The sequence below is a fragment of the Oxyura jamaicensis genome, chromosome 4 (genome assembly GCF_011077185.1).
Source record: "Oxyura jamaicensis isolate SHBP4307 breed ruddy duck chromosome 4, BPBGC_Ojam_1.0, whole genome shotgun sequence".
NCBI lineage: Eukaryota > Metazoa > Chordata > Aves > Anseriformes > Anatidae > Oxyura > Oxyura jamaicensis.
In genome coordinates this window covers 66,376,625-66,613,170 of record NC_048896.1, presented here as the reverse complement: position 1 = coordinate 66,613,170, position 236,546 = coordinate 66,376,625, and the positions used below count along the sequence as shown (strand labels likewise).

At 43.6% G+C, this 236,546-nt stretch overlaps 5 protein-coding genes and 3 long non-coding RNA genes across 13 annotated transcripts in view; 6 read left to right on the top strand and 2 right to left on the bottom strand.

Moving 5' to 3' along the window:
• Positions 1–5,963: 5,963 nt before the first annotated feature.
• On the top strand, positions 5,964–9,227 carry LOC118165772 (interleukin-8). The gene is made up of 4 exons (XM_035324026.1): positions 5,964–6,198; positions 6,966–7,101; positions 7,698–7,781; positions 8,360–9,227. Exons 1-4 carry the CDS (start codon positions 6,138–6,140, stop codon positions 8,388–8,390), a joined length of 312 nt encoding a protein of 103 aa, XP_035179917.1. The 5' UTR covers positions 5,964–6,137; the 3' UTR covers positions 8,391–9,227.
• A 7,493-nt stretch (positions 9,228–16,720) lies between these two features.
• On the bottom strand, positions 16,721–25,382 carry LOC118165774. Its single transcript, XR_004750233.1, has 4 exons — positions 25,372–25,382; positions 22,548–22,639; positions 17,124–17,209; positions 16,721–16,889 (listed from the first exon to the last, which is right to left on the bottom strand). It is a non-coding gene; the product is annotated as an uncharacterized LOC118165774 (long non-coding RNA).
• A 23,405-nt stretch (positions 25,383–48,787) lies between these two features.
• On the top strand, positions 48,788–53,107 carry LOC118165769 (interleukin-8-like). The gene is made up of 4 exons (XM_035324022.1): positions 48,788–49,330; positions 51,179–51,305; positions 51,458–51,541; positions 52,193–53,107. Exons 1-4 carry the CDS (start codon positions 49,162–49,164, stop codon positions 52,215–52,217), a joined length of 405 nt encoding a protein of 134 aa, XP_035179913.1. The 5' UTR covers positions 48,788–49,161; the 3' UTR covers positions 52,218–53,107.
• Positions 53,108–74,459: 21,352 nt separating this feature from the next.
• Positions 74,460–121,946, top strand: MTHFD2L (methylenetetrahydrofolate dehydrogenase (NADP+ dependent) 2 like). 4 transcript variants are annotated; one of them, XM_035324007.1, is made up of 10 exons: positions 74,460–74,670; positions 81,294–81,478; positions 82,668–82,790; positions 87,580–87,732; positions 88,495–88,602; positions 94,320–94,412; positions 100,974–101,099; positions 119,348–119,468; positions 120,031–120,183; positions 120,484–121,946. In XM_035324007.1, exons 1-10 carry the CDS (start codon positions 74,546–74,548, stop codon positions 120,536–120,538), a joined length of 1,242 nt encoding a protein of 413 aa, XP_035179898.1. In that variant the 5' UTR covers positions 74,460–74,545; the 3' UTR covers positions 120,539–121,946. The 4 variants fall into 4 exon arrangements, with proteins under 4 accessions (XP_035179898.1, XP_035179899.1, XP_035179901.1 ...); XM_035324008.1 differs by lacking the exon at positions 120,031–120,183 and having other exon boundaries at positions 74,464–74,670; XM_035324009.1 differs by lacking the exons at positions 119,348–119,468; positions 120,031–120,183; positions 120,484–121,946 and adding an exon at positions 110,485–112,021 and having other exon boundaries at positions 74,478–74,670.
• Positions 121,947–143,300: 21,354 nt separating this feature from the next.
• Positions 143,301–152,117, top strand: EREG (epiregulin). The gene is made up of 5 exons (XM_035324021.1): positions 143,301–143,474; positions 149,311–149,394; positions 149,852–149,975; positions 150,548–150,694; positions 151,713–152,117. The coding sequence occupies exons 1-5, from the start codon at positions 143,420–143,422 to the stop codon at positions 151,771–151,773; spliced, it is 471 nt and encodes a 156-aa protein (XP_035179912.1). The 5' UTR covers positions 143,301–143,419; the 3' UTR covers positions 151,774–152,117.
• A 16,987-nt stretch (positions 152,118–169,104) lies between these two features.
• Positions 169,105–176,563, top strand: AREG (amphiregulin). The gene is made up of 6 exons (XM_035326071.1): positions 169,105–169,226; positions 169,343–169,501; positions 171,964–172,147; positions 172,600–172,758; positions 174,434–174,536; positions 175,340–176,563. Exons 1-5 carry the CDS (start codon positions 169,184–169,186, stop codon positions 174,519–174,521), a joined length of 633 nt encoding a protein of 210 aa, XP_035181962.1. The 5' UTR covers positions 169,105–169,183; the 3' UTR covers positions 174,522–174,536; positions 175,340–176,563.
• Positions 176,564–208,549: 31,986 nt separating this feature from the next.
• Positions 208,550–220,904, bottom strand: LOC118166980. Of its 2 annotated transcripts, none has more exons than XR_004750846.1 (3): positions 220,647–220,904; positions 211,571–211,724; positions 208,550–209,999 (listed from the first exon to the last, which is right to left on the bottom strand). It is a non-coding gene; the product is annotated as an uncharacterized LOC118166980 (long non-coding RNA). The 2 variants fall into 2 exon arrangements; XR_004750847.1 differs by lacking the exon at positions 220,647–220,904 and adding an exon at positions 212,215–212,344.
• LOC118166981 overlaps positions 212,493–236,546 on the top strand; it is a 59,690-nt gene continuing 35,636 nt past the window's right edge. The window contains exons 1-2 of one of the 2 annotated variants that reach the window (XR_004750849.1): positions 212,493–212,612; positions 224,761–224,927. This is a non-coding gene — a long non-coding RNA (uncharacterized LOC118166981). Of the gene's footprint in view, positions 212,613–224,372; positions 224,928–236,546 lie in introns of those variants that run through there. The other variant, XR_004750848.1, reaches the window with a different exon arrangement.

Below are 236,546 nucleotides of genomic sequence, written 5' to 3'. Positions count from 1 at the left end.
CTTCTATACAGACATAATTCATAAGCTTCTATACAGACATAATTCATTATTTAAAAAAAAAAAAAACTTTAGAAAAAGTATAGGAAATCTATTTTTCTGTTGTTCTGCAACTACTAGTTGGAAAATATCCAGGAACTTTAACAACCAGAAGTTTGTACCAAGTCCTCCAGACAGTTCATTGCCAAATAGCCAAGACAAATTTGATCATACTGGGAGAGCTGGAGAGATCCACCTTGCCTGAACTGCACTGTTTGTTTCTTGGCAGAGCTATGCTGAAAGGTGATGATGAGCATGTCTGGAAGTCACTGCTCCCTGTTCAGTTAAAACCTATTTTTAAAAAAAGGCAGAATTAAATCTCATGGAATGAAATATATTCACCCTCTTCAGGCACTGTTAATTCTTTCCAACAATTGTCTCAAAATCAACATTTGAAAGTGCCTGAGGATCAGTGACGGGATTAAAGTAGCTTCCTGTAGCTCTGATATAGTCCCTGTGCATTAAGCCAGCCAATAGACCATATTAATGATGCACCTAAATGTCTGTTAGAAGATGCTTTAATTCTTGTGTTTTGACACTTGTAAAAATCAAAAATTAATTTCCTCTTTTGGGATATATAGATCTATGGTGGCATTTTAAAGTTAACTACCTCTTACGGGTATAACTGGGGACAGGCAGGCCCCTATTTCACTCAGTTTGGACACATATGGGAGTAGATTCTATTGGAGAAGTACTTGTGTAAACACAATTTGCACATATTTCACATATTTCAATTGGCTTTTGCAGTAAAAATTGCTCATTATTGACTTGTAAAAATGAGCATGAATTCTTACCCACTGCTTTCCTTGTAGCTGGTGAGGGTTTTTTTTTTTTTTTTTTTTTTTTTTAATGACTCCTTCAGTTCACTTTATAATTCCTCTAATTACAGGGACAGAGGCAATATAGACTCATCAGTCTAACAGAAGTTGAGGAAAAATGTCATGGAATTTTTTAAGGATGCGAAATGAATGAGTTTTTCAGGAGAATCATAGAATGTCACAACAGAATTCCTTCTCCTATGTTACTACCTTTTTTTCTGAGACTGTTGCTAATTCCACTTATTTCATTTGTTGTATCTCTAAAACTACATCTGCAATAGATAAAGAAATTCAAGCTTAACAAGAGACTTTCAGTGCTGTAAGGACAAGAATAAACAAGAGGAAATGAGTTAGCTTTACATGGCCCTACTGAAAGTAGAAGTATAAAGGATAAAATTGGTAAACATAAAACATGAATAAACATGCTAAGGACAAGTCTACAAAGTTTTGCTGAAGGAAATTCTTTCATGCACTTCTTTGAGTTATTGGAAGATGACAACGAGCTTACAGATATGGAAGTTCCCCTAGGTCTAACCCAACTGTCTTCCTAAAAGGGTTTCACAGCCCTCAACAAACATTAGAGGTAAGACATCAGGGCTAAGAAATTTTGGTTGGGGTAGTTAACAGATGGTTACACAGAAATGAAGAAGGAAGACTGATTAAAATGTGACTGACTAATGAAATTAAGTGTTCTTAGAAGTGACTTATCTGAATGATATTTGACTGGGTGTACCTGCAGCACTCCTGGCAAGGAATGGATAGGCATGGATTCTCTGCTACTGCCAGAAAACTAGCAACCAAACTATGTTCTGTGAGATGTCTCATCAGCACTTCTAAGCTGCTGTCAGCCTCAGGGTAGCCTAATGACTATGAACTAATGGCTTTTGGAAGGAAGAAGCTAAAATTAGTGATACTAAATTACCTGTTATTTCTGAAGTGATATTTATTGTGCTCTAGTTTGCACTTATAGATTGGAAGATGCTGACAGATGCAGTGAGATGGAGGACAAAGGGCTGTGCGGCTAGAGCGTGACGAAGCCCAGCACTCCGACCTGTCTGCAAGCTGTTTGGTGAGGCTCGGGCTAAAGTGAGCTGCTCCGACCGCACTGCCAGGAAGCATTCATGCTGACATCTGCAAAGCTACACTGGCGGTAGCTTAAGCAGCCAGTAAATTAACAGCAAGTGACCTTTGAAGAACCAGAGGTGAATGCACGATGTAAATTGTTTACTAACCACTTCTAATTTAATCAGAAATTCCCAGGACTACTTCCTCAAACATCTCATATGTTTCTTCCCATTGCTTCCATATCTAACTTCCACAGTCTGGACAGGAAGAAAATGCTTCCTGCCACAGTCATGAAAGGGAAATGCAACTAAAGGAATAAATGTAGCATTCATCTAGCAGTTAAAACTTTAGCTGCTTGTCCCTACGAATTCTCTAGTAGGACTCATAATCTATTATGTTAATATCCAGTAGATCAAATATATATTTTAATATGAAGATTAGTGAATATTGTGTTAATATTATGACACTAATATATCATTTACTACTATTACTAGATATTTAATAGTCAGTGACTTCATATTGAATTGGATCAAATGAAATATTGCATTTAGCCCACAGCAATCTTTCAAATGACAGCTACAATAAAGAATTGACTGTTTGCAAGCAGAGCTGTAACAGACACTTAAACATATACTTGTACTATTGTATTTCTAATTGTCTAAATTATAAGGCAAATCATTTAAAAAGCTGTCCTGCTATTTTATGATTTCAGAGGGATTTAGGAAAGTCCAATGCTTGTGGTGATCTCGGTACATAATCATCTATATTTAGGAACCTAAGTGGAAAAAAGCTAACAACAAAAAAATAAAAAATACAGCTGACCTAAACTCTTCTTCTTTCCTTGCCATCACTTCCTCACACAACAAGTCAAAAAACAGATGCTCAGCCAATGTTCAGCTCTGTATGAATCTGTTCCTGACATGTTGCCTCACTGTTAACTTCCACAAGAGTTTGCACAACATGCCCAGTTTTTCAGCAGCAGAAATGATTATTTCCCAACCCCCAGTATTCATCCCTTCTGTGCTCCACAGTTCAAGTGGAATGACAATCAAATGCTAAGCCATTGGCAGGAAAAAGGAGGTGACTTCAGAAGACTGTGGGATTTTTTCTTTTGGGGGAAAAAAGGGAGTAGGCTGGTAGAGAGAGCACACAGGAAACAGTAGTTGGTAGAGCTCACCTTGCATTGGCTGAGCTCTCATTCCAGGGAAACCTTTGGCTCCTGTGCATTTGCGGTCTGGCATTTGCAACTTTTCAAGGGAGAGTTTTGAATTTGTCTACAAAAGACAGTTTCCTAGTTTTATTGGAGACTGCATTCATAAAGTTACTGTGGTTAAAGCATTCACCTGGGACTGTGGCAACTCAAAACAGCAAGGTACTGGAGCCCACCCCTCTCCCACCCTTCACGATGGTCTTGGTCACCAGAATATGCCTGAATCCCTTCCACCATGTCCCTTGTGTTTGGGTGTCCCTTGCTACATACAAAGACTCTAAATGATCCCAGCCAAGATCCCAGAAAAATCCCTTTTGACTTGTGTTTTCATTACACAATGTAATGAGTCATGAAAAAGAAGAAATAGTGTCCTCCATCCTGTAGCACGGAGAACACATCCTATACCCTGCCTTAAAGCACAAGCAAGGGAAGAATTTGCTTCCCTTTTCAGCAGTCTTTCAGCAACTGGATTATTGCATAACTTTTGCTTTCTTTGTTACAGCAGCAAACTTTTAACATGGTTAAGCATGGAAGGTCTCTGCTCGCGGCAGTATCAGCTCCGTTAATGACGTTACCCTTCAAAAGGGAAGGCAATTCCATTTGCACAAGTCATCTGGATGGTGGCGGGAAAACACATGCTGCTGCCAAAATCAGATAATGGGCTTGGAGTTCCCACAGGCAGGGGCTGGGATCAGATACTGGGCAAAGTGTTGAAGGGATCTAGGGAGAACTTGAGTGAAGCGTGGCACTCCCAGGAACACAGGTTAGGAGTGCCTAGCCTTTGGGCTTGATCTCATGTCTCAACCTTTTTATGCCACTATTACATCTCCTTACATGGTCCTGGTGAAACTGTTTCATCTGGAGAAAAAGTGTAGGTAAAAGTGTTGCTTTAGCCCTCAGAAAACATAGTGGACTTCTATTCCATTACAAATATCCAGCTCTTTTAAACTGATACTTACTCTTAGCTCAGGGGCAGGGTTAATCATATAGGTGGAGCAGGCTCTTGGCTTCACTTTTGTCCTGGGGATTTTTTGCGGTTCTGTTACTGCCACACTCAGGAAATAGCTTAGTCTAGTGCTAAGGAGGGCAAAAAGTCAGTGATAATACTAGGGGGCTCAAAGGGGATTTTTCTTTTTTTTGGCCTCAAATATTAATGACACTTCAGTGCACGCCACAATTAGATAATAAAGCTGTAAATAGTTACAAAGAAAAGTGGGATCCCTAATCAGATTTTAATTACCCTGTGTGTGTATGCATGCATATGTAGAAAGACAGAAATACAGAAAGAGATCCCAAAAGAAAAGAATCAGCCAAACCTTGTTCAAAGTAAGCTGACTAGAAGTTTGACATCTACAATGTGATCCCAGTTAAACCACACTGTTAATTTAAATGAAACAAACAAAAAACAAGCTTCAATATCTGTTAAAATCTCCTTCTTTTCCATGCTGTAAGAGAACTACAGGTATTTTTCAGGAAAGCTCTGTAAGACAGACATACAGTTAAGGAGAAAAACCACTTGGCGCCAAAAGTGATATCTTTTGTCGACTAAGTATTCAGAAAGTGGTAGGAGAGTCAAACTTGGTTATATCTTTTCTTGGACCAGCTGATATAGTGATAGGAAACAGATGAATTTTCATCACAAAGTTTCTTTATCGAGGGAGTTAATGACTAATGGTAAGTAGTAAAATATAAGAAATTATAAACAAACTGTCCAATTATTATTATAAATAAATTACAATATTTTACATGCTAAAGATAAGTTGAGATTTTACAAACTCCTCAAAGCTATGGAGAAATATCTCTATAAATCCTCAGATCACAGAAACATGAAGTTTCGAGGTTGGAGATGACAAACAGCAAAAGTCTTTGTAGTCAAAAGAACAACTTTTCTACAGCATCAGAACAAAAAGTCTTCACCTAATTGCATACACTACAGGTAGGTTAAAAACATATCTTCCTTTATGTGATAGATCACCATTTGAGCCCAAGTTTTCACTGGAAGTGGCTATTATTTCTACCAGCCACAGTAAATAAATACTCAGCATTCATGCAACAAGGTTCTTTAACAAGCTTGTCTACAGCTCTACCATAATATTTATTATTTCCCTGTGTCAAGACCTAGGGTTACCGTAACTGAAAGAGAAACGAGTTATTAACAATACCAACATTTATAAAGCAAACAAAAGTAATTGTGTTCGGCAAGTCATGTCACTGTGTTTGCATACAAAGAAAGCTTCCTTATTCATTAACATGTGTTACAAGAAAATTGCGGAATGATTTTCAAGGTTGCATAGAATGAAATATCTACATCCCCAAGGAAGCTTTGAATACTGCACCCTCAATTCCTTTACTAAACAGAAAGTATTGGAGATGAATTTATTTTGTAAGATACCACTTCAACAGAAAAAAAAAAAAATAAATAAAGTCAGTAAAATCAAAATAGTGCAGAGGTAAAATCTTGACTGCAGTGGAAAAGCTTTTCACTGATTTCAGCACTATCTGATTTCCACACCAGTTGTGTAAAATCAGATAAGTAGAAGCTATCACCACCAAGAGAGAGAAGGAATTAAATATCTCAAACATCCCTACAAAAACAATTACCATGAAGAAAAAAATACAGTTATAAGAGTAATTGAAACCATCAGAAAGTTATATTATGAAATAATAAGCATATGCATTACAGAAAAAGCACAACATTTACAAAGGAAACTGGACTGCAGGGATATTATTTATGTATTTTAATAAACTAATGCATTATATTATCTGCGGCAGAATAATTCATCGTCATCTAGGAAGGAGTTTCACAACAGTCATGTGACTCATTTTTACTGCATCTGGGAAATTCCTCTAACGCAATCTACAAGCTAGCAGAGCACACAAGTCAGGCACAAAACCATATAAAAGCACAATGGATTGCTCAGTTCAGACATCAGCAATCCTCTGCCAGGAGAGGTCACAGCTCCACAGAACCTGAGCTCAACAGCCAAGCTAAAAACTCCTCTCTAATAATGAACGGCAAACTTGGGGCTGTCCTGGCTCTTCTCCTGATTTCCGTGGCTCTCTCTCAAGGTAAGCAAATCCCTGCCGAGACCCACCTGACTGCAGCATTGCCTTGGCATCTGCTGAGATGTGTGTCCTTGCAGAAAGGTAGCTTTATGCTTGTTTCAGCAAGTTGGTTTCTTCTGAAATATTTTCAGCTGCTTCTCCTCAGTCAGAAATTTACCGTGCTGCTTTTGTTACTGAAGAGTTACTGACATCTTGTGGGAAAATTTTTAAGGATGCTACTGAAATTTGCTTTGCTTCTGTATTTCAAGTGCATTTGGCTAGAGACAGGATCTTAAAAGTGTTTGAATGTTCCTCTGCCTTCCCACATGAAGGACAGTATTTTCCAGCTTATCAGCTCATGTTTGTTACTTCTTGACCATGCTGCCTCAGGCAAGCAGTATACAGCTGGCAATGGAGAGCAAATGATAAAAACATGCAGCAAAGACAAGCCTCAAGCTAGGGAAAAATGCAGGGCTCTATCTTCTGGACAGTTGCCAGTCTGTCAATCCAGATAGTGAATTGATGCAATCAACAGTGTTGTCAGTGCAAGTAACAACAAAATGTGTGGCTTTATTTTAAAACACCACGCTAATTTAATTTTAAATGTGCTCAGGTATCGGATCCTCTGAAAAAAACAAGCAACTGATTTTTACATCGTGAGGATTTAGTCAGCTTGGCCAAATGCAGGACTCTAATCTACAATGTTGTTAAGCTGGAGCAGCCATGCTCTATGTCAATACAGTGATGATAAGACTGCTTCTCAAAGTGCAATTTTCCTTCTCTGTTTGTAGGCAGGAGCCTGGTAAGGATGGGAAACGAGCTCCGGTGCCAATGCATAAGCACTCACTCGAAGTTCATCCACCCTAAGTCTATTCAAGATGTGAAGCTGACGCAGAGCGGCCCCCACTGCAAGAACGTTGAAATCATGTAAGTGCCTCTGCAAGAGCCTCTCTTCTGTACCTGCACTCCGCACTGTGCTGCGGCTGCAGACTTTCTGCATGGTCTCCCTGGCCCTGTATATTCCTGAGGTGACCTGTATTTATCTCTTACGGGACACACCAAGTATTTGTTCTAAGGAGGTAGAACATGAATTGCAAGGACTGGTCAGTGCTTAATGCACGAGGGGCTAATTTAGTTTGAATCCTGCGTTTACTTGGCAGGCAAAACTCCCAGTAAAACAGTCCTGTGACCATCTCAGAGAGACAAAATACGTTCCTGTAAGCAGATTTAGGGAGCCCCTGAAACTAACCTGGTTTGGGACAGCATGGAGGAGGGAATAATCTGTTGCAATCTGTATACTGCTGTAACTCCTCTTTGCACTGGAGGTTTCAGCGCTTGTTTGAGAACCTTTACTAATGCAAACAAACTTCAAACAAGTACCTATAAATATTGAGGAAGATTAATGGGAATGTGTGAGCCATCTGAGTGCAGGCACACAGACTCTGAAAATGTGGTATTACACTCTGTGCGTAAAACAAACTCACGTACTAGTTTCCTGACTTTTTTTTCTTTCCTTTTTGCAGAGCTACTCTGAAGGACAGCAGAGAGGTGTGCTTGGACCCCACTGCTCCCTGGGTACAGCGGATCGTAAAGGCAATTCTGGCCAAGTAAGTCCCGTTCACTCTCAGTTTGAGCAGTTAAGTTGTAAGCCTTCCCAAAAAGCCAACTCGTAGGGTTTCATAGCGATAGTTTCCATTTGCTCTTACTCAGATTTAAAGAACAAGGATACTTGTTGCTTCATTATAGAAATGAACTCTTCTGCAGGCTCTGCTGCAGGGTCCTTGCTCAAGCTGCTATGCCACTACTAAACTGTTAAGAACTGGCAAATCTGTCTGCAGGGAAATGAACATCCCCTGAAAAATGGGGCTGTAGTACAATCCGTCTGCCCCTTACTTGCAGTATCCTATGTCAATAATCCATATCTGGAAGTTAATGAATTCCTTGACATGAGTGAATGCAGAAACTCTTGGTGCAGAAGTTTCCTAGCTGGGCACCAGCTATGCAAACACTGGAACCCCAGTAATTGCTTTTGAAACATCGCCTTCATTGCCTCTGTGCCTTGTGACAGCAGACAGAGTTGGAAGCAGAGCACTCACTCCTTCTTAACTGTTCAAGCAATGCTAAGTAATGATAATCGTTCTCTGAACCACCTTTTAAACCACCCTTTTCCCTCACCTCTTAACAGGGCTCAGCTCAATTCTGATGCGCCGCTGTAAGAAAAATACAGACAGAAAAAATCTCAGAACTGCTCCTGCTTCTCTGCTGAGAGAAACACCCGAGGAAAGCACCATCCCGCTCTCAGGAGGCGTGCCACCTTCCTCCTCCCGCATCGGTCTCCTTATCTTTGCTGTAGATCACCGTGTCTACTTATTTATTTATTTATTTATTTAACTGCATCTATTTAAGAAAGTCTTTCAATAAGGTCAGCGCTGTCCGTGGGACACGCTGTCCACTGAAACCGAAGACACTGAACAGGAGAAGCGGCTTGCTCAAGGAAATGAAGATCCCTGGGAAGCCACTTCAGTCAAACACAACCAGTTAAGTGCAATGCACTTACAGCACAGCTTGCTTGTACGAAGCCCTACCATTTTGCTATTACAGCAGCAAACCAGTAAATCCTCCTGCTCCCCTGGAGTGCTCTAGTATGTTGTGTCAACAGCAGTTTCCTTAATCACAGTCAGCCCGGGGCTTCACTGTGAGCTCTGACTTTATGACTTCAAAAATCTAGCCTGCAGAATCTGTAAGAGAGTGGCTTTTGTGTTTATTTATTGTGATTTCTGTGGTATTTAGAAATATATTTATTCAGTAGTTTCTACACAAGATAGAAAGTGATGATAATTTATTTAATTTCTACTGTATTTTCCATTCCTAATAATAATTTTTAAAGAAATGTTCACAGACCTGTTACGCTGTGTAAGGACTTGGTTCTATGTCTGATTATCAAGTTATTCATCAAATGGAAAAAATTGTAGCTTATATAGATAGAATTTGCTTTTGAGAATGTCATTATTCCTGACAATATTTTAATAAATGTTTTCTACAAAAAAAAAAAATCTATTTGTTATCTCTTTGTTATTTTACATTTTCATTCACTTTATTTGGAAACTACTTGCTCCAGTTTTGCCATCCTGGTCTGATTTCTGGTGCTGAAATGCCAATTTGGAGTCCATGGTTCTTCAGGTCACTCTGTTACAGTAACCTGACATTACTGAATGCAATAGAGAACTCCTAGGTCTGGGAAGAGGGTAGGGTAAAATGCTCACCCACTTCTCTTCTGGCTTTGGGGACTGCTGGGCTGTGGGGCAAGGCTCCTATTTTAGGTTCCTTGCTATAAGAGAGCTTTACCCTCAGCTGCCTGAATGCTGCCCATGCCTGGATCAACCCCAGAGCTGTAAATCCTGATGGCATCAAAAGGCCACTATTTGTCTGTCAAAACTTTGGGGTCTGTACTTTGGGCACCCAGATATCAAGCATTTGGCCTGGTGTAACAACCGCTTGCTTCTCTGATTGCTGGAACGGAGAGCATTGAGCGCGCTACGCCTGCCTCTTTGAAAAGAGGGAAAGACTGAAAATGTCTTGCACTTAGGAGAGGAGAAGGCTGAGGAGAATTTGAGCAAGATTTAAGAAATCACATAGACAACCGATGACATGAACACAGGACTCTTTGATGTTACTTGATGAAACTTGCAGGTCAGGGTAAAATAGGTGAGAAGAGTACTTCTTTACACAGTATATAATTATATTGTATAGACCTTCTGTGAGGAGGCAGACAGATTCAGATACTAAAGGGAATACGGAGTGACACACTTCTCACCTCCCTAGAACCTGGCGTGGTACGGTGGGGATGGCAACTCCCTGTTGCTGCTGATGGACACAGGCTTCTGGGCTGGATGGACAGCAGCACTGACCCGAAGGGCATTTTGTATATTCTCTTTCGGAGTAACCAGATCAGGCTTAGCTGATCTGAAAACATGGCTTCTGTTTTGTTTTGTTTCATTTTGTTTTTTCTCTTCTTCAGGATCGCTTCCCAGAGTGAAAGGCACTTTGTGCAGAAGAACCAGCTATCCTCGTGCCACAGCAGCATGGGGTTAGCATCCCAATTTAAGCCCGTGCAAAGCAAATTCTTGACCAATTTGCCCACCTGTTTGCCCATTTCATAACCAAAGGCTGAACAAGGCAAAACAATGGACCTGCTTCTCTTAAGAGAGGAAAAGGGTTAGGATTTGAAGGGCTTTATACCAGACAGGAGGAAAAGAAGATTGCAAGAGAGCTATTGAATGTTTTGGAAACTCTAAATCTATCAGATCCAAGACCTTGTCCTGCTGGATTTGGAACAGGGACTTAAGCCCATGTAGGAAGGAGATCTAATATGCCAGTCTGCACGTACTTCTTCCTGTTGCAAATACTAGCATTGCTATAAAACAATGAAACCTTCATAAGATAAAACAGAATATCAAGAGACTGACAACACAGTAGCCCCAAGTAAACAGCATTTCCAGAGGATATGGCAAAAATAGGTTGGATTCCTGCTTTATCACTGGCACAAAAGCTGTCGAAACTCTGGTGAATCCATCAGATCCAGCACACATTCTTTCTGAAGGTACTTCATGTTTACCTGTGATCTACATATTTTTAAAACCTCAAAAGAATTTTGGCCAGGTAACTATGTGATTATAAAGCCAGAGAACAGTCCTTGGCTTGCTTCTTCTTGAGAAGATGCTGCTCAGTGAGATCGATTTCTGTTCTCTACCACAACCCACATGAGTTTGGCATCAGGTTGAGGTGTTCAGCCACTTAGCCTCTGAACAGTGTGCTTTACAGTTATCACGTCATGCGGAAACAGGAGAAAACAGCATCCTTTGAACACATGTAGACTATTTAATAAATGTGTATGCGCACGTGTCTGTGTGTTTGCAGATGGATCTGTGTAATACACCAGTGAGTTGAGGAAGACTCAGGACATTTGTGCCACCACTGAAAGGACCCTGAGATTTCATTGCAGTTAACTCTACATTCTTGTACATCTTCGCCTTTCCGCAATCGTGTAGAAGCTTCTGCTCCCCTTGGCCACTTCATTTTGCATCTGAATTGTATTCTGCAGCCCTGCCAGAAGGCCATTCCCTTTATAACAGCTGTCTGCATTCATCACTCTCCTTTTGTTTCTCTCCTGCTATCCTCACAATTAAATGCAACAGAGGTACTTACGTATACTTTCTGTCCTCAGCTGTTTTCATGGTCCCTTACTTCACCTTTCTTCCAAACCACTTTCTCTTCCTTCTTACAGCAACAATTTCAATTTGTTAACAATTTCCGGTCACTAGTGGAGTCCCCCAGGGCTCAGTACTGGGGCCAGTCCTCTTTAACATCTTCATCAATGATCTGGACGAGGGGATCGAGTGCACCCTCAGCAAGTTTGCAGACAACACCAAGTTAGGTGCATGTGTCGATCTGCTCGAGGGTAGGAAGGCTCTGCAGGAGGATCTGGATAAGCTGGACCGATGGGCCGAGGCCAACGGTATGAAGTTCAACAAGGCCAAGTGCCGGGTCCTGCACCTGGGGCACAACAACCCCAAGCAGAGCTACAGGCTGGGAGATGTGTGGTTAGAAAGCTGCCTGGCAGAGAAGGACCTGGGAGTAGTGGTTGACAGTCGGCTGAATATGAGCCAGCAGTGTGCTCAGGCGGCCAAGAAGGCCAGCAGCATCCTGGCTTGTATAAGAAACAGCGTGGCCAGCAGGTCCAGGGAAGTGATTGTCCCCCGTACTCGGCTCTGGTGAGGCCGCATCTCAAGTACTGTGTTCAGTTTTGGGCCCCTCACTACAAGAAGGACATGGAGGTGCTTGAGAGAGTCCAGAGAAGGGCTACAAAGCTGGTGAAGGGTCTGGAGAACAAGTCTTACGAGGAGCGGCTGAGGGAGCTGGGACTGTTTAGCCTGGAGAAGAGGAGGCTCAGGGGCGACCTTATTGCACTCTACAGGTACCTGAAGGGAGGCTGTAGTGAGGTGGGGCTGGTCTATTCTCCCACGTCCCTGGTGACAGGACGAGGGGGAATGGGCTAAAGTTGCACCAGGGGAGGTTTAGGTTGGATATTAGGAAGAACTTCTTTACTGAAAGGGTTGTTAGGCATTGGAATGGGCTGCCCAGTGAAGTGGTTGAGTAACCATCCCTGGAGGTCTTTAAAAGACGTTTAGATGTAGAGCTTAGGGATATGGTTTAGTGGAAGATTTGTTAGCATGAGGTAGGAGGTTGGACTCGGTGATCTTGGAGGTCTCTTCCAACGTAGACTATTCTGTGATTCTGTGATTCAAGTTGGGGGCAATACAATAACAACAACCAACCAACCCAGCAGCAACCTCACATCATTCCCCTTATCTTCAAACTCTCCCTCCCTGGCTGGTTGCTGGAAAACCTCCATTGTGAACTGTAATGTATTCCCTCAAGCTTCATATGTTTCATATGCTTTGCTTCATACGTGCTTTCTTAAAATATCGAAAGTATATTTCTCTCTAATGCATAAGTGTTGCAAACCACAGAGGAAGTCATTGAAAGAAATACTGGAAAGTCCCTGAACAAGCACTCTAAACTCTTCCTTAGAAGAACAGAGAATACAAACATCGGCTTGCTGGTCTCCCCTTTTCTGTCTGTGCTGTATATTGACTAATACAAACATCCTGGTCATGTATCAGGTGACAGATGCTTTGTCCATGTTTTGCTTTCTTTTGTTTTATGGATTCCTCCCCGTTCTGGAAATTATTGCATTTTTAAAGTTGTTATCAATTAACATGGGAAAATCCCAGGAAATTTACAGATAGTGCTGGCTTGGTACTGCAGATTTGTTCCAAGCTTTGCATTTATTTTTGTTTATATGAGGATATTATGACTGACTCCACAGGAAATGGACCCTCTTGGAATCAGACTTCCATGGATCTTTCTGTCAGGAAACAGACATTTTATTTCTGTGTGCAAAACTGAAACAAGAATTTTCCCACCTGTAAAATCAAGCCTGAGAAGTTTGTTGTTGAAAACCATTGCGAACATTTGTTTTTAATATTAAATACATTTATTTTTAATATTAAGTATTAGTGGCAGTCAGTGTACAGATGTCTTCTTTCACCATTTCTATGTATCTCTAGAGAGGAAGAGAGTATGAGGGGAAGAATCTAGAATGTAGTCTGAGAATCTAAGTGTAATTTGGGAATTACAATTTGAATTACAAAAGGAATAAGCTGCTTCCCTTTCATCTGACTGAATGCCTAGCTAAAGTTCAAGTCCAAACACTGTATTGTTGCAACTGCATATCTACAGTACTTATGATATGTTTTCTTCAAATCCATCACACTTCTTGCCTTCTCACCATCCTGTGACAATGATTTTTCCATGGCTTTATTATGTGTTGTATAAATACACACATCTAGTTGCCTTCAGCACGACACACAGGATTTTCTCATATTTTCTCTTTTTCTTTTTTTTTTTTTTTTCTTCATAATCCTTTTCTAAATGCTTCCTAGAACTCTAGACACCTTTCTGACTGCCATACATTGTACACAGTTACCTAGGAGCATCAAACCTGTGACACCCAGATCTATTTGCTCAGGGGCAATCACGAAATTACAACACCATCTGTACATATACTGTTAGTTGTAGGTATAACTAGACGTACTGATACTTACTGATGCTGTTACATCGCCCTTTCATTAACAAGCATTATTGTGAAATCTTTCTACAACTTTCTGCAGACAGATTTCACTATAGATATGTTTATTTGTTTGTTTTTTGAACAAATATCATCCATTTTAACCAATTATCAGCCTCTAGCAGGTCCAACTATCTTATTCATTAGGAACATGATCAATTTTTTTGGAAAGAAAGGTATACCAGGTTGACCAGAAAGAAAGGTATACCAGGTTGACTTGCCTCTATCTCTACTGACTCAGCCAAGACCCCAGGGGATATAACAAGAAGACTTTCCTCTCCAAACGGCACACTGGCATCTCCAGTATCAGTCTAGCAATTTCTCCTGTTCTCTACCAGAGGATGGAGAAACTGTGAAAAATCCAGTATGTTCTTCCTTTGCAGATCACTGTTTTTCATAGATACAAACCTTCAAAATTCGTGGAAGTAAAGTTTTATTAGACAGGTAGCTTGTTTTGAAAGCACATTTGGACCCAGTTAATTGCTCTTTCTCGAACGAGCTTTCAGCTTTTGGGGAAGGCAGTGGAAAAAGGAGACCAAAGTAGCTTTTCTGACTCATCTAACACAAAATGCCAAAACGCCAAAATCAGTTTTTAAGCACTGAAGCAACGCTTGCACTGAGCTCCTAAGACTGATGATTTCCAGCTTTTCCTTACAAGCATTTTCTCAAATAATGAAAACTCCATGGCACATATATGCATCAAATGAATAAGCCCATCTTCTTAGCTTGCTTTTTTAAAATTAAAGATGTATATTTCATTCTTCCACAGAAATCACAATGACTTCAAAACCACTGACAATTCTTCTTTCCCTCCTTTTTTTTAATTTTTGAGGTCACATTTTTTTCAAGATTACAAGCAAACAAGGGAATCAGAATTCAACCACCCATGCTAAAACTGAAATGTCAATATGATTGTAAAAGTCTGAAATACTCAATGCTTCTATTTACAATTAGGGAGTTCCTCTGGAAATATTTCTATCACCTTTCTTTACATTCTTACTGCACAAGGATGTCACCAAGGAGGGAGCCTTCTCTCATATCCAGGGGCATGGATACAAATTTCATCTTTCTCTGCTACATGGTTAGGCACCAGTAGTTAGGAAAATAAGTGTATTTTTGGTTCTTGGATTCATATCTGTTCTTTCTTGACAGTTTTGTTTTGCTATGAAAGTGGGATCAAGACATGGGTGTGAAGATGCTGAGAGGACTTAATCTTAATCCCAGGATTAAGCAAGAAAAATGCCACACTTTTGGCACCCCTCTGTCTTCTGAGGTACACTTTTGACTCTTAAAGCCTGCTCATATTCCTATGATGGGATGAATATTATTAGAAGGCTGCATTAGCTCTGCACGGGATGCAAGTCCAGTATTTTTGCAAGTAATAATACTGTTGTGAGCATTTGTACTGCATTTTGATGCAGCAGGGAAAGCATTTGTGCCCTTACACCTTTTCAGTGGAGGAGAAAGCAGTAGTGCTTGGCAGTATCTAGGATTACATACTGGGAAAAGCACATGTATGTGGATGCTAGGAGAACTGGGGTTGATTTTAGGATTCTTGCTGTAGTAGACATGAGGGGTGCCTGGCCTTTGGTCTCCTGCTCAAACTTCTGCCCCCTAAGATACTTTTTTATTTGTTTCATCTTACTGCAAGTGGCTTATTATCACAGGACTTTTGGCAACGTAAAGGAATCAGGTGGTACCAGGGAGAGTTTCCCTCCGGGAAATACTGAATAACAAAGAGAAAGAAAGATGTAGGCAGATGATAGGAAGTCAAACCTTACTTCAAAGAAGTAGGAACATTTTATTTTCTTTCTTTTTGCTTTAACTCTTTCCAGTGCATTCTTTCCTTCTTTACTGTATATGAACTGTAGGATATATATTTAGGGCACACATTTTCCTGTCTGCTAGATTATCATCACTCTTCAAATTATGTTAGCATATACTCAAAGTACAGCAGTCTTCAGCAGTGATTACTGTTATCTTTTGACAGGATTTTTTTGTCTCACTTTGCAGCGACCTTAAAATCCAGGTAAGAAGAAACACATGCATTTTCTGAAAATGAACTGTCCTCTTCCATGCACATAAAGAAAGCTCTGCTTATGGCTATGAAGTACTAGTAACACAGAAGCACTAACAGAAGACATTCTTGACCCTTATCTAATCATGAATGGCATTGCTGCTGCCCTGACTGTTTCCCTGGTATCACAAGCTGTGTCTGAAAGTGAGCAAATCCTTCAAACCCTTATGACTAAAGCCAGAGTAGCTTTCCAAAATACCCAGTGATCTACCTGTTAAAACCTGAGTGTGTGTTCATACACGTAGGCAGTGACAAAAACACTGACAAATGATTTTCAGTTTCAACAGCCTACGCTCAATAAGAAAGCTACCTACCCTCAGTACTTACTCTGAACAAAAACCTAGTGAACATTTAAAGAAACAGTCTACTCATGGTAGAAAATAATTGCTATGCAGTATTTTCTATTTGTCTGACCTCACTCTGATGCAGGTAAGGTCTTTCTCTACGTAGCATTCCTTTGTTTTTCTTAACTTTTCTGGGAGGCAGTTTGTTTTGTGTTTGTTTTCCCACCATAACAAGTATGCCATATAAAAGAGGATTGTACAAATGAAAGAAGCATCTGTAGACACGCTTCAAAGCAATAAAAATGATATTTGCAAAGGCATTAATGCAGACAATAAATTACAACTCACCACAGATTGTGGTTTTATCACTTATCAAGGACTTGAAAACAAAGCTTTACATTCTAAATATTTATCTGTTTAGGACAAGGATCAGAGGTGATTCTTCTATCAAGTTTTGTCAGTATGAGAACAATTTTGACAACTACATATCTTACCAGGTCCAGCTCGAGAGATGCTTTGTGTAGCGGCCACTATTCCTTTTATCTTTTCACAGGTCAGACTTGGCAAGAGTGGGCTGTGAGCTCTGGTGTCAGTGTACAAGCACTTACAAACCCATCCATTGCAGGGCCACTCACGTAGCAAGATGGATCCAAAGCAGACCTCACTGCCAAGTGAGAAAGCCATATAAGTGCTTTTGAAAAAATTCCCTCTACTTGTCATTTAAAATTTTTCTTTATTAAACTAATCTACATATTCATAATGCCCAACCATTGATATTTATTTTTGCTGCTCCTATGCTTCTCCTATTCAGCATGCAATTACAGGATTATGCTAAAGTACAGGACAGTTAGGAAAGTGTAATTTGTGAATTAATTTATCAGTCTCCTTTTCTTCTTACCTTTCTCTACAGTGTTGAAACAAATATTCAGACGCTACTTGAATACAAGACAGAAGAAAGCCTATTTTACTCCAGGAGGAAGCATTCTGTAGAAATGTACATTGTGTTAATTTCCTACTGCTAAAGCATCCTTTCAACAAAATCTTTAAAGGTTTTACAGGCTCTGATATATGTTACTCAGTAGAACGATCAAACTAGAAAAAAGGAGCTGTTGAGCCAGATGACAACTGCAAATCATTACGTACGTTTATCAGTTCCACACATTTGCAGGGCAGATGTACTTATATTATAGTTTGTCTGGTTGTTCTTCAATCAGCAAGCTGGGAAAGATTTCTCCTTTCTGAGGCAGCACTTCTTTCTTGAATCAAAAATATCCTGAGTTGCAGTCAGCCTGAGGCCAGAATACTGACCGCACATTAATGGCTTATGGGGAAACAAAACAAAACAAAACAGCCAAATTCATGAACACCAGTTTTGATGTTAGCATTTGGGGAAGCCATTTACTATGCTCTAGGTTAATATATTCAGAGGTTTTCTAGGTTTTATATATTCAGAGGCTCAAAATTTAGCTAGAATGCTATCTTTTTCCCTCCTGATTTAATACATTTTGATTCTTGTTGCCTCATTTCTATAACTACTCAAAGTTATTTCTTTATGTGTGAGAATTTGGCTGGCAGGTCCATTTATTTATTTTGTTTTGTTCTAAAGAACTTCCTACAAGCTTTATCTTTCTCATGTTTCTTTTCTGTCAAATTGAAAGGCACGGTTCAAATGCAACTATATATGACTGGGGAGACAGGCACATGGTGATTGCATGAGGCATATTTCCTTAGGAGAAGAGGTTAAAATAATGTATTAGAAGTGGTATAATAAAAACAATGCTAAGCTGATATATATGGCAATCTTAATTTGCTGAGACTTACAACTTACAGACACTGTCAGAATCTGAAATGATGTGTTCTCAATACCCAAACACATTTTTTAATGTATTGAATAATACCTATATATAGGAGTGTCGTGTTTTTACCTTGCTAGGCATCTGAACTCCACCACAACTGCTCTCTCACTTGCCTTCCTCAGAAGAGGAGGGGAAGAAGAAAGGGAAAGAAACAACTCAGGGATCAAGATAAGGATAATTTAATTAAAGGGATAATAATTATTAAGGAAAAATTATTATTAATTAAATAATTTAACTAAAGGAAAAAAAGGGAAAGGGGAAAAGGGAAAAACAACAACTACAACAACAACAAGCAAAGGCTGTGTGGAAGTGCAGAGGAAAGAAATTACTCTCTAATTCCCACAAACGAACGATGCTTGACCACGTCCTTGACGCAGGGCCTCAACACACGTAGCCAGTGTTCGGGAGGACAGACATTCTCATGAGAGTCCACCCCTCCCTTCTTCTTCCTTTTTACACCTTTTATTGCTGAGTGTGACACCATATGGCATGGAATATCCCTTTGGCTGGTTTAGGTCAGCTGCCCTGGTGATGTTCCTTTCTCACCTTTTGCCCACCCCCAGCCTGCTGGCTCTGGGGGGTTACAGGGAGTCCTGATGCTGTGCCAGCACTGCTCAGCAGTAGACACAACACTGGTGTGATACCACTGCTGTTCTAGCTACAAGTGCAGAGCGCAGCACTGTGTGGGCTGCTGCAGAGAAAGTCAACTCCATCCCAACCAGACCCAGTACAAGGAGTGATGGTGATTATGCATGTTACTGCTATGTAACAAGTGTTTAATGTGGCCAGTTCTTGAAAATACTATAAAACATGACAGATGCAGAGTGCTTTCAAGTCTACACTGGATAATATACTGGCACAGAAACAGAAGTCAAGACCTAGGGGCTGAGGTCATTGTAAGACATCTAAGGACATGATTTTCACCTCTTCTCATTGAGCCCGATTTTCACCCAAAGGATTAGCTTGTATAAGTATGCCTATGGGTGAAACATCTCAAGGGTTTTCCAGTTGCATGGTTCCTTTCTCCATACCGCAGTACTCTTCAGAATTAGTTCCCAAATCTATCTGCAAACAAGTCTGCTGTTGTGGTTGGCTAATTCAAGCTCATACAAAGACCATTGCTACCAACTGCTAAAGAGCGGCCAAGCATCACAGCTTTCTGTTGTTGATTACATAATGGAAAGACAAGAGTTTTTCCATATTCATAAGTAGAGTGAAGTAGGAACAAGATTTGAGCTACAGCATTTAACTACAGATTTTAACTACATTTTAACTACAGATTAACTACAGATTTTAATTGCTTGAGTTTGGGACTTGGTGATGCCCCTGTGATGATGCCCCTTGATGATGATCGATGTACAGGCTTTATGCAATCCTTATACCTTTATATTTATCTTTATTGTATTTTTACTCCTATATTAACAGATTGCAGACTCCTTAAAAAAAACCCTGTTGTTTCCTCGAGAGCAAAGATTTCAAACCCTACAGTAACTGGCTTTGAAAGGAACAGAAACAGAAATAGAAATTCTACTACAATGCAAATATCTTTACTGTGGGACAGCAAATAAAAGGTTTAGCAATATCAGGCACTCAAACCCCACCCCTGTTTCTGCTGAAACCATAGAAACTGAGCCTTTTATTTGCTCAGGGAAACTCCGAAAATTCTGAAAACAGCCTAGCCATAATCAGTAGAGCAATTCAAAGCGGTGCCATTTGGCATTTGGTACTTTGCACGAACACTTCTGGCTGAAGTTTTCATGCCAAACGTTTGCATGAAAGCACCTTTCCTCCCACTTTGAATGCTCAAAGCATTTGGAGACAGTGTGCAAGTCCTTTTCTATCTATGTGCCACAATTCCTGCTCTGCAAAGGCTCCCTGAGCTGAAGAGGCACAAGGCAAAAACTGTCTGCCTCTTTCTTTCAAGGTTGGTACAAAATTAAGATGCAGCTGATCCTAACTAGGTCTTTCCCTCCCTGTCCAGCAAGTTTTTTCCAGTCAGAAGGAAAGGCAAAACATCCCAAGAGGAGCACGGAAGGACATGGCATAACCACAACAACACAAGGGCAAATCCACCTATAAACCAGATCAACAGAGCTGCAAATGACAGCCCATCATGTGGCATAACACTTTAGAAGCAAAAAGTAATGCATCCTGATTTTTTCCTGCCTTTTTTCTTTGTCCCTCCTTTGTACATCAGCACTATTAGTGTGTCTGGAAGGGCTTTTTCAAGCTTTGCTCTGAGTTCACAGATCTCGTAAATGGAGAGTAATGAGAGGTTCCTAGGTGGTCATGAGACACAGGTTCATCTGAGTCATTTTCTTGTTCCCAGGGGCACTTTCTGTTCTCTGAGCAGTGCTGTTATTGCAGTGATTACAAATGCCAAAGGGTGATGCCATCTCCCTCTGCACCATCACGTCCTTGTGATGCTTATTTTGCACTCTCTCTCATCCTGCTCAGCATCACAGCTGCATTATCTGTAGAGAAACTCTGTCAGCTACAACCTCAGTGCCTCTACTCCATCACCCGTTGGTAGCCTACAGACAAAAGGTTGCATCTAAGGATACCCAAAGATGCTTGCATATTATGTTTGCTATAATAAAGACTTTTTGCTTTCCTGTTACCTGGGCCAAGATGAAACTGAACCAACTGCAAGTACTACAGGTTTGCAAATGATCTGTCCAGAGACTGCTCCACCCCGAAGCATAATGAAAATACCTTCCTGAGCATTTCCCAGGTATGTGCCTATCCCTTTGCTTTGGTGTAGCATTGTACTTCATCTGCCTGTTTCCCTAAAATACGCATTAGTCAAGTTTTCATCACCAACATAAAGGATGAGTAATAGCATGTTTAGTTTCTGTAAATGCTTAAACTGGAATTACATCCCATTATTATCACAAATTCAAGTGTGTTCATTCAAAGCATAAATATAATCTGAAAGCATAAACATAATCTTATTCTAAAATTCTGAAGATATTAAAATAATTTAAATTTAACAAAAGAACTGACCAAGTCAAGGCTATTTCCAAAACACTTTAAGTTCTATTGTTTTATTTTCCTCCTCAGAAACAATGATTGATTCACTAAGAAATGACTGTGTCGGTAAAATGGGATGAAACTTACAGTTACCCTTTCCCCTACAAAAAGGCTACCTGTCAGAATCACCGCGTTCTTCAGATTTACAGTCATTTGTTTTTGAATTGTTCTACAGATGGAAGTAATAAGCATATCAAAATTCCCCGTTTCTCACCAGAATTTCTCATTTTCTTTTCAAATCCTCATGCTCATGCATGATATGTCACCAGCAGGAAGCTCAATGGAGACACAAAGAACTAGGGCCCCCACTACTCAGCACAAGGTGGATGTGCATTCTGCATGAGCAAAAATAGTCTTTTGAGGCCCCCTCAGAACCATTCCCAGTTCAGACCAAGGCAGCTGCTTTTCTTAGATCAAGGACAGCTGTAAGATTGAAGAGCAGCTGCAATTTTTTTGATTCTATGCTGTTTTTCAACCCAATTGCCTACCTTTAGCAAAGAATTTAAATTATTGCATATTTACAATGTTTTTTCTTCTCTCAGCCTTCTTATTCAGTTGTTTTCTCATTATAAAAAGCTTTCTATTTCCATCTTAGTTATAAAAATACCAGCAATGTAGGCTCACATTGAAATATAATTCCTCTTCCACAAAGCTATTCATGAAGTAGCTTCAACAGAGGTGTAGATGTGGAAGACACTGGGAGATAGGTCTTCAAATGCCATGTCTCACTGAAGAGGAACCACTGAAGCCAAAATTTTAGTGACGTCCTGACAGCAAAAGGACAGCTGGAAAACATCCCATTTCCTTTTTCTCCTTTTTATTTTCAAATGGTTTCTTTAAATCTCCCCTTCACCTCTTGGGTTTCCCACCTTCTCATAGTAATTTGTTGAGGACAAATATCAAGAGGCTGCTCTTCTTCTTCTGAACTAGCTTGTGTGGTGTCATACACCCTTGGAGGAAACAGGGCAACTACAGTACCTTGTTTGGCAAAATTACCATGATATGCTAATTTGATAATAGTCATCCATGACTTTTCTGTAGAAGCAGACATTTTTACTTCTCCTACCTGAGGCTCCTCCCATCTGCAGCTTCTACACAGCTACAGAGATGGCATATTTTCCCACAGAATTAGGAATCCCTGACCGCCCAACATATTAATATAAACCAAAAGCAAAGCATCTCAGACTAACATGTCAGGCTGGAAACTGCATGTGCTGCCTCAGGAGTAGCCTGACATGTAGATCGAGTGCACGTACTTCAAGGATGGGAACCTTTTCCTAGCTTTTCAGCGAGATTGCTGAATAGACGAACTGTGTCTCTGGAATATTTATTTTCAAACAATGAATCTTGCTTAATGAGAAGACTTGTTTGGATTAGTTAATCCACAAACATCTGGCCTCCGTGCAAGAATTAGTCTCTAAGTATATACCTACCTTCCTGAAACTAGCGCATTCTGGGTCTGTTCCATCCTTAACACATCCTGAGACTGGGCCTGGGCTGCTCTTTATACCTGCTGTGCCAATGGCTCCGTGGTTAGCCCTGCAAATGCCACAGAAGCAATATGTGAGAAATGGCTATCATAGACTTAAATAATCTGCAGAGAGTTCTAGATGGGTACGAGGATTTCTTCAGCATGTGTCCATAAAGCACTGGTTGCCTCGCACTGAACAGACCTGTAATATCCACATTAAAACTGTTATGAATAGAGAATAAAGGGGAACATCCAGGTATGGATCCCCCACGAGGAATGGCAGAAAGATGATAAGAGTAGCATATACTCATGCCACCAAAATTCCAAGCACAACTCCCTGTGGCTTCTGAGATGCTGGATCAGAAGACAAAGGACAGGACATAGAGTGTCATGGGTTAAGGTGAAATCATACTGAAACTAATAGATACAATTGCTGTCCTTCATTAGTAATAATTTTATGAACAAGTACAATGTTTTCCAGATGAAAAAATTAGCAACAAAAGCACATTACACCATGCAATGACATATGAAAAGCATATGTAAGTAAAGGGTCATTGCTGATTGATGAAAGGCAGACTAATAGTCATTTCCAGCAACTCCATTTAAAATTATAGGTTTGAGATCAGTTCCCAGCTCTTGGAGCTGTCCAGATGACCCAGCTGCGCCCCGTCTCCCTGTCAGAACAACATCTGGGTTTCCGTCATCCCCTGCCACGTCCTGGTCTTCATGGGAAGGAGACCTCAACACACAGGGAGAAGAATCAGGCACCAGGTTGGAAAACTTTTCTTTCCCATATACTAGGGAAACAAAGTTGGAGATGGAAATGAAGCAGGATACAACCAAGAAGGTATATCCTGACAAGAAGAGCACTGGAAATACAGGTTAATTGTTGTCTGGAAAGAATAGTGCAAGCAAAGTTTTGGCATTCAGGCAAAAACAACATTGTGCTATCTTTGCAAGAGAAACAATTTAATCAAAGCAATATCTGACTTCATTTTGACTTTCTCCTGTTTCCCAAATTTACCCCCTGAACCCAGAATTTCGGTCTGCCACTTGGATCAGTGAAGGGTAGTTATTTTCAGCTCCCAGTAGATTATCTGCAGTTCCTACAGTGAACTATGGAGGGAAATTTTGAGGGGGAATCTAAAAACTAACTTATGCACATGGCCTTGGGATCCAGAAACCTAAGCACATGGACTCAGGGTCAGTGAAAGAGAATGACTGTGCACCTCAGAACAAGCCCCAGAACCTGACACATTATGAAAATCCTGCTTGTGAATCTGACCCTCAGAAACCCCTTGGATTTCAACTATCTACTGGATAATGAAATGTTATAGGAGTTTTATAAGCAACAACATGCATTTAGAATTCCAGAAGAAATGAATTTTGAAGACATTAAAAAAAAAAAACTTTTAAAAAAACTGTCTTTTGTTTTTCTGAGATCACATGGGGTAAATAGTTTAGAAGTTAAATATAGTTTGCAGCATTGTTGGAGATCAAATATTGCACAAAGAAATACAGTCTGTGTACTTATATATAAGAGGAATATTTGAGAACAGTAAAGATCTCATGAGTGCACTCAGCTGTGTTTTACATCTGGAAACAAGAAGATGAGCCAATTTTTTCTCAGTACTTTACAACATGGCAGTCTGTTTTTATCCCATCTAATATAATCTGCATCTAATTTTTATCTGCTGAGATGGGAACATCTAAAACATGTGTTCTTCCAGTTAGTAAGAAAATGCCATTAGCTGCAGTTGCCACTCTCATCCTGAAATGCTGTAAAGTAATAAAATTTATTTTAACTTATCCACAGGATACTCTCACAGTTGTCATGCTGCTGGGGATTTGGCAACTATGTTTGTTTGTGTGCATTTGTTTAAGTAGCATTCACAGTTTTCCAGACCTCAGCTCTTCATAAACGAGAGCACAGCTGAATACTTCCAAGCAAGCTAGAGTTCTCGGGAAGCTGACAGCATCTTAAAGATGCACATTTGGAGGAATATATCTATTTGCTGCAGGCTTGTCATGTACCACAGGATCTACCCAGTAGGCTCTCCGAAAAAATGGTGGGGATTGTGCATCTTGGAAGTTGATGGTTTGCTGACCATTCCTCCTACTAGAAAGAACTAAGCAGGGAGGCAGACCACTTCTTGCTCCGACTTCTGCAGAGGCAGGCAGCTTTTTATTATGTGTGTGTTCAGTGTAGGTGAATACAGAAAGACTAACTAAAAATGACACAAGATCCTTCACTAGCATTTACCTTTCACTGAATTATTACACAAGACTCTGCCTGGAATTAATAGTTCATGTCTCCGTGCTTGGTGCCTAACAGAAAAGTAACTGTACAACTGGGCAGGAGACAGCCCTGCAGGATACGTGACAGTGTCCCACTGGAGCTCAAACAACACAAAACCCTTCCACCCAGAAGTTTGCCACTCCAGCCAACAGCTTCTTTGATGCACTGCGTGCAAACTTTCAGAGACTGCCTGCACAAATGCAGGGTGTTATTAAACAAATGTTTGGCTGGAGATGTTTTGTGTTCTTCGTTTGGTCTAATTGTTGTTCCCCACTGGTGGGAAACTCATGCCTATTAGAGCAAACATGCTGACAAAAGCCAGTGTGGGGTGGTGACAGGAAGATACTGCTTGTCCTCCCGTAGAGACAAACCCATTGGAGTTCAACAGTCCCGTCCCCATGTTCAGTAGGGGAAATGGCAACACCTCCAGATCATACAGGGCTTAATCTGCAGTTATGTAGGTAAACAGGTGATTGCAAACTCACACCTCTTGTAATCCAAATACAGGGCATGAGAATACAGAAATGCCCTGAAAATAGGATAACAAAGAAAGGCTGGGAGACAGGCCTCAAAGATCTGGTTTGTAATGCAGAGTAGGCTCCAAACGTTAAGCCAGAAAAAAAAAAAAAAAAAAAAAAAAAAAAAAAATTGTTGTTTTTAGCCCATGTGGTCCTCCTGTGACTCAGCAAGAGACATACCACATGCCAGCGTTTTGTTAGAGCCACACACCATCACTTCACAGCCTGGCTGGCTGATCCTGGCTCAGCACGTGGGTTTGCATCAATAATTCCTGCCCGTGGCATGTAGATGGGGAAGGGCAGGGATGACAGGGGGCAAGCACGCACTACAGCTCCCAGACAGAAGAGCCCAGAACAGATGGAATTAGTGCAGTGGGAAGAACACCAGGACAGGGCTTTTGGCATCTGCTGGACAAAGGGAATTTGAAGTGGGGAAAATAAATCTGACCTTCAGCTCCTCGCGAAATGAATGTTTTGTTTGTTATAATAACTTTATGGGATTACATTTAAAAAAAAAAATCTAGTTCTATCAACAAATCTTTTCTTCAGACTGAAAAGGCACTTTGAACCCCAACATTTGATTTAGTGCAAATAACAAGAAAGGATGCTGCTGCTATAAGAGGCAGATTCAGTTTTTGAAGATACACTATCATCTAGGATCCCTTGTGGAAAAAGATATGATAAGCAAAGGAGATGGGCAAATGTGTATGCGTGGAGGGTGGCTGGAAAAAAATAGAATTAATTAAAATAAAAATCAAAAGAAAGGGAGACTAGGACATGGAGAAGGTTCAAAATAAGCCATGATGTTCCAAAACTGGGGCTGGAAGGCTTCCAAAGAAAACTAGAAGATATCTGTGGTTAGATATGAAAACATTTTTGGAACAGCAAACATTAGTGATTTGCTCTATGGGAGAAGGCTAGCTGCAGACTTGCCAGTTCAGAATGGTGCAGAAATTAAAGAGGAAAGAGGAAAAGTGATCCTCCCCTCAAAAATGTATGGGACAGTATTTTTGTTTGTTTGTGTGTTTCAAAATCACCAGATCTAAGGTACTGGTGAGAGACATCACAATGGAAGTCCCTCTCTAGGATGCAGAACTGGCCCATTTGGATAAGGCCAGCCACTTATAATAGCTTTTGGTCCTCTTTCTGATCTACAGAGGTCTCAAAATGAGAGGCTGCCTGCACCCAAAACACAAATTTTCTCTCTATAATATGTCCTTTGCTAAGCCTGGTGTCTTTGTCTACGTGAATGCTTGAGAAGAACTGAAGGGAGCTTCTAGAAGCAAAGTTAAGCAGCTCAGTTTGGACATGGCAGCAGACTTTGCTCCCAGAAAAGAGATCATGTTATTCAGTGCTTTGAAGAATCCAGTCTGAGCAGCCCAAAGCAATGTCAATGCTAGCAGGACACAAAGAAGCATCCAAACCTGGAGACTGATGTATCCTTTGGGGTAAAGTGATAATGGACAAATTTGGGGTATGCTATTGGATTCTGACAGGGAAAGATAAAAAGCACTGAAAGAAGGTAATGACACTATAAAAAATTGCTAAATTTACTGTAGGACTTGGGTCTTCAGTCTTTGCAGTGAAAGAAACTGCAGCCATCACCACAGAAAAATAAAGCTAATTGCTATGCCTTGTAAGTCCAGTTCTATCTCAGCTATTTGAGGAAAAGTGAATCCTCATCAGTCAGAACATTACAGTCATTAGAAAAACGAAGGACGTTCACCATAATGCAACAGCTGACCTCTGTGTTAAGGCTGGCATTGTGAAAAAGGCCATTACAAGATGTGTTGTAACTTGTATGGTTAAGCAACACAAGCCAGCGCCAAGAGCAAGAAAGAAAAAATTCCTGGCATCTCAGGATACAGAGATCCCAAAGCAAGGGGACAAAGCTGAGGGGCTTGAGGACCATTCCTACAATCTAGTTCAGACATCAGCTAAAGAACTACAGGAGTTTGTTCCCCAGTTGTGTACTGAAGACCAATATCTGTAGAGTTACCCCACCATCAGTACAAGGACATGAGCAATGAGATCAAGCATGCTACCAACGTAGGAAACAGGACATCCTACCTAGTCTGACACCCTGCAAGGTTTCTTAACATCATCTCCAGTGGCAGATGCTGTGACAGCTTCCATCCATCTTCCCACCATGCATACTGACAAATGGGTCTGAAAGCCAAAAGAAAAGACATTTTGCAGCAAGGTGAGGCTAGTGGCAATTCCTTGAGAGCTTTTGTTTTGCGCAAGGTACTTGCCCCATTGGAGGAAGCTCAGTGGAAGAGAGGAAAGCCCCTCTCTGCTGTTTTTTCTGACTCCACTGATGTGTAAGAGCATGCCAATGCTTCTGAAGCTGAACTAACACACAGACAAATAGCTTGCAATAAACTTACAGCTCAAAGCCTGAAACTGAACCCAAATAAATAATAATAAAAATAATAAAAAAGCTAATTTAACTCAGTGAGAGGGGGATTGCTGCTACAAGGAGAAATTTGAAGGTCTGTAGAATTGGCCAAGTCCCCATACAAGTCTGGAGGTGCAGTCTGATAGGTTTCTCTTCATGTTTCACAAGATTTATTTTGGGGTTGTTTTTATTGCAAAATCATTATAGTGGCTGAGAGAAAAAGGGAAGCATTTCAATGGCCAGCACCATGTTTACTCAGCATTTTTGCCAACAAAAGGAGCTCTTGAACTGAATTGCCCAGGTTTCCGAATTTCTTTTGCATCAGATGCAGATGCTAATGCCTACAGTTAGGAACAGTAGTGACTGAACAACCCAAAGCTCAAGTCTAAGGTTTTCTCCAAAGTAAAATTTCATCCAGCCTGTAGTTTTTATTAACATTTTTTGTTACTTTTTGCACAGAAAAAAATAAAATTAAAAACTGTGGTCAGGGTAAATCTTATCCCCTATCAAAAAATTAATAAAAGTGGGACAACCCCCAAACAATTTGCAAACTGCACTGTTATGATCCCAGTATTATTCCTAAATCCAAGTACAACCATGACAGTGGTGGTACCTTGCTCAGCTGGCACTGCTGCGCTAACTGCTTCACTAAGCAGCCTGGCACTGACTCCCTGAAACGTTTTGCTGCTGAGACAGTAGCAGGTGCTCAGGGAGAAGAATTACGCATCATACCTGGTCATGTAGATGGCTAAACAGTTGAATGAAATCTCAGTTCATGTCCCATCCCATGTCTGCATACCTGTGCTTTGATCCGCTGCTGGAAAAGCTCAACAGGTCCTGGAGAAAGTGAAGCACCTGCCTCTGCAGGATGAAACACAGGTGCAGGAGATGGCATAAGCCATCACTTTTAAGAGCTTACTGAAGATCAGTCAGTAAGGATATAAATCATGCCTCAGGACAGCTTGAGTTTTGGCTTCACCCAGCACCATAACATAATGACAGTAGTGCAAAATGGGTGCTAATGAAGTCTGGACACAACCTGCATACTCTTACTTCCTTATTCCAAATCAGAACAACTGTTCAACACATTTGCAAGCAGAACAGCAGAGCAAAGATTTCGTTTCCACCTCTTTGTGCTGCGTGGAATCTGGGAGAAGTATGGAGACATCATAATGCAACTGGAAGTGAAAGGACATCTACAAAATCGAGCACGATCCTCTGTGTGAATTTTCATTAAAAGGACCTTGTAGTGCACCTTCTCCATACAGATGTGAACCACAGCCTCTATCTCTCCAATAATTCTGGACCAACAGCCTGCTCAGTCTTTCCTTTAGTACCAACTCCTCTTTAAAGCAGCTCAGTTGCTCTTACTGAAAAGTAAGAGTTGTCCATGCAGATGTCAGATCTTATTGTGAAAGGCACTTACCCAACACAAATAAAGAAGAGTGAGTGACTTGTCAGGAAGTCTGACACCCCAAAAGCTTTGTGTTTGAATGATCAATAACCAATAAATGTGCAGCAATCCGGGCTCGTGCGTGGATGACTAAGTCAGACACTGACAGCAGCAGACCAGTAATGATGCCAACAATAACATTTGCTGACTCACTACATTTCTGTTGTCAAAATTCTATCAGCTCAACTTTCTACTAATTCCTTTTCCAGAAAGTTAAGACAGGTGGAGTCCCAGAGTACTCAGACTGCTATTGTGAGAAGTGGAGAGCATAACGCAGCCTTAACCACGTTTATCTGGGGTTTAGGGGTACAGCTCTCAAGTCTGCTGCTTCTTTCTCGCTCCCCTCTGGTACTTCACCTCTGACAGCAAAGATGTCATTCTACAAAAGAAAGGCAATTCAGATGAGCATTGTCCACCATGAACCCAGTTTTCATCGGAAGAGAGCCAAAGAAAACTGACATTGTAGCTGATTCATATCGAACACTAGTTTTCACTCACTCCTCGTTAAGATTAACATCACACACACACACACACAAAGTGTTTTTTGCATACCCAAATCTTTCACTGAAATCATCAGGGGACTAGATTGAGAAAGAAGCGTGGGAAAGAACTGTGAATCTGTCTGCGCACAGCTGGCCTGCTGGCAGGCCAATTTCTACAGACAAATGCCCTTGTTGAAAAAGCCTCATAATACTGTTTCTACTTGGAGGAAAGGATGTGAAGAACATGCAAGTGTCTTCTGATACTAAAGTTGCTACTAAAAGAAACAGAGTAAGTGTTTTGAACAGTAAGGACTCTGAGTGAGTTCTCAGTGACAGGTACTGAGTAGTTTGTCTCAAATGATGCGTACCGTGAGTACAGCTGGAGCCCTGCAAATGGAGAGCGTGCTGATGGATTCAAACAGACTGAAAAACTTCACTAGAATGCATGCATTTTGTCAAATGCAAGCATGTATTCAAATGCTAATGGGAAACTGCTTATATAAACTAAACTACTCTGATCTCACAGCAACACAGTATTTAGGGATAAGTGAAATGATTCTTTTCAGTGTCCTGATCAATTGGGTTTTGGGGGAATTTAGGCTATTTAGAAGAAAACTAAAGGTAAAAATGCTGAATTGCAAGCAGATCAGATGTTACTTTCTTCAGTAGCCTATTTTTCACAGACTCCCTGCAGCTTTCTTACTTTTCTGCCCTCTGTGTGTGCTCCTGATGATAAGCAAGACAATGGGGACGACAGCCATTGATAAGGTAACTGGGAAGTAACCTCAAGGGCAATCTTAGTTATCAAAAATGTTATTAATGCTTTCCCTCCAAACATGTCCTTTTCTAAACTCCTCCCTCTAACCAGCTGAAATGAATAACTTTCCCTCTTTCTGTTTTGTATAGTACTTGCATAATTCACCAAGAATCATGCAAACTTACCAAGATTATCTTTCCTTCCTTTGAACTAAGTAGTAGGCATCGTTTGTTGCTGGGAACAAGGTAATTGATTTTACCACTGCCACCAAGTAGGCTGAAGAATAAACATGTATGTAGCACTCAAAAGTGTTTTAAGAAAGTATTCCCTGAGATAACAGCTTCGACATCTTCTAGCCTGTAAATTAAATACAGCTTCTTTTTTTTTCCCTTCATAGTGACACAACCAATGAAAGTAACAAAGCATCAAAGTGTGCATGTCGTAAGAGAAGCCTTCAAAGATTTTGGGATGATTCCAACAACGGTCCCCTTTTCACGTGAGCACACATTCGGTTCCTCAACTGATGTCATCATTTCAGCCCAAAGACCACAACTATCCAAAGCACACCCGCAAGCATTACTCAGCTCCACTGAACCCAAAAACTTAATTGGATTAAAACCCAGGTTCGGGATAGGGGTAATTTTTTCCTCTTTTTTTTTTTTTTTTTTTTTTTTTCTTTTTTCTTTTCCTGGTGTTTCTTTTTTATTATTATTATTATTTTTTAGTTGGCTGAATGGTTCCGTTTTTAACTCATGTATTCATACCCACCACTACAAAATGTTAACACCTAGAAAGTATCAGCAGCGTGGCAGCGTAAGAGTGTCAGTGGCTGTTGCTGGTGCCACCTCCTTTCTGGAACAACCATCTGCTGTTGCAGGAGGTGCTGTACCACGCCTATAGAAGGCACTGCCAAAGTACAAGTCCTGCTCTCAGATGTTAGAGTCAGATAGCAAGCAGCAGCATCCAGACGTGTATTCAGTGTAGTTATACCTGAATTACTGTGCAAACCACAAATCTGCCCCAGTAATCAAAAAACCTGCTTGGTAATGACAGGCAAGCAGGGCCTAAGAGCCCACAGCAAGAGATCCTCTCCTCCTTCCGAGCAAAGAGTTGCTCCTGATGCTTTTACAGATCCAAGGGCAAAAACCCACAGGAAGTTTGCACAATTCGTAGCATTTTCAGCTGTTTGCAAGGCCAAAATGAACTCATAAAGCCTTTTAGGACTTATGATGACTTCCAGAGCTTACCAGATGAACAGCTCCGGGGGAAGGGTGTCACCAAATTGCAGCCTTCATCCAGGATGAAGCCTGCCACTGAAAAGCCAGGCTTTCTTCCCCCTCAGGGTGAGGTAGGCAAGTGTTCCCTTGAACAAACAGCTCCCAGCCTCAGAACGAAGCCCCTCTTGCCCTTATATGTCAGGTATAAATTCCCAGAACCAGACAGTTTACACACTTTTGAAACACTTGCATGTGTAAGGGTCACACAAAGCGAGGTGCAAGTGTGGCAGTAACTGCAATCCTGGTAGTTACCTTAAAGGGGTAAAATGCAACTTGAAACTGTACAACGGAGGAATGATTACCGGACGAACTGATGTTGAAGCCAAGCATTTGTATTTGCTAAGGTAATGCTTGAGTAACATAAGCACATTCCTTTGCAGCTATTAATACTGTGTGTTTGTTCATACTTTTATTGCCACCACGGAGCACAGGAAAAGGAGAACCTCTAACTCTGTTCGGAAACAAATGAAGACCCCAAAACTCCAAAGAGTTGAAAACAGTTGAAGACCAGGAATAGAGCGAACAAAATACTGACCATCTGTTTGCTATAGATCATTATTTTAAATGAAAGTGTTAACATCTCACTTGGCTGTGCACCTGCAGCCAAGGCATGATGGATCCATAATGAAAGAGGCAAGAGGCAGGGAAGAACCAGGCTTTCTGAATTCTGGCTGACATGATTCTCTTTTTCCTGTCTTTTCTTTCCTTGTAAAAGGAAATGTGCCAAGGACAGAGAGAGGATCAAGAGGAAAAGGCAGAATCCAAGAGCGCTCATCTGCAGCCCCGTGTTATCTGGACTGAAAAGAGCCTACCCATATTCACAAGGAAGGCAGCTAAAGGTGATGTAGAAATCTACAGGTACAAAGCCTAGCTCATGCAGATAGTTTTGGCTCCTGGAGAACTCCCAAAGATCCCCATTTCATAGGCACCAGGCCTGTTTGCATGTGTCCTGACTCACAGGATCAAGCCCTGTATTGCCCCCTGCACCTCGGCACACTCACAACCTCTGACTACTGCTCATTTCAGCACGCGACTCTCTCTGGAAGAGCTGGTTGTCGAATTTCACACATTGCTGCCCTGCATCCAAAACAGCCTCACGCTCCAGACCCCTGGAGACTTCTTCTGGAACTTCCCCAGCAGTAACCACTGTGGAATGGTTCAGATATTGTGGACAGTCATCCAAGCATAAATCCGAGCACTGCCACGCAAACTATCCTTACTCATGTGTCCTGTCCAAGAACAACACGTAGTCTGACTGTGACAATTTCTTACTCAACGGATCTGCTCTCTGCATTTATTCAGAGCAGGATCTTCTGACGAAAGCTTCAGTGACCTGCACTGGATTATCTGTGCATCATCCTAACTGTTTATTGCCTCAGTTGGCTACAGCTGGGTAAATCCGTCTTCCTGGTAACACAGCGCGCTGTTCAGCTCGCAAAGGCTGCGCATAGGAGGAAACCACTTACAGACACACCTGGGTGGGCTAGGGGACTGGCTTGCTGCAGATTACCATGGCTGAAATGCATCTGCTCCTACCAACATGCATATGCAATTAAAATCTGTGTTCATTAGTGTCATCTTAACAACTGTATTTTTATTGTTTTCTTTAGCAATCTCTCTACTTTTTGAGAAAAACATGTCCCCTGCCTCTCAATGGCTCCAAACTCCTCAACTGACATTCTAATGGCTTGGAAAAAAATAAAAATAAATAAACAAACAAACAAAAAACACATAAAACACTGTTCGCTGCAGTCTATTACTACTATTGCTACTTAAAAGAGTCAGGTCACAAAAATACAGCCTGGAAGAGCACCTCTGCTATGAGGCCTGAAGCCACAGTTCTGATGCATCAGTTATGCTGAATTTCATACATACATCAGTGGAGAATTCATCCTCATTAAAACTAATTCACTAAACTAAAAAATGAGATGGCATTCCATAACTCACAGGCAGTAACAGGCCCATATTTAAAGAGGTATTTCCTCCAACCCACACAATGCAACACCCACTGGACCCCACGCAACCCCTATGCCCTCTACAGACTATGGGTCCTCTTTGTGTCCATGACTGCTCCCTTTCTACCTGTGGCTGTGTAAGTGCCCCAACATTTCCCCAGCTGTGCTCATGCTCTGGGGATGCTGAAGCAGCTGGGCACGAGGCAGGCAGGCCAAGCCATGCGCTGGCTGCAGGCAGGGGTGGATGCACTGGCCAGCTGGCAAGGCAGGGAGCACAGCTGACACAGCACTTCTCCCTTAATGGCAGCGCTGGCTCAGCTCACCCTCCCACCCCGACACACACCGACTCACATCAGCTTGATTGATTGGAGCCCGCAGACCTACAGCTCTTAGTCAAATCTTCCTGCAGTTGGCCAAGTGAGACAGACTTTACTGGAGGGGTGAGGCTGGGGAAACAGGGAATGACAGAGCTGGACAGAGAGAGATCTTGAGTATGTAATTTCCTTCTAAGACTCAGCTAAAAGCCACCAGCCCAAAAGGATGACATTACCATTTGCACCCCTTTCCATTGGAAAGGGATGCAAATTAGTCATTAGATATTTCCTGCCTACGTGGGGCAATCACCATTTGGTTATGACGTGCAATCTTCCTGCACTGCTGGTCTCCTGAGGGACTGAGCAAGGAGCTGCACAAGCCGTCTGGGCTGCAAAGAGGACAGAGCTCAGGAGAGAGCCTCTGTGTACCCCTTGTCCCCTCGATCGGCTCACTAGGGCTCTTCCCTCTGCTGCATCCCACCTGCTTTCAGTCCTGAGCTTGGCTTTGTTTTCAGACAGGAAATCTCCTAATGGGATTGCTATACTGTGATCCCTGTGACTTTAATAATCACTTTAGTTTGCTTTCCATGTTGGCGTCCCCATCAGTATAGCATTACCTGCAGCTAATTCCTACTCTGTCCCATTACTGTCATTAAAATGCATACTTGGCTAGTCACTTAAAAAAAATAAATGTAACCTATGTACCTCAGCTGCAAGAAGCCACCTCTGTAGTGAGTCTTCTTATAGGGAAACAATACCCATTTTCCCCTGAAAATCAAGTCAAGCCAGTTCAAAATAGCCACTATAACATGCTTGATGTCAAGTCAGTCTAATAATGATTCATGAACAAATCTCTTCTTCATAAACCGGGAATGTTGTGCTGAAATCTGTTTTTATGGGATCTTGCTTTAGTGCTTCAAGTTGTAGATGTATATTCCCCAACAAATAAATTATTTATTTAATAAATAAAGATTAGAACATTGCAAGGAGAAGGAGATCAAAGAACACCCTTACAAATCTTTAATGCTTGCATAGCCATAACCGCGTCCTGAACCAAAGCCACAAAATGGTACCAAAATGCCAGCAGCTCTAGAGATAAACAAGGTATGTGAGCTGTTGGAGCAAAAACCACGACAGCAATTCTGGAACAATTCGCTTTGCTGAAGTCTATTCACAAACATTCATGGAAAAGAGAAAAGATCATCAGCTGCAAACAAAACAAAACAAAGCGCTGCAAAGTGATATTTCATATCAAAGCTAATTGCCAATGTTTTTATATCTCTAACTAAATCTATGAATAAAGAAATCTAAATAGCGCCTAATTCATTTTTAAAACTCCCAGAAAGCTGCTTTTTCGCTGCTTCAGGGCAGAAGTTAGCAAAATTGGTTGAGTGTACTGAACACCGAGAGGGACCTATCTGCAGAGAAGCGGGGCAGAAGCTTGCGGGAGGGGATTTTTGGTATGCAAACGCGAGTGCCACCTATCTGCAGGCAACGCCGCTTCGCACCTTTCAAACGGCAGGTGCAGAAAGGGGTGAGCAGGGAGAGAAGCCCCCCCTGAAGGCGAGAGGTCGCCAGCAAGGCGAGTTCCAGCCCCTGGAGGTCCCTGTGGACGGAGGGGACGGAGGGGACGGAGGGGACGGAGGGGATGGAGGGGACGGACGGGGAGCCCTGTCCCGCCCAGCCCCCGGGATTCCTGGCCCGAAAGCGGTGAACCCGGCCCCTCTCCACGTCGGGGAAAACCCCCGGCAGCTCCCAGACGGGGCATAAAAGCAGGGGCAGGCAGCGGGGCGGCTCAGGCAGCTCCGTGGCACCTCCGCTGGCATCCCGAGCCATGAACCCACACGTCCTGCTCCTGTTCCTGGCCGCCAGCGCCGCGCTCTGCCGGGGTGAGAGCAACGGAGACGTAGCTTAGGGGGGACAGGGGATGGGGGACGGGGGACGGGGGGCGGGGGGGACGGCCCCAGAGCCTCGCTGAGGCCGTGTCCCCCACCCCAGGTGCTCCGCTGGCCGGGGAGCTGCGGTGCCGCTGCGTGCAGGCTGTGACAGAGGTGATCCCCCCACGGCGCCTGGCCGGGCTGGAGCTCGTCCCCGCGGGGCCGCACTGCGCCGTGCCTGAGGTGATGTAAGTGCCAAGTCCCTGTCCCTGTCCCCATCCCGGGGTCCCTCGGCTCGCAGAGCCCTTCCTGAGTCCCCCCTCACCCTGCAGAGCCACCACGAAAGCAGGCAGGATGCTGTGCCTGAACCCCTCGGCGCCCTGGGTGCAGCTGCTGGTCAGCAGGCTCCTCCGCAGGTACAACGGGATGGGGTGGGATGGGGTGGGATGGGATGGCGTGGGGTGGAGTGGGGTGGGATGGGATGGCGTGGGGTGGAGTGGGGTGGGATGGGACCAGGACCAGGACCAGCCCTGCTGAGCTCCTGGCCCCTGGTTTGCAGCTCAGTGCAGAATTGATGGGGAAGGGGCTCCTGCAACGCTCTCGGCTTCAGCCCTCAGTGGACACCTCCTGAGATTCCGCGCCTGGGCTTGACAACTTTATTTAACACCATGGTATCTGGATGCACTTAAAGCCCAGTTTTAAGTGTCCTACTCATTTTCTGCCTTGAAATCCTTGCTGTGAGGCGTAGCACAAGAAGACTTCCAGCAACCGCCCTGCCGCCTTTCAACGCGCAAACTTTGCTGGGCTGCAGCATCAGCACGCCGCTGGTGGGGCTCGGGATGTCCACAGGCAGCGATGTCCACCTTAGACTTGTGATGGCAACCTTAGACAAGTGATGTCTTTTTTGTATGGCATAATGTCATTATTTATATCGAGTCATGTAAAACTGACTGTTGCACAGGTGGATGTTTACTTGCTATAGTCCAAATCCCCTTTGGGAACTGTACACACGTAGTTTTCCCCACTCTTCATAGCTCTGTCCAGCAGAAAGTGAAAACGAAGGGGGAATCTAAGCCTCTTTGTAATTACTGGTAATTAACTGTCTTCACAGTGAGACCATACGGGTTATATTCATCTGCTAACTGTAACCTTTCCAAATGTCAAAGAAACTCTGCTAGTTATTTATGTGTAATTATTGTGTAGGTGCATCATCGTACAACCAGACTGATTGTAATAAGTGCCTGTAACTTAACAGAAGATTTTTCTGATGTGTTGATTGCTACATATGTTGCCTAATTAAGAGTTTTTCCTTTGTTATGGTGTTTTGCTTTTAAAAAATAAATATTTAGTTAAATATGCCTGGTGTCTGTTCCCATGTGTTCATGCCATTAGATAACAACATGGATGTTATCTGGGTAACATCAGATTTTCAAGTCCATTTAGTTAACAGCTTACATAGACTGTGTCCATCAGTATACCGTCACCATTCCCCAGTTACAACCCTCATCATGCCTTTGCCTTAGTGGCATTCTGATGTGAGAGCACTGGGACTGAGCCTCTTTTGTTTGGTCCCATTTGTAGGGAAATGAAATTATGTGAGAGGCTGATGTGAAAAGCATCGAGGCTCCATCATCTGCTTAAATTTCACAGCAGTCACCTGGAAACAGAACTAGGCTTGAGACAAGAGGGGTTGGAGAAATAAAACAATGTGTTTCCACATACCAGCCTAATTTTTTGTACTGCCTTCTGGTTCCTTTTCAAATGAGGGGTGCAGGGCTGTGTGGAGGTCAGCCAGCATAGCTCGCGGGTCCAATGGCGACGCTCTTTGAGGTGTGAAGCTCTGTGTTTGTCTCAGGCTTCTCAAAACCAAGTGGCTCTTTGGCCCTGCAGGTAACACTTCTGTCATTTTGCCTACTGCAAAGGAGCAACAGTGTTTTTACTGTATATTTTAAAAACACACTCTGTCCTGTGTTTTTATGTAGGCTGTGGGTAAAGCAAGGGCGATACAACCTATTTCAGCCCCAATTAGCCAGCTGCTAATAAGTTCCTCAGGCAAACTCACTTCTGAAGTTAAATACTGGTCATGACAACTTTTGTGGTGGCCTCATTAAGTTAATTCCCAGCCTCTGCACAAAACATGAGCAGGGTGGAGGTTCTCATTAATGAAAGTGAAATTTGGGGAACATGGAAATTAAACTGCTTGTGAGACATGCTTCACAAATTGTCTAATTGTTCCAGTAATAAATCCACCCTGCAGATGTGCAATCAGACCCATACGGATGCATCACAGTATCTGTTGTTTGCAACACCTGACCTGGCCTTTCCCAGTTCACACAAACGCCGTGCTGCATGGAGGTGGTTGGTGTGGCTCAGCTGTGGAAGCATTTTGGGGACAAAAATGATCCGTTTGGTCTACCTATGCATGGTGAGGCTCCTTTGGGACACACATGTGCTGAATTCTTCATACAGTGGACATCAGAAAGCTTGCAACAGAGAAGCAAAGCAGGCAGGTTTGCAAGGCTGGTTGGAGGAGTAACAAGGAGCTGCAGCTGCCCCACTGCTCCCTCCATGCCTGGCAGACGTCCTTTGGCTCCTGGCTCTCTCCTAATGAGGTATAGCCCAAGCAGTGACAGTGATTCCCAACTCTCTTTCAGAGTGACAGCAACATTTTGGCATTTCTGTCCTCCTCTGAGTATTTTTATTCCCAACCTTCCCCCCATCTCCTGAGTACCAACAGGCTTAAATAGGTCCTGGATGGCAAAGTGTCCTTTTCTCTGCCACAGGTCTGTAGCTGCCGTGGACAAAAGGTGGATATTCTGTCTGTGTAGCTCTTTTGCTGTGAAAATTTGATTGTTCTATTTGGATGGTTGCCTGGAGTGGAACATGACTGAAATCCAGCTCCACATCTGTTTGGCAGAATCCAGCCTGGTTTTCTTTGTAAAAAAAAGTCTATCATGCTGAAGCAGCTTCATTTGTTCTACACTCCTCTGTTCCCCTGGCATTTTTTGAGTGTTGGCCATTTTCAGAGTACTTCCTAGATGGTTTCTGAAAGTCTGCGGTGAGTGGTAGAAATTCCCATCAGAACTTGTCAACCAAACTTCCATGACACACTTGAGAACCTATGGCAGAGGGGGAGAAGTCACAAAGTCCTTAATTGTGGGAACTTCCTCGGTTGGGTTGTGTACCTAATTAGACGTCAGAGAATCCAATTACAAAACTCATGTCCATTGAAAAGCAGGTATCGTCAGTTCTGCTGCTTGTTTGCACAAAGCACCTTAATCAACCACCGCAATAATCCTCACTCGGTGGGACCAGGGTCAGATCTGACACTTCCCATTGACAAGGCAAGCTTAGTGTTACTTTCAATACCCGAGAAGAATGCCTTTCCTATCATCCGTGCAGAGCAGCAGGATGAGCTGTGCAGATCGCATATTTTCCTTATGTTCCAACATGTATTTTTCTTCTCTTTGTGTCATCAGATTGAGCTCTTGACACACTAACCTCACCACAGATAAATGCTTTTCAAATTACTCCTTCTCCTTGGGCTTCCCTGATTCATGCTCCCTGTCCTATGCCCGCTTCCAGGAGGCACCAGCACATGAGGAGAACAGAGCTACGTCTTCTCGTCAGGTGAACTGGCAAGGGACCTGTCAGCCTCTCTTATCTCTCACCAGTTGCTAATGACCAAGTATGACCAAGTGGTTGTGCCAGTTAGGAAAAGCAGGGGAATCCCCATAGCCGGAAAAATCTGGCCAGGAGGTTGGGCTGATCCCACCTGCAAAATTCAGCTAATTGCCCAGAGTGATGCAGACACGATCCTTGAGAGATGATTCGGGATAATCCTGATTTATTTTCCTCATAACTTTGTTGAGAGTCTATCTAAAAGTGACATCGTGGATTACCTATTCATGTTTTCAGCTGCCTCCTAGTCACAGACTTCTTTAAAGATGATTCTATTGGTTCCCATAAAAAGGAATACTTGTAGGATATTCTGGGCACCACCACAAACGGCACAAGGTGTTCTTGTTTCACAGGGACAGAGACAAAATAAATGGTGCTCATCTGACCATCTGACCATTTATCACTTTTTTTGCTAAATCTGGCTCCTGGTAGTACTGATTTGAGCATATCCTGATGGGGCCAGATGTGTAGGGTTAGCCTCACACACTAAAGAGAAGGGGCTGAGCAATGCTCCTGAGCATGAGCCATTTTTTGCATCTTAGCACAACTCGAGTTTCCTCTCACTCAGTTGGCACGGCAGATATTTGCACAAGAGTTTTCCAGAACCATAGCCTGGGCTAAAGGTCTTGAGGAGTTTGATATGTCAAAGAATTAAGACATTCTAGACCATCAAAAATGTTCTTATGAACGTCAGACAAAATGGTTAATTACACCACAGGAAAATGACTGAGCAAATGAGCTTCATAAGCACTGCAGATGTTGCACATTTGTCAACACGCCACATTTGCTGATTGAAGAGTATTTCCCTTTTGGCACGGTGAAGCAATCTGCAAGATTCTTCGCTCCTTTCTGCAGTGCCTTTCTGCTTCCCCAGCACATCACTGAAATTATTGCATTGTCCCAAGCTGCTCAGTGCTCAGGTCTCCCTTTAGAAGCAATGTACCTGAACAGCTTATCTGCTGAATTCATACTGAATCATGTTGTAATTCACATCAGGAACAGTCAGTGGTGAATAAATTTATGGGAATGAAACATTCCTAGTTGAAGAGCAATCATACAGGTTGCTTCGAAAAGCTGCACTGGCACAGGGAGGAGGTGCTAGGCGCAGAAGAACATGGGCACATTGTCCAGTCAACTTTATGAGCCCTGAACAGATTAAGCTTCACATTCCACCAACACCTGTCCTCCAGATTTTGGACATGATTGTTCTAGAAAAAGGATTGAAAACTTCCCAGTTCACAAGAAGCATAGCTTTATTTGAAGATCGCTTGTTTCTTGTTAGGCCCTCTCAGTTACTTGTTATGCCATCTCCCCGGCTAGGAAGCAGCCATCCAGATGTTTGAGAAGGCACGGGAAAGCATTGCTATTTCTGACCACGTTGCTAGAGTTGGACACTTTGAAACCCATAGCACAGAAGACTCTCATTGCATGGGGAGTTTGTCACTGCTACTTTACCATTTGCATGTTTAGTAGCCAGCCCAATCTAGTAATTCATGCTCTTATATATTGCATTTACCTCAGCCTGGTTTTGGACTTGAATTCCTGCTGAGAGGTTTGAATAAAGCTAACATAGTTACTCTAACAAACTATGCTCTGTTAATGCAGATTTCTGTGTGACACGAGACGTTGACCACACCCCAACAGAGAAATCCTTTCCTCTACGAGATGGGCTCTTAATGTACCACCTGTAGTGATCTCCTAAGAGCTCAGCCGCTGCTGCCCTCCATGAATTGTTAAAAAAAAAGGGGTAAAATGCAGGTCAGCCCCAATTGTTCTTCTATCCCTTGCCTATTTAATGGCACCTAACGTCAGCAATGAAGAGCTGGCTTCATCTAAGATACTGGAAATCTTGCCACTGACGTCAGTGCGATGAGGGCTTCACCCAACAAGCGTGTTTCCATTGCAGGCCACGGGAGCTTTGCCTTTAATGCCAGCGGAAGAAGGACTGTGTTCAAACTGCGCTGCTGCAGAGCTGGCGCTCTCCAGAGAAGAAGCCTGTTTGCACAGAACATCACCGCAAAAAGAAAAACAAACTGATAACATCAGAAGGATTTCCCTAAATAAGCAAATGCCAGCACATAATGCCATATCTTATAAACAGCCACAAGCTGGGAAATGTTAGCTTGATTTTTTTTTTGGGGGGTGGACCAAGTACCTGAGATACGGAGAGGCAAAACAGCAGAAAACATTTCAGAGAGACTATATTCCTTACATTTTAAAACCAGCCTGTGTCTTTATGACCCCTTTGCATCTGGCACAGCTAGTACATCACTTCACTTTCTATTAAGAATACTTTTATCTTAGAGAAATGGGATTTTCAGCAGGAAAACATATTTTCCTGGGCACCTTGCAAGGTGGTTCCACAGTAATAGGGTTGTGGGTGAGGTTGGGTGTTGTGGAGCAAGGGCTAGCATCCAGACTAGTGTTTGACGGTGCTTACCTATTGAGCCCAAACCTGTAGTTCGTTCAGAAAGTTCCTGAGTGAGGCTGAAGGAATTACAGGCTAGCAGAAATCACATTATTTGCTCCCTACCTACCCTTTGGCAGACCAAGCACGGTAAGAAGCAGGCACTTTGGAGAGAAACACAAACCCCTTCAGTTCTCAGCTCTGACCCTCCTGCTTAGTTTAGCGCTTCCCTAACTTCCTGCAGGATGGCTGAAGCAAGAAATATTGAAGTGCCCCAGGTCTTCAGTCTGACAGACCTGGGCCACACAGTGCCAGGCTGTAACACACACCAGGGAGGAAAGGAACCCTTACAGAGAAGCCTGAGCTGAAAAAGTGCTGCCTGGATCTGAACCAATCTCTCAGTTCACACACAGCTGCAAGAGGAAAAAAAGTCAGCTCACTAACTGTGAGGCAGTCAGGTTGGTCAGCGCATGGGGAAATATCTGACAGCCAAATTGTGAACACAAAGTTAGAATGGTCTCTCTTCTCAGCTTCCCTCTTCCTGGAATATTTTGCAATTAAGGAGAGAATAGGTTTACATACTTGCAGATACCACAGTAATAAATCAGTCTGTGTTGTCATTCCCCCCAGCCCAAGTCAAAAAGAATGAGGTGTCCATTGCCTAATATTAAATTCTTTTTTTTTTTTTTCTTCCTTCCCAGATAGCACAATTATTACATCTTTGACAAGACTGCAGTGGAAAATTTTCAGTTCTGCTTCACTGCTCCAGAACACACGAACAGTCCCTAGCTGCCTCCTGCAGGCAGAGAACTGAAATGAGGGAATGCACGGTCTGCAGAGTGGGAAGAGGGGGTGGGATGGCTCTAACACCTCCGGCCACAGCCTCTTCAAAGAGGTGTCCCTGGAACCCCCGGCAGACTTTAAGCCTTTTGAGCATGCTGGAGAGGGAAGGCCATGCAGTCTTCTACATCACACCTTTTGCTTTGCAGATAACAGATAAATCTGCAACGGAATTACTGTGCATTTGGCAGAGAAACCTGGATGCTAAAATTAATTTTGAACATATCCCTAGATGCACAGGACAAATGATTTCATGCCTCAGTTTCCACCAGCACCTTGCAAACATAAGAACTTCAAGAAGACATGGTCTGGCCTAAATTCAGAGGCCAAATCCTCTTGATTATATTGTTTTCTTTTTTGTTTGTTTGTTTTTTATTGTTGCCTATCCCTGCATATGTATTTATGTATCTTCAGTGTTTTAGTGCCCATTCAGGATGACACCAAAATAAAAGCTGGTTGAAGCAGACACAGTTCTGTGTTACCATACCCTGTCTCTTGCCTCACCTGCCTACATGAGCCAAATCTTTTGTTGCTGTTGTTGTTGCCTGTAAATAAATAACATTTACAGTACAGTAGGGTCATTTTGAACAAAATACTGCATGGTGAAATTACAGAAAACTTGCTCCTGAGGTCTCTATTCACCACTTTGCATAATTTAAGAATTTCCATGAAACTGTGGGGTTTTGTGCCTAGTTTTTTTTTATTTGTTTGTTTGTTTGGTTGGTTGGTTGGTTCCTAATGATAATGATAATTTTTTTAAGGAACTTACATTTAATTATTTGGTATTTATAGACAAGATGGAACAGTAAATGTTCTGACAAGGCTTAGATATTTTATGTCTACTCATAACGTACTGTCCTAGGTCATGCTGAGTAAGGCATTTTCCTTACTCTGCTGTGGAAAAATGTATTTTTCCACAGCAGAGTAAGGCAGATTTATCATGTAATGCTAATGTAATGAAATGCAATGCAATAAAAATACTTTTTTGATGAGAAATATAGTGGGCTTTTCTGCCAATTCTGTGTTAAAATGGGCCTGTGCAGCTGTGTTAGGCTGGCTAGCCAAGAAGCTGGGAGCTCTGCACCCACCTGCCTGCAGTCCAGGCTTCTGCAGGATGTCCAGGATGCTCTGTAGTGAACAAATGTGCTTTTCCATTCCTGGGTGCAGCATTTAAATCCTTCACTTGGAGCTGATGATGTGAAGACAGATTAGCCCTCGTGTGCTGAAGCCGAGTACACCCCTGAGATCTCCAGGAGCTTGTATGCTGCTTTGACTTAGGGCAGGAAGCAGCAACGGTGCCTGCTGTGATACGGAACCATGACGATTTGCAAGTGGAAACGGGGAATTTGCTTCCATGAAATGAAATCGTTCAGGTTCCAGCTGTAACAAGAAGCCCTGTCACCTTTTAAAGCGAAGAATCTCTGTCTATTATTTTTTAGCACACATTTTAAGCACAAACAATATGTTCAATCACTAGGTACATAACACTTATATAGTGACAGAAAAATAGAGTGCTGTTTGCTCCCGAAATACAACGGGCCCGTATCTGAAGACATAGCCAGATCCTGGCCTTGGGACAGAGCTAACAGTGTTCTCCTCTGGTAACTGAAGGAAATCTACATCCTCACAACACTGCCTAGCTTTTCTTTGAGAGAAATCACAGGAAAGCAAATTCTTATGAAAAACTGTTGTTCCTTATTTATTCCTCTTTACCTGACAAGTCCAAATGATCTATGTTTTCTAGTTGTGGACACAGAAAAAAATCAGACTTTTGACAACTTCTTGATGTATAGAAGAGCTTTTCTCTCTGTAATGCCAAAATTGTAAAGTCTGATAGTTAAGCTGTTGTGGTTAAGAGGAATTGTTCCATTGCTCAGAAAGGAGATTTTTTTTTTCAGTGATACCATATTCTTGCTATCAGAGGTAAAGGGCTGAAGTGTTACTATATTAACAGCTTTTCCAAGGAAATAAATTATTTTGCCTAAACTTATCCACCTGATGAGTACAGAAATTTAAAATGAAAAGGGGCTAAAAAGATGTTACGCATCTTGGAAAAGCAGTGAATCCAACTATGCATGTTTGCAAGCATTGAAGAGAGAAGTTGGGGGAGAAATGGACAAATCTATGTGTCAAAAAGGTACAGAGGATGGGAAGGTACTTACAGCTACATGTAATTTCTGAATAAAATTTCTGTCAAAGGGTGGATTTTACAATATGCCAAATACACACACATCTACTGGTATCAGGCGCATATTATGAAATCACAAAATGACTCGAATTATAGATGCTCTATTACCCAACTGCCTAGTGCGCTTGGTCACAACATGACTTAGCTAGAAGTTGAAGGCATTTCATGAAATGACCGGTGTTACTGGTTCGGTCATACAGTGAAATCTGGCTGTAAGGAAAATCAGCAGCTTCCAAATGACTGCGATGCTATTTGTCAGACAAAAATATTCAAAGTTTCCCCACGTTGCCAAGTGAGCTGGAGTGATTATTACTGTCCTATCCGAGAACATTTTGCTTCTCAAAATTTATCTTATTAGACTCTTTTTGCATTTTCCCACTTTTCTGCCCTTTGTAGACTTCATACCCTTTTCTGCTGGAGAGAAAAGGAGAAACTTTGCTGCTTCTCTCCGTGGGAGTCCTTTACAATTCAGATGTCCCTGTGCCACTTGATACTGGAGTCAGAGGAGGTCCCCCTTGTAGAGACCTGGCTGGGATACGGGTATATTTAGGCACTAGTGTCCCATGTAAGGGTTACCCTGAGCTCAGTGCTGGTGATTACACCACCTACACCATCCTTGCCCTTATTGAAAATTGCAGCAAGAAGGCCTCATGAGAGCACCCTTCTTATCTAACCATAGGAATGATGAATAGAGTTGCCTTGTTTTCAGCAAACCCTCAAAAGAGCTTGTGTGAGCAAAATGGGGTAACCTTTTGGCAGCAAGGATCTACAGAGAATGCTGTGTCCTGCTTGGAGCCCTGTTCTATAACACACTGTGGAGCTACCAGCATCTGAAGGGACATCAGATGATCTTTACTATCCTCTTCTTTTATGTAGCATTAGTTCCAATAAATGGCATTTTAGGTGATGCTTTATAGAGCCTGACTGCCTCTCTTACTGGCACACTAATGGACTAGCAACTTTCTGGTGCAATACAGCCTTTCAGGAAATCCAGGAGATGGTCTTCAGACGCAGACACGTGCAAATCTCCTGGCTACCAGAGGTCTGTGACTGGGCTTATGTGGGCCAACACACTTCTTCCACACCAGCAATGCCAGCTTTACTGCAGCCACCCAGAAAACCAGAGTTGCCTGTTATACCACCACACAATGAGACCTCACTGCTCTAGGCAGTTTCTGGTGAGGCTCATCCAGACACCAAAATGAGTCTACTGGAGTTGGCAATTCTCCAAACTGAGCAAAAAGCTTCTAAAAATGATGCACAATGACAAATGAACTCAGGTCTCTTTTGTCTCATTGTTCTGGTTTCAGTTAGGACAGAGTTAATTTTCCTCCTAGTAGCTGGTAGGGTGCTATGTTTTGGATGAGGATGAGAAGAGTGCTGATATCATGCTGATGCTTTAATTGCTGCAGAGCAGTGCTTACACCAAGCCAAGGACTTTTCAGCTCCTCGCTCTGTCCTGCCAGCGGGCAGGCAGGGGGTGCAGCAGGAGCTGGGAGGGGACAGACTCAGGACAGCTGACCCAAACTGGCCAAAGGGGTATTCCACACCATCTGATGGCACGCTGAACAATATAAAGGGGTGGCTAGCCGGGGTGGGCGGTGGCGGCTGCTCAGGGACAGGCTGGGCATCGGTCAGCGGGTGGTGAGCAATTGCATTGTGCATCACTTGTTTCGTACACATTAGTAGTAGTAGTACTATTATTATTATTATTATTATTATTGTTATTATTTTCTATCTTAATAAACTGTCTTTATCTCAACTCATAGGCTTCACTTTCCCGTTCCTCTCCCCCATCCCAGAGAGGGAGGGGGGAGGGTGAGCGAACGGCTGTGTGGTGTTTAGCTGCCAGCCGGGTTAAACCACAACTCACCTCTACTCACACCGTGTAGGGCTGCAGAACCAGAGTTACCCTTGGCTTCTCCCTCTCTCCCTCCTTCCATCTTCCATCTGTCTCTTTCTCCAGCAGCCTGACTACCACAGAAGTGGGTGCCTCTTTCCAAGACGGGTCCAATGTAGTTCACGTTTCCAGCGGACCGCGCTATCACACTGAAACCACACATCCCTCTTCTTGACCATCCCCAGTGCCCAACCTTGCTCATTTTGCAGAGGTGTTTCCTGCTTCACTGAGGATACTCCTCTGCTGGTCTCACACCAGAAATCACTTGCCTGTTCCCAAATGTATGGCTTGCCTTGCTCCCTTTAAGGACAAGCTTGAGATTGTAAGCTTTAGGGTGCTGGTAACGAACTCATTGGTTTGCTGTTACCCAACCAGGAGGTGCAGGTTCCTCCACCAGTTCCAAAAATGCGAGTATTATAAGGTCACACAGGTGTTAGCATATAGCAGAGTAGTCCTGCAGTTGTGTCCTGCTGTAACCACAAAAACATGTACCACCATGTTTGTTACAAAGGATTGAAGCCAAACTCCATGCAAACCAACATATGAACCAAACCAGAAAAAATATTTTGCATGAAGTGTTAGCAATTTCTCACAAAGACATATGTACAGATACACATGGAACAAGTTTTTTATCCTGCTCCTTAGATAAAATAATGATACTTTCCATGGGGAACTATTCAAAGAAAAATAAAGTTTTCCACTGCTTGATGAAATAGCCTCAGCTGTGAACATTACCATAGATGTGCAGAGTGGCATGCCTTACTGGATGTTTTTGAAAACAAAAACAAAAACAAAAACAAACTTTTCTAAATTCATACTGTAGAGAAATGTTCTTGTACTTTTAACTTCACAAGCGAAAATACTGGTACTTAGGTACTTTTTCACATTTTTACCTTTTATTTAGTCATTTTCTAAAGTTACCAACGTTTTAGTCATTTCATGGAGCAACCAATTTCACAACATGCAAATGTGCACAGAAAACCACAAACATTATTTTTCCATTTGTGAGCCATCATTCACTCGCATGACAATGCCAAACATTCATATCTAGACTGGGTAGAACTGAGTGCTTCTTCTGAATACAGTATTTTTGGCATAGCAAAATCACCAGCAATTCATTATGGCAGAAGAAAATGCTGGACTGGGATTGCATGCAGCATGCAGTACACATGTCTGGTCATAGACATGGGGAGAGCAACTAGCCATGTGGCAAACACATGCTTTTTTTTTTTTTTTTCCCTCATTTTCCACACAACGAAAGAAACGGGAAGAAGAGATCTGATAAAAAGAGATGTGTTCAAAAGGGTTAAACACACAAGCATAAAGAGGGACAATCTCGTTGTGCTTGCAAATCCAAAGGGACTCACAAGAAGGAATTAAATGGCTCTTGAATGAGAAGAGAGTAATACCAAGTAGGGCTAAGGGCACAGGAGGGACCATGAGGTGGCTGTTCCCAGCATTTCCACAGCTGGTTTGTGTGCGTATCTGTGGTATTGCACAATTAAATCAAATCCTCATTTAGTGAACCACACACTATTAGTTCCCTTTGAAGGGAAGAAGAGCTTATTTTGTTACTACCTGGAATGACAAAGTTAAACATGACTTTAAGTTCTTTCTTAAACAGTGCGTAATATTCAGAGGTGTTGAAAACTCACACCTCCTTAGTATCTTTATTTTATTTTTATTCTTTCCCAATAACACAATTACCCAGATTTTTGCCTATGTTCTGTTACAAAGTTAATTCTGCCTTGTATTTCACTGAGCGAAAACAAAGCAAGTACTGAGCTATAAATGTTGGCAGCAAATGAAGCTTCATACCTTCCTCACTGTTTTAGCCAGCGTGTTTGAAAAGCTCAGACTTTAGATACTCATGCATCTCATGCATTTCTCCGTTACTCTCTCACAATTTGTCTGTTTCACCTCAGGCAGAGAGTCTCAATTTCTTCTCACATCAGCTTTGTCTGAACATCATCCACTGATTCCACTGTGCTCGCTTCTGAATGACACTGCTGAAGTAAAAGGGGGCAAGGCACACAATGTTCAACTCTATAAAGAAAGCATTTTAATATTTTACTGTTTTCTTGGAATTGAAGGAATCAGAGCAAGCCCAATGGCTTCAGCTTGCTGCTCACTTACAGGTATGTTAGCAGAAGCTGTTTCATCTTAGATTTCCCCACTATTTCTTCTGGTTGTGGCAAAAGGCAGGAGAGAGAGCAATTCCATCTGTATGTATTTGTGCCTGCAAAGCAAATCCTGCAGCAGTGTCAGCAGTCCCATGAGGGTCTGGAGACAGCCGAGTTTGTTTTCAGTTCACCACAAGAAGGCACAGAGAGAAGTCATGGATACCAAGATTGCCATCTCCCTCCTGATTCTTGCTTTTATGGGCAACTTTCCTGGTAAGAAAATTGAATTTATCTTCCTTTATATTTCAATTCTTCTGCAATATGGTTGAACTAAACAATATTTCCAAGGTGTGTAGGACTTCCAAACTCACACTGTCTTCCAGGTAGCAGGTCAAGCTAAAGATATCCACAAACTGTCAGAGTGAGCCTATTTCTTGTCTCCTATTATTCTTCTGCTAGTGGAGATTCACTAACATTGAAAACTTGTCCCTTAAATATTCTAAGAAAAATGAGATTAGAATCAAGGTTTGAGAAATTATAGCCTGCGATAACTGTGGCATGTTTCATCACTATGACTTTTCACTCTGTTTTTATAATAACAGCCCCTGAGTTTAAAGCGTGGAATATTCAACTTAATTTGAGTTAATCTATTTCTAATCAACACCAATCTGTTAAAGCTCTTCCCGGAGAAGCATGAGGGTAAAAAAAAAGCTAAGTCTTCTGGGATAGTCCAGAAAGTATTTTGTGGGCAGAAGGTTTGCCAAGTTTAGGGGTATGGAATGCTCCCAAGCCTCAGCACCATGGAGGTCCATGCATCCTGGCTTCACATTGGGATGGCACACATGTGCAGTCTCTCCTTGGCCAGAACAGTGCTGGATAAGCTATGACCAATCTCCAGGCTGGACCAACTGGTTAACAGGACACCGGTATCATCATACACATCCATGGTGAAGCTCTGGCACCACCTTTGGAAACTTGTTTCCTTCTGTTGAGCCTGAAGAAGAAAAGATGCTGCTGCTATGCAGTGATGCTCTGTGCTTCCTGGTGTTTGACTTTCAAGTGCCTTTGTTTCTGCTTTCTGTCAGGTAGGGAGGGAGGTGTTGGTCAGCCAAAAGAACCACTGGAGGATTCAGCTGGCCAGAAGATAAGTGAAGAAGGGAAATAGGTGGATGATGATATCAAGGTACAAGAAGTAGCACAGGGTGAGGTAAAGGGCAGAGCTGTTTGGTATTAAGGGATGTAAATACTATCCACAGTAACAGACAACTGCTGAACTGAAAGGGATTTCAGCTTCTGTGGCCCTGCTCATCTCAGTAAGAGTCTCTGTCCTCCACCCACCATCTGTTTATCTGGAGCTTATCTTTGCTGCTTGTTGATGCTGCCCTGAAAAGTACTGAACTTCCCTTTCAAACACATTCCACAGTTAAAGTGTCAGGAATTGCAGGCTGCAGCTCTAGCTTGCCTTAGCAGGAAAAATGAAGAAATGTGAGAGCTGTGATTGTACACTTTAACCCTGTTCTATCTGACCTGAAAACAGGAACATATCCCAGTGTCCACAGACGGTGGAGCTGGGAGAGCTCTGGGCTTCATGGCTTGTGATCCTGGTAAATTCCATCACCTTTCAGTGCCCAATCTTTAAAGCTGGGCTAACATTCTTCTTGCTTTGCTAGGGAAATGTGGGACTGGAAGGACTGTCAGGCAAGAGCAGATCCGTGGACATCAGAGCCGTAGGGAATGTGGCACAATTCAGTTAAACTTCATGCCAAAGCCAGTTAGATTTCTTGCTCCTAGTACTTACACAGCATGCCTTCCTCTGCAGCCTGATTCTGAGGCCAAGCTTCTAAGCTAAATCTATCTGTGGCTTTCTCACTCCAGGTGCCAATGCAGAAATTTAGCCCAAGCAGTTTTCACCTCCAGGCTGTATTCATGGAGAGCAGCCTTTGGCTTCTTTGGCTAGCTTCTTCTTCATCTCCTAAGACAGGGACCCCAAACTTTCAGTATCCTTTCACGGTACTTGGTATTGTGAGATGCCAAGAGAATAGTGGCAGCAACAGGAGCTTGTTCATTGTTACCTGTGCAAAGTCTGCAGACATTTTGAGCTTCCCTTTCCTTTCCTCACAGAGATGATGCTGGCAGCGGAGCTGAGGTGTCACTGTATCCGGAATGTCAGACGATTAATGCTGCCTAAGCACCTGGCCAACGTGGAAATCATTCCCAAGGGTCCCCACTGCAAGGCTGTGGAAATCATGTAAGTAAAGGCAGCAGGCGATGGAAGGCACGGCTTGTAAATGCTGAAGAGTTGGCAGCCCTTAAGCTTGAAACCTTCAGCCTTGTCTGTGTCCTCCGCCTGCCTCTTCTGGTGCTAATACTAATTAAAGTGAAATGTTTGTTCCATTGCAGAGCAACGCTGAAGAACAGCCAGCAAATCTGTTTAGATCCCCAGGCAAAATGGGTGAAGATGATAATTAACAGGATTCTACACAGGTAGCTGTCAGGATTACCTAGTAACTGGAATTATTCCACCAAAGGGCATGTTTTCTCCGGTAGAAATATCAAAGTGAGGGCAACGTTTGGCACTCTGTCTCCGAGAGCCATTTGAGAAATGCAAGGCTAGGAATAAGGAAGGACTAGAATTAGTCGATCTTTGGACAAGGCAGAAACAAGGCTTACTGGATATATCTCTGCAATTTAAAGCAAACAACCACACTAAATGTTATCCATCCTGTATTTCAAATGAGTATGATGGTCTAGGATTCCTCAGGCTTGTGTTCAGCTCCACAATGCCACAGGCAATGTTTGGGCTTTCTGGAGGGATAGCCTCGGAAATAATACGAGACCACTACTCAGCACTGCCTTGCAGGTCAGGCTGGCCACTAGGACACGCTTCCCTTGTGTCTGTGGATGGATGCATCTCCTCGGAGATAAATTGCACGCAACAGCTATCCAGGGAACCTTAGTGTAGAATAGTTGCAAGTGATTTCCCACTAGTGCAACTTAAACCTACAGCCAACTAAAAAGAAGCAAAAAAGAATTTTTTTTTTTTCCACTAGGAGTGTGTTTTACTGTTTTTGATGTTTGTAAAATAATCTCACTGTGTTGTGCCTCCTATCATTCATTACAATGTCTGCATTGCAGCTCAGCCAAGAAACAGCATCGGTAAAGAAAAGAGAGGCATCTCTACAAACAAGCAAAAGCTGCATGGAAATGCCAGTAGCCTTTCAGTGTCTCCAGGGCTAGGTATTCATCATCTTACCCTCATTTTTTTCTGTCCTCACTTCTATCCATGCAGAAACTGTTGATGTTCAAAAGGAAACTGCTGGGCTCAGTAGGCTGCCACAACACAAACAAGCTCTCATATTTTATCACAAAGTTTTACACTGTGCTTAACCGCAGAGCATTTAAAGCAATATCCTAGCCAAACCCTAGCCTAGCATCGCATCGGTCAGCTGGAAACACCTGCACAGGTTTAGCTACCCCAAGGATGTGGCTGTCACCAAACTGGTAGTAATAGCAAGTCATCTATAAGCTTCAAACCATCTATAAGCTTCATTCAGAAGGACTACAAAGTAGGGTTTTGTCTAGTTTAAGAAAGCTCTAGTTTTCAAACTAATGAGGAATTAACCAAAGGAGATTCTTAGTTAATGTATTAAAAAGAGAGAGAGAGAGAGGAAAAAAGGAATTGCTTGATATCAGTAAGCAGCTTGCTTAGAGGCAACATGGTCAATTGAAGTGAAAAAAATGATGTAAGATTTTAGTGTTTAAAACCTATTTTTTGGTCTCATGGTCATTAAATATATCTCTAACCTTAAAACCATAGTCATAGTAATTTGGTTTTTGTCACCATGCATGACTGCAATAATGCTATCAATTTCAAAAGGGTTCTTCACTATAAAAGGTTTTTAGGTTTTCACAAGCCATCCATTCAAATGTAAAGAAAATGTGTATGAAATATCTTAATGTTTCAAATACACTCAGAGTTTTGCCACCTGCAAGCCATTGTGAGGCTTTATTCATAATACACCAGGGGCTAAAATGTAAAACAAAATTTATAATAAACCATATATAATTGTCTGAATTGCTGTGCCTGTTCTTACAGGGAAAAATAGATTTTACATTTATTTTCAGTACGGAAAGACTTGGTGAAATGCATTTAAATAACATATTTGAATACTATTTTGTTTTCAAAGTGAGAAGTGCCCTTTCCCCATCTGAATAGAGATGTATTTTTGGATCTTATGTATGTAAGAGATCATGATATTGTCACTGAATACTAACATTGTTGGTCTCCAAACACAGCTGAGAGCTCACTTCTCAGCTGTTTAGCATGAGGGGCTATTTAAGATCTATCTGACTACTCAATAAATGAAAGAACAAAACAAAACAAAAGAACAGGTTTGCCACTAAGACTTATACGTAAATGTAATTGAAAAGATATAACACATAAAGATATAGCACGAATAATTTCTTTCCAAATATACTGAGAAATATGCTGATCTAGTCAATTAGTTGGAAGCAAAATTGTTGATACTTTTATCAGTATTTGGATTAAAGGAATATTTCTTTCAGCTTTACTGGACACGAGGTAGCTTTCTGATCAGTTTACTTTGCCAAAAGCACATGTTGGTACATAGAGAGCATATTCACATTGCAGTAGGAGTTGTTAGTGAAAAATGTCTGATAAACACAGTTTTGTGTGATTCCGTGCACTCAAAACTGCTACCTTGGATTCCAGTTTTTATCTCTGCAGACAGCCAGTGACTGCAGTGACACAGAGGATTAATACACCATAACTATGACACAGAAACAGCAAGCAAATCTCCTTCCAAGCCCGTAAGAAACAAAACCACATCTGATACCAGATGTTGCTTCACCTCTCTGGGACATCATTTAAAAAGATTTAATTAGGGTCTCTGCCCTCACATATGCCATTGGAAAGATTCTTGCAGATACTTGAAAAATTCTTCTAACTTCCAATGTACTTTCACCCAGCACAGATGCAAAATCTCTTGGTGTTTTTCCATTTCAATCCCACTGCATAAATAGGTCTTTCCCATTAAGGTACCTGTAAAAAGTCCCCATAGCTCCTCTCGACAATGTAAACCCATTTCATGTCTTTGCAGAATATGAAGTCTTCTAGGCACTCTCACAGTTCTTCCCTGCATCTTCTTTGATTTAAGCTAATCTTTCTTGCACAAAAATAATAATCTTCTAGATAAAATCTTCATCTTGCCATGAAATGATGAAGCTGATTTTAAAAACACACTTTGCTGTGGTTGTTTGCCTGGCATTTTATTTGTTGTAGATGGTCATCCACACATAACAGACCTTTGTAAACAGTCTGCCTTACAAAGATTATTGATGTGAATGAAAACAAGGCTTATTTTTATGATGCAAGACAGGATGTAGGCGCAGAGCTGCAATATTCCTTTGAGATGTGGCTTAACTCTCAGGGAAAGAACTTTTGGTCTCTGTGATGGTAAATGAAATGTGTCAAGAAGCAGAAAAACAAATCTGTGGCAAATCTTTTGGTCTTCCAGCATCTGTGACAAAAAAAAAAAATGTTGCACTCCAGCCTTAAAGTGACACAGCTACAGGCATATTTTTAGTATTCAATGAGATATGAGAATTAGAATCCTAGAATATCCTGAGCTAAGAGGTACCCACAAGGATCGTGTTGCTGTTCCCAAGGAGCGGAGCTCAGTGCCTGCCCTTCCACTCCCCTCGGGAGGAAGCTGCAGGCTGCCATGAGGTCGTGCCTCAGTCTCCTCTTCTCTAAGCTGAAAGTGGGGAACAAACCTCTTATTGAAATGAGGAGAGCAGGAGGGAGCTCTCCTCATTTCAATTCTTGTGTTCCAGAAATAGAGGGTGTGCTTCAGATACCCTCTATTTTTGAGGACATCTGAGAAAAAAAAAATACAAGAAAAAGTCCATTTTCATATAGGTATTCTTGGTACTGGCTGCCATCTCAAGCTCTTTGCCCTTGATAACACAGCCAGTGGAATGGAAAGGTGTTTGCTCTGTGGCAATGTCAAGGAAAACAATCTGCATTTTATATACTGTTAGGTAAGACACTGCAGCAAAGTCACAAAACTTTGTCCCTTTAGTATTTTGTGACCTTCATAGCAACAGTGGCCTTTTGGTGATCAGTTACATAAAAAGGAGGGATGTCCAAATGACAAAATTATGTAGTCATAAATAAAATACATTGGAAAAAGTACAAAAGCAACTGAAGCATCAAGACCTTAGAGGGGTGTTTCGTTTGTTTCGTTAAAACTAGATATTCCAATAGGATGAGCAGCTGACATGCAGATCAAGCCTCTATTACGCCTGAACCTTAACACCTCCAGATTGCACAGAAGACAAAACCTGCAGCCCTGAAGTGAACTGTTAAGAAGGCCAATTCACAAACCCAAACCCAGACCTCTACATACCTAGTGGATCTGAAATTACACTGAAAATTCCCACAGAAAATGCCTTTGGTTACCCAAAGCAAAACATCAGAAGGTCCACATCTTCTGTTTTCACATAGTGATGCCAACAATTTAGTGGCTGAAAGGATACATAAAAAGTGCCTCAAGGAAACAGCTGAGTAGTCAAGGTCAACTTAAACCACAGTCAAAGTAGTACTTGTCTGGAAGAAGCGTGCTAGGGACAGTAGCAAGGGTCTGGGTCTGTTTCCTGGAAAGTCAGGCAAGCTGCTGAAAGAGAAATCAGAGCGTGCAGGACTGACAGCTACTGGAGGGGGAGGACTTCCCACCCACAGCGCTGAGCAAGGCATAGCAAGCTTTTTGCCAGGGTTACCCCAAGCTCTTTGTTTGCCTACATCCCCTTTCCTTCCCCTAGCAAGACCCTCCTGGCCCAGCTCCAGTCCTGGTTCCTCTTCCTTAGGACAGCAAAAATCAGTTTTGTTTACATGGCTGAGAAGCCTTGAACTGGTTCTGCAAGGATTTCACTGTACTGTGAGGAGGCTGTACTTAGGAGAATAAGTTGGAGATATACAAGTACAAATATCAGCAATGCCTAAATTAAAACAAAACAAAATAACGACAACAAACCCACAACACTATAGGAACGCACTAGCATGACCTGCAATACGTAACGCAAATCACTTCCCTGAAGTCAGCACACAAGCTGCCAAGCATCACTCCACAGGCAGCAATCACCAGGGAGAGGATGAGTGAGAGTTGGCAGTGTTGATGGCACTTTGATCATCATGCAGGTGTTGCATTGCAAATGAGAACAGGCACAAGCTACAGTTTTGAAACACAGGTTTCAAAGAACTGGGAGGTGATCCAGCTAACAGTGGGAAGCAGAGAGCAGGAAGGGCATCAATCTGTCTGTACAGTAAACGTAGATAAGGTTCAGAGGATGGTAAGAGTTATGGGATGGGAAACAACCAAGTAGAATACACCTCTTCAGCCTGAAAAAGAGATGTTACAAAATTCTGTAATGTTGCAAATGGCATGCATAAAGTGAACAAGGAAGTCACTGCTTTCAATCTAAAAGAAAAACGGCAAAAAAAAAAACATGAAGGCAGCCAGTGGCAGGTTCAGGAGAAACTAAAGGAATGTGTTCTCCTTACATCTAATTGTTAAATTGTGGGATTCTTTGCTACCCCAATTTGTGGATACTAAATGTTTACAGGGAGTCAGATGGTGATTAAGCAAATTCATCACTTAAAATTCTGTAAGGCCTACTTAACACAAAGATGCTCTCTTTGGCTCAAGAAGTTCCTCAGATGCAAATTCTTGACATCTAGAAAGATACAGAGGAATATTAAAAGTGTAAAGTATATTTTTATGTTTTCCCTATTATTTCCTGAGCATGCCATATTGGTCACTGTGGGTATCAAGATACTGTTCTAGATGAACCTGTAATGAGTTGGTGATGCAGCTGCTCTTCTGCTTTTGTCCTAAGGCTATTGAAATGCCATGACATTTACAGGATACTTGTCAGCTTGCATGTGAAGAACTCAAAAAAATCTCCCCTATACACCTACGGAAATGAAACAGGCAATAAAACAAAGCAGTTTGTTTCACAAAGTATGCTGAGTCAATCTTATGATCCTCATGCTGCTGATTTCATATTCTAGATTGGCCATATGAATGGCAATGTCAGTATGAAAAAAGGAAACTACAGTTTCCAGTGTGGAAGGATGACTTAGAAACACCACAGCATGATGAGGAAGAATGAAAATAATCTGAAAGATTGCACCATTGCTGTGCACAGGAACCGTGTTAGGACTGGTGCGTAAATTCTCCTTGAATTAATCATGTCAAGTAAACTACAGAAAACACAATTTCAGAAACTTCTTCTGCTGATTTGAACTGTTTTCTTGTTCCTGGAACCAGCATGATTCAGTATGGTTTATTTGATTGACAGACACATATATCAGCCTTTAAATGCATTGCCTAATCACCTCTGGAATAGTTTTTCTGCCTTCTTCCAAAGAAATGTCAGGAAGGAGAAACCAGAGGAGATAAAATGTTATCCTCAACAGCACAGAAAAGTCCCCTGAGGCTTGTTTCCTATGTGACTATCAGACATGGAACATGAAGAATGTTTTTCCAAGTCAGATGGGCAAACAACAGATGGGTCCAGAAGGCAAGAAGGGGACACTTTGCCTAATAAAAGTAACTTCTATTCCTCAGTATTTGAGATTCTTAGTACTGCCGATTCTTAGGACACTGTTAATGCCCTTATTGCCTTCAACTTTTTTTTTTTTTTTTTTTTTTTTTTTTGTGGGAAAGACCTAAGTATAAGAAAACTTGGAGTCATCTCTGCCAACATGTGTCAAGTAAGAGGAGAATGACTTCCTGTGTACGTTCTTGGATTGTACTTTTAAATGTGTAGCCCCCATTGAATGAGGACTCAGAACTTGATGGCCTGTTGTTTTGTCCTCTGTTCCTTAGAAAGAGAAGAGGGCTTTCACCCTGGTACTTCCATTGCACCTGCAGTCATAGCAGATAGAAGAAACCTGGCTGTCCCTATGAAGAGTCCAACAAGTCCATCGAGTCCAACCTTCAACCGGACCTACTGCATCCCATCACTAGCAAATTGGCTGGACTCAGACTGACACCATCTCAGGGTACCTTTTCTGTCTGCCCTTTCTCAGTAATAAAGTTGTCACTGAAATGAAACCACCAAAAAGCAAGGCCAAGTTATGAAATCATATTGGTCCTGAGTAAATTGGCATGGAGAATGAAAACAATTAGCCAGAGCTCTCTGGACATTCACTACTTAAACATTAACACCAAATGGTGCCAGCAGAAAAATATACATTACAGCACGCTGCCAACAGGGATATTTAGGAGCCTGAAGTATGGCACCACTCATGTACCACTATAGTTTTTTTTTAAACAGGAAGTTAGCTGCAGAGTGTGATTTCTGCACTTCTCCCAGCATTCTTGTTCTTGTCTGTAATGCCAAGTTGATGTAAGACTGGACATCACACTGAATACTGCTGTGGGAGCATGCCAGTGAGTGCATAGTACCAGGGTGAGATCACATTCAGACCGGACTAGCTGAAATCCATGTTGTAAAGCCATATTCAGGATGTCGCATCCTCTTTCATTTTGCACTCTCTGCCACCTTTGGATAACTTGAGGCTTTAATAATATGAGCTACTTTATGATTCTTGTGAATTATGGGAAAAAACAGGACTAAGTGGTCACCAGAAGATTTCTGCATTCAAAAGGCTTAGCATGTTGACTGCAAGGCTGGTTTATATGTGCAAATGAATGAGGTCAGCATTCTGAAATGGATCCAGTTAACGAGAATGAAAGCACCAATAATTCTAGAAGAGAAACACTTGTATAAATCTTTACATCAATACCTCAGCAAAGTTAGTTGCAGCATTTTTACCTCCTTCAATGTGCTGCCTTCTAGGGTGCTCTACTTCCTAGCTACATGTTACATCCCAGCTCAGGTAATACGGGTTTCACAGAAAGAGCTGATAGGAATAGTTTCTTCGAAAAGCTGAACAGGAGATTAATGAAGATAACTGATCCAAAGAAGCTGGACAAGTTCAGACTAAAAGGAAGGGAAAGAAGGATGAGAAACCAAGAAGGAAATCTGGAAAAAGAATGAAACAGTAAAGATTCCTTAAAGGGTGTGGAATCTTCCTGTTCCTGTCTGCACTGGCCTGACTAATTAGAGCATTAGTTTTGGCACTCTAAATTGTTACCCATGTCATCATACGTCACAAGGAAATGTGCCATTCTGATGCCAGATGTAGGAAATTGTGTGGAAAATACTGATTCACTTCAAGGAAGATAGTATCCTCATTATCCTCATAAGAAGTCACCTTTCAGGCTTGGGGCATGCTGAATAAAAATAGCCTATGTTCTGTATGAAACTAAAATGATGAATATGCATGTAATTCTTCATTTATACACTCACTCAAAGTCAGAAAAGAAGTGCAATTTTGGGATTCATTTTTACATTTTGATTTCCAGCACCCAGGGTTTGGAAGGGGCACTTCTGTCCAGTGCGTCACTCTGTGTCAGAAGGAACAGATGTCTATTGGTCTTCAAGACAAGATTTCTTGGTGATAACATCCTTCTTAACTTATTGGTAACACTAATCACTAATGTTTATTAGTAAATATATAATGTTTATTAGTAAATCACTAATAATCTTTATTAGACCAGCTACTTTAACTGGGAGGAATAAGTATATACACCAAAAAGCCTTTACCAGCCTGCTGTTCTACTTCCCTATATAGCGAAAATACCCAGGTTATTTAACTGTCCACTAGAGTTTTGTATTTTTGATAAAATGCTGCACTTCAACAACAACACTCTGAAACCACTGCATAATGCAGGCCACATTTCTCTATATCACATTAGTCGCATACTGCTGTGTGCGACCAAAAAGATACTTTTCTTAGAAAACTTCAGAGCCTGCTACATTGAAGAAACAAATCTCCAATCTACAGGAGGTTAAGACCTATTATCACCTGTGGTTTAGTGGTGGGGAAACTGAAGTCATAAATATCCCAGAATTTTAAGCCAGGTCTCCTCTCTTCTAATGCTGTATAACACTGAAGGACTGTCTTCCCACTTCTTCAAATCAGCAGATCAGCATTTTCAGGGATCTTTCTTACAGACACAAAAATCTGCTCTTGTCAATGAAATGAAACATTGCAGGGATTTGAATAAAAAAACGTATTGGCAAATGTGTTCTTTGCCAATCCATTTATCCTAAACAAAACACAAAATTCTCCCACTGTATTTTCTCTTACCATCCAGCTGAGATAAGCTTCCTACTGAGAAATACGGTAAAGCACATAACAAGACATAAATTTCCACCATACTTCTGTTCTCATTTCTTTTTACTTTCACTCTACTCAACACAAACTTTTCTAGCAGAAGGGTTGCATCTGGGTTGCACTACAGCAAAGTCCTGCTGTTTCTGTTTTGCCACCAAGCTGTACCTTAGTAGTCGTTTCTGTACAAAACTACAACAGGCCTTTGGTGGTTTGAAAAATCTTTTCTATATTATTAAATTATTTTCATGCCCTGCTAGGGAATGTTGGGTAGTTAAAGGGTAGGTAAGCTGGTACTGAAGAGGAAGACTTCTCTAGAGCTCTTCTTCAGTAGCTATGCCATGACACAGCGTGCAGTATAAGAGTTCTTAAATCTCATGGGATTTTTCCCATGATCTGAATTGTCTACTCTTCCAATGACTTTCTGTCCTGCCCCACATGACATACAATATATCTCGGTCACAAGGTGTGAAACATTACCCTTGCATTATTAGAAAACAGTCTCAAATTTCCTGTTTATACTGATATTAAACAGTAAAGTTCAACATAGAAGTTGCTTCAATGAAGTCAAGAGAATTAAACTACGAGCAAACGTAGCCTGCAGATGCTTTTGTCTCATGATTGCCATATATAAATACTAAATGCTAAATACTTGTCCTGTGAATGAACTCATCAGCATTTTCTGTGAATAGCTTACTGAACGATGGAAAATACCAGTTCTCCCTCCTTCTGTGCAATAGCAGTTTTTCATTTCAGGGTTTTTCCAAAGGCACACCCTATTTACGAGTCATCATCTCTCAAATATTAGCAAAGTTTTCCTTACATAGCACATAAATAGTAGTAATTGCAATGGCAGGAAGGTATTATATGCCTTAAACCCAGCATTGGACAGGAACTGGGTAGCAGGTTCTGATCAAGTTTGGCTGCCATCTCTCCTGACATTCTATTTTTCTGTGGGGGTTTACAGTGTTGTTAGAGAAATTATTTTTGAGACTAAATTGACCACATGCTTACTCTGGAGGATTTTCATACGTGGAAGGTTTTAGTCACATCTTTTGATGACAGCTGAGTTGTATCTGAAAGTACAAGTACCCCCTGACACACATTTATCCCCCTAGTAATGTTGTGGTTGGATAGAAGACTAAAGATTGAAACGAGCAACATCAGAGCTGCCATGTCTTAAAGACCTACTTAGACAAAACCCTAGTCTAACGTGGAGATGGATTGCGGAATAAAGAAGAAAAATAATAATGATTTAAGATAAAAGGTTCAAAATAGCCTCAAGAACTTCCTCGAATGTCATTCATGACTTCTAAAATGTCATTTTTAGAAGTGATGTAAGCATATAAAAGTCTAAGCCAGACAAAAAGCCGGTTGAGTCTACATGGGTGAGTGAGCTCATGGGTTATGAACTTAAAGCATGAGCTTACTGGTATCACTAACTGATGGCACTGATTTTGAAATACAGATGGCTTGTTCCAGTTCATACTTACTACTCTGCAAGTAAGAAAAAAAACAGGTTCACATCTGTAGCAATCCCAATACAATTAGTAATATCACAGTTACACCGTTCTAGTTTGGCTTCATGCTTCTCTGTTTAGAAAAGCAAGGTGTCACTTCCAGAACAAGTAGAGTTTTTACAGTGTTATTAGACATGGACATTAAAGTTTATCAACTGTTTTGAACTTTTAACACCCTTACTAACTGCACCAGGAACACCTTAGGTTGGCTCAGCGCTTGAGAGTGTTGCTCTCTGAAGCTTTAGATGATTCTGTTGAAGTGCATCAATTCAAAGAGTATCAGAATCATTCGAATCCTACATAATGGCTTACAGTTTAGAAAATAGCTATCGTCTTCTGCTTTAACACCTACCCAGAAAGTTAAATAGTGTAACTGTATTTACAAAACTGAGAAACTAACAATAAAATAATCTGATTTTTTTGATTTGTTATACTGACAGAGCCCATATGCTTCAACTTCAGCAACAGAATCCTGCTGTAAATATCTTGTGGTTTCAGACACTGAGAGTTTATTTCCTTTCTGGCTAAGTTTATCCAGAGCAGGATAAATCACATGTATGTTATTCTTATCTTTATGTGCTTAAAACCCTTTGCTTGACATTCAGGACCTGAAGAAGCTGCAATTCAGATCAGTTTCCTTCATGCTTCTGAAACATACATTAAAGAGTGGCATAAAAAATCTTAAGCTTTTAACTGTATAAGGAATAGAAAAAGACTTTTTCCGCATCAGCAGATATTTAGTTTTATCTATATTCAGAATGGTAAAAAAGCGTTGAGTCATCTAGGAACATGGAAGGAATTTGCTCCCTGACTCAGTTGTGTTACTCAAATAGTAACGTGAAAGCAAATTTAAAAATAAAACAAACAACAAAGCAAGCAAACAAACAAACATTATTTTGCCCAGGACAGTGTTTTTGACTAAGATAAGAAAGCCTGTGCTGTCAGGAAAAGTTGCATCTTTGGCGAGGGGGTGCAGTGGAGCATGACAGCACCAACACTGCTGCTTGCGTCCCTCTGGAAAGCTACCCTGGAGATTCGTGCTGCAAGAAGCCACGGCAAAGACTGCTGATCCATAAGGAGTATTTTTGTTCTGCCAGCACATCTACCTCACATGCTGGACACAACTTATTTAAAAGCTTGTCTGCGTGTTAGGGCTTATGCCCCTATAGTTATGTTCCCAGAGGTTTTTTAGGGTGCAGTTGTGTCTGCCCTCAACTTCTCAAGAGGAAATTGAAAGGATTTTGTAAGTAGCTGTCAAATTCCAGACATTATCCACTGCTGTGCCACTACCACAAAGTTGGAAAGGCTGAAGAAAGTGAAAATATATAGCTGTATAGCACAGCTGGTTGGAGCTGAACATTGTGTAGGTGACTGATACTTGTGTTTTTTAGGAAATATCCACTGTGGTCAGATTGTGTAAATTAGGTAATTGCAGAATTTTTCTAATTCATTTTCAAGAGGGATTTAAAATAAATGCCTCTTGTTCTCTCTACACACATACTATTCAACAGCTCTCTACACACAATATTTTTAAACCAGAGAATGCATACCCATGTAAATGTGCTTGTTCATTATCTTTTATGCAAATTTATTAACCTTAATTCCACAGAATTTAATGTACCCCAACATAAAACCTTGCCCTAAATTTAACTTTACCATTCATATTTCTTAGAATTACTGGACCTCAATGCTGAAAACCCCAGCACTTTATATTTAAGACCACAAGTGGCGCCAAATCATGCAGTTGACCTTAATAGAACAGCTAATTCTTTCCCAGTTCAGCTGGAGCTGTCTTGAAGGAGTTCAGCTAGTCTCCACAGCAAATTTCCCTCTGTGTTTAATGGATCATTCCTGCCCACCCAAGCCAGGAACCACAGACTGCAAAATAAAAGATTCACATATCCTGCTTACATTTAAATACAGTCAAATCATTGCCAATGTCCCTTGCAATTAAAAAACTATACTAGTTCCTAAAAGCTATTTAGGAACACCATGACTCCAACACAGAGCGCATAGCATCCCCACATGAATTACACTCCTACCTTTTGCCTTGACAACCATCTTTACCTAGTCATTCATACTTTTTATAAATCTCTAGCAGCAAAAAGGTCTGCTGGCATAAGTTTTACACATCATCTCGCAAATCTTTCTGCACACACAGGCAGTAGTTAAGTCAGTAGGACAGAGATGAGGACAGAGGTACAGTCCAGGAGTATAGAACTGGGTCTTAGGAGTAACACTAGGGTTTTTAAAGAGCTGAGCTGAGTGCGCACCAGTTCTTTCCGAAGTCATAAGAATCATGTGAGGCCTGATATTCAGGTGTCTTACTTCAAAGCTTTTCTGTTGTGGCAAGCCCTCTTTAAAATGTAAGAGACACTCTGCGTTTTGAATCTCCTTTGGAGATAAAAACAGGATTAGATGGACATTAAGGAAAGTTACTTGTGCTGAACAGCCAGAAGAACTACTCAGTTCATTCAAAACGAGCAGTCTTGCACAGAAAAGTAAATAGAGGACTTTTTTATCACATCAACACACTCAGTTCCCTACTCTGTCCCATTTGTCTGCTACAGAGTGGATTGATTCCTGCACAAAACATTCAGATGTAGCTGTCATGCCAAATGCACACACCCTACCTTAAACAGACATTGGGCAAAATAGAACAGCTCCCATTATTCTCTTGGATCAGTGCCACTTGCCTGGTTACTACATCTGTTGAAGCCTGATAAGGCATTATGTGGTTATGACAAATACAACAATACAGAAACAATTATGAAATAAACTACACTCTCCTCCTCTTTGTGTAACCTGCAGTTTACTTACTTCTTGTTCAGTTTATTTTCACAATTACCCTGAAGTGATTTGCTTAAAAGCATTCAGGGTTTAATACACACAACTTTTATCACATGGATTTACTGTGATAGAGGCTCCACAGGGCATGCCAGACGGATGCATGGCTGCTTGGTTTATCGCGTGAGGGGCAGGAAAGCCCCAAATCCAGTCCTTTAGGTTAGACTGACAAACACGGCTTTCCTGGGAGACCACTGCAATAGCCCTATGAGTGTAGGAAATGCTTCTATTTAGAGCAATGCCACAATAAGACATTTATACTGAAAGGCCACTAAAGGAAGTAGCCCACATTTAATCTCTTGTCTTAATGCCTCAGAATTACACAGATGTGCTCAGAGGCCTGATTGCAGCAAACAGCTGGAAACCAAAGAAAGGTGGTTAATCACATAACATGTGGCTAAGTCATAGCCAAGGATGTTGCAAATATTAGGAGCTTACAAGTGTCTCCTATGGATAATGTGTAGATACATGGAAAAAAAAAATCTAAAGACTAGCTCAGTAAGTATGTGGAACATGAGCTGTTGGTAGTACAGGGGCAATTCTGGGAAATTCTTGCCCCATACTTGGTCTATTCTTTCCCAGAAGTAAGTAAGTTTTTAGCTACAATCAAAGGAGACAAGGCCAGGCTGGATGGGTCTTCAATCCTATCTGGAGCGGCTGTTCTTGTGAAATTAATGTGTACTTCACTCAGCAGTCTGCTACAGTTAAGAGAAGTTGGATTTAGTCCCTCCTCATCTCTCTTGTGGAAAACAGGCACAGGTATAGGTGATGTCTTACTGTGTTGCAACACCAAAGCACTCTGTGTTTTGATAAACCGGGAGAGAACAAACCCAGCTGTTACCATCACTGGCACTTGGGAACTACCACAGGTAAGCAACCTCCGTCCCCAACCTTGGCATCACCAATCCACACCCATGAATATGCTGTGTGTTCTCCTGCCTTCTGCCCCACCATTCCTTTCCTGCAATTCATAGGCGACCTGAGATTTCTGCTCCTTGTCCACACCCTTGAGAAAGTCCTGCCTGCACTGGCCACCACTCAACAGACTTTAGTGCACCAGTGTCCTGTTAGCAATGCTGTCTCAGAAGTAGCACAAATTCCAGACAGAGCTACATCCAGTTTCATTTGACCACTTGACTTTGCTGTTTGCAAAATCGCAAGTCTCCAAGGCAGAATTTTTACTTTGACTACCTGGTGCACATCAAAGAGTGAGGCAAAAAAATCTGCCAACAACCAGTTTCCCTAAAGAGCTGACAGAGGTAATTTACCACTTGGAACAGCTGCTAGTTTGTATGTTGTTTTTGAAAATTGTGGATCAGTGAAGACTGCTGCAATTCTTCCTTCCTCCTCTATGTCATATGTTTTCTTCACATACGAGCTAATCTACTAAAACAGCAATGGAAATACATGTTCTTGTGCAACCCTGGACTTTTGCCTCCCACCCAGCTTGCAGCATGGGACTATATTGCCCAACAATAAATGCTAGGAAAACAAGACATAAAAAGCCTCCCTTTTTTCAGTCTCCATGCGACCTAGGACCTTCTGTCATCAGTTCTTGCAACTCTAAAAGTACTAAGCATAAAGAAAGATAGGCCTGACTATACTCTCCAAACTTCAAATATATGCCTATATATTATATATATATGTGTGTGTCAAACACACACAGTCACATTAAGCCTAATTTTGCAATTTAAAACTTGCAGCTGTTTTTCATGGCATGAAACATGGAACTGGAAGGAGGGTTTCCATTTAAAGTTCCAGCTTTGGGTGATTACTGTGATAGTCTTTGCACAGTTTTGTAATAAACTTGATTAGCTAAAAAAGGGAAAAAAAATAAAAGAAAAAAGAAAAAGAAAAAAAGATATTTCAAGGAACAGCTAGGAAACTGTTTTGTTATCCACAGTTGCAGACTCTGGAAGCAGAATACTTTGAGAAATTAGAAATTACTTACTCTAGAGGAGTGCTCAACGGTGGTTACTACTACCATATGAATCATGGAATCATTTCGGTTGGAAGAGATCTTCAGGGTCACCAAGTTCAACCTGACCTACTGAGTCCCATCACCAAACCATGTCCCTTAGTGCCATGGTCACACATCTCTTAAATACGTCCAGGATGGGGACTCCACCACTTTGCCTGGGCCCCCATTCCAATCCTTAACCACCTCCTCCATGATGAAATTCCTACTAATATCCAATCTTAACCTCCCCTGGCACTACTTGAAACCATTTCCTCATGTCCCATCCCTTGTCACCTGAGAAAAGAGACTTACACTCTCCTTGCTGCAACCTCCTTCCACCTAGTTGTAAAGACTTGATGAAGTCTCACCTCAACCTCCTTTTCTCCAGACTAAACAACTCCATTCCTCCTCATAACTCTTCTCTTCCAGTTTTTTTCACCAGCCACATTGATTTTCCTTGCACATGCTCAAGTAACTCAGTGTCCTTGTGTCCTCAGTGTCCTCAGGAGCCCCAAACTGAACACAGTGTTCACGATGCAGTCTCACCAGTGCCACGTACAACAGGACAATCCCTAGTCCCATTGGCCACACTATTCCCGATGCAGGCCAGGATGCCATCGGCGTTCTAGGTTACCTGAGCACACCACTTGCTCCAGTTCTGAAAATTAAATGCTGAGTTTGCAGCACTTAAAATTGCTCCAAATTTGCATTTCAGAGTTTTCACCTGGAGGTAAATAAAACTTTAAAAATAGCAATAGCTGGTAACTGTAGTACCCGTACATGAATCAGAAACAAAATAAAGACATTTTCTGTTATTTTCACCCCAGGGATGGAAACTAGGAGAAATTAGAGACAGAAACAATCTTGGAAATTAGTGAGTCCATCTCTCTGGCAAGAGCGAATTGAGAAGAAGTAATCCTCCATAGCTACTCCAGACACTCCCAAGATAATTAACTACAGAGCACTGCTAACACTATTTTGGCTGGAGTTAAGAGGTTAGTTTTGGCTTCTGTGTTCCTGAACTAAGCTGCATTCCCTGGAAATGGGATGTTAAGTCAGAACCTAGAGAGATTTCAAAAGCATGGGGCATACTGTAGCTATCACCTGGTTTAAATTAACTTCTTTTCCTTTTTAAGCCATGAATTTAATTCCCAATCAATTGTTTTTCCTTGCCTCTTTGGAGCCTTCCCCCTCAGCACAGTCAGTGTCATAATGTGTCCGTTCTCTGCAATGACCTCTGTAGGAAGCCAGGATAATTTCTTGTAAAGAACACTCAATTTAGCCTTAAAAATAGAGGGATGCCTGCTTCAGTGAAGATGCATTCATCCTCTTCGACACAGAAAGTATCTCTCAAAATGAGCTGAACAGCTCGTAGAAATTCACTGGACAAACTAGCAACAATTATTATAGGCTTTGGTTTTTGCTTTTTTTTTTTTTTTTGCCAGTACTATTTCAGTGAAGTAGCAAAACACATTCTCAGTGAAGGCCTTGTAGTTAAAGGGGTTTCCTTTCCAGAGTCAGGCTAAGCAAAAAAAAGCAGGTTCTTATGCTCTGCACAGAGATGGTTTTGCACAGAGAAGATAAAACATCTTTGTTTTCTATGTGAAACAGCTGGCATCATAAGCAAAAGTCATCCACTAACCTAAGAGAACTATACTAAGGATAAATTTGTCCTTATCTTTCCTGATTGGTGCGTTGGCATAAATACGACTTTTCAGCCCAGCCCAGAGTTTCCTTAGTAATCCTCTCACCTGCTAGCAGCACAGCTTTACTTCTGATACCTACCCAAAGTATGTAATCTCAGGTACGATGCTCTACTTGATACCTATATTTGTTGCTCCTCATCAATGGATTGTTGATAAGTATTTCTAGGATGTTTTGCATACATTCTTCTATAACTTTTATTATATTGGTGACCTTTCAATAAAGTGCTGGATTCATATCAGTCTCCAGAAAAACACTTTCTGTAGTACCTAGACAATAAATATAATATACGCCACAACAGCTGTTTTTTTTTTTTCAAGAAGTTGGCTACTCCTCTCCTCCTCATTGAATATTAACTTTAAATTAAGTCTGTAACTAAATCTAAATTAAAATGGCAAATAGTCCAGTTTGAAGAACAAGGAAAATCTAATTATATGAAGTTTTTTTAAAATACAAAGAAAACAAAAGTAGATCCTGAGAAACACACTGATTACAGACTTGCTTTTAAAAGACCAATTTATTCCTTGTCGAGCCATATTGGTGTTATATACCAGATTGCACTTTGATTTTGACCAGTGTTTTCTGCTTTCCAGGAACAGTGCACTCATCATCATAAGTGTATTAAACCATATTTCTGCTGCCATGCAATCATTTAAGATGGACCTAATTTTTTTTACAGTTAAAGCAAAGCAGAACATGACAAGAAATTTCTTCATAAGTTTTCTCCCATGCCCTTCTCTCAAAGAGAGAACACCCAAGTTCAGCTGCACATATTCATAGATTCTTTTAAGTGCTTTCCAGTAATTCTCCTGGTGATCTCAGATAGCTGCCAGCACACAAGCTCTCCAACAGTGATGCACCCATATCCCTTGGTCCCTGGACTCCGATTTATCAATCCCCATCAGCACATCAAGGTATCTTCCAAGATTAACTTGGCAACTCAATTTAAATCTGCCTCTGTCTTTCTGCAGCCCCCACCCACCACAGTATTTGTATTTTTTTCCCAGATAGCTTTAAGCCCTTTGCAGCCCTGCTCATCATGTTTGATCAGCTACTCACCTCAGCCATAAAAGCATTCTGTTGCGCGTTCAGAAGGAAACACCTCTCAGCCCTCAGAAATGAAACCTGAGAAGGGACGATCTATCCTTGCCTGAAAGGAAAAAAATAGTCAGCAATGGAATTTCAATCCTGTATTAGACAGAAATTTTGTGCCTCTAAAAAAAATAAAAATTCAACAAACCAAAAACCCAGATAAAAAAAGATGAGAACTTTGAACCACTGGCACATTACTGCTGCCAAGTCACTCATTCCCTCCCATAAAAGACGGTGAAACTGTTGAGGAATATAAGGCAATAGTAACTGCAATATGCATGCGACTGGTATTTTAGAGTGTCTATAATTGTGTAGAAGACTTGGGACAGTATATATTTTCATAAGCCAAATGCCATGAGCTTAGAGTCTCATACAGATAACTGTAGCTATACTAACATCTTTTCTAAATTTTTGACATGAAAAAGCTGTTGAAAATTGTGACGTCTTTAGATTTTCCATTTTTTTGAGTGATATAAACAAACTGGAGATAAAGCTACATCCTGGGATGGTGAACAAAAGAATGTTTTGCCAAAAAACGTAGCTGTCTAGTGGCTAGATGAGTTCTAGGGGCTTCAAAAAAAAAGACAGCTGAAGAACAGTTTAGCAAGTGACGAGAATGAAGATAACTACTATGGCTATGCTGGAGACTTCAGTGAAAATTTACTTTGATGTAAACTCAAAACAACATGTGTTCGCTTCAGTAACAGTGCTAACTGTATGAGTATGCTGAAGTCAAAATCAACATTTAATGCTGGTTTTATGTTCTGTTGATGTACGTTGTCAGAAAAACATTTTTCATGGGCATTTTTTTCTGAGAACAACCTGTAATGTAAGACCCATAGGAAGATCCCTTTATCAGAAATAATTTATGCTGTGTCGTTAAACCACATGCTAAGTCTCAGCAATGTTTATTGTTATTCATGATTATTTGGAAATTACATAAAAAGAATACAAATGCAATTAGCATATGTCAACAAAGCTTAAGAGAAGCTTTCCAAGGCTGAAAATCCATGCTTCCGGCTGTTGCACTCATAGCAAGGAGCGGCAGCACTGAGTAGATACCTTGTTTTCACTTGCGCTGAGTTCTAAGTACAGAGCCAAGATATTCAAGAGTTGTGGCAGAGCAAGTATGCAGACTCCTGCAAGTTTACCCAATCTAAACTCGACTGGGAAATCACACCATTTGAGTAGAATCTGCGTATATTTATAGCACATTTTACATTCCTTGCAATTCAAACAGGCTACTTGGTTTCTTTGGCTAAGAATAAAAAACAATGGAAAAGTCAAACTATTATGTATTTTTGCAAATGGACTACAGAACCTGGGTATTGCAGCTATTTAGGAATAGCTATTAGTAATAATAATAGTCATTATTACTAGGTATTAATGGTTTTGTATTAGGATGGACCACTGTGTGATTCAAAATAAAATCAAAATAATTTCCTTTTTTCTCCACCCAAACATGCATTTAGAGGATCCAATAAAGTTTGTGAAAAGCATTATAAATGTATACTGTTGTGGTTAATTATTCCTATTGTATTTAATTTTTAAAAGTAACGCCAGAACCTTTGCTCAAAATTTGATCCCAATCTATCCATAAACTTGAGCACTCTGTGAGGGCTCAAGCCTTCTTGAGTGCTCTGAGAGCATTGATTTACTCCTTTGACATCTAAGAAAGGTATGCCAAAGTAACTAAAATAAAAAATTCTCATTAAAGCAGACTTGGCAAGGTATTTGTTTCTTCAATTCATACCTTAAAACTGCGTACTTGAGCCAATATTTTGCTAAACATGCTGTGTGGACTGGTAGCCTGAAGACTCTTAATAGTTGCAGGACAAGCATACGGAAAAGGGGGTTTGAACGATTGCCTGTGCTTCAAGGTTCATTTTTCTCTTCCAGATCCTAAAAACCATCAGACACCAGTACGAGGCAACAACGTAAAGCGAGACTAACGCGTGGAAGTGCCGCCTCCTGGTGGCTAGTTTCCAGCATGACCTCGAAAACCAGGGAAGAAAAGCAAATCCCTTTGTGCGAGTACGGAAACATTCATCCAGAATATCGGTGTTCTTTAAAAATAGAGGCGAGGGGTGGAGGGGGGTACAGATAGTAAAGAATGTCTGGAAAGTTAAATAAATAAATAAATAAATTTCTTTAAATACAAAGCTACCTAAGAGGAAAAATGTTTTTGTCTTATTTTTTTTCCTAAAGTAAGCCTCATTTTTTTTCTTAAACTAAGACTGTGGTTCTTCTCAGCCTCTTTATCTTATACAAATACACAGCTTCCAGCAGCTGGGAAGACAAAAAAGAGAAGAAAAAAACAGAGCAGTGAACAAAGATATAATATTCCCCCAGGATATAATAAGAAATTATATAAAAATAAAATAATCACATTTTTATTTTTTTTTTTTTTTAAGCTAATTTCCTGATAAGGGTTTTTACAAGATGAGAGAATGGTGATATGGCTTCATACCAAAAAAAATAAATTAAAAAAAAAAAAATCAACTTCCCATTTAGACACAAATAACTATTAAGAGATATTTTTAGGTTGATGGGATTGTTAATACCTACTACTACTTGCTACTACTTTTTATTATTGTAGTATTTATATCAGGTTTTCTATGTAATGTATTCAGTGCACCTTTAACAGTAGTAATATGTTCACTTTTTTGTAGGCTTTGCTCTGGGAGCTGTTAGATTGAAGTGTTGTTACAGCAGACATGGATTTTCAGATTATCCTTTTCCAGGAATGACGGGAAAAGGCAGTGGTGTGAACCACTGATATAAATAGCTTTTTTTTTTTTTTTCTTTTTTCTTTTTTGGTAATTATTAATAGATGTAGCCTCAAGGTCAAGGCTGAGATGGCCAATATGATGCAAAAGTTAATTTAATTAAAAAAAAAAAAAAAAAAAAAGTTGTGATATTTTAGTTTAAAACTTAAATAGGATCTAAGGCCTAACTAAGCACCTATGGACAAGAAAAAAGGTTTCATCCTCATATTACTGGGTATTGAATACCTGGTTTTATATGTCTTTAGGGGTTGATATGAATTGCAGGAGTCCAATTGATATAAAAGATGAGTTTGCAAAATATAGTTTTTCTGTTGTTGTTGTGCTTATCATCACTGAATATAAGAATATACTCACCTGTATTTGCCAAATGCTCTGTAACTCATGTACTTTTGATCTAAAACAGTTTTTCAGTCACAACTGGAATAGCAAATTTTACCAAAAATACTTATCATAAAACCATTTTTCTAGTGTACTAACTAGTGAGAGAAATATTTGTTGGATATTTTGTCTGTGGAAAACTTTAACAGCAACAATTCCAAATTTTGTAATCACGTATACGTCTTACATAAAAAATAAAAAATAAAACGAGTGGACAACCTTCTTCCTTGACAAAAGGAAACTTTTGACAGAATTCTCTTCTCTGTAATACCAATTTTTAGTACTAATGTGTTACTTTTTTTTTTTCCTCAGTTCCCTGTCATGTTCTCTGTTAACCTCTTTAACTTTTATTTCTTTTTATATATTACCTACTCATTATATATATGTGTGTGTATATATATATATATATATCTTTCAAGTAACCTACTTCATTTTCAGGATTACCTGAAAGGAAATAAAAGGAAACACTTTTTTTTTTTTTTTTTTCCTTTCCCAGCAGCACATAAGCATCAGTATTTTGCTTTAGAATCTGATCTAATTATGTCTTAAAGATTTGGTTTCTGTTTAGGACCATAAATTTTCATGAGAATTCCTATATCCTCACATGTTAAGTTCTCTCCAAACAGGGTAGTGACAAAAAATAATCATGGAAATAAAAGATAGTGTTTATAACTGTGTCAATGAATCTCAGATAAGTGTGCTTTTCAAGAAAGCTTTACAATTAATGTAGTACATACTGATGTTGTTGCTACTGTATATAAAATAAGAGATGGCAAGCTAAAGGGGAAGATTTAAATAATATACGCAAGACTGGAAGAGAATAACATTCTAGGATGATACCTCATTAAAAAACAGTACATATATCTTCTGTGTAAGCACCTAAGCCATGGCCCTTATATGACCATCTAAGTGATCAAAAAATTTGCCAGTGCTATAGCAGAAACTGCCATAGTAATCTGTTGTATCATTTGCAAAGCATTCCCTAGGTTCATAAAGGAATTTGCCAACTCTCAGGTAGGCTCAGTACTGCAGGTAAGATTCCTGTTACTTTTCTGGCCTGCTTTGTGTACGCTATTTCAGATCTTGTTTAGTTCTCTTCTGGATGTAGTGAAAAATCTGCAATAAAATATTACAGAAGGCACTAATATATGAATCGCAAGGAAGTCCATGAGATTTCCACTGGGATAACAAGAGGACGTACCTGAGAATTATGCGGGGCATCATACTGCAATGCCTGAAGTGAGGCTACAGTAAGGCTGGTGTCAGCCTCTTTTCTCAGGTGACAAATGATAGCATGCAAGAAAGCAGCCTCAAATTGTGCCGGGGGAGGTTTATATTGGATATTAGGCAGAATTTCTTCACAGTCAGGATGACTGGGCCTTGGAAGGGGCAGCCCAGGGAAGCGGTGGCATCGCTATCCCCAGAGATACTCAAGAAACGTGTGGATGTGGTGCTTAGGGACATGGCTTTATGATTCTGTGGTTTAGCGGTGGACTTGGCCGTGTTAGTGGATGGTTGGTCTCGATGACCTTAAGGGTTTTTTCCACGCTAAACATTTCTGCGATCCTGCGCTTGCCTGAGCAGCTCCGGCTCGCGGCCGGGCTTGGCCACGCCACCTTTTGGCGGGAACAGCAGCTCACAGGATCCAAGCAGGGCAAAACCCAAAGGCGTCGCCCGCCCTTCGTACCTTCTCTTGAGGAGTTCTCCACCTCAAAGCCCTCAGCCCAGCAAGGTGGCATCTTCACCAGAGGCTCAACCTCTCCGTTTTTTAATTTTCCCGGGCAGCCGCCTCGCCTCGCCCCTCAGCCTCGCTGCCCCAGTCAGGGCCTTCGGCGCCTCCTCCGAGCCCGCCCCCGGCCTCGCTACTTGCCCCGTGCTCCTCCCTTCGCCGCCGGGCTGCGGCTGCGCTTCGTGGTCGGCGGGAGGGAAATGGCGGCCGCCGCCTTCTCCTCCTCCGTCTCGCTGCGCCCGTGCTTGGCTCCCCTGAGGAGATGGCGAGCCCTGTCCTGCCCGGCGCCCCGCAGCGCCAGCGGCTCCCCCCGCAGCGCCGCCAGGTACGGCGCGCCTTCGCCTTCCACACCCCGCCGCGGGGTGGGGGTTACACAAAATGCCCCCCCCGAAAAGTGGGGCGGTGACACAAAATGACCCCCCCCCAAAAAAAAAAAAAAAAAAAAAAAAAAAAGTGGGGTGGTGGCCGGCTGCTCCCCGGGGTGACCTGGGCGGGAGAGCCTTTACAGCTCGGCCTTCCTTCCCCCTGCTGGCAGAAATCGGGCTTTTCAGGATTATTTTGCTCCTGGGACCTCCAATTGTGTCTCGATTGTTTTACGCAGAGTTACCTTGTACTAATTTTTTGGCGTCTGACAGGTTGTATAGCGCTATTTTAATGGATGCTGGAGAATTTCTCTCTGAAGGGATGTGTGGTGGTGGGGGTCCATCTTTTTGCATCTCTGCCCTCAGAAGGGCAGGCAGCGTGGTGCCATGGTGCTGCTGTCTTCTGGATGAGTATGAAGAAAAAAATGGGGGAAAAAAACAGAAAGTGGTGTTTGTGTACCTCATATAGCACTGCAGTGTTTGCTGAAAGCTTTGTAGCCTCCGTTTTCAAACATGAAAAGCTGGGTAAGCAGTGTTGTGACAACTGTATTAAGCGTCTTCACCTTCTAGGCATTATGTATGTTTTGTTGGTGCTTGTGATTCTGCTGTTTTTCTGCACAAATGTCTGTGTTTCTGGAACAACGTATTGCTCGCTTCTGTTCTTTGCTGGCAGTAACTGTTTTTTCAATTTCAGGTAAAAGTAGGTGCTCCTATGATAATGCTTTTACTGAGATTTTCATTCAGAAATAAGGTGTATAGAGAGAGTTGAGAAGATCCTGTTGTGAAGCTTCATATGATTCTGGATTTATGGTGTGTATGTGGATTTAAAAGAGTAGCTGGCATCTTGGTATAACGTTTTGTAAGTCACAGGAAAGGTTCAGTACGTGAATTGTAACTTCATGCAGGCTTCAGAGTAAGAGCATCCACGAGCAGGTGGGATGATAGCGGGGCAGGGAGCACAGCTGTGCTTGCTCGCTGACATCCCACCCTGTCAAGTTTTCCATGTGGATATATTTAAAAACAATAATTCGGTTTTGAATGCTTTGGCTAATTTGCTGCAGTATATAATTGTTTTGTATACCCGATGCCTTTCTTGGTGTGATTCTCAAGTAATATTTCCATCGAAGGAGTTAACCTAGATTCTCAGTCTGCTAAGCATCAACGTGTTACAATATTTGCTATCTCTGTATTTGACAGCTGTGAGCATTTTTCCTTGAGCACATGTATATACTGTTTTATTGACATGGAAATAAGCGCGGTGTTTTCATTTTAATCTGTTTTTCTCCCTAGCTTTAAGACTAGCGGAGGAAAGGATTTTTTTTCAGAACTCACCACTGCATTTTTTCCATATGTTGTTAGGGTAATACTTAAAAATCCTTCATGTTCTAACAGCCGTGTGTTTACAAGGTTTAGACATGAGTCCCTCAATAAATCTGGTGTTTGTTGGCTTTATTTGGCCCATATGTTGAGTTGTCACCAAATATTTTCCTTGTTTGGCTACGCTAATAGACAAATATGCATCTCATTAGCATAACCAAGTATTAATTGCAAGTTATTTTAGTCTAGTTGTGTGGCTTCTTATAGATGAGACGATGCAAAACTATTTTTAAATCATTTCTTTGTCTTTTTTTATTCCACTGAATGTTATTCTAGGTGCAGCCTTGTTTTCCCCCCGGGACATAGTACAGAAAGGAGTAATGCGAAATCCTGATCAGATTTGTAGCAGTTGAAAGTCATTCTGACTTTTATCTAAAACAGAAAGCTTTATTTGCTTTTGCAAGTTAGCATGAAATGCGTTAATCTTGGCAAACTAACTCGGCATATGTTAAACACCACCAGTGCTAACTGCCTGTGTTTACAAATACGTGTTAAACCATCAAGCATGTGTAATTGCAGAGAAGGTTCAAATGTCTTTGTTTTGGATATTCGGAGTTCTCAGGCCGAGGAAGTGATTACTGCTGGAGACGTCAACCTTTTATTCTTTTAATAGCTAATCAATTTTTTCTTTTTATACCAGGTCTCTGTACTTTTTTTTTTTTTCTCAGAAAGGTTTTTATTTAATTTAAACCACACTTCTGTTAGACAACAGATATGTAGAAAATAGAAGTAAAATGCTATCATGGGTACTTTTCTTATTTGATGTGTCAAGCTAAATTCAAGTAACAGAAGTTGAAGTTTAACTGAGCACAAGGTGTAAAAATAAGCAATTCTGGGAATTTATTAAAATCTTTGATAAGAAGGGCAATATTGGCTTTCTGCAAGATGATCAGTTGAGATAATATAAGTACTGAAGTAATTCATTTTAGGACCTCTCTAGATGACCTTCATTTGAACTAGCTATTTAAGTATTGAGATTTCAGTTTGTATAACTGAAATATGTATGGGATGGTAGCACAATTCAATACCTGCTGATTGTGCCATACCTAACTGTTGGAAGGAAGAATATAATCCTTATATTATAAGTAATGTAATGGTTATTACACTTGTTTCATTTGTATTTAGATTTGTAAAACCTATAATTTAGGTGCTGGCTGAGATAGGGCAAAGGTTCTACTTCTTGCTTAGATAGTAAGATGGTCTTCAAGGAAGAGCAGAAAAGGGGTTATGTTTGCAGTATGATAGTGACATAAGCTTTCAAATCTGCTGGACAGCCTCTGCAAGGGAACTTTTATAAGAAATGGTGAACATTTCAATCCAAGTGATGGTTGTTGCAGTAGCAACAAGTAGCAAGTAGTAAATTGTGCATGGTCAAGCCTGTGTGGGTAGAGCCAGGTTTGTGATCACCGGCCATGAGTGGATGGTGGTGGGGGGTAGCTTTCTGGCCTGCTACAAATAATAAGATTTAGAGAGATCAGCACCAAAAAAAAAAAATCTTATGTTTTACTTCCCTTTTTTTTTGAGGAGAGAACAGTGCATGTGAAACTTCGCAGGCTATTTGTAATTCTGCGTGGTTCACAGTCAGCCTCCAAAGCAAAGGCTCACAGTTTTAGCTGAGTATTTTTCTCTAAATAATTTTCAGTGAGATTCTCCTTGAGACCTGGAGTAACTTCCATAACAGCATAAATGCATGCGTAATTGTTAGCATCTCACTCCCCAGCACCTTTATGTTATGGATATGGCAAATAGAGCTACACTGTCGAGTGATAAGTTTTTTTTTGTTTTTTTTTTTTACATCTTGAAAGTATCCACGTAGCTATGGGAATGTCAAAAGAGGATAGCTCATTGGAAGTAGGGCCATGCCACACCTTCATGCCATGTTCTGATTTTGCTTTTTTCTTCTGCGTGTGTGAACTAACGTGAGATCATTTTGATTTCCTATAATCTGGGGTGCCCCAGAGTATCTGTTTTTTAGAGTACTTTTAACTTGAAGCTATTTCTTCAGTCAAGTTTTTTATTTTATTATAATTGCCTTTCACTTAGGCTTGTAAAATTTGCTTTATGCTGTATTGAGAAAGATGTGAGCATCGTGGAGTGTAATCAATGCACCTCCTGTCTACGATATATTACGTACATTTTGTCCTAGCTTACAGTGTGTGTATGAGGGGGGGAATAATTGTTTTCATGTGTGTGTGTATGGTGGTGTGTTGTTGTTCTTTTAGCACTGTGGTTCTGTTCATTTGCTTTTGATTTTTTGGTCCTTGGATGACTGAGAAGTTTGAATGCAGTGGGGTGAGTATGGTCAGATTTAGGTGAGGTCCTCAAAACTTAATGAGTATGTGGTTAGTCTTTTGAGGAAGAGGCATGCACTTAAAATTGCCTGCTTAAGGATTCGGAAAACTAATACTTTGGCAATGCATTTAGAGTAAAAATAAAATATGATGTGGCCTTCATGTCTGTTGGCATTAAAAATTTAAGTTTTTATATCATTAAATATACATTTGTATCATTATATATTTTGTTAAATTTTTATATCATTAAATATATGTGCCATTGCTACATAGTTGAGCATGAACTCATTTGGCATAATGAGAACATGGAATCAAGTGTCTCGTGCCAAAGGCGTGTAGAGCCAAAGCATAAATCATGCAGATGAGAGAAGTGTGGAAATGAGAACATAAAGTAGAGGCTGTACAGGAAAAAAATAAAATAAAACCACATGTTGATTTTTTTAATTTAAAAATTAATGCAAGTTAAACAGTGCTGAAGGTTATATTGGGAAGTAGCTAAAGCTGGAGTAAAATTGAAGGAAACAAGATGTTCATGTATGGTGCCCTTTGCCTAATGGGCCAAATGGTTGGTTAGTTTGGTTTCAGTGGGGTGGGTTTGTTTCCTTAAATACTAGGCACTGTGATTTATTTATTTGTTATTATTTTTAAGTCTCTTCCATGTTGGTGCCATAATTCTATTGGGAACATTTATAATATGTCAAATGGTAGTCATGTTGAGTTTGTTTATTCATTTTGCGAGGTTTATGGTCTGTGTGTGTGTACCTGTAAAGCCCTTCATTTCCAAGGAGGAAGCTCGAGCTTATTTTCAGCTCGGTAAGATGAAGTCTCTGTTATGAGCTGGTGAGCCAGGAACGTGTTGTCCTTGTCAGGAGAGGAGAGAGCTTCTCACTGGTAACTCCACATCTGTAGTTCTGCTTCCAGGGACTCGGTGTTACTCACCGCATTTTCAGAGTCAGAAAAGCTGTTAGTAATATTGGATAGTTGTGCCAAGGAAGCTTAACTGTAGGTATATGTTTTGTTAGGAGTTTTTGAGTTTGTGTGAGGAAGCAAGAGGCTCAAACAGTGTAGATAAAAGCTTCAGCAGTGCAGAAATATGTCACGCACAGTGTGCAAGGTGAGCAGCACCTCTGCCGACAGTAAGCACGCAGGCATGAACATGGAAAAGACTCTAGAGAGCAGGAGAACAGGCAAGGTAAGATCAAGCTGGCATTTGGGGGATCCCAATAAAACAGACCTTAAAAAAGAGCAGTTTTGGTAGAGATGCACTTGATCTTTGAGCAGCTAGCCACTGAGGAGAGCATAGGAAGTTGATGAAAGAAATTGGTAAAGCTCTTAAAGACTAAGCTTGAATTTTGCTGTCACCAGTATCGTTCAAGGGCGAGGGCTGGGCTTGTCAGTCGAATTTCTTACTTAATGTCACCCTCTGTTCAGCAGTGCTGCTGTTTGCAGCACTGTTACAATCTGCCTTGTGTTCTGCTTGAAATAAACGTTATTTTAAAATACATTTTGACAGTTGTCAACTTACTGCTCAAAAACTGTCATGTTATTTGAAGGGAATGAGTTGTAGGAGAAAATAGAGTTGGCTACTATTATTTCTGGTCCAGAAAAATGTGTGTTCAGATATTTTGTTCTTCTTTGTAGTAGAGTCCTCATAGCACTGTTGTTCAGTGATCTGAAACATAGACTGGATTTCCTCATCTGTCAGCCAGATAGAGAAGTGAAGTTTAGATTACTTCTTTTATATAAAGCCTTCGCCTGGTATTTTGGTGTTTTGGGGGATATCTTCCTGCCCCAGTTTACTGAACTTCACACCTTTCTGCTTTTAGCTTCTTGGGTTATTAAGATGTACCAAGAACGCCATAAGGTGCAAAAATCTACAGAAGATGTAAAATGGAACTTCATCTTCTCGGCTGCTTAAAACTATGGTGTTGAATTGTATAGAATACCGTGTTTCAAACTGAGTCAGCAACACCACAATTTCTTGCCCTCTGGCTTTCTCTCTTCCTGCTGCTTCTTTCTTTCCCCTGCCAAGCAGTAAAGTTAATTTATAAAGGTTGGCTTTTTTCATTGACAAGCTAGTATCATAGTACCTGAAAGTGGTGCATACTGAAGGTTTATTTCTTGCAGGTTGGAGGGGTGCATCTGGGGGGTTCCACATCCTTGGCTGGGGTCATGATCACTGCAGTGATGGAAGGAATGATGCTGAGGGGGGCTAGAGCTAGTTGAAAGCACAAGACTCTTGAGTTTTTCTCTGCCTTTGCTACACAGGCAGGGCAATGGTGGTGGGCACTTCACAGGAGGAGGACGTTTGTTTGCCATAATGCTGGTTGAAGTGAAGAGCGAGATTTCGGGAAGGATGGGGACATGAAAACAGAGGGTGTAAGAGCAGCTCTTGACTTAATCAGTGTAGATGTATCTAAGCCAATTTTAAGAAAGCTGAGAAACGTTATAATCAAGATTTGGACAAAATCCCACATCACATGTATTTTTTGAAGTAAGTTTGGGGAGTGAGTAGAAAAATTCCTTAAGACAAAAACAACTTCATGGTCTAAGACTGTTCTTGTGTCCTGTTCCCAAACACAGGAATTGATAGTTACTAAACCAAATTGGCTATGTGTGCTGGGAAGGTGGGGTGTGAGGCAGAAGGCAGGTGAAGTTTCTCTTTTATATGCACTGGTGGCACTTCAGATGATTTTATTTGAAAAGCATTTAAGATATAAAAATTCCCTTTAAATAAGAAATTTTCCCCACAGGTGGATTTGTACTGCATTAGTGTTTTTTCAAATAATATTTGGAATGCTACTGAATTTGCTAGTCCAAGGACTTGCAAGTATTTAACACAGTAGATCACAAACTTAAAAGTGTCTTGTCCATGCAATTTTTAGATGTAAATGTTGTGTGTCTTTTTGTCTTTATAGCGACGAAGCAACTGTTATCTCAGGGACAAAGCTTGCTAAAGAAGTCCTGAAGGAAGTTCAAAGGGATGTGGAATCGTGGATATCCTCTGGAAACAAGAGGCCTCATCTCACTGTTGTATTAGTAGGAGACAATCCAGCTAGTCATATATATGTCAAAAACAAGGTAAAAGCAGCTGCAGCTGTAGGTATGTACTATATAATATAAATGTTTTTTTGGTAAGCTCAAGATACTGTGCTTTAAATATATATACATATATCTAGAAGGGGGAGAGTTATATCTTTACTTGATTTTATATTTTTTTCCTCAATTTCTATGATCAAGCTAACATGGAAAATGTGTACTGATACATGAAAAAAGTAGTTTTTACGTAATGTGAACAGTAGGGATAAACTTAATGCAGTACCTTAAAATGTTGTTGTGAAACAGTTTGAACCATTACTTTAAGCAACTGCAAACTAAAGGTGAGTGGATGTTGGGGGAGTTTTTTGACAGTTAAATGTCTAACTGTCTTTGAAAGGCTGGGTGAATAAAGCAAATCTAAGGGGAGTTTTTTCAGTTTTTAGGTATAAATTTGTTCTGTAAGACATTGATTACTTTCAAATAAAAGATATTTGCTTAGGAGCTTACCTCATCAGTACCAGTTATAGTCCTCCTTTTATGTGTGGATTGTTCAGACTGTCTCTGACTTCAGTAGTGAAGTCTACTAGCCTGCAGTTAATCTAAACAGATATTAAGTCAAAGAGAAAAAAGAGTGATTTCCTTCCTGAAGTCATTAATAATAGGCATCTTCATGTGTGTCTGCTGTATGTCCTGAAATTTCTGGGCTGTTGGAAGCTTTAGGTCTGCTGTAAATTCAGGCAAGCCAATCCAAAACCCATATTTCAAAGCCCTATATATGAAGGGCAAACTCTCAGGTAGAAATCAAATAGTGAAGCACAGTAACTGATGGCTTGGAATAAGGACCAGTCAGTACAGCATCTCGCTTCCAAATGGAAGTAGCTTAAACAGAAAACTTCAACTTTATTGCTCACTGTGGAGCTGCAAGCTTTTAAAGTAACTTGCAAAATCTGAATTTTGTCTCATAGTAACAGAAAAGTCATTGTACTGCCAGTATAAAAACTTTTTTTTTTTTAATTTTTGAAGCACCTATGTCAAATTACTGATATTTTTTGCATGGTTCTTTGTGAGATTGCACTTGACACCTAGAAATGCAGCATTAAAGCCCAGAGAATTCAAGTGGGATTTCTTCTGGAAGTACTGCATGATTTTTGAAGATGTTTGTCAAGCGTCAGGCAGGTTGATAGACAAAATGAGTAAGATCTGTGTAGATAAATTTCCTGACTACAAATATGTTCCTTTCTGTTTTTTATCAGGCATTTCTAGTGAGATCATACTAAGGCCTGAAGACATTTCTCAGGAAGAACTGTTAGATATGACATTAAAACTCAACAAGGATCCATCAGTTAGTGGTGTATTAGTTCAGCTACCTCTCCCAGGTAAGTGATCTCTAATCCCACTCCTCTATTACAGTCAGTGTAAGAGGAAAATGTTTAATACCTTTTGCTGTGGCAAGTCTATCTCAGTGATACAAGAAACTCTCAAAAGAGGACACACATAATGAGATTATAGAAATATTTTTTGTTGTACACAGAACCCCCCCCCCCACACACACAATTTTATCTATTTGACTTTTCTGGTTTTATTTTCTTCTTAACATGTTGCACTGCTTTTCCTTGCACTCCAAGACCTTTGTTCTTCATTCCCCACCTTGTGCCAAGTTATGCTATTTAGCAGACGATGCTACAACCTTTCTCACAGCAGTTCCAGTTTTTGCATGTTCTGTACTTTCCCCAGTGTTCTAGGTGAGCTCTGTGCTAAGGAACTCTATAATATTCTAGCTGATTATTTACCCCTTGGCAGTCCATACTAAAAACTCACCTGGCTGATCCATACAAATGAGTTGTCAGTAACTGGCAAGATGGTCCTTAGACAGAGGTAAACTTTGCAGATTTTCTTACAAACCTACCTAAATCAACTTATTTAAACCAGCGTAAACTTTCTAGTAGAGATGTGCCTGAATTACTAGAGTTATTGCAGTAAACTGACTGGCATGTTGAGTTTGCCCTGCTTCGGTATTTCCAGATGTTGTCTTTTATCACAATTTAGACTATAGGCTCTGAAGGGCAAAAGCGGTCTTTTGGGGGGATTTATAGATGCAAGTCCGAGCACAAGGTGGGACCTGATGTGTTAGTGTTTGTAAACAAAACTGGTGATGGTGAAGTGGAAGATCAGTTTTTAGGTAACCTCTTTGTTTCCCCTCTTGTAGTCTTGGTTTTTGCTTTCAGTTCTTACCGTCTTAATTGTGTATCCCCAAAACATCAATGGGACAGGTGGTGTGTTTATGGCGGAAGAGAAAGATGTGCTTTGTTCACGTTGATCATAGACATGTTGTTAGAATGAACACAGATTTATTTACTTATTTTTTGCACTACATCTTGGTTGTGCCCAAATTTGCCACCTGCTGGAATAAGTTGGCCACAAGGTGGAAGTATAACACCAGTGAGGAGAAAGAAGTCTTGGATACAAAGTAATGAACTGTGGCCCCTGGCAGAAAGTGGTGGGTTTGCTTAGAACAGAGATCTCTCTCTATAAGAACAGGTCAGGGCAGACAGGTTATTTAACAGTATTAAGAACTCGTACAAGAGATTCAGCACTGACAGCCGAGGGATGGAAAACTTCTGCAATGTGTGTAACATGGGAGAGAGTCACCCTCCAGACTCCCAGTCTGTGGCTGCATTCCTCAGAAAAGGGAGGTGTTGTCACATATCTTTCTTGTGCTGATCCTACGTAAAATTGTTGGGTACGGATTGCAGAAACACTTATTATGAGATGGATCAGGACATGCAATAGGCTTTTGAGTAGTCTGCCTTCATTGTACAGAGTGATACATAATTCAACAAGGGACTGAAGCCTTAGTGATTTTTAAACCTGTTGAACATTTGAAAAGAAACAATCTGAACGTGACTCTAGTTGTGTCAATTCACAGGTCTATTGCTAGTACCTTTAAATGTTTTAAGGCCACAAATAACTGGGTTAACATCCCCTTCAAGAACTACAGTATGTCTGTCACAGTAACTATGTTAAGACTAAATAGTTTTCATTTAACCTGTAAAAATTGCTAATTTGAAACCTGGCTGTTGCCTACCGTAGTAAAAGCTTGGAGTAATTTAGTTAACAGCAGAACCTTTCCAATACCACTTTGTCCGTGTAGATATACAGTAAAGGTACATATCAAATTTATCATGAACTGAAAATGTTCACGAAATTCTTGTTATGATGGATGTAGCATGGAGTGCTGAATTATTACTTGATATTATTTATTTACTGCTGAAATGTCATGCTCTGGCAAAGGAACATCAGAGAGAGAAGGGCAGAAAAGTTATTTACCTCCAGTTTTCCAAAGTCCTTTCAACTTGTACTATAATGGAAGGATACAAAGCCCAGAAGTTGTGAAAACTTGATCAGTAGTGGCTGCTTACCCCACAGTTGGGATGGTTGTGTGGTTTTAGATACTTATTTATTTTTTCAATAAACCACACACAGGTGTGGCTTTTGATCAACATTGGGATAAAAATAGAAGCAGAGAATAGCTTTGTTCTCTTTGACTTTTGTGAGATAGAGCAACTTAACTTTGAGGATTATCATCTTTGCCCGAGGAAAACTTCCTTTCTGTGCACCTTTTGAGTGCATTGCTTCTGATATGGTAATGGTTTCATGGAGAGTTTCCTTATCTCTTCCATTGCCTGGAAGATGGCTAGGACATGTCAGATGCTTGTTTGAGATAAAACTACGAAAATGTCAAGTTTTTTGCATTCTAAGCAGCAATGAAGTGTGGGACAAATTGGGATAAACATCATGTCCTTCTGTTGTGAAGGACAGTGCCAGCCAAAGAGCAACCTGCTTCGATGGAGCCAAGCACCAAAATCATAGCAAGGGCCCAGTACAGCTTCTCAAAAAGATTTCCAAGGAGCTCGTCACTGCTGCTGAACAGCTTCTTTGCTTCTTCCTTGCTTCCAGTCTGTATTTCTTGATCCACGTGGCATATTTTAGAATCTCTTTTGTTTCGTTATCATTTTCATCAGTCCTCTCTTTTGAAAACCAGTCTTCATTTTTAGTATGTCTGCATTGGAGGCACACGTTATTTATTGTGTAAATAAGAGGAGCTTGGAATGACAGCAAGGAGGTTTGGATGAACCTCAGTTGAAAGAAGGCTAAGCGTGTTCTGTGAGACTGGCACTAGCGCACTGAAGAAATGACTTTGCTCCTCTGGAGCAAAAAGCGTGGGGGGGGGGGGAGATACTGTAGCCCAGTGGAAATAAACCGGGAAGAATATCTTGAGGCAAGTAAAAGCTACACATTAGATAGTTACTCTACTACATATACAATTGCAACTGTTGTTTCATGTTGGAGGAGCATAGGGGATCATGATATCCAAGCTGGCATTTTATAAGCATCTCTGATGAGGCCAGGAAGGTGTCTACATCTTAGTTTCTCAGGTCTGTGCCAGCTGACATGTTCATAGCTATACAGTTGTACTTCTTTCCAGTACATTGTGCCCTTTTTCTGAATATCTATAAATCAGTTCTTAGTGGAAAAAATGCGTATTAAACAGACTTCTCTGCCTTTTACATGAAATTGACTTTTGCCTGTCTGTTTCAGGGAAGCTAAAGACAGACAGGAAATAGGAGGTCTTTGTCAAAGCAATGTTCTGTCAGCCCCGGGTTCAAAGAAAAGCATGGCTGACAATTTTTTCCTTTTTTTTTTTTTTTTTCTGAAAAACTGACTTACAAGGTTCACAAGCTCTCTTTTTTCAAAGAAAAAGGTTACTTTCCTCAATGTACTTAACACCTTAATTTCCACAGGTCTGTGTCAGTAGGATACAGAATGGAACTTTATCCATTGGGAAAATGGAGAATTCAGTCTCAAATCATAATAGTAAAGCCTGTTAAGCATGGTCTGGTTTAACTCTAAGGTGTCTTTTGTTTGCTTCTTTTAATTTGAAAGCTTTTAACATGAGTTTACCACATTTTAAGTTCCTTAATATGCATGATATCTTTTAATTATCTTGTTTCTTTTTATGCAAAATAAGACAATACATGAATAGAGCAAGGTGACCACTGAATATCATAAAGATGTCTATAAAGCACTGATACTGGAAATGTCTCAATTTCATGATCAACACTCATTTCCCCTTTATTGGCCTTTTTTAAACATCCTATTATGTACCCCGAATTGGCCTTTGGGATGTGTCACCTCACAACAGCAGAGTTAGTAGGGATCTAGTCTAGAATGGACATTCTATCCTTACAGAAGAGATGCAGAAAATAGTTCTGAGATGGTACTGAAGCTTGAGTGTAGTTCTGGAAAAGGTTAAATATTTTTTTTTAAACGGTGTCCTTCCTGGGTCAGTGTGGAGACATGCTTTATAGAGCTGTTCCTCTAGAGTGTCCTAATGTATGCAACTTTTATACTTGGCTTTGTAACTTCACTGAGTTGGAACTGGCTAATGCATATCTTTATCGTTATTACTATCAATGTTTATGTATTGTAAGCTTTAAGCAGCTGCGGACTTATCCTGTGTTGCTAGTGTGTATGAAAAATGCTTATAATGAATATAAAGTTATGTGCAGGTATCTTCATTTCAACCATATTTAATGTTTTGAGCTCTTCACTATTGAACAATTTTTTGCATTCTTAGTTTTCCAGAGAAGTAGGATCTATCTGATCCCCCAATTGGCAAATTCTTTAAAGCAATTGTCATGTTATAAAATTGAAATTGAAGAGAAGATCTGTAAAAATCACTTGAGAGTACAATTTCCTTACATTTGATTTAAACTTAGGTGATATATCTTGTGGTCTGTTAGAGATGGGTAATATGCACAAAATGATTTTTTTCCAATGATTTTTCTGAGCCAAATTATAATTAACGCTTCTAGATTGTAGAAGAGACTGAAGCGTTGTGCTTAAACTCTTCAATAATTGTCATCATTGATAGCTGAGTATCAGTCTTAAGGTTTGACCAAATCTTTTGTATTAGCAGTGTTATGCGCTGACTCACTGCATTTCCAGTAGATGACTAGGAGGGTTGAGGTTCTAACCTCCATCGTTGAGCGGGAGATAATTATTTTACCTAGATGAAACTTTGTTTCTCAGTGTAATGATTCAGGTAGGATTGATGACCCCTGACAAGTGAAAGAAATGTAATTTGAAAGCAATGTTTCCCAGACCATATAGATGAGCGAACAGTTTGTAATGCTATCGCACCCGAAAAGGATGTGGATGGATTTCATATTATTAACATTGGACGTCTGTGTCTTGATCAGCCTTCGATAATACCTGCAACTGCTGCTGCCGTGTGGGAAATAATAAAGCGGACAGGTAAGAAACTGAACTCTATTGAAACTTTTATTTAAGACGCAGAAAATGAATGAAGATGAAGTCAAGTGTGAATTAGAAGGTGTGGGCTATCCTAATGTTTTGCACTCATTGAAGAGCCCGTGTTTAGGGGATTAATTTAAAAAATAGAGAGGTGCCAAAGATAATGAGATTTTTAAATTATTTTTTATTTTTGTACCAGTATTGTAACTATTAATTAAGCATAGGTGGTAGTTCATGTAAAATACTCAGTGTTTTTTTCACTTCCTTTCTGCTTGTGAGTGTTACAAGGAACTTCAAGCACTATTCTTTACTTTGTGATTAATTATCAAATACAAGATTTCAATTTGTAATTTCTTGTGGAGTGGGGGGGGGGGGGGAGAACAACAGAAATGTAATTGATCACTAGAAGGGGAAAGGATATTTGTAATATGACATCTTTTTGATGTGAAATTATAGATGCTCCTATTGATTGACGTACGAGCTTCTGCTTCCCTTTGTGGTCAGAGAACTGAAATTAAGTCCCTTCAAAGGGAGATTTAGATGGCCTGAATTAGTTGCCAGTTCTGTTTCTACTCTGAAAGTCAAAACTTGTTTTGTGGATTCATACCTCCAGTTCAACCTTGTGGGTTTCCAAGTCACATTGGTATCAGCAGTCTGCAACAGCAAATAATTAGATCTCGGGCATTGAGAAGAAGGGGTTTATCTCAAAATAGCAAAATAAAATCTTGTGCTCTCTTTTGTTCTGTGTTGTTTTCTTTGAAGGAATCCAAACATTTGGAAAAAATGTTGTTGTAGCTGGAAGATCTAAGAATGTTGGAATGCCGATTTCAATGCTTTTACATACTGATGGAGAGCATGAAAGACCTGGCGGTAAGACGGTCAATGTTGTCAGGTATTTTAATGCTTTAACTTGCAAAATCATTAAAATTAAGCTAAACTGAGGATTCGGATAAAGAGAGAGCTTTTGTGTCTTGTGTGATACTTGTAACTGGAGCAAGGAAGTTAATTTGCTGATTTATTTCCTGATCGTTTATCAGGAGAGAAGGTCAGTTTCTGGACTGAACTTTTTCTGGTGTTATGTCATCACTTTCTTAACCTTTTGAAACAGCTTCCATTTAAATTAAGGATCTTTTTCCAACTTAAATGATTCTGTGGATGGGACCTGGAGCAACCTGACTTAGTGAAAGGTATCCCTGCTTATGGCAGGAGAGTTGGAACTCGATGATATTTAAAGGTCCCTTCCAACCCAAACCATTCTATAAATCTAAATATTGTTAGCACCAAACATTGAGGATAGTACCTGACAGCATAGCCTTAGAACTACAGCAGTTTGTATGATGTCTATACTAAGTAAAATAGCTTATAAGCCTTATCTTCACACTTATACAATGCTGATTTCAAGTTTTTCCATACGTAAATAAAAGCATTTAATATAATGCTTGTGTTGTGCTATGTTGGTTAGGCTGTGATTATGAAAATACTGTAATTACCAACAAAGTAGCTTTTCAGTGTTAGCTTTATGATACTAATTGTTGGTCTGGGGGATTTTTCTGCAGTGCAGTTTGTATCCCCTTGGAAATCATAGGCTGTAAGGAAAATGTTTTTGAGTAATTTTGATTATAGAAGCATACATGTGCTGCTCTAACTGTGTTGTAGGAAACAAATAAACATTACATAGAACACTGTCATTTTGCAGGTTCATTTTGATGTTAGAAATTGTCGCAATGGTGTGCGCAAAGGAGGTAAATGTGGATGTTTAATCCCAGGCAAATTTAATAGGAGTGGAGTGAAATCTGTTATTAATGTAATGAAATGCTAAAAGCTTCTTACTAATCATAGAGTTGCTTTTTCCATTCAGCCTCTGTGGGAAAGTCGCTATTTGAAACTTCTCGGAGTGTTTGAATTGTAATTACTATTGGTGTGTAATTTTGGTCTCATCCCCATTCCTGTGAAAATTAGTAGGATTTTTGCCATTTACTGCAAATAGTGGGTTCCATGTAGTACTGGCAGTGCTTTTCAGTGATCCAGCAATGAAGCTGGTAAGAGGCTTTCTTTGATGCAGATGTACACTGTAACCTACTTCCATGTTTCTCAGTGGGAAATGAAGAGGTTTAGCAACCTGTGGTTCTTTCAGCAACTTATTCTAAAACCCTAAGTAGTGACACAGAAGTTTTCATGCTGTAAACAGTGTTTTGTAGTTGTCACCTTTTGAGTTAGTTGGGTCCACGTCTTATATTCTGGGACTGTAGCTGTACTTTGGCTGGCCAACAGTGTGACTTGCTCTTGGGAGCTAGTCTGTGAGTCTGCTGGGCTATGAATGAGCTTTGTTGTGCTTCAAGGTAGTCTGCCTAGGCTCTGATTTCTGGCATAATGCACACTTAGTTCACCAGTAGTGCCATTTGTTGGGGTTGTCATTTATGCTATGTATGTCAAGTGCGCTGTGTGGGGACAGAAAAACATTAAAATATACCTCTCCCCACACTGGAATCTTGATGTGAAAAGAATTAACTTGTTATTGTTACCTATTAATGTTATCTTTGCTTATTCTGAAGAAATGGATGCCTTTATGAGACATTCTTTCTTGTTTTCCAACCTGCAAAGCAGTAGTATACTGTGCGAGGCATCTGACAATAAGAATATCCGTTGTTCTTGCACACTGAACAAGCACTAAACACGTATTGGTTGTGTACCTGCTAATAAATCCTTCCCAAGCTGGGAGTACAGTTTTCATTCCAGACACATGGAGCAGGCTACGTTTGAAGATCTGGTTGGTATTCTGCAGTTAACTATCCTGTCCTGCTTGGAGCAAAAGCCTTGCTGGGTGTGGAAGGGAAGGCAGGCTAGACAGCGGTTTCAGCTCTACCGCAGTGGTTATCACAACTTAGGGATGTATTGTGACAGAGAAGAAGCTGAAGTCTGTTGAGATAAGCTGAGACAGGCAGCGAAAGAGAATGCATAAAGGTAATGTTGCCTGAAATGGAGGAGGTGGACCTAAAGTACAGTTTGGAAATGTGAATGTAGTAAGAGTAATGGCTGAAGTGGAATTATCCTTTCCACCTGTGTTTTAGCAGCTGGTAGCAGGGCAAGATGTATGTGTTAGAGATAGAAGATGAGGTAGCTTTAGCAAGTGTGCAGTTTCTACATGAAATGTTTTGAACATGAAAATGACATGTAAAATTGCGCATTTTTATTTATTACCAAACAATGGCAGGCTTTCCTCTATGTGCACATCTAGAACGGTTTAAGCTCGTTAAGACGAATTAAGTGGAAGCTTTTTTTTCTTTTTCTTTCTTACTTTCTGTTGATGAAGTTAGAGCCCAGACAAGACATTGCAAGTGCTGATAAAACACGTTCAGGTTATCAGTCAGGACAGGGTTTTAACAGCAAATGGTACTGACTTCGTAAAATAAATGTGGTTGAAAAGTGATGTAAGGTGTGTGGATAGGTTTGTAGGTTTGGTTTGGTGTATTTTTGTTTGTTTGTTTTTTTTTTTTTTTTAGTAGTAAGTTTTCAATTCTCCAGAAGCAAAACTGGAAAGCTGGGGTCTGTCTTCATCTGTAATATATGTAGAAACTGTAACGTCCTGCAGGTGGCGATAACTGATCATGTAGGAAAACTATCTGTACGCTTACAGAGCAATTTGTGTTCTTCATAGACAGCTCAAGAGACTTTACATTATAAGCTAGTGAATTAGCTTTGCAGTATCATGCTACACCTTATTTCCTAAATATCTTCCTCTGTCTTCTTTCAGCAAAAGTAACAGTGTAAAAGTAGTTATTTATTTTCTGTTTTTTGCCTGATCTCAAATGGAAAATCTACCCTTTCAGAGGTGTCTCTAAGCTTCCGGGTTGCTGTTTGGAAGATGGGGTTGGCTTTTCTTTTCTTTTTTATTTTTTAGTGTTGAGAGTAATTGCTTGGTTTCAGGAGCTGACTACAGACATGCATTTCTAAATTATTGAGAGGAAATTATTTTAATTCTTAAAAGTTGTGAATATTCATAACTTCAGATCTAATCCCTTGTTTTCTCTCAGCCTCCTTGCTGAATACAGTACAAGAGGTCAAAATAACCTTACTATATATGTGTTTTTGGAAGTAATGATCGTAGTTTCAGATAGAGCATCTTTCTAATCCTTACCTGAAAAATTGGTAACAGAATATTACTCTGTTTTATTCAAGCTTTTCTTTCCAGAATCCAGTGATAAGTTTGATTTCCATGTGTGAAGGATCACCCTTCATAGAACATTTCCTAGAGAAGGGAAGTGTGTCGCACCAAAGAGCAGACATCTCCTATAGCAGGCAGCGTTTTGTTTTTAATTTGTTTTAGAATGAGACCTCCAAAGGAGGAAAACTGTAACTATCTCTACAGTCTGTACATGACTCAAGAATGTGTGTGAGGCCTCCATAAAAACAAATTAACAATTGGAGAGATGATGCTTTAGATTAACAAAATCAAAAGTAACAATGAATAATTCTTCTGTCACGTTCCTCTTTTTTCTTTTTTTTTTTTTTTTTAATTATTATTAGTTACCTTTGGGATCAATAAGTGACTTTGGAGAGAAGAAAAATAGAAGGAATCTAGACATGCAGGCTTTATGTACCATTTGGGATGTTTCTATCACAAGAAAGGCTAGCATTGCAAAGATGTTCTTAAGACGATTGTCTAGGCTTTTGATGGACTTGCATACATGGGAAATCAAAGAACAGCGGTGAAAGATGTCTGACTGCTAGCAAGTCTCTTCATTTCAAGAAATTGCTTCTGTACATCTGTACTTCTTTGTCATTAACTGAAAATACCTTCATCTGCTCTCTTTGAGGACATGGTATGAGGTGTAGAGACTGAAGGAGGACAGGTGATGACTGAAGGAGGAGGGGGATGAAAGTTGTGAGAAAAGAGCCGTGAAGTCAGAGCACAGTCAGGTTGAAGATGAGATGCTTGAGAGAGACAAGTAATGAGATAAGAGCTCCAGATTAGACAGTCAGATGCATTCCAGAGGCAGCTGCTGTGGTTGTAATGACTGAGATGGTAAAAATCTTAAGTTTAATGGCTAATAATGTGACTTTGGAGTCCATGATGAATTAATTGAAGGTGGAGATGAGGGGATATAACACAAGACAACTATTCAGTACAAATAGTTGTGAGGGAGAAGCCTGGTGTCAGAATATGGGAGTTTCCTTTAATAGCTGCTATTTTTGCTGTTTTCATGGGCAGTCTTAGAGAGACTGCTACCCTTGGTGTTGCACTCAGTATGAGACCTCAGTCCCTATTTCCATGTCACTTTGTTCTGTGTGTAGTGGTCTCTCTTCAGCATCTCCCTTCATTTGCACGAGGTTTTTTATGCCCTAATAGCAGGGTTTATTTGTAGCTTCTTGCCAAGCAATGTGGATACATGCAGGAGCAGGCCCCAGAGCTTTTGAGTTTGCCCAAAAGGATGTGGTCTTCTGCTCATGATAACTTCAAACACTTCCTACTCTGGTATCAAGTAAGTGTTCAGCAGTTTTTCCTTTATCAGGAGATAGAAAAGCTGGTAGGGCATCTGCAAAATCTGAGTGCCTTTTAGTCAGTCTCTTCCATTCCTGTTCTTGCACTTGAGCTATGCAAAACAATTACTTAAAATGCTTTGAGCATGTGGAAAAATGTATGCGTTTGATGTATTTATTCCTTAAGTGGTTACAGGGATAAACATGCTCAGATCCATCCAACTGGAATCCTACAGATCATATAAATATTGATGCTGCTGTTGATTGTGTTCTGCATGTACGTTCAAGAACATCCCTCCTCACTGAAATCTGTTAGTGTTCCAGTTAACAGGGGGATTTTGCTGTCTGCCTCCTGCGTGCAATTGTTGGTTAGACAGCGTCTAAGCGAAGACCTTTGGCCCCAGAGTGTCACTGTTGTCATAGCTGCTAAGCTTGTTCCCTACGCAATTAGGCCCTGCAAAAAGAAGAGCCTTGGTTGTCGTCATGTGGTTTTGGTCAGATGATCAGCCCTGCTCAATCTTGAGAGGGGGCACATCGGTAAGAAATGATGCTACTTCACTGAACGTGAATTACTGTTTGTTCTTTGAGCAGTCAGGATCCGTCAGAAACAGAGGCCAAAGGCTAAGCACTGACCGTACAACAGGATGTCAAAGGAAGCATCTAGGGAGTTTCAGGACAGATGAATGAAAAATGTGGTTGAGGACAGAGGTCTGAACATGCTGATATTATATTTGAAACTTTAGTTTGTGACAAGCAACTGAGCCTTATGGTGCATTCCACAGGCTGTGCTTAATAATGTAGACGACAAATTCCATGCTGGGTTTCTCTGTGTAATTCCACTAAGCTTAATGAAGCTGATGGAGTCAGTCCACAGTATATGAATTAATTAATCCTGTGTGAGTTTTTAAGAATAAGCACTTTTTCATGTGTGTAAAAGGCGACTGTTACAAGCGTTCTGACTATGCTGAAATAAGTGATGCATCCCAAGAAAAATTTGACGGTCATCTTTACTGTTTTTGGTGGACCACAATGATTCACATGTACCTGAAAGTAAATGCTTTACAGGCCTTCTGTATGTATCAATTAATTGTCCATCTTTTACCTTTCAGGTGATGCTACAGTGACCATTACTCACCGATACACGCCAAAAGAACAGCTCAAGATCCATACTCAACTTGCTGACATTGTCATAGTAGCTGCAGGTAATATTAGTTGTTAGTAATCTCATTGCAATGTTTACAATGTAAAAAGAAAAGCTTGGTGTCTGATGGCACTACTAGCTATTTCACCTGTTTTACCAAATACTTGGTGCTCGTGCTTGCTGAGGGTGTTGCAGTATGTAGGATTTCTTGTAAGAAAGGCAAGTGATCTGGCTCTTTGTTCTTGCCCTTCACATTTGCAGACTCATAAACTGTTTCTCATCACATGTGACACCTTTCCCTTAGGGAGACTTCAGAGTGAACTCAAGACTGGGAACCAGTTAGTGCATAGTTTATACAGGTATAATTATGTAAATTAAAACATTCTCTGTACAGTGCAAAAACCGTGAGTCATCTAACTTTTGACAGGAGGGTTTCTTTAAATCAGCTGGAGGCTGCATTCATGAAACAATGGTATCTTTCTCTTGCTGTTGGAATTAAGGGCAGCCTTGGCAAATTAAATGGTAGTTTTGGTAACATATGCATATTATTCACAGCTGATTTTTTTGTTGGTATGTTGACAATTATCATGTCAAGAGGAAAAGAATGGTAATTGCCAAAAGGAAGGGCTCTGAAAGATCCATGTCTATGTTCTTAAAGCAATGTAGAATGAAATACTTTCAGTTTGACTTGTCTAGAAGAAAGAAACAAGTAGCACTGCTTCCGAGCATTTTTTTATTTTGTTTGTTTTTACTTGACTGGTATTTATTAATGGAAACATAAATTAAGCAGGGAAAAAAAAAAAAAAAAAAAAAAAAACAGCCTCTGGTCAGATTCTGTGTCCCCTTGCAGTTCATGACATCTTCCTTCTCCGATACTGGTTTGGAGGACCACAAACAGATTCCGTCTTTACCCTTTTTTCCTCCCTTCTCTGTCTTCACTATTCTCAACACCAAGTCCTGGGAAGTTATTTTCCAGATTTGGACAGATAAGTACATGTCCAAAGCTCATCACTTCCTGTTGAAGCAAGATGTCCTTTTTTCAGAGCTTAATTGCACTACCTCTTTCTCATGCCAGGTCAGGAACAAGAAACAGCTCAGTTCTCCCACATGGGATTACTCAACTGTGGGTCAGACCAGAATTCTCACACTGAATGAAAAATAATGATGTGTCTGTTAATTGGAAATAAACTAGTAATATCAACATATACTGCTTCTGATTTAATCATAGTTTAAGTTTTTTTGTCTGCTGAACGCTTTGTCATCAGTTACGCTTGTAGTGAAACATTTCGGTAGCAATTCACCTGTGTTTGTTCACATTATTTTCCTCATGTCATTTGTAAGAAGAGCATGATACAACACTTGTTACACAACACAAGATATGCTTTGAATGATGAAAAAACCTAGGGCTAGATTGTGCAAACAGTATGCAGCCCTGCCCCAGAGAGGATGACACCCTGGAAAGGTGGTGTCCCTCCACGTACCCCTTCTTGAGAACTGTGTGCATTGGGCCTTTGGGATGGTGCTGGACTTAACCCTCGAAACATGTGACCTATTTAGTGAGCAGTGCAAGAAAAGAAGCATTTCCACTGTCACAGACCACCATGCAAGATGTGCAAATGGAAGAAAGCTTTCTGTGAGTCAGTTTTACCCTAATAGTTAACTAAACTCCACCATAACTGCTTTCTCACTTCCAAGCAAGGGAAGAGGGGGAGAAAATGTGATGAAAAAGGGCTCAAGGGGTGAGATAAGGACAAAGAACTGCTCTGCCGTGGTATACCATGGGCTGCAGGGAAAGTGCTGTAGGAACTTGTGCTCCACTTCATTCCCACTTGTTTCACTGACTACCGTGCCTGCAAGTTTGTTTCTTACATATTTTCTCAATCCCCTTTCCCAGCCACTGTTGTGCAGCCATTTGTTTCCTTCCTTGCCTACGTCCTCGTGGAGGTCCAAGCAGTGTTGCTCATTGGCACAGCTCTGCCTAGCATTGGGTCCCTTTTAGAGTCTGCCAGAACAGGCTTTTAGCTCTTGGAGCAGCTTCTGGATTCCTCAGTGAGGCTGCTCTCTCAGCCGCCCTGCTACCAAACTCTTGGCACGTAAATCCAATACACTATAAAAGCAAGTTTTCTATTCTCCTCTTCCCATATAATGCTTTAAGAGCCACCTGCATTGTGCCTCCCGTTTTGGTGACTTGTGACATTAAGCGTGTTCATTCTGTTGTGGTCCTCTGTCTCTGAGGAGTTTCCTGTTCACTTACATTCATGGTTCTCAAACAGTTCACACCAGGTGCTTCTGCCTTTACTCTGGAGTTTGGGAATGCCCGTCTTCATAAGCTGTCTCTTGTTTGCTCCCATCCTTGGGACCCTGGTTGTCCAGCTTTCTGTGATTGTAACTATTGATGCAATTTATTCCTTCTCTCTCGTCCCCTCCCAACTTATTGCATCATAAGGCATTCCCTTAATTCTCATTTTCATTCCCTCCCTAAAATCTTTGTCTCTGCTTCCAGTTGGAGCTTTCTAAACTCTGTGCCACACAGCTTTTGCCTTTCTAGCCAAAGTGTAATATTTCCTCCTAAGCACACCTGGCACTTTGCATCCCACTACGGACTTTGTAATCCTTGCCCTCTGTCCCTGCCTATGCAGACATTCTACGGTGTCTGCTCTTGTTGCTATCGGACCAGTCCCATACTGAAAGACTAAGTACAGCTTTAGTCGTGGTGCTCATGCAGCTCTTGCAGTATTTCCAGATGAAGGCAGTAGGCAGTCTTTGTCTTCTTTAATCTGCTGCTGCTGCTCTCTGGGCTTTCCAGTCTGCCTTGGGAGAGACAACTCATCTGCGTGCTACCTTCAGAGAGAAGGTGAAGAGAAGGAATGGAGGTGCCAAATGCCAGATGAAATTCTTCTAGGCCAACTCGCACTGTCCCTCAGGACATGATCTGTGGTCCTCCTGCATGGGAATTGCTGATTTGCCAGGCTGCTTTATTCAGCCAGTGGCTGGTTAGCTTCCACAGGATTTAGCTACCTTACAGTCCTTTTACCTAAACTGGGATTATAGAGGAGTTTGTTTTTTTTTTGTTGAAAGCATGAATCACTGTTTTTGACAAAAACTGGTAAAGAAAGATTTTCCCACATTCTTCAATCACTGCATTTTAGGAATAGCTGCTCTAACGCTTATCTCTCCCTACTTGGTATGTAAAGTAGGCTTAAGTAAATAGATCTGCTCATTTGGTTTGGGGGTTAGTTTATTTGTTGCTATTAAATATTTGGCCTATTATCAAACCATTTTACAAAGGGTGTAACTGTGCAACTTCCGTTAATATGCTTCCATCCCTATCTCACACAGATCATTAACCCCCATAAGACGAAGGCATTATCCAATTACCAGCCAGCTTGCGATTGATTGCATAAGAGTGATGAAGTAGATGCAGCCAGATCTTATCAACGGCATAGGAAAGAATTTGAGGTCTTGGCTTGCTCAACATTAAAAGTAGAGTTTCAAGCTTGCGTCCTATGGGGGAGTGAGAAAGGAAAGAAAGGTTCTTGTGTTGCTTGTATCCAAATGACTTGCTGGCAGACGTCCAGCACTTCAAATGAATCCATAGCCTTTGTCTGCCAGCAGTTGCCTCCAATAACACCGTGCTCCCAAAAAACGTGGATTTGCTTTCTTTTTTTTGTTCTCCTGAGAGAGGGCTGATTTCATGGAGAGGGCAGCAGGGGGAATTTAGATTCCCCCTTTGCAGATACTCTACTGCCGAGGTAGACATTCTTCACAGAACATAAAACTGAAGGAATAACTGAAGAAGCAGGGCAAAAACTTAGCTTGTTTGAAATTTGCAATTTCCTTTCATTCCAAGTTAGAGGCTGCATGGCAGGAAAGAAATTTTGGAGGTCATTTAAAGCAAATGCACAGAAAAGATTGCAGCTGTTGCCTTTAAGGTGTGATAGGCTAATGTAATGCAGATGATGGCTGATGACTTTGTAGTCTTGACTCTCTGATAGCGTGTACTGACTTAGCAGTAGATAGCACTAGACATAGGTCTCAGATAGTAATTTGCCTTAGCATTTAAAGAGGTGGTTCATTTGTTCTGAGTCTGTCCAGGAATTAATTTTCAGATGTCTGGTCACACATGATGCTGCTGTTGGTAAGCAGTGCTCATATTTCTGTTCTAGGGTAGCCTTAAAATTGCTGTTCATTAAGAGAGCTCCTGCTGAACTCCTGGTACTGAAAGGTCTTTTGTGTGCATCCAGTGGAGCTGTTGGTATGCTAGAAAAGCATTACTTATTACATCAGCACACTTGGGAAGTTCAATGAGATTCATCTTGAAGTAAATGTGTAGCGCTGTCTTCTGTTTGCAATCTGTTGTGGCAGTGTTCTTTGTGAAATGGAAGATGCTTACAGTTTGGGACTGCTGCTTTAGAAAACAGTGTTTTGCTATCCCTTCAGTAGGACCCAGCTCAGATCCTGGGCGCAATTAAGTTGTCGTTGTGCTTCTCTTGTCCTAGCACCTAAATAATTATTTTGGTGTTTTCTTGCCATGTGTATAGATAGATGAATGGTGCTGACTGGGAACATATGCTGTTGCCTCACGTTTTTTGTCCAGAACTTGAAGTGACCTTTTAGCATTTATATGTCCTGACTATCAAATATCTTGGTGATGAATATCAACATGTTTGGAATTTAAATGCATTGAGAAAATGAGTTGTATATGAAAGTGCTGTGGAGGCTTGTCACAGCACTCTGCTAGCTAGGGTTTCTTTACAATAGAAGCGTCAAACCCCAGGAAATTATCCAGTTGTAGCTCACTGGAGCTGATGAAGGTATGTGATGTTGAGGCCAAGCAACTTTGGTCAAGCAGGGAGGTCTCCTCATTCTCTTCCAAGTGGCAAAATTGCAAATCATGGAAAAATAGAGCAAGAAAGTTTTTTTGAAAGCCCATGTCTTAACTTTTGCTGCACAATGATGGATATTTGACATACCTGTTCAATCTGCTTTTAACATTTCCTGTGATGGAGACATGGTTCTCTTCTCGGGCTACTTGCTCACCTGCTCCTCTGTTCTTAAGGTTTAAAAGTTCTGGACAGTGCAGCAAAGAACAATTATTTTTTTTTGCATCACATCGATTGTGGATGTTTTGGGGGATGGGAAGCCTAGGTAGTTTTCTAGTGCCAAAAGCTTTTTTGTATTTTTGAAGGCTGCCATGAAATCAGGAAAGTTCATTCTGGGCAGTGTTTCTTCATAACCTTCTCGTTGGTCTTGTTGGTGCTCATAAAGATGGACAGACAGATCAGAGAAAGCTGGCATCCACAGCAGGAATATGGTATCCCAGCTAATGTCGTCTGTTAAAGAGATCAGGAGTTTTGTGTGTCTTGCAGTAGTGTGACTGTCTGTTCACGTTCAGTTGATCTAATCCCAATTTTTTCTTGTTGAAAAATGACCTCTTAACCAGTTGCTGACTGCCTTGCCTTTGCAAGGGGTAATCATTCATATGTAAAGTAATGGTGTCTTGTCTTTCTAGCTGTTGAATGTCATATGTTTTTAATGCTTTTCTCCTTTTTGCCGGTGGTGTTTGAAATCTAAGCTAATCTGTTTCAAGGTCTTTCCAGCTTTGGGTTATTTGCATTTTGTGTCACTACTAAATAGTAGGTGTTCTCTTCTGTTAGTGCCATTATAAATGAACACCTGGCCCTTGTAGAACTCTTTCCACACACACTTAGGTTTTCATAAAGAACCACCGGAGCCTGTTGTTACCTACCAGTTATACCTGAGTACAATTACCCAGCCAGTTTCAATCAAGTATGCTTTTCTTTTCTCACTTAGGAGATCAGATGGAAAAAGTTCTACTTGAAAGGCAGTTGCTTCTCTCTTGCAGACTGATCTGACACTTACTATGGGTAAATTGAGGTGGCCCTTTTTTTTTTGTTTGTTTCAGTTGTTTACTTCGCTCATATATTGCAGTAATGAAAAATAATCTGGTGACATAGATCAGATTCACCATGGTTTTTTTTTTGTCTTTTTTACAATAGCATTTTGTGTAGCCTGTATTTAGTATTTTATTTACTGCCTGAAATGTATTGCATCTAAGGAGTACGTGACCGGTCAGAGAAGACAAGAAGAGTAGCATGAATCGAATACAGATACTAAAAAAAAAAAAGCCGAGACAAAAGAAAACATTGCCAAGATAACATACGTGGTTCCTGACATTTCTGGACTGGTGGAATTCCAACAACCCTAAACGTTTCTTGTAGCTCATGCAACATCTTTACCATCCAGCTTTTTTTTTTTTTTTCTTTTGGAAAAGCTATGAAGGTGACTTGCCACCACAAACCAGCAAGCACATAGTTCACTGGGATCATGTTGACTATGTTTGTGACCACAGGCTTATCTGAAAATATTCACTCAGAATAAACAACTGTCAAGCTTTTTGTCTGAAAGTTACAGGCTGTCTGAAGCCAAGGAATAATTGTGTTCTCTGTATGATGTGTCAAGAAAAAATTCTGTGAAAGATTTCTTTTTATTATTTTGGTGTATAAGTATACTTAACATGTGCATGCACACATTACTATAATTTGGAACTGATGACCTAAGACTATCTGGCTGTGTTAATCAAATACCTTGATGATTCCAGGTATCCCGAAGTTGATTACAACCGATATGGTCAAAGAAGGCGCAGCTGTGATAGATGTAGGCATCAATCATATCCATGATCCTCTTACGGGAAAGACCAAATTAGTTGGGGATGTGGACTTTGAAGGTCAGTGAAACACTCTAATGTTTTTATCCAACAGATTCACATAAAGTTGGTGGGATTCTTTGATGATTAATACTTTGAGTAGCTCATGTCCCAGATAAGACAACACTTGAAGGAGTGTGTGTTTGTTTTCTTAAATAAGAAACAAGAAATTTGTTTGTATACCTGCTCTTAAGAAATGATATGTTATTTAACAGCAAGCATTACTCCTAATTACATATACGAGCAGCCTTTAAGAGATGCAGATGAGCTCTTATGGATGTTTGGTGGCAGCAATTTTAGAGAGATTCTTGTCTCCAGGCTTCTTTATCCTTTGAGAATCTTTAAAGTGTCTCAGAAGTATGCATGTATGCTCACACACAAACCCTGCACAAAAACAACCCGCAGTTTCTGCCATTTCACAAGTATAAGGTTTCCCACTGATCATAGCAAATACTATGATACTACAATTTCTCAAGCCTCTTTTCACACTTAGACTTAAATTTTTGAAAATGTTAACCTCTCCTTCAGAAGTACCCTTTATACTAAGGTTTAAGTTGGGTTCATCTTCAGCTTGTTAAAATCTTGGTCCACGCAAGCCTAACTGAGATCATATGTGATGTTACGTATTGATCTTTTTATGTTTAATGTGTTGCAGAGCAAGTTCACAATGTAATTGGATTAAATATCTCTGCTCTGGAGAAGCTCCAGACTGGAATAGCAGGATTGTTGCAGTCGAAAATTAAAGCTTATTGGCAGAGTTGTGTGGGAAGCTTAGACAGCATTTACCCACATTATTAATGGTTCTCAACAGTTCCTTATTTTGATAAGTATGAAAATCACCCACAGGGTTTTTTTCATAGTTATTAACATCTTGGCTGGCATAATGTCTCAAAGCTTAATTATATTCACAATGTTTCTAGCCCACTGTATGTATTTCAAATTACATCACTTGCTTAGTTCCTGTGTATTTTACTCATCACACATGATATCTGTCTGCTACAATCAATGAAATTAACCGCACGGGTGTAGCTAAGTCATTGTTTCAGCATGCATTTGGGAATTTACAACTGGATGTATAAAATAGTTCTGTTAGAAATATTTTCTAGAGTGCAACTTGAACAATTTTTTGAGTTGTTACCCTGCTTCTCCCATCACAACTAAAAGGTTGTTTTCTGTATTCAGAAATAAACTAAAATGAAGTAGAGAGGAGTTTCAGGATTTTTTTTGCTTGTTTGTTTTAGCATGTTTGAAAAACAATATGACTTTCAGAAACTTGACAGTGTGTCCTTTTTGTTTGTTTTCTTTAAATGTATGACCTTCTGAATGTAATGAGTCTAGATTCAATGGCCATGCCATGATTCAGAGTTTCAGCAATGCACTGTATATGTCTCGTCATGTCTGCTGTGGGTTGCTCTCAGGATTTTACCTGGGGGGAGGGAAGATCCAAAAAAAGAGGGAGGAACTTCAACGTGGATTATGCCACTGCAGCTCCAAGTAGCATTTCACTGTGCATTGCCAAAGGGAAATTGTTGTTGGTTCATTAGTATCGGTGAAAGTTTCACTAAATCTCTAACAACAAAAAAAAAACTATCCTTGTGTATACAGTTCAAAATACCAAAGAGTAAGTCACCCTTGCCAAGCACTGATTTGGCAGTTAGGAAATGCAACAAGCTAGTGTATTCATGTACTAAATCATTTTATCCTTTCCCTCCTGTTGATCACTTGACTGCATTTATATTTAAGCTTAAGTGAAAATTATTTTTGCAGTTTAAGGCCAAGTACACGAGCTGACGTGACGTACGCCACCTGTTTAACGTAAAGTAGCCCACCAGTATCTATTCTCTCATCATCCCCTTCCTTGAGTAGAAGGATGTTCGGAGTGGGAGTGGGGGTTTGGTGGTATGAAAGAGATTTAACTGGCAAGTCAGAGGTTAAACTTGGTTTATAAGAAATGGTTAGGGGTGGCTGACTTAACCAGGTCATCAGACTAAAAACCCCTGGTAGAGGAAATAAACTTGATGAGGTGGATGGAAACTGTTTTGATTCCTTTGTAATATCTTAGCAATACTTGGATGCTGTCTTCTAATCTAGGAAGCAGGTTATAAACAGGAGTTGTTCTCTAAAAACATTTGAAATAACTGTCTTTTTTTAATGAACTTCATTCATAAATTCAGTATAAGAAGTACCTGAAGGAAAAACGTTTTACCACAGGCCAAGATAATTTGATAGCAGTTGAAAATGAGTTTTGCAGTTCTGAAATATGTTCTAAAATCTGCAAGTGTTAGAGTCATGTCCACTCGGGCTGTAGGCAACTTGAGCTGCATGCAGTCACCTGCAGCCAGAGACCTTGCTGGTGACAGCACTTCTTCCCACAGTGGCCTGAAGACTGACTGCTGCTGTGTGTGTGTACACCCTCTGAAGCCGAGGAACGCGCTTTGGCTGTCCTTTAAACTCCACTGCATCAGAAGAAACGGCAAGATAGTTTAGTTTGCTGAAAGCAATCTAACTGTATCAGTCACCTAAGTATCATGTTTACAGCTGCCCATGTGGCTGGCTTGGTGGTAGTGGCATCTGGATCCTTTGCACTTTCCAGGCTTACCTGTTAATTCTGGGCAAAAATCCCAGGCTGTGTTTTGGGATGTCTTTAAATAACACTCGTGATTTTTCCCTAAAGATCCTCTTTATTTTTGTGCTCCAAATTGTTCACATTAAAAAGATTTTATTTTGTCCAGAACACTTTTATGTGCATTTTTAAGATACCTAGAAGAGCAAGAGAGAAGACACTGCGCATTTAGGTGGAGGTCAACCGTGCAGCTCCGAGGTATCCAGCTCAATGTTGCTGGGATGTTCTAGACTGCATGTGCATCTCTCCACAAGTCACCAGCACAGTGTGTTGCACAGCGTGTTCATTGTGTTCCTATTTATGTTAAGAACTTGCCAAAATATTTGGACCAGGGAGGGGTCGTCTTTGAACTTCTGGGAGCCACCACAAGGGAGGATGAGAAGCGGTGTCATCCTTAGATCATCACCAGTGCCATTTGAGTTACTTTCAGGCAGCGAATTTCAGTCACAGAAAGGGGCACATGTTTCTGTGAACAGGATAATGCTCGTGTGGGTGTAGCTGGCCCTGTTTTATAGGGCTTTTGTTGCCACAGCATTAAAGCTGAAGGGAGAGGAGGGCAGTGAGGACCAGGAACAAGAAATAAACCAGCAGCTTACACAGAGCATTTAACTGAAACAGCTCTTCTGGGTGGAGCACCGTTTCCAGGTGTGACTGGTAGAGCAGGGTGGCAGCACACCAATGTAGGAGCTAACCTTTGTTACAGAGGAGCCTCAAAGAGCTGCTTACCTCCCTGCCCTGCTACCTGTCCAGTGCTGGTAGCAGACCTTCCAGGCGATAGTGGCTATTTTCAAAAAGCACAGCATTCAGAGCTGCTTCCTGAGCTGGGCCCCAAAAAGCAGCTGCAAGGCTTCCCTCAGTTCGCTGCCATCACCCACAGGTGCTCCTGGTAGCAGCTGCTCCTGGTGACATGGCCATGGAGGTTTGTAATAGAACCAGGAAAGAGCTTTGGTGCATAAATTGCCACTGCAGCTTTTCCCAGTCCTTAGAAGGTGGTACGCAGGTCTTTGTGGTGTTGGGCAAAACGTGTCAAAAATTGAGATCACTAATAGTATCTGAAAATGAACTGGAACGGGCCTGTGAGACTGAAGTGTATAGAAAGGTAGTGTAGTTTCCTTAAAGAGCAAAACAGCTTTTGCTGACTACATTTCTGTGTGATTCTTCCCATATTTTTGACAAGCAGGTGCTAATACTCAGTTTTTGAGTCTTTATTGTGTGCCTATGAAGACAACTTTTTATTTAAGAAAGTTTTCTAAGTGATATACTTTGAATATCAGTGGAGGGGGTTATGAATGAGAATTGTTCTCTAATGCCTAGACAGTATAACAGATTTTGGACGAGAGGTGCCCAAGCAGGAGCATGGAGAGGTTCCTGGTACTGAACAGCAGAGAAGAGTACCCTGACAAACCATCAGTACAGTGAGCAGTGGTGGGCACGTATTATAAATCCCCTTTCATGGAGGGATGATCAGACACAGTGACTGTAGGAAAATGAGGGAAGGGATGTGTTGAATATTGTTAAGGAGGAGAATGTACCAGGCTCCTGTAGCACTACCAGATGGAGCAAGCACATCAGTTTAATAAAAACCAGGGAAATGGATCCTGTCCTGATGAGCTACAGGACTAACTGCTACCGAGACATCCGGCGAGTTGACAAGTTTCCGAGATTTGTTCAGGTAGAGAAAAGATTTACATTGGAAGCTGATTCCTTGGTGGAAATGGGGGCTCTGCAGTTGTCTCAGCTAGGGTTTGTGGGATGCGGATGCCCAGGCTTTGTGACAGCAGTTACTTCCGATGGTTGTTTGCTGCCGCTCTGCGTTCACTGTGCTACCTTCCAGGCTGTATGCTTCTTCGCAGGCTGTTGAATCCTTTCCAACATATCTCTCTATGCCGCTTATCCAAACAGCGGTCATGAAAATAGAATGTGGATGTTCCAGCTGCTTTCATTACTGCTTTTTTCTTCCAGTTCATTTTGAAGAATTGACATTCTTTCTGCAAGTAATACAAGTCCCAGTACTACAAGTCCAGTCCTTGTAATCCTGTCACCATGTTGTTCCTTGGCAAAAATCAGGGGTAGCATTGCCTGTTGTTACGCTTTGCTAATGCAAGAAACCATGTTATTTTGCAAATTCTGAAATCTTCATTCCTTCCATTTCAAAATAGTGGCACGTTGGCTATTTTCATAGTTGTGTAGGCTACTAGCTGCAATGGGTGGATGCTTCTAAGGAGGGTCATGGGCAGAACATTTTGCTCGATGGGAATGTTAGCACTGGGTTGTGACTGCCAGAAGGCCAGACAGAGCAGTCACTGACTGCTGGCAGTAAGCTTTTGGATAGAAGAGTTTGGGTGCTCCCTCCCAGAGGAGCCTATGTGTCATGCAGGGGTCTACGGAAGTAATCATTAGCATCTCGAATTTCTGCTGCCACTGCTTATTATCCCAGGGCTATTGCAATATTCCATCCACCTGTCTCTGCTAATTAGCTGAATTTTAAAGTAGCCGTGCTGCATAATTTTCTGCTGGAGATCATTAGCGGATAATATCAAAAAGAAGGAATTGTGAGAAATGGGGGGGGGGGGGTGTTAGCTGAACGGTATTCCACAGTGCACAGTGAATAATCCCAAAATGTGTGAAGAGCAGAGCATGGGGTATCTAGTGTCAGTGCTGGGCACGTGATTTACACTTGTGCAGTGCTGCATGGATGCAGTGATCCCAGAGAAGCTTTACAGGGACTAATAAAGCTGTGTGGAAACAATGCTTAGGCAGGAATTATTCTGCATCACTTAATGCAGATGCACAAGACCCAGAATTGCATTCAGGTTGAGACTTGCCTTTGGTTTGTGTGATTAACCCTATTAGGTGTCTGATGTTCTTAGCTTTAAAGGGACGTAGGAATGAAGGGCTGTTTCCAAAGCAGTGGATCCTGTTTTTCAAGGAAATAATCTACATTTCATTTCTTCTGAAGAATCAAAGGAAGATTTTCAGATTCTAAAGAAGCTGCAAAATAGCAGCTCCTCCCCCATAGGCACTTAATTTGTATACTGACATTTTCAAAATGGACGGAGAAATGCCTTGGAGAACTGCAGGCATCTCCAGAAAGCCAAGTTAAAGCTAGGGACAAAGTGTTACTGTTGCTGAGAAGCAGAAACAAGACCTTCTGAAGGAACCAACAGTGCAGGACCTGATGTGCTGACATGAGGTCGGTCACACCAAAGTGCTGTTTTAGGACCGTTTGGCCAGCTACACTTTGCAAGGAAAGGAAAATCTATGTTTTTAAGGGCCAGGTTGTTTTCCCCCCTTTGATCACCAGCATTCATCTTGGAGAATTGCATTCACCAGATGGATGTTAACTTGTATAGGTGGAGGTTCATCAAATGTTAGTTCCGTAACTTAGACACCTGTTCACTTAAAAATCTGGCTTAGCTTTTGTGAATAAGATATCCAGGTGGTTGTATTCTAGCTGATATAAAATAAGGCTTCAGCTAGGCTGACCCACAGCTATTTCAATAATGATAGAGTATGGTAGAGAAATTTCCCAGCAACTTGTGAAAACACTATACTCTGTGTTTACTCCTGAGTACAGTTACTAGCACTAGAGGCGATGGATGTTGTCCATGATGTTCATCAGAAGGCTTTCTTTTGGTAAGGCATGGTTGAGCTCTGGCCTGCACCTCTTTGTAAGTAAGATAGGAGTATTCTGAATAACACCGCAAAGAGAAACGTGTAACATTGCCATGGAAATAGGCTTATTTCAATTTAAAATATCTAAAACATTTTGTATGTTAATTGTTACGGTATTCACTTCAGATGTGGGTACATTTCAATAATTATGACATTGACTTGGGAATTTGCAGTAACTATGTTAACCATAAACACCCATCTCAAACAGTAGGTAGTTCAAAATAGTATAACTAATAAGACAAATTATTTGTGTTTGAAAATACTAAGAATAACTGTCATAGGAGATTTAATTTATTTCTTACAACTTACATTAAAAAAAAAAAACACATTGCAATTTGTTTAGCTTTCCAAATTTTTAATAGTATATCTGGTGGTACCAATCAGCAGAGCAATTAAAACCTTCTCAGCTGTAATTAGCAACTCTCCTCAGCGAGGCTTAATCTTCTGCTCTTCAGTTCAGTGAGATACTTGCCGTTAACTTCTTTGAACCCAGTTGTTAGGGCCCTGCGTTGAGGAGTTGTTGTGGTTTAACCCGGCTGGCAGCTAAACACCACACAGCCGTTCGCTCACCCTCCCCCCTCCCTCTCTGGGATGGGGGAGAGAAACGGGAAAGTGAAGCCTGTGAGTTGAGATAAAGACAGTTTATTAAGATAGAAAATAATAATGATAATAATAATAATATGTACAAACAAGTGATGCACAATGCAATTGCTCACAACCCGCTGACCGATGCCCAGCCCAACCCCAAGCAGTCGGCCCCCCCACCCCGGCTAGCCACCCCTATATATTGTTTAGCATGACGTCAGATGGTGTGGAATACCCCTTTGGCCAGTTTGGGTCAGCTGTCCTGGGTCTGTCCCCTCCCAGCTCTTGCTGCACCCCCAGCCTGCCCGCTGGCAGGACAGAGCGAGAAGCTGAAAAGTCCTTGGCTTGGTGTAAGCACTGCTCTGCAGCAATTAAAACATCAGCAAGTTATCAGCACTCTTCTCATCCTAATCCAAAACATAGCACCCTACCAGCTACTAGGAGGGAAAATAACTGTCCTAACTGAAACCAGGACAGGAGTTCAGATGGTGGTTTTCATTCCATTTAACCTCCCTGAAAGTCTTAATATATGTTCTGCTTGAGAATATAATATCCAGTTTTTCAAATTCTTTTCTGGTAGTTTTTCTAAGAGCTTGTTATTCAGAACAATGAAGCACCACGTACTTTGAAGAGGAATACACTTCAAAAAGCAGAGGCAAGATATGCTGCTTGTTCCAACATCAAGCTGCCAAATTTTCCATCCATTGATTGCTTCTCAGGGTTAGGTAGAGGTTCTGCTCCATAGTGGGGTCAGTGGATATCATAGAATCAGTAAGGTTGGAGAAGACCTCCAAGATCACCTGGTCCAACCATCCCCCTACCACCAGTGTCACCCACTAATTCATGTCCCTAAGCACCACGTCCAACCTCTCCTTAAACACCCACAGGGACAGTGATGCCACTACCTCCTTGGGCGGCCCATTCCAATGCCTGACCACTCTTTCTGAGAAGAAATGTCTCCGCATCTCCAACCTGAACTGGCTGTAGCTTCAGGGTTGCTCTTGCTTGGTGTTTTCTGTGTATGTGCGCGCACCCCGCCAAAAATGATGCTTTTCAAATTGTCACATTCCCCACAGACTGCATCTATGTGGCAAGCTTGCAGCTTCTTTTCCCACTTCATTTCAGACATGTGGTGACTGCAGCGTCAATGTGAGTTTCCAGGAAATTGTTTCTAAGCAAAGGAGAGGGTTCACAATGGCGCTTGGAAGAAAACTCCCTAGTACTCAGTATTATGCCATTTGGACTAACCATTATTAGCAAATAACTGCTCATTAGAGTTTGTCCTGCAATGAATTCCCAGCCAGATGCATAGAATTCCTTTACAAGTAACCTGAAATTTCAGTTGATTATATCTTGCACTGTATATACGTCAGGACTTTTTGCTACGTGACATTAATTCCTCATGCAAAGAGTTGAACTTGATGGGTATTACCTTAAATGCTTTAAAAAAAATACAGGCATACAAGAGGTGCTCTTAGCACGAGCACTTGAGATATATGCTAACTTTGGCTAGTCTGACATGTTATGTGGATGGAGCTAAATCATTTTTTTCTTTGAGACTTAAATAAAATCAGTGCCTCAACTTCAATATAGGCACCCTAGTAACACTGTTTGTTGGTGGTGCTTTTTAAAAACAAGTAAATAAATAAAACTTTAAATAAAACTTCTCTGGGGGAGCTGGGTATTTACGGCTGCCATTGCAGTGGGAATTTTGCCACTACAATCTGTTTTTCCTCAAGCACAGTTGTATTTATTGTTCTTTATCCATCTTAGGAAGCAAAAAAAACAAATCAGCCAGGAAACTGTACTCTCCCGCTACATTTTTCTTAAGCTCTTTTTTATGGTGGTACCACGTCTTTCTGAGAAGCTGCAAACTGGAGTGAGGGAAAGAGGCTAAAGAAGTGACAACTGTTGCTTTGCTGTCTGTTTTGTCTGACAACTGCTTTGCTGTCAGTTTTGGTGGCGTCCTGCTCTTCTGGCAGCTCCTCAGGAACAGGTTCGCTTTGGGCCGTTAACATCTAACATTTTGGCTTCAGAAGGAGATCCTTGGCCTATTGAAGGTGGCATCAGGGCTGGCAGGTGCAGAGCTGCCTTCCCGGAGCAGTCCTGTCTTGGTAGCACCAAGGTATTGTGGGGCCAGCTGGTCATCCAGGTCAAGAAGTGGAAAAGTGCCACTTGCCAGGACAGGTTGGTGGGAGTTTCCTTCCTTGAGGAAATGGCAGCTTTCTGCAGGTAGATTGGCTTAAGCAGATTGTGAAGCTATGTCCTGAAAATAGCCCCTGGATAGTAATATTCAAATCAAGAGCACTACCTCACAGCTCTGGTCCTGACTGTATCCTGAGACTACCATGGTTGTAACTAGACTTCTGCCTTAACTTTTCCCATGTTCTCCAGTCCTGTCCGAGTTATGGGCCTTCATGCTTGATACCAGTTAGGCATATGTGGACAAATGAAGGAGAAAAATGTTTTTGGACACATTCTTAGTCAATACCTTTTCTTTTCTTTTTCTCTGTTTTCTCTTAGAAGTAAAGAAGAAAGCTGGCTTTATCACTCCAGTGCCAGGAGGGGTGGGACCTATGACTGTTGCAATGCTTCTGAAGAACACCCTCATAGTTGCTAAAAAGCTCATTTACTAGAGCAAGCAGGCTGTCTTGGAAGAAGAATCCAAGTTGTTCTATTTATTGACATACAAAACCTTTATTTTTTACTACAAAGATATTTATTTCTACATTGTATTTATTTTTTCATGTAAACTATATTGCAGGTGATGGTTTACAAAATGTTAAGATACTTTGTGTTACCTCCCTCTAATTTGTGAGCAAAACTGAATTGGAGAATGCGACCTTTGCTTATGCATTGGTGGTGGTCAACTGTGCGTGTGAAAATGAAGAACAAAGCTTGATTTACAAATATGCCCGTTTATTTTGAGATGGGGTGCTATTGTCGAGTTTATTTAAATACTTGAGACGCTCAATCTTGTTTAAAATATACAAAAACTAGATTTCAGCTTGCTAGGTATCTTTTAGGTTGGGTTCTGATGTCATGGAGCACTCTGGGTGTAATTTGAAGTCTTGAATATTATATTTTTTGGTAAACATTTAGATAGCATCAATCTTAAATCTGAAAGGAATGAAAGACTGGAATTTGTTTCACCTGTCAGGCAGTAATGTTGGCAATTAATGCAAATGCTCAGAATGCATTTTAAAACAGTTGTGTACTTAAACATTGGCTAAACTCTCCTCTTAAATGTATTCAAGAGGACTGCATGAATAGACACCTAGAATTGAGGCCAGAATTGTTTTTTTGCCATGTCTGGATTTGTTTGACTATGTTTTCACACATAGTACCTACAAAAAAAAATAATAATAATAATAATAAAAAGTTTGAATAGGTGACTTCGTTGGATTGGACTTCATGTGGATAGAATGTTGTTAAAGCTACTTTTAATATTTGTATGACATGGGGGGGGGGGGAGAGAAAGAGAGAAGCAAAAGTTTATCCATGATGGAAATATTTGTATTGGAATTTGAAATAATTTACTTGTTCTCTTGTTTTCTGAAACAGCATGTAGGATTTTAGTTCATGATGGAAGGCTGAGCCCTTTACTTGTTTACAACATTTTGCTGCTTAGAGAGAACTGGGTGGGATAATAAGATGCTTGCTTTAAAAGGAAACAGAGACTGTGAAAATAAGTGGGAAAAGGGATAATTAGCGATATGTTTCTGTACCTTAAACTTTTAGTTCCAAAGACAGATCCAGAAGAGTCTCATGCAATATAAAATTTCAGGTGCCATTACTGTGAAGATGCCAGGTTTACTGAGTGTATGCACTATTGACGTGAAGGGCTGGCCCCAGTTCCCACTGAAGTCAGTGGGAATCAGTTTGGGCTGTTGTCTTCATAAATTTATCTCATTTGGGCAAACTGTATTTTAGTCATGAGCCTTTGGTGTATGCCAGAAGACTCAAGATTACTTGAATGGGGAAGAAAAAGAAGTGTGACTCAATACTGCTTCTGTTTATTTAAAAAAAATGCTTGCTATAATAAAAAGAAGGAAATGGATCATTGTTTCTGTGCTACTTGTTCTTCTGATTGTCTTTCTGAGAGTTCTGCTTAATTTAGTTTTTGTAAAATAGCTTCACAGATGCATTAGTAAGCTTATGGAAGCAATAGTGCAGACGCTTGTCTGTTTAAGCATTTGGTCAACCCATCATGGGATGAGGTGGAATAAAACTTGTTAAGTTCTGCAGATCTTTCCGTGGCAAATGTTAATACAGTTTCTGTTGTTTTCTCTTTTTCAGCGTGTTAAGAGTAGAACGTTGTTATCATTTTGCTTGTTCAGTCATTATTTTGTTTGTTCACATTGCTTTCCTGAATTGACATTCGTTTTCTTTGCTTTAACTGAAAATGGACTCCACATTTTTGGCAGAAGAACAACCTGAGGCATTTTGCTTATGTCACTCAAATGAGTCTGCCTCTTTCATATACTGCAAGCAGTTTATTGTGCATCTTCAGCTTTTTCTCTTTTCACCTCTCATGGGTGAGTTAGCGTTGCACAAAAGCCAGCAAGACGGAGGTTTCGCGCAGCGGCGTGCCATTCTGGGAGCGGCCAGACACATCTGTGAGAGCACTCTCCGCTGTGACATGCAGAGGGAATGGCCTGTTTCCAGCCTGAAAAGCACGCTCGTGTGCCAGGACCCAGTCAGGTCTGGTCCAAGCACGAACACCCCATGGCGGACAGCCACACGGCCTCGTCTGCTGAACCCTTCTCGCAGGCCTACCGCGCCCAGCCCTGTTGCCTAATGATGAAGCCGCCTCTCGGATTCAAGCTGGATTAAGTTCCCATTGTGTAGATGTGTGTTGAAAGGAAGGCTCATGAGACTTACCCCTGCTTGGGACTGATAGCAAAGGTTATCCAGGAAGGCACACACACTCCCGTCCATCTGGGGAGTGCACAAGCTGCACTAGATCAGTGTGTAGGCATGTGGCAATTCAGGATACCGAAGGAAGAGAAAAGCCTCCTGGAATGCAGTCCATGAGCAGGAGAACGCATAATTAAAATGTGCATAACTAGCTTGTGTTTTTCCCTGAACTTATGAAGTGGTTAGATTTAATCCCATAGATCACTGAGGAGAGCGTGGCGTAGAGGGAGAACTTGAGCTAACCGGAGTTATTAGGGCATCTATCAGAAGGTTTTGTGTGGTTTTTGTTTTTTAAATCAATTGTGGTAAGTTTTTTGTTGCTCAGAGCTCACAGTTGAGAAACTGCAAGTTGGGGTGAAGTTAGCAGTTTTCTTGGGGTGAGAGTCAAGAATTTTTGGGATGTTGAAGTGATTTTATGTTATTGAACTGGGCCTTTCTGATGATCTCCTCTAGTGCGTCTGGCTGCCTAAGAACCCTTTGGAGGGACCAGTCCTACTTGTTCCAAGTTGCCTGCGACAAAGGAGAGTATTTAGGGCTGTGGAGAGTGGCTTAGTACAAGAACTGTGTATGCCAGGTATGTCTTAAAGACCTACAAATACTTGATGTAAAAACCATGATTGCTCTCATTATGCTACCCACTTCCTTGAAAGGGGAGCAATGCGCTGTCGTGGCTGGATAGAGGCAGCAGGAATGATGGCATGGCCTAGTACAGCCTCTTCTTTCAGCCAGTATTTTCTCTCTCCTTTGTTTTCTCTGCTCTGCCGGCTCCCACCTGCCACCCTGCACAACCACAGACTCCGATGGGGCTGGTGCCCTGCCTTGCTTCAGAGGCCTGTGCGCAGGGCAGCTCTCCATAGCCTGTGATCAAAGGCCTCTTGCTGGCAGTCACTGCTGGAGAGCATCAGCCGTTATCTTTGTGTTCGATCGCTTCCTACTCCTTGCACTAGCTGCACTCGCAGTTCCTCGTCGGGCTAGCAGGGAACTGGGGCACGGAAGGGACCGGGGCAAAGCAGGGGCTGGACCCCGCTTCCTGAAATCCATGGCAGCAAGCTGAATGTTGACCATCTGCCTAGAGTTAACACAAGACTTGCATTGCTAAGGGAAAGAAAGAGCACATTGTTCACAATACAGCTTTTTTTGTTTGTTTTGCTTACTTCTGTTTTTGCTATATTTCATTGATCTGCTCTGGCACATACCAGGTCTCTTGAAAACTGCATCTTTGCATGCACAATAATGCCCACAGGTAATAGGAAACTAGGGTTTCAAAAGAAAACCTGATCCCATTGCTAGATAATAGTAGTTTCCTAAATAAATGTGTGGTTGCCCCGGGGGCTGAGGTTGTTGCCAGATGCACCTTTTTTTGATTGGCGAGAACAGCAGATGACGCTTCATGGCATATAAGTGCAAGAGAAAACACACGGGAGCACAGATAAGCAGAGCAAACGAGCTACCTGGAAAGAAGAATTGAAAAGGTGCTAAAGCAGCTGCTTGCAATGGCATTTGGAATGCTAATTTATATTTTGCTGAAAGGTAGGTTTGGAGGGGGCTTTTCTATGTCATAGTACATTGGGCTTTCTGGAGCAAGAGCTCACTCTATCTGAAATAAGCAGTAGGAGTGGAAAACATGCAAAGACGTTGGGAAACAGCATTATTTTAGTTAATATGAACCTCAACAAAGTTTTTAACAGATAAATAATAATTTAGACTTGTAAAAGAGGCTACTTTGTTAAGTAGGTGTAATATCGTCTCTAATATATTGCAGGTAGCCTTGTCCTAAGTTGTATAGATAATCGAATGGAGATGGATTTTGGATTTCTGCAAATGATTGTTTGTTTGTTTGTTTGTTTGTTTTTCCCACAATCATAATAATTATTCTGTGACAAAAGGAGGTTTGAGGCAGGAACATTTTACATGAGCTGTTATTACTTTTCTGCATTGCATCAGAATTTGTAATAAGTGGGTAAATGCTTTCTGAATGAAATGAACCTTGAATAGATACGCTGAGTTTTTCTGTTACAGTAAGCATCTATTTGCATTACACAGCAATGGGGGCACTGAGTGAAGAATCAGCTGTTACTGTTTCATCCCTCAGCACAGAACTGTGGAATAACTGGACAAAAAACAACACTGAAGGTATTTGTGTTTCATTCTGTTTGTCTCTATTAATCTGCCACTGAATAGATTTTATTTTGTTTTATGCTCATAGCTGCCGTAATGCTCCTGTCAGTTAGATGCAGTTGGGTTTTGAATATATTGTACATGTGGGATGAGCTACTTTATTCATGGAGCCTTAAAATCCTCTCTGAAATAATGGCTATAGCTCAGCTGTGGTAGGCTCATTGCTGACCAGCTCAAGAATCACTTATCCAAACCTTTTTATAATTTGAGGAAGGTTTTTTAAGGCTAATTGGGATGGATTATCTACACTTTTACTGGTCATTTATGTTTTAACTAGTGCATGGTTTCTAGATGTTTTCAGTCTGAGTCTTTATGCACTGAAGTGAGAATGCAGCAAACATAACTTAAAGTGATGCCTCTCATTACGGTTACTCAGTAGTTTGTTGCAGTTTTGCTTTCGGCTATCACAGCTTCCCCAGCCCTTTTCAGAGTGCTAGCACTCTCTTGTCTTTCTTTTCTGACTGAAATGTGAACTCAAGCTATTTACTTGCCAACATCTGAGACCAGAGTGCTGTGTTTATCCTTCAAGCTGCATTCTTGATGTTACTTCAGGTGCTAGTGATGTCATTACTTTTGGAGACCTGTGCGATCTGGAACTGAGGTTTTGGCAGGTCAGTAAAGGAGGGAAGGATTTTAACTGTGATACTTATTAATGTCTTTGTACTTTTAAAAGAACATAAACATGCATACAAATCATTTTCTGCTAATTGTAAGTCATCTTGGGATGTCTTGCAAGCTTTTTTTAGTAGATCCATAAGCTTTTTATTTTTCTCATAACAAGTCAAACTGCTGTTCTCTTTTTGTGTCTGTTTTGTCAACGTGGTACAGTTTTAGAGACACAAGCACGTTCGTACACGTGCTGTATGTGTTGGACTGTATTATTTTTGTGTGTATGTGTATACATATATATAATATATATGTATACGCACTTGCACACATATCTACATACTTGTAACAGTCAAGCTGGTGTTGATTTTTGACTGCAGTAGTTTGATTTATCAGCCCAGCGCTTGTGGTCTGGCCTAGTGGCTGTGTCTGACATGGTTCTTCCAGAGTTGCATACAGAGCAAACAGGACTATAATGAAGTAGACATATTTGTTGGGACTCGATACGTACCCTGTATTATTTCTAAGCAGCAGGAATTATGGGTCATATTTTAATAAATACGAGTTGTGTTTACAGGAACACAACCAGGAGTGCAATTGTTCCATGCTAGTTGCAGTTGTGCAAATCAACTAGGTACCCATGCTGTTAGCTGAGAGCATGTTTCCCTTGGTAATAGCACAAATGGATAACCCTTCAAGCACACGTTTGCACAGGTAGTTAAAGGTATATGTAGGCATACCTTATACGCAGCCCTTGATAAATCAGAAAATATAATTTCTGGCAAGAAGATTAGAAAGAAATGCTTGAAGAGTCACCAGAGAAATTGAATTCCCAGGTGAGAATCACTGGAGGAAACAGCAGTTTTCTGTGGGACTGCAAGTCCTCTGAGGACTGAAGTGCAGCTTGTGGAGAACGACTAACTTCTGCTCAAGGAACAACAACTCCATCCCATCTACAAGACCACGTCCAGTTTCCTGTTGTTATACCTCAGGCAGGCCAGTGTAAACAGTGCTGGCACTAGGAAACATTAGGCTCTGTAATCAGTCGGGGAAAAAAAACATGTGGAGAGCTTGCAAAGCAGGGATGAACAACTTAAGATGCTCTTTCAACCAAAATGAAACCTTTGTAGTGAAATTTGCAGCCAGAATTTGGGATGGGCTTGGTTTTACGGGGGAAAAACGAGACCCCTTCATTGCCACAAGCCACTTCCTCTGTGTGACTTCAAGGGAGGTCCCGAACCTGGGGCTGACCCCTTCCCTCCCCTTCCTGACGCTCCCGTTCCTCCCTGGCACACCATACCTTAAGGCTGAGCTGTCGTGGTCTCAGTGGCTCACTCTTTTGGTAGCCGGTCTGTCAGTTTTGGCATGCCCGGGCTTCCAGGTTCCTGTAGTTTTTGATTTCATGTCGGATCTTGCCAAGTGTATCTGTTGGAATGACTCAGTTGTAGGCAGCTGTCGGGTGCTTACGCAGCATGCTTTTCTTTCCTCACGTGACTTGAAAGGGCACATGGATGTGTTTGTTCAACAGCTTGTTTAGTATCTAGGTGGGTAATATGATATGAATTAGCATAATGCTCTGGGATGGGTTAGAAAATCTTTCTTTTTGTTTTCAAGACTCATCATTCTTGTAAAGGTAATCATTTGTACTTTTGCAACATCAGAATAATTAGCACTGGGGATTTGCATGAGTACACTTCAGATGGGATCTTGCAACCCACACTGGACAAAGCTCTCGCTTCTGAAGTGAGGTAGGGCAGGCTTGCTCGTTTGTGGCCTGTGTTATGAGGTGTTTGTCTTGAGCGCTTTCCAGGCAGGCTTCTGTTCAAGGCTGACCTTAGTTTCTAATGACAATGCTAACTTTGGTACGCAGGGGAAGTGCCTGTGTGCACTAAGCAAGCTTTCTTCCAGAAGTCGCTGGATGGAAGGCTGCCATCTCTCGGCAAAGGTGGTGTAAATCGGGAGGGATGCTTTGGCAACCAAGCAGTGGTAGCATAAAGCTCACCACCAAGTGTTGCTGCGTGCAGGTCTGACCTGGGAGTTGTTTCAGGCTCTCTCTGCTGGGCTGCAGTGTGCTGTACAGACGGGGCCTGAGCTTGGGCATCTCCCTCCGTGCATGTGTATTGTCTGTCACTGGATTACTAGGCCAAAAATGTGCGTCTGGTATACAGCTTCTAGCCTTGCGTTTCTAGCTTCAGGACTTCTTTCTCCACAAATCATCAAGAGGCACTTGTGAGTCTTTGTTTTATTTTTTACAAGACTAGGAAATGTGCTGTTTTGTCAGCCCAAACAATTATGTTTTAAATGAAGACATGCTTTTTCTTGTCCTCTGTAGCTTTGCCTGAGAAAGAAGAAATCCCTCTGCTCTTTTTCAAGAAGACTTGAATTATTCCTTGTTCTCTAGAAACCTCTCCGTAAGCTGGAAGTCTGATTTCTCTGTAAGATGTTAGGGGGCACTATTTTCAAAGCAGTGTTGTTCAATCTGAGTACAACCTGCTATGAAATGACTCAGACTGAACTTGTCTCAGAAAATGGGGGGAATTGGTGATGTTAGTCCTGAATCTGATAATTGTTTCATCAGTATAATCTTTCTAAACTTTGATTCAGCACTTAGTCAGAAAGGAGGCTTTCTGCTTGCTGTGCCGTTGGTTAGTCACTGAGCAGACCTGGTCACCTTGTCACCTTCCCACCTGATGTTGTTTCTTGTGGTCCTAATGGAAAGCTGGTGTTGATGTAGCCTCAGTGAGGAAATAATCTTCAGTCATCTTAGACCTGTCCCCTCAAACAGTAACACACTGGACATCCCACCCCACCAGAGATTGCTGTAAATCGGGCCGAGAGACCAGTTCAAACTGATACTCGCTTTGAACCTTCTTTCTGTTTGCTATGGCCGTTTTCTTGTGACAGCTTGATGCTGGCATCTCCGCTCCTTCCACACAGAGGGGTGCATCGCTCCTGGGCTCGGGCTCTGCTCTATCAGTAGATAACACCGGTCTAAGACCCCAAAGAACAGATTTGAATGTTCTTTTGTTCCCGTTCATGTTGCAGATACAAGGTGGTCATTTTCTGTGCTTTCAAAGCAGCAGCAAGCATACTGACCTGGATGTAGATGGTTTTGATCAAGTTTAAAAACTGAATAGTTGTGGGCCTCGCTTGCTTTTTGCATGGGAAGGCTGTCTGGGGAATGTGGGTTGCTTTAAACCATAACTGGACACTCTGCTAACAGGAGACCATGGAGAACTAATCGAGGGAGCAATCCCACCATTCCTCGCTTAATTGTAGCTGCAGCACTGACAGACAGGAGTGCAGTAATTTGTCTTGTGTTTGGAGGAAAAGGAAAAAAGAACTCATCATTTGAATTCAGACTGGGAAGCATACTAAGAACAATTCAGTGCTCTCATTGTATCCGTAGCCCCCTGAGCGAATATTCCATCATCATTTTTCTACACACTCCTCAAGAGGAAGTAATTTATTTGCAGTTTGTTCTTTTTCCAAAGTCAAGCTGGTATATGTTAGAAGCTTGTTCTGATTAGCGGTGTTTGTCAAGAGACCTATCCCAGTGAATTTGTGTATTAGGTGTCTTTCTGCAGGAGCTGCCTGTTCCTCTTGAGTTGCAAAAATATTTTTGAACTATTCAATTTATATTTTTTTTCCAAATATAACGTGGCTTTTTCCCCTTTGACAGTGGAGTACACAGAGCAGCCGAGGCTCTTGAAGCTTATGCAGACCTGTCTGGAAGAACACCACAGCTATTGCATTAATGGACTCTGCGCTTTCCACAGTGAACTGAGGAAACCCATATGCAAGTAAATAACACAGTTTATAAGTACTCTTCTTATAGAATTAGCCTTGTTTCTTTTTCTGCTGTGCTTTATTGTTGTAATGTAACCAATTTTCAGCAGAGCACAACTTTCAAATGGCATCGAAGTATCTGCAGGCTTAAAGCTTGGTGCAGTCTTGGATGCTATGCTGGCTCAGGACTGATGACAAGGCAATAAAGCTGTGCTGTTATAATACTAAGGAAGAAAGAAGGAGAATTAACAACTCTCTAGATCCACAGCCTCAGTGGCATTTCAGATCAGAACTAGCGCTAGAGTTAAAGAATGTTCACAGTAGGCACAACAAAGGGGACAAGATATTTTAGGATGTCAGCTCCAACTCCATTACTGTGCAGCTGCTTACGTACCCTAGATAGACTGGGATAACTGGTAGTCTTGTTGAAGAGGTTCTGACTGAGTCCCAGATTCAGTCCATCCTAGTTTAGTCTTGTTCTAAATTGTTTAAAACTACTTAAAACTAACGTGTTTCTGAAGTACAAAGTCTAAGATATTCTGAGTAATTTTTACACGGTGTATATTTAATTTGTAGGTGCCTTGCAGGTTATAATGGAGAAAGGTGTGAACATTTAACACTAAATTCCTATGCACATAATTCTTACGAACGCTACATTGCTGTGGGAATTGGTGTAGGGATACTGACAAGTGGGATACTTGCCATCATCTACTGCTACATAAGAAAGAGGTACGGGAGACGTATAACTTTCTCATTCTGTTAAACTGAATTACAGTGGGGGGGAAAGCTGTGCAGAGTTTTTACAAGGGCATTGGGAGCATGTTCTTGCATTTGTTGTGTGATCTTAAAGGAGTTGACGCTCAATATTTCTGCTTTCTGATTTGCCAGTTGTATAAAATGGTGCAGCTTTGCTAAAAGTGGGTTTAGTTGGGGCTATTTAAATGAATCAAGCAATTAGGTCTAGTTCTGTTCAGACTACAGGGGTTTTACATGTGTCTGATTGAAATGACACAATGTTTTCCATTTTAGATGCAGGAAATTGAAATCGCCCTACAAAGTCTGCACAGGAGAGACAGCATTGTGAAGATGTGGCACTGGGACACTTAGCAATCTGCCTGTAAGCAAGAGGCGGTTCTGTTTGGAGGGCCACCCCACGCCATCTAGCAGGTACCCCAGCCTCGCTGATGAGGTGAAATGAAGGGAGTGACGGAGCGAGTGTGTAAACGGAACTGCTGCAGAACTGATGGGCTCCATTCACTTTTGAAGAAAGACTTAATATTTCTAGTAAAGGCTGCTAGATGAGCAGGTCAGAACAGCAAGGGATACTTGCAGCCTTCTCAGTGCTCTCCTGCGGTTCGTATTTGTCCAGGGGAAGACTGAGTCCTTTTATCTAGTTTTCGGTCATTTCAAGCCCTAGTAGAGTGTTCTGCTCTGGTCTTTCCTGTTTTTTTTTCTTTTTCTCCTTCCCTGAAACAACCTGTTTCACAATGGAATTGTATTCTGAACGTCGTGTGCTGATGAGAAGCCATCTAGATTCAGCTTCTATTGCCGTATGGGACAAAATCATCAAGTGCTTTGGACTGAAGAAAATGCATTGTTCTCAGAGACTTAGTAAAATCTGGAATAACAGGTATGCAATTTCTGGAAAATTAGATTATGACACCTTTGGACACAGCAAGTTCTTAACATTTTCGACGACAGAAGGAATTCAACATCTTTCTCGAAATGGATTATGGAGCGTGCTCATGACAAAGAACATAAGTCTTCCCAAACACCATATAGCAGCTCATCACATTGCTGAAACTTAAGGCAAAATATTGCCTTGCTGCACGGTGATTTCAGAGCAAGACTCCAGCTGCTACAGTATCTGGAATTTTGTTATGCAACTTAGCATAGCTTTGCCAAGGAAGCATGTTCATTTTACTCCTTGTGCACATCCTGTGCACAGTGTGACCACTCAGATAAGAAAGAAATGGCCACAGGGATTTTTTTTCATTCTGGCCAGATAGATTATTACCACGTGATTGTTTTTTTCATCTTTTCTACAAAGAAATGCGAAGGCCAGAGGATTTTGTTCAAGGAGAAGGGACTAAGTTGGTTGTAAGGATGGTGGCACTAACTGTGACTTCTCACTGACATTTGGAGGATTTGCCAATGCTGATGAGACTGGCTCCCAGAGATTTTTCATTTCAGCTGTTGCACATTGTAGACAAATCTCCTGTGCTTAGTCATCTACAAGGAAAAGGCAGTTAGGTACCTCAACAATCTTTGGGATTTTTGTGGAATAATGCAGGCTCCTAAATTGCTGTGCATTGCTGAGAGGTTCCATTTCTCTGTTATGCAAGTTCATTTTTACCAAAGGATGGATGTCATTTGTTTTTTGTTTAAATAATAATAATAATAAGCTATGTATTTGTGAGACTACAATGGTAACACTGAAGTGTGTACGGAAGGCTGGATTTTGAGGAAGTAAATGCACGATGAGCACTTGAGTGTTCAGAAGTTCAGTGGGCTTCTCACCTGGGGGATGCTGGTCAGTAACTGAGTCATCTCAGCTCTTGATTTCAAAAAAAAAAAAAAAAAAAAAGGCAAAAATAGAAAAAAAAAAAAAAAAAAAAACAGCACCATCATCCTGATTGGACATGATTTTGAATTCAGCTTTCAGTTGTTGCCCGAATATTTTCTGTGTCACATGTATGTAGTGAGAGAGCAATCAGATGTTAGTACCTGTGCAAATGCACGTGGGCATGCAAGAAACACTCCTCACCCCTCACGTGCACACACACTGTACAGAGGCTGAACTGAAGTACCTGTTAAAAACTGCATGTCATCAGGAAAACACAAGTCAAAGATCTTCCTTGTATCTCTGAGAAAATTGTAATTGCTGGACAGGCCCAAAAGAGGAAAAGCTGCAAAGCATTTGTCGTGAAAATTAGTATTTTCCAGTGTCTCTTCCCACTCACACATTGCAAGTGTTGCGTTCGCTTGTAGAGAAACAATCTTTTTGCATCAAGAAGTCTATCATGGAGCAGCCATTCACAGTAACACAACTTTTTAGTGCGTATATGCAGCAGCTTGAGGAGTTTTCAAAGCAGGAGTTTGAACAACTGGAATTTCCTTTGTCCTAAAGAGCTGTCAACAGAGAGATGGATTTGTGTGTGTATGTGTGTTTTAACCATTTGTGAATCCACTCACTGATGTTCTTCACTATCTGGTGGCCAAATGGGTGCACTGCAGGACATCAAAGTGCTTCTTGAAAAGTATTTATTCATTACAGAGATACTCTGTACCTAGAGAAATGCACACTGATTTTTTTTTATGTTTAGCTAAAACATGGATGCCAGCTGGAAAGGAAGGTTATTTGCACCAGTTTGGCAGGAACTTTTTCTAGTTTGCTTTCAGGACCAAGGCAGCTCTGTGAGGGCTGCCTGTGAAAGTTTGCAGGGGTTCTGGGCTAATGGAAGAAAAGCTCAAGAGTGAAATACCAGATGAGTCCATGGCATGCAAAATAAAGTCTAAGTGCAGGGAGAGTAAAATGGAAAGACAGATGGAAGAAGGAAGAGAAAGGAGCTCTTTGCTTTATTTTTCTCTTTTATTTTTCCCGTTGATATTGAGGCTTCCAGACGTGGGTTCCTCACCACTTGGGTGCTCTACGTCCTTTGTGCCAAAGCACGATGTGGGAGCAGGCTGCCAGCTTCTCAAACATCCCAGCTTGGTGGCACCAACACAGATGACTGTTCTCTCTGTCAGCCTGCACAGTGTTTACGGGCTGTAGCCTGTGTGGGAGAAGAGCCTTGTCATTGCAGTTCTAAGGGATTTCATCAGGCCCAAGCTGTGTTTGAGGCATCACTGCAGGAATGAATCACTCAGCTGTTTGATGCAGTGACCCTGCCGAGGAAGTCTGTGCTGCCTCAGATTGCTTCGTGGAGTCAGCTGTGCTGAGCCCTGCCTTGATAAGTGACAGGTGCTACTGGGCTAGTATTGTCTGTTGCTGCTTACAGTGCTGAATTTCCTGCAGAACTGGCCCGTCAGAGGATCGGGATCGTCTTTCCTGTCTCATTTATCAGGCTCAGACTCTTTCGGTAATGGCATAATTAACAGAGCTGTAAGCTTCTCTTTCCTATTAGCTGCACGTGCCAAAAACGCTGCCATTTTGGGAGGAGACCCTGTGTTTGCGTGGCTTCTGGGCACCCCTGCATCAGGCTTAAGGGGGGCACCAGCTCAGCAGAGAGGAGAGAGAGATGCTAAAGACTGAGACCTGCCTTTGCAAAGGACAGAGCATTGCTTTGCATGTGATCCTGGCTGCTGGAAACACACCATGATGCCTTGCAGTGCATCACTTGAGCCTAGCTGTCCATAAGCCACCAAACCCTCTCCCTGCTTCACAGCAATCTGCTCTCAACATCTGGGTGCGCTTTGTCACTAATGCTTGGCTGGGACTTGAGCGCCTCCCCAGAGTCTGACACCCGTTTCCTTCTGAAATACCGGGGAAGCCTGCAGTGCACCCGATGGCAGTAAGGTCCATTTAAAATGATGGGATGCAAGCCTGTGGAAAAGATGAGTGTCCTGGCAAAACACTACTTTTAATCTTGGAAGGAAGCATATTGTTGGCTGACAGTCAGTGCACGAAGTGTCCCTTTGGGCACTGAAAACTGTCCCACCTTCCTGATGAGGTGTGCTGTTGTTTCCCAGCAGTGCCCAAGATCACACACGAGTGCATCAGCAACCTGAGCAGGGGGCACGCGAGCAGCCAGGCCACTGGCCCAACTCATCCGATAGCCAGTCAGCAATGGCAGGCAGTGCCAGAGGCTCCCGGAGGAGGTCTGAGAGATGTGGTGGCAGTCAGGCAGGTAGGAGAGTTTTCCCTCAGAGAAGGTTTTCTCTTATTGATAACTGAGAGTAGGGTTTGGATGATAACACAGCAGTGTGTCTGATCCTTCTCACGTACTGTGGAAAGACAGCTTCTTCTAGTGTGTAGTAAAAGAAAAAAGATTTGCATTCATGTGGCTGGCAAAAGGCTACCTTGGGTGTCATGTGAGCCATAAATAGTAGGTTATGTCCTAGGAACTAGAGGGGAAATGGGTTACTTGCTAGCAGTTCTCTATTTTAGGCAAAAACAAACAGAGCATAACGTCCTAAATTTTAGTTCTTAACACTAGTTCTGTTTTATTTCATTTCTGGTCCATGTAATACGCTGTGGTTGGAAAAGCATCCCTCAAAGGGAAGGCCAATTTGGAAAAATAATGCATTTAATATTTAAGAAAAGTTCCAATGACCTCTGATGCTTGCAGTCCTTAATGGATTTGACTTCACAGCATCCACGTGAAGCAGATCAGTGCTTTGGGGATGATGTGCTGTGGACAACTGAGACGAGGAGGGACTAAATTCACGTGAGTGAGAGGCATCGGGGCAGCAAATCCAGACTCCTGGGAGCCTCTTGTAGTGCTGTAGCCGATAGACCATGTTTTTGTTCCTTTTAGTGCTCTTAAGAAATGGTTATCACATAGATGGATAATGCACTAGTAGTTTTAAGAGAGGGAAAAGAAGGGAATTCTAGGTAAGATGAAAGTTTGAAGGCAAGAACGAGAGTTTCTTCTTGAATATTCATTTGAGCTCTGGGTGGTGTATGACATGAGGACAAGGTTTTTGTTTGAGAAGTATGACAACAAGCCAGTATTTGGGAGGGGGAAAAAAAAGCAATTCACGTGTGCAAGTAAATCATCAGAAGGTTGTATTCAGTTAGCTCCAACCCATTGTGTGTAGGGTTTATGGAAGTCCTGCTCATTTCAGGAGCTCCTGGCCAGGAACAGAACAATTTCAGGGCAGCCTTTAGGAAAGTGAACATGACAAACTAGGAGGGGGGAATGTACTGGTTATTGTTTACATTTCAAGGTGTTGGGTGGCTCAAAGGCATGAGTGAGCAAATTAGCCTGACGACTGAGAGACTGAAAGTGCTGTCTGCACAGCTCAGTGCTTTGGTCACTGCGTTTGTAGAGCTCTGATGGCATCTGCAGTGACGTGTGGCTGCTCGTGCACGTCACGTCCTTTGCCTGGCTCTGAAGAGGGAAGTACCTGTAGAGGTCCCTATTGTACTATAAATCCAGGAAATCACTCGGGATGCCTTTACGACCCAGTTAACAAACAAACTAAAAAGTGCAGCTACTCATTAAAAGCTCAGTATAAGTAGTCATTAATTATCATGACAGCAATAAAATCTTGTACTATGACTAGGCTCTGGGCTGCTCCTACTCTCGCTGAAGTGAGTGTGAGCAAGAGCAGGCTCCAAGAAGCAGCTCTCAGCGAGCTGAAGGTGGTGTCGCAGCATAGCTGCTGCCGCTGGTTTGTGCAGAAGAGGAAAATGTTAATTGTGGTCTTGTTCAGAGTACAAGTCCCTTTTGCTAGTTGTTGCACATGTGGAAAGAGCACCCTCACTCTTGGCTGCTGGAGTTCAAAGCTGGAACTTCTGGATTGAGAGCAGGCTTGGACTCAGTTCCTGTGCCTAGCACCCATGCAGGCAGGCGGGCCCCTAAGTGAGAGGTGAAGTTGGGTAATGCAGCAAGAAGAGGTGAGTGCCTCCTCTGGAGGAGAACCCATGAGATGAGAGGAAACAGAGGCATAGGGAAGCCAAGTCACTTGATCTAAGTCCCAGAAAACAAGATGGGTGTGTAGACCCTGGGCCTTTGGCCTGCTCTTACACAACCTAGGTAATGGCTTTTTCTCCCATTTGCAGCCCAATATTTTGCCTTTATTAAGAAAGAGCAGAGGTATGAGGCCTGGCAAGAGACCCTGAAAGAGACCCCCTGAGGCAGGGCAGCTGTTCAGTACACATCTTGTTAATAAAGGATAGAAATCTGTAGCACCTATGATCATGTTTTCATGGTCTCAAGTCTACATCTTTTTTTTCTTCCTTGCTGGGGCTTCAATTTGATAAATGTTCACACAGAAGAGAAAGTAACCATGTAGGCACTAAGTGGCACAGAAAAATACAAAGATAATGCTCCCGGTCATGGGATTTTTCCATATAGCTCATTCTTAAAGATGGGTTATGGTCTGTGTCCTGCTGTTACATCCCTGTAGAAGCAGCAGTTCACATAACCACACTGAGGCTGTTGTATAGCTAGTCCAATTGGTTGTTAGTTTGATGGAGTTGGACAAATTAAAATTTTAATCTTAAAAATATGAGAAATTCACAAGCTAGGGTAAACACGGTTTTAAATGCTTGTCTTCTGTAACAGTTCAGGATGAGCTGAACGTGGGACTTGAGGCATGTCTTGCAAGCCACCTTTTGGGAGATGTCCATCTAATTTTTTTCCCCATTTTGGCAATCAGGTTTTCCAACTCAGAAGTTAGAGGTATCCAGATGCCACATTTGGGTTCTGTATCTAACAGTGACTTGCTTAAACACAAGTTTTTAATGAAATCTTCATGTTGAGTTTATCTGGTGCAGGTTTGCAAACAAGTTGCCTGATAGCAGTTCCATTTTGACACTCTTATTTAAACAGTACTTTGTCCTTTAACAGGCAGAAGTACAGCTGGTGGTTCTTTGAGTACCAGAAATTCAAATGTGGCTCTGTTTCCTGGTCATGACTGACCCAAAATACCGTGTGGTGGCTTTGCCATTGGCCAAGGAGAGACTGAGGATGGGGAGCCAGGCTGAGGCTGCTGTGGGAAGGCTAGACAGGCACAGCGCGTCCAGGAGCCCGGTGCTGAGTGCACCCCACGTGCTGTGTGCAAGGGCTGCAGACCTCCTGGGAGCAGTGTTTCTGGAGTAGCTGCTGCTTTTTGCAAATTCTTCTGCCTTCAGCTTCCCAAGGCAAGGAGCCACGATGTGACCAGGGGTTGGGAGTGGTACAGCTTTTCACTGTCACTTTATGACATATGCTCTGCTCTTTGCTACTTTGAATTATTTTATAGTGGTGTTCTGTTGTCATTTTTGCTGTGGCAGGTGAAGAAAAATCCAGGAACTCTTCCTCTGTCTTCTCTGTGCAGGACTGCAGCACAAAGATGCCTCCTGGTAGCTCCTGCTGAGAAATAGCACAGCCAGGGTTGAGACACAAGAAGATAGGGCCGTGCTTTGCAAGAGCATCTGACTAACCCGAGCAAAGCTAATTTGTTTGACATCATTTCTGTACGTAAGACTAAGTCTGTTTGTGTCCCATTGTTATGGCAAATCCCATGATGAGCTGCATTTTATTGACTTCTGCTGGCCGTTTGACGGAGCCCCAGCGGCAGATGTGAATAGGAGCGCTGTTCCAGGAAGCAGTCTAATAGATACTCCTTGGGGTTTGGAAGGTTGCAGGGCAACCAGTAGGCCTAGCAGGTAGCTGCGACAGCTTTACGTAACAGGGAGGACCCGGGAGCTTTCAGGGCATCCCTGCCCTGCGAGCCAGGCAGCCCAGCAGCCACCCCACGGGGGGGGTGAGGCAGGCTGAGACGAGGCAGTGGCAGGCAGGGGACAGTGTGGGGACCATGATTTTAAGGGACCATGCCACATGGCCAGAACATGCAGATTTTGACCTAAGAGTTTGTGTCTTTTCCCTTCAAGACTACAGTGGCACGTGCTTATGCCTATTTATTGGAGGGATGTTGCTGAGACAGCAAAACACAAGGTGGGGCCCCTCAGGTGGCCTTATCTGCACTTACGCTTTTTGGCAACTCTTAGCATCTTGGACATTGGGTCTTGGCAGCTCTGGCACAGAACTTGGGCTCCAGCAGCCTTTTCTGTCTTCATGCCAAGCCCAGACACTTGGCAAGCTGGGATTTATCATACATGCAGCCATAGCGGGAAAGCTGCAGGTAAGGGTGGTGGTTATGCTATGTTATTTTCCAGCAAGGAAAGTAAGTGGTTGCAGAGTTCCTAGATGACTGGCTGATTGCCGTGCTACAGGGCCTAGTCCTCCTGTTCAATTCAAGATCAGACCTGGGTCCGCATGGGAGCAAATGCTGTGATACCTGAAGGCTGTAGCAGGTCGAGTGGTGGCTGTGAAAACAATCAAGTAGAAATTTGTGCTAATTTCTCTTGCTGCCTTGGTGGCAAGGGTCAGTACTGTGAACTTGAAGATGAGTATGAACTTGAAGACAAAGGCAAGTTGAGCCTGGCAAACGGCTCATGAACCCGTGAAGCTTGTAATTTCCAACCTGATCCTGTAAAACAAGTCAGAAGAAACAGGATTGAGCATTTCAAGGCAAAACTAAGTTCAAGACCCAGAACTACCACTGGGAAGAGCTGATCAGTTGCACTGAGAGTGGTAAGACCCATGGAAGGGTGCGGGATATGGCTGTCTCACTTCAGTGGCTTCTGGTTCAGCTGTGTTCTGGTTTTCCACTTAGGACTGTACAGCTGAGCAGCTTGTCATAGCCCCTACACAATGGTGAACTTGTGCAGCTTGGCTTATATTGCTTAAAAGAGCAGCTCTGAATTATCCCTGCTGGATATGCAGCCCCTGTTAAATGAATGCAGATCCCAGCAGTTGAGCTGGGTTTTGTAGTTGCAAATGGATTGGTGATTAGACAATCTGACCGAACCAAGACAGTGATTTTGTTAAGCAAAGCCGTCCAGAACGTTGGTCCTGTTACAGCAGTGCCTGGAAGCTCACTGTGCCCTCTCATAACTGGCTGTCATTTGCATGATGACTGGTGTGTGTCCAGCAGCTGGGGGTTAAAGGACAGTCTTTCCTCCTTTTCAAGGTAAAAGTGATGTTCCAGATCTGCCTGCTGCTCTCAGAGCAGCACCAGCTCACACTGTCCTGGCTTACCAGAATGAACCAGCACACAAACGCAGCACGGCTCCTGAGGAGCTGAAGGACTGGAAATTCTCTTGCCCTTTCCCCTCGCCTCGTTAATACTTCTCTTGACTTTTTTGGTGGCACGTTCGTTGCTTCTCAAATATGTTTGTAAGGTCTCCTCCCTCAGGCACATCTCAGCCATCTGAATGCCTTCCTCCATCACTAACTGCTTTTCCCATCAAGATTACAGCAGCAAAAAATGTTCTCTATGGGCTGGGTGCTCCCCTATGCATGAAAAATGTGTGCAGGAGCCAAGAAACACCAGGAGTTTCTTCCTGATTGTTCCAAATAAGAATGGGGAGTGACGCAGGCGAAGGGCATGACCTTACACAGACACACACACGCTTGCTCTGAGATCTGCACAGAAATGGCCGTGACCTCAGCAAAACCGTACGGAGTTTAGGGGAAGTTGGACCGGGTTGTGTGGCCTCGGACATTCCCCTCCAACCCTTTCTTCTTTTCCAGCACGGTTCCTTTCAGGTCCAGGCTTCCTGGCCTTCCCAGTGCAGGTGTCCCCTCTTTCCACCATCAGCAAGTGCTGTGATGCAGGAGGAAATCCCCTAGGTTTATTCTGTATGGAGGCCTCGAAGGGGTTGTAGGGCAGAGGTGCCAAGGAGCATTTCTGCCCGGGTTCTGAGCAATGCCAAGGGCTGGGCTGGGCCCCAAAGAGAAGAAACTCCACGAGGTTTCACAGGGTTGGGAAGAAAGATGGAGCCTGCCATTCTTGCTTTCCCCTTCTGTTATTCAGGGCAAGTTTGCACTGGTTTGACCTCTCGGTTCATTTAGGCAGAGGACAGATATCCCGGTGTGGGATCCTGCTGTAAACTGGTCCAGTGCACTCTTGTGTTTCAGGTGCCACTTTCAAACTACAGCCTAGAAAGTCTTAGAAGAGGTATTTAGGATGATTCCACAGAGGGTTAGTTTGATTGCTTTTTAAACCATTAAGTATTTGTGAAATGCAGCCATTTAATGTCTTAACGCGAGGATTTTTAAGAGAATTATTCATAAAGAAGGGATCTGGGATTTTCCCAATTAGCTCTGGCCTGACTCCAAGACCTGCCGCAGGCTGTAGTAAAACCCCTGTTGATTTCAGTGGATATGGAATTAGGCTACTTGCACCATGAGAGTCTTTGGGTGTTTAGGCATTTTTAGTCTTTTGATTGCCATGGGCACTCAATTACTTAAAGTTCTTAAAATTTACTTTTTACTATTTATATTACTAGGAAGTTGCATGGGATGTAAGAGGAGCAGGATGAGAGATGTAGGCCACCATGCTATTCAGTAACAGCAACTCATAAATGTAAGCATGCTCTGAATATTATTGGAAGGTTAAAAACCCCTGGGTGGGGGACAAAACTCGGTTATTTTTCTAAATATGGGACAATTTGGACAGAGCCTGTGGAAATCCTGGTCATCTTTCCATCAGCTTCATGAGGCTTCGGAACAGCCTTCTGGTTGCTGTAACGTAGGAGAACCAGGGGGCATCTCTTGTGTTTGTGCCAATTCTTCCTCTCCTGTTCTGCAGATGAAATTGCACTAAAATTAGCGTGGCTGGCTTTGAGGGGTGACTTGTGAAATAACACCTGGCAGTGGTGGGAATTAGCCTTTGTGTGGTGCTGTAGGATTTTCCTTTTACCAGCTTTTCATGTCTGCCATAGGACTTCAGGACAGTGTGTACACTGTCTGCAGTGTAAGTGACTTCTAGCTTTTCTCCTCTGTGCTGTAGCTGTTTCAAAAGAAAATATGTCACAGATATGAGACAAATTCCCTTTGTCATCAAACGTTTGAATCCCTTAAAGAGTGTGAGTTGTTTTCTGTTATTTGCTAATTGTTCTCTCAGCACACTAGCTCTCTGCTGTCACATACACAATTTCTGTTATGCCAAATAACATTTTCTGTGCTCAGTGTCTAGTTGACATGGAAATAAGTAGTGAAATGTTCACAAATGCACCCTGAATGTACGATAAAAAACTTCTGATTTTAATGTACAGGATGTACCTTGTGCTGCTGCCAAGCTCAGGCTCTGACTTAGATCCCAAGGATTTTGGTAATGTTGTTGAACAGCAAGTTTGTCTTTTGTTTCTCATAAAAATATCTTGGTTAACCTAGAACTCAGGTTCACACAGATCAGTACATGTGCAAAAAGCCCTGAGGAAAACATACCACTATCCTCGAAGGAACTTGGTTAGAAAACAAAACAAACCTCAGCAACATGAGGGAGACTTGGATCCCGGGTGCCCACTGCCATCTCTACCCTGAGCCTCGTGTGAGGGTCTGGTGTGTGGGGTTCTGCTGTGGTGTGGTGGCAGATCTGTGTAACTGGACATGGGCCAGGCCCTGTGGATGAAACCCCTAAAGTCTCATACGTGCGTTAGTCTGGTTACTGCCCTTGGCTGTGGGGGATAGTGGTCCAGGCCGGCGCATAAACTCTGCATTCATACGTGTAACAGCAGTAGTAAGGGATGAAAGGTAACATAGCGCAGAGGCTTGGTGGCACTGAACAGCGGGGCATGGAGAGCTGTACATCCCAGGCTGTGTGCAAAAGTTCTGGGATTCGTATGGAAGAGCTTTCAGAGACTACATGTGATGAATGACTTCCAGTTAATAGCTGCTGGCTGCAAAGGTAAATCCTCCTCTATTCCCAGCCAGAGCAAAAGTTAGTGATACAGAGATTTTTTTCATGTTCTACGCTAAATCTTGACTCCAGTCCTTTCCACAAATCAAATTCCCCAAGGATTATGGTCTTAAGCAGTATGCAACATGATTTTCTTATACAAATAAGACAGCATTACAATTCATGTGCATTAATGCAGGTCACTCTCAGGCCAAGGTTTCCCTGTGTCATGAGTTTGGGGGCAGTACAAAGAAAGCTTATATCTGCGTCAGCAGACCTGTTATTTCAGAAGCTTGAACTCAAACGTGGGTCTGTCACACACTGCAGACTTCCTAAATTTCTTGTCCCTTTTGTAAGGCAACAGAGTGGCTGGGATCAGGATGTCAGCTCTAAGTTCATTTTGCCTGTGCTAAGGGTGAGGAAGCAGCCAAGGCAAAAAAGCATGGTTTGGTTCTCTGAGACCACCACGCACAGGATTTGACATCTCCCAACTGGCAGAGTAAGTGTGCCCAAGGGACAGAGTGGTTGTCACCTTTAAGCATAACAGCCTGACAGTTGTGTTACTGCAAGTCTTCCTCCTTGTTCAGTTTGAATTTTTTATTCTACTACAGCGTGGATCTGGGCTCTGGGATGAGGAAGAGGAGTCTCGGAGGCAGCCAGTGCTGCTCTGACTCACCACCTGCAGGGGAAGTGATCTGCGAGCAGGGCAGGAGCCAGCATCATGGGAGATGCAGGTGGAAGTCTGTGCCTCGACACGCGCCTTGGGTAAGGTGCACACACTGCACACACCTCGGTTCCACCCTCAGAGGGGTACCAAAATAGCTGCAGGGATGCTGTGAGGGTGAAAGCATTGAAGACTGCGAGGGTAGTTCATAGGCACCGGGGGATGGTAGAGCAATGCTCAGTCCTTAAGTAGGTCTTAGCACCTGTAGATCAAAAACTAATCTCCCCCTCAGTGTGGGGGAAGCAGGCAGCATCTCAGCAGCCAGCTGAAACGATGCGGAGACTCCCCTGGCCCATCACGCTGTAGGAAAGGGGAACACTTCTCTCTCTGCCTTTGCTTTTGCTGCTTGCCTCCTTCAGCGCTCCCATCCATAAACAACTGGGGGGAGTTTCGGGTGTTATTAATTTTAATCAAGTGGTTTTAGGAATGCTTTGCCTCTGTGGAGCTTTCATAACATGTACTAATAGAGGCTTTTGGCAAGAGCAGTAAAGCAAATTGCTCCCACCCTCTCTTAGCGTGCGGTGAGCAGTGTCTATCCCAACAGCCACGTGACTGAAAGTCTGAGCACGGCGCAGCACCTGGGAGGCTGCGAATGCCCTTGTGAAACACCCCAGCCTCCGTGTCCAGCACAGAAGCGTGAGCCTCTGCCCTCCCACACTTACTTTGCCCGTGATCTCTGCAGACTTGAGCAGTTCTCCAGAGCTGCCCGGTTTGAGTGAATTGGGAATGTTCTGCCACTGGGGTAGCACATCTTCATGCCACAGTTGCCACCGAGTCCTATTTCCTTTGCTTTGGAGGGCTTACATCAGACTTTTAGGTGTTATTGAGCAGGAACTTTTCTGTTTATCTGCCTACCAGGTAAGGGAAAGGTGAGCAATTTTTATGCTTTAAATGCCTCTCATATCTCCCCAAGGGCATTCAGTTATCTCATTTCTTAGCTGTAGGTACACTTGTAGTGGGTGTAAGTTAGTTTCCTCGTGCTTTATCTGCAAAGCCATCTGTGAAGCCCAGCTGAGTTCATAGTGCAAAACAGAGATTTACCTCAGAACGAGTAGCATCAGGACTTAACACTGCCTTTTTCTCCTGGTTTTAAAACTTAAGAAGTTTGCCATAATTTCGTTGACAATTGTCTAGATTCAGCTGGTGCTGATGAAGGGATAGAGGTGTGAAAAACAGGCCCAACATTTCCCACTTGTGGTGGCAGCAGGAATGACACCAGATCGGTCTGTGCCCCCCCTTGGGTCCAGCCAAGGCAGCTCCTGCATCCAGAGCGAAGGCTGCTCTCCATGCCTCAAGTATGTCAGGAGACATAATTCTCCTACCCTCCCAGTCCTCTCGCCCAAGTGATGGGCATAGAAGGAGATGAGAAGAAAATGGGGTTAGAAGGCTTTGGTGTCACTGACCTTATTCTGGGAAGCAGACAGAAGAAACGAGATAAATGTTCTAGCTTTTTCTTGCTTGTGACACAGCATGTGACTCATGTCTTTCTACCAAAGTCTGGGGGAATTGCGTGTGCAGGTGGGAGGAGATGCAGAACAGGAAAGCTGTGAAGCACAGGGAGAGCTGGTCTCAGTTTTCCCGTAATTTTGGGCAGGATTAACAAGATGTGCAAGTGCAATCCTTTTTTCTGATACATACTGAGGGGGAAAAAGTCATTGCAAGACAACCAGGCTCCACTGAGTATTTTGTGCCAGGTAGTTTTGGCTTTATGTGCTACTGTTCTAGCCAGTTGCTGCTCAGGTCTGAGATGAGAAAACAGCAGACGAGGGTTGTGGCTGGAGATGGGAACTGGGAGATGGCACAGGATGGAAACCTCTGGGTGCCACGTGCAGCTGGGAGGTGAGCTGTGCAGCACCCAGCTGGGAGCAAGACCAAGAGAAAAGCTGGATATGAGAGCAGGCCCAGCTAGTAGCCAACGAGGACTGCTGCATGCTGTGCATGCCACTAGAGGAATGGGACTGTTTTGCAAAAGAAGGGCTTGCAATGCTGGGGAATACAACACAGCTGCTGATCAGGGACAGAGATGGAGCTAAGGGACTATCGTAGCCTGGTAAAGAGGCCAGGACAGTAAGCTATGCCCTGTTTACCCTCACAGCTATCTTCAGCAGGGATGGTAACCTGGACTGGCCCAGACAGACAGCTTCTGCTGCAGTGCATGGCTTGACTGAGTATCTCTCTGTGGCAGATAAGATCTTGGATGAGAGGCCACAGAGGTTTTCTGGTCAACAGTACAACCTCGCTAGCACTGCTAGAGAGTAAGTGTGTGGGAGCTGGGGGAAACCAGCTCGACTCGGAGAAGCATTAGCAGTCAGGGGACAGCGTTAGGATCTGTGTCATGTGCAAACCCCAGGGTTTTGTTAAGAGATGGCACCAGATATCTGAGACAAGATCTTTTTTATGTGCATCATGTTTGGAGACGGCAACAATATAGATTCTTATAAGGACTCCCTCGCCTGCTGAAGAAGTATTTAAGGTTGGGGCAAGTATTTCTTAAATGCTTTACTGGGCTCTGACCTTAAGCTAGCACAGCTATTGCCTGTCATTACAGTTCCTTAAGGCGCTTATTTTGAAGCTAAGGACGTACTGACAGACTGCTTTGCCTCAGTGCACTCCCAGCAATGGGTTATTCACACTTGCATCAGGAGTGACACAACATTATGCTGCTACTTCTCCCACACCGTGGGTTCTTAGTGCAGTTCTTCGGTTGGCTTTCAAGCTGGAGTTTCCCTCTGCATGAAGGCAACTCATCCATCCCCCAGAGCTCGCTACTTTGTCTCTTAAACGTGGGCCAACTGGGGTAGGCACTCATGAATTTTAGTACAATATTTAGCTTAGAAGGAAATTCTGGCCTCTCTAACTGCCAAGAGGATGTGTCTCTAGGTGGATTGATACGACACAAGAGGGTTGTGTTACAACTTCTTTTTGAAAGGTACTTTTGGTTTGACTGCAGGGAATTTACTGTTTATGGACAGATACCTAGTTACTGACCATCTAAACACTCTCTTCTGCAACGCTCAAGGAAACCCCAAGAAAATATTAAAGAAAGAAAATTTTCTGTGTGCCATGTGTCTGCGGGTGTACGTGCACATGTCCCCATCTGCATTCAGCTGGAGGGAAGTTGATGTGAAAAATTAAACAAAACACAATAAACAAATCTAGCTAAGGTGCAGCAATGGGAATTCAGAGCAGTGCAATTATCCTGCTCTCTCTGACTGAGGAGAAATGCACTGTGCAAGCCTGAAAAATGCTGGCAACAATAATGCATTATTTCCTGGATTTCAGCTTTCCCGGGAAATGTGCTGAAGATGTACCAACCCAGGGATCAAACTGTAGGAGAGACGAAGTAGAATCATTGGTACATGCAATTAGAGGCAATTGTTGTGGTCAGTAACAGTTGTGCAACACTACCAGTGAAGTTTTAGTGGAGATAGATTTATTACAGACAGGCATATATATTAAACTGCTGGATTTCCAATGGGATATTTACAAATCATAAGTATCCTGTTTATAAAAACCCTGTAAACAATTGAAGGCCATTGCCTAAAGGCTCCAACTTTATTTAGATCTACGTAAAAGACAATTTCAGCATTTGCAGCGCAGTCGGCAGCGCAGATGACATGTCGCGTGGTTAGTACACACAGCAATCCGGGCTGCCCCGATGTAATCGCATGCATGCCACAGTGTGCAGCGCCTTGCATAAGAGCGCTTCATGGAAGAGGGAGAAGAGACTTGCACTGAAACCTCCTTTCCCATTTAGTTAACCTATGTGCCCTTTAAAGTGGTTGATTTGGAAAGAGGGGCAATTAGCTTTGCATACAGCAGTCCTTCCTGGAAATCTCTCTCCTTGGTCCATGTAGGGGAATGTTACGAGAACAAAACGGGGAGGGTTGCGAAGCCAGGATGGAGGCCAAAGAGCTGGGCAGTGCTCTGCGTGAGCCCTGTTGGCTGGCATGTTTCACCTCAGCACTGGCTATCTCCCGTGCTAACTTCATGGTCTTTGTTTTGGTTGATGTCAGGTGGCTTGTATGCCTGGTTGGGCAGGGTAGCTTAATCTGGGTGTGGAGCTGGAACGTGTGTTATTTATGAAGGGGTGACCTCTGCTGTAGGCACGCTGTAAGTCGGTGACCAAAAGTGTCTCATCCTGAGCATCTGATGTGCAGCCTCTCTTTGGACTCATACCAAAAAATGGTTTTCTGGGATGCCTGACTTCTCCAGAAAGCCCTTCAGAGGGACTATTATTACTGCAGAGTTGAACTAGATCCAGAGAACTGAGTGTTTTTGGCAGCTTTAGCTAGTGTTTCCCAGAGTACTCTCTTCCTCACCTGGCAATTCACCCTTTAGTTTCAATTCACGTTGGAATTACCAGACCCTTATCCATAGCCCCCTTTTTCATGTATAAAGGACCAAGACCCTGACTATAGGAGTGTTAATCAAGAACTGCCAGCCCTAGGTTGGTGATGTTCTTAATGGAGTAACTAACACCAGTCTAATTAAACCCAGCCCTAGCCTTTGTCATTTCCCACTCTTGCTTTACACACCTGCACTTGGAGTATCCTAAAGGAAACCTGCATCTCTTCAATAGCATCCCGCTGCAGGGAGCAATGCTGGATGAGGAGGTGGGTGCAGAGGTGCCATGCAGAGGAGTTACCCATGGAACTATCACCATCAGATGATGGATGGTGGCACCTCATCCCCAGGGCTTGGTGTTGAGACCCCAAGACACACAGCCTCAGTACGTTTCTCTCCTCATCCCATCTCCATGCACACACCACGTGACCAGCACCCTCCTTACTCTTGTTGGACAGGTGGGGACAAGTTCCCCGGGGGTCTTGGTGTGGGGGTCAGCTTAGGCTGCTTCCTTCACCTTTGAGGCAAACCCACAGCTCCTTTCAGAGAGAAAGGACCCTTATAGAAGCCTGCAGTCTTTCCCTGCAGCTCCCTGTTGGTACCCAGTGTATGACAAAGCTGGTTAATGTTCTTCTTCAGTCTGTCATCTAGGGTCTGTCTCAGGGTGGTTGGATACCTGAAGGTAGTGTTCAAGCCATGGCTGGGAGGAGAAGGTGACTAGAAGATGATTTCAGTTACTCTTGGTCATTCCCAAACCAAACCCCAGAGGTTTCCGCATGCCATGTGACTCACAGCTGGATTTCAAGAGTTGGTGATAACTAAATTCACTGGAGATCAAAGAATATGGAGTTTTATAGCAGGTTGGGCCCATAGAGAGAAAACACGGAATGGAAACATCTTGTTGAGTGTTGAGACCCCAAAGTATTCCTGATCAGCTTCTTACCTTTCTAGCTGCATTTCAACAGAGAGCATCCTGATATCGACATCCTGGCTCCAAGCTAATGCAAACAAGGCTGTCATAGCTCATCTGGAGAGAATGCCAGGGTTTCATTTTGCTCAGGTCCTAGGGGAGCTTTATCATGGACCACGGTGTCCTAGTTTGAATATGACAGCAGTGATGAATTGGGCACCCACGTTTATAGATCCCCTGGGGCAGGCTGTCTCATCGCCCCTGCATGACAACAGCCAGTACAATGAAGGTTTGATCCTGACTGCTTTTTTTTTTTTTTTTTTGGTCACTACAGTAATAGTAATGATTAGCAGTAATTATAAGAACAGTAATAGGAGTGTCCCATAATGCTAGTGGTTGGGGGAATTCCACTAAGTGCATCTGCTCCCATGCCTAGCTCTTGTTACCAGGCCAAACAAATACACCACGGACTTGTGTCTCTTTCCTAGGTTCTGTTTCGGGAATGTGTGCTGGCTAATCTGGTTTCAGGTGAATTGCTGTTTACTCCATCATCCCTAATGCCACACCCCTCACGTCGAGGGTGCCCCAGCTCCCTGTGCGCATGTCCAGCATGTAAGTGGCAGTCACCACTGAGTCACAGCCAAAATGTGGAGGCCAAGGCAGGTTGTTTGCTTCCCTCTGATGGTGGCACTCCTCTACAGAGTGTTGTCTTTGTTCTCCCTCTCTTCTCCCTGTTTTAGTGCCAGCTATCCAGAAGGACGGAGCAGGAGAGGAAGGTAGCGGCAGAGAACACAAAGCCAAGGCTGACTGCTGTGGTGAAAGCCCAAGTGGAACCAGTGAGTGCTGGCTGAGTCACGCCAATCCCCACAGCGGTGGTTCTCGCTGTCATTTCACTGTCCTGAGAGGGATGTCGTGCTCAGAGCTATCGAGCAGAAGCATTGCATTGTCAGCAGCCAGCAACACGCTTTCACATATTGATTTGCTTTCTTCAACAGTAAAATGCATTTAGGTCATGAGAGGCAATTCAGAAGGCTGGCAGCATGCATCTTAGAGCCCTTACTGTATGCATGCACTAAAGTTTGAGTTTTGAGACAAGAGAAAAGGAGGAAAAAGTCAGAACACCTGAATGGTTCGGAGCTTCATTCCTGCTCACATGAATCAGCTCTGTGCATCTTACTTCTGGGGGATCTACTCTGAGCAGAGCTGTCTTGATACAGCAAATGATTTGGAGCAAGGAGGGAAAAAAGGACTAAATATTACAGGTGAGACTTAGTTTAATAACACCCTTTACACGCAAAATGTTTGTGTGGGTTTGTTTAGTATCAAATAAAGGCAGAAGCCATGGAAATTGTATCAATGAAAAAACCTACCACCCCCTTGGAGGCTAAGAAATCACTTTGCAGGGAGCTGTAATTAGGAAAGGGAAAACATCAGCTGAGCATTAAGAAGCTCTTCCTGCTAGCAAGATGTGTTGGGCCATTCAGGAGTTGCCCAGGAGAGAGTAATGAAAATTTCATACAAGCCAGCAGAGTGAAAAACTGCCCTGTAGGGAGCAATCCAGAATGAACTGACAGATCTGTTTGCCTTTTCCTTTCCATCATCTGAAACGCATTGAGATGGATGGGGTTTAGTGCTCTCTTTTTTTTTCTTTTTTTTTTTTTCCTTTTTAATTTCTGGTTAATGCTGACCCAAGAAGTTGCCTAAGAAATTCGTAGGCGGGGGGGCGCCCCCCCGATTGATTTTTTTAAACAGTGAAACGTCTTTGTTGTCCACTAGCTTTGACCTCATGGTGCATTTACAAGAAGTGGCATCAGCCACTTTCAGCCTTAGGACAGCATTTTGAACTTGGATAGTTTATAGGAGAGCTTGGTTGTTTAAGAACACTGGGCCTAAATGATTCATCACATACATAGAGAGGTCAGCTTCAGATCTGCTGTGGAGTAAGTTCAGCTCCAGATTTTTTCCTTACTCCATTTCCTTCACACTAACTTGTCCATGAATCCCAGTTAAGTATATTCCCTTTCTAGGGCATTTGCAGTCACATGTAAGCCCCATACTTTTTACTATTGGAGGTGTTCGTGTTAATGCCCATCTTCCGTAGTTGAAATAAAAATGCTGTCTTGTGAGCTACGCTCCAGTTAGCCTACTGATATTTTGAGAGCATTTCTTGAGCATCTTTAATGCTCAGTAATGAAAGTTTGCTGTAAATGAAAATTGAGGTACACATGTACTGAAGCATCTATTTGTGATGTTTAAAAGAAAAAAGCTTGCTGATTTTCCCAGGTATTTATGAAAATGTTGGTTTGGGTTATTGTTTTTTTCCTTATGTATATATATATAAGGAATATATATATATTATATAATATATATATTATATATAAGGGTGTCCAGTGCCTCAGTGCAAGACTAGGAATGATTTTCTTGTATTTTCAAAAATGCTTTCTAACAAGGTGATGTCGATTTTGGAAATAGGTGGTATTCCAAATGGACAAAAAGCAATGCAGATCCACACCCAGAATGGCAAAGTGTAAAACTGGATGCAAGTTCTACAGGAAACAGCTAAAGTGAGTAGTAGTCGCCTGTCACTGATGAATATAGTTATGTAAGAACACATACATGAAGTGACAATTCGTTACCATGAATGCATCTTCCACAGCAAGTCACTGTGAGAACAAGTATCCTATTCTGAAGCACAGAGAAACGTACATGAAACCTCTGTTTTTCCCTTCTAAGTTTAAAGGGTATTTTGTTCATAGAAAATTCTCTGTATCATGAATGGGAGATAGACTAATAGACAAAAAACTCAAATCATACTCTTGAAATAATCACTGCTGTGAATCAGCTGCTTTGTCGCAGAAGAATAGATGAATAATTGCTACAGTGAGAGGATGAAACAAAATCGACTTGACTTGAGTCCCTGTACTTTGTAAATAGAGGTTTTCTTTAAAGTTGGTTGTTAAAATGTTGTAAGGTAATAAAAGCTGGTACATTTTCTGCACAAGTTCTTTATACTTTGTGAAGAAGAAAACCCTGACAAATTGAATTATTTGGGGGGCTTCTTGCTGGTCTGATGGCAAGTGACATAAATCCATCACTGGCTTGGTTTGGGTGTGCCAGTTCACCCCAGCTGTAATTGAGGCCACCAGCTGACATACACCCATGATGGTCTGTTGCCCAATCAATGCTACCTTCCAGCATTGTGCAGGCATGTCCCTCTGTACTCAGACCTGTGGGATGTAATGAATCTGCCTTACAATGAATCTATCAGTGCAGGAAGGTGCTACTCAATGTGAATAGCTGCTTGGAAAATTGGCTTTTAAAGTGTATGTCAGCCATATTCAGAGAGGCAGCCTCCACATAGAGGAGGACAGGATGGTGAAATCTGCAAATGGGGATGCCTGATGTGGAATCACATACCACGAGACCAAGAAAATTACAGAAAGATGAAACAGTTGTATATATGATACTTGTTTTCCATGTATTCAAATCTGAAAGAGGAAATTCCAATGAATTGCTCCAATGGTGTCAGCGTTACTCGGTATCTGAATACCGGTACAGGACTATAATTAAATGCTCTCTTTTCAGAGGATAAATCAAGCAGGAATTTAAGGGTGAAATTAATTATAAAGTGGAAGTTCTACAGTGATGTTGCTTTTAAGGCATCCTGAAAAATGTCTGCATACAGAAACGCTTTCCTAATGATTGCAATTCCTTCCTTTACTCACTGAAAGAGCGGACAATAAAATCCTTAATAAGGGGGATCAGCCCGAATTAAAGAAGCAACAAAAACAGTCATGTGGCATCAGAAAAGCTACCATCTGCTAACCTTAAGGTAGTAAAGTGATTGTATGGGGGTAAGCCGTGACCGTAATGCTAGAGGGAGAAAAATGGACTCAGAAAAAGTTTCAGATTAAATCATGTCCTGCTTTCTCATGAAGTACCAGAGCGCATGCACTGCTGGCATGCTCTTTTAGTTTCATGGATCCTGCCAACTCTCCCACCATTTGCATAATTTGACTGTGCTGACGTAGTTCAATAGTAACACATTGATCTTTTTCATTTCAGCACCTCCACAGTTCCGTAGATCTGAGAAAACGTTGCCTAAGCAAGTAGGAATGTGATTTGTAAGTACCAGGTCTATTCCCAAACTGCCTGAATTAATGTGTTTATTGCTCAGAAGTGGAATCTGAACACGGAGATAGATTGTGTCATATTCTGCAGTATCTTCTATAGCTAACTCTCTTATATCAACAACCACTTGTAAAGTAGGCAAACTATGAATACTTGAGTTATCAGCTATTAAAACTGCACCTTGCTATGAATACTCAAATTCCTTACACTACGAGATATGCTTATCAGTTCTGCAATAAATTTGGTATCACCTTGACTTTTTTGGTGCTGGAAAAAGGTAAGGCAGAGGAAGGTTTTTGCTTTAAAAGGAAAAGAAATACCCACTGTTGCTGAGCAGCTTCTTCAGAGAAGCAACATTTGATATTTCAGGTAAGCGTGTACAGAGTGATGTGGGGGTGGAGGTGCCCATCGACTGTCTGATGATGGGATGTAAGTGCAGAACGAGGTCTTGCTTAACGTAGTCATAGAGTGCATGGGCTTCAACAGGGTGCATGAAAGAATTAAAAAACCAACAACAACCAAGTGCTGACTAGTCAAGGGTCCTGCCTAAAGAACAAAAGGACCCATTGGTACCCATTTGGGCTGGGGGGGCACCGCGGTGTAAGCACCTGCTGACCTTGAGCCTGTCACAGCCTGTCAAGGTGCGGGGTGAGGTGCTGGCATTCCTGGGGCCTGTGCTGTAACTTAATAGACCCTTTCTGCCCCTAGCCTCGAGGCTCACGTGGGCTGAGGGTCACTTGGGAACTGATGGGAGATGAGGAAGGAGGGGGTAGCCTTCTGGCTGACTGCCCTGCTCTGTTTTCTTGCTTTACATGCAAGCAGTGATGGGGGCTGTGCCGCAGCCCCCCGTGCAGGCAGGTCCCCCTGGGCAGCTCTCTGCTCAGCATCCACCCCACTCCCACCTAGTCTCACACCATTGCTCCTGGCACCGATAAATTTAGCGTGAGCGGCCAACAGCGGTGCCACCGCTGCGCAGTGAGCCATGGGCACCAGTGCCTTGGCCTGTTTGCTCTGAGGCACCCAGTGGTTTTATGGCCATGAGAGCCATATGCAGCACTGTTTGCTAAAATAAGGATAACCCAAGCACATGTATCCAGACGGCAGCCAAGAGCTGGAGGAATTTGCCCTGCCAGCCTCGTCCTGCCCGCCCCATAGCAGGGCTGGGGATGCCCCCTGCCTGCCCTCGAGGCATCGCCACTGGGCACAGGGGGGGACAGGAGGGGAGGGCCCCGTTCCGCCCCGGTGCGGGTGCGGCGGGGCAGGAAGCGAGGCCGGGGCAAGCACCTGCCCGGAGCTTGGCCAGAGTTTCATCACCACTCTGCCCCGCCTCTCCCGCAGCCCCATAAAGGGCCCTGGCGGCGCGGCCGCCGCCACAGCGCTCCCTGCCACCGCCTTCCTCTCTTCTCCTCTTCGTCATCTCCTCTTCTTCATCTCCTCCTTTTCCAGCCAGCAACATGAGGGCGATGGACACCGGCCGCCTGCGGGCCCGCAGTCTGCTGCTCTTCCTCGGTGAGTGTCGGCAGGGATGGGTGCTGGCTCGCGGGGCTGGGGCAGTCGCTTGCTGCTGGAGGACCTCTGGCCACACACAGGGAGAAACTTGTCTTGAGGTGAAGCCGGCGTGTTTGTTCCCCGAGGCAAAGCGGCAGGCAGGGCCGGGTGTACGTGGGCTGAGGAGCGGAGCGTGCAGGTCTCGCTGTCAGGGTACCGTGCTGTAGCAGGGCATCGCTTTGCTTGCTCTATGTCCGTTCTTCTCCCTTGCTCAGCCTGCAGCACAGCCCTGGCCAAGGCAGAACGAGCTGTTCTGTCACTTTGTCCTGCCCTGCTGCCTTCACCCAGGCTGTGCTCTGGGAGAGTTCAGCTGGTAAATCCCCACAGCAGCAGAGGCTTCCTCTGCTAACAGAACAGGTCGTGGCCTCCCGTGTACTTCTCCACCTCTCTATTGGGCGCATGTTCCTCTCGCATCGCATAAGCTAGCTGACAGACCAAACTGAACATGCGTGTCCTGAGAGCATCGAGAGCCCCAGAGCCTGGGTGCTGGCAGGGACAGGCAGGGACTGCGTGTAGCTGGCCCTTCCAGGTGACTCAAAGTATGTGGGCAGCAGGTGTTGGAGGCAGGACAGCGACCTGGAGCCCTCACACACTGCTTTAATGACAGGGCATGTTCTTACGCTGGCAGTGCTGGGCTCGAGGTCTCAGGTGATGGGGAAGCTCAGTTCCCAAGACCTCTTTTTTGGGACAGATGTTACCTATCCGCTAAACCCACTGTAGCACGAGTTTCTGGCATCTTAGCCAGGTATTTCCATAAGGGCTTACAGATCAGCTGCTGCAGCATAACATCTTACTTTCAGTGACAGCAGGTTAAACATCTTTTAGCCTGTGACTCAGCCATGCTTCGCACAAAACTAGCACTGGAAGGAACTGGTATGTCTTCATGGATTTGTGTACAGATTTATTTATTTCCGGGACAGGTACAAAATCTAATAGTAAGGGACAGATTAGTCACAGCTAGATGGCCTCATAGCAACTGTTATGAGCACTTTACTGCCCTTCCATCCCAGGTCAGTAAAGCTGGGAAGTCTGTCTGTAGCTGATGTTATGCCAGACTCGAGAGGTTCTCCACTCAAAGGCTGAAGCCTAACTCAAGTAGCACTCGTCAGCTTTGTATCTGGGCTATCACAGCAGAAAGGCAGTGGCAGGAAAGAGCTGGCACTTGTCCCTGGGGAGCTGTGGCACTGTCCCAGCCAGAGAGGAGGTGGCAGTGATGGAGCTGAGCTCTGGCCATGCCTTTTCCATGAGTTACTGTGGGAGCCCCGGGCAAGAACTTGCCCAAGGTCTCCCTGCAGCATAGGGAGCTCTGCCCCATGCTCATGGTAGAAAGCAGAGTGGTGCAGGAACAGGGGTAGCATGTGAATAAGATCACTGTTGTGCAGGTCTCCGTGGGGATGGAAGCAGCACTAAGATAACTGGGTGCACATAATAAGTAATTATCTGCATTATCTCTGTTTAAGTGCTGGCACAGTGTTGAAGATGATCGTGTGGGCCCGCAGCAGTTTAGGAGTGACAGTCCTTCCGTGCAGGCTGGTGTTGCCAGGGCTGCTTTAGAGTTGCTCTGGCCTGGCCCTGGGCATCCCCAACTTTGAGTATGCAGTTCTGCACTTGGGGGTACAAAATGCAAGATGGAGAAATGCAGGCAATGCTTCCCAGAAACATGCATGGGTGCTTCAGTCTGCTGCCCTAGGGGTAGTTTATTTGCATCGCTCTCAGTACCATCACGTTTGGTGCCTCCATGTAAAGAGCTGGCCAAAGTAAGGCAGACCACACAGGGGTGGGGGGCGGAAAGAGCTATTAGCATCATCTCCTTTCACATGGGTGAGAAGAGCAACCTGTACAGCCTGTATGTCTCATCTCAGGAAGAGGAGTGTCCGGCACCTGTTTTGCTGGGCACGGTCAGACAACTAGCACCGGATACATCCCACCTGAAGCATCAGGCAGAAGCCAGGTGTTGTATCCTGAGTGCAACGATGAGATGCATCACTCTGAGGTGGTTAAAAGGATCTCAAATGACTGCTTCCCCTTTCTGAGGAAACGTGCCCAGCATACACGGATAACCTGAATTCCGGAGGTGCTGTGGTTGATGTGAGCAAGGTTGCACAACCAAATCTTGAATAAGAGCAAGCTGTTAGCAGAGCTTCTGTGGCTAACCCTGCATTTCTGTGGTCCCAATCTGGAACACAACCACCCACCTGGCCATTATTTGTAGCGGGGCTCACTTGGTCTGGAATGGCCTGCAAACATCTGTGGCTATGCAAGGAGGGTAGCTGCAGAGACAGGAAACGTTATGCACTGGAGTTAAATGATGGTAGTGGTGATGCTCGCAAAGCCAGTGGGACAGATTGGCTAGCTTCAATGTTTCCTCCAGTGTTTTCTGCTTATTCTATGCAAAGAAAGCCCTAGACAGTCTGACATGCTCTGGGTGTGTGAAATCAGGTGATGGAGATCCAGCTCAGTCTGTCCCTAGAGTTAAAATGGGCTGAGATCCACCAGGTGCATTGCTATGCTTGGCGTCAGTTTGGAAGTGTAACCCGAGTTAAAAGTGTAGGCACTGTCTCTGTACCACAGGGACCATGTTGCTGCCAAATGTGAAATAGCATCAGGTGATGTTATCAGGTCTTGTTCAGGTGAATTGGTGTGTGACTTGTGATCTAAGGGACAGGCAAAGGAACTCAAATGATGGTGGGACCCAGCACCTCTCAGATACCTAACAAATTGCCTTTAAAGTGGGTATAAATCTTGTAAAGGTTCTCAGTTAGGTTTATCCTGTATGTACATCCTTCATCCTTAGCGCTCAGCCTGCAACTGGAAACTATAGCTGGCTTTGAGTGGCTGAACTGATAATTATCCCTTGCATGTCATCTCTGACAAAGGCTGCAGGAAGCTGAGGCAGCCGGTCTCTGTCCCTTATTCTTCATCCCGGTCCTTCCTTGAAGGATGAAAGCAGCAGCAGTATTCCCATTTGAGGAACAGCTGCTGCTGTCAGAGCTACTCGTACAGCGATACCTGCGGTGCCAGCTGGGGTACTGCGCTTGTGTGCTGGCCGTGTGGCACTCGCATTCCTGTGAAGCATAAATGAATACCAACAATCTCATTACTCTTATCTTGTACTCTGTAGAGTATTTGCTTACTGAACAGCGAAGGAATAAAAATAAAACTACCTCTCCCAGGACCTGTGTTTGATATACATCACTTGATAAGTATTCAGGGAAAGGTTTTCCTCTGCCCCTGCACCATGCGGATCCCTTATCCTCCTGCAGGATCCCCCTCCCAGTGATGTCAGAGGGAAAATATGTGCATGGGGGAAAGGGCAAAATGTAACAGTGCAGACCAGGAAGAACTTTGCCCGCATGCCGAAAATACTGCTGGGTGTCAGCAAATATCCACGCCTGTGCTCCAGCCTCTCTGCTCTGTGTGCCTGCAGTCAGGTGGAGGAGGCTATCGGTGGTTGTGCATGGTGGGAGTGCGGCAAGCTTTTGTTGTGCTTTGTATGAGCTGGTGTGTTTTAATCTGTCCCTTACAGGTGTCAGGCATTTCCTCTCTAGGGACAGGTCCAGATGGAAACTAGTGCCTCTTTCTGGAGCAAAGAGAACAGCTGAGCTGGCTCTTAAGCATACCTGGGTTGGAGTTTGCCCAATGCAGAAGCCAGGGTCTGCTGTCTGTCAAACTGAGAATTTTAGACTAAAAAGCAGCTGCTCAGATTGCTCAGAGATCAAGGAAGAATGCAAGCTGAAAGACAAGTTGTGTAGGCTAAAGGAGATCTTCAGTTAATGAATCCATCTACTTAACTAACTGTGATAGTGGATGTCTCAGGTACACCTAGCATTTTTTGGCTTGCTTGATGTTCATCATAGTCAGGCAGCCCCCCCATACCAAATCCTGCCACAGCACATCACACAGAGACAAAAGCAGCAGGAGGTGGGTAATAGGAGGGAGGCTCAGGGCACTTTTGCCAGTCTCAGGATTTCAGCATCCCTTCTTCCAAAAGCACAGCATTACTATGGGATGGGGATGTCCTGCACCACAGGTACTCCCTGCCGAGGGAGCAGCTTAGTCCATGGAGCACTTCTGAAATGTCCCATTAGTTCCTGGGACTTAGTAAATCTTCTTTTCTCAGCATCATTTGGGACTCCAGGTCCCTGGTCAAAACTCATAGCATGCTGTTCTAGCTGTAACTGAGCTGCTGTGGTCTGTCAGCTGATGCACTTGTCTTTCGAGCACTTGAATTTTCTGTTGTTCTTAGAGAAGTGTTAAACTGCTGATTCTGATGAAATCTATACTGAACACAAGGTGCTGTATGAAAAAACAATAATAATAATAATAAAATCCCACCCTGAAAGTAAACTTTCTGGTCCTGCCCCATTGGAGTTAAAGGCATGTCCTGCTGAGTCATGCTAGCAGGAGCAGATGTCTGGCACGGTCTCTGATACGAGTCCCGTATCATTGTTCTGTTTCCATGGCTCTTGTTGTAGTGGACCTCATCTTAGTTCTTTCCTCCAAAGCTTGGTGGAAACCTGGCTTGTTAGCTTGGCAAGAAATGTCGTGGAGAGGGATGAAGGGAGAAGGATTCATTTTCAAAGCAAAACAAAAAAACCCTGTCCCTGTAAGGTAGATGTTCTTGCTGTTCTTGTATCTAACTGAACTAAATCTGAAAGGAAACCTTACTAACCACTCAGAAATGGATGAATTGCAGGAAATTCGTAAATTGCTGCTAGGTTTAACACTGAGATGTAATGAAACTTTCTAATAACTGGAGTTGAATTAGAGTGATCAAGAAATTATGAAGGCACACTCCCTCCATTAGCCATGCATGACCTGACAAGTTAATAGAGGCAAACAGCCCAAAGACACAAATTACAGACTTCTGTGGAATGGGGCTGATGACTAAACAGTTCATGAGCAGGTTAATTTATGACCACAGCAGGAGTGTTCGCCAAGTGGATTTTATGGCCAGCTGGGATGCAAACATTGACTGTTCCTCGTGGGCTAGCCATGAAGCTACAAGTGCATTTGCTGGCCTTCAAATCCTCGTTGGAAATGTTAATTTGACTTGCAGAATACCTGAAAGCTGGTCTTGTGCAGCGCTAGATACCCCAAAAGGTGTCAGAATGCATTTGTCAGAATGCATCTGTGGAACAAGGGCCCCTGCTCCCAAAGGGAATGCAGCCACTGCTCTGGCAGCCAGACTCCCCAGCCTGCCTGGTGCAGTCTCACAGTGTGGCTGGTACCCACGTCAAACCTGCTTGAAAGGTGCAGTTCTTGCTTTTGTGTGAATGGTGAAGGAAGGACAGAAGTGGACCCATTTTCTGCTGGGGTGTTCCTGAGATGAGTGACACTGGCCCAGGATCCGTGTGCTGGTCAATACGTCTCAGACCCAGTGACCAGACAAAGAGGGTTTGGTATCTCATGTTATCTTTTTGCAAGGGAGCACAAGAGTGAGTGTTAGTGCAGGAGCTGGCCACCCTTTCAAGCTGGTTACAGCAAGTAGAGGGCTGAGGAAGCTCGCTCCTGCAAAATAGCAGCTTTTGTGTTAAGCTTACCTCGAGCAGTATGTGGTCTCTGAAGTCAGTGGCAGTGTGCCGAGCCTGGGTAAGCACAGACCCAGTGTGCTGAGTCAATAGCCAGGCTGACTTGTTGAGTCCTGGGAAATCCTCTCCTCAGGGACTGCTGTGACACAAGGTGTCCTCTATTTCGATCACCAAAAGAACTTCTCCTGCAATGAATGCAGGATTGTCACACCTAAGCTTAAGTATACTCAACAAGAATCTAATGTTAACTCTTTATTCTCTCATAGGTTACCTATTGCAAGCAGTCATGGGCACAACAGTGATTCCATTATGTGAACCTGGTGAAATGGAAAACTGCACAACAGCACTAAGTAAGTGTACTGCACAGTTCTCTTTGCAAGTGACAAGTCTTTGGTTCCCATCTTCCTCAGGCTGGTGACCTCACTGTGCCACCCTTGGAAATCACTTTGTCTCTGCAAATAGCTTACTGTTGAATCACATTTCCAGCATCCTGCAAAGTGTTCACTCTTGTTGAGCGGGAGCCATCTTATAGCCTGTATTTCCTTAAAACTACCTTTTCATACTAAGATCTGTGTCTTAGATGAAAATACCTCTGTAAAAGCAGAAATAGGTAATATGGAACTTGTAAGGGTAGAGTCAATGTAACTAATGTGGGAAAATCTTCTCCTTATTCAAAAGGCTCACCTGCTTCAGTGCCTACTGCGTTACAGCTTGGTTGGTAGCTAGGCTGTTAGTTTTATTTGTAAAGCTTGCACGTTGTTTGGGAAATTGAAAGGGTGATGAGATGCTAACCAAATCTCTCCACAGTCCAAACAGAGAACAGTCCTCGTGTGGCTCAAGTTGGGATAACCAGATGCAAGCCTGAAATGAAAGATTACTGCTTCCACGGACAGTGTGTGTACATAGTGGACTTGGATGAGCACTACTGCAGGTATGGACAGAGTGCAGCGTGTCCTGAAGCCTCCCTAAGGTGGGCTTTGAGATGAGCTGCACGTGGTCTTTGATCTTGCTGACACTTAGCTGGACCACCAACCCGGCAAGGCATTTAAATGCTTACAAGAACTGAAAAAGCAGTATATCTATAAGAGACCTCAGATGGATTTAAGCAAGCATTAAGTATGTGTGTTGGTAGTAGTGAAACCAGAGTGACAGTCTTAGACACCTGAAATTAGTCACCAACCCACCTTAGACATGGTACACTCATTCTGCTCTGCCTCCTGTTGTTCATCTCTAGTTACAATAGTGTGAGATCCAGACCTCAGGCAAAGCAGCAAGGTCTCTCCTTTGATTCAGTCTAAAAAAGAAAGACCCTCTAGGCATTTTTAAGGGTGTTTCTCACTTACTTGAATGATGTGCATCCATTCCTAAAACCACGCGGGCTTCAGTTATCTAAGTTGAAATTGCTTGCCCCTGAGGAAACAGGCCAGTGGTATAGCATGCTTTGTGGAATGCTAAAATGTAACCCCAAGGCTTTTTCTCTAATTCTGCCTCTCTTATCCTCAGGTGTGATGTTGGCTTCTCTGGTGTCCGTTGTGTGCATTCAGAACTTGTCAGACAACCCCTCAGCACGGAGTATGTAGCACTGACAATCATCCTAATTCTGCTTTTCCTCATCGCCATCTCCATTGCAAGCTACTACATCTGCAGAAGGTAAGAGACGTCATCTTCGTGGCTCAGGAAGGCAAGTCTGTTGTGTGTATAATGAGATATCCACCGAGGGCCTCCAGTTGGACTTGGGATACCTAGGCTCACTTGATTGCATGGAGATAGTCTGATAAGCAGACCTGCTAGCATGAACCAAAATAGTGTGATGACTGCACAGCATACCCCAAACTGAAGGCAAAGTCACGCTTAGGCAAAAGTACCTGCAGATGCTCTTTGACCCTGTTGGAGAACTGTGTAGGTTAGTTCATGTCTGTCTTGGAGAGGGCACATTGAGGTAAAGGAGAGAACAGACAAGGAACAGAAAACTCTAGCTGCTCTTGTTGGTAATGCCATTTCCCCAATCAGCAGGAACTGGAGAGCAGTTGGATTAATAGTAGCCAATTTGTTGGCTACCATGTCGTTGTCTGCCATGTTGTTGTGGTGACTGTGCCATATCACAAGCATTGCCTTATCAGCTTTGCCACGCAGGACAGCAGTCTTCTCCACTAACAGACACAAAAGCATCAAGAATTGTTCTTCATGCTCATAACTAATGGTAAGCTGCTGTCAGAGAGCTGAGAAGGTGGAACAACCCCCCGAGGGAGAACTCAGCTTCACAGGTCTGATAGCTAGATGGTAACTGCCGTAACAACTCTTCCCCACCTGAAGACTCCATGGCACATCACATCAAATAGAAGATGGCCTAGCTGGTTAGCGTACTCAGCCCTACTGCAGGCAAGGATCCAGCAGGATTTCACAAAGATGAGCCTACTGCCAGCAGCAAGACTTCAATGCAGATGTGAAATCGTCAGGGACAAGTTGAGAAATGAGACTGCAAGTTATCTTAGACCCAGAAATAAGCACAGACAAAGCCTAGCTGCTAGAGTTGAAACAAGCACAAGAAGGTCATGTAGAGTTGTGTTTTTTTTTCTTCCTCCTTCCCTCCTTCCCCACCCTCACTCCCCAAAAAGTCATTTGGAATTACTGGCTTCCCAGAACTGATGTTTCTCTTCTCTACTTTCAGGTACCGAAACAAGAAGAGACATACAAACACCAGTGAATACAAGGAGGTCGGTGCCCTGTAGAAGAAACAATCGCTTCCTGCAGTGTTCTGTTCATCTGGATGGACTCAAAGTCTTCCCATCTATTTAAATGTTATTTTTATTAACAATATTTACAATATTTATATCCTTTTACAAATTTCAATTGTTTGGTGATCCAATCAGTATAGGTCAAGCATTTTATTTTCAGTGTTTTATTTTTTTATGAAATATTTCTTAGTGAGAACCCCACGTAAGTGGTTCTTTGCGATAGAGATATATTTTTGTAAAAAGTGGTCTTACTCTGAAGAGTAATTTTATATTTATTCTTGTGAATATGTTCAGAGCAATTTTACTCCTTGAAATAAAAGTTCTAGACAAAGTCAAAATGTCTTTGCGTTTTCATCGAAGTGAAACTTGGCTTGGCTTGGTTTGACTTGGTTGAGCAGGATGTTTGGAGCTCCAGCAGTTAATTTTGGATGGACAAACCGTTGTTTCTAATACCATGTACCAATGCACCTTAGTTCCAACAAACATAGCTATTAGCCAGCAAAACTAAAGGAAGACTGAAAGGAACAGTGCAGCTCCTACCTCTGCTTGTCCAAGCTGTGTGACAGCAGCATGGATCTGGGCTCATCCCTGTGTTCAGTAAAGTTGTGTTGGATATGTCCTGGATTACAACAGTGGCGTTTCAAGTTAGTCAGCCTCCACAGCTGAACAGAGTAGCGCTCTGCAACTCTGTGTATGAATCTAGCTACAGGAAGAAAGCTCCTGCAGAGGCAGTACCAGCACTCAAGTCCTCCCCATTGTGTTTTTGCTACAGTGTCTGTTGTAAAGCTGTGAGCAGGGGAAAGGAAAGCTTGCAAGTTTGTGCTCCATGCAGATATTTTGCTGGCCTGAAATAATGACAGAACAGCCTGCTGGGTTTAGCCGCACCCAGCATTGTGCTTGCTGTGAACAGGAAGGGGTCTTGCAAAATCTGAATCATCCACGTTAACCCCACGACTTTTCACACTTCAAGAATATGTGAGAAAAGTGCATCCTTGACACCATTCCTGGTCTTTGCCAGAGGTCTTCGTTTACTGCATTTCTCTGTGTTGCTTGATGTTTGTGGGTGTGCAACAGGATCTTGGTAAGGAAGCTGGTGGGACCTGAGACATCACAAAGTGAGAGTGCTATTGCAGAAGCTCCCATGTCTGTAAGGAGAAGTGATGCTTGCCCAGCACATTGCAAAAGCTTCCGGCTCAGTCAGGCAGCGGCCCTTGTGGAGGACTAACCTGGCTCGTTCTGCATCTCCTTCAAGTATTGTCCTGTCTGAAGTGCTCTCAAGATTAAGCAAGTGAGAGGGGGGATCACCAGAACTTACCTTCCTTGTTTTTCTGCTGCTTGTTGAAAGTAATAGTGCTTCAATCTGCCTAGTATCATCCCATCTCTGTATCATCTTGTCTCTGACTTGCCAAAAAAAGAAATGTGGGAGCTCTTCCACACACATGTGCAGCAAACAGGCAAAAGGAGGCCAATTATACCAAGGCTTTGGGCAAGTAGTGGTGCAAGGAAGACCCTTGGAGTTAGCAGTGGGAGGCAAGGTGGGACAGGTTTGCCCAAGTGCTCTGCCCCTGGCCATGTGGCCTACACCCTTTTCTTTGGAAAAGATGAGTCATGTGAGATGATAGCTCTGCTTCTTCCCTGGCTTGGTACTCACATCCTGACTTTGATTTACTTTCCCTGTTATCTTCCCGCTTACAAGAACCAAGCACAGCACAGGTGTGGTCGGGCAGACCGGGGCTGCAGTGAGAGAGCTCTGCCCAGATTCTGCCCATTTCCATCGCTCTTCTCTTCCCCAAGCTGCCCCAAAGGTGAGTGCATGAGGTGAGGAGGAGGAAGGATGTCTACTGAGCAAAGCAAAGGTGTGATCTGAGCACAGACTGACGTTAACGACAGATAGCTCCAGCAGCACACAGCAGGAGAGCCCAGATGCTCAAAGGCACTGCATGTGAGCTCTGGTTGCAGTGCTGTGGCCTGGCACTGCAGCAATTCCTGTGCTCCTCACCATGTGCTTTGTTCACTGTGGACCTTCTTGTGTGCCTTCACTCGGGGTCCCTCTCTGGCAGACATAACACCAGCTTCTGGGGCTAGATGGTACTGATTTTTCCCTGGCATCCAGTTAGAAGGGGACTGTTGGTCAATCCCTGCTAATTAGGCCCAGTGTCACAGGGCCCTTATTAGCTGCTCTTCAGCTTTTCACTTCCTCTCTCCTTCTCCTGTAATCTGGTTGTCACAGAGGAACCTGTTCTGCCGGGTGACTGGTGACAGTGAATGGCAACCCCAGCCACAGCCTGGTGCTAGCACGGCCTTCTCCACTGGGAAGATGGGGCAAAAATCAATTCTTGGAGCCTCCTGCCATTCCTGCTGTGACCCAGTTAGGATGGTGACACATCTTTGTTTCCACCTCAGGCTTCCTGGCTTGGTTGTGAACCGCTCTGGCCGGTCTCTGTTCATCCTCCAGAAACTGTTCCTGGACTCTGCGGCAAGGCTCAACCCAGAAGCTTTGCTCCAACTCTCACACACTGCCCTTGCTGCTCCTCTTGGGGCATCACAGAGACTCCATCTGCTCAGCTAACCTTTTGTAAACGATGACCCCATGTATTTGAGGTGCTATTAGCAAAGCTCAAGTCTGAAAGGCTTTAAATTATTCCCTGCCTTGCTCTCCACAGGTCTCCCAGCTGCTCTCTGCCAGCCCCTCTGGACATGAGCAACTTCAGTACCAGAAGATGCTTCTTTCCTCTGCAGCCCTCTGTTGCTGCAATCACACAAGTTTTAAACTGCAGTGACAGCAGCAGCATGAAGATTACCCTGCCTTCAGCTTTCTGGGTCAGGGAAATTTGAGAGAAATAGTCCAGTTTCAGACTTAGGCAGGATTTTTTTTTTTTCCTACGTCTTAACTTTTAGCTGACTGTTTTAGTTTGGCTTGGGTTTTCTCCACTTACCCTGTTGCTCATCTTAATCCCAGCCCATAGCAGCCCTTCCAGACCCTGTATTTTTCTCACTCCTGCATATGATTGAGCAACTAAAAAGCTTGGGGCCACATACCAGCCTGCCACCTCAACAGCTTGCCGGCTGGACTTAGATTGCCAGTCCAGCAATCACGCAGCTGGGTCCTGACGACACACCCCAGGTAATTTCTCTCAGAGGGTGAACCTCCCTCATTCCTTCCATGGTTTCTGCTGGCACCACCTCCATCCCTCTGGTGCAGCTCTTCCTCACCCTCACCGCCTGCTTTCAGAGACACCTTTGGCTGTCTCTGCTGGTGTGAGCACCTGCAGTGTGCCCCCTGGGCTGCCCTGCGCAAACCCTTATTGCCAAACAGCTTTGTATCCTGCCAGGGAAGTTCTCCTGTCCCCATGTCTGGCTGCATCACAGCAGAGAAAGTGTACGGAACAGGTGGGGATGCAAACTAGAGACTGGTAGTGGCGAGACCCAACTGATACTGTAGCATCCAGATGTCCTCAGGGCCACCACCACGTCACTGTGCAGTTTTTCCATGAGATGCTTTTGGCAGGAGCTCTCTGGAGCACTGAGCACCCACAGCTCCCATCAGCTCTGTTTGACATCTCCCTGTCATTTTAAGACCTATCCCATCTCAGACCTGCCCTGTCAGTATCCCTGCTGTGTGATTCTTGCCTACACATCTGTATCTCCTATCCAAAACCCATTCCAGCCTCTTGAGATTCAGGCAAAGGATGACTGATGCTTGCTTTCAAGTCCTGGGCTGTCAGATCTAGAAAAATAGCAACAACTCTTGTGTTGGCGCTCTGTGGAAGGACAGTGCTTTTCTGAAGTACTGTGAACTCTCCAAAATGCTTCACTTTTGTGCAAAAGTTACTTACGTTAATATTTCCCCCAGTCACAACATCCGTCCTTATTTTTCAGTCAGAGGGAGCATAGTAGTTTTAGTAAGAGGAGCAGCAGCCAGGCACAAAGCTGCCGAGAGATCAGAGTGGGAGCAGGCACAGCAAATTAAGCTGTCCTTCACTTATCACTTCTTGAGGGGGAAGGTTTTTCAGCATCTGTTGCGTGCCTGCTGTTACTAAACCTGGAACCGTCATAGCCACAGTGCCCGTGGTCACTGCCATAGCGCACTCATCCCCTGCGGCCCACACAACAGACGACACGGCGACGCACCGAGCTTGGGAGGCTGACCTTTCTCTGTCCAGCTGCTGCCTTGCCTGTTGCGTGCTTCATGGTAATGTCACTAGAGGTGCTTTGGCAATCTAAAGCTTCTGTGAGTCATGTGTCCCCCTCGACGGGTTTCCTTGGAGTGCGTCAGCCAGTAATGCCACGAGCTTGCTGAGAGCCGGAGGAAGCCTCCCTGATGATCTTGGGTTACATCACGGAGGCGGAGGATGTTTGGACAACTGGTTCTAGTCTCCACTGAGGCAAGTCTGAGATTGCACAGAGCAGCTGGCACCTCACCTTGGTGCTGCCCGTGAGAAGGCCAGATTTGGGGCACAGGGAGGAGGGGAGGTGAAAAGGGCTGGAAAGACTTACAAATCATGCACTCATTGCAGAGCCAGGCTGGGTCAGTAGCAGCCATCCTTCATGTTTGTGATGAAGAAAGGATGGGTGGACAGATGGATGGACGGATGGACAGATGAATACATGGAAGGAGGGAAGAAAAGATGGTGAAAGGGATGAAGGAAGGGATGAAGGAAGGGATGAAGGAAGGAAGGAAGGGATGAAGGAAGGGATGAAGGGATGAAGGGATGAAGGGATGAAGGAAGGGATGAAGGGATGAAGGAAGGGATGAAGGAAGGGATGAAGGGAGGAAGGGAGGAAGGGAGGAAGGGAGGAAGGAAGGAAGGAAGGAAGGAAGGAAGCAAGGAAGGAAGGAAGGAAGGAAGGAAGGAAGGAAGGTGTTCCATCAGTAAAGGTGGAAGTTTGGTCTTGCACAAATAATTATTATTTTAATAAAGCTAGTGCCAAACCTAAATTACTCCAGCACTCCCATTATATAATTCCACCCTGTATGATTAAAAGCTTTCCCAGCAAACTGGGAGATTAAAACAATTGATCAAAAAATATTGAGAAACTTCTCTGCCCTACCCCGGTGGATGCCAGTTTGATCCTTCTGACCCAGTCATCAGAGGGCATCAAAGCCTTGATAGGAAAACCCAGCAGGAACTCAGGAGAGGAGATGCAATAGTGAACCAGCAGCAGCCTCAATTTCACGCTGGGCTGTGAACGTTTGCCAGGGGTCCCCAGTGGTCCTGTGGTCCTCTTTCAGTTCTGGTTTTTCAGGCTGGTTGTCAATGCCCTTCATTATAACGGGAAGCTGAGGCAGTTGTACAAGCCACATGAATGAGGAAGAAAAGCCAGTTTAGCTGCCTCTTCCAGGACGGCTGTCACTTAGGCAGTAGAGGAGTGGAAATAGGGCTTAATTTAGGAGAGGAGAATAGGTAGTGGGAGATGGATCTCCATCAGGATACCCATGTCAGGTCACTTCTGAGAGGGAGGCAGTAGAAACCAAACTGAAGAGTTTAGGTGAGGGCAAGAAAAGATGGTGAGACTTGTCATAGCAAAAAGAACACAATGTTGACATCAGCCACAAAGAGGAGGACCCAGTACCTCACAAAATCAATGCACCTTTGGCTTCCCAAACATTCAAGAGGTTTGCATGCTCAGCCCACCCATGCCAGTAACAAGCTTTGTAAAACAGTGGAACAAGATGCAGCAAGTGTCAGAAAACTCCTGTTTTTCTCTATAAAGCTTGCCAGGAGGACAGGGGCATTTGTCTGAGCAAGGTCAGACAAATCAGGTCAGCTACTGGAGGATCAGACAGGCTTTAAATCAGCAGGAAAACCCAGGCAGAGTGAGTGCAAGCCATCGTTTTCAGGGGAGTTCTGCAAGAGATGCTCACAAACCCTTCAAAAATCTGTTCCGAGAGCCCTTGCTCCTCTCCTTCTCTTTAGTATCACATTTGTCTTTTGAAATGGTACCGCAGCCAAGGGTGGTCCCAACCCAACCATCAGCAGCTGGAAGGCTCTGCTGAGAAAGCCAGGGCTGCCTGTGCCCGCTCAGCAGCGCGGTGACCGCAATGCACAGGCTGTGACTTTGGCCTGACTCACTTCATTCCTCCTCGGCCGCTGCCTGAGCGGGGACATCCCCCTGCACGTGGTGCTGCAGCTGGGCCCATTGGCTGCTCCTCACGTGGAGCTGCGTGCCCCTGCTCTGCAGTCAAATTTTCTGGAAGCAGGTCCATCAGAAGGATTTTTCTGGTGGAAAATATAAGTTAAGCAAGTGAAAGCTTTCTGATTTGGGATTGTTTCTTCTCCCGGCAAATTAATCTATTTACTTAGTTTCCTTTCCACTAGGGTCACTGGACTGGGCTATTTCAGCCAGTTCAGCACTGTTTAATTTTTATTTTTTTTTTCAACTCACCCAAGCTTTTTTGTTCCAATGATCTCGAATCAAGTAAAGAAAACAACAACAACAACAACAAAAACCTTCATTAGTCAGGATTCCTGTACAGGTCAGTGCCCCATGAATCTTCTGCCATTGGTTTCATTCCCGCCTAGTGGTCACCTCAAGGACTACATCTCCCAATTCCACATCCCCATTTTTTTGCGTGGGGCATCGTGCAGAGGGTGGGAGCGCAGCCTCCCTGCCCCGGCCTGCCACCAGGAGTTAACTGGCAGAAGTCTCCTGGGGAAAAGAAGCATTTTTTGCCCCAACTGGTGGAGAACATTCTGAGCTTACAAAAAAAACCCACATTTTTTGTATTCACTGAAAAACATAGAAATTAACAGTTTCATAGTTTTCTTAACACAAAGCTTGCAGCATTGCTGACTTCCCCATGGAAAAAATACTTACACAGTTTCAGTGTAATGTCCTCTTTGGGAATAGAAATCGAGGTTGGAAAGTCAGACTTCTTCACAGAGGCAGACATGCGGCTTTGGTCTGTCCTGATCCAAAAGGCACAAACCACATCTCCAAGAAGGTTCTCACTGTTCCTTGTGCACGCTGTCCTCGGTGTGTTTAATCATTACTGCAAGGCTCAATTGCCTGACATTTACCAGCAAAGTCTTCCTTTCTTTCCAAACCCAGGGCAAACAGCAAGCTTTGGAGAGCAGTGCAGTCACCAAGGGCATTTAGTCAGTCTTGTCCCTCATGGCCACAGGTACCTTAAAACTAGGCCTGTCTTTGGCAGAGGCTGGAAGCAATGCCAAATGGAATGATGGATTTTATTCACCCCAAAGCCGCCCTTCCTGCAAATTCATCAACTTCAAAATGAACCGCTCGAGCTCACGGCCTGAGAATGCAAGAGTCACTGCGTCCTCCCAAGGATTTGGCACTGAGCTCAGCCGTGACGCACTTAGCCCACCAGCGGCCACCCAGGATAGAGAGATCTCTGATTGCCGTGGTGGTAATTTGGCACCCGTGGGTGGCAAGGAAGTGGCGTGTGTGCAGTTTATGTCTCTCTTCACACTGGGTGCGGAGCTGTGTCAGAAAAAGCTTTCCCTCGGAGTCTCCTCTGATTACTGGTGAAGTGATGCCTTACCTATCTGCCTCCCTTGTGGATTTTCACCTGCAGGACTGCAGGGAGTCTCCATTTCAGGCACCGGAGGTCAGGGGCAGTGGAGAGGCTGCCTTGGTGCCCCACTCACTGCACCAAAGGTCTGACTCATGGGATTGCTGACAAGGGTCAGCCACTTCAGCAATGCCATAATGCACATGGTGATGGTAAGATGGGTACATGCTGCCTACCAGCGGACCAACCAGCAAAGCCCCATCAGTCCAAAAATCCTCACAGGCCCAGCTTGTACTTTGGAAACAAGAGCCACATCCACAGCGGGGCTAATGGCACAGGCATGACAGCTCTGCTGTGTGGGCGCGCGCTGGGAATACAGCTAGCAGTGGGAATGGGATAGAGCTTGGGTGAAAATCACTTTTGCAGAGGCATTCCTAAATTGGAATGCGAGGCCACTTGTTGCTGTAGGTCCACAGGGTCCCAAGTGGCCTGGCTTCTCTTCCTTTCAGTTTCCTCCAAAACTTTTAAAGTGTTTACCTACCATGTCACTTAAAGTGCCACATGTAACACCTGCAAAATGAAGAATTTGGCATTCATGTGGGTCAGGATGCTTGAAACATGACTCTTGAATTGAAACTGTATGACCATTTCTGAGTTTTCAAAGTTCTCTGCATATGGGTCCCTTCCAACTCAGGATATTCTATGAGTCTATGATTCATTTTTTCCAGCTCAGCTCTTTCTTTTAAGTGCCTTTAATTTTATTTGCCACCAATCTACTAATGTGGGCAAAAATGGCTTTCTGGCTGCAGTGACCTGTTTCATGCATGTTAAAATAGTATTTATTTAAATCTTAAAATAATTTAAATTTAGTCAAACGCATTACATTTTTTCTCTCTCTTTCTTTAGAAGAAACGTGTTAATTCCATGCAACTTAAGCAAGCTTGAGAATAACCTGCTGGAGTTAAGAATGGAAGACATCATTCAGTATCAGCGAAGCAGGTAAATCTCAAATGAAGGTTTCAGAAGACATTGGGAAGAGCAGGGGACAAATCCTGTTACACTGAATGGGTAAATCCATCCTGTCCTTCTGTAATTCAGATCAACATAACCCAGGTGGGAGGGAACAGAGATAAAGATCTCTTTCTCTGCCAGAAAGCTGATTTTGACACTAATCCCGTTCACCACCAGCATCTCCTCTCAGGCCTGCTATTCCATACCATCTCCTGCATTCATCTGAAACCAGTTCATTTCCCACAGTGTAGGTGAGTTACCTCTTACCATGGCAAAGGAACAGAGCTGAGCTCTATATTTCAGGGAAAGCCTTTGGTGGAGACCAAAGCTCAGTGCTCAGTGGTGCATTTGGTACCTCCAGGTCCCTTCTTCCCCACTGGATGCAGACGTCTTCCCACTGAAACCTCTTGGGTATAGCCCGCAGGGACAGGAGGAGCAATGCATATGCTTGTGCATTGGTCACATTGAATTTGAAGGTGGAATGAGACTTTTTGTGAGCAAAGCACAGCCCATGTGAGTACAAGACATGAACCCCACTCACCGTGGAGACTCAGTTTTGCTTCAGAGCAGTGTGTCCCCATGCAGTCAGACCAGAACCCAAACATGCCAAGAGGACAGTTTTCTAGCATGCCAGTGTAAACAGGTTTCTGTCCAAGGACTTCAAGAATAGTTGTTTTTTTTCCTACATGAAGGCAAACTTACTTGCAGAAGGAAATGAGACTGTGCTTAGGAAGCCTTTTTCACAGCATGAGTATGTAATCTTTATGCAAACAAGACCTTACTCATGTGGTGTGTCTCAGCAGTCCTCTCCTGGGAAAGCTTTGGCTCCACATTCCAGCCTGCTGGGGACAGACACAACACGCGAAGAGGAAGGTGCACAAGGTGCACAGGTTTCGCTGACAGATGGACGTGTGAGGCTGGAAGCAGCATCACAAGGCACTCACTCACTGGTCCCACTTCATCATGGTGAAATGACCACCCAAATTGCTAGGGCTGATTTAGTCCGGTGGCGCATTTGTAGTTTGTCACATTTCATTTTATTTGCTGGTACAATTAATTAAAGGCAGCCAACGTCAGGAGGGCACGGGACTTGTAGCCAAATGCAGGTACTACCAGCTAACAATGGGATTTCCAAGGAAGCATAACAAACATGCCCATGAAACAGAGTGTTTTCCTCAACTTCTTTGCTTACTCATGGCCTGTGAAAAAAAAAAAAAAAACAAAATCCAGAGTGATCTACGTAATCATTGTTGTGCGTAGGAAGGCTTGCCCGGGCTTTGTTCTGGGGAAAAATCTAGCTTTGGCAAAGGTGAGAGGAAAGGAATTTCTAATTGCTTTAGGCTTCTCTTTGTGATTCATTGTTTCTTCACATACCAAATGACTTCAGGTAGGTAAAGAAAATTCACCTCCTGATGCACCAGTGGCAAAAAATCAGCTGTGGCAAGACAGTGCCAGATGTCCTTCTCTTCCTGGGAGCAGGATGATTCAGAGAGCAATCCATTCAGATCGAGGGAAATATGATGAGTTTAGCTTACACCAAAGACCCTGCACTCTGCTCCCGCTGCAGGAAGCAAAAGCAAAGCAATCCTGCACACGAGTTGGGTTTGCAGTAAAGGGTCCCTCCGACAGCCAGGCAAAGGGCTTGCCAGGTGTTTATTTCTAAAATCTGTGTTTGATTCTCACACCGGAAGATAGGACTTGAGTTTGACTCCTCCTGAGAGCTTCCCTAAGGGGACCGAGTCACACGCCAGCAAACCGATGTATGCAGCAGAGATGAGAAATGGGCAAGCAGCAAAGAAACGACAGCCCCTGTGTCACGGCATGGGCCAGATGTGTCTTTGTAAAGATGCTGGGACAAAACATGTTCACTTCGGGTGGGAGAGACCCCTTCTTGGCTGAAGGGATTTGACCAGGTTGCTGCAGCTCCCAATTCTAGCAGCTCACAGCTAGGTGAAGTCTTTTCTCCATGCTCTGTTCACCTGTGTGCATCCATCTTCCTCACCAGCCATCCAAAATTATGAACAAAATTGAAAAAAACACTGTGTGTGGAAGATTATAAATTAAAAAGCTACAACTTTCCCTGCACTTCCAGGAGAAAATTCCCAAACAGTTCTCACGTGTACTTTATTTCTCTGCTGCTCTGAACACTGTTGGAAATAACATGCAATATCAAAGAAAAACATGACGCTATTTCTGTCACGTGCTCCCGGTCCTCATATGAGACAATAATCCCTCAAAACGTGCAGTACCATGTAATTTACTCACATGCTTTCAAATTAGGTGATACGCATCTCCATTGTGACTTCATACCCAAGCCACTAAGGTGAGGAAAGGGATATATTATTCACCCCACTTGACAACTCAGTTATTCAAGCTACACTTTGCAACTTTCATTGGCATCAACATACTTCAGGTCAGACAGACTTCCGTGGAGAAGATCCTCCTAGGGCAGCCTGATATGTAACCCCAGATTGTTGCCACCCCATCTGCACAGGACCACCTCGAGGAACTTTGCCTACAAAAGATTGCTCCTCCACTGTTAAAACCAGTGGTTCTATTTGCTCTGACCATACTACACAGCGTCCTTAAAAAGAAAGCTGCAGTGGGCATGGGATGATTAAAAACTACATAGGGGCTTTTGCCTACAGAAAACCACTTTATCACAGTGAGCCAAAAAAGCGATCATCCAGAAGTTGTATGGAATGGAGAAAACAGAAGACTCATAACTAACATTCCAGGCATGAGAGGAAACCATGTTCTAGCTTTTAAAAAAAACACATTGTAGTATAGGACTTTGGGATTTTGTCGTTTGTTGTTGTTGTTGTTGTTCTTGTTTGTTTTGTGGAGATTTCTGCTCTGGTCTTTTCAGCTCAATCTCTAAGCACTACAGAAAAAAAAAAAAAAAAAAAAAAAAAAAAAAAAAAAAACTATTTTTTCCCAAATGTAGACATTATTCTTCTAACAGCCACGCTGCTCACATAAATATGCACATTCTCCGAGCTGAGTGTGTTCTGTGGTCGTGCTGGGAGATCACCACGCCTTAATGAACAGCAGTCAAGCAGCTTTTGCTACCTTGGTGCAAAAGCTTAAACAAATTTTCTCTTCTTTTTAAAATGAATATGTTGGGGGCACTTGCAAAACGATACATGACTTACATCCAACTTTGGAATACATTAAGATTGCTGTCCCCCTCTGTAGGGACCGTGCAGGGCTGCAGCCCTAGAAACTGTGTGGAGAAGAGAGATACTCTGGTGATTCTGCCCACCAAAGAGCAACATGGTATTCTGAATATATACAACTGTGTGCAGAGCGCAGGTGAAACGGTGTGATATGCAAGGTAAGGGGCCAGAATTACATTGCCCAGGTACCTCAGTGCACAGATTACAACAGCAGAGGTCCGGCCTCAGTTTTTATAGGTAACATCTTCCCTTCTTTGTCCCATGGGGCCCGGGAAGCAGGGTCAGGAGGGTGGTGTTGCATTGTAGTACCGTGGAGAGCTTGCCTCCAGGAGGACGTGGGCAGGACCATGAGCCCCCGAGTCCTGGGGAATGTTTCTGTGATCGCCCAAAGAAATGGAAGAAAGGGCAGCAGGTTTCAGTGCTCTCCAGCATGGAGGACCTGGTATTACAGAAGGAGATTGTTAGCTGAGGGCCAGCTCCCTGTTCTAGTGTAAATCCAGCATTGCTTCACCCCGCTCACTGCTTCAGGCCCTTACAATTACTGCTGGGGTCAGGATCTGCCCCTGAGTATTTGCAAATTGCACAAAAATGAGTGGGTGAGCATTGGAGGTAGTATTTGGTCAAATGAGAGCTGCTGGGTGATGCTGTGTGGAAAATTAGCCAGTCAAAGCCTGGGGCAGGGCTCTAACAGCAGGCAGCTTCCCAAAAATCCTCCTAGAGTGTGGCAGGACTTTCATCCCAGCCTGACTTGTAACGTGTTCCCTGCCACAACTGCAAATCTGAGCCCAGCCTGTCCTTCTCATCCATGCCTAGTGCAGGCAAGTAGGCAACATCAGGAGCTGGGAGATGGCCCAGGACATTCTGCAAATTTCAGGCTGGCCATTCCTGAAAGACGTGGAAAGCACATGTAAAATGCCACCACTGTGATTTGGTAGCATTAAGCCCCTCGGTGCCATTGCGTGCTTCATCAAGTGAGGCAGGAATGCTCACAGCTGTTGGTTTCACTTAGCTGAGAAGGAACCCCTTGGATTTTCAGGGGGACTGCTTTTTGTTTGTATTGATGTAAATGAGAGAAAAACACAGATCTCGTAGTTGTTGTGGATGCCTGTAGATTCTGCCCTTTTTGTTTTTATTCTTTAGGCATGCTGCAGAAGATTTTGCAGTCGAACGTGGAGCAGCTGAAAACACATGCCACCGGGCAGATTTCCCTGGGGTGAGCAGCTGAGGCAGTAAACGTGCATAAATTATTCCCTTTCTGGATGGGTTTCACTCATGAAGTCCCTGCTTCAACCTAGGTCTCTGGGAAAGGAATCGAGCACTGCCAGACTGTCACCACTTCAGAAGAAACGTTGCTGTTGACTTTCATGGCAGGGCTGCATGGTCCTCCAAATGCCTGCGTATCTCAGAGGCTAGAACCTTTGTACCAATTTCCAGAAATGCCGTATTGTTTCCCCTTCCTTCCCACCAAGAGCCCAGGCTAGGCATCCACGTCCTCTTAATTACAGCAATCGTGACTTGCATCAGCAGGAACTGGAGTGACACATGCCTCACTTCAAAGCTCTCTCCCTGCCTATGAGGTAGCTGCTGATAGCAGAAGATACTGGCATCTGCAGATCACAAGTCAAGTGAAAGTCTAGTGAGCTGCCCAGAAGACACTGCTCCGGTTTGAGTCATCACCCTTTTCCACCTGTTCTCAACTGGATGGATGAGAAAGGATAACTCATGTTCAAACACCCAGGTCAGCTGCGCCCGCCCATACAAAATAAACATTTGATGTCAGTGAAGAAAATTAATGGGCAGCAATTTCTGCCACTTCCTTTCCCTTCACGCATTTGTCTGGAGTTTTATCAAAAGTAAAGAGAGTGAATAATGAGGTCGCGGTTGGCACGTGGACACTTCTGGAGGACACGATGCCCAAGCGTGCTCTGCCAGGGCCAGGCAGGACTGGTGTCACTGGGCCTCTACAAGTCCCTGCCCGTGCCCCTGATTGTCGCCACATGGCTGGGGAAGGGACAGGCTGTTTGCTGGCCACCCCATGCGGGGTGAGAGCAAGGTGGCTTTCACTCTGATACGCAGGGCCAGAGGAGAAAGAAATATAATCCACATACTCTGCTAGTCTGGGGGCTCCCAGCATAATACAGAGCTGAAAATATGTAACTTTACGTCCTGGGCACATCTTTCCATTTTGATCACCTCATGCTGACGTATCATGGTCAGTGAGGGGGACAACAGGTCCCGGGAGCTGCCAAGTGAAAGCTGAGGAGAGCTGTACTTGTACAGAAATGAGAGCACATTAATTTTGCCAGCATGAAATGCCTGTGTCTGACCTGTTGTCTCAGGATATCACATCCTTTCCAGGGTGGTATGACAGCCCCAGGGAGCAGATAGCCAGATGATGTACCACTCCAGAGCAGGAAGCACAGCCACCACGTTCGCCCCTGGCATGGTTACTGGAGAAAACAAGCTTGGGAGAAGGCAGGCAGACCACTGGAGAGAAATCTCCCCTCCGATGTGGCTGTAGTGCTGTGCTCCACAGCCATGGCAGAAGGCCAAGGGGAAAAGAAGTGTGCACCAATGCCACCCACTCTGGGGTGGATGCTCCCTGAGCTCAGGCTGCTCTGAAGTTTTTCAGGGATGGCAAAAAGACAGTCGAGGTGCAGGACAGACCAGCCCAGCTCCCTGGGGGGTTGTCTCTGTGGGTTGGAACAGGGTGGCACTCCAGCAGTGTATCTCCTTCAGCAGTGTCACCAACCCGTGGAACAGGAGGTCTGGCTCAGGACAGACAGCCAGGAAAGACTCCAGTTGTGCACGTGCAGTGTCTCCCTGCTAATAATCGCACCCTGCGAGGCTCACCAGCCTTTGGGGAAGCTCCCTGTGCTCCAGGACAAGCAGGATGGACAGTGGCTTGCAGCCACAGCAGGGTGTCCTGCTGGAAAACCCTGGGTGCCGCCGGGAGCAGTGGCTCAGTAGGTGGCACTCTGCATCCACGGGGAACCAGCACCTTCCCAAAAGCGAGCCCTGCCCCTCACTGGCCCAGCACCATGCCCCGCCAGCCCCACTGCAGTGGGGTAGCCCACTGGGGTGAGTCCTGCAGCCCCCTCAAAGCTTCACCTCCTTCCATCACTGCTGGGGATGTCCTCAGCCTGGGGACAAAGTCCAAGCATCCTTCCAGCCTGGGAATAATGCCATGGTCAAGCTTAGCACCTCCTGCTTGATAGCATGCAGCAGACAGGGGGCACAGAGTTGGGCACAGAGCTGCAGATCCAGGCCCTCCCTGCTCAGGAAGTGTCTGATTTCCCGTCACCTGTGGCAGGTAAGCTGGTCAGTCTGGCCCTAAAGATCAGCAAGGGGGAGGTTTCCAAAATCTTTGTCCTGCTTGTGGCTCCCTCTGCAGTCAATGTAAGTTCCGTGGGTGAAGTATCAGCCAGAGCACTGGGGGCTTCCCTCCCTGCACATTTCCCCAAAACACCTGACCTCTGGAGGTGTCCTCTCAGAGGAGAAGCCCGCAGAGCTTTGCTGGAAAGCATTTTGGGAAAAGCTCTGGTGATATCTCCCCCGACCCTCCTCCTGTCCAACTGGCAGCCAGCACCCTTGGCGTGTTCCCTGGATGCTGAGGAGTGTCTCGCCTTGCTGCCCCAAACGTACCAGCCGCATTGGCAGTACAGGATGCAAAAAGAAAAGCGTTCTTGTGCCTTTGCTGTGGCCACCAGCACTTCTAAAGCATTTCACAGGGAGAAGCTGTAAGAGGAGATTCCTGAGCAGTGCTAGTTTATGTCCGGCCACTCGTTTTTCTTGCAGGAAGCAGGAGAGACAGGAGGAAGTCAGCAAAATGCCTAACAAATTTGTAGCGTGCCAAGCCAAATTCCTTGCCACTGCCAGCTGGTGAAGCGGAGCCATTGGTTGGAGATCTCAGGAGCGAGGTCAGTGAGTCAGGAGCTGGATGTGCCATGTTTGGTCTCTAAACAGTGCAGGTAACACAGTCAATTGCACTCAGGTCATTCAACCTTTCCCCCGGTTAGCTTCTATTTTCACTTGCTTAGCAATTTGCCAAGCACAGCACGAGGTTGAAATTTTCAGTGCTTCTTGGACTGAGCTTGAAAGAATTACCTCAAAGTGTTCCCAGTAAATTTCTCTCTAACAAAGGCTGGGAGAAATTTACTTAATTTTAATGGCAGCAAAAAAGAAAACTCTGCAGGGAAGCTGTAGTCCACCACCTGCTGAGCCAGCTTTGAGCACGTCAGGCAAGGGGCAGGAAAGGTCTCAACTTAGGCAGCTCTATTTGGCCATTCTCACAAAACAAACCCCACGTGTAGGCAGACCCCGTCCCCAAAAGCCAGCATCTCTGCCTTTGGAGAAGCTGTGCTCACACTTGGCCTGTGCCCTGGACCTTACGGGGGTTATGGGTGGGTAGCTCAGGTCTGAGGTGGAGGGGAGGGAGCTGTGTTGAGCCCCAAGCTGCCCCCAAATGAAGACTGAGCAACTGATTCAGCAGCTTCATTTTTGGAACTGTCAGGCATCACTTCCCAAGATTTACGCATTCCAGGGCGCTCGGCGTGGAGCTGGTGTGAGCCTGAGAGCCGAACACAGCCCTGGGAGCTGTGTATCCTCCTTTGGCCTGCAGAGAAGAGGGGAGAAGGCTTAATAACCGAGCCACTTGAATCTCAGCCAGGTTAAACAAAGGCTCTGTCAGCTCCCTGAGCTGCACATGGCATTCCAGAGCATCCCAATTAGAAGAGCAGAGCTTTGTCTGACTCTCACAGCCATCCCACCCTCTTCTGCTTCCTCCTTACAGCTGAGTGCTGGGGATGCTCTTGCGACACCCCGTGACAAGGAACCTGATGCAGAGAGCTCCCATCTCACAGCTGTTCGGGGCCGTACGTACCCCTCCAATGCTCCACGCTGAGCCTTCGTGGGGCCATGCTGCGGTGCTGACCGGCACCAAGAGGTACCCATCTGCTGTCCTCGCACCCCTGTAGGGCTTTTCTGCATTCCCACCCTCACCAGCACCCTACAACCCGTTCCCCTGGGGTTCATCCCCTAAAAGCAAGTCTGTGTGGGACTCAGGAGAGTAAGGCGCCCTTCGCCAAGGGTGAGCGCCCACCCTGGCTGGCTGCCCCCCTCCTTGCCCCTACTTCGTCAGTCATTACTCACGTCCTGCTCGCCGAGCAAACACCCACGGCCCCACACGCAGGGCGAGCACCGCCTTTATTGCCCCAAAACACTCCTGCCCTATATGCCAACCCGCTTCCTCCGACGAGCGGGGGGCAGAGCAAATAGCGGAGGCGTGCCCCGCCATAAACGCGGCTGGCTGTGTGTGTACGGGGCTCGCCATGGCAACCCCGCTCCGCCTCACGGCGCCGGGGGGGACACGGAGCCCGGGGAGCCGCCGACCCCCGGGGGCCCCCCGCCGGCGGCCCGTTGGGGGGGGGGGGGGGCGGGGGGGGGAGGAGGGAGAAGCGCTACGGTTTGAGGGGAGCGACCGTTAACGGCGGACGCCAGCCCCCCGCGCGCGGCCGCAAGGTGCGCGTGCGCCACCCCCCCCCCCCCCGACACTCCCTCCCTCCCGCCCTCCCTCCCCTCACCTGCAGCCCCGCCCGGTGGCGTCAGCAGCAGCCGCCTATAAGAAGGGCGGCGCCGACGGGCGGCTCCTCATGGAGCGCTGCGCGCCGCCGTCTGTCGCGACTTCCCCCTGTCGCTGTCGTCTCCTCTGACACTACCACCGCTACCGGGATTACCAATGCGCGCCGTGGCGTTGCTCGTCGCTCTGGCCGTGCTCGCAGGTGCGGTGGAGGGTGCCGAGGGTCCCTCGCGAGCGGCGGTTGGGGCCGTTATGGGGCTGGGGGGGGGGGGGATGAAGGGGTTCGTGCCCCCCTCACGGCGCCGTCTCTCCTCACAGCCCGCCTCGCCGCCGCCTCGTCGCCCAACGGCACCCAGCCCGGCCCGCGGGAGGCTGAGGCCCGCCAGGGGGAGGCTGTGTCCGGCCCCGACTACGAGGAGGAGGAGGACGAGGAGGCGCTGCCCGTCCACCAGTACATCGTGGATGACTTGATCCGAGGTGAGGCGGCGGCCCCCGGGGGTGTGCTTCGCCTTCTTGGTGCATCCCCTTCTTGTCTTGCTGTGTACGGAGTGATTCTGACTGGAGCTGTTGGGTTAGAAATAGGACATCAGGTTTGGGAGCTTAGTGGGAGTGAAGTTTAGGGGTATGAGAGCTGCAGGTTAGCCTAACACCCACTGTACTGCCTTCCTCATCTTCCTCATGGGAAAGCTGTGATGGAGTGAGCTGTGATGGAGTGACTACCTTGCTCCTATGGAAGCATCAACAGGGCTGCTGGGTGCTGTCCCTCTCAAGAGTGGGGTTGAGATGAGGCTGGTTGTCCAGCTTGAGGGATTTTCTGGGTGTCTTCTCATGCTTACTTAGAGTTGACTAAAGCTTTGCTGGAGAAACAAACAAACCCCATAAGTGGCTGCAGAAATGCTTGTTAGGCATCCTTTAGCCAACACGTAAACAGTCCTGGAAGCTATGAGGACATCGGAGCAGCCCACCTGACCAGGAACAGAGGGGAGAGGAGGACCTTCTTGGTTCTCATCTAAGTGCAATTGTGAGACAAATTATGGAGGCTGGGGCTAAAGGAATACCTATGAGTGATTAGCCGTTCAGTGCAGGATAGTAATTGGTGCTGTTGCCTTCTAGGATGGGATCCAACTGTTGTTTTTCCTGAGGGAACACCCTGAGGCCTGAATGAGACTAAAGGGAGCGTGTTCCAGATATTACAGGAATGTGTGGACCCTTGTTCAAGCTTTCTGTGACTTCAAGACCTTCAGGGGGAACAGGAATGTCAGAGTTAGTGAGCAGTTTAGCCAGTAAAACTACTGGCTTGGTGACTTTTGTGTTGTCTAACTGCACAGAAACCAGATTTTTTACCGGAGGTGGTTGGTTTGTAGACAAGCTCTGCTACTTGGCATGAGGTTTATCTGTGGAGGGAGCCTTCAAGCTGTTATGATTCAGCTGTGGATGGTTTTCTTGGCTATGCAGCTTGCAGACAGGGACATAGATCAAACCAACAGCCTCAGCCTTGAAGAAGGAAGAATGGAAACAGCCTCAATTACGAAAGTGTGAACCTAAATATCAAGTCCAACTGGACAGGATGGAGGCCTCAGCTGTCAGTTTTAAGTTCACACTTCTAGGGATAGGAAACCTTGCTGCAGGAACAGTGTTCCTAGTTTACATATTAATATAGCTTATACAATTTGAATCAGACTTCTGGTTGCTGAAGGCGTTTTTGCTTTTAAGTAACTTCAAGCCAGGCTTGTTGCTCTAGAACTTAAAATGATTGCTGTCTAGACAACAGTGAACTACACCTTGTTTCTTTGTGTACTTTGTGTAGCATCTCTTGTCACTAGAAATACAGGGTTAAGGAGTTGTTGCATCCTATTGTGGTAATTGCCTGCATGTGTAGTGCTCTGAGTGAAATGATCCTCAAATTTTTATCTCTTTGTGGCACAACAGGGAAATAACCCGGAAGATGACTGCAAATGTCTTGACTGTTGTTGAGACAGTGGTCATGTGGTTAACTGTTACTCCTGAATAGCATGGCATCACTTGGGGAAGACTTGCTTTTATGGCTAGCAGAGAAGGGATGGTTTGTGCAGAGAACCAGTACTTCACCACCTTGCTCTATGAAAATGCTATCGAGCTCTGTTGCCATGTGTCTGTGGAGTTTATTCACCTTAGTCAGTGACTGCCCTATGCTCGTTCTGCCTGGCAAAAGGAAGATGCCCGCAAATCCAAAGGCTACTAAGACACCAGCCTCTTAAACCACACTCTTTGGGAGGTTTATTTTAATTGAGATAATGAGGGGCAACAGTAAGTGACAGAACAAATAACCTGACTCTTGTGGAGACTCCTGCTTTCACTCCTCTGGTGCGTTGTCATCTCGAAGTAGGAGAACTGGAAATGAACTATCTCTTCTGCTGAGGACAGCACTGCAGATTATTTGGGAGAAACAAGTATGCTAACTAGGATAGCAGGCTGTCATGGCTCGACAAGCACCCCGGACTATCTAGCAACTTACAAAGCCTTTCATCACTGATGCAAATAGAGTTTAGAGCTATGGAGGCTGTTAGCCTTTGTATCAGCATCGCTATAAAATGTGTGGATGGCTTGGCTCAGTGTGAACTCGTAGTCTTCAGAAGTCCTTGACTGAACCTATGTGGTTTCACTCAAGTGTCTTAGGCATGTGGAACATGGCTAAGTCCTTTAAGTCTGCTCTTCATCCACTCCGTCTTCTGGTGCAATCTGTCTGCGTTACTCAGGACTCAAGAGTGTCAGAGTTAAGCTTAATGAGCTTCTGAGCTAGCTGCATTTGTGCTGGATGTCAAGTACGCAGGTCTTTGCTCACTTGCATTCTATGCTCCACAATCACAGGCTCTCATGAAGTGATTCCCAAATCTTATTTCATTTTCACAGGATCTGTCTGTTTCTCATTACTAGACTGAGTCCTCTTGTCCTTTTTTCAGTTGAACCTGTGGTTAAGCCCAAGTCAACAAAGAGAGGGGGTGAGAAGAATGCTGGCAAACTGAGAAGGAAGAAGAACAAAGGGAAGAACAAAAAGAAAGGAACTCCCTGTGAAATGGAATACAAAAACTTTTGCATCCATGGTGAATGCGTATACCTAGAACATCTCCAGATGGTGACCTGCAAGTAAGTTATGTGCACCTTGTGAGCTAGCTGTGATTTGCATGTGCTGGTGGCATATGAGGGCTTAGAGGAAAAATCGCTGTCAAGTTGGCCTAGATCCATCTCATGCAGTATTTTGACTGAGAATCTTTCTGCCATGTAAATTAAGTGATGATGGAATCTGAGATGCATAACAAGCCACTGAACTCATCAGTTGGTCATAAACTTGAACCAAAAGAATGAAAAGGCGTGTCTTCTTGGAACATCACGCCCAAACTAATCTCGACTTGTTGAAATGCTGACATTTCTTGTGCTAGAGCAGTGACTGCATTTCATGAACATGCTCTGAAGAGAGCATCTTGAGATTCATGTGAAACTCTGAAGATGTTGAAGTCAGGCTTGAATGTGTGTGTAGGCGTCCTTGGCTCCAGACAGCATGGGAGCTGATAAGAACTTGTGTTGATGTTTACTTGCAGGTGTCATCAGGATTTTTTTGGTGAGCGCTGTGGTGAACAGTTCATGAAGACTCAAAGGAAGAATGATGTGGCAGACTACTCCAAGACTGTGTTGGTAGTGGTAGCTGTCCTGCTCTCAAGCATCAGCTTTGTTACTGTACTTATCGTTGTGATAGTGCAGTAAGTATTATGTTCTTGGGTGTCTGGCTGGCTTAAGGGTGAGCAGGGCTTGTGTCTGGTTGTATCAAAAGTATGTGTGGCTTGTCTGAACTGTGTGCAAGACTCCAAAAGGGCAGAGTTCTTATCCTAGCTTGAAGAGGTCTTGAGGTAGAAGCAAAGTCTGAAGAGGTCATATCAGGTGTTCACTTACCCTCTTTTATTATTGGCTATGTGCAGCCTGTGAATACTAAGTTTTAAATCAAGAGCTTTCCTGCTACAACCAGAGTACTGGTGCTGCAGAGCATCAGCAGGAGGTGAAGGAGCATTAATGCTGATGCAGCAGTGCATTTCCTAATCCTTGTGCAGAATAATTCTGCCAGCAGTAATGTGACTAATGTGTGGCTGTTATCCAACAGCTGGGTACACAGCTAGAGGTAAGGAAACAGTCTTCTAGCTGTCCTTTTCTTAATGGAGGTTGCTGGGCTTAAATACTTGTGCTCTGGGGGAATCAAATGCGGAAGCAAGTGCTGTCTGTCCAAAAGGTTGCATGGCATGCTGTTAAGGTTGAGGAAACAACCATTCCTTGGCTAATGGCTGCAGACAGTCCGGAGCAGTAGGTAACCAGAATCTCTGGTCCTGTTCTATGTACAGTAAAAACATTCTCTGGGAATGTTCTTCATGCCTTGCATGAATGCTTCTTCTACCTGTGTTTCTCTTGACAAGGTATATGCAGCAGCTTCTACCCATATATGCCTTGGCTTCTTGTTCTCTAGGCTTTCTGCTGCTGCCATTAGGCAGCTGGCACTAGGAACCTGGATCTGGTGTTAACCCAGCACAGGAGTAGTTCTCTAGGTCAGATGCGGCAGCAGGGCTTGGGGTAGTGTGGGTGAAACTCAGAAATCTGGTCTAATTTTAGATTTAGAAGTACATTGAATTAGGTACATGCTGTACCCTTTTGTGCAATTCAGGAAACAAGGTGTGCATTTGTCGTGTTGTTGTTGCTTCATATTTAGATGTGAACTTGAGGAATGCTGGGAAGAACAGTTGCTCTCTGAACACTGCCTCATTCCTCTCTGCTATTAGAGAGAACCAGTTCTGTAGTGCTGTAAGAAAATGAGCAGAGTTAGCTGCTGAGGCAAGCCATGCAGTAGGACTGCATCTGTTCCATGAACACTCACGAGCTTGAACCATGAGGTTCGTTTATCTGTACCTGTGTCCAGAGGTGGTTTGTTGGGAACACTAGGAAAGACTTCAGGAAAAAAAAATCAGTTAGCAGCTTGTTTTTGATGGTGGGTATTTTGACAAATCACTTAAATCCCTGTTCCCTTCAAGTTCTGCTCCAGGAAGGAGCAAAGCAGTCTTCTCTCTGCAGCTGATTGCAAAAGGCCTCCAGGCTTTCTGCAGCAAGGCCTCTTCCTCTTGATACCTATAGTGAAGTTTGAACCAGGAAGCCCTAGCTCTGTGTGGCAAAACTGCCTGTACTTAACCCGGGGATCTGTCATGTTTTCAAGCTGTCAGATACATCTTAGAGATGGATAGTTAAACACTTAAATAGTTGTGCTGTAAAATTCCTGGTGTTCTGGGGTTGCTTGAGGATTTGAAGGACCTAACTGTGAATGGTGCAGAGAATGGGGGGCTTGTACCAGAAGGCTTTGTCAGGGTTCAAAATGACCTCTAACATGATGTTATTCCACAGGGTCAGGAAAAAATGTCCGCAATATGAAGAGAAAGAAGAAAGGAAAAAACTTAGGCAAGAAAACAGAAATGGACATGTTGGTGTGTAAATGAAGAAAAAGCAGGTATGAAAGCTGATGTGAAACTTGTTTCAGGTTTTCTAGGTTGGGGTTAACAACACATGAGTTGCATGCATGTTCAGCAAAGCTAGCCTTACCTTTTAACACATCAAGTGCCTTGAAGCAGGTAGGTTACATGCAAGTGACCCAGGTTACTGGTTTCCTGAAACCACCCATGTTGCAGTTCTGTGAATTCTTCAACAGCACTGTTAGCTTTCTGGTAGGCCTGTATCATAGGAGATGGTGCAGCAGCCAGATGGATCCTTATTCCTCCTAAGAAGTACTGAGACTTTACATCTCTTCAAGGCATTAGCAAGTTTGCAGTGCTTAGGGGATACAGAAGGACCAAGCTGCCAACTCAGTGACCACCATAGATAACTCCTCAGTCAAGTTCCATACTCAAAGCAAAAGTGCTAAAGCTCCTTGGATAGGTGGATTGCTTCTGGTAGAAATGTGGTGGCTTTTAATGAACAGGTAAGTTAGTCTCTTCTGAGCAGAACTGTATTAAACAGCCATTTCAAGGACTTGTATTGAACAGGAGTTATACTACAAGCTGAAGGAGAAACTAAAGGATAGTCCAGAAAAACTTTGGCATGCAGTATTTGTGCTTTACCTCATGAACTACAGAGCTTGTCCAAGCTTTATCCTGTGACAGTTGCTAAGTTTTGCTCAATGTTTGCTTGAAGCTGAAGGATGTGTAGCAGAGTACACAGCTAACCTGCCTGCCTTGGATGTAGGTTTGACCTGTTTCTAGCACAGAGTGCTCATGTTTTGGGTGATGGTTAATGTGCCTGGTCTGCCCCTTACAGAACAATTCTGCTGTGGCCACTGCCAAGCTACAGGGTACCTCTGGCTACCTGCCACATCCACCTGGACACTGGGGGCTGGAGTTGTTGCCACTAAGCCCTGACTCATCAAAACGGAGGCTGCTGCACAGAGATGCCCAACATGCCACTTGCTGCTGAACCACTTGCTGGGGAACAGTTGCCACTCCACTTTGTACAACAACATGGAGGGAGCTGCCACTGCAGGGGCAGAGGACTTGCTATCAGGACCTGCTGGAGACTGCTGCTACTGAGCTTTCTCTACCAGTGCTGGACCTCCAGTCTCTGCTGTTTTGTGGATGGACTTTTTTCTGCCAGCAAGTCTCCTTTGGCAGCTCTGAGGAGAAATTGTGGTTTCAGGAAAGTGAGGTGACGGGGAGGATGTTCCCTTCTCTCTCCCCAAAGTTAGAGAAGAGCTTATCTAACTAGGCCTCAGTGGACAAAACTAATTCTGCTCTTGCTGTGCTCCCTGTTGATATTGGCTTCAAACAATTTCATCTCTAGTTCTGACTTGCAGGGTGTTGGTAACAAATCTGTTAGCCACACCTGGGTTCTGTTACTGTATGTGTGGAAGGTAATCCCTCTGAGTTCAGTAGAACTTGCTGTGTGAGTGGAGCTATCCATCTGTGTGTGTGCTAGCCAGAGTTAATACTAGCCTCCTCAGGATGCTGAGAAAAGTAAGATCTGAAGCTCTGTCCCTGAAGGAAAACAATGCTTGAAAAAGCAATAAGCCTGGGCACTCCTGTTGTGGTGTCTGTCCATTGGCTACAAGCACATCTGTTATCCAGATGTTGGATGCTGCTTTGAGCAGCATTGAAGTCAAGTGATGCAAATCGGATTCAGCCATTTGACAACTCAGCCAAGAACCTGTTCCTTTGAAGAAAGGAATTGATGCACTGATACTCAGCAAGTGGTGGTCTCCTGTGCTCTACCTCCTGGTGTGAAGAACTCTACTTACCTCAAACTTTTCTGACCCAAGTACCCTCAGTTTCTTGAATGCCCATGCAATCTTGAGCACAGAGTATTATCTGAGTTCAGTTTCTTCTTGAAAGACTGTGTGCACTTTCTAAACATCAGAATTCTTCTGGTAGCACAGCAATGTCATTAATTGTCAAGTTATATCTGTAAATGTGTACATTTATTGTATTTAATATTTAATGTTTCCATAACAAACTTATTTATTTTATAATAAACTTTTTTATAATCTTATCGTGGTAAGAGTTTTTCTTGCTCTCAAGTACATGTAAACACATGACATTAGAGCTTGGTTTCTCTTTTAAGCATGAGTTTTAACACTTAAGTGCACAAAACAGGACTGGGAAGACCTAACCTACAAGCAGGTGCAAAGTAGAGCTCAGTGTTCTTCTCAGTTGAAGTTGTTTGTAAACAATGTGCAAATGCAAGTGCTTGCTTCAGTAGGATGTCCATTAAATTCAACTACAAAGGAACTTTTTAAGTACTGGACTAGGGAGGGCATTAGTGAGCTACCTCCTTGGAAGCAAAACTTGAAACAAGCTTCAGCAGATGAGTAGCCATTTGCAGCAAAAGGGGAGCTGGGATTGTTGAACAGGGAGAGTCTTTCATCTCACTGTGGTCAGAAAGGATTTCAATGGTGGCTTGGAACTCTGTCTTAAGTAAATGAGGAAAAGCAGAATAGCCTCAGGCCTGTGACTCTAAACAGCAAGGAAACCTTGGCCTGTAAAGTCTACCTTTAATTTCTCTTCTTCCACAAGTAACTATTAGTCCAACTGTATGCTGATGTTTCCTCTAAGCATTTCCAGGAGTGAGTTGGGGTCTGAGATCCAAGTTGCATAGAAAAGGGGATTCAAAGGGACAAGTGCTGCTTAAAATCCACAGTTTGAGTAAAGATGTGAGAATGTTCTTTTTAAGGCCTCTCTCTCAAAAGGGGCATCCAAGAAGTGTTAACTGTTGTGTCATAGGTTACAGCAGATTGTAAAACCTTCAGGTAAAAAACAAACCTCAAACTTTCTGCTGGGACCTAATTTGCCTGCTTGCTGTAGGAGGGCACAGTCCTGTCTCAAAGAGCTGAGTCTTGGCCTTCTGGCTTAGCCAAGCTCTTCTCAGACATTGTCTGTGAGAGCCTGTATGGCATATAGCTGAGGTACAGGTAAATGTATTGCAACATCTCTTGGGAATATGGCAGTACTTCATTCCAGGGAACTTGCTTCATTACCAAAGTAAATAGCATCTCTCCAAGTGGCTTTTCCACAGATATTTGGTATTAGAGCTCTGGAAAGAAAAGCTGTTTCTGTAAGTCCTGCCAAGGTTTTTGCTTTGGAGTAAACAAGCTCAATCTCAGTAGCAGCTGAGCCATAGCCTAGTGAGACTAGGAATGGATTGCAACTCATTCAAAAGCCATGAGACTTCTCTACCCAAATCATTTCCATCTTCAGTCATCTTTCTAAAGTAAATACTTTTTTTTTCCTTGATAGGCTAAACCAGTGCTATCACAGAAGACAGGTGTTTTCCCTCTTCCTTGTTACAGCTTTGAATCCTAACAAAAGTGAAGTTGCTACAGTGCAACTTGTAAATTCCATCTGTTGTATGTTTTTCATACTGTCAGTGACGAGTTACAAAATGTAGGTGCCCAGCTGAGCCATTTCTGGGAGTTTGGGATCTTGAAAGTTTAAGCCTCAGCTGCAGTTGTCCTGGCTTGGACTGGAGTTCATGTCAATAATCAAGAAGGAAAATCATTGATTGCTGCCAGGTGGCTTTGCATGTGCTAACAACTGTCCTGTGTTAGGCAGGCAACTTTCTGTGTTCCTTGTGGTGGCCTTTCTGAGCACTGTAGAATGTTTGCTGAGGATATTCCTTGAGAAATTTAGCATCCAAAACAGAGGTAGATTTGCCCTGTCCAGGAATAATACTTAATTGTATATTTAAAACTAACATACAGCTTTCCAGTTAATATATATATATATATGCATATGATCAACTCCTGACTTTTTTCTTTTTAGCAAGCAATAATGTTTTTTTCTGCTGGAGCTATGGCACTGACCAATTACAGCTTGTTACCAGCTTCCTAATGTGAATTTGGTACACAAACACCATTGAGACCTAGTGTGCCCAGTGGGCTGTTTGATTGGAAAAAAAAAAATGTTGGATGGAATGATACATCTGGAAGTCTCTTGACATCCATGGATGTGACATTTGGGTGACAAGCAAATCTGATCTGCTGCAGGGCAAGGCCAAAGAGAATCTTGATTGCTGTTCTTGCACAGCCAGGTCAGTTTTTCATGATACATACATCATCTGCTCCCCTCATCTTAGAGTTTCGTTCATTCCAGCAAGCATGTCATGCATGGTCCCACATGTTATTAGGAAGTTTTGTCTTCAGATTTTTCTTGGCCTTCCAATGGTAGTGTCATTTTGACAGGAGAGCTTCTGTGTCCTTGTTACCTGTAGCTGCCTCTGCTGAGACGTGGAAGACCTGACCTCTCTTGCACAATTTTCTGCACACATGGCTGATTTTGCAAAGCATTTTTGGTATCCAGCTCAGTATCCAGGAATTCTGGTAAAGTGTGGTTCATGTCTACTTGCACAATTCCTTCCACTTTCCTAAATGTTTTGTTCTCTGCGATCTCTGTGATTTTTTAGAAGACATGGTAGTTCCTTATGCTGTTCTTCTGTTGTGGCTTTGTGACACTTCTGCATGTTTTGCAGTTGTCTATAACCAGAACAGCTTCCTTTCTCCTTGTGTACCTCGCACCCCTCCTCCTCCCTTCCTCTCAGTAGCCATTGTCTCTTTCAAGAGGAAGACTTGACTCTTCAGTAGCAGATGTTCCTTTAAATCTTGGCCTGCCAGATATAGAAAGACTGGTTCTTCTCTGTGGCATTGGAAAGGTGCAAGTTTAAGATGTTTTATTCTTCCTGATATACAGGGACATTTGTGAAGGTGTTTGCATTGGCAGCTGCTGCAAGTAGATATAGTGCAGCAATTTGCTTAAATCCATCCTTGACTTGTTCAGTGCCATTACCAGTAGTCGGTATAAAGTTTAGTATTCTTAAAATATGTGTGTTTTTTATATCAATATACTTAGCTATCCTGCTATCATGACAAGTACTTCAGTAAACTACTTGAACAAACATATCTGAAAGCAAGGTTGTTAACGGGACAAATGCCTGCTTGGTTTTGAAGAGGTTTTCTCAATGCACTAACGGTATGCCTCATTTCGGTGAACTGTCCTGCAGTCGCTTGGCTCTTGAGGAGTTTTCTTTGATAGGAAGTGATGGCTTTATGTTCTTGGTGACAACTGAATGCACTAAGTGAGCATGCTCATGGAGCAAGGGCAAGGTGTTTGTGTCAGTGGTGGAGGCTATTCACAGGAGATAAATCAGTGGACAGAAAGGTCAGACAGCCTTTAATAAGCAAACTTTGATTCCTTCTCATTTTCTGAACAAAGCTGTACATACCTATCGTTCCTCTGCTGGTTACACCTTCCTCTAGCGAGTAATCCTCATTTACTGCAGGTCTGGCTTTGCCTATGACTCGTGAGATTGCTCGGTTGAGACAGCTGTGAATGTCAGAGGGAAACAGCTATTGTTAGCTTACTGTGGGTCTCGGCCTAAAGCCAAGGAAGATTTGTGTCTTTTTTCAACCAAAGGAGATCTGTGAGGTAGGATCTTAAGTCTAAGGGAAAAGACAAGGCTTTCAAAATTTTCTTGGTATGGATAGTGGCAGGGTGGTTTTTTTTGTTTGTTTTTGTTTTGTTTTTTTTTTTTTTTTGTTTTTGTTTTTGTTTTTGTTTTAAAAAAAGATAATTCATTTCAATGCTTTTTGTGTCTGAAGGACAGGTCTTTGCATATAATTCAGAAAAAGTCAGTCTTCACCTCAGTGTTTTTTGACTGAAATATTGCAGCCTCTCTGTTCAGTTTGGGACATAACTAAGTAATCTGAGCCAGATCTTATCCATTATTTCCCATACATCCCAACATAGATGTCAAATCTTCATTCCAACACCATGCATGCTAAGTCAGGTAACACCATCACTGCTTCTAATTGTTGATGGATTCTTGCCCATCAAGAGTTTGGTCCTTAGAAAATAGCTTCCTTCTCTGTGTGTAGTTTTCCTTATACAGATGAGTTTGTATCCGGGTACCAGACTGCAGACACTTACTGATCAAATTAGTTCATGGGTGAAACCTACTAGTTTTCCAGAAGATCACCAAGTATGTGTCTTGGTACTTTTTGCTTAGGAAAGGAAATATGTCAGTACTGCAGCTAACTAGTTAAAACCTGCAGAAACAGCAAAGACTTTTTAGGTGTCCAAAGCAATTAGGTATTTTGAAATGTTGCTATTGGATTGTCCACAGCTCCGACTGGTGTAGGGTCTGAGCCCTCAAAAACAATCCAGATTGTATGAGGTGTTGTCAGATCTGTCTTCCACTGCTTAATTCACTGCTGGGATGATAAGGTGAATTACTGGAGGTCAAACAAGACCTGAAGCTGGTAGCTATCCCACATTTTGGCCACAAGATTTCCCTTCTAAATGCATCCTTAACCCTCACATTTCTAACCAGTGTGATTTATGTTCAGAAATGATTAAAGGCGCACATAGAAAATGCAAAGAAAGAGTTGCAAATGAAACTTTCAAATGTAATTTCCATAGGCACAGAGTTAGTGTGGCTCTCGTTGGTATCTGCATTGCTTTCATACAGTACCTGCCTCCTGTGGATCTGGCTCCTCTTCCAGTTAAAAGGCGCTTTCCTGTCTTATGCCTGCAGATGATTACTGTCAGGGATGAAAGGCAGACACCTCTTGGGTGGAGTGGAACAGAGCAAAACCAAACCAGGGCTTAGGGCAACAAATGTCCTGTCAGGTCTTAGTCCCTCTCATTTAGGATGAAAGCTTTTCAAGAACATGAGCAGTAGCTACGTGTTTTAATCTTGTTGAGATGTTCTAAACAAGCGCTAGCATATTGTCTGAACAAGATGGCAGTAGTTGGGATTTCAGCTGAAGGGAGGTAAGGTGAAGGAACAGAGTACCAGACTAAGGCTAAATGGGCCAGAATAGGTACAAGGTTTTCCATTTTGATTCCCCAACAGTGAAAAATGTTAACTGTCCCTTCAATTTTAAACACTGATCTAAGGTAATTCCCATAACCTTTGTTATCACCCTTAAAGCAACTCTTATTGTGCTAAATTCAACCAATATCTCTATTGTACCTCTGCAAATATTAAGGAAGGGCATAGTGTTAATGGCCTTTGTGCTATGAAAGCACATGCAATTCTGCCAGCGTTTCAGTGTCCTTTTGTAGGCTCAGCACTAAGCACCTCTTACTGGCTTGCAGTGTGGGAAAGGCTTGGCAGGATACTGGCACAGTGATCCACGCCGTGACACTGATAAAACCAGAAACAACATCCAGGCCTTTGAGAAGCCTGTATTAGTAACAGCAATAGGAAGAAAGGGATCCTTCTTCCATGGATACTTGCTTATTTTTCTTCATCACATTTACAGTGTTTAAGAGACTCTGCATGGAAAAGAAATGTTACTTTCAGCTTCATAAATATGCTCTTAAAAGATAAAGTTAAGATTTGAAAGAAGACATGAGGTCCGTAGACAAAATTGCTCCTCAGCTTCAAACCTCTAATTAGGTGCATAGAAACTGCTGCTGTTCGTACAAGCTTGGTGATGGCACTTGCAAATATGTAGCCAGGGGAATGTTGTATTTGGAGTATTTTTGAGGGTGATTGTGCTTGCTGTGGAACATATGCAATACCTGTTTTTACGCCCAGTCTTTGTTTTTCCTTTATTTTAAAAAACAACAACAAAACCAAAAAACTACAAACCACCACCAGGATCATTAGCATCTCGGTTCTTCTCCTCTGTTCTGTGTCCATCCCAGCAGTGCAGACTGGAATTGAACTGGTTTTTCTGTGGGCTGGCACAATTTACTTAAGAAATCACTTACTGCAACACTAATAAGCAAGCAGTGCAACACTCAACAGTGTGTGTCTGTTAGTAAAAATATCACAAGAAAAGTTGGGAAGGGATGGTGAACAGTGACGGCGGGTTGCTCGTCAGCTGTCAGCTGTCAACTCTGTCTAATTGTGGTCCCAATAGCATCGGCATGAACTTTGTCATTGATTTAGTGAGAAGTCAAGGAAAACAAGAGTGTTCAGAAGATCCCATCTTTTCACTGTGGTCTAACAAATTCTGCTTTAAGACATATTTAAAGCATTTCATAGTTCTCTTTGCTGAGTTTGCCTTGCTTGTGCTAATAGCTGCTTTCGTTCACAATGTGCAAAGGTAACTGAGGTCTTCCTGGTGTGTCTGGAGTAGAGTTTAAACACACTGTTCACATTTGCATCTTCTCTGTTAAAACCCCATTTCTGGTTTCACCTGGTTCTAAAGTATGCATAAGCAGTGTTCATGTTCACCTATTTCATCTTCGGGACGCATGAAGTCCACGTTTGGTTTCAGAGAGCGCAGCTTAAAGCTTCTGTACACTAAATCCCAAGTGGGAGTAAGTTGAGCGTTGCCACTGACAGAACTCTGAGCTTTACCGTCTCACACTGATGTTGCACAACAGTCTCTAAATGATTCTCACTCGTACATCCCCAGGGATTGCGCTACGTTTCAACACAGTGATTCAAAATCCCTGGTCTCGCTGGTGCTGGGGAGATGCTCCACACAAGGAATGGTAAACTTGCAGCAAACCAAGGCAGCTCATGTTTTCTTGGGAGGAGCCGATCAAGAGCAAGCATTATCTCCATCAGGTGTTCCCAGCATTAATCAAGGGTGAAAGCCTTTCGGCCCCTTGCTCAAATTTCATCACAGCCATCCCCAGTCTCAGCTCTCAGTGTGTGAGCCACTCTGGAGGGAGCTCTTTGGAAAGCAGCCAGCTGGTCTGCCAGCAGATTGGATCCAGTTGCATCAGCATGGGAGCAGGAATGTTCCAGGGCTGGCAGGACCAGTTCTGACTGGTTTTCCCAAAGCTCCTCCCACAGGAGCTTCTGCAAGGATATCCACTTCCCTCACCAAAAGCATCTCACTGGGTGATCCGGGGATCCTGAAAGTGGAACAGCTGTTACCTGGCAAAACAAGTGAAGGGATTAACCCTCCCCTGGGCTCCAAGCCTGGTGACAGAGAGAAATAGTAGGTGAAACAGCACTAAAAATGCTACTGAGACATGCTGTCTTTCACAGTCACAGCTACAGAACTATCACAGCCAAACATCTACCAAAACAAAGACAAGCCAGGCCCTCGTTTAGTGGAAGATGCAATCAATTGGTCTGTGCTGATTAACTGCTGATGACACAGATAACTTTATGGAAGGCACTGTAGCCTTTCAGAAAGGATGTCTCAGACTGGCTGCTGTGTGCAAGGTTATCAACACAAATGACTTCACTGTGAACCTTTCCATCACAGATGGTGCATCAAGGAGGTTGTAGATTTGGGTCTTTTTGTTGGCAGTGTTTCAATGGAAAGCTTTGGAGAATCATGAAACTTTTAGTATTTTATATGCTTGTGCATCAAATCTAAATATTTACAGGTGCCTGGTGCTGTGGAGGACTAGACTAAGCAGTCCCTTCAGGCCTAGTCCCTGGAGGTGCCTAATGGGGTATTGCACCAAGGACCAGCTCCTGGAATTGAGGCCTGAGAACCTAAAGTTTTACATACCGATTCTGAGTGAGGACATTTACAGCCCCTGGAGACAGAAGGGATAATCTTCAGTGTATGAAGTGAATGTTGCCCTAAAGACTGAGAAACTCATGAAAATAACAAGGCTATTTCTTCTCCTGATTTTTAGGGCCAGTATGGTGATTTGGAGACCTGGCTGCCAACCGAAACGTGACTTAAGCTGAGAACCCGATACCACGTGTGAGAAGCCATCTTCAACCTCAGTGGGTAAGTCTCCATCTCTGAACCAGGCAGCATGGGAGTGTGATATGGGCAGGCATGTGTCAGCCCAGCTGATCTTGGGTACTCTGCTGGGAAGTAGGACAGGCAGCAGACAAACCCTCGGGCCTGTTTATGAAATATTCCCCTGCTGTAGCTAGCAAAGCGAAGAGCAGGGAGGCCCACAGTTACTGGGGGAGGAGGAAGTGGAGGTGAGGGGAGGCCGTTTGCTACTGATGCCGCGACCTATGCAAAAAGAAGCCTGATGATTGCTCCTTCCCCCTCCACCTCACTAATTACTATTGGAAAAGCTGTCTCCGATGCAAAGCATCTGGGATGACTTTGTCGTGTGGGGAACTTTGATTAAACAGATGGTATCACCCATGAGCGCTGGTAAGCAGACGGTGACCTTGTACATATCTTGGGGTGAAACAGGATATGCCATGCAGGAGAACGCTTTGCATTGGCTTGCTGTGCCCACACGCCTTCTGCCCTGACCTGGTGTATCATGTCTGCCTGGCCTCCCAAAGGACACACACGGCCCACAGATACGCTGCTCTGGCTCGCGTGGCTAATTGCAGCTCAGAAGCCTGGCTAGTGTGATCAGGGCCACTGAGCACAAATGACAGGGTAGTGGGCACAAGAGAGCCACTGGAAGGTTTTTTCTTCACTGCACTACACTGCCAGGTAGGAGTCATCCCGCCTGAGTATAGCACTCAGGTACTTCTTGTTCCTCCTGACTGTAGTTTCTGTCCTGTGTGGTTTCCCTGTGCATGTGAATAGCTGTTCCCTCTTCTACATGTATCCTTCTGAGCTGTGGGCTGCAGTGTGTTTCCCTAGGAACCCCAGCCCTTTACTTGACCATTGCCTCATGCTTCTGCAAGCTCCTCAGATGCTAATGTAATTTATAACTTATAACCAATAAGCAGTGGGTAGCCAGGATTGACATGTTCTTGGTGAAGTGTCTTAGGCTGATCAGCTTGTTTACTGAGCCTTTAAGGCTCTTCTGACAAAATCAGAAAATACTGGGAGCCCAAGAGTTAGTCTGGAGATTTCAGCCTACTCTGCACAGCTTCCCAGAAAGGTTTCCTTCCTCCTCTAGCTAGGCTGGAGGGAGTCAAATTCTCCATTGCTGAGGTGCCTGAAATACAAATCTCCTTCTTCTCCACCTCCCAGCTGATGAGGTGTAAGCTGCAACTTACAAAGGGGGCACTGAGCCAGCCTTGGTGGAAAGCCAGCCTCCCTTTTTATACTGGCTTCCTGATGCAATCTCACACCTGCCTCCCAGTGCTGGTGCAACCAAAGTGTGGCTGCCTGTGCTCGCTGCTGAGTCCAAGTTGTATCAGTTACACCCATGAGCAGTTGCAGTGGTCAGAATTTATCCCCTGGAAGAGGAGACCCTGCTGAAGGTCTCACATGAAGTCAGACCCTTCTCAGAGGTGTCTCTTGCAGCCCCGTAGGATTTTCGGTGAGTCACCGGAAAACAGGAGGTAAAGAGAATGTGCCGTGAGAATTGCCATGTAGTCATTTATTCCCAGCCTTCCGCTGTGGGTTTGTTTCTTTCAGTGCTACCAGGACAATGTGTGGAGTCTCTGTAACTGGTTCTCACCCATCCACTATTTCAGGATCTAGGTGTATCTCCTTAGTAGCAAAAATTTATATAGGTTAATTCCCACACTCCCAATGAATGAATCATTAAGGGAACAAAGAAAGGTGCCTCCTTTAAAGTATCTCTGCCACCTGCATTATGAACATACGCCCAGGTTTACCTGTGCATATTTAACCCCTTATCAGAGCAAATAAGTGACAGTCAGCTCGAGCACTGGCTGCACCTCTGACACGGACAGCAGGAGGAAACACGTTCCTGCACTTGAAAGTGATGTGCAAAACACAAAAGAACACTGAAAGATAAAATAAAATAAAAATAAAAAAACATGTAGGATTCATCTAAGTGTGCAGCTAGATCTGGCTGGAAGTATGTCCCACCTCCCATAGCCTTAGATGTCCAGGGACATTGAGGAGGAGCGATACCTCACAGAAATGCTCAGTGTCTGGCAAAACTGAGTGGGAAGAGCGTACCTCCCACCAGGAAAGCCTGCAAGCCTCTGTGCTAGTAACTGATGAGCAGGTGGAGCGGAGTGGCTGCCAGATGAAGCCAAAGGATGCAGTAGCTTCCAGCAGCAAATTGTTCCTTCCTGAATGCAAGTAAGAACAGCATGCCCTTCAGTTGAGAACAGCAGATTGCCCTCAATTGCAAGGGGGGAGTAGGGGGGCAGCTCTGTCTCATGTGTGTTTTTCCCACTTGGTTGGGTTGTCAGTATAGTCTTGCGAAGAGGTGTGCCCCAAGGATGTGAAAGGAGATAAGCCACCAAACTGTATTAGCACATGAAAGAAAAAACAGTGGGAGCTTCCAAAGGATGGCAAAGTTTCAAAACCTGCTCACAGAAGCACATAGTTGTGGATGATTACTGCAGCACACTCCTCCAGCTGGGGGTGTGGCCATGTAGTGTGAGATGAGAACGTAGCAGGTAAGTGAGTAATGCTAGTGCCATTCTTAGTAAGGAAGCCTATTTTTAGTACGGATTGGCTTGGAATATGAATGGCTTTAAAATCAAAGAGCCAGTGAAAGGAGAACTGCAGTGAAAGGTGCTGAGTGCAGAGATACAGGTACATCCTCCCTCTGAAGATGACCCCAAGACACAGGGTGGCAGAAACTAAACGGTGCAGACTCAGGCCCAGCACCCTTCCTTTTGGGTGCTGTTAGAGGTGGGGTCCTGGACTTTTCTTCTGAGCCCTGTGCACTGCGATTGCGCAGTGAAGCGTGGTGCAGCAGGGAACAGCTGGGGAGACAGGGACAAGAAGAAGTCAGGCAGCAAACATTTGCAAAAGGTGGGTTAGTGTTCTCACGTTGCATCTAGTTTGCTTCCAAAAGAAACAGGACAGAAAGCCCATCTTTTGTTTCCATCAGGGAGCTAAACACAAGGAGGAACAGTGCTGTAGTAAATTTTTCCAAAGCACCCAACACTGGATACTGCAAAGGGTTCAGTCGCCTGTTACCTGCTGGCTCTAAAGGGAAGATAGTGCATGGCTCCTTCTGCATCCCGACTGACTTGGAAAGTTACATCACGCAGGAATGGTGCCTAGTGCTGCTGTCAAATGATTGACAGTGCTTGGATAACTGTGAGCAAATTATTGTCCTTTGGGTGCTGAGTCTTTTACAGGTTGGCCAGTCTGGGGGGCAATGAGGCGTTTGCCAACACGTGTTGCGTTATAACAGCTGCAGTCTGTAAGGCCCAGCTTTCTCAAGGCAGGAAAGGAACTGAGGGGAGTGGTGTGAAAACTTCCTTCTTTCTCCAGGAGGTTTGCCTTGGAAAGGCTTTGATGTTTCTTGTGTCTCGTAGGTGATGGCTGGAAGGAGTAATACATCAGTACAGCTGCCTGTATTGATCCAGCAACAGTTAGAGCCGAGGCTGCCGAGTCATTATTGCCATGCAAATCCTGTATGTGTAGAAAGGATTGTCACCACATGCTTTGCAGAAGTGCAATGCCATTAGTCAGGGCAGTTTTGGAGGTAGTTGGGTCAGATGGTCATTCCCATCCCAAAGCTCTCCAATGCCAGCTGTTGAAAGAAAACTTGGGCACACTGCACTTCCCACTGCCACCCCTCTGTGCCTTGAGGCTGGGAGCCCTTTCTGCTGCTCTCTTCATAACGTCCCCAGCTCATATTTGTCTGAAATGTGCCTTCACAAAAAGCAGGACAGCTCCAGATGCTTTGTGTAGGTGCAGACTTCCTGTGGCTGTGGCAGGATCCCAAGTTAACCAGAGCTTTGAGGTTGGTCTGTCTAGGCCTTCTCCACATCACCAGCTCTCCACAGAAGACCAACAAGGCTTTAAAACTCCGAAGTTAATTATATTAGAATAAAAACTGGAATAATTCAAACCAAAGCAGGAGCTCATTTTTTGTCTGCTCAGTGGCTTTCTGCATTGCAGGAAACTGCACAGTTCCTTCTGTCCCTTAGGAAAAGGAAAACCTTTTTCTTATCTTTGGAGTCCAGCTGTGAGTCCACTTCTCTGAGCAGTCTCCCATTTTTAAAGAGCTTAACACACAGAGAGCCATACAAGTAAAACAGATACTGTCTCTCTCCATGACTCAGAAATGGATCATCTGGCTGACGGTCTCTATGTGGGTTGCAGAAAGGGCTGTGATCTCTGGAGATCCAGTACTCTGACTCATGTGTAGGAGATCCAGAAATCCTGAGAAAATATCCAGAGGCCTCACATTCTATCTGGACACCATTTCCCAGCAGAAAAGGAGAAACAACATAGGGAAACGCGTGTAATTTGTGAGACCTACTGTGTCTTGCCACTTTGACTCGCTCAGTTACCAGATGTAGAGGTGGCTTTGCCCTTCTGGTTCTTCACAGTCCTTTAGTCTAAATAGCAAAACATAAAAAACTTCTCTCCGTTGTTGTATCGCCATGTCTGAGATCTAACACACCTTTGGAAATGGATTTTGCTTGAAGAGCAGCTACTCAGATGTCAAAGAGGGATTTAAAAGGTGGTAGTGAAGCGTTCTGGAAAGCCTCTGGTGGAGAGGGAGTGGCTTGGAGGCCTCTTGTTTGTTTTTTCCTTTTCTGTACATGATTAGAGGTGCCATGTGGGATTTCTCTCCTTTTCTAATTGGTGGGATGTGGGGCAAAGTTAAGAAGTTAAGTCTGATGTGGAGTTTGTCAACTTCGAGCTGGATGGTGAGGAACTGTACTCTGACTGAGACCAGGAGATCAGAAACTTGTTCTCACATGCATAAACTCTGTGGGGTTATCGTCATTCCCCTTCCATTGACCTCTGCCTTGAGACTGGGGGAACTTCTCAGTGTGAAGGTTTTCAGTAGGGCCTTGCAACCCTACAGCCATGGCTGCCAGCAAAGGGATGCTTCGCTGTGCTTCGTGCTGGAGGAACTTGGTCTCCCTTGCCAGTGTGCTGTGGGCCCTGTACTGATCAGAGCTGACTGAGATGATGTGATGTGATGTGATGTGATGTGATGTGACGTGTGCCACACACAGGTTAGCGGCTAGGACCCGAAGTGACCTCCCTGTTGTTAGCATATATGGCAAGAGGTACTGAAGTTCACGTGAGAAGGCATGGGTATGCAGAACACCGGCTGTGATCTGCAGGCTTGTGTGTTTGTTTTAGAGGTAAAGAAACACAGTTTAATGCTTCAAGAGCTCTCTTTTGATTAACATACAGCCTTCCATAGGGAGGCTGTGCAGGCTAAGTTCTGCCTTAGAATTAGCAAACAGGATTATTGGGAAAGTGCCCAGCTGCTAATCTCTAACCATGATTGCAGGTGGGAGGTATGTCAGGGAGCAGACTGCTTTTCTTTCTTCTGTTCAGAACATCTGTATGGTAGATCTATGAAATTGGTCCAGGAATAAAGCAATGCAGAAAGGCTTTTCAGACCAAACATCTTTTAGGACCCTTTTCAGACCAAACATCTTTTATTTATTCTAAAAACAATCATTTAAATTTTGCATTTTTTTTCACTTCTTGTTAAATGAAGAAATCTCAAAGAAACAGACTTGTTCCAAGTAGATGACATTTTGTTTGACTCGGAATTCTCTCTTTGAAAATGTTTTTGTTTTATATAAGAATGCAGGGGAAGATTCACTGTGAGGTGAGAGTTGGGCCAGGCAGTCCAATGGGGACAGAGAACAAAATATGTATGTGCAGGCACATACCCGCTCATCCACTCAGTACTGCATATGATTTGAAGATATCTTTGTTTACAGTAAGGTGACTTAAGTGTATGGCTTTGTCATTGCTGCTTACCCACCCAAACACACCTGAAAGTAAAGCGCAAGTGACTATAAATAGTTTGGGATCCTTTAAGACAAAATACAGGTGCAGCATAACCACATCCTTTGGTCCAAGTTTCACAGATGACAGAAGAAGCAGCCCTTCTGAAATCTTTGGTTAATTTTCAGAAGGCTGGAGCACTCCCTAAAATCAGTACCAGTGTTGTTCTCCCACTGATCTCAAGGGGGCAAAAGCTGGGGCCCATGCTGAAGACTTCTGAAAATGCTACTCTGCAGTTGTGGATGTGGTCCTCTCGCCTCTTGTATGCTCAGTAATGTTTCACCAGTGTGAGAAACAGCAAGGTCTGGCAGCAATAATCGTCTCCTGCGTAAGTTCTTAACACATCCTATCTACTAACTAAGTACACAGCATAACTGCTGCAGAGCCCAAAGCTCTGAGTAACAAGGATTGTCAACGTTTAAAGCAGCTCTTTTCTATGTTGGGAAGACAGTACAGGTGGATGACTTCACTTCTTCTTCTGAAGACAGTATAGGTGGATGACTGCACTGTCAGGAGCAGTTTGAGTTTATCCAGGTTTGCATCACACCGAGTTGTGATGTTTTACGTGTTTGTTCTTTGTTTCCCCCATGTGTGCATCTGTGTGCAAATCCTGGGGGTTTTCTGAGGGCGTGCTCCAGGAACAAGGGCAGTGAGAGGAGCGAGACCTGCTGGGAGGATGCAAGCAGGATACAAACGGGCTCATGGTTTTTGTAGGAGACAGCAAAGAACTTCTGTGAGTCTGGGTGTGGAGGAAATATGACAAGACTCTGAGCCAGGGGTGGATGGCACTGAAAAGCAGGGAAAGCAGGAACAGAATTGGTAGGGTCTCAGTGAAACCACCTGACAAGTACACCTGAGGTGGAGCAATACCAAGCAGCGTAAGGCCAGCCCACAGAAAGGGAATACAACAGTGAGAGGAGGAGACTAAAGAAATGGGTAGTCAAGAAATGATACCTCTGTATGTCAGTGCAGTGCTGCTCTAGCACTGAGGGCAGGGTGTTGTGGTCCCAAAAGTTGTGCTTCTGTGCTGGCTTAAACTTGGAGAAGTGGGAGGAGAGCAGTGTTTTTTGCAGCAGCAATTTCCACTTGGGAATGCCAAAGCATTTACTTTCTTCTGGATCAATCTGGACGTGGCAGAGTTGCTGTGCCACCTGCCCTCTCTCTGCTCTGCAGGCTAAGCTATGCAGCTGAGCCATGTTTCTTACGATGCTGCAGCCAGTAGCTACAAGTGACCTGCAAACAGCAGATCAAAAGGCCCTGTGGCAGCCCAGCTGCAGGTCAAAATCAGGCTTTGGTCCTGGTCCAGCAAAACCATTTTATTTAGCTCAAACTAAGCCCCAAACAAATATTCTGGGAATATTAATATTTTGCAAGGCAGTGAAGAAATTGCTTGGCTTCCTTTTTTCCCTCCCTCCCTCATCTATTTACAGGAGAAGATATTACTCAGGAGAAAGGAATGAGGAAAGTGCAAGACATTATCTCCTGATATAAATGACAGGGCCCATCCTATAGAAAGATTCATGTTCTTCCATGAAGGTGGATGTCTGGGTCTTGGGAGAATAAGACTTGTTAATAATCATGGCTTAGGCTGGGCAAAGAGTAAGCTCTGAAACATGCAGCTTCTTTCTCCATGAACAGGAAGAACCATGAAGAAATTCAGAAATGGTTGAAAAGTGTCATGGAGCACGGAGCCATTCAGAACATGGGCAAGGGAGCAGGCAGGCCATGTATTCTCGTTTTAATGCAGGCGTTTGTGCAGGAGGTGGGCTTGGCCTTACTGGAACATGTCAGAGGTACACGGAGTGCCCATCACTTCAGCACTCTGACTCTCAAGTGGCACAGGTGTCACCATATGCTTTCTGTTGCTGTTTTCCTTCCCCAAGCCCAGTAAATTCTGCATTGGCTGCTGGCCAAGGACTCTGCATTTGTCCCTTTTTTTTTTTCCTTCTGAATATGAAAACTGTCCGCAAGGGAATTAAGCAGTAGCACATGTATATCTCAGTATGCATGCATGCACCCTCCCACACATGTACCGCAGACATGACTTATCTGTGTCACAGGCTGAACCCGGCTAATGAGGGACCTTGTATGCACAGAAATGCGTTGGAGACTTTCTCGCCGTACGATGGTTCACTTCTCCTGCAGAGATGCTTGGGCTGCTTACAGAGAAATACAGCAGGGAGGTACTGCACTGCCGGGATGCTGCTCTTCCGGAGTGCTTGGGGCTGGAAGAAGAGCCTGCCGAAGACCACGCAGAGCTGTTGCTGGTTGCTGTGAGCACAGTGAGAAACAGGTCCTTTGGTTCCTTTATCCCGGCTTTACTGAGATATTTCAGGCACGCATGATATAATGACAGTGTGCTGCAGCCCAAAGGTGTGGTGGAAAATCTGGTTAAACATGCTGGCTGAGCTGCTGGTGGATCCTCAGCTGGGACATGCTGTAAGGCACAGCTCAGCACTGTTAGCACAGGAAAGACAGGAGCTGGTGCCTTCATTCAGCCTGAAGAAACCACATTTTTCCAGATTGATTTTTTTCCATCATCTCCTGCATCCCCGCATAAATGCTTGTGCGTGTGTTTATATTTCTAGCTGTTAGGTGCTATCTCACCTTCTTGTTGTCATCATCTCTCAAAGCCCCTTTTGCGATCAGGGACACCTGCTGTACGAAGCCACTTGTATCCTTCAGATGCAGTTTCTGCAGGCAGGTTGTTCTCTCTCAGCTGCACGACCTCTCTAGCTTGCGTTCACAGTACTGCTTTTGTGTTCTCTGGCAAACTGGAGCCCTGTAAACCTTGTGTGTGGCATTGTGAAGAGGGTCTGTAAGCAGGGAAGTTACTGTAGGGTCAGGTGTCACACCCCGGGTGTAATTGTGAGCTGGAGACTCAGGATAGGCAATCAACATGATGCCAGCAAGATACAATCTGCAGCTGTACCCTCAAAGGACTCAGCAGGGTAAATGCCTTAATGCAGGAGGCCAGGATGAACAGCAGGATAAAGGTGTACACATTTATGTCAGTGCATCTATCAGACCAGCTCTGCTCAGGCTTCCAGGGACCCAGCACCAAAGGGGGAATGAAGACCTGATCTATCATTTATGTAAAGCGAAGTCCAGGGGTGCATTTTGCTCTGTTGGTTAACAGTTCAGAAGTGAAAAAATCCTGCGTGCTGTTCCTGAACTGGTAAGCTTGTTTCTTTCCTGGGAAAAATGGAAAGTTAAGAATCTGCAGAAATTGTGTTTGCAGAAATGACTGCAAGAAGTGTAGGATTTTAAATGTATAAGTGGGAAGAGTTTTTGAAGAAAATATGATAAGAGAAGTGGACAAAAGCCCTCTTAGCTCAGTGCCAGGTGGTATTCTTACCTAGCGATGCCCATGTCTCCATTTGTAATGTAATGTCCAGTGTGCTTTGGCATTTGATTTGGGTTCTCCCTGATTGTTTAGGAGCAGGGAGCGGGGCTGGCTGTGCCAAGGCTGCTGTGGCAGGGTGCGTTCCTGCCTGCTTCCCTTCGCCCTGCCCTTTGCTGGCTGGTGGCATCCCCGCCGCCAGGGCTCTCTTGGCCTTGTGGGGAGATCAGAGGGACTCAGATAGTGATCACTGATACAGCTGGCTTCGTTAACTTCATTAGGCTTCTTCCAAGGGCTGCTGGGTCTCTTTGGCTGTGTGCCTTTCGGCTGCACTGTCAGCTGGAAGTGGAAAATCCAAGCATCCTCTCTCCTGGGCCTTGCGATCAGTGCTCGTGACATCTGTGCACAAAACCCTTCAGGAGGAGAGGGAGTCAGACTGCCAGGCAGAGGGGCTGATGTAGGATGATTGTTTCTCCCTTGTCCTTTGCCTTAGTTTCCCCATCTGCAAAATAAATTAATAATCCTTGTCCTGGAAGGTCTTTCTTGAAAGAGGAGATGGATGAGAGTGGAGAGAGGCCTAGGTTCTAGAGCCTGCACCTCACCAGAGCAGTGGTAGGACCTAATGTTCCCAACGCCAGTGTGCCAGGGAGGCCATCACTCACAGAGGCTGTCCTGAGGAGCAGGGCAGACTACCTGTGCTTCCAGGTGGTGGTTTCTGATCTGCAGCTGAACTTCTTACCCTTAGATCTGCCTTTTTTGTTCACTTGCAATGCAAAAACTCCCCTCTGTAAACACTGTAAGTGCTTGCACAGGGGAGAAAGGCCCACATCAGCATTCCTCACTTTGTGCTCCTTCTTTTCACAAACCTTATATTTCTTTACCTTCATCCTCTCAAGCACTCAGTGCTCTTCCCATCTGGACACGTGAACTGCTCATGTAAACAGTCCCTTTATTCCAGCATGCCTTTATGTAAGCCATCTGAATCAAAACTTGCACGGGTGACATAGAAATACAGCACCTAAACCAACAAGGGAGGCTTAGAGGAGGGTAAATGGCCCAACTTACTTTACCTCTGAATGTGCTCAGGCCAGTCTGTGTTTGGGCAGTGTTACCAGGTGCTCGGAATTGAATTTGCCTGCACTTGTACCTGGGCAGAAGCTTCTGCTATGTGAGTAGCAGGGAGGTGGTCAGCAGTACCAGCCCCTGTGGCTAGAGGTGAGTAGAGCAAAAGGCCAGGGTCTCCATGTGAGAAGAATGCCAAAGGACACATTTTCTTGAGCTGAGGAGCCAAGAGCTAGGAGTGGTCCATTCAGCAACGTCAGCTGCAGAAACTTGGTCCAGAAGTCTTGAACCATGCCAGAAGTCTTGAACCATGCCAGAAGTCTTAGAAATTTGCTTGTGTAATGGTTATGGGAATGGACTGACTAATGGCCATCTACTCATACTTATTCCCTTCGTGAAGTCATTCTTCTCTGTTTGTGACTACCATTTCTATAGCAATGCATAAATGAGAGTTAATACATGAAAAATGACAGTGTGATCACACAGGACTTTAAAAACAAATCCGGTGAAACAAGCTCTCTTGTACAACCACCAGTAGAAAAGAATCATTAAAGAATGGTCCTATTCAGGAGGTGGAGTCAATCCTTAAGTGCAAGCTTTTCAGATATATTCAGGCTTTTTTGGGTCTGCGAAACCATATCTTTAATGTTACTCCCAACCAACCTGCTTATATTACAGTGCTCATAATCTACGTTTCCTACACATGAGCTGGGCAAATTTGTCAGGAAACTCTCATTCTGGATGGGTTTTTTTAGTTGCACTTTCATTGAGGGAACAGTTTCTAGCTGAAACTGCTATGGGACTCCTCACTTAGCTGTTCATATGGTGCTAGGTAAGTGATGGGGGAAGACTCACCTGGCACATGTGACGCTAGCTTTGTCATGTTATTTGCAAGTGGCAAGACACAGGAACTCTCCTGTGTGTTTAATTCTATAGCCTGTGCCACCATTTCCTCTTTGTACATAAACTCCTTTATTATATTTAACAATGCAGGTAGTAATAGATCCCTTATCACTAAGAGGAACAGTTATTAAAATCAATCTCAGAATTATATATCCCCAACAACATGAATTATACTTGTGCATGGAATACCAATGTAATATTTGCATACAGATGAACTTACGTTGTTTATATTGTGTTGCTATTTACTGCTAGCAATGATAATTGCTGGGCTGGGCAGAAGCTGTATGGGTCATTTTCAGCTTGGATTCTGAAGGAGAGGAGCCTGCCATGAGTGCATTATCTGTCTCATCATTTGTCAATCTCCTCTTAATAACTTCTGAATGCATTGACTAATTTCATGTAAGCTTTACACAGGGGTCGAGGTTTTTGTGGTGGTGAGACTAAGGGACAAAGGACAGAGGTGCCCTGTAAACTAGGATTCATTAATTCCACCGCTCAAAGAACATCTTGTTTGGAATTAACCTCGGGAAATGCTTTCTCTAGGCCCAAAACTTCCTGAAAGTATAGAATGTTTTGGACAACATTTCACTTAAGTCATCGGAAACATTCTATTTCAGCTTGCCTGGCAGGGATGTTTGCAGTTACCTTCCAAAACAGGTTTTCACTTACATGCTGCTAGGTTTTGAAAAGCCAAATCAGATCAAAATTCCTGAGCTGATTCAGAAAGGAGAGGAGACACTTTCTTACAAGTGTTATTCTCACAGGGATTAGAAGGGGAGATAACGAAGAGCTACTCATCTGTTCTTTAGAATAGTTCAGCCATACACAAATTCTACCTTTAGAAACTGATGATCCTAAGTTCTGTTAGTAGTTATGCAGAACTTGTATAGGCCCTTTCCCTCAAGACAAAGTCATATCTTCCCCTTTTTCAGTTTGAAGGATAGAAGCCTTGCTACAAACCTGATTCCTGACATGGTTGCGAAAACTAAGAAAGAGCACAGAGCGACTGAGTTATGAGGTGGTGATGCCTGCAGTACTTTTGATAAAGACCATCTCTGAACAGTAGCTGTGCCACTGCATGGAGAGACCCGCTGAAGGGAGATGCCACTGAACGTGAATAGAATAGCCAGAATCTATGCATGTAGAGTCAGAGACTACTTCTACTGAGTAAGGCTTGCCAGTAGTTTGCAGCTCCTCCACAGAGGTTCAGATCACGCTGCAGACCGCTTTCTCATCTTAAGACCACAAAGTCACTAATGACCATTACCATGACAGTGGTTTATCAGGTAACTATTTTTTCCCCTTTATGCAACACTGCAGATTCTCAAATATACAACATAGTTACAGTCATGAAGTGGAAGAGAAGTTATCTGATGTTGTTGCTTTTGAATGCTAGCATCACATGTTTGGGATAATTTCATTAAGTTATGTCAAGCCCAATTACTCATTGTCATTACACAGATGTCAGGTCTGTATCCTGCAGGGATTAAAGCAGATTCAATTCAGATGGCAGGAGCAGTCCACTGTGGAAACAGCACTTCTGGCGAAGAGACAGCAGGTCACTGCATCCTCCTGTAAGAACAACAAAATCATCTATACTCAGCTGCTGCTTGTGTACACTCATCTGCTTTATCTCAAGGCCAGAATGAAGTTAAACTTTACTTGTGATCCCAGTGTAGTCAGTGCTCAAAAGCTTGCAGCCTCTAATTTTTCCAGTGTCAGTGTAGTCTCTTTCCTCTTAGCTGATTTGAGACGTGTCATTCCACTGTAGGATCCTTTCTTTCTTTCTCTGTATCTGTGGATAAGTCAGATAAATGAGGTACAGTTCTGTCCACACGGAAGCTATGTCTGAAATAACTTCAATAAAAAAAGATAACATCTGTAAAAAAAAATCATAAATATTTTTAATTGTACTCCTGACATAAGGCCCAGTGAGTTTGTTAGTAGACTCATTATAGTTTCTCTGAATAGTTAAAAATTGTTTTTCTGTAGGATTAGAAACATAAATTCACTTGACGCTTTCTCTGAATTGCTGGATGTCTGTCTGAATTTCCAGTATAACCAGGGGTATTCCTCCATGGAAATAGCAGGAGACCAGAAAAGATGAAAACCAAGCCCAAATATGTAATAGTAGGAAAGCAAAAGAGGGGAAAACAGTAATAGTTCTGTGGGTTTCTCAGAGATAAGCTTTGTGCGGGGAAATTTAACAAAATTAGATGCTCGTAGAGCTGAGTCTTTACCTTGTACTTGCCACTGAATATCATCAGCTTAATTCCAAGCAGTGTGAAGTCTGTTACTCGGCACTACCTTGAAGGTAAATTTTTATGCCAAATTTGAAACAAAAGGCTGTTATTCATATTTCCTACTTTTCATCAAAAAAAAAAAAAGTGCAAATTAAACAGAACTTCCTGTTTCCAACCTTTTAGCAAGTGCATGTTTCAATTTGTGTTCCTCTATCTTTGCAGAAGAAAAAAAAAGATGCACTAGAAAAAGGATGGATCTGTGCCTTCATATGATGTCTGCAAGAATAAATATCAAGCATGTCTGGACATGACCTGATCTTAGTAAGAAGGGCTTTGATTCACAAGTGGGAACACTTTGTATTGGGACAGCTGTTGTTATTCCTGCCCGAGCTCTCTGCTCCAGCCCTCAGAGGATACCGCCTCCGCTGCAGGGGTGTCTCGGTTGGTCATGAAGCAGCTGAACTGCCACAGTTTATAACCAAACAAGTTAAAGGAAACCCACACTGGTTTCATGTACCTTACAATGTGACCAGATGCACGAGAACTTCATTAGTGTCAGATCTGCTCCTGAATATCCCCCTAAGACATGAGGTAGGCACAGCTATTCCAGTTATACCAGGTGAATAGCTAGCTGGCTTGTGCTGGGTGGCCCACCTAGGAGAAGCAGCATCAAGAACCATGCAGAAACTAACTGGTGTAGCTCATAACAGAAGATGAGATTGCATGAGAGTCAGCATTCTTGGACCCCTGCTCTGTTTCCACTGTTGAAGAGACACAGTTATGCTAGGCTTTTATTTACAAAGTGAGTTACCAGTCAAAGTTCTCTTGGGAAAAGGCAAAGCACTCGGACATGCAGGCTTTGAACCTTGCTGCCTGCCTTTTGCACTGTGCAGAGACAGAAATGTGAAACATCATGGTGGGGACATGTTTTGCAACAGGAATGTGGCACCAAATGCCACCAGGCCTTGCAGTCATCATGGCACCTACAAGTGTTGGGAACCAATCTGCTGGGAGTAACTTGCGCCGCTGCTCCATGCTCTTCCCAAGTTCCAATGCAATGCCTGAGTTGCACAGCCAGCTCCAGGAGAGAACTTCTCCATCTGGCTGTGCATTTCTGTGCAGTGATCAGCGATAGCATGGCTAATAGGCTGGCGTTTCAATGGCTGTAATTAGGCTTCAAAGTAACCATTATGATGAAAGGGGGAAATCTCACATTCCTCTCCATGCTATCATTTCAGGGTGTCTGGCAGCACCCCAAAAAGACAAAACTGCATCACTTTATACCACCAGAGCTACCTGTTTGCAAGGAACATCTCACTTTCGGTTTACAGACAAAGGCATTTTTTTCCAGTGAAAAAAAAAAAATCCATGCACTTTTGATTTAAGTATTCTGTTTTCTCCATGCCTGTGGGTTGTTATCTACCCAGCGTGTAAGCGTTTTGCAAATATTTGACTGGAAACGACAAGAGATAAGGGCAGGTGATAATGCTGCAGCAGGCATGCCCTACCAAGCTGCTTGGTAACTGCAAGGATATTTTTCAGCTCCTTGTGCCCTAGATTGAGGCTGTACAATACAGTCTTTACTAAGAAATTGGCTGCAGCCTGCCTCTTCTATTTACTCATTTCTCCACTGCAAATTTGTTTGAATATCTGAAATGCTGACAAGTTTTTATTGCATGAGTCCTTTTTTCCCTGCTCCGTGTTTCAGACAAAGTGGTCTGCTGAGCAGGAGGAATGATAAGGGTAATGTTCCTGCTGTTAAATGCTGGTGCTGGCTTAGTGCAGGCTTATTCTGAATAAAAGGCCTCTTTGTTTCAGAGCTGTCCACTTTGCAGGGAGAGCAGCTTGGGGGATCTCCTCTCAGGTTCAGTCCTCGGTGCTGTGCTGCTTGTTCCAACTCCATTTTTGAGGATATTAACAGTTTCCATCCACCTCCGAATTCCACTGCCATAAGACATCCTTCTTACTCATGAAGCAGAATACCTAGATCCACCTTCTTGCCTCCTGGCTAATTACTGTCATTATCTGGCTAGACAAACTTGTCATGAGATTAGAATCTCCTCACAAAACAGGGTCATCTCAGGAAGTTCTTGCTATCCGGTTTTGTGTAAATCAGTCACCTCTGCAGCTAAAAGGCAGCTCTGATTCTTGAGAATTCACACGCTCCCAGGAGAGGAGCAGAAAAGCATTTCCACATCGGAGCTGCTTCAAAAGGCACTGGGTGTTCCCACTGACATCAGTGGGGCAAAGACTACGCCCACTCTCCTGCACCTGCTCAAGGAGTTGTCCTTTAAAGATACTGAAAAGTCCTAACCACTTGCATCAATTTCATTGCCTGGATGTATCATTAATGTAATAAAGTCGTTATATTCTACTTACTGCAGCCTTCACCCCTGCGCTTTTGCAGTTTACCTCAGCATAACCGCGCAGCAAGTTTCAACATTCTCAGGTGTGAGGTAAGGGCAGAAGCCACAAACCCAGTTGGTCATTTTCTTTGTTTTTTAAAGGCTTTGGGTAATTCCAACATAAGACCCCAGACCTAAAAAAAATTCCTAACCCTATTTAAAACAGCAGCTTAGCTTTGCCCTTTCAAATCATTCTGTCAGAATAGCTCCACTGGAGCTACTCTTGTGACTGCAGTCAATTTAATTATATTTAAGTGTTTGATTCTTGACCACCTATAGGCACCGAGTGGCTTTTCATTAAACCTATGGGGCTTCTACATAGCCTCTCTCTGGAGTGGTTGTTTCAGTGTACTGAGAATGTAGGTCTCATGCTTAGGCAACTGAGGAATCAAGCACCTCTTACCTAATTCCCTTCCTAAGTAGGTGAGAAGAAGCAATCCTTCCTCCCATAAACCTTTGGTGACACTTCACTTTGCACACCAGCCCACATCCAGCCTGACATGCCAAAGAGCAGTATGTCACTAATGCACTAAATAACTGTATTGCATGTTAACAGGCCTCTGGCAGCGCGGAAATTTATATTGCCCCACGAATACTCCAAAACGGAAATGCATGTAGTTAAGGTGACTGTAACCATAGCTACAGCTAAACAGAACACTCCCTTCCTCAGCTATTGTAGTGACCGAAATTGGGGATGGTTCTGGCTGTCCTGTACATCTGAAGTGCCTCAGCCAATCTGTTTGGGCTCAGAGACCTGCCTTACCAAAATAATTGCCTTCCCAGCTGTCGCATTGCAGATCATCCAGAGTACAAATTCTGGAGGCAGAAAGTTTTCTACTTAGTTTACCTGGGAATGGGCAGCCACAGAGAAATTGGTTCACCTGGAGAAGCCTGGCAAAGCTCAACAAAGACAAAAGTGCCTGGGAACAACAGAACTGAGAGGGCACAGCAGTGGTGGCTGCGGGGTGAAGCAGCAAAGGAAAGATGGGTTGCAAGAGCTGGAAACCCTGCAGCAACCCTTGAGAGAAGAGGACAGCAGTGCTCAGTGGCTGGAGAATAATCAAGAGACTCAAATGTATTGGGAGCCAATTTTCCATTTTGTTAGTTGACTTCCACCTCCCCATCTATGATTCAAATTGTACCTCACAGACAAAAACAACTGCCTTCTCCTCCAGCTTTTCTGTGCCCTTCATCTCTGTGATGCCTATGTATTTTGCAGGCCTCTCGTTGAAAAAGCCTGACACTGGTCCTCGCTGTACAGACTAAACTGAGGCTGATAAAGGCTAAGCTAAAAAAAGAACATTCTTTCCTTTTGGTGGCTGAGCTTCCTGCATTTCTGCAGGACTACTCCAAGGCTGTGTGGATGAGCATTCAGCAAAGGGGGGTGCCTGCACCCGCTCGGTGAACAACCTTGAAAAACTTCAGTTCATTCCTTTGCTCAGCAGGGGCAGGAGAGTTGCCAGGTCCTCGGGGCAGCAACTGACTGCCCTAATCCTTTCTCTTCCTACAGTTGCCTGCTTCACTTACACATCATCGTCCAGATTGAGCAGATGTTGAAGCTGGGATGCTACAGACAATAGTCTTCTCCTCTGATTCATCCTTAGAGCAGGCCCTGTCCTGTGTAGGAAAGGAGGCAAAAATAAAATATTACTCGTGTGTGTAATGAGGCTGTTTCATAATGCATACACAGAAGACAGCCAAATTAGGGTTGTACAGACATGCAATTTCCAAAGGTACCCAAATAAATGAAGCATCTTACTTCCTCCATAATGGCCCTATTTGGACAGATTTGTGACCTAACCAGCTCTGGGGTGAATTCTCCCACTTGGCAGTCTGTACAGCTTGGGAGTGAGCACAGTGGATGAGGGTGGCTGTGCTGGGCTGCTGAGCCATTCCTCAAGTAGTCATCTTTGTATAGCGGTGCTGTGACTTGTCGCAGAGAGGAAGGATGGGGTCAAAGCTGAAGAAGGCCTGGACAATATCCAAAGGTCTGCCAGCGTAGCTGGCTTGGTCCTAGGAAAGGCATCTTCCAAAACACTGGTCCTTAAATCTAGTTTGGGTACATGGATCAGAGCACCTTTAGGAGTGGCAGGGTGGCCAGCCATTCCTTCACAACGGTAGGAGTCTGCTCCTCATTCCCTGAGTAAGGGACTTGCTTTACTTTCTAGTATAAAAGCAATCAACCTTGTCACCCAGCTAGCTGTGAGCAGGCCCTTGCACTTCCTCATGCACCTCTGAGAGGAGAACTTTTGTGCTTCTGTTCTTTACCCACAGGTTGTTCACAGGGTCAAGCACTGTGGTTTTGTAGTAGGCAAGCTGTCTTTATCTTTTCTGGGCTCCAAAGGTTCCTGAAGTCCATCCTTTCCCTTAGCACTTCCATCAAGCCAGCAGGCTTTTTGGAGCAAGCCCACCCCAGTCTGGCCAGTTTCATTTAGCAGATCTTGGCAGCAAGAGGCTGAGCTGAATTCAGGATTTGAGCCTGTTTCTTTTCTCCGTTCAGCAAGGCTTCCAACCACAGGCGTTGCCTCTCTTAGGTACGTGTTCTCTTTTTATGACCAGCTACTTATCACACAGCCTCAGTACAATTGACTGTACCTCACACTGCTTGTGTCAGTACTTAGGAGAGACTCCAGCCTCATCCACCAGCTCGACTGTTTCCAGCACATCAGCACAGACACATTCACCAGGCTTTTGGGGGGATCATCCTCTGCATTCTCCACTACTGCTGAGCCCACAGCACTGCTGCTGCAGCTGTACAGCACAGGCTGCTCCTGGCACTGGGCCTCAGCATCCCAAGCAGTTGTAAGGCTGCCTGCACCCTTTGTTGCTACAAAGTTAGATGTGCTCTGGCTTTGGACTGGGATGAGTTAGGTCGAAACAGGAGAGCTACTACAAGAGAACATGAAAAAATACAATTACCCTTACTGTTGTGTGATAACTAAGGTAGTTACAGACATAGGAAATGCGGGCTCTGCATTTCCACTGACATGCTTCTGCTTTGGTTTCGTCAACTCTGTAAGATCTGAGAGATGCTCAGGGTCATTCCCTAGGGCATGAGCTGTGCTGTTTTTCCTCAGACCTGGGCCACACACATCTGAATTCTTACCCTCAGCTCAAATTCTTTATATTAGTGAAGAGAAACTGTTAGATCAGAAGATACTGAGACAGGAGGCCTACTCTGGGGGTGCTGCCATTGTGAAAGGAGCAGGTTGTTCCTGTCGCTTTGTGAGCAAGATCTGTGCTGGCTCTGACAGCAGTCTAGCTTATGACAGCTCTGCTGGACCGTGGGGTCAGAAAGGTAAAACAGACCACTAAATCCTTATTGGCAAAGAGCAGCTCTGACAGAAAAGTCCAAGAGAGACAGAAAATGCTCCAATTTACAGCCTGTTGGTCTAGGCACCTGCCTGAGATAAAGTACTGCTTCAAGTCCCGTTCTGCTGGTTTCAGACTTCAAGTGATTCATTTCTCCCAGAGATATCTCTCAGAGTGATGGAGCTGCTGACCTCCCGGGTTGCAGTCCCCCTTCCTCCATGTCACCTGCTGCTCTTCTCTGTGGTGCAACGATGCGATCAGGGGAGACAGGCTGTCCAGTGCTGCCTTCTGGGGTGTGTTGCAACTCTCAGCACCTGTATGGTGTCAGAAGAGCCAGAGCAGGTATTTCTCTTCAGCTGGACGTGGAGGGAGAGGCACTCGGTGAGCTGAGAGAGATAATTGCTACAGTGTATTTTCACCCAGGGAATGATTAAACAAAGATCTGTAATCCTTGTTTAGGCATGAGAGGAAACAGAACCTTGAGCTTGAGTCTCCCATGCTTCTTTAGTTGCATCAAAATCCACTAGACTTCTGCTAGCGACATCTTTTTGCCCACGTTGTAGCTAAGGAGGGTAAAAGAGGTAGGATGCATTGGTCAGGCTGTTGGGCCAACAGGAATGCAGAGAAGGAAGCCAGCTACTACAGAGCAGCATCAGGCTCCTGTAAGCTGTGCAAGCCCTCCATTACTCGATCTTGTTACTCTGTACAGGATAAGAAGAAGGTTTGCTTGGTCACTGCTTCTCCTGACTCAGGCACAGCTCTGTATGAGTGGTCTTATAAGCTGGAAAATGGGACAAGGTTGGCTGAAATTTGCTCTTGCAGCCTTTCCAGACATACCTTAAGGGTCAGTTTCTCTCTGTTGCTTCTGGAAGTGCTCTACAATCCACAAGTTGAAGGGGTTTCACTATTGAAAACCAATTGAATACCAACTGCCTTACATTGAAAACTTCCCCAACCAGGATTTCACAAGTTGCACCGAATGACCTTGTGCAATTATTTGCTAAACATCTCTTTGTGCCTGAGTACTGCCCAGATGTCTCCTGAAGAGCAGGAGGGTAATCCTGGCCATTGATGTCAGGAAATAGGCTCAACCCCAAATCCTTTAGAAACCAAAACCGAAGTAACTTGTCACCTCAATGTGTAGGTTTTCCATTGAAAATGCACAATTATTTATGGCCTGTGAAATCAGACATCAAGCCACTGGTGTTGGATTCACAGTAGTCAGATTACCTGTGAAACTTCTTCAATATCCACTGTTACATTGGTTATGACTTAGAAATTAAGAGAACAAGAGATCAGTTTGTACTCTGGCATTGCTCAGTGTATGCTTGCTTGGGGAAAATTCTTTGTTGGCCTCCCATTGAGAAAAAAAAAAAAAAAAAAAAAAAAAAAAAAAAAAAAAAAGCTATCTTGTATCTGCAGACCTGAGCACTCACATTTTGTGAAGAAATTAATCATTTTAGTGTGCTTGATTGTTCATGAAATGCAAAGTAAAAGCATTCTCTACTCCCCTCCCACCACTCTGGCTAACCAGGCTCACCCTCAGTTCAGAGGCACCACAGGAACTTTGCGCCCCTCGGCCAGCTCTCCTTCGCCATTCCTAAGGCACAGCTGCCTTTTCCTGGGACCATCAGAGTTTCTGCTGGGAAGCAGCGCCCCAGCACAGCCAGCCTGGTACTGCATCCCCTGCCTTTCGTGCAGTGGCACACATTTAGTCCCCTGCCTCCCAAGGCAAAAAAACTCAACATTTTCTCTTCAGATGGTAGGAGCTTCTGGCCACAGCAGCCAAGTGACCGAGCTGCACCTAATGCTGCAGGGGTGCAGCTCTTGCCCTCCATTACCCTTACAGCCACAGCAGAAACCTCTTGCAAATGCTCGGTGCAAACTTGCCTTTCAGCATCGCAATGAAATTGCAGGTTATTTCAGCTCCCTGATGAGGCTTGTCCGCTGCATCAAGCTATTCAGACATAACTGGCAAGTGCATTATTAATGCACTGCAACTGGTCCTTCACAAATCACTTGCGGGGGGATTGTGGCTGAAAGCTTTCCCCTACCCCCGTCCTTCTTCCCGCTGTCCATTGCCTTGGACAAAACACTCAGGGGTATTAAAAGATCTTCTTGTTTTCTGGCATGCTGCTTCCTTCTCTTGCTATCTGTAGGATTTAGAGATTTCCCTGGGGCAACCGATCTCCCTATGCCCTTCTCTCACTGCCTTATCACTTACTAAAAAGAGCTCATCCCCAAAAACCCAGAGAAGAGTGATGGGGAGTGAGAGCAAGGAAGAGTTGATGCCACCAATGTGAAACTGCAGTATTTTTGAGTGTTTGTGTAATAGTTCCCAAACTATATACCACTCTCTGGGTGTGCTGGAAGTAGACCTAAATGAATCTGAGACAGACCAGCACCGATGGTTTTTGTGAGCACATCTTTTTGGGACAGTATATTTCCTTTACTTGCTGACAAAGCATTGTTCTGCCAAACCAGCTGGTACCTCGAAATCTACTTTCAGGAAAACAAATTATCACATCCTATCACCTCATTTCTGCCTCTTAATTATTGTGAAATATAATTGCAACTTATGGCTGAAAGGCAAAGAAAAGAAACCATCTCTTCAAGCCCAGCAGTAACACTGAAAACTCAACGTGTCATAGGAAATGGGATGTACACAGATTCAAGAGAAAGGGGAAGGCAGGAGAAGAATGAGGAAATTAAAAACAGTAACATAATTTCACACCATAATGTTCACTATTCTTTGACGAGCCCTCTTTGGATTTTTTTAGGCCACTTTTCAACCAGTTTATCTTTTTGACTTTGACTGCAAGCTGTGGCAATGAGTTCCACAGGTAAATAATGCACAAAAAAAAAATGAAAAAGAATGATGGCTGCAGTGAGCAAATAAGGGTGGCAGCCTTGAAGCAAATCATTGTGGGAAAAGTTCTTCTGGTTCAGAACTACAGTCTAATAAGTATGATTATTTTTGATTATTTTTTCCTACTTCTTGTTTTATATGAAAAAAAAAAAAAAAATCATTCCCTGACTGCATCCTCTATGTCACTCTGGAGTCTAGTGTGTTCTTCTTTAGTCGTCTGCTTTTTCAATTTCAGAGATCCAATCTGTTTGTTCTCTCCTGCTGCTAAAGCCATTTTATGTCCCTCTTAAACTGTGCCACTTTAGACTCTCGTAGTTCAAGAAGAAAAATGGGTAACAGGATGACTAAGTCTGCGAGTGGATCCACAGTGTTACTGCATTATAAAAGTACATGGCAGCACAACTGTCTTTCCTTAACATATTCTAGCATCCTCAGGACTTTTTCAACCCCTGCAGAGCACTGTATAGGAGGAAAAAGACTCCTGCTGCATCTGGGCTGCAGGATTTTTGGGAGGTCTTTGAGTTTTACTCCTACAATCTGACCAGACTGCAAAGAAAGAATAGACAGAGCTTTGGGCAGCTTGGAAAACAGCGATGTCTAGGGAGGGAGAGGATTCTGCTGCAGTAGACAACTGAGTGAGGTTCATGAAGAGGAGGAAAAAAAGCCTCTTTGGTTTGGGTTAAGGCAGTGCTGAACACAAGAGAACACAGCCTGAATATGAATCAAAAGCTTGAGTCTACCTTAGGCTCCTCCGGAGGCCCTAAGTAAAGCTGCCGTCCCAAATTGTCCTGTCTAGACTGCTGCTGCCAGAGCACAGCTTGAGTCACAGAGTGCTGCGGGACTTGGGAAAGCTTATCCCTGCTTGTTGGATCCACACCGTGGCTCGTACCTCACACGTGCATGTTGTCTCCTTCCCTGCAGCCTTAGGAACAAAGGGAAAACTATCTGTTGTGCCACCTGATGCAGCTCCCCCACAAGGGGAGATAGGTGCATACATTTTTTCCAGCAGTTAAAACATAAAGGCTGATATTTCTCTTGCTAGAGGATTAGATAAGCTTAAGAACCTTGTCACAGCCACCTTTATCCCCAGGCCTGAATTGTCTCTGAGATGCTTTTCACAGATCCCTCCAGTACACAAAGTGCCATTACTTTGCATCTGCTGAATCCCTCTTGGCCTTCCAACTCCTGGAAAGCTGAGAGGAAGAGGAGGGTCTCCCTTCCCGCTGAGATCTCTTTCTGCCTCTCCCCAAGTTACTATTAAACTTCCATTGTCAATAATTAAAGTCAATAATCAAAGCCAGTGGAGTTGCATGAAGGCAGTTTCTGATTAGTCCTCATTCCAGCGCGCAAAGGGGACAGAAACAGTCAGGAGTCTGAAATCCCAACTTACATTTGCATTTCTTTGCTTGTCAGTGAAGTGTATTTGACATGGAATTGCTGAGGCAAGCATGGCACTTTTGCCTGCTGCATAACTAAACCTTCATACTCAGAAGTCACAAGTAGAGCCCTCAAAAACCTGAAGGTTCGAATCAACTTGATGGCACGTGACATTTTAATCTACATATTTTGAATTACACTTATTTGCTAGTCATCTTTCAGAATGCAGGGGGCAAACATTTTAATATCTCATTGTAAGCCTGTGGACTGGAAAGGTAGTTCTTTATCCTTTCTTTCTTTAAAATGAAAGGTGGGAATCTCATATCATTGCAGGAGTTGGAGCTGTAAAAGGGAAAGATTATATTGAGATGAAGAGCCTGTCACCATAGCTGGAGATACTGTGGGTGGTTTTCTGGACAGTGCTGGACCAAGCCCATCATTAGCCTTCTGAGAAATCCACATTGTTAATTCCTCCTTCGTTTTGTTTCCTGAGACATCTATTTTCTGGTGGAAGCCTGTGTTTGCCACCCCTGAAACAGATGGCATGACAAACCTGAGGTCAAGGGGAGCAGCAATAGTCTCGAAGCTGGTGAGCAGCCATCCCATGATACAGTGCCTTAGTGTGTATCCACTAGATCTGGCTGTCTTGTCTGTCAGTTATGATGTATTTTTATGATGTATTTTTTATGATGTATTTTTTCCTGCAGACCTAGCATCCCTGTAAGCTGCAATACTTGGACTGCTTTAAACAAGCATCATTGCTGCCATTATGATATGACCCTTCAGCCAGTATCCAGGCACCTGTCCATCTGTCTAGGCGTCCTTATCTGGAATAAGGGAAACTGCAACTCCATCTCCATCCCATCTTCCTTTGGGAAGGATGGCTAAAACTTCCCTCATCATTCAGAAGGCTTTCCTCCCACTCCTAACCCCTCCGAGCCCCAAAATATGAAGAGCCTGGCTTTAGATGCCCCACTGGTTTATCTGGCACCAGTAACACATGCACAGCACTGGCACCTGGCCTGACAGGTGCTCTCTGTCAGTCTGTGGTCAGATCCTCTTACACTGCACAGACTGCTTTAGCCAAACCTGTGACAAATTCAGTTCCTCTCCGCTGCAGACAGATTTATTAAAACCTCGGGATGGAATTAATTCTGCTGTTATCAGCCCTGCTCAAACACTCTACGAATGGCCTGATGGAGAAACTCGGAGTGAAAAAAGAGCCTGTGAGTTAGTTTCTGTTCAAACAAGCCAACCGGCCGTCCTGCAGAGCAAAACCTTTTTTCCCTGTCCTCTCAGTCAAACCCAAGCTTCCTCGCTCAGCTCAAACCTTTTATTTGTACAGTGACCTCTCACCTGGGGCTTGCCAGCCAATTTGTAAACCCTTTAATAATGAAAATCCATTATCCTGCTTTACACATCAAAACTCACACAGGCTCCTCCCAAACCAGAACAGTTCATCTGCTGAGAGAACTCAGCAGATGAACTCTGGGTAAAAAGCACAATCATTTATACAAACAGTGCTATTCAAGGGCATCATTTCTCTTTCTCCTCAGCAGAAGGAGAAGGTTTCTTCCCCTGCAAACCTTACAGAAGCAGGGTTTATAATTAATCACAGCGTTATTAGGGTTATCCAGGCACAAGATCCATCTGCTGTAGCTGCACCACGTGCTAGTGATGCAGCTGGCAAAGCCTTGCTGTGTCCTGATGTCCCCAAGGCTGCTTCAGAGTTGGCTGGGAGATGAGGTTGGGTAAGGCTTTCCCTTGCTCCAGCACTGCACGTGGTTCTCTGCACTGCTCTGGGGCCTTTTACAGCTGCCCTAGTCTTTGTCCAGCTCTAAAGGTAATGCATGCTTTATGCACGCAGCATCTGACCTGAGAAGTCTCTAATTTGAGCTGAGGATTAGCGAGGTGTTTGTGGCAAATTCTTCATGGAGGAAACAACAATAATCCAGCCTGTCTTAGAGACTGATGCTTCCTCTGTCATTTTGGAGTGGGTGGTAGGAAATGGCAGTGCATCTGCATCCGTGGCAGTTCCTTGTGAGCCACAGATAATGTACGCGAGAGCCCCTTCCCATCTGGGGGCTGGGAGAAGGGGGTCTGCCCTGCTGCAGGCAGGGCGTGCTGTCAGTATGCCAAGGAGCAGGAAGGAAGGGTTGTCACCGCAATTACACTGGGGCTGCTCTGCATGGTCCTTCTTCGTTTTGTCATACCACTTCAGTTGACACCGCTCGTTGTGCTTGCCATAGCAAACCTGTCAGCATCTTCTAGATCTATGTAAATTCTGGTGGTGATGAATTCAGCTGCTTCCTCTTGAAAACCTTTATTGGGTGACTTTCACACTGCCCCCACAGAGTCCTGCTCCTTGAAGTCAATGGGAAGTCTGGGTGTGGTGAAAAGTCAAGATCAGACCTGTAAATCAGATGATAAAGAGAAGTGGATCGGTAGGAAACACTCTTGGGGATCAACATATTCCTCTCCCATAAATAAGAAGCACAGGGAATGGCTCAGGAATGGCTTTGCTCTGACACAGAGGAGACTGTATTTCAACAACATAATGGTCTAATAGAGCTTTCTAATAGGCTCAGGACATCAAAGCACGCTGATGCTAAATAAATTGTCTTAGCCATCTAATAAAATCCTTTTCTGGAGGAGGATATGCAAATTTGTGTGGTTGCTCCAAGGATTTTTTCAGACCTCTTGTATGGTATTAGTATGTCCTGTGGCAGAGCTCAGTCCCCAGCAAATTGACATGCTGTATACTGTGTCCAAAAATGTTTGATGTGGCTCTTCAGGTTTCAGATACTCAGCCCTAGGGAACATATTCTGATGTGTCCAAATCTCCCTGGTGCTCTGACAGCCTCCCCTATTCACTGGATCCTTCGGAAATACCCGTGGCAGGTCACTGTGGAAATTATGTGTCACTTCTGTCCCTCTGTTTGCTGTGCTTATTTAATTAATGTTATTCCTGCTTTCTTACTGACTTTCTTCATTGTTTCAGAAGCCAATGGTACTTTGCCTGTTGTGGGTCATAAGTCAGCAAAAGGTTGTCCATGACATCATTGCAAATGCAATGAAAATGCATAGAAACATGCCCTTGCATGCAGAGAACCCAACCAGTAGACAGAAATAGGAAAGGAATGTTCCATTTTCACCGACAGCACTCACGTTTGTCATGCAGTTTGCTCGTGTGAGCCGTGCTGGCACAAGCTGATTCTTGGGCTTTGTCCCCAGGAGGTGAGGTGGGCTTCCATTAAAAGGCAAGCTGAGAAATGTGTTTCCTGTGCTCCTCCCTGTTACCATGGCCCTGCTTCTGCCACCACCTCACCTTGGGACTTTCTGTATTGCTTATGGGGTAGTGGAGCCGGGTGCCCTTTTATGAGCTGTTTCATCATGTTGCTGGAATCATGAACAACAGCGGGGCTAATAAAAGAACCTTTGAATGTTCTGCAGATGGAAGATGTCATACTGGGAAAATCAATCCACAGATCTACTCTTTGATGGAATCTAGCTGCAGGCAGATGCTTTCATGTACAGCAGCATCTTCCCAGACAGATTATTTCCTTGCTCACATTGTATACAGTAGTGCAAGTTCTGGGATAAGCAGCTTTGCACTGCAGCATTTTAAAAACACAGCTACGAGGTTCCATTCTCATCCAGGCTGTTTCCCTGTGGTGTTGTTTTGGGAGGGACGAGGGAGAAAACAGATTGGCAGTGACCATCTGACTCAGTAAATCTGGTCCCAGGGTTAACAAGCAGTGATTCAACAGCAGATTTCAGGAGCAACCCATTCACTGGTGTGAGCCGAATTCACCTCTCCACCCAGCCCCCAGTGCAATACACACCGATGTAAATGAGATTGAGCAAATATCTAGCATGTCCAGCTGCTCAGAAGAAAGTCACGAAGTTGTTCTGTCAGCATTTCCATTTAGTTTCCTCAACATTTTTTTATTTTTTATTTATAAAAAAAAAAAAAAAACTACAGCCACTTCCATTGCTAGGAGTGAAACGATAAAGATCAGATGGGAGCTCTGTTCAGACAGCTGTGCAGAAGTGGTCTGGAGTTCTCATCAGAAGATGAGACACATTGAGACATGTTGTGATACTTTCTTCTGTTACTCATTATCACATTTGCACCTAGAAACAGCACGAAACTCCCAACAGGCCAAGTGTTACATACGCCAACCTCCAAGTAACCTCCATAAACAGCAAGAAGGACATCCCTTTATATGTGCAGATGTCATATCACATGCTGAGACAATAATAAGCCCAACCTGCCAACTCATTTTATTTTTATGAGCCTACATTTTGGGCAAGAGTTTCTTCTCAGTGAGATTTTGTCTGGTATCTATTTCCAACTACTAAATTTGAGGAGTTCCCACCTCATCTAACCTAGCCTGGCCCAGCTACATTCTTCTAGGTTTATTTATTTTTTTTCTCTCAGCACCGATAGTTGAACATTAATATCCTTCCACGAGAGAACTTCTAGACAATGTCTGCCCAGGGGAAGCACAAGAAATTATGGCATACTATGAGGGTTTATGAGCTTTTTTGGTGAGGGCTGCATCTTGCAGCAGAGATTGTCTCCTAGAGCACTTACTTTCCCACCCCATTTGTAGCCCCTTACTTTCTGTCCCTAGTTGTCCTAAACACAGCCAGTGGTGACAAGAAAACATATGTATTTGCATGCAAAAGCAACATCAGAAGAATGCCTATGTGCTCTGTCTTTGGTATGAAAAGCAAGTGGGTTTTGTCCATTAAAAACAAACAAACAAACAAACAAACTTGTTTCTTTTCTTAGCTTTTCTTTCTCTTTTCATGTCTCCTGAAGTTTTTCTCCCTGTTTTTCTGCCCTCAGCCCTGCCTCTTCTTTTCTGGAGGCTGGTTTCCACCAGGAGGTGCAACTCGGCATTACCCACTGACTGAGCATCTGGCTCTACTCCACATCCTGCGTGAGAGAGACCATTAAAGAACAGAGAGGGTGAAATTCCACCCAAGTCATTTTCTTTCTTCCCAAATCCCCACGTAAGTATTGCTAAAATTTAAACCAGGTATTACTATTTGGTGACTGCAGCCAAAGGGTACAACACTATATATAGAATAGTCTCTCTGTCTTTCCTTTCCTGCGCAGAACTTCAGTGACTTTCTTGTAGCAATTTGCTCTCTTTATTGTTCTGCTGTTTGTTCTTCCAAAGTGCAGAAAGGTTGTTTCACTTCAGAACTCAGTGTTAATGGCAGACAAGAGGAAGTGGGTGTGAAACAGTTTATATACGCACAGTGAAAACCTGGTGCCCTTTCTATTTATAGCTCTACTTGAACTTTCATTCATTCAGTTGCTATTTTGGTACAACAAACATCTCTTGGGGAAAGTACATTAGCAGTGTGCCAGTGAGCAAAAGCAAAAACACATCGTTCATGCAGACAAATACTTAATGGCCCTAGAAACCACTGCCATTCCCAGAAAGCATATATAACCAAAGTGATACCAAGGTGAAGCTTACCCTGTACATTCATTCAGGTAATAAGCAGAGTAAAGTTTTGAGGTAAACCCAAACCTTCTTACCAATTTCATATCTTTTCATGAAATTTTAAATTAAGGGAAATGTTAGTATTTTTATTCTCAGTGGAGTAGATTTTTCTGGTAAAACAAATACCCTTGGTCACTTCTGCCTTTTGGGTAGAGAGTTGGCTAACCAGCATTAAAAGCTTCAGATGGGATTTTTAATCTTGGTCTAGGGGGTTTCTTTAGATGTTCAGCATCTCACACCTGCCTGTTACAGTGCAGCCAGGGTCAGCATGGAGTTCAGATTGCAGGGCAAGTCCACGGTGATAAGGCAGGTCTGACATCAGGCTGAGAAGGCAGCCTGATGGTTGGCGTCATTGCCCAGACCAGCAAAGATTATTGCTTAACTTGTAATGTATCTAAATTGAGATACTGTAAGTTTAATTCCCATGGGTAACACAAAGCAGAAAAGTGTGGGTTTCCAGTGGCCCATAACATCTTCCCAACAGAAAGACCCGACCAACTTCATGCCTACCAGGTCTGTCACACTGCTTCTTGGGCCAGGAGTACACACAAGCATGAGCTGACTATCTCCAGCTGCGCCTGACTGCTCAGCCCAAATGACCAAGCACCCTTCTGTTGCTGTGTGAAATAGGAGTAGTGTCTTGAAATAAACCTCTCAACCACTGTTACCCAGACCTATGCTCTAGTAGCCTCCTTGACACTTCTAAAAGTAATGGATTGTCCCAGTACCATGGCTGGTGATGGTGGGACAGTGAAAGAGGGAAATGGTAGGAAGTGGGTGACTCTGTAGATAAGCTCTCAGCTGTAGGTAGCGTCAACTGCATTTCCATCTCATGTGTTGCAGGAGGCTTGAGAGAAATTCTGGTAACTCTTTACCAGCAGGTATGACATGATCTTGGGAAGAACTGCTGATAAAAGGGTTCGGTCTGTGTGAGATATGCTAGACAGGAGTCACTCTGAGTAAGCTCTAGCTGTAGCTATACTGGATGTGCAGGTGTGGCTGTAAAAGGGAAAGTCAGAGTTTTGCAGCAGATAGGCTGGTATGAATATTTGCATCCCAATATCCTGTGTACTGCATCATTAATAAGTGGAAATTAGTCTCTGTGCACATACGATTTTCTCTGGTTAGAGCTTTAATATTTTTCAGAGGCTAAAGTCTGTTTAAATGCTAGACATTTCTTCAGAGAGAGAATATGGATGGTTTTGGGTGAAGGCCAAATCCCACCTTAGCACTACTGCTGGGTGTAGTGTCTAACGATGGTGCCTAATGATGGTGCTGTCCCTGAAGTAAATGGAGAGTTTACTTGTTGGATCCACTACACGTAAGGGTCTCCCTAATTGGTTATGTTGGGAATCCCTGGCTGTACTACAGCCAAACTTGCACTTAACACCTTCCTCCATGTTTTTGGCATTTAGCTATTATAGTCATAATGTCTTAGATAATTCCTTTGTTCTCTCATTATCTATTGATAGGTGATATTTTTGAGGAACCCAGAGCTTTTTGCACCCACCAACACACACCTTCTTACATACAAAATGCCCTTCCATTGAACACCGTTGTGTACTTCACTGAGATGCGGTTGCTCAACAGGCAAGACTTTCTCTAGAGGAACAGTCTGGGCCATTGCCTTCATCTGAAGAAAATTTGTGGCAGAAAAATCTGGACATGGTCTGGTGTGGCTCATAATTCAAGGCCTTAGCAAAGCACGTGTAAGCAGCCAGGATGAAGGTTAGGCTGCCTGTACTCTTATGAACTTTGAATGCCTGGCTTTGCAACCTCAATAACATTGCAAAGCAAGCTGGGAGAGGGAACTGTACATGTGCCATGTCACCAGGGTTTGAGGCAAGCATTTCCAGAGAACCGTTCGCTAGACTGTACCAGGCAGTCTGAACCCTGCTTACTTTATTGAGACACTGAGAGTCTTGGCATTAGTCACTTAGTGCATGACAAGGTACAGATGCATTTGGAATGAGGACATTAGACAGCCAGGTCCAGGTACTCAAAGTTCTTTTTCTTCCAACAAGAATTAAGGGTCTTACTATCTCTGAGGGTCTGACCCGTCTCTCGTAATTTGGAGAGACCCAGCAATGTTCTAATATAACCTCATGGTGCAAGTCACAGGAGCTTCCCATATTTTTTTGTGTGTCTCTAAGTTACAGCAGAGCTATTAGAAAGGCTAAAATAAATAAAAAGGGAAAGGTCAATAAAAGATGGCTTTCTTAATTCATTGCCTTTATTGTCTCTTCCTTGGAGCACAGAGAAGTCACTAGAAAATCATGTTCCAGGAATGAAAGGTTTGATTCATTGCTAATAAAGGGTAAAAAACCAGGAGTTGCAGGCCAGCTTACAGGTTGAGGGAGTCCTTAATGCTTCTGGGATATGTTCTAGCATCTGTTGCAAGCATCTTTCTTTCCTGTGGGAGAGGCCTTTCTTGCTCTGTTTTCTCTCTCATTTAATCCTCCCTACTCATACCTCTATTCACAGGCCTTGGTTGCATTAATTACTTTAATCAGTGTTGTAGCTGGGTTAGGAACCTAATTGTAACACAAGACACACTGACTGCTACCAAAGGTCTCCCTTTAGCTCAGGAAAAAAACATTTACTTGAAATGTGAACACCACTTCTGTTTAAACATGATGTTTTTTCAACTCAAGTTTTTTTAGGATGTGTGCTGGGCCTGTTGTATTAGCACTGGACTGCTTGTTTTGGTCTTATTCCCAAAACTTAACAGGGTTCCTCTGGAGTGAGGGTTTGGGTGTCCCTTCACCCAGCACCTATCCCCAACTTCTACCCACCAGGTATTTCATTGCATCTTGCATTTTCAAAATGATATCTTCACCTAAGCTTTCATGAGGAGGAATGAACATGGAGCAATTCCTCTTGTCTCCCTTCCCCTCCTAACCCGTAACTTCTGGCTACAACTGCCAACATCTACTAGGCAATGAATTCATTGTCTAGATTCTTTTCTTCTGGTTATGGACACAGCAGAAGAATTCTTGACCTGTTCCTGGCAGATACTAATGAAACACAAAATTATGTTTGATTCAAGCTTTGTGGTGCTTTATAGAAGGAGGTTAAATGTACTCTGTGATTTTACGGCTGAGAGGAGCCACTTTCTATGTAATGTAGGGATGGTCACCCAGTTGTTATATAGGAGAATAACAGCGTGGAGCCATTTGTCTCAGTTCTCAGAAAACTGAGAACCTGTTACTTCGACATATGACAAGGTAACACGCTTAGTGGATGAGGGAAAGGCTGTGGACGTGGTCTACCTTGAATTCAGTAAGGCTTTTGACACCGTTCCCCACAGCATTCTCCTCAGGAAACTGGTTGCTCATGGCTTGGACTGGCATACGCTTCGTTGGGTTAAGAGCTGGCTGGATGGTCGGGCCCAGAGAGTTGTGGTGAATGGAGTCAAATCCAGTTGGAGGCTGGTCACTAGTGGAGTCCCCCAGGGCTTGGTACTGGGGCCAGTCCTCTTTAACATCTTCATCAATGATCTGGACGAGGGGATCGAGTGCACCCTCAGCAAGTTTGCAGACAACACCAAGTTAGGTGCATGTGTCGATCTGCTCGAGGGTAGGAAGGCTCCGCAGGAAGATCTGGATAGGCTGGACCGATGGGCCAAGGCCAACTGTATGAAGTTCAACAAGGCCAAGTGCCGGGTCCTGCACCTGGGGCCCAACAACCCCAAGCAGCGCTACAGGCTGGGAGATGTGTGGTTAGAAAGCTGCCTGGCAGAGAAGAGCCTGGGATTCTTGGTTGACAGTCGGCTGAATATGAGCCAGCAGTGTGCTCAGGTGGCCAAGAAGGCCAGCAGCATCCTGGCTTGTATAAGAAACAGCATGGCCAGCAGGTCCAGGGAAGTGATTGTCCCCCTGTACTCGGCTCTGGTGAGGCCGCACCTCAAGTACTGTGTTCAGTTTTGGGCCCCTCACTACAAGAAGGACATGGAGGTGCTTGAGCGAGTCCAGAGAAGGGCAATGAAGCTGGTGAAGGGTCTGGAGAACAAGTCTTATGAGGAGCAGCTGAGGGAGCTGGGACTGTTTAGCCTGGAGAAGAGGAGGCTCAGGGGCGACCTTATCGCACTCTACAGGTACCTTAAAGGAGGTTGTAGTGAGGTGGCGGTTGGTCTATTCTCCCACGTGCCTGGTGACAGGACGAGGGGGAATGGGCTAAAAATGCACCCTGGGAGGTGGATATTAGGAAGAACTTCTTTACTGAAAGGGTTGTTAGTCACTGGAATAGGCTGCCCAGGGAAGTGGTTGAGTCACCATCCCTGGAGATCTTTAAAAGACATTTAGATGTAGAGCTTAGGGATATGGTTTAATGGAGGACTTGTTAGTATTAGGTCAGAGGTTGGACTCGGTGATCTTGGAGGTCTCTTCCAACCTAGACGATTCTGTGATTCTTTGTGATTCCGTGACCTCCTCTAATTGCACGTGAGTTTATCTGAAGAGGCAGCAGGTCTTCCGCTGGATTGAATAATAAAAGGCAGAACTGCAGTGATCCTTTTCTGCAGGCAGAAGTGAGCAACTTTGCAAGCATTTTGTTCAACAAGCGTTGCACTTTCTCTTCATTCTAGGGTTAAGGTCTGAGGGCAGAAGCAAACATTTAGAAGAGTATTATCCTGTGACTATAAACGAAGATGTGTGTATCGATACTGACATCTCCTATGGCTTGAGCAATCCTGGACGTGGGGCGAGGTCATTCACACTTTCATGTGCTAGCCAGCAAGTTGAATTCTCACACCCTTATCTATTATACTGGCTAAGGCGTCGCTCTGTTTTCTCTTCTATCTGCATAACCACGTGTTGAGCAACTGGAATGTCATTCCAGAAATTCTGACTGGCTTGGGTGTGTGCTCCTCGCAGGAATTACTTCTGGGAATCACTCAGAAGGGCCAAACAATATGGTTTCCAAAAATTATGCTACTGTACAGCATGCATTTAAATGAATTGCATAATTTGGCCAAACATAATCCCTCTGTTGTAGAGTAGCAGACACCTCTGCCTGCTATTTCAAAAGGTGATCCAGCTCCTAGGAGCTGTGTGCTATTTACATATTTACAATGTTTATTTATAGTGTGTATATATGCCAGAAGGGAATTAGGGTTTATTTAATATATTCCGTTGTTTCAAAGTCATAGCAGCACTCGTCAGACTCCCACAGCTCCATGTCTTTAATTCAGCCCCATCACTCAGCTACATTCAGGACACATTTCCTGATGGAAGTGGAACCACAGCAGGCAGGGATGTTGACAACAGGAGCAGCCTTCAACATAGTTAAGTGCTGCTTTCTGTGGCTGGGGACAAAGCCCTGGCACCTAGAGCAAAAGATTGCCTCACTGTGAACAAGTGGACATGGCATGCAGGAAATATTGGTGAGCCAGGGACCTGTCTTCCTGCTGAACCCAGATCTCTCTGGGTATACATGTAGGGGAATCCCCCACCAAGGGATGGTGCAGGGCAGTCGCCAGCCAAAGGCAGAGGGATTGTACTCCAGCAGGCAGAGTGAGCCTCACATCCTTCCCAGGCACCACAGCGGTGGCAGGAGCCCCCAGAACTGGCAAAAGCAGCCAGAAGCTTAGGAATAGATTTAAACAACTGTTGCCTGTGTTGCTGCTACAAAACACAGACCATTTGCATCAGTGTCTGAAGGCTGCATCTCACTTGCTCATCATTTATGCTGTTTACAAGCTGGCTGGCACTTTGGCTTTCACCTGAAGCAAGTCAGCTCACTCTCCAGGGAGGAAAACTCAACTTGTCCAAGTGAGAACAGGCCACACACAAGCTCCATCCTTACTGACAGTGTGGCAGTTGGAACAGCAAAGCCCACTACAAGAAGTCACTGAAAGACATGCAGATGTAGCTCAGAAAAAAGTAATGAAGGATTTTTCCCTTTTTTTTCTCTTGATGGCTTCCTTTTTCATGCCTTTTTTTTTTTTTTTTTTTTTTCTGGTACTTTAAAGAAAGCCAGGGAAATCTGACAAAGCAGCCAAGTTGAGTGGCACTCAAAGGAAAACAAAGCTGAAAGCACTTTGTTGTGCCTGTCACTAAATTGCAAGGGTCCCTTTGCACACTGGCAGCTCAAGGGCCAGGGCAGAGAAGCATCTCCTGAGGGCAACACTCCACCCACTTCCACTGGTAGGGAGCAGACAGCAGAGAGCTCTTTTCTGTTCATGGCAACACAGAAACTAAGGGCTCAGTCTAGCTTGTATATACAGAGCTTCATCGCATGCTACCTGATGGCCCTAGCAGTCAGTTGGCATTATGGTTTTAATATGGTCCAAAGCTGGGTTACCTAAAGACAATCAAGAACTTTTAAAGGAGCTACAACAAAACAGATGAGAAATGGACTCTTGAAGGATTCTGTGATTCTTTTGAACTGAATTCCCTCCCTCCAGTGGGCACTTGGCCTTCCAGAGATGATCTGAGCTCTTGCATGGGGAGAACAGTGACAGGGCAAGCTCATACTTCTTCCACACCGTGGCCATTCGTGCAGCGGTTCAGTGGGGGATTATGCTAGAGGCACAGCTTTGCAACCCCTTGAAACCTGACCCCCTTCAGAGCATTTGCAATCAGAGATAAATTTGGCTGTAACAATAAGGAATGCTGCTCATTTACAAACTGTGGCTGGCAGTCATACCTTATGCAGTTGGGATATATTCTTAGCTTGCTGTTCAACCACATTTAGCTGTGCGTTATGCAACTGCTATTAGCATTAATGAGTCGCAAGGCTACTCTGCTGATACTGTTCCTAGAAACAGTCTGCCTGGGAAAGTACTCTTTTGGGCTAGTTAGGGGAGTTGCAGGGAGTGGAGGGGACCAGCATACTTTTGTGCTTGATGAGGTGCCTTGATCCCGACCTAGTCATGGGTCTGTTCTTCCTCTGTGAATTTCAAAAATCAGAAAAAAAAATATCTCTGTATGCTGATGCTGCCTCTGTCCAGGGTCAAATTTGGATTCTGGTTAGGAATTATGTCTCCCAGAGATTGATGAGTTTGATATCCAACCTGAGGTGAATCTATGGGGGCAATTTAAAAGCAACTGTTTAAAACCTACAAGCTAAGGAGCAAAATAAAACTTCACCCCCAGACCACGAGGATAACCTGCTGTGGAAATCTCTTTAATCTTTATTTTGGGTAAGATGAAAGTAGCTTTTAAATGTTAACATTTTTAGTACTGGTGTGCAGAAATTACACTTTGTGCCTCAAAAGAAAGATCTGCAAGGGCCCCGAGTGTATCTTACACATCTTGAATAGAACACTGATGTCAAGAAACTAGCATTGATTTCTAATGACTGAATTTCCTATTTGTTTTTTGGGGGTAGCAAAGTAAAACCCATTTTTCTGAAAACTGTTCTGGCAGAACTGAAACAGGTCCCGGATTTGTATGTTCTCTCCAAAGGTTGTGCTTGCTCTCAGCGAGGACTATTTGCATGTCCAGACTAGGCAGTGGTGCAGCCGTGTACTTAGCTGCACAAACCGGTACTGATTTTGCTTGTGCAAAATGCAAACACCCTCAATTACCTGTAGAAAATCCTCGCCAAGGCTTGAGATTTCTGATCTGCTTGGATGTGGCACTTCCTATCATGTGCCCTGGCAGCTGTGCAGGTCTTCATTTGGAGCAAAGCCAGAAGGAAGACAAGGCAAAGATGGTAGTTCTACTTAAAAGGCAAATGGATCAAAGGCAGGCGATTAACATCAGCGCCTCTCATCAGGACAGAGTGTCTGAGTTTAGCCTTCCCTTGTATCGCACCCGAAAGCCTGGTCACTCCTTTGTTTGCCTGAAAGCGTCTTGGGTACGGGGCAGCCTGTGCATGGGTCACACATCAAATAAGCACAGGCAGGAGCCCAGACCAAACACGTGGCTGGGACCGGCGAGATGCGACGGGAGATACCTGCAGTGCTCTCAGCCAAACACGAGACCTGAAAGACTGGTGGGAGGCAAGCAGGTAACCAGAGAATAAAATCTGGGGTTCTTGAGCACGTAAACAATAGAAACCACAGAACAACCACATTTGCTCTCTAAAATGGCACCGCACTCCTGGGGCAAACAGCTGGCCAGATGCTCCGGCTTGAAAGACAGTGACTGAAACCTGTACCAGCCTCTCATTTGCTGCCTCATGCCTAAAAGCCACGACATCCTCAAAGCTGTCACAGTGATGCTGAGGGGAAAATTGTCCCTTTGTATCTCTGTTGTCTGCTTTCATGTGTGGAGATACTGCATGACAGGCTGCAGTGCTGAGTCTAATGCTGATCTATGGATATAGATCAGGAAGAGCTTGGCTAAAGTAAACAATTATTCCCGAGTGAACTGGGAATGAGGAAGAAGTCTGCAGACTTCATGCACACATTCTCACGCTGTTTTGCAAGCCTGAGCAATCCTGTTTTCCATAGCCAGGCTGCAGGAGCACATTCAGCTCTCTTTACGTAGCTTTACCTGCAACACCCAAGTCCCCCGTGCTACTTTGGGATGTTCATAGACATGTAAGTGCTGAGAGATACCTGGGGGATTTCCTGAAGCACTGGAGCAGGTTAGGCACCTCGGGCTTGATGTCTGTCTGCCACATCAGTGCTGTAGTAGATGGTGCTTACAGGAGACTCCATGGCTTCTTGCCTGTTCCCTTTGGGTCAGGAGAAACATCTTCAAAAAGCCATGCCTTAAGCGTGTCACCCCAGGCCTGCCTTTCTCCAGTTACCTCCTTTAGGCCCTGCAGGGATTATAACATTTTTCAGGTAGAGCTTTAGCTGCTTATTATAAACACGTAAACGGGGTGCTCTGGTGTTAACCAGGTTCTGCTGCCATTGGTGTCACCAACAGCTTCGCTTTAGGGGGAGCATGGAGGGGATTCTGCCCTTCACCACTTTCTCCACCTAGCCCTTGTGCATCTCTAGGGTGCAGTGCCAGGGATCAGGCCGCCCTTTCAGCTGTTAGCTCTGGCACTCGGTACACCATACTGCTGTCCCTGTATCTTTGTATCACCCACTTGATGCCCTAAATGAGCTGTCAGAAGAGGAGACATCCGGTCTCAGCAGGGTGTCTGCTGTTAGGAGAAAGGCATTTGGCTCACCCAGAAGGGAGGTCATTGCACTGCGTCAGGTAAGTGCTCAAGGATGGTAGGCTGGACTCGGAGGAGATGGACATCCCCAAAAAAGAGATTGCTGTGTACACAGAGGAGGCTGTGGACTTTCCACAAGACTCTTTTCCTGAGATGTGCAGCACAGCACTCGTAGTTCACAAGTGTTGGCAGTTTAGAAATACTCTCGTGTATGAGTATTGCAAGAGAAATAAAAGAAAAAAAAAAAAAAAAAGGGAGGACACTAAAAATGGACAAAAGTCTTTCATAGGGCTGGGCACGTTTCAACTCCCGTTTTGGATCTCTCCTCACCAGTCCTCCATACTGGGTATGGCTATGGGAAATACACGCAGCTCTATATACTTATGCACAGTCAGCACACACTGAATTATATGGGTATGCCCAGCTCCCATTGTCAGCAAAAAGAACATGCATTCAATGGCATCTTGGGGTAGACGTGCTCTGAGGCACATGTCTTTTGGCCTGAAGCAAGTTACCTCTCCAAAAGCAGCCTGGCAAAGGAAAGTTTGCCTTTTAGGTCCCACAGAAAAGGGTCTGTGTTCATATAGTTTCATATGCCTGTGTAGTTACTGTTCAAAGGACTGGGACAACTTTTGTTGTTTCCTGATAACATTTTTAGAAGGCTCTGGTCTATCTATTCCACATGGCACTGCTAGGAAATAATGGATTACTGGTGGCAACCTGCAAACTATTAGCAATACAAGTCAAAATAACAGGATGTTTTTATAAAATGTTAGATGTGAAACCAGACATCTAAAACACAGGCAAGGTCCTTCTGCAAGGTGCAGAAATGGTGCCCAGTGCCTTTGCCATTTAGGTGCCTGCATGGTTTAGGTGCCTCTGGCCCAAATGAGTCAAGCACAAACTAAAATGCCCATCTCTTCACAACAAAACGACCTGATCTCACACCTTCATGGGAGCAAAGCAAGGTGCAGGTGATGTGAAGAGAAGTAGCAGACAATCTGTAGGTCTGTCAGGGAGTCTGAGCATAAGCAGCATGATGATTTCCTGTCCTGCTGCTTGGTACTTTCTAGATGTCCCTCACATTCAGAGCTATTCTCAATTCCAGAAGAGTTTACCATAGTGAGCTCTTATTTTCTTTTCTATGCCAGTTTTACAGTCTTGGATGCAGCCTAAAAATAACTCGGAAAGGAAAATGATTTTGTTTTCTCAGGCACAGGTGAAAAAATGCTTCCTATGGCTGGTTGCCAAACAATCCCAAAACAAAACCACCCCCATACTTACATGAGAAAGACAGCTTTAGCAGAAAGTAAACCACTCTTGGTTTTTGTCCATCTCTTGTGATAAGCCACGGGCATACTTCTCTCTCATTCCTTCTGCAGATTGGTTAGTGATGCTCTGCTCTCTAATTAGACTCACTCTAGCTTTGTGGAGGAGGTGAGAATCTGCATATGCAAAATGTGTAAACAACAAACATGCCTCTGCTGGGCTGCCATGTTCCAGTCCAGAAAGACAGAATTGACCCGCATGCCCCTGAGTTCTCTGTGGAGCTCCTTGGATGTAAAAGCAGCTCTCTGCCAAGGAAGGAGGGGATGCTGCAAACAAGATGTGGTTAGCTGCAGGTGCTGCTTACAAGGCTGTATGGGCGCATGCATAGGCAGAAATTCAGCCTGCAGGCCCATGGGATTCAGAGTAGAGGCCGTACACGGCAGGTTACATAATCTTGGTGATAATTCATCTCTGCTGCGCTGTCACTGCACTGGTGAGAGTCAGGGGCCTCTTCTCAGACGAAATTTCTCAAAGTACTAACATTTCCTGGCCTTGGCACACCAAACAAGCAACCATTACTATGTGCCCAGGTTAGCTGCCGAGACCAGCAGGGGACATGCCCAGACATTTGTGTGGTTATCAGTATGGATAACAAAAAACCCTTATGACTGCACAGGAAGAAGGTGAAAAGCAGCATTATCTTATCTGAGGAAGGCCATGGCCAATGCAGCAGCTGCTTGGCCATCCGAGCACTTGTGTTTGCATTCCTTATGAAACCCTTGCACAGTACCAGACACCAACGACCTTACCAATAATTAACAATGGAAATTTCATTCCTACATGCCCTTGGATAACAGGGCAATGTAACGGAGATGTTTTTCTTGCCCTGTCAAATACCTGACAGGGTGTTGTAAAGCTGGTTAATTTGTATGGGTGCTGTGCTTGGGACGAATGCTGTTACCTACAACAGAGTGAGAGTGAATAGTCCTTTGCTCTTCTGTCAAAGGCCTCAGTGGGACTTTGGAGTCACCTTTTTTAGAAGATCCTATGTGATTTAGGATTCCTTCACATGGAGATTTCTGAGACTTCTGCCAGCCATGTACATCCCTCTGTGGAGATCCTGTGAAAACTCATCTTCTACATTTTCCCACTGAAAACTCATCTTGGTTTGGGGGGCTGGGAGCTCCCATATAGCCCATGGGTATATGGGGCTTTTGCTGCTCCAGTGTGGGCACTGTAACCTCACAGACATCTCATGCTGCATCCTTGTAGGCATTCAGAGACTAACACATTTGTTTTTCTTGCCTTTGCAGACTGCTCTGACAAGGAGAGACCCCCAGACAACCATCCCACCTTATCCTCACGTTGCTGCCGGCCTCCTCATGCACATGCTGCCTTCCTGGGAGAATGCTGCAACTCCTCCCTAAGACCCCACATGCTGTGTCTGCACCTCCAGCCAGATCATCTTGTCTAGTCTCTGGTAAGTCAACTCCTGTGCTGATCCACAGGAGAAAGTCCAAAAGAAGGCAAGTCCCTACTTTTATTAAATCTCCCCTAGGAATCCTCACACCACAGCTCACTCCCTTTGGAATAACTGCACTAATAAGAGTCTCCCTCTTTGTATGGGAGAATAATAGCAAGACTTAGAGCAGCAGTTCCCAGATTCAGGGGATGACAGCTCAAAGTAGGCCGTCTTTAAGGTTGTTTCAGATGGGAACTTGTAATGATGGAGCAGGAGAGTCTGCCAGCAAATAGAGCTATCATGAGCTGGGGAGGCTTAAGAACTGTTATATCTGATATCACCCCTGTCACTAGTCATCTTCTTTGGACCCAAGGAGGCCACTTAAACCTCTTTGCAGACTAAGTGGGTAGAGAAAAAGTTAATTCTGATCTTTTTTGAACAGTGTGTTTTCCCTCACAAGTGTGTTTTCTGTCACAAAGATAGTCACCTGTGCATTTAGTGAACACCCAATGATTCCCATACTTAATGCTCACCTTGCAGAGCCTATTCTGAGCTGCAGCTCTGAATTTTGCTGTCTATAGTGACAATACAGTGGTCCCAGGTAAGTCCCTCCAACCCCCTTCAGGCAGCTTTTCAAAGCTTTTTATTCAAAGTCTTTTCCCTAAATGTTATTCCTGAATTTATAGTCTAACACTATATACTGTTATCGATAGTATCACACTTGGAGCTTGAGCAGAGGTCTTTGCATAAATAGAAAATCCCCTCTGACTAAGCAAGTAGCTGCAATTTTAGAGTGAAGGTGTTTTAAAGATTAGTACACGTTTGACTACACGGAACAAAAGCAAATGTCTCCTCACTCACGGATGTAGCATTCATAGATCTGCATGCGGCAAATTCTTTTGCTTTGTATCTCTTGTTTTCCCTTTCATGATAATAGCTGGGCATGAGTTTGTGGGTTTCCTTGTTTGTTTTTAAAGGCAGTGGAAGGAGCTGGAAAAGATTTTTTGTTCAGGAAGTATGAGCCTATTGGTTTAGCTCTCTCAATAGGGGGATTATAGAGTCAGAAACGTGGGGAAACCCTGGTTTGGAAGGTCCTGTACACATTACTTCAAACTGTTCTGGCGTCTCTCCAAAAACAATGATGGTTTATGTAAGGTATTGAGAGAGAATGACGGGAGCATGAGTATAAATCTGCCTCTCAGTAAGTACAGAAAATATGCTTGTTATTTCGTTCAAGCTTGTTCAGGAGTAGAGAGAAGGGTAGGCAGGCATAATGCCAAGTGGTAAGGTAGGCGTTGTCAGTAACCAGGATGGTTTCTCACATTAGTAATGGTTCCTCCTCATTTTCAGGTGAACAGTTCAAAAACATTCAGCTTGACAGGGCCTGAAACCTCTAAGAGCTTTGGAAAGGGGGTACGTTGCTTAGGAGCCTCTCAGCTTTGAAAGGATGTGAAGGCCGAGGCTGGGGTAAGCTAGGCCATTCTGCCTGCAGCTGTGCAACCTGAAGAGGCTTCTGCTGCTATTGCTCAGCTTTCCCACCCAGATGGAGGACAATGCTCCCCCAGATCCACCAGACTGGTCCCAATGGGTTGGTTCCTGATCTAGCTCCAGGAGGAGGCACGCTGAAAGCAGAAATCTCAGTCACCAGCCGGAGCCTGTCTTGCCTCCCTTACAGCCAGACCCCCCACATTCCTTGAGAAGCAAATATTGCCTTGCATGGTGAAAATATATCTTCACATGCATGTGATTTACATCCCACATAAAGCTCTGCTAGGTTCTGTGTTTACACCCCAAACTGTCCATTTACAAAACTGCCTTCCTGTGCCCCATTTTCTACCTTGTAGCGAGTTTCCCCTTCCAAAAATAGGGAGAAACTGTACTGCTCCTGCTTGCTATATGAATGAGCAGTGGATGTGATTCTGCAGATCCAAACCTCTTCCGAAGTGCTAAACCTGTTCAGTTTGTCTTTTTTGTTGCATTGGTTGTACATAAAGGTCACTTGGACAGTACTAGAGTCAGAGATGGTGGCAGTACCTCCTGGGGTGTAAATGGCTGCCAACCCACAAGGGTTGACGAGGAGATGAGTTACTCTGGGACTCTGCCATGGGGCTCTTCACACCCAGGGTGAAGTCTCACAGCTGGCTTTGTCCAGGCTCCGCACTTTGTGCCAGGATCAGGGTGCCTTTTTCCCCCATGCTCACAATACCCCAACACCCTCCACAGGGTGACAACTCCTTGCAAAGTCAAGGTGAAGGCTGCCACCTACTGAGTCACCAGAGCTGCCTCCAGTGACACCTAAGCATGCCTTGGAGGTTTCTAAGCAAGCAGTCACCATCTCTGGAGGTCTTTAAAAGACGTTTAGATGTAGAGCTTAGGGATATGGTTTAGTGGAGGACTTGTTAGTGTTAGGTCACAGGTTGGACTCGGTGATCTTGGAGGTCTCTTCCAACCTAGACTATTCTGTGATTCTGTGATTCTGTGAGGCTTGTTCCCCGGTGCTAGGATGAGGCATCAATCTGCTTGCTCTTCTCATGTCAAACCCTACACCAGAGCAACCTTCTGTTTATTCTCATACTCAGGTGTCTGTACACATAGGGTGGGCTTTACTGTTAACTTAATTAGTCTTTAAGTTAGGCATTTAATGCCTACCCTCCTTTATAGTCAGCAGAAGGAGAAAGAAACATCTCCAGGGGATGATTCATCTGGATTATTTTAGATACCTCGTGTTAAATGAATTCCCTGTGGAGATGCCCTCTCCTTCGCTATCTCAAAACAGCTAACTTAAGCTTGGCACCTATCTGCTCAGTGGGTGAATGTGGGGTGAGTGAACCACAGCATTAGTTTCTACAAATAATTCAATACCTTAGACCCCAGTGAAGTGAAGAAGACCACAAGGGATAGTCTGACTGTACATAGCAGTGGAAATTTAGCAACTGAAGTGTCTAGCGTGTTTGATACTAGAGGCCAGATTCACTAGAATCATATTCTTAAAGCAATTAAAATCCGATTGTATAATGAATGAATTGGAGATCACCACAAAGCTATGAGTTTCCCACCCTTGTTTCAAGTTGCAAAGACCTGGGATCATCTCATCTAAGCATCTGTTGCAAGTACAATTTATTGTGCTGTTGCTGGGAGGGTTATGATAAGGGAACAAAGCTGCAGAGTTAATTAATTAATGGAAGTTAGCAGTGGGTGGGGAGCACTGTAAGGCTACAGGGCTCTCCATGTCTTTCGCAGGGCTCTCGTTACCCTGGAATGTACTGATGGCTGCCATGAGGCACCACTGACTTTGATCTCCAGACAGTCACAGGCCTGCTTACAGCCAGTGGGTGTGTTAGCACTCTTCTGTCAGGCTCAATGGAGGGAGCAATTAAAACTCATTTAAGTAGGAGATAGCCTTGAAACAAGAGGAGCTGACACCCCAAAAATCACATGACATGGCCTACTCAAAGCTAGGCTGTTTGGATGGCTGGAAGGGTCTTGTTCTAATTATGTTCACTGGGGGAAAAGATACTGTCGTGGTATTAAGTGAACTTGTTCAGGAAAAAAATGTTTTCCTTATTTTTTCCAATGCCTGCTCTTAATCAATAATTGAGTAAGCCTAGATGAGTTTTTGTTTTGGTTGGATGGGACTCAAGTCTGACCGCTTGGCAACAGAGGCAAGGCTGAAGAACTCTGAGTGACCGTACTGGAAAGGGAATGATAGCAAGGTACCGTCTTGGGAAACTTCAAACACATCACTTTATCAAAGCGTGATTCAAGACATCACTCAACAAGTTGCTACAGACACAAGTTATCATCTGAATACCAAGCACCTTCCAGTACCTTCCTCTGAAATGAGGAGTCTACATTTCTCATTCAATATTGTTAATATGACATGCTTTCCCTTCCAAGCAGATGTAAGAACTTCCTAGCAGAGATGATAGGACTGGGATCCTCTGCAAGCTCTGGGAATGAGCAAAAGCCCCTAGCAAGAAGAACTCAACTATTTAAAAATGTGCCTTGTTATTTAGAAAAAAAGAAGGAAAGAATATCTGCAGTAACTATAGCAGGCAAATAAAGGATGCGGACCTACAGAGACATAGAGAGAGCATGGGGACGGGTTTGCTACATATGCATACGGGGCTGGTTTGCATTTTCTTCTCCCTGCAAGATCACTTCTCCTGGCTTCAAACTGGAGTTGACCAGAGAGGAAACCACTGAGTGGAAATGGCCTTTGTGTCCCTGCACGGATTATTGTGCAGTGAGCCACAGTGCAAGCAGAAAGTGGCTTCTGGGGGCACAACGGATGGATAACCTATCCCAGTCATAGTTCTTTCCTGACCTACGCTGCCCTGCACTCTGGCTGCTGCTGGCAGAGCACAGGAGCATGGAAGCCACCCTTGCACACCTTCCTCCCTTTTGCTGAGGGGAAGCTGCCTAAAACTGGCACGCCAAAGTGCTGGGCAGTACAGAAATGTAACATCATTCAGTAAAACCACTACCCATTTACAGAAGGCCTGCATCACACTACAATATTTTAGGTTATTTTCCTAAGGAAGTGAGTCTTAGCTGTTGTGCAACACATCTCTCTGTTAGCCTGCCTCTAACAAGAGGTCGAATTCAGACACACAGCAGGGATTTCAAGGATATGACGTTCGTTTCTTTGTCATGAATACAGCTCACTGGAGAAAGAACAAAATAGACCAAGTGCCCACACTAAGCAGAAACTGGCAATTCAAGCTCTCCCCAAAGAGCCCACAGGCTCCCACTGTAGGCACCAATCCCGAGGAAACCTGGGACCGTCAGTGTCTGGGGAGCAACTGCTTTAAACAGGCAGTGCAGGGACAGTCAGAGGAGTGAAGATAAGAAAACTGTGTTGGAAAAACCCTTTCTAAAACGCAAGCCCATCCGTGCTTCATTCTTGCTCTGGTCACAGTGTTTATGCAAATAATTTGATATGCCTTAAGAAGCTGAACCAGTTGGCTGTTGACTTAAGCAGTTGTCTGTTCACTGGCAGAGGGCATCCACTACTCTGGCAGGAGGAAAGGTCAGCAACAGTCCTGCCCTGTCAGCAGCACAAACCACAGAGAAAGTCAGTAGAAATTTTCCCATCATCTTTCTTTCTGACACCAAGGCACTATTTTATTTACAAAGTCGAGGCAGCTTGTCTCCTTAGCCACAAAGTATAATTGAAAGCGGTCAAAAGAGAATTCAACTACAGCTACACATTGTGGCCACATCAAGCATTTAAAAAATAAATGTCTGGGACATCTTTAGACATGCAGAAACCACATTACTCTCAAAAAATAGATATACTAGAGACACTTCCTTATTTGCCAACTGATTTCTCGATCACATTTTCAAATTTCTTGTCCACAGCCCTGAGGGAATGAAGCCCATTTTAAGGAAAAGATTCCTGCCTCATTCAGAAATCCCTGTCTTCTGGGATCATAAGGAGCACTCCAAATATCACCAAACTAGCAAGAGCTGGCAATTCCTAGTCTAATATGTCAGAGAAGTTTGCATGGATTGTGCACACATACAGTTATGCTATGCCAAGCATTTTGTCTCTTGGCCTGCTTGAAATTTACTGTCTCATGGAATCAAGTTGTTTTCTCTTCTCAGAGAAGCAGCCCCAGCCATGGCCTGCAAAGTCCTGACCCAAACCCTCCTGCTCTAAAGGTAGACTGGCATGAAGTACTTCACCAACTAACGTCATCTCTTCAGTGCTTGTCTGCAGGAATCGTTGGGGCCTCATTTGTTCCTGAAAACCCAATTACTTGAATTCTGAAAATGGATATCCACACTAGAGATGCCAGACAACCCACCTGAACCCAGCTTTGAACTGCTCATTCACGCAGAGCAGGAGCGGAGGCCTTTTGGGTTCTGATCCTTGTGATGGTCACAGACATCTGAAGGGGCCAACATGTCTCAGAACACTGATGCCCTGGGCTCGGTAAAGAAGAGTTGTGTGAACATTACCTTTGGCTTCACTGTTGGGTCCTGCTAGAGACTGAGCATACTGAACTGAACTCCAGGTAGTGCAAGCAATGCATTTAGCCCCTCACCACCTAAAGTGAGCTGAACTCTGGGGATGTGGCCTGTGTGGCCAGGGATTGTGTTCACTAAATTCATAAGGAACAAGCAGGGAAAATGTCAGAGCTGCAAGGGTGCTGGACAATTATTTAACAATACATTTTAGTCAATCCTATTAAACCTGTCAGCCTTATGTACCTAACCAGCAGTCTCCTCCCTCTTCCTCCCAGGGTCCAGTTGCCTTTTAAATAGCAGACATAATTCAAATTAGGATGTGTAGGGAAAGCATACCCCTATTTTCACAAACTGTGTGAAATGAGACTCAGTATAGACTCACAAATCCAACTGTTCTACCTTTGGAGAGCTTCTACAGAGGAGATATTTTCAGGATCGCTGCTGTATGTGTTCTTCTCCCCCTAATTTATGAATAGCAGAAAGCAACAGAATCCTAGCTATGTATTTGGTGGGCGTAAAAGAATGACTCATTAGCCTAATGGAGAGTTATCTGGGCAGTAAATGCACAAATGAGAATATATGACAGTGAGTCACCACTGATTGTAGGCCTGGGTGGGACAGATGGAGGTACCATTTTGTTAGGGATCGGTGTAGGGCAGAGTTCAAGATGGGTTCAGGGAGGCAAGATGCTCTTTTATACCTTAACTAAAGACCTTTATATGTAAGATAAAGTTGCCAGGCTCCCCTGTATTCACTTCACCAGCAATATCATCCAAATAGGGTCAGTCTTGCTGGATGGAGAGGTCTTGGACATACTTAGCTACATTTCCGCTGGAGAAATGTCTGCAGGGTCTTGCAGAGAAAGTTCCATCTTGTTGAAAATGCATCCAAGGCAGGAACCAGCTCTCAGCATTGATGTGGTGCAAGTCATGAAGAAGTAGAGAGCCACCAACCACTTCTGTATAAGCCCTACACGTTACTGGCACTCAGATCACCTTGGCCTGAACAGCAAACCCAGCCTGGCACAGCTGAGGCTGTAGGCCAGAGATGGCAGCCTGCAGTGCAGCGTGACTGCAGCCTTGCCTCTGGCTGGGCATCCTTGGCCAAGCAGTGGAGACTTCAACTCCTCATCCCTGGGGAGAAGCTGACAGACCTCAGCTGCTGAAGAGCACGTGGAGGAGCTATGCTGCATTCCCCCCATGTGAGGGCCCTCAGCTGGCTTGCCAGATACTCACAAATGATGCAAGACCGTGATTGCCAGCCTCCTCTTCAGGGAGCAGCAGTTCGGCTAGTGCTTGCTGGTCGCCCACAGGTTACAGTAGCAGTGTTGTGATGCAAGAGGGGAGATAAGGCGATATGAACACCACGACTGGACTCATCCCTCCAGGGGCAAGGAGTCACGCTCATCAAAGCAGACCCTTTGGACCACAAAGCCCACTTGGCAGGCAGGCCAGCACGAGTGTAATGCAGCAATCGCCCCCTGGGCATCCCTTTGCCACGCTGTTTTTGGTGGAGCCCATGTGGCAGGGCTGCTTTGAGGAAGGTGTTTGGAGGTGATATCCACATCTTCATGTGAGCTAAGTCTGGAGGAAGCTGTAAGAGGAGCATAAGCTCCTACAGCTCTTGTTAGACCCACTCAGTTTGAGCCTGCCCAGCATCCATGGCCCCCCTCACGTGTCAGCCAGTTCCTGAAATATCCCAGCTTGGCTTAAGGCAGCATTTTCCATTCCCATTTGAGGAAAGGGAGCCAAACCACTGTCGTCTGATCATCACACTGCTTGCATAAGCATCGAAGCCTGACATGAGGCCGAATGGTCACGTTTAGGTCTCACCATAAGCCTGTCAGCAATGCCAGGCCTTGCGGCTCTGCTAATGCAGGCAGGTGGTGTTCCTGTGCATCTTCCCAGCTGAAGCCCAGGGCAGGCATATTCGTTTTGGGGGTTATAGCTGACATTTTGGTTCAGAAGGAACTTCTGTGACTTGTCTTGGGCAAGTGTTAGCTCCAGATCCCAGCCTCAGGCTTTTGGTGTGACCCACAGTTTTTGATGCCTGTTACAAGGAGGAGGTTTGAGGAGGAGCATTGTGCACACCGGCCTAGATACTTCAGTCTATGTGTTCAGCAGTCATGAGATCCTAAGTCACTAGTTGCTTTTTAAATCTCTGGCCTGGAATTTCTGATGGATGAGAGATGTCAGAAAGTGAAATTAGCCTTGCCATCAAGTGAGTCCTCCCAGTATGTAAGAGAGTTACAAAACTTCATAGGCACCATTACACAACAAACAGCTGCATCTGGTTTTGGAAGAAGTCTCCGCCCTGACATATGGTCTGTACCACTGCTCTACTCACGTTTTTTTAGGGACAGAACTGGATTTGCAGGTGCTGGTAAAGTTGCGCTATGCAAGGCTGTGCAGTGGACAGGGACTACAGCTGACTCGGGAGAGTTTGTGGGCCTTTCTATAACCACAGAAAGAGGGCAGCCAGACCTTGTGATGTACATGTGGATGTAGGACTTCATTGTAGTATGGTGATGTGATGTTTCTTGCCTCAAGCTTAAAGCTGGCTTCTGTGAATTTGTGCATGGCAATACCAGTGGGGCTAGGGTGCCCTTTACACTGGTGTCACTAGTCCAGAAACACCATGCTCCCCATATCATTTGGGAAGATCCTTCCCATCATTCTGATCAGTGCAGTGACATCTTCACAGAGGATCAAGCTGAGTCCAAACCCACTGCCTACCCAAATCCCATCGTGCTGTGCTCCCAGCCAGGGAGTAAACAGGCAGCACAATCCACATGCGACTCCGAACGCCAGTGTTTGATGTGGCTCGCTTCCCCAGGGCCAGCCAAATTCCCACCCGCCACAGCACTTGGGGCAACAGGACAAACAAGCAGTACCGACACGGCAGAGCTGCCAGGTGTTGACACCAAGGAGTTGGGGGAGTTCACAGAGGAATAACAAACAAACAGTACCGATGAAAAAGTACTTTCCTTCTCTGTCTAGCAGCTCTGCAAAAGCTGGGAGACAATCAGTCCAAAGTGCCACACACATATTAGGACTTGGTAATTGAATGAAATCATACAGCCTCGTGATGATAGAGCATAGGAGTCTATAGGGCATATTGCTCAACTCTCTTAGTGTCTTTCTATATTTGGAGCAGTTATTCTCCTGGGGGAGAACTGTCAAGGGTATCTAGTAAGGAAATGAGCAAAGTAATATGTCTCGTTGGAGCAAATATCTTCAATGAAACTGCACAAGAGCTCTTGTATCTTGATTAGCCATACAAAGCACATGAACTTACAGGAGAAAATGGTACAGCTACCAGGGTGTCACATCTTTCCTTTTGCTAGCTGCTATCATCAGGTGTTGGGCACACTTTCCTAGCACTGGCCTAGAGCACAGCACTCACGCATTCATGGGCAATGGGGACTGCAAGCGGGCTGTCCAGGGGGAACCCAAACTGATCGTGGGCAGTCCCACGTTTCAAAGGCAGAGGAATTCAGGAGTGCCCAGGAACCAAACTGCAAACTGTATATCAAAATTTAGGTCAACATTTACATACTTCAATTCTATGTGTGTAAATTGTGGTGTTAGTGTAAATGTATAATGAGTAAACATCAAATGTAGACAGTCTGATTTTTCTTCTCCGGTGACACATCTATGCAACATCCAGTGAGGTCAGTGAGCACGTTTATTCAGATGACTTAGTATGTATTTTAGACTTTATGTAGGAATATGGGACTGGAAAGTTATTCCTGGTGCAAGTCCAGCCATTTTGTATAGTTGTGTTAATTAATTTACTGTGTTACAGTTTAAACCCACTCGGGTTTCCTGGCCCAGCTTCATTTACCACAAGTCCATGGCAGAACATGAATGGCAGAACGTGAATCCTTGCTGAGTCTGCACACTTCTTACTCTTCATTTGACAGGTTTTAGGCACAAGATTGGCATTTAACACAAGTTCCACATCCACCTCTCTGACTTACTGGGGACTCAGAAACTTCATTAGATAGGCGTAGTCTGGAAGCTGTTTTTACAGGATTTGATGAATGTGAGCTTAAGAGTTTAGGAGTCCCTTCTTGTGGCCCGAACCAGGCCACAGGAGCATGTAAAATTTGACATTCCTGATTACCAGAAACTCAAATTGAGTTCCTCATGCTGCTTTTGTACTAGTCTTACGCCTAAAAGAGAAATACTCATAGCAAAAATGCAAACACTTCATTTCTGTTAAGCCAACATTCAGTGGAGGTGAAACGATTACTATCTATTCCAGTGCTTTCCCCGTGGCAATGCTGTAAATAACATTTAGTGTCTGGATGAAAGCAGCTGCCAACAAGAAGCAACAATATCAATTCATTTAAAAGAAGCTTGCCATTGTTACGTGGAATTGTACTCCTTAAAAATTAGTAAATGTGATACTGACGTAGAATTTTATGTGCAAGGTAATGATTCATTTTTAATGGTGCAATTCTTCAATTGCACTCTGGGTGCAATTTTTTGTTACTTTTCCTTATAGCTATTGTATGTCTGTCTTCCATGCTGGATTGTAGTCCTCTTTAGCTGATCATGAGCAAGTTGTCTCCAAGGTGCTTGGTCCATGAAAAACAAAAAGGGACATGAAATGAATGTTTTTGTTTGTTTGTTTGTTTTGTTTAGATTTGATTTTGTGTGTGTGTTTTCTTTTTTTTTTCTTTTTTTTTTTTTTTCTTTCACTTGGGAAGGTTTCCTCTTCTTTCACTTGTCTTTAGGTACCACAACAAACGTAATGGTTTGTCATAGTAGGATCTTGTTCTTTCTACTACTCACAGAAGTAGCGATAACATCAGTAGACTGCTAGGGAACAACATTATTTGATGTCTGCCACTGGGCTGGCATTGTGTACAGGGATGCAGTCTAGCTCTCCTGAAGTCAATACAGAAATTCCTACTCATCTCTGGGAAGATCAGACCAGTATTGCTAAAGACACTTTTTTTTTTTTTTTTTTAAGACCAGGACTCAGGAGCATTTAATGTGAAAGCACAATTAGAGCATGGGCAAGTCATGTGTTTGTGCACACAACTGCAAATTAGGCATGCGATGGTTGTGGTAATTACAGGTTCAAATCCAGTTTCCATTAAAGTGAGCATTTTCCACTCTGCTTAAGACTTCCAGCGTGATCCAACATGAATCCAGCAGACAGAGTCCAGTCCACAAGCCCATTCCATCCACCTCTCTGCTTTTTCTCATCTGCCATGGAGAAGCCAGGAGTAAACTATGACAAATAATAATAATAATAATAAAACTATAGACAATGCATTGTCTATTAAACACTGGAGTAACTTCTCTGGCACCTATAAAAAGTGGCACTTAGGGCCAAAAGCCATCAATGCTGCTCTTGTGGAAAAAAGGATACACACCTAGAAGGCGAATTCATCGAGTCGCTAGCACAGTGAGGAGCAAGGCAGAGACCCACGTGCTGCCACTGTCCACCTGAAGAAGAAAGGAGAGACCCAGAGGGCAGAGGAGCATGCTGCCACCCTGGCTGTGAGCTGACATGACTCCTGGGGAGCTGACCTTAGCTGCCAGGGACTTGAGTGTGCCACAGCCCACCATCTCCACTACCCTGAGACAAGCAGGGAGAGAGGAGAGGAGAGGAGAGGAGAGGAGAGGAGAGGAGAGGAGAGGA

Bases quoted from the DNA above. Each gene is read 5' to 3' on its own strand.
- LOC118165772 (XM_035324026.1), top strand. From the start codon at position 6,138: ATGAACGGCAAACTTGGGGCTGTCCTGGCTCTTCTCCTGATTTCCGTG. The intron at 7,102-7,697 runs GTAAGTGCCTCT...TCCTTTTTGCAG, and splicing joins TGCAAGAACGTTGAAATCAT to AGCTACTCTGAAGGACAGCA. The intron at 7,782-8,359 runs GTAAGTCCCGTT...ACCTCTTAACAG, and splicing joins GTAAAGGCAATTCTGGCCAA to GGCTCAGCTCAATTCTGATG.
- LOC118165769 (XM_035324022.1), top strand. From the start codon at position 49,162: ATGTATTTGTGCCTGCAAAGCAAATCCTGCAGCAGTGTCAGCAGTCCC. The intron at 51,306-51,457 runs GTAAGTAAAGGC...GTTCCATTGCAG, and splicing joins TGCAAGGCTGTGGAAATCAT to AGCAACGCTGAAGAACAGCC. The intron at 51,542-52,192 runs GTAGCTGTCAGG...TCTGCATTGCAG, and splicing joins ATTAACAGGATTCTACACAG to CTCAGCCAAGAAACAGCATC.
- MTHFD2L (XM_035324007.1), top strand. From the start codon at position 74,546: ATGGCGGCCGCCGCCTTCTCCTCCTCCGTCTCGCTGCGCCCGTGCTTG. The intron at 101,100-119,347 runs GTCAGTGAAACA...CCCCTTTGACAG, and splicing joins TGGGGATGTGGACTTTGAAG to TGGAGTACACAGAGCAGCCG. The intron at 120,184-120,483 runs GTACGGGAGACG...TTTCCATTTTAG, and splicing joins TACTGCTACATAAGAAAGAG to ATGCAGGAAATTGAAATCGC.
- EREG (XM_035324021.1), top strand. From the start codon at position 143,420: ATGAGGGCGATGGACACCGGCCGCCTGCGGGCCCGCAGTCTGCTGCTC. The intron at 149,395-149,851 runs GTAAGTGTACTG...ATCTCTCCACAG, and splicing joins AAACTGCACAACAGCACTAA to TCCAAACAGAGAACAGTCCT. The intron at 149,976-150,547 runs GTATGGACAGAG...TCTTATCCTCAG, and splicing joins TTGGATGAGCACTACTGCAG to GTGTGATGTTGGCTTCTCTG.
- AREG (XM_035326071.1), top strand. From the start codon at position 169,184: ATGCGCGCCGTGGCGTTGCTCGTCGCTCTGGCCGTGCTCGCAG. The intron at 172,148-172,599 runs GTAAGTTATGTG...GTTTACTTGCAG, and splicing joins CTCCAGATGGTGACCTGCAA to GTGTCATCAGGATTTTTTTG. The intron at 172,759-174,433 runs GTAAGTATTATG...GTTATTCCACAG, and splicing joins CTTATCGTTGTGATAGTGCA to GGTCAGGAAAAAATGTCCGC.